Source organism: Lycorma delicatula, chromosome 1 (assembly GCF_047948215.1).
Source record: "Lycorma delicatula isolate Av1 chromosome 1, ASM4794821v1, whole genome shotgun sequence".
NCBI lineage: Eukaryota > Metazoa > Arthropoda > Insecta > Hemiptera > Fulgoridae > Lycorma > Lycorma delicatula.
The window spans coordinates 56,952,699-57,215,783 of NC_134455.1; the positions used below are offsets into that span (position 1 = coordinate 56,952,699).

A 263,085-nucleotide genomic window follows, 5' to 3' on the forward strand; every position below is an offset into this window, starting at 1 on the left:
CAATTAGAAGAAATTTTTTTTTACTGTGACGTAGATTGCCAAAAAATTCAAAATTACAATCCAAAAAGATCATGAGGATTGTACAGATTAATTTTCTTCTTGCAAATTTAAAGGAACATATTAGCTTTCCATCACAACCAGTTGGTGGAAGAACAACCATCAGCAAGAAGTTGATCCAGAAGTCATGACAAAAATTTCAATACAAATGCAGTAAATAATTACAATCACAGACATGACAATGAAGTTAATTTGTATTAAGTATAACTTAAATTATCATTAACATCTGAAATGAATATTGTTTGAAAAATAATTTGAATAAAAACTAAATTGTCAGAGATAAGATTATTTTACTTTTATACACATCAGAAATAAATATATACATACAAAATAAACATAAAAATTTAAATTATGTTGATATTAATTTAATGAAAACACATACTTTTTTCTTAAAATATCCATTTTCTTATCAACCAGGAAGTATCACCCACTGAAATGCAATTGAACATAATGTTACATATAATTTTCACTCTTCTTGCAGCATGAAAAATCAGAATGTCCACAAAAGGATTAAAAATTTAGAAGGAATGTACACCAGTCAAACGGAATGTTTTAAAAACCACTGAAATGTAGTATAAGTATTAACATTTACATGAATTGTTGTATCTACACATTAACGATAAAATCAGGTTTAACATATATGAACAGCATAATATAAAACAATGGCACTTTAACATCATAAGTGTAAAAAAATCATAGTATTATCAAATTATAAAATTAAACTAGTACTGAAGACAAATAACTGCATAAAACAACTAGTTCATATTAAAAAAGATGACTAAACTAAATAACACAACTAATATAATAAATTATAACTGTACATAATTTCATACTCAATACTTTACAAGATAATTGGATAATTTGTTTTGTTCTTCAAATTTTAACACAAACTCAATTAACTAATTCAATTACTTTTCAGTTTTTTTTTTTTTGTTAGTGTTCAAACCAGTAGTTAGTAGAAAATGGTAAATTACACAACACAATTATAGATAGAAAATACAGTACACTTATAGAAAATTTATTATTTTGAAAAAGCACATTTCCTAAAATTCATTTCTAATGTATAAGAAAATATAGATTAAACTTTAATAACACTTCATCTGCATTCAACTAATTATAGTAAATATAATACATAAACTTGCATCATAAAAACAAATTCAAAGATACAAAGGGCTTATATAAAAATATATTAGTATGCAAAATTTGTGTACACCTTTTCATAAGTGTTGAAATAAGTATTTAAAATACATTTTTAAACTGTGTGCAGGTCTCTTGGTCATCCTCAACAACAAATCATACTTTCATAAGACCAAATTTTTTACCCATCTTTCCCTTGTACTCCTTATCAGAGTATAAATTAAAATGTAAGCAGTTTTTAATATCTGAATATTATTACTTTGGCTTGCTGTTAGTCAGTGGATTATGATTATTAGAATCCAATGGACTACTGATACCTGAATCATCACTTACTTCATCACTTGATGAACTTCTAATGTCACCTTCCATCTGAAAAAAGTCCATAATTCATAACATCACAACTACAAATGAATATAATTTAATGAAACATTGATTTTCATGTTAATATGACATAAAATGATTAGGCCATGGAATTAAATCATATTAATCATAACTGATTCAAAAAATTAACACCAAGGCGAATATAGAAGCTTAAACTTATTTTATATGACTAACTTTATTATTGATAAATGCAACATACATTGAAATCTACATACTTACAGTGCTGCTCATAAACAAAATTTCAGTTAATCATAAAGGGACAGGTTGTGATGAACAAACCTTTTAGAAATACACACCTTCCATTTTTATATTATTCATAGTCAAAAATATACAAAAAATTATTTTTTGAATTATTCATGTTACAAAAATGCAGCTCCTTAGTACCCACTTTTCTTTGCCGATTATTTACTTTTATGCATTTTTAAAAAAGGAATTAATACAATTCTTTTAATGTAGCAAACGTTTAGTACATTAATCTACAAATTCCTAAGACCCATGTCGACAAAATTTTTCAATCTTTCAAATCACAAGTAGCTATAAAATTATACAGAGCGTTTCATAATGTTCTTAAGAGTTACAAAAATTCAATACAAAAAAAAGAATTTTACTTACCTAAATGAAAGTTGTACGAGGTGATGCAGGGACAAAAACAGTTTTCGTTAAGATCTATATATGTTCAATATGTGTCCTCTGGTGACACGGCACACATCAACACGAAAGTCTAGCTCTTGCGAAACTCGTTCTAACATGTCATTTTCAATACAGTTGATTGCATTGATTATGCGATCCTTTAGCTCAACATCATGCAGCATTGGTGGGATAAACACCTTATCTTTCACGTATCCCTAGAGAAAGAAATCACATGGCGTGAGGTCTGGTGATCTTGGTGGCCACAGCATAATGTGTTGGTCTTCTTCAGATGCACGTCCTATCCAGCACCGAGGTAATGTTGTGTTAAGGTACTGTCGAAGCTCTTTATGAAAATGGGCTGGACAACCATCTTGCTGGAAAATGAAGTCGTTGAGTAGCTGAGGCATAAGCCATAATTGTAACATATCCAAGTACATCATGCTGGTTGCTGTTGTTTCCATAAAAAAGAACGGCCCATACACTGCCTCATGAGGGGTCGCACAAAAAATGTTTACTTTTGGAGAATCTCGAATGTGTTCCACATAAGCATGTGGGTTTTCAGTTCCTCAAACTCGCACGTTATTACGGTTTACTTTGCTGTTAACATGGAAAGTAGCTTCATCGCTGAAAATTATCTTGTTTAGAAAACCTTCATCTAACAACATCTTTTCCTGTAACTGTAAACAAAAATCGAGCCTACGTGTTTTATCTCCATCAGAAAGATGCTGGATTAATTGAAGATGGTACGGTTTGCATAATAAAAGTTTATGGAGAACTCTCCACACTGTTGTTTTCGTTCCTAATTCCCTGCCTGCAGCCGCAGTCGATTTTGACGAGCTGCGAATGAAACTTGCACGCACACGTTTGACATTGACTTCTGAGGTTGATGGACGATCAGTTGACTTTTGCTTGCACAAGCAACCAGTTTCACCAATCAAATGGTATTCGTGCATACCATGCATGAATTGAATTGTCACTTGGTGGCTCATTATGAAATTTCAACCAAAACGCACGTTGCACAGAAATTACTGACTTTGATAAGTGAAATTCAAACACACAAAACGACTTCTCGCTTCCCGGGGCAGCCATTTTCTCTACTGTCGATGCCTAGTGAGCAAATGGTTTACTAACTGCCTAGTACATGTGGAAAAAAAACTATTTGAAGTACGCTTTCGTACAGTCTTGTTTTATTCTTATTAGTGAAATAGTTTTTTGTTAATGAATTTTCAAAACTCCAAAGAACATTATGAAACACCCTGTATAATAGACAATTATTATTTTACAAAATTGTTAATTAAAACTATTCACACTGATACATTGTTAGATGCCTTTCCTTAGAATTTGCTAAACAAATACATACAAGGCATCCCATGCAACATGGGTGAACTCGACAAAACAAGACTACTGAAAAAGCTAGTTTAAAGTATTAGACCGCAACAGAGAAAAGATGAACTTGTTTTAAGGCTCACTTGTTTTAGAAAATAGCCAACTGCGCAACAACAATGAACTCAATGTAAGAAAGTGATAGCTGTGCAATAAATTAAAGTTAGATAATAGGTGAATTTGCCCCTCTTCCCTGGGCCCCTATCTAAAATAAACATACAAAATCTAAAATCTCTCCATTTATTTTACACAATTTTTTTCAGAACAAAGGTGAACTTGACAAAAATAACGTCATCATTAGACTCTCCACATTTCCTTTTCTTGAAAAATAACTAAAAAAAAAAAAACCTTTTTTTTTAAGTTTTACCTTGCATAGAATGCCGCCTCACATTATGTTAGAGTAAAGTTGGCATTCTCGGATTACCTAAGTAATTCCATAAAAGAAAGCCATAAATGTTTACTAGTGAATTTTTTCTTCTTTTTATTTTTTATTTTTTTTATTTTTTTTTTTTTTTATTTTTTTTTTTTGTCAGACAATTTGTTACAAGAACTTCCTAATGATTCATATTTATTTTATATATAACTGAGTTTTCAATATGTTTTATTACAGTATGATAATTAAAGAAACTAGGTAATGTTCTAAATTTTCAGTAAAATTGTTATACCACATTTTCTCTAACTGCATTAATTATGAGAAAAATAATCTAAATTCAAACATCTTTTAAGCTTTAGGTCAGCTTTTACCAGGTCAAAATTTTATTATGGGGATATAGTTTTGAATAATAAAGAGTAATTATTTTTGTCAATGTTTTACTATTTGTTCAACAAAAATATTTTCTTACAAAACAAGAATTATTATTTTCAAACAAAATATGACGATGCGATACAGTAAATCCTGGATAAAATAGCCACCATGCTAAAAATTTTTCCTGTCAGTTTTTATCAAGTTACACTCTTTTTAAATGGAAACAAAATAAAAATAATTTTCTTTGACTGGAAATTTTTCACTGTTGAAAACAGAATTAACTGGTCAATGATAAATAAATTTGAATTCAATTTATATTTAACAATGTATCTGTTTTAGGATATAATTACAGAATAGAAAATATAAACTGGCTTACTGAACAATACATAAAATTACTACAGCCTATTCAAGGTAATTTAAATTGATAAAACATCAGAAGATATAAGAAATAGTTTTACAGACCATTATAATACTGTATTCACCACGAATTTAGTTTGCTTCATTATATGATTCAAATGTCAGTAATGACTTCTTTTTCCAGTTATCACAGTAAGCTATAATGTCCAAAAAAAATTTTCTTCATTTTTGGTGAGAAAGTAAAATTAACTGAAGAACATGAAATAAAGGTTTGAGAGAAGCCATGATCAAACCAAAAGAATTAAAACCAAAGTAAATTAAATTAATTGTAGATCTGGTAAAGGTTTGTAAGCAGAAGTTTTGCCTCAAACTGAAGCAACTGAACCTACTGATAATCAACCAAACTTAAATTTTATAGCTTCTAAGATGGTTGGATATCTTTAAAAAAAGGCAAAATATTGTCACGAATATAAGTGGAGGGGCTACCAGTGTAAATTTGGAAACTCAATGGAAGACACACAAAATTTGTAATATTATCTTTGAATAAATATTGTATAGATATTATCAATGACATTTTCAATGTGGATAGAAGTGGTTTTTTGGAGAATATTGCAGCACAGACTCAGGGTGGCAACAAAAGCATTAGAAGCAAATCAAAAAAAAGGATACTAATGTTTATTTGTCTAAATATGACAGTAACATTAATAAATCTGTTGTAATAACTAAACAAGCAAACCCAACATGTTAAAAAAAAATTAAACATAACATTTTTTTTTGTAATTTGGAAATAAAAATCCATGGATAATGACGACCTTGACCATGAAGGAATTAATTTAAAATTAAAACTGAAAACATATAAGAATTAATTATTGCATAATCTGCAAATAATGAATATGATAGTTTAAAACTCATCAAAACCTATGAGAGTTTTATCAAACTCTCATTTAGTTTTTCCCAATAATACCAGGCACTCAAAAGGAACTTTATTACTTTAAAAACATATAAAAAATTATTTAGATAACTTACAGATTCATTTGAGGTCTCATTTCACAGCAAAACTCATCACATTTTAACACATATAGTTCGTTAGTACCGAATTCAGCCAACACCAGTGTTGTTAAAAATGATGAAATTTACTGGTGCGGAATGTGCATGGTATGTGTTTTGGTTTTGACGATTTGCAATAAGCAACTGCAGTTCAATGTAATTTTCATAGAGTACAGCAGGAAGCCTTCTATAGGTACACAATTTACTCTTGGCACCAAACCTTCATTGATAGGTTGTTCTGTTAACATACAAAATCAACAGGATGCCCACCACCCTGTGGAACAACTGAAGCAGCTGATTTGGAACAACTTGGAAAAAGCTTTGTAAGTAGTCCAAAGATACTCAACATGTATCACATGAGACTGGCATTCCATAAAAGACTGGTGAATATTACATAAACACTGCACTTAAGCCATACAAACTAACCATGGTTCAAAAAGTACAGACAACGAAAAAGTTGCTTGGCTGTAGTTTTGTGGGGAAATGATGGATAGACAATGATACATTTTAAGACAATGTAATTTTTAGTGATGAGTCAAAGCTTCACATCAGTGACAAGATGACAATTGCCAAGTATGGGGTAACAAAATACAGCCACAGCTGTAGAGGTAACGCCTGAATTGCTGGATAGTCTGAAATCAAATCAACTTCAGGTGGGTTGCATTACAAATGAAGACCACATCGAACACATGTGTTTTTCTATGAAATAAGACCTCAATCAAAACTGTAGGTTATCTCAATACATTTTTATATGCTTTTCAAGTTGTGAAGTCCTTTTTGAATAACCTGGTTCAACGACCACAAACAAATTAATCAGTATGTAATTTAAACTTCAAAACCTGTCTGTAGCTTTGCTATTACGTTATTAAATGTATAATACTGGCAGGTGGACAGACCTGAAAAAGAAGCCAAGCAGAACTTGAAAAAGAAGTTACCCTCTTTGAATGTTTATTAGACAGCATTTACCTGTGAAATCATTCTTTCAATGACATATAAATGCTTCTTAAAAACTGTTTTCTGTTAAACAAGTTATATTAAAGGAAGATTTACAACAAAAAAACTTTATAGATAACTAAGAATAACAAAATTAATTTCTGTAAAAGAGATCATCTCATTAAGTAAGCAGAATAAGTTGGTTTTATTTGATAATGACCTTACAACATAAGAAGAAACAACAAAATGACAGTTTTTTGTGCACAAAAATGAGCTAATAGAGCCTGAAGATGGCAAAATGATGATTACCAAAATGGTAATGAAATGAAAATAAAAACATTCACAGAAGAATTTTAATAGCCGATACTAAAAAAAAAAAACATTGCTACAATAAAAAATGTTAACAGATGTTAGCACAAGATGCAAAAAAACTGATTCAAAACTGTGTATCATTTAAGGGTATCCTACCTGGCACTACACAAAATTACAAATTTTTTTTTTAAATACCAACACTCATTATCATAATTGCAAGTAAGGTCTACCAAGCTCAGAATGATGAAATAATGTTACAAATAAACTTTCTTTTTTATTTAATTTCCTTGCCCCAAAGACTAACAATATTATTCTTTTTTTGTCTACTGTTTTATATAACATCAATTCAACATTCCAAATGCCACACAAAAATAAGTTACATGTAAATGATTCATTGCGGTACATCACAGACATAAATAAATACAAAAAATTAATAATAAAATTGTATACATCATGATCCATAATTGATAATCAGGATCTGCCAACTGAAGTTGTTACTTCAGCTGTGGCGACTAAATTTATCAAGGGCTGATTTCAGGTGGAATTTAAAGTTGGTATAAGATCCAAGGTGTAATAAAATTTCTTATCAATGAGTAATTAATAAAGAAATCACTTAAAGTTAGAATTGGAAATTTCAGATTTAATACAGTAAATTGTTACATTAAAAGATTAAAATGTAGTACAAGTATATATGTCAAGGGTACCTGCTGATAAAAACTAACACAAAAATAACAATAATAACATTAACAGTAAAACAATGCAATTATTGCATAGTGTATTACAAAGCTACATGTTATACACCAGGCATTACTGTTACTGAATTTTGAAAAGTTGAGTCATACCCACACATAACTGTAAGGTTTGTTATTTTAATATTTTAGTTCTCACCTTTCTTTTCTAGAAGTAAAAAATATCATTGTTATTATTGAGAAATGTTGAAATACAGGTCGCAGATTTTTGCGCTTTGGTTAAAAATTACATATGTGAGAAATGGTATTACTAAGGCATCAAATTCTGATGAGCATTTGATGGAGTAAGCAAAAAATGTTGACAAGCGTGAATTTATAAAAAATTAATTGTTAATTAAAATATAGATTGTTAATATTAAAAACAATCTCACCTGTAACTAGAATATGAAGGTACTTCCCTCCAGTAGCTCAGAACCAAATAATATTCTTTCACAAATTTGAGTTAATACAATACTTAATTATTATTAACTTATTAATATAATTAATCTTATTAATGTTCTCTTCTCATCAATATAGCACTAAGAAATTTTTTTTAAAAATTATAATGTTTATGAATAAAAAATGAAATAAAAATATGTACTAGATTCACATGTAACCTTTTGTTTCTTTCCTATTAAAAAAATATAAGAAACTTCAAAAATTAAATTATATATATTTTATAATTTTAATCTGATAAAGCAAAAAATAAGAATAATAATTTTGTGCTGCTCCTAATCTAGTTGTACATGATCAATCAAAGATAAATAAATAATTTAATGAATAGAACGTACCTGGCCAGCTGATAAGGCATTATATGCTATTTTCAGTATTAGGCTAGTCCAATATAAATTTAAAACTAGAAGTAATGATAACAAACCGTTGAATATATAATAAGCTGGAAACATTGTATTCACTATCCGTGGTGCATCAATAGCAGTACTGCAACAAAATAATACAAAAATTATGTATGTTCAGAAAGCCATCATATACACTATATAATACAATTATATAAACCATATAATTTTTTTCAAACATCTAAGAGTAGTTTTTTAATTTTAAGAATTTTTTTACAAAAAAAAAAAAAAAAAAAAAAAAAAAAAACAGTACTTCTTTCTAACTACATAAAAATATGCTTCCAGAGAAATCTTTACTCTTGATACTTTCATTAAACAAAATAGTTCATTGGCATGTAGTTCTGGTCTCTGAATTTATGGCTTTTAATGATGTGTAAAATCTGCATGTTATGGTTGATATCGTTGTGTGTTATTTACATGAGGTGATTTGCAAATGTTGATAATGTTATCTAGCTCTGTATGTGTTATATGTATCTATGCGTGATTGTGTGTCCAGTTTACTTGACACTATTTAAAGCAGTCACTGCAGTTTAATTACTAACTTTTTGATAACAGTGTTTATAAATATGTTTTGTTAGTGTATTATATGGGTCTTGTATATTATACTGGTAATTTTGAGAATAAGACAGTTCTTTCCTGAAAATGCTGATTATTTTGTGTTAATATATGTTTTTTATTTTTTTTATTTAGCATCTAGCCTCTGTTAACGAAACTGTACTCATCATAATTATGGAAATAATCTCATCACAGTTTCTAAAAAATCTTTCAGAAGAATATTTTCATGTATTCAATAATACAATAGAAAATCGATTATTTATGTTTATTAAAAAAAAACCACTATTCTTCCTTAATCAACATGTTTTTTTTTATAAACCAAATAAAAACGGAGGTTCTATCAGCTATTAAAGATAGATCACCACAACTGTAGATCTTATGTAATGTATTGACTTAATGATGGATTTTTAGCCTCACTTATTGGCCAAGAATTTGATTAGAATTTCTAATCTGTCTCACTATATTATTTTCATTTTCTTCACAAATAGATCAAGTGATGCTGAAATGTCAGTAACCTTTCTTCAAAATCTACTGGTCAAAAATGAGCTAAGAATTTACAGTGTTGCAAAAGAGATACTGTTATTTGCATTATTCTATAGCACCCTAGACTATTCTGAGTATTTAACCTAATTAATCAATAATTAGTAAAGATAATTTAATTTTTCTATAGTAACTTCTGTGATTTGTTTCTCCAATTAATCAAATCTGCCAGCTTATGATCTTCAAGCAAAAAAAAAGACTAGTTTCTTCTGTTCATTTATCTGAACCATAAATATATTCACTTCCACACCATCAAATATTCTTGAAGACAGTAATTTGTTTCAGCATCTGAGATCACTACATTAAAATTCATGTCATAACTTTCAGTTTATTTTTCAATTAAAAAAACTGAAAATTTTTTTAATTGCTTAAACTTTCAGTTTAAGCAATTAGTTGAATACTACAACCAGAAACTATACAATAATAGTACAGTACACAACTCAATAACAGTTATTAAACTTATGAGACTACATAAGATATAAATTCAAGCAGTTTTTACAAGGGAATATATAAATGTAATATAATGTATTTTCCTTGTAAAAATCCTATAGAAAGTACCATGTAAAAAAAAATTATGAAATCAAATTCCACATATTGGTACAAAACAAGTACACCTGACTATTCATTTTCAGATTTTACATATCATTCACAGACTATACAGCAAAAAAATCTATGAAAAAAAAAGTAATTCTTTCATATTTCCCTTCAGTCTGTAATTCTGGAATTTTTAAAAGTTATATATCAGGATCAGACTAAAGAATAATTAAATGTAGTAAGCAGAATCTTTATACTAACTTTCTCTAATAAATAAATGTTTAAAAATTCCTATGTAAATACATTCATTAATTACTAAATAGCAGCCAAGTCAATTTTTTAATCGTTTATATCTATGTAATTGTTAGTTTTATCAAAGTACATTTTACTACCCAGATTGTTAAGCCTTCTTATTATAAAAAAATGAAATTTTATTTTTGTTTATCAATCAACATAAAATTATTGAAGAAAACTGATGATGAATTGAAATATTCAGCTGAATTTCATCTACACCACTACTAATTAATTCATTTGAATAATTTTGAATTCATACTTTCGACCCTAAACAATGGCTAATTAATTAAACTCATTGTAAATATACTAACTTGTGAAATATTACTTACATTCCAAAATAGCAATTATTAATTTTTTTGAAATAATTATAGAATTAAATGTTAATTATTAATAACCCAAAATTTTCTGCCTTTTTGTTTAAAATCCAAGCGGTTTATATAAGTGAATGTATACACATGATATAATGCATTTATCTCATAAAACTCCTGTACAAAGCATGTACCTTGTGAAAAAAAAAATTGAAATAAAATTCCACATATAGGTGTAACAAAAAAATGAACCGACATCCAGTAGCATGCAAATGAATGATAATACAGATGTTACTTAATAAAAAGTAACTTTATTTAGGAAAAAAATCATACCTGTTCATTCTGTCAATATTCAGTAATTAATGTCATCCTTTATTCTTAATCACTTCACATACACGATTTGATATTGTTTCTAAAAGTGTATTACAGATTTTTTTAATTTTTTCATCACGAAACCGTACCAATATTATTGCTTTAATGAGAGTTAAATTTTATGGTACAACTCATTTTTCAGTATCGTTTTTTGACTATTGCCCAAAGATTTTCAATTGGGTTAAGCTTGAGAAGTTGCTAGCCACAGGAGCATTTTAATGTTTCGTTTTTGGAAAAGATTTTTCCACTTTTTTTGGCAATATGGCATGGCATCAAACCTTTTTGGAACACTCTGTTCCCTCAGAGGAATTTGTTTTGAAGTTGTCTGTCACAACCCTTTATTTGAGAATCTTGATAAATCTATCACTTTTCAACACACCATACACGGGAACTAATGACCAATCCTGTGTTGGAGTAGCTTTTCTTTTACGGCCACATTTGCCTTTGCTTTGAGATGAAAACGAACCAGTTTTTAAAAATTGTTTTAAAGTAGCATTCACTGTCCCTAGTCCAACACCAAACTCAGAAGCTATTTGTCATTGTACGATACCGGTATGTACAGAAAGACAAAAAACTTCTGAATGCTTTCTTGGAGTTATGCCCATTTATTATATATTATACATTCAAGCCACACAGAACAAAAATGTGAAAAAATGATTTTGTAATAAAAAATGAAATAAACTTTCACAAAACATTATTTATAACATGAGATTTCTTAATAACCAAAGAATAATAGCCTCACATTACACAAACTTAAAGTTTGCTTGAAGAAAATCTTCAAGCAGTTATGGCAATTCTTACTGAAAAAAGTGCAAGTAGACTGCAGCATTTAAGCGGCTAAATAATATGAAAATTCCAAACAGCTGATTGTGAAGAAGGCTGGTGTGGCCTTCTTCCCATCACCAAAAAAGAATTTGATTTTTGTTAAAATTAATTAAGTAAATTTCTGTTTCTAAATGAAATTCAAACTTTTCTTTATTTTATTTAACTTATATAACACCATTTTGTTCAGAATTAAATTCTCTAAAAGTTTTGTTTAAAACTTTTATGCCTCTATTACCATGCAACAAAATTATAGTACATTAAACATAAAAAACAGGGTTTTTTACTTCATTTATTGATTTTCACTCCAGATTTCTCAAAAACTACTACAGATACAATTCTGAGACTTTTTTCTATACGATTTTTCAGATCAAAAACCATAAGAAATCAGTAACTCTACCCTTAATTAACATCCTAAGAATTTCAATACGACCTCATTTCACTGGGGTAGCTGAAATCTGAGCGAAATCTTTTACTAGCCACAACTTGCAAATGAAGCATTTTAGGACATACAAGGTATGTAATTAAAGTAATGAGACTGGTTCAGAAAAACTTTGTATTTACAATCCAATTATACATAGACTCTATCACCTTTGAAATAGTTCCCTTGGGAAGCCTGCAATGCTTCTAATGGTTTTCCTACTCTTCATGTGTTGGAATTCAGAAACCGAAATATCCTTCAGATGGTCAGTTACATTTTTTTAATGTTTTCTACTGTTCCAAAATGGTGTCCATTGAGGTGTTTTTTTAAAATCAGGAACAGGGAAAAGTTGTAGGGACTCAACTCAGGTGAATAAGGTGGTTGAGGAACTACAAGAATGTAGCAAAGAAATTTTTTCTTTGCAAAAATTCATTAATTGAGAGTGCAGTGTGCCAAGATGCATTGTCATGATGCAGCATCCAGTTGTCTTTGATGGCTGGTCTCATACGGGCAACTCTTTTCCGCAGTCTCCAGAATTACTCAGTATACATATTGATTTACAGTCTGTCTTGTAGTGAAAAACTCCTTATGTACAATGCAATTACTATCACAGAAACAAATTAGCATGGTTTTGATTTGCTCAAAATGCTTTTTTGGACATGGTGAGTTTGAAGTGTGCCACTCCTTGCTCTGGCGTTTTGTTTCTGGGTCATACTCAAATATCCAAGATTCATCACCAGTAATAACAATTTTTTTTGAAAATCAAGATCAGTTTCAAATCGCTCTAGAAGATCGCAGCACACTTTCACCCTGTTGTTTTTCTGTTCAACAATGAGTTTTTTGGGACCAATTTTGCACAAATTTTTTCAAGTCCAATTTGTTTGTCAAAATTTGATGGACTTGATATGGTTCAAATTCAATTGTTCTGCAATCATTCTGACAGTTAATTGCCGATCATACTGTATCAAGTCTCTGATTCACTCAACACTCGTCACTTTTTGACGTTAACAGTCTTCCACAGGGTGGATCATCTGCAACTGATTCCCGGCCAACTGAAAATGCTTTACACCACCTAAAAACTTGGGCTCAAGGCAGAGCATCATCTCCATACGCCCTTTTCAAATTTGAAAAAGTATTAGTAGCATTCTCACCAATTTTAACACAAAACTTGATTGCATAATGTTGCTCATAATTAGTATCACTCATTTTTGTAACGCACAATAAAAACTCGTTTTATGAGAAGTTTGTTTACATCTCATGTGGCAACAATAGACTAAAAATATTAATATTAATACGTAATATAAATCAGCTGTTCATATAACCATATGTTTACTAGTAACTTTATAGTGTTGCCACTTCGGCTGTCAAAAAAAACTATTCTCATTACAGACCTTGTATTTTGGATTATTTTCTAGAGTAGAATAAGTTATGAAAGTCTCAGGAGAACTTTGACACAAACACACACACACACACACACACATATATATATATATATATATATGTAGAATATAATATAACAATACTATTTTAATTGTGAGCTGTATAAATAAAAAATATCCTCAAATTCAATGTAAATACTGAATTTTTAAAACTATTTCTGGAAACAGTTATTGTGTTAACAGGCTGGTACACAGTGCGTTAATATAAAGAAATAAATGACAACTTACTTGTATAAAATCCAAAAGGGGAAAAATCCTAATCTTGTTATTATCCATATAATAGTAAAGAATCCAAATATAGCATCACAGAACTTTTGGTATTTTGCATACTTGGCAGCTTTAGCACACTAGCAAAAAAAACACAGAATGAATTATAAATAATACTTTATTTTCAGCCAAATGAAAAAAAAATTAATTTTTTACTACAGATGTTAATTCCTTCTCTAAGTACATTTATTTTGAATGTTTGATTTAAACAAAAAACTATAATATCAAACAAGTTTATGAGAGCTCATTAATTTTCACTAATTATAATCAGAAATTACTTCTATACTAATTAGTAAAATCTTAATTATGATCAACAATTACTAGTGGCATCAAGAAAGAGGGTAAATTGTCCCAATCAGAGGTTGCCCTCAGTGGGTTTCACAACTTCTTCCAGCGGAACATTCCAGGGACTATGTTTCTTACCTAGGGGTGAAACAAAACCCAATCTGGTGGTTGGTTCTAAAAAAGTTAAAAGACAGATTTCCTAGTGCTACTAATACGTAATTATAGTTCATGCCACAAACTTAAAGAAAATGCTTCATGTTCAAACTACTAGTCAGATAATGATGGTATCATAGTTCATTCAGTCAATGCAGGGCTGAATTCTGCATGATTAAACTACTCTTAACCTTAACTTTCACTTGTTGTTTTAGCTACTTAACGATACTGTTGAATCTTGTTTCAAATAATACAAAAGAATAAGTTACTCTGACTTACATCTGAATGCATAAGTTACCTTTCACCATGGTAGTTTTAAATAATATTCTCTTGGTAATGGTCAGCCTGAGACCAAACAAGATTGAAAGTTAAATTAGAAATATAAAAGATTACAACAGGTCATGAAGTAATTTAAAAGAGATCTCATCACTAAATTTTGTGTACTAGTAATTTTAAGTAGAATGTAGTTATTTACACAGCTATTGTAATATGCCTATAAAAAACAATTATCTAACAATGTTTTATATTATATAAAACTCAATAGGCATATGTTAAACCCACAATGATATCTCAAATGTAATACCAGACTATTAACAACCTCCTAATATTTAAAGAGATATTAAAATACAACAGAGCATTACATAATATAGTAGAGCAAACCAATAAAAAATTCTATTGTATTCATTTTGATAAAAAATGCAGTAAAATCTTACAGAAGAAAACAACAGAGTATCAACTTACATGGATGTTTTTCTTAAATTTTTAACTAGTAGTATAATATACTTCCTTATTTGATATAATTACAGCAATACTCACTTAAATATGTTAAAAAGCACCACATAATAGTTATTATTACAAAAGAAAATACCATATACTACATGCGCTAGTACAAATTTTCAAAATTGAATAGTTTGAAAAAAAAAATCAATTTTTTGTCTGCTCATCCACAATTCACTTTATAAGTATCAAAATATACATACTTAGAATAATAAAATTATAATAGAATGTGGTGTAAATCTATTAAATTTTTACATTAAAATCAATTAAGAGTTCTAATTGAAACATTGAAGTTCTAATTAGACAAGAGTTTAATACATATTAAGTGTAAAAGAATACAATTAAACTCTAGTTGAGAGAAAAAAAATTATCTGTATGACATACTTAGAATTAAGTCATAAACATAGTTTAAAGCAGTGGTCCCTGAACAAATTTGCCCAAAAAAAAGATTTAACTTTAAAAATATGAGAAAAAAATGAACATTAAAAAAATTCATAACGGTAATATAAAATTTATATATTATAATTATTTAATAATGTTCTGTACATATACATTGATGAATACTGGTGCATATTTAATTTATTGAATACCTTGTATTCTTTGCACAATTGGCAACAGTATAATATCTGATGACGCATGAAGTGTAGTAGTGGAAAATAACAAAACAGCACTACACTAAAGAGTGCGGCTATGGTGGTACCTTTGTTTTATGACTTAGCTGTGCGCATGTTCAATTTACTGAAAACACTTCATTTACAATTACGTTCTCTAATTCTTGCAGTCGACTACTAGTATTATAGTGAATAGGTTTACTTTTAATTATAGCAAAAAGCAAATTTTTATTCATCTGGGTCAAAAAAACAAGAAACTTAACATACTTTTTTGCACTGAAAGTTCTACTCTGGGAAATGGAAATATAAAAAAATCAAATGAATGTTCACCAAACAAGAAAAATGTTGTGTGACATTTAAAATCAACACATCCTGAACTAGAACAGAAACCATTGGAATATTTTGAACAAAAACAAGAATTTAATCTCAAAAAGAAAACATTTAAAGAAACTTTTATTCAAAATAAATTGCAACTGAAATGTTCATATTTAGTTGCACTACTAACCAAAACAAATAAATTGTTCACAACCGGAGAAAATTTAATTAAACTGGTGTTAACTGATGTTTGCAATGAAATATTTGGACCCTCAGCTGTAGATCAGATTAGATCAATTCCTCTTTCAAATGATATGATTAGTCGTCGAATTGAAACTATCTGAAAATATTGAATATCAGTTAATAGAAAGTATTAAAGAATCACCAACGTTTGCCACACAGATCGACAAATCACGTGATATTTCTAAAAAAGTTATTTTGCTCTGCTATGTATGGTACAACAACTATTCTGCTGAAGAAATTAAAGAAGAATTATTATTTTGCAAACATTTAGATTTCCATATGACAAGTGCCAAAATTTTTTATTGATTGAATTTGTATATTAATAACAATCCCTTAAACTGGAAAAATTGTATTGGCTTTTGTATCAATGGAGCAGCAAATATGACTGGGAAACATTGCAGAATAACAAAAAGGTTTCAAGAAATCGCTTCTCCTGATATATTACTAACACACTGCATAATATATCGCCAGCACTTAGCAGCCAGAAATATGTCACCTGAATTAAACAATGTTCTCTGGAATCAATAAAAATTGTTAATTTCATAAAGAAAAGCGATCCTAACTCTCGATTATTTGCCATTCTTTGTCAAGAAGTAGGAGCAGAACACCAATATCTCTTACTACATGCAGAAGTAAGATGGCTCTCGCGAGGAAAATTGCTTACCAGACTTTACAAATTAAGGACGGAAGTAGAGATATTTTTGAGAGAAAAACAGTCTCTGTTATTAAAATGTTATTCCAATCTGTACTGGATTGCAAAACTGGTATATTTAAGTGACATATTTTCTTACATACATGTTTAAATTTAAGTTTTCAGGGATGTAGACAATTTCATTTAATTCATTTAACAAAATTGATGCTTTTAAAAAAATGAAACTTTGGTTAAATAAATTAAAGAAAATAATCCTGATGTATTTAATTCTTATTGTAATTTTATTACTACACAAAAGGAATTAATAGTGGATAATCTGGATGTAGTAATAAGTCAACTTTTACAGTCATTATATGATGGATTTGAAAAATATTTCCCAACAAACATTTATAATATAAATTTAAATAACAAAGACCAAGCTCTTATGTTGAGATATAACATTAAAAATTTTCAACTGTGAATTTAATTAAATTTTGGATTGCAATAAAAAATGAATATTCAAATTTACATAACAAAGCCATGAAGAAAATTCTACTTCCCATTTTCAATCACATTTTTGTGTGAATCTGGATTTTCAGCATTTTTTATTTTACACTTATTAAAACCAAATCAAAAAATCAATATATTCATCTTTACAACCCGACATTGAAACAATTGTGCAAAGAGCAACAACAAATTTCTCACTAACTTTCATTATTTACAATATGATTTGTTGTAGTTCCTATTTTTAAATAAAACAACCTACATTTATTTTATTAAATTTATTTTCTAATTTTCATTTATATATTGTTTATAGATAGAAATGATATTAATTAATATTATATGTATATAAATTTACACATATTTTTATTTTTAATAAAATAAAAATATGATAAGTATTTTTTTTTTGCTCATCAAAAATCTAAGCTGAGGGTCTGCCGATCCACGTATATTTTTCTATAATTTTACTGGTCCACCATAAAAAAAAAGGTTGAGAAACACTGGTATAAAGGCTTTCAAAGTGTCCATGTACACCTGTTACAAGGGATGGAGAACTGGAAGAAACTAACATAATATACAATGCAAATTACGATAGATAAAGGACACAATTTGTTAAAATAAGGACAACACAAAATAGAGCAACTTAAAAACAATAAATTAGTTCATTACTGATCACGCTTCATTCCATAAATCATACAACAAAGTTCATAAATAATAGAGTATGATTTTATTAAATATATTTAATAAAAAGCTTTATTTAATAACCTACCTCATTAATACATGCCATATTTCTTTTTAAATTAATAATAGATTTTTTTATATGTAACCTTAACAGTTCTTTTCTTAAATAACATTACATTTAAGAAAACTATATTAACATAAGTATTAAAAAATAAAAACTGATGAGTAGAAATGCTACATTACTTTGGTACAGTATTTCATGTACATGATTGAATTATATTTATCAGTATTTATTTTAAACAATATACATTATTTTTACAATGCTTATAATGGGCTGTAACTTCCAATTGAATATTAGTTTTTGATCTTATCAAATTTGGATTATACGGTTATGAGAATTCCATTAACTGAACCTCAATGATCAAAGTACGGTCAACATGAGCTTTAAAACAAATTAAAAGCAACCATTAAATTAAAATTATAGCAGATGGTGAGGATGCTAACCACTCATCCAAATACAGTGGGTAAGTATAATGAAAAAACAACTATTATTTTAAAAAGCTTACCCAAAAGGTAATTACAAAACTTTTAACATTTCATACTCATACACTCATATGAAATCACTTGAAAAATAAAACATACTGATGCCACTAAAATATAATAAGTTACCTTAAGCCATGTAGCAATAAACTGACCTCTAAGAAAATATCTGCAAGATCATGAACCAATAAAACAAGTGAGCCTGCACGGTGGAGATTGCAGACCCATGAAAACATAATTAATAAAACCGTAGCAATATGGTGAATGAACATCTGCCAAAAATCTTTCCGTATTACATCAAAAAACTGAGAAACAGTTAATGACCAGTAAAATGACAACGAGATCATGTAATACCACCAAACATCTGATGAAATACTCTAAGAAAAAAAAAAAATAAAATAAAATGACAACTTTATTAAAAAATTTTCAATTTAGAGAAATTTATAATTCTTGGCAATTTTCCCAAAAAATTCAAGCCAAAAACAGCATATGATTTGATACTACTTAATACTTCATTAATACACATTATTCTTCTTTTTTTTTTAATGACTAGAACTAATAACAGTAAGATATTATTTTCCTATTAGTTAAAATATAAATATTTTGTTTATATTAATATAAAAATATTGTTTTGTTTTACACTAATTTTAATATAAGTAAAACTTTTTTTTTTGTCTTTAAGTTTGTCCAAGTTTCACTTCCATATAAAGCGACACTCCAAACATATACTTTCAAAAATCTTTTCCTGACATTTAAATTAATTTTTGATGTAAACAAATTATATTTCTTACTGAAGGCTCGTTTTGCTTGTGCTATTCGGCATTTTATATCGCTCCTGCTTCGTCCATCTTTAGTAATTCTACTTCCCAAATAACAAAATTCTTCTACCTCCATAATCTTTTCTCCTCCTATTTTCACATTCAGTGGTCCATCTTTGTTATTTCTACTACATTTCATTAGTTTTGTTTTGTATTTTCATGCGATAGTTCTTGCGTAGGACTTCATCTATGCCGTTCATTGTTTCTTCTAAATCCTTTTTACTCTCGGCTAGAATTACTATATCATCAGCAAATCGTAGCATCTTTATCTTTTCACCTTGTACTGTTACTCCGAATCTAAATTGTTCTTTAACTTCATTAACTGCTAGTTCCACGTAAAGATTAAAAAGTAACGGAGATAGGGAACATCCTTGTCGGACTCCCTTTCTTATTAGGGCTTCTTTCTTATGCTCTTCAATTGTTATTGTTGCTGTTTGGTTCCTGTACATGTTAGCAATTGTTGTTCTATCTCTGTATTTGAACCCTAATTTTTTTAAAACGCTGAACATTTTATTCCAATCTACGTTATCGAAAGCCTTTTCTAGGTCTATAAACGCCAAGTATGTTGGTTTGTTTTTCTTTAATCTTCCTTCTACTATTAATCTGAGGCCTAAAATTGCTTCCCTTGTCCCTATACTTTTCCTGAAACCAAATTGGTCTTCTCCTAACACTTCTTCCACTCTCCTCTCAATTCTTCTGTATAAAATTCTAGTTAAGATTTTTGATGCTTGACTAGTTAAACTAATTGTTCTGTATTCTTCACATTTATCTGCCCCTGCTTTCTTTGGTATCATTACTACAACACTTTTTTTGAAGTCTGACGGAAATTCCCCTTTTTCATAAATACACACCAGTTTGTATAATCTATCAATTGCTTCCTCACCTGCACTGCATAGTAATTCTACAGGTATTCCGTCTATTCCAGGAGCCTTTCTGCCATTCAAATCTTTTAATGCTCTCTTAAATTCAGATCTCAGTATTGTTTCTCCCATTTTATCTTCTTCTTCTTCCTCTATAAGACCATTTTCTTATTCATTTCCTCTGTATAACTCTTCAATATATTCCACCCACCTATTGACTTTACCTTTCATATTATTAATTGGTGTACCATCTTTGTTTAACACATTATTAAATTTTAATTTATGTACCCCAAAATTTTCCTTAAGTTTCCTGTATGCTCCGTTTATTTTACCAATGTTCATTTCTCTTTCCACTTCTGAACACTTTTCTTTAATCCACTCATCTTTTGCCTGTTTGCACTTCCTGTTTATAGCATTTTTTAATTGTCGATAGTTCCTTTTACTTTCTTCATCACTATCATTCTTATATTTTCTACGTTCATCCATTAGTTACAATATATTTTCTGAAACCCAAGGTTTTCTACCAGTTCTCTTTATTCCAGCTAAGTTTGCTTCTGCTGATTTAAGAATTTCCTTTTTAACATTCTCCCATTCTTCTTCTACATTTTCTACCTTATCTTTTTTACTCAGACCTCTTGCAATGTCCTCCTCAAAAATCTTCTTTACCTCCTCTTCCTCAAGCTTCTCTAAATTCCACCGATTCATCTGACACCTTTTCTTCAGGTTTTTAAACCCCAATCTACATTTCATTATCACCAGTTGTGGTCGCTATCAATGTCTGCTCCAGGGTAAGTTTTGCAGTCAACGAGTTGATTTCTAAATCTTTGCTTAACCATGATATAATCTATCTGATACCTTGCAGTATCGCCAAGTGTATATTCTTCTATTATGATTTTTAAATTGGGTGTTGGCAATTACTAAATTATACTTCGTGCAAAACTCTATAAGTCGGTCCCCTCTTTCATTCCTTTTGCCCAGCCCGTATTCACCCACTATATTTCCTTCCTTGCCTTTTTCAATGCTTGCATTCCAATCTCCAACTATTATTAAATTTTCATCTCCTTTTACGTGTTTAATTGCTTCATCAATCTCATCGTATACACACTCTACCTCATCATCATCATCGCTGTAACTCTCGACTTCCAAATCAGCAGATTTGGGAAGACGCATTAACCACTAGACCAACCCGGTGGGTTAGTAAAAGCTTACTTAAAACTAACTAACATCACAGTCAGAATCTTAACAATAATAATTTTGAAATCATACAGGATTACTTGAAAGCAATCTCCCAGGGTATTAAAGATTCACAACTCACACTAAATGAAGTGCTAAAATTTTAAGAAATTTAACTAATAAATAACAATCTTTGTTCTTAACTCATTCATTTTTTAAGATGTTACCTTTAACACATTTAACTAAACTAGGACTGGTTTTATTGCAAGAAAAAAAAAATCTGAAATCTTAAACTAACAATGCATACACACAATGTAATTTTGTCATCAATTCAATTCTTATGAAAATACACACAAGCAAAGATAAAAACATTTTAGTTTCATAATTTATAGCAACTTTTATAGTTTACAGAAATTTTATGTATTTTTTTAAAATATGTATAAAGTTTATTGTAACTGTAAAGATATAAAATATAATAAAAATTGTATTTCAAAACTATATTTTCATAAAATAAACTTACTTGATGAGGATAATTAGTCCAACATTCATTTATATTCCACAGCCATGGCTTATTCCATAAGCACAGTATACCGTAAATAAATGAATAAGAATAATATGAACACTTCCAACTAGAAAAAAAATCAAACTGACTATTAATATCTCTAAAAAAATGAAAGAAACAAGATAATTTACATGTGTGGCATTATGATCTCAACTTCGCATTTGCAAAACAGGAAATTATACTTATACTTAATACATCCGTAACTTAGAACTGGGCAAGTTACTATTACAGCAGCAGATGAATGACATACTGCATATAAAATAACAACAGGTCTAGCAAATCAAAATTAGTTAGCTAGTAAATAAAAGAGACTATAATACCTTAACTTAAATAAGAGTAACTTAAGTATTTATTTATTCTGCAATAATTGTTAGAGATCTGTTATTAATATAAGCTACAATGTTAGAATAAAACAACGGATGATAAAACATCTAATTAGTTACACTAAATTCTTTTAACAGACATGACAACATGAAAAACATCTAATAACAACATAGTAACCAACTAATAATAGAAATAGAATATAAATCTGAACAAATCATATGAGAATCAATTAATATTCAATATTTTAATATGAACTTATATATTAATATTTACATACATCTATAACATTCTCCCGAAACATTCATATGTAAATATAAAAACCACCAAAAGATTATGTAGTGATAATACTAATCAAATTTTTCATAAGATCTAATTTATTTGATGATAAAGATTTAGTGAAAATATCTTCAGCTTGTTCTTCAGTTGCTATATATTTTCCACTGCAATCTGTCTATCTGCAACTGATTGTCTGTCATAGTGATAATATGTCTCTATATGTTTTGATTGCTCATGTAAAATAGGGTTTCTGAAAAAGAATGTAATAGCAGATTTAAAAGAATTTAATAGACCTCTGGTTGTCAATGTACATCACAGGAATAGAATTCTGATCAAGAACTCTAACTTCTTTCAGTAATCTACATAATCAAAAAAATGATCTTCTGCTTCCATACGTGACAGGGCAAGATAAATTTGTCATTTACTCTTAGGTGATCTAGAACCATGCCTGCTATATGATCATCTCCTTTTATCACGATCATGGTCTACACCTCTTTTTCTTTGAACTCTTAACTCCCTTTTGACATCTCTCTATCCCTCTCCCAATTTTTTCTCTATCTTTATCAAGTCCTTTTAATTCTTCATCTTGCCTCATAACTCAGCATCCACATGAAAAAACTAAATCAATTTTCCGTTATAAAACATATACAGGAGGATCTGTACAAATCTCATGTAAATTACAAGTTCTAAGGAATTATATTTATACCAACATTTGAAAGCCTGTTTCAGTCCATACAAACTTTTAAATAATTTACAAACATGACTTGTATTATTGTTATATCTTTTTTTTTTCTTCTAAGCAACATTCAAGAAAACTGTTTTTATACCAAATTGACTGAAAGTTTCATTAAAATCATATAATTTCCTTTGACTGAAATCCCTAGCCACTACAGGCATTTTATATGAATAATTTCATTTTTGAAATTCAATTTTATATAAAAAAAATCTACCTATTACCAATGACTGTACTTTGAGATGGTAAATTCACTAATTTCCATGTCTTATTCTTATATAATGAATTCATTTCACCATCATTGCAGCTTATTAATGTTTAACTTCCTTTGATTACATAGTCTCATCATAATCTGTCAACTTTTGGGTTCTATTGAACTTTTTTTTCCCTTCTTTTTCCTGTTTAGCCTCCGGTAACTACCGTTTAGATAATTCTTCAGAGGATGATGTGTATGAGTGTAAATGAAGTGTAGTGTTGTATATTCTCAGTTCGACCATTCCTGAGATGTGTGGTTAATTGAAACCCAACCACCAAAGAACACCGGTGTATCCACAATCTAGTATTCAAATCCATGTAAAAATAACTGGCTCTACTAGGACTTGAATGCTGGAACTCTCGACTTCCAAATCAGTAGATTTGGGAAGACGCGTTCACCACTAGACCAACCCGGTGGGTGGGTTCTATTGAACTGCGTCATCTTGATATCACTCTGATTTTGAATTTCTTTTCTATTTTTTACATTATAATGATACTTTTGATTATTATCAATAATCTATTCATGGTGTTCATTTTAACACTCAAATTGTGAAAAAATATTGTTTTATCCATAATTCACAGTAACTGAATTTTGTGAATTGCTCTCAAGTTACAGTATCTCAGATTGTGAAATACTGTCCGTAAGTTGAATTTGGCAAAATACTCTCACCCTTGCTTTCACTTGAACTTTCTATTCATTTATTAATGTTAATTTTCTTTGGTTTCTATGAAAATTTATCTCTCAATTATACCTCCCTAGAAATACAAATAGATTTTTCTTGAAGAAAGTAAATTCTAAAACCACAATCAGTGCAATCTCCGTCAGTAGATTTATCAAATTTTTTTAACTTCTGTTGGGAAATCCTAACAAACCATTCTTTTTCAAAAATCTTCAAGTGATGAAAATTATTCTTCTTATTCAAAAATAATTCTATGAGTGATTTCCTTAAATCTTCATTGGTAGATGAATAGTTGACTGAAGCCATGAACGTGCCATCTCACATATAATCCTATTTTCACATTGAGAAACTTCATTTTGTTTGAGTGTAAGAAACAGTAATTGAATGTTTTACTCCAATAACCTAAGCATATATTCATTCTTACATCTTTGTTATCAAATTTTCTTCCTACATCAGTGTGTAATTCTTTTATAATCCAGCTTGTGACTTCACTAATTCAATGAAATTTTCTAATTTTTCTTTCACTTCATCCATTTATTTTGACACTTCAAAAGGTTCAAAGTTATCATACCAGTCAAGATAATGTGTTACATTGTGTGTGGCGTCAATGTGTTATCCGTCACAATTCTATTTTTCAATGTCAAGTGGAATAACTAGATGATTCATAAAATCATAATCAAAAAGTTTATACATGCCTCTCTCAATGTTTTTTTAAATTTCCTTCCATTGAATTTTCAGCAGATATCACAGATTAATGCTTATTTTAATCTTGATTAGGACGAAGATTTAATCAGTGACCCTTTTTTCAAATTTGAAACATAACTATACCAATCTTACAATCATGTAACAACTGTCTAACTTTTCATCTTAAGAAAATTGCTTTTGATCATTTTGTTTCAAAACTTTTGACGGAAAGACCTTCAGCTGACTAAGCTTTAAATTTTCCTGTTTTTCTCTAAACTAACCTTTGATTTTGATATCAGTCACATCTGTTTCATCGATAATTGTTCATCAAAGTTCATAATTCATTCATTTCTTTTGTAATTTCGCTCATATTTTCTCTGCTTGTGGTAAGTCGTGCCAAGTGACAAATATAATCAAAATCTTTTTGTAGAGTTTGCAGTAATTGGGAACATTAATCATTTTCATTAACTGGATTACCAAGAAATGACATTTTTGTCTGTATATCATTGAATTTTGCTAAATGATTCTGCACTACCCATGAATTCCCATTAGATATTATGAAATTGATGCCGTAATAAATTTATATTTTCAGTAGACTAATCTATATGAACTTGATTCAATATATTCCCAGACATCTTTTGCAGTATCACATCCAGCTACACGAAGTAATGGCTTTGTATCAAGAAGACGTTTCTTCACTAACACATTTGTCTTTTTCCATGTAAAAAGTCTGTTTTCATAATTTTCAGTATTTGGTCCAGGTTTTATAAATGTACCACAAACTACATCAAAAACTCTGTCACATTCTAAAATAGTTTTCATAATAATTTTCCACATTGCCCAATTTTCTTCACCACTGAATTTCTCTAATTGGAACTTACTGTTTTTCATTGTAATATGTATAGTTTAAAAACTGCATCCTGTTACCATGTTAGAGACCCATAATTAATAAAAGCTACAATGTTGCAATAAAATATCTAATGAAAAAATATCTAGTTAGTTACACTATATTTTATTAACTGACATGACATGAAAATCATCTATTTATAACAACATAGTAACCAACCAATAAAAACAACAGAATATACATCTGAACAAATCATATGTGAATCATCAATTGAAAGTCAATACTTAATACTCATAACTTAATATATGAATATTTATAAACATCTATAACAGTAATTACTACAAAAACCTTAATATTCTATTAATACCACTTACTAATAAATCCTTACTGTTTATCAAGATACAAACATTAAGCATGCGATAAGCAAATCGCTAACTTGAGTAGATATATATGTCAATTTTATAACACTAGCTGTGTCCTGCTTTGTCCAGTTTTTACCTAATCTTCCAAAAAAGGGTTTACACCTGCATTAAATTTCTAGATAAATCTCAAGCCAATGTTTAATCTCCTTTTATAATAGAAAAAAATTTTACAGCAACTTTTTTCTGGGCATCTCATTCAAACATGACAGGAATACAGTGAAGGGTAGAAAAATGAAAGTCAGATAAGTAGACAAATAAATATTCATTCCCATACATATGGACAAATGGTTAAAGCTACATGGATTTCCCAGAGGATCTTGATAAGGCTAGTAAAATCTTAAAAATCTACTTAAGGGTAATCTAAGTTTTTTTTTTAATTATTTATTATTGCGACTTTTATCTCAAATTTTCTTATTTTTTTCAAAACTAATAAGCAGTAAAATACTTTTAATCTCTTTAAATTAATACTGCATTAAACTAAAATGATTTCACTAAACCAAATCCCATATAATGGAAAAAATAGTATAATATTCTTTTATCCATATGAAGCTAATGTTATGTCTTTATCTTATATGTTTTGTTACCTTTTGTATACTTCAAAAAAATTTGGATTGTAAGTAAAGTTTTGTGGTTAAGTTTGTTTATTGCAGTTTATGTTTATTTTATATGAATTTTAAAGTTTGTTTAGATACTTTAATTTTAAATATGAGCTCTTAAATACTTTAATTTTAAATATGTAACATACTGTGATTTTAAGTCTTATTGGGAAAAATATGATAACTTCAACTTTGAAATGAGGTTTTATGATAATTGATTTTTTTTAATATACAGTTCTAGATATTTTTACACATATCTTTTTTATTTTTGTTGTTAAATTTATTTTCTGTGTTTTTTACTTTATTTTAAACAGCCTGTAATGGTTTTGTAATATGAAATTTTAAATAAACTATCAAACAATCTTTTAATAAGAATGTTACTTGAAAATCTATAAAAACTAACATCCAGTAATTGTATCTACAGTGCTACAACTTCGAGAAATACAAAATAAGTATTAAAATATTACAATTCTTATATTTTCTTTTGTTTTGCAGTTATTTCATTTTATTATTTGGTATAATTTAAATATAGTTCTTAATGGAGGTTTTACTGTTGTGTGACAAAGTTGTTGAAAATTGATCGCTGGATTGAAAAACTATTATATTTGGTTCAAAATATATAAGTATTTTGATTACATAATCCACTTCATTAACAAATATAGAAAATATGGGGGCATTTTTACACAGACACAAGGTCATAAGTAAAAAACAATGGACTTGTTTCATATTTTCAGCCTTCAACCAATCATTAATTTAAAGCTTCTGGAAAACATAAGCATGCAACACGCTATACCACTTCTTAAGCTACAAGGATTTGTGTATTTTACTACAAGGATTTAACTAAGTACTCTTGAATGTATAACAACATTGTTGTTACCAAAGCCAAGTAGGAATTGGCAGTTTGGTAAGGATCTATCCATTTCAGATCATCTAAAAGTAGTTGCTAATATAATTTATTAATATTTTATCACAGAAACTTAGTACATTTAGAAAATTAAAAATAGAGATTATTTTATGTTTAGGATAATTATTCTTTTGGATGGCCATTTTGAAGAGACACAAGGCACTTTTTTTAGATTTTTGGAAACTAACTTCCTTCTTTTTAAAAACATCAAGTACAAAAAACACATTAATCTGCATAAGATATCCTACATTTTATCTCCAAAGCATATTTTTGTCTATACTGAGAGAAATAACTCTAATAATTACTTCAAAATCTATGTAATAAAACACATAATCACAACTTTGGAACTAGATATCTTTTGGAAAAAAATAGACTTATATTCTAGCTTTTTTTGGGTTGAGACTTCAGATGAAACTACCTTAATCTTTATGCACAAGTACAAGAAAAGATGAATTTTATTTATTTATAGTGAAAATAAATATCTTCATTATATCATCATCTTCATTTAGCGCACTAGGCTAATCTAGTGGTTAACTCATCAGTCGCAGAATCAGTTGTTTAACAGCTGATTTTCAAAGTCAAAGGTTCTGAGGGTCAATTCTTAGTAAAAGTTAATTTGCTTTTATATGAATTTAAATGCTAGACAGTGGATACAGATGTATTTTGGTGGTTGGGGTTCAATTAACTACAGGTCTCAGAAATATCAACCTGAGTCTGTACAAGACTACACCTTACATGCATATCATCCTCATCTCATTGGATCATGGGGACGTTGCTTATTGTTCACTAGTTGAACAGACTGCAACGTAAACATTAGGAAAAAACTATTTCATTATACCTTTACAAAGTTGCATCATTATTATTTTATAATATAATTTTTATCTCATGTATTAATATGGACTAATGTGCACCTATATTGCACCTCTTTTCTTTATTCATTAATTCTGTATTTTAATTCTGCGATCAAAGCTTTTCTATAGCTCCCTTGATCTTTCAAGTAAATCTTCAGAGGATAATAAAATTTTCAACTTGCAGAAACACTTTATTTACTCACAGAATAGCAATAGCACATCTACCATTCCTGATATGATTTACAACAATGTTGCAATTTCGTAACATTTACAATTCGAACACAAATAGTTTTTACTTTTTTGACTTATGAATTAATTCACCACATAAGCTTAGAAGGAAGCTTGCACAAGGGGATACAAAAGTGAAAGTTGTAATGTATAAAAATGTCATGCCTGAGTGGGATTTGTGGATGAAAGACCAAGATGCTATCACTCTGCCACAGAGATCAGTGGAGATAAATATAAAAAAGCTGACAACACAGTTGTAGGACTTTCCTGTAACACAGTTTTTTCTGATGCACAGCTTACACACACAACTTAATTTAAAAATATTTATCATTTTATTTAATTCAATGATTCTAACTAAAAGCACACGCGCATACCATATTTCAATCATGCAGCTGTGGCGGCAGTACTAGCAACCAATTTAAATAAATTTTTACACTTTAAATATTATTCATTTATTTAATTCTCTGGCTCACCTGTGACGTCACAACATAGCAGACATCTACAGCAGTAGTCCGGTCGCTAAGTGGGATGGGTGTGTATGGGGCCGTTGCGGTGGTGTGGGGGGGGGGTGGCTGGGTTAAGATCCCACTTTGATAGGAACAAATTTGTAGATCCAACAAGCTGCTAATATAAAAAACTGCAATGAGAAGACCTACTGTACTACCTTCCACATTTCAAAATTATTGCTATTTTTTGAAGTGGGGATACAATTTAGCAAAAAAGATTTTACACATGTTGTTTTTATAATTATTCACAAAAATATTTTTAAAAAATCCAATGAAAATCAACTCCTTGTACAGCCATCTATAACTCTTCAAAATTAAATCCATTTTTTGGGATGGGGTGAAATTTGGCAAAAATATTTTTTTTACAAAAGTTGTTTATTAATGTTTTACCTATTGTGTACCTATATTGTTTTACCTATTCAAATGAAAATTTAGTAGCATCAATATTTCATATATAGAAGTAATCTGACCAAGTTTGGTCAAAATCAGTCAAGCAGTTCTGGAGATGTAAGATGACTTATAGCCCATTACTGAAACCATTTTTAGGGGCGGCGGTGAAACTTAGCAAAACTTTTTTTTATAAAAGTTGTTTACTTTAATATTCACAAAATTATAAAAAAAAATAAAAATAACCTTAATTACACAAAATCTGGAGATGATTACGTTTTCCCCTGTATTCCCCACCCACTGACCTTTTGAATTGAAAATTTGAAAGCATCAATGCTCCTACTATAGAAATATTATAACCAAGTTTGGTGAAAATTGGCGAGTAGTTCTGGAGATATAAGGCGATTTACACGTCAACTTACTTACATAAATACGTACACACACACTTTGTCGCGGAAATTTAATGCCATTTTTTTGGTTTTCTGGGGATCCTTAGGGGTCAATTTGTCAAGATTCAGTGAAAACCAGATATGACCAATTTTGACCGATCACCATACTGTCCCTTCTGTACAGCTGTAGCTTTGCTACAACTGCTATATAGATGGGAAAGTAATATTTATCTACATACATTTATTTATGTAGAACCCTGATATAATGGGTAAGTATATTCTAATACTACATTAAACCTTTTTAAATAAAACACAGACATTTTCAGAAGTGGGAGACGATTCCATTAACTATTTATCTGTAATTTGAAATGGCGTGCTTATGATGAAGTCCATCAACTAAGATCATTTATGTCCTTAATTGTCTAACTATACAGTGCAAATACACTGTAATTTTTATGTTATGTTATCTTTTGTAGTTCATTTTACAAAACTTTTAATTATTACTTTTTGTTTGAAATGAATGTCTATAGTTTGGTTACTATCATAGAATATAATGATAAAAGGTTTTTATTTCTATTACTTTATTTTTTTACTTCTCTGTTTTATTTCACTAATACTAATAGTATCTCAATTCCTTTTGTATTAAAAATATATAATTTCTTAAAAATGATATATAAAAAATTGAGGCTTTGAATAATATATGATTGTAAATGTTGTACTTTAGGAAAAATTAGACAAAGATAATCTCTCTAGTTAAAAAATACAGCAACTGAAAATAGCATAAATAGCAATTGAAAACTCCAATAGATTTTAAAAAGTATAATAAAAGAAAAGTTAATATGCCTACCATTGTATGAAAGCTATTTCAAAAGTACAATACCACAACATGGAGTCATAAAAAGAAGAGGGTAAAAGTAGGGCATAGTCTAATAATGCTGCTGTTAAATGAATAATTATAACATTAAAATAAAGAAGTGAGCATCAACCCACACACAAAAGATATAAGTAATAAGTTGATTTACAGAGAAACATAAATATAATTAACATATAACTGCATTCTTTCCTGTTTAGATAGCACTATAGTACTGGAAGAGAAAATATTTTAATCGATCCAATTTGGGTATGTGAGGTTTTCACTGGATCTTGAAGTTTTGACACCTAAGGAACCCAAAAAACTGAATGGAAATTTTCCAGATGTTAATTTTCATATGTATGTTTGTTGTGTTGCCCTCTAAATCACCTTATATCTCCAGAACTAGTGGTCGATTTCAACCAGATTACTTCTAGATATGGGGCATTGATGCCATTAAATTTTCAACTTAAAAGGTCAAGGGGGTGAGGATGTAGAGCAAGATCACCCTCAGTATATTGAGATTTCACCTAATTGAGGACATACTTTTCTTAAGTACATTTGTTAAAATTAAAAATAACAATATTTGGAAAATCGCACCCCTACCCTAAAAAATGCTGTCGTAGTCAACTGCTGCTATGTTATAACATCACATGTAAGCAGTAGAATTAAATACATGAATAATGCTTGAAGTGTAAAAAGGTAACTCGATCTGGTTGGGTCTCAAACTCAATCGAACTCAATTGACTCTGTACCTGATGCGTTAAAACTTACAGTTACATCAGTCTGCCAACCATACAAGCAAAATTTGTTTTACGCAAGTTGTGAAATTACATTAGTTCAGTTACAGCTGACTGTCACTGCTAGTACCACCACACCTGCGCAAATAAAATATGGTATGCACATGCGCTTTGGTTAAAATCACTGAATTAAACAAACAAAAAATATTACATTTAAATAAAATGATATTTTAAATTAAGCTGTGTTGTATGTGTGCATACATGTATGCATCAGACCCAACCCACAGTTGTAGGACTTTCCTGGAAAATGGCCTTAGCCATGTGACAGGAAAGTTCTACAACTATGTTGTCAGCTTTTTAAAAATTAAAATATCTACTCTCTAAAAATGTCCAATAGTTTTTACAGTATCTTTTATAAACAAAGTTAACCAATTTCATTACTTTTAAACTAAAATACATAAATAAATAAACAAACACCAAAAATGCATATTGTAAATGTTTTCACAATTTATACAAATCCTAACTGATTAAAGAATTCAGACAAAAGGTAAACCTATGAAGAAAAGATACATTTATTTCAAAAGCAATAAATATTCTTTATCTTAGAATAAAAATATCTACACACTTTATCTAAAAAGAAATAAAATAACATAAAAAAATCCATTTAAAATTTGTGAATACTTTAAAATTCAATATACTATTGTTATCAGAAATTGACTGATCAAATTAACCTCATTTAACATGACTCAATTAAATATAATGTAAAGATATATGGTTTTTTCAAGGCTGATTTTGAAAATGTACAACATACACAGTGTAATGAATGTATAAAACTGTATTCAATTAAAAATGGACTAATTACTAATAGGACACACTGTAATAAATAAACAAATATTTTTATAATCAAAAACATGGATCAGAAAATTGATTATGTATAATATATTTGTAATACAGAAATTTATATTTCTTATTAGGAAATGTGAACAGTCATGAATCATGTATATGACAATGAGTATGAAATCAATTACCTGTCAACAGCAACAATGAAATTCTTTATTATACTGCTTTATATTGTACTTGTTACAGTAGTCCATAATAATCAACAGAAAACTTTATTTAATGCATTACAGCCCAAGAAATAAAAAATTTCATGACTAGAAATACTTCTGCTGATAAACTCCTCCAAATGATTTGGATTTAGACTGTTCTACACTTAAGAGAATTAATTCTTGAATGTCAACAAAGACTAGACCAGACATCACAAAATTAATTTTTAGTTGATTTATAAAGACTTATAAAAAGGATTTATCATACATTTGCCAAATTAAATCTGTTTTGAACTCGGTAACTCTTTCATTATCTAAATAATTTTTTTTTGAATGGTATAAGTATCTCACAAAGAAATAAGCAAAATAAATAAATTTTATTACAATTCATACTACAGTTATAGTTACAAGTTATTTCACAAAACATCAATAATTAATTAGTCTCACCTGCTTTCACAAAATTTTACCAATGTTGATGGTTTTTCTTGAGTTTTTCTTAACCTGAGCCACCTCTCCACCTGTCTTTCAGAAATATCCAACTGTTTTGCAATACCTAGAACTTCTTTATGTTTCATCTTACTATTATGCTGATAAGCTTTTTCTAAAACATCATTTGGAGGAGCTTTCTTTGGTTTTGAGGCTTTAATGCCCAATGACATAGCTAATGGAGCAAATCCAAATCTGAAAGTAAAAATAAATTTCAATTAACTGAATACTTTAATATTTAATTTAACAATACAAGATGTGGGTTATTCAATAACATGGTAACCAATGCTAATAATTTTTTCCTCTGAGGGTGGCAGATTCCAACATACCTCCTCAATCATATCATGTTTGCAGAACTGAAAACAAGTTGTACCAGTAATCACATTATCTGATAATCCTTTTATAACTTATTTTTATCATATTTTTCAACATAACAAATGAACATTCTTTCCAAACATGTAATGACATACATGAAAAAAAATATATATATTTTGTATGATAAAACAAAAACCAGAAATACATTAATGCTGGAGTTTTTTTACAGGGTCTGGCATATAAACCTGACGATTTTTGAGGGATAATAATTAAACTGTATTTCGTGCTACTAAAACATTTAATATATCAAATTAAAGATCAATTTTTGCAATTTACAGTGAATTACTTACATAGATTTTTTTTTTACTTGAATATTATGTCATCCAAATGTTTTCCATTACTCCTCACACACTCACTTAACCTCATTCTAAAATTTGACATTGCTCGCTCAATCATCACTTGTGGAACTGCTTCAATTTCTAGTTGAATGGCCTCCTTGTGTTCTGCAATTGACTGTTGTCAACTACTGAAGACTTTATGTTTAAGATACTCCACAGAAAAAAATCACAAACAGCCAGATCAGGTGAATGCACCTGTCAAGGAATGTCGCCAATCGGGAAATCAAACGTCCAGGAAAGGTTTCTCGCAGAACATCCATTGCGATTCTCGCCATATGGGCGGTGGCACCATCCTGTTGAAACCAAATTTCATGTCCTTGAAAGTCATTCAAAAATTCATTCAACATGTTTACATATCGATGAGATGTTGCTGTGTTACTCTGCGATTTAACTCCTCAAAAAAATATGGGCCAATTATGCCGAACTTTGAAACCGCACACCACACTGTAACATATTGTCTGTGAAGTGGTTTTTCAAGAATTTGCCGTGGATTATGCGAAGCTCAATAACAGTAATTTTGTTTATTCACAAATCCTGACAGATGAAAATGTGCCTCGTCACTTAAAAGAATAATGGCATCCTGGTGGACATTTTCGAGGATGACCTCGCAAGCTGCTTTGCGAGACACCCAATCATTTGCATTAGGTTGCTGCACTAACATCATCTAAGACGGATGGAATTTCAGGTTGACATGAAGAATTTGTTGCACACTTCGATCAGAAATAGCTAGCGCAGCTGTATGTGTCGCTGCTGAACGTCAAGGAGGCCGTGTAACAGCTAACCTTACAGCTTTAATGTTTTCAGGCGTTCTCACAGTCTGTTTTTGTCATGTTGGTTTCATTTTTAAAGCAGACGATGTGTTTTTAAAATTCTTCACCCACAACAATATCGTATTCCTACTAGGAACAGACGCGTGTCGATTTAAACTGAAATGTCTGCGAAATAAACGCTGTGTTACAATAACAGAGTCATTATTTTTAAAATAGGCTTCAATCATAAAGCCCGAAATAGCATGAATAGACCTGTCAATGTACAACACTCCCGCCTCATCATTGACAGTGGTGCCAACATAACAATTACTACAAAATCGTCAGATTTATATGCCGGACCCTGTACATTATATTTCTATATGTAAAAATATGGGAACTTATATTCAAAAGTTTAATTTTAGAACTGTTTTGTTGTGAACCTTTCTGAAAAGAAAAGGTCATTTCTCAGATTCATAAATATTATTTTATACCTAGGCCTAATAAAAAAAGATATTACAATTTCTAGTGGAGAACTCGTCATCGCAAATCAGCTGATTTAAAAGTCAATAGTTCTAAGGTTTAAATTCTAGTAAGAGCAGTTTACTTTTATACGGATTTTAATACTATATTGTGGATACTGGTGTTCTTTGGTGGTTGGGTTTCAATTAACTACACACCTCAAGACTGATCGACCTGAAGACCTGAAACTGTACAATCCTACACTACATTTACATTCATTCATATCATCCGCATCCATTCTCTTAAGTAATACCTTACAGTGGTTTTAGAAGCTAAACAGAAAAAGAAAGCATGAAGGAGAGGACTTGTTTGAAAAGACAAATATTGTGTCCTACTGACCTAAATAAATGTAAAATATTTATATTTACAATTAATTACTTATACGTAAATTAATGTACTGGTAGGCAGATAATGGAAACCCACCGGCTTGGTCTAGTGGTGAACACATCTTCCCCAATCAGCTGATTTGGAAGTCAAGAGTTCCAGCATTCAAGTCCTGGTAAAGTCAGTTATTTTTACACGGATTTGAGTACTAGATCGTGAATACCAGTGTTCTTTAGTGGTTGGTTTTCAATTAACCACATATCTCAGGAATGGTCAAACTGAGACTGTACAAGACTACACTTCATTTACACTCATACATATCATCCTCTGAAGTATTATCTGAAAGGTAATTACCAGAGGCTAAACAGGAAAAAGAAAAAGGCAGATAATGGAAAAGATCAAAAAAAATATTGTTTTACCATGTTAACTTGATTACAAGAGAAGTTATTTGTACAATATGTAATACTCATGATATAACTAGCCTACCAAAATACCTACCAACATATATATTAATCACTAACTTTCAATTGACATATAAGCATTATAACAATAACATGTTAAAGATAGTGTCAACTATAAACACATTCGACCTTTGAGGCAGAGTGTTACCTGGTTATTCAAAATAACTTACCGATACCCTAAGTATTTATCAAAGAGAAACCAGTATCAATAAAAATATTCAATGAATTTTGACATTTGGGAGTTCTTGAACTCAGAAGGTGGTTTTAAAACGCTTCTGTATTTCTGTTTCTCACCAGAAACCACATCTGTTTAAATACACAACCAATTTTATTTTAATTTTTATTAAGCCCACATTTAGTCAGGCCAAAACTGATCAATTGAGCAAGAGTATAAATTTTAAACAGTTTTTTATTCTTGAAAACGTGCTATGACTGATCTATCATCTAACAGCTACTAGAGTAACAATCCTCTCTTAACGTACAATACACATGTCAGAGGGGAAAAGACTTGAAATATAAAAATACTTTTTGTCATGGTTTTGAAGTATTTATTGCGTTCATGTCTGATAACATGTGTTATAAATTCTAAGTGCAAGTAGAACCACAATTGCTCTACATGGGAAATTAAATTCTATAAAATTGAGATAAGATATCTGACATTGTGTTATTTATGAATTCCTTTTTTTTTATATATATATTTTTTTTTAAAGTATTTGAAAACCCTTTCAAATACATAATGATAGACATAAAATTAAACTGCTGACATATTATAGAGGCCTCAACTTTATGCTGATGTTTATAATAGGATCCAAAATGTTTTGATTTCATTAAATGGATATTTTAAAGAGACGTATCATTATAATGTAACCTCAGCCATGATTCTACACATATCTTAACGAAAAGAATCTGATGGATGAAATGGTACACGGAAAAGCCAGAACCATGACGGAAATCAAATCAGAGAACAGCCGTTCTAGAAGGCAGCATCTCTATTGGACTCAATACTGCTATAAGCTACAAAATTTTCTAGTTCCTGTTTTACTGTGTATATTTATGCTGGGTGAGTTACATGTTTGCAGATGAGTTTAAAGCAAAACAAATACTTACAAAATAAAGCTAAAAACCAAAGATATTTTTTTATTCTAGTCTTTTCTTCTGTTAAACACAAATATAGTATTTTTTAACTTTTGACACTTAACTATTTTTTAACTAATTCGGTTTTAAGCACGAGTGAATCGCAAGAAAAATATTGTAAAATATATTCTAACAAACGTTCGGTGTTTGCTCATCTCCTCGCTTAATTAGGTTGTTTTTGAACCAACGATTTTACATTTTTGGTCACTTTATTAAGAAAATAGAATAGTTCAATCAAGATTGGCTGTTTTTAACACATAACTAAAGAAAAATAGTAAATTCGTTCCCATAGCTTGAAAAACAAATGTATGTTTAGTTAATATACATTTACTGAGTATACTAAACCTTCATTATATACGTGTAAGCAGATTTAATAAACTTGAACATTACAGGGTAAAACAGTATTAAAAATAAAAAAATCCTTTGCTACATTAACTGCTGCGCAGATAAAAGTTCCGTAATGTCTACGCAATAAATCGTCTGCAGAAATTCTTGGCTGCTGCCCATAATAAAAGGGGCGCCGGTTAATCACTTTCTTGCGAACGTTATTGCACATCGACGGTATCTGAGCAAAATATTTTATCACATTTTACTTAGCACATTTCTAACTGTAACAGCTATGTTGCAAAAAGGCTCTTGAAAAACGCCCACATCGGACGAAGATGAAAAACGATTAGGTATTAGGCAGTCAATCGGACAGATATTTTAGAATTTTTTCTGCGATTCACAAATTCATGAAACACAGGAAAAACAAAATTACGTTTAAGAAAATATAAAAATAGCACTTCTGTTTAATTTTTCATAAGTTTTTTTAATGTAAAAATTCATTAAAAAATTGGATTGCATAGATTAACAGAAAGTAAAACATTTCACCTGTACGGTTAGTAAGAGGCGAGTTATTAGGCTTTCAACGCATCGGCAAAGATGTAATGCGATCGGTATAAAATTTCACGGGGAAAGGAGGGAGAGTGTTTTTTATATTGTTATATAATTACTGCTTCCAATCTATTATGTTAAATACTAACAGGTAATTGTAAAAACTGATGACTTACTAGAGTCGTGATGCACAACTGTCAAGTACTGAAATGAGAGTACAGATTAGTATTAATGAAAGAAATCCTAAATTTCATAAAATTCACACCGATGTAAAATTCTTCATAACACCAAAATATGAGGAAAATTGTAAAATTTTTACACAATTATACATATGAAAACACTGCGAAAAAAAATCAGCGCTTTTCTCCGTAAAATATAAGATTCCGCGTAACATTTTCCGACAATTGAGATACTTTCATGAAAGTCCGTAGATATTATGAAGATATATATTTAAACATACATGAATATATACATAGAATATTTTAAAATTATTTTTTGGGGAAGTGAACGTATACAATGAACTGCCAAAATCGATAATTAACTTAATATTGCAGTAGCATACTAAAGAATGCTTCTCCACAATCAGGTGCGTGAGTAGGGTTAATTATTATTGATAGTGTTTTTATTTACAATTTCAGATACAGCCAGTTAGCTTACAAGGGATTCTACGCTTAACTCAAACTGAAGATACAGTCAACTTCAGTTGAAACAATATATGCACAAGATATATTTGTCGATGAGCACATCGACTTATATTTGTGTGTATACACTCGGTAGTTACCAGCAATTTAAAGGGTTAGTGCTAATGTACTCGTACCCATACCTTCTGAGTTATCAGAGTAATACAAGAGATCACAATTTAATAAAATACTACAATGTATAAAACAGAACGCGCACACAAATTTTGAATGTTTCATTTTTAGAATCAAACGCTCTACAAATGAACGCTCGGCTCACGCAGGGGAATTATAATTTTACAATCCAGATTTCGTATTACGGTTTACTACAAATACCGAGGCTATTCAAATCAAATATGCAATTAGTTAACTATTATCCTATCGCCTTCTAAAATGATATCATCGGTTATTTTTAGTAGCACATAAATATTACAAAAAGTTAACATAATATTATCGGTCAAGGAATAACTGTGGATTTTTGTTTTATCACAATTAACAATTTATTTCTTTTCACTATATATTCCGCCTACAATTCTTTTTCTACAATAATCTACATATATTTTTTTTTTTAATGTTCTAATAAAATGTTAGATTTAAAAAAATTTCCTTTTGCCTATAACACACTATGCGATTATCGCTTTTAATTAAACTCATAGCAGGTTTTTATCTCATAGTAGGTTTAGTACTGAATTCGCACAGATTAACTTTACCAAAGACATTTAGGCATTTTTAGACATTTCTGTGAAAACCTTTAGGAAAAATTATATTCGATAAAGTTTATGCTAAACCTTTCACTTAATGTTTTTTGCGCTTTTTTATTGTGGAACTCATCTTCTTCCTTAATAAGCGATTATTCAAAACTTTCTTACTTAGAATAAATACGTAAGGTTAAAATAATACAAATATATAAGGCTGCAATAAAAGAACGCAAATTAAAAAAAAAATCAGTTTACAATACAAATAATTTTTTAATTTCTTGAAGCTACTCTCTCTTGATATTTTTCCTCCTTTGTAGCTGAGGAAAAATTAAAATACTTGAGAAACTTCTTTTAATTTAAAGAAAAAGCCAGCAAAGGGTTGTACAACTTTTCCACCTAGCTTTAGATGACTTATTTCAAATACGCCACGCAGTTTTTAAATATGCAATACTGAATATTTAAAGACTTTAAATATAGACTTTAAAAGTCTATATTTAATCTGTTAAATCATTATCATCATTGAAAATTTTTAAATTATAATTAAAGGATTTTTTTCATTTTTCAACGTATAGTTAGCATTTTAACCTCCTATATTGCACTTTGTTAGCTCATTTTTTATTGTTTAACTTTATTAACGTAATTTGTAAGCTGTAAATAAACAATACTAGACAAAGCATTAAATCATATCATAGTCACATATTATGACATCATAACTAATACTGAAGAGTGAGCCTTCATGGACAAGATTAATCATGTCAACGCAGGTCAAAACGTGTAGCTGAATACACAGCTGTGTTGTTTTTAAGCACTGGATTTATGAATGAATTAATTTTATTCAGTCTTATTGCTGTCTTAAGTTTGTTAACAGTCCTTGTCATAATGCCTTGAAATTGTGTAAATGATGTGGATGCCTTTTGTTATGTGATGTATGTGATGAGTTTAACGTAAAATCAAATAGAAAAAAACATTACACCTTTAATTAAAAAAGCATATTATTTTTAATTTCAGTGTAAAATTGGTGATGAGAATGTTTATTCTCATTGTGTTCATTTGTCTCATTTGTGTCTCATTTGTGTTCTGTGTATTTGAGATGATGGCTTAAAGTTACACAGAAGGTTTTGCCAATTGGTGTACCTACGATTTGGCGTGAACCAAAGGATCATTTAACCGACTGTTGCTTTTGATTAACAAGTGTGTCTGGAATTTCTAAAAAAATCGAAATACTGTAAAATATCATTCATTGCAATCTGCAATCAGGTCTGTACCTCAAAGTGAAATTATTCCCGGTTCCTGAGCACCTGTTAATGAACGTTTCGAAAGCAACAACAATGATTTTGATTTTGAATTATCTTCCAATAAGCCACATCTTATATCACAAGGTGAATTAAATGACTTAAATTTATCAAAAAATCAAGCTGAACTGTTAGGATCAAGACTGCAAGTTTGGAATTTACTTTAAAAAAAATATAAATATTTCGAAGCCGACAAATGGAATTTTCTCAGTATTCTATTGATGAAAATAATTTGTTTTATTGCATAAATATTGATGAGCCTATATTGCACTTAGAACAAGTTCATAAACCTGAGGACTGGCACCTTCTCATAGATTTGTCAAAGTATAGATTAAAAGTGGTTCTACTAAACAACGGTAACAAATACTCTTCGATACCAATCGCTTATAGTATTAATTTGAAAGAGACATACGATGTGATAAAAGATGTTCTTGAAAAAATAAATTATAAAAAACATAGGTGGAACATATGTGGTGAATTGTAGTTATAGCTATTTTGTTAGGCATGCAGTTAGGCTATACTAAGTACAGTGTTTTCTTTGCAATGGGACAGCCGAGCTAGGGATAAACATTATGTTACCAAAGAGTGGAAGAAACGAGACAACTTAACTCCAAATGAGAAAATTATTATTCATTTTTGAACCCAAAAAAATATTTTTACCCCCTCTCCATTTCAAACTAGGACTAATGAAAAATTTTGTAAAAGCAATGAAGAAGGATAGTCCCGAATTTGTGTACATCAGGCACAAATTTCCGAATGTAAGTGAAGGAAAAATTAAAGAAGGAATATTTGTTTATCCTCAAATAAGGGAGTTGGTCAAAGATGATGTATTTAACTCGATGTTAAATAATGTAGAAAGTGCAGCTTGGGCTTCACTTATAGACGTTTGCAAAAGTTTTCTCGGCAAACAAAAATCCGACAATTACCACGATATTGTTAACTTCTTGCTTCATACAGAGCTATGGGATGTAATATGTCGTTGAAAATACATTTCTTCCACTCACATCTGAATTTTTCCCGGACAACCTCGGAGACGTAAATGACGAACACGTTGAACGTTTCCACCAAGACATTTCGGTAATGGAAAGCTGCTAAAAAAGGAAATGTAATACTAACACGCTACCGATTACTGTTTGACATTAATTCGGGATGTGCCTGAGGCTATTTATGAAAGAAAAGCATCAGTGAAATCATTCTAACACAGGTATGGCTATGCAAAATTAGAAAATTTTTCAGATTTTAACTATATTTTCCCTTAATTTTTTTGAAGTGTAATTTATTTAAAACTAAGGGTGATAGAAAAATTGTATTTACAGATCTGTAATGTACGCAAAAAAACAATTGAAGAAATGGTATCACACTTAGCGAAGCATTAACATTTTTTTGTAATTAAGGAAAAAAATCAAAATCTTTAGTAAAAAGAAGTTGAATCTCAGATGATTCCCTAGGCCAAATACGTTTTTATTACCAAATTATACTGTATTAAAGAGTACGGTTCCTTAAAAAAATAAATAATTTTTTTTTTAAATAAAAAAATTGGGTCCCATTCAATAATACTGTTCGACATTTAACAGACATTTTTAATAACATCAACTACTTGAACAAAATATCAAAAATAAAAAAATTCAAAAAAGTTTTAAATTCTTAAGTAGCGTCCCATGTCGTCTGCATTAACACCAAACATAGTTGGATTTTCAGTTTTTAAAGTTGAAATTTAAATTCGGGTTCCATTCAACCCTTTCTTTTATCACCTTAAAACTTTATTTATTGGAGTATTACTTCAATACGCTGGCCAAAATTTAAAAAAAATTACGAGTACCGTGATTCCCAATTGTCAAATGCGGTCGAAAATCAGGCCAACGCTGAGATACAATAGATAAATTTGTGCCAAATTTCAACTTTTTTGTCAACGGGTTTTCGAGAGATAAGGCAAAAACTGTTTAGAAACTACGAATACTAAATAGTTTAAGTTCTTTCATTGTACTAAAGCTCAAGTTTCTACGATCACTAAACAAAAGCCAACAATTTAAATGGCGAAAACTACTCTCCTCCTTTCTATAATTTTAAGCAAAATTTAATGTCATCAATGCCAAACCATTATCATTTATGAACAGAAAGTAAGAGGGAAAATTGTAAAGTGAAGGGATATTTTGATATACGATTAAAGAACTACAGAACTAGTAAAGACGGTACAAACCATGACAGAATTTGTATAGATATGATTGATAGGGCAGGGGTGCCTTTCTTAATATAAAATAAAAACATCTTCAACGGTGGATAATATAGTAACATAAAATTATGAATTTCAAAATATAAGACATTTTTAAAAAAACTATGATTTTGTTTTCTAGAATATTCACTTCTTTTATATAATAAATTTTAACCCGAGCATGTGCAGAGGCACGCACAGTTTTTTCATTTATGGGGAATTTTAAAATGCACGGTTATTATTGCCCATAATTAAAAAAAAACTGTTAGGTCATCACAAGTTCGCTGAAAAAAAAAAAAAAAAAAAAAAATATATATATATATATATTGCTGAAATTTTGAAAATAACTGTCTGATATTAAGTTTAAACATTTCCCAAGCATTTGTGCATTCAAAACAAAAACAGAAGTAGTGAAATTGTAAAGGAACTCCTCAATAAAGTAGGTGGAAAAATTACTCTCAGGAAATTTTATTAAGAAATAAATATAATATGACAATAGCAATAATAATAGGCTAGAAAATTTAAAAAGGGAAATGGATAGGGTGAATGTGGATATAGTAGGAATTAGTGAGGTTCGGTGGGAAGAGGAAGGCGACTTTTGGTCAGGTGATTTTAGAGTAATTAACTCAGCGTCAAATAATGGGCAGGCAGGAGTAGGTTTCGTGATGAACAAGAAGATAGGGAGGAGAGTGGAGTATTTCAAAACGCATAGCGATAGAATCATTGTAATAAGGATAAAATCAAAACCTAAACCGACAACGATTGTTAACGTTTATATGCCTACAAGCGCCCATGATGATGATGAGGTAGAGTGTGTATACGAAGAGATTGATGAAGCAATTAAACACGTAAAAGGAGATGAAAATTTAATAATAGTTGGAGATTGGAATGCAAGCATTGGAAAAGGCAAGGAAGGAAATATAGTGGGTGAATACGGGCTGGGCAAAAGGAATGAAAGAGGGGACCGACATATAATGTTTTGCACGAAGTATAATTTAGTAATTGCCAACACCCAATTTAAAAATCATAATAGAAGAATATACACTTGGAAAAAGCCAGGCGATAGTGCAAGGTATCAGATAGATTATATCATGGTTAAGCAAAGATTTAGAAATCAACTCGTTGACTGCAAAACTTACCCTGGAGCAGACATTGATAGCGACCATAATTTGGTGATAATGAAATGTAGATTGGGGTTTAAAAACCTGAAGAAAAGTTGTCAGATGAATCGGTGGAATTTAGAGAAGCTTGAGGAAGAGGAGGTAAAGAAGATTTTTGAGGAGGACATCGCAAGAGGTCTGAGAAAAAAAGATAAGGTAGAAAATGTAGAAGAAGAATGGGAGAATGTTAAAAAGGAAATTCTTAAATCAGCAGAAGCAAACTTAGGCGGAATAAAGAGAACTGGTAGAAAACCTTGGGTTTCAGACGATATATTGCAGCTGATGGATGAACGTAGAAAATATAAGAATGCTAATGATGAAGAAAGTAAAAGGAACTATCGGCAATTAAGAAATGCTATAAATAGGAAGTGCAAACTGGCGAAAGAAGAGTGGATTAAAGAAAAGTGTTCAGAAGTGGAAAGAGAAATGAACATTGGTAAAATAGACGGAGCATACAGGAAAGTTAAGGAAAATTTTGGGGTACATAAATTAAAATCTAATAATGTGTTAAACAAAGATGGTACACCAATATATAATACGAAAGGTAAAGTCGATAGATGGGTGGAATATATTGAAGAGTTATACGGAGGAAATGAATTAGAAAATGGTGTTATAGAGGAAGAAGAGGAAGTTGAGGAGGATGAAATGGGAGAAACAATACTGAGATCTGAATTTAAGAGAGCATTAAAAGATTTAAATGGCAGAAAGGCTCCTGGAATAGACGGAATACCTGTAGAATTACTGCGCAGTGCAGGTGAGGAAGCGATTGATAGATTATACAAACTGGTGTGTAATATTTATGAAAAAGGGGAATTTCCGTCAGACTTCAAAAAAAGTGTTATAGTTATGATACCAAAGAAAGCAGGGGCAGATAAATGTGAAGAATATAGAACAATTAGTTTAACTAGTCATGCATCAAAAATCTTAACTAGAATTTTATACAGAAGAATTGAGAGGAGAGTGGAAGAAGTGTTAGGAGAAGACCAATTTGGTTTCAGGAAAAGTATAGGGACAAGGGAAGCAATTTTAGGCCTCAGATTAATAGTAGAAGGAAGATTAAAGAAAAACAAACCAACATACTTGGCGTTTATAGACCTAGAAAAGGCTTTCGATAACGTAGATTGGAATAAAATGTTCAGCGTTTTAAAAAAATTAGGGTTCAAATACAGAGATAGAACAACAATTGCTAACATGTACAGGAACCAAACAGCAACAATAACAATTGAAGAGCATAAGAAAGAAGCCCTAATAAGAAAGGGAGTCCGACAAGGATGTTCCCTATCTCCGTTACTTTTTAATCTTTACATGGAACTAGCAGTTAATGATGTGAAAGAACAATTTAGATTCGGAGTAACAGTACAAGGTGAAAAGATAAAGATGCTACGATTTGCTGATGATATAGTAATTCTAGCCGAGAGTAAAAAGGATTTAGAAGAAACAATGAACGGCATAGATGAAGTCCTACGCAAGAACTATCGCATGAAAATAAACAAGAACAAAACAAAAGTAATGAAATGTAGTAGAAATAACAAAGATGGACCGCTGAATGTGAAAATAGGAGGAGAAAAGATTATGGAGGTAGAAGAATTTTGTTATTTGGGAAGTAAAATTACTAAAGATGGACGAAGCAGGAGCGATATAAAATGCCGAATAGCACAAGCTAAACGAGCCTTCAGTAAGAAATATAATTTGTTTACATCAAAAATTAATTTAAATCTCAGGAAAAGATTTTTGAAAGTGTATGTTTGGATTGTCGCTTTATATGGAAGTGAAACTTGGACAATCGGAGTATCTGAGAAGAAAAGATTAGAAGCTTTTGAAATGTGGTGCTATAGGAGAATGTTAAAAATCAGATGGGTGGATAAAGTGACAAATGAAGAGGTATTGCGGCAAATAGATGAAGAAAGAAGCATTTGGAAAAATATAGTTAAAAGAAGAGACAGACTTATAGGCCACATACTAAGGCATCCTGGAATAGTCGCTTTAATATTGGAAGGACAGGTAGAAGGGAAAAATTGTGTAGGCAGGCCACGTTTGGAGTATGTAAAACAAATTGTTGGGGATGTAGGATGTAGAGGGTATACTGAAATGAAACGACTAGCACTAGATAGGGAATCTTGGAGAGCTGCATCAAACCAGTCAAATGACTGAAGACAAAAAAAAAAAAGAAAAAAAGCAATAATAAATATAATTAAGAAAAAAATAATGTAAAATAGAAGTTATAATTATAGTGTTACAATTTCTAGATTATCACAAATTTTGTTCTTTCTGAATGAAACCTGGCCCATCAAATAAAAAAAACCCTCGTACTATTATTATTATTATTATTATTATTTACTATAAGAAATATCTGGGAAATGACTTCAACTTATAAAACTACTAATGACTTGAAAACTGGTATATGAGTGGCTATATGTACACATTACCAAAACCGCTATTTTGCAAAAAGTTAAAAACTTCTATTTACAATTGTGAACTAAACTCTAATTTATAAATACTCCATATGGTCATAGATTTCCATGAAAAATGTCATCATGATAAACAATGGTAAATACAATGATAACGATTTGAAATCAGATACGGATTATATCATAATCATATTTTTCCTGTTTACGATTACAGATATATTTTTATTAGATAGAAAAATTTAAAACTTCTTACTACAAGTTCATACTTGTAAGATACTGCACTGTTGAAAATATATTCTCTTTTCACCCGATTTGAATTTTACCTTGCTATTATTCAAGTCTTTGGAATAAAGACGTTCCAGATTATTAAATGCATAAAAATTCATATTAAATTATTCAACTTTTTCTAAAATGAAAAAAAAAGCTTAATAATCATCACAAATATACAAAGTTACATAAAAGTAAACTAAAACAAAGCCCGGCAGAAATATAATTTATTTGATTTTCAAAATAAACTTTTGTCATTATTTTTATAATACTTATGGGATACTAATAAAAATTCTAATTTATTTATAAAAAAAGACACTACCCTTAAAAAACATTATAATTACTCTATAACTGGAATTAAATAATAATCTTAAAATTATAAAAAAAGATTTATGTGCAGCATCATGCCAATGGTTGTAATATTATTATCACGGCTAATAATCGTCATGATGTAATGTGGTGCTTTACCTTAAAGATTTCAGAGAGCCTTACGTAATGCTCATTGGCGATCTATATCATTTCTCAGTACTTATTTTTTTTATCGTGATCCAGAGTTCATTCCTTTTAACTTCTTGCTTGCTACAGCTTGCTTTAATAAAGGCAGTAATTATTTTTAAACCTATCAGTATTTTAAAAAAAACTAAACGGTGAAAACAAAAAAATATTTTAAACAAACCTAAGAAAAACAAAAAAAAATTATACTATTTGAATCCTTCAAATTTTTACTTTCTAAATCACGACGACGCTAAGGGTTAATTTACAGTGCAAGTATTTTTCATTTTCTACAGAGTTCAATATGTGAAATTTAAAACAACAAGATTTTATTTTTTTTGATGTAGGTACCACATGACTTCCTTGTACGCCTATTAAATTTCATATACATAATTTTAAAAGTACATAAAATGTTATTTCGCTAATAACTTCTGATTTTTTACTGTTATTATTGAATTATTATTTATTGTAAAATATTTTTACAATCACAGGTTAATAATTATTAATAAATCGATATATTTAAATTTTAAAAAAAAAGGAAGAAAATGTTGCAAACCAAAAAAAGAATAAAAACATTAAAAGAAGATGATAAATATAAAAATAAGAAAACGCTAAGAATAAAAACATCAAGAGAGGATGATGAATATAAAGAGAGAGAAAATTTGAAAACTAGAAAACGTGTACAAAAATTAAGATCAGAAAAGAGTTATATCACACCAAAGAGCGATTAAATGATCGGTAACAAAAACAAATAAACGAAATTATGATAAACTCCGACTTAGGGAAATTATTGTCCGACAATATCAAAGGAGTAATGAAATAAAAGATAGAAATTTTTTTCAATTTATTTAAAGATCGGCCATGGATGCTTCAATGTATATGTTGTTCTTGTAAGGGTCTATTTTTCAATTAAACAGAAATTCCAGAATAATTAAATAAAATTAACTAGAAAATTAAAAAATAATACGATTCTAAATTATTATTTTCAATTAATATTAAATAATCAGATGTATCACCAAATCTATTACATATACACATATGTAATAATCCCTATTAAATTAAATATACACATTTTTAAAAGTACATAACATTTTATATTTATTATTTTTTTTTATCGTTATTATTGAATAATTATTTATTGCAAACTTTTTTTTTTTACAATCACGGGTTAATAATTATTAATATATCAATTTAATAATTAAGTTTTAAGATTTTAAGTTTTTTTATTTGATGTATTAATACATCAATAAAAAAAAATTTAAAAAAGGAGAGATGGAGTCTGATTCAAACCGATGTACGTTCACTTGTAAGAACCAAATATTTCATTAATTAAAATTTTATTTGGCTAAAACTCTAGAACCAATGAAAATAAGTACCACTTATGATATATCGTTGAAAAGCTGTCAATGAGGGCTTATTGCTGCAGTTAAGAAAAAGTCCAAAATTAAATTGTTTTGGGCTCTTTTGGTTCAGTCGATTGCAATCAAAAGGGCAGATGCACAACTACATGGGGTACAACAGTCCTAAACCCATAATTTCAACATCCTACGGCTAATCGTTTTTTAGTTACGCTAGATACGTACATACGTACATACAGACGTCACGCCGAAACTAGTCAAAATAGATTCAGGGATAGTTAAAATGGATATTTCCGTTGAAATCTGAAAACCGAACTTTTTCGCGATCACAATACTTCCTTTACTTCGTGCAAGGAAGTAAAAAAGACAAAAAACTATTATTTTCTAGCATTTTTTATTTTGATGGTTTAATTTTTTTAAGGAAGCTTGATTTGTTTTATTTTCAATTTATTTCTTTGACAATTGTAATGAGAAAAAAGAAATAATTATAATTTGTACAGACCTGAATTTATTAAATAGCACGTTTATTTAGACTCTAGAACTTCACCCAAATAGTAGTAATGAACGAGTACTACTCTAACATATTTACATACTTAAATTCTAATATAAAAGAAATACAAAAAACTTTTATTATGTACAGGTGGAGTAGTAATTTCTTTAAAACTAAAAAAAAAATTATTTCAACAAAAATTGTTTCAAATTTTGTCTTTCACTTGTTTACTTCCAGGTTTTGTAATATTATTCTGAACAAGTAAATAATAAAAAATTTGTTTCCTTAAATGGGATGGGTAAAGTCCCAACTCATTTATATAAAAAAAGGTATACAACTGTTAACAGCTTATCTTTTTTTCTTTTATTGTTTTGGTTAATTCATCTTCCAGTATTATTTAAAAGATTGTTTTAATGATAGTTGAGATTAAATACAGTAAATGTCCTAACAAAAATATTTCATTTGTCAATAACAGGTACCTAGAAACCTGTAGCATAACGTGTACTGAAGTGCTGTGTGTTATAGAATTAATTTTTTTAAATCCTTTGAAAATATAATGCAATTTCAACAAAAAAATAGTACTAATATGAAAGTAATTAATTTTTTTGTTCATTAATAAAACCTAGAATGGACTTCTGAAAACACAGGAATGCCCAATTTCAGAGCAAAATTCAGTTTCTTTGACCCACAGAACCGGAACAGATTTTTTTTTAAAAAGGATACTACGATTAAGTTATGTTTTTTTACTTGTGTCCAAGTGGAAAACAAATTTTGGAAAAGAAGAGTTCAAATATTCAAAATTTTCCCAAAGCTTAGCAGAGGAGGTTTAAAGATTTCAAATATCTATCAAACCCTAAATATCACATCGCAATGCTTTTTGAATCTGTAATAACCATCTCATAGTAAGACTATTTTTATTCAGTATTAATAACCATAATATCATGAAGGCAAACACAGGGTATATTTAAGGGGGATATGTGTAGTGATGTAATTCTTATTTATTTTAGCATATTACCTCTCAAAAAAAAATGTTAAAAACCCCGAAAGAATCGTTCAGACAATTCAATAATTCTACAGATTATCCCAGACAAAAAAATAAAATCTATCATACAACTACAGGTAGGATGCAGTTCTGTATTTGTGTTGAATCATCTATATAAATTATAGATATACTATTATATATATAAATTAACAGCTGCTCATATATTGTCTTGACCAATTTTCTTAAGAAAGACCAATGTTTTAATCTATCTTACATCTATCGATATTGACATAAAAGATCTGTTATCTTTCTTTTAGATAGCGCTGCAAGTTCTATTACACCAGACAATGTCTTTGTATACAATGTAATGATTGGTCCACATAATACCAGATATGAAGTCTATTGAAATAATGCAGGAGTACAGATAAGCATATAATGATGCTTCAATCAATTAAAGATTAGAATAAATACAATTATATTTAGAAACGGAATTTAAATCACCTCTTAACTTTATACATCTTTGTTATTTAATGTGGTTTTTAAAAGATATTTTCTTAATTAGATTTTTAAAAAAATTACCATATATAACATTTTTAGCTGAACAACTGTCATATTCAAGTAGAAACAGGATACTACAAACATTACGGCATATCATTACTGATCTCTTGTATTACAGTAGACATAATAATATGTATTGCATGTAACAATAATATCATAGATGAGATTTAACTGATATGAGTTTATCTTTCTATTCCATTCCCTCATTAACTGAATATAATACAGTTTTTTGCTTATTTTTTAACGATTAAAAGTATAACATTCAAAAACACAATAATTATCTCACATATGCGTAAATAAATCATGTATAGTTTTAGAGGAAGTTAGAAAAGTCTGAAAATGCTTCATTTTACAAAATTAACTGTGACAGAAGATAAAAAAAGATGAAATGTAGGCAACAACAAAAATATCATTTTACAGGATAATTGAAATTTTTGTTGTCATCTGGGATAACTATTTTTAATCCAACTTTTATTTTTTTAAATATCAAAGTGATCAACAATAAGTGAATGCAATTTTAAGATGAAATACAATAAAAAAAAAATGTTTATTGTTTCCCATATTTCACTGGTTGCAATTTTTTTGCATATTTTTCAGTTTCTTAAGACTGCTGTCTTAAAAACAGTCATTAAAAGAAAAATCACAGTTTTGAAAGTCACTCTCATCAAATTTTAGATAAAGCTTATGAAAAATATATAACTTAAATAACGTTAAATTATACATATAACATTATTTATTCATTCATAACGTGCTGACACCCAAACATAATAATTATTTTTTTAATGATGGGTCATGAAGTAAATTATTTATAGTAGATGAAACTTACGACTAATAATACAATTAACTAAAATATACCCACTTCAACTGAACTTTAAAATCTTGATTTTTTTGAACTTGAGAGAAGGAAGGAACCAATCAATAAAATAGATTATTTAGGCTCTGGTTTGTAAAATAACAAAGTTTTTGTATTTTATTACCTTCTTTAGAGCAAATTAATCAGAAGTGTATTTATTATTTTATTTTGCTTGATATCACTACATAAGCCTGAAGCTTGTGCGTGGGATATGGAAATGTAGCGTATAAAAATGCCATGCCTGACCAGGATTTTATATATATATATATACATACTTGCATACAGACAGAGTGATTCAGAAGAAGGGAGAATAATTTGGGAACTGATTCTAGAACATCAAATAAGGAAAAAAGTTCATCCAAAATATATCCGAAAATGCTTTGTTATCGAGTTACGGTTAGCGAAAGATTTCGCCCGGATTTCAGTTCTCCGGTGAAGTGAAGTCATATTGAAAGTCTTAAGGCGTTATATAAGAGGTAAACTTGATAATTTCTTACCATCAAAAAAAAATTGAATAGAACAGTTCCAAGAACTGTAACTGCTGTAGTCTTCATTATATCAAACGTAAAACAGAAAAATTCGGTGATGAAGAACTCGTTTTTTACTTCCTTGTACGAAGTAAAACAAGTACTGTGATCGGGAAAAAGTTCGGTTTTCAGATTTCAACGGAAATATCCATTTTGACAAGTTTCGACGTGACGTCTGTACGTACGTATCACGCATAACTCAAAAAAGATTAGCCATAGGATGTTGAAATTATGGATTTAGGACTGTAGTACCATGTAGTTGTGCATCTCCCCTTTTGATTGCAATCGACTGAACCAAAAGAGCCCAAAACAATTTGATTTTGGACTTTTTCTTAACTGCAGCAATAAGCCCTCATTGACAGCTTTTCAACGATATATCATAAGTGGTACTTATTTTCATTGGTTCTAGAGTTTTAGCCAAATAAAATTTTAATTAATGAAATATTTGGTTCTTACAAGTGAACGTACATCGGTTCGAATCAGACTCCATCTCCTTTTTTTTTTTTTTTAATTTAATTATTTTGATTTATTAATAATTATTAACCACGATTGTAAAAACCTTTTACGATAAATAATAATTCAATAATAACAATAAAAAAAAATATATGAAAAGTTATCAGACGTTATTGATGAAATAAAACTTTATGAATTTTTCTTTGTAAAAAAAAGTGTGTGCAATTTAATAGACGACAAGGAAATATATGGTGTTCACATCATATTTTTTTGGGTTTGAAATACAATAACTTTGTTAAATGATTAAAAAATGTATAAATTTTTTTAACAAGACTTGTAGAGAATTTAATTCTGAGAAAATTGAAGTAATAAGTTTATGAAAAACAAAAAAAAAACTTTTATTATAACAAATAAAAACAGAACAATACTTACAGAAAAACGTTACAAATCTGTAAAATTTAAAAGCAGTTGTTTTAGTACAATAAATTTATACCTTTGAAAAATTAGGTTGGCAACACTAACTGTATAATTGGAAATTAATTTAAAAAATTTTTTTAATCGAAAAACACTTTCGCGTTATCATCGCTAGGAACAAACATATATATAATATTAAAACAAAAAAAAAAACGTAATTTAAAAAAACAACTAGTATCACAGATAGCAAACTAAAACTAATATCGCAGTCTGAATCTTAAAAATAAAATATAATTTATTAAAAAAAAAAAAATTAACGAAGTTCGATAGGAGTGTAAAGGCCCCCCCCCTTCTCGGGTAACAAAAAAATTAAACAATTAAGATTAAAACTATAATAATAATAATAATAAACGATTGAAACTAGAATAAAATATAGAACCGAATATAAGAACTGTGAATTAAAAAATTGATATTTGGTGTTACATGGCAAATAATATTAAATCTTATGAAGCATATTGATACTTCGTATGAATAACAATACCCGGCCTAAAACATTTTTATCATTGCCTAGGATACGGTGAATATTCCTAGGTAATTTAAATTTACGATATAAGACCGCAAAACATATGCAATCCACAAGGATATGTGACACAGTCAAACGGCAGTTACACCGTACACATACAGGTGCGTTTTCTGATGACAACAGATACCCGCGAGTCGCTCTGGTATGTCCTAATTGCAACCGGCAGAGGACCACTTCCTCATGGGGAATTTAACTACTTTAAGAGTTCCATGGCAACACAGTATCCTTAATGTGTCAAGAGTTTATTATCTACTGAGCAGTCCAGTCACCTTGCCGCTACTCGAACAGAGTGTTTTACAGAATTAATAAAATTGGCAGTAGTTACACGAGTGACTAGTTGCGTCTTTAGCAGCGGAATCCGCACGTTCATTATCCGGAATTCCCAAGTTGCAAGGAATCCAGCAAAAACTCATTTGTGTTACGATGGTTTATTTCAGCGATTGCATTGTAGATGTCGGTGACGACAGGATGTTTAGAATACAAATCTTCTAAAGCTTTGCGTGCACTACACGAGTTCCTAAAATTAGGATATGATGATATTTTGGGTTAATGATGTTCAAACCCTTATTGATGGCGTACAGTTCAGCAGTGAAGACGTTTGTAATACTATGCAGACCAAACATATAAATTCTGTCATTAACAAAAATGCACATCCAATATTATCCCTCTGTTTTTCGACACACTATGTACACTACTGAGTCAGAGTTTGTCTTGGAGAAATTTGTAAAACATTTGCTGAAAGTCGATAGGAGTTGTTGATTTTTTTATTACATAAGATAAGGTCAACATTAAATTTATGGGGTCCAGTCTCCACGCAAGATATGAACAGGAGTAAATTGGGAAAATAATTGAAGGTGTGTCAAAATTTAAAAGGTAGAGTAAACGCCGGGTACGAACACTCATTGGTGCTGTGTACGTGGATGATCTTCATACCGTTGTAAATGAGGTTTCGCGTGGGACTGCTTTAAAAACCGGGTGATTAGGTTGTCATTTAAGACGAGCAGAGTAATTTTCTAACAGCTAGTCCAAAATGATGGCTCACCAATTTGTCTGTAAATGATTACAGGCTTGATGTAAAGGCACCTGTAGCAAGACGAAGGAAAACGTGGTGTTCAGCATCCAACATCTTAAACACAGTACAAATCTGAAGAGTAAACGATGTAACTGTAATCCAAACGGGACGGAACTAAAGAATAATAAAAAGGAAACGTACATTATCGATCGGCTCCCCAATTGCTGTTGCTAAGAACTCGCAGTATATCTAGCTAGAATTTTGAAACATTTCGTCTTTAATTAATTCACGTGCTTGACCCACGTAAGACGGCTATCAAAAAGCAAACCTAAAATTTTAATATCGGAGATAGCAATTTGCTCTCCGTCCAAAAAGATTTGTGCAACAAAAGGGTCTCGCAGGCGTGAAAAGCTACATTTTCTCAGACGAGAAGGTGAAATCGGTAATCTTGGACCAAACTTCAAGGCGAGATACTTCTGCAAGTCTCTCAGCTGTGGCTGTTGAACAGGACGTGACGTATATGGAAACATTATTAACAAATAAAGAACATGAAACTGGCTGCACACATTCAGTAATACAGTTGACGGCTGCAGTAAACAAGGTGGCATTTAATACACTTCCCTGCGGCACTCCATTTTCAAAAGTAAAGCTACTCGACACAGAATCTCCAACACAAACACGGAAAGATCGGTAATTTAAGAAACTCTTAATAAAGGCAAGCATATTGCCCATGACTTCCCATTTGTTAAGGGTGTTACACGTTGCCAGGTCGTGTCTTACGCCTTGCTGACATTAAAAAAGATAGCGACGAGGCGTTGGCGGAGCAGAAAAGCCCTTTTGGACAGCTGTTTCCAATGACGATCGATGGACGGTGGTCCTTGGCAGAAACCAAACTGTTCTGTAGATATAAGGACATGTCACTCTAAATACCAAATAAGCCTGCACTTTACCATTCTCTCCATCAGTTTACACAAAATGTTTCTCAAGGAGATAGGGCGATAACTTAAAGGGCTTACTTTGTCCCAGGTTTAAGTACTGATACGACATGGCTTCCGACCGCACGGGTTGGAAACCCGTAAACCATTATAAATTACATGATAGGTATTATAGCGCCGAATTGGAAAAGTGTACGGGCATACTGACACTAATGTTGTCCAGGGAGGTGTCACGTGAGTTTTTTAGTGCATGCGACAACGTATTGTACGTAAAAGGAGCGTTTAGTTCACCGACCGAATCACTAACGTTAGGCGATAGTATTTCCATTTGCATCTTACATTTCTGAAATGCGTTAGTACATGATGAAGTGAGGTATACCGAATGAAAACAACTGCTAAGTTTGTTGCGACTGCATAAGATGACGTATGAAGTTTCCCATCATAAATACGTCCGACAATAATTGTTTCTGCGATCCGCAAATTGCGCGAAGCTTCTTCCACACAATAGACGTGGGTATAGTGTGAGAGTAATTTGTTCATAATTTTCTCTTAAGATCTAAGAATACTCTACGACATACCACTCCAACCTTACGGTACAAATTGAGATGTTCATTTGCACTGTAATGTTCACAGTAAAATTTACGCAGTGCCTGCCGTCATTTCCTAATCGGGTGTGGCAATAATCATTCCACCAAGTTACGAAGAGACGCATAAAGTTTCGAGATTTTTGTGGGAAGTATCTACTAGCATTATCGAGTACCAAAGAGGTAAAAGAGATTAGTTGATCCAGGCAGTCAGCAGTTACGTCATCTGTGATGGCAAGGCTTTATGGTAACCCGTTCCAATTAGGTTTTTCAACAATCCATCTCCGTGGCCGTTTGTTCACCACGCGGTCGACACCAAAACCAATAATTGACCTGTTGTCACTGCTGTAAAATTCGCCACAAACAGGACAATTAAGACGAGGGAGTAAAGACGTGTGAGCATAAGGAGATGTCGATGTTAGACAATGTACCCGAAGATGATGACATAAACTTGTTTATACCACCCATATTGAGTAGATGTAAGAAATATCGACTCTGCTCATCGTTAAACGTTTCGATCAGCATCGATCTGTCTCTTAATTTCCAGACGTTCTTTGGTGAACCACTTACTACCATTTACTACTTTATTGATCAGGAGAGCCGAGATCTTATGAAGGGAGCCACCTCTGTCTTTGAACAGACAGAGGTCCATGTCTTGTCTCACTCTATTTATCATATTTCCTCGAGCAGCAGACTGATGAGTCCGATGAAACGTGGTGGGTAGTAAAGTCTCCTACTATTAACGACGGGAATGAAATTTTTGGGAGATTTTGTTTATCTAGAGGATCGAACTCGGATTTGGTGAGGGATAGATTGCAAATATATAATTTCAAAGGGACAGAAATTTTTATGGCAACAGCAGGGATGAAGGTATCTACCTATCTTTGTAGCTGACAACTTGTCTCGCATGAAAATAGCAACCCTCCCACTTTCTCTATTATATACAGGACAGTCGTATGTCTCAGAAATAGCCTCCGAGTGTAACTGCATCTTGCTGTGGGAGGTGCGTTTCTTGAAACACATTATTACAGGTTTTTGTGCGCGCATTAATACTCTAATATCTTCAATGCGACCGAAGACCTTGAACGTTCCCTGGATAATTGGATAATGTTCATAACTACAGATATATCTGCTTCTGTATAATTACACTGGGGCCTTCCTATACCAAAATCTCAAGAGAAATCCGTATATGAAAATCTCAGTATAAAAATGGTAATCGCTGAACAAATTTACAAAGAAAATGTTTGTACAAAACCATACTTCCTGTTTTAAAAATATTTATCACGCAAACTATAGTAAACCAGAGTAAAATATTATAAAAGCTAGAAGTGTATAAATTTTGATATTTAATTAAATGTATATCAAAATAAAGGTTACATTTTTCAAAAGACAACCTTATACAGAATAAGTCTTCTTATTATACCAGATTATTTTAACCCTCTCATTAATTCTACCAAGAAAATGGGCTACAAATAATGTAGACAGATAAAAGTGATTTTATAATAATCCTTACAACCCATACTGCATACCTTAAAAAACAAAGCAATTTTATAATATGAAGTTTCTAAAACTCAGTTCAAGAAAAGCTTTTACACATTTTGTTAAACATATTAATGGGGGGAGTATGGTACAAGCTGACAAACAATGGCTATCATTGTTGTCCACATACGTTCTTCAAACCCTTATAATCTCTTTACAGAGATTAGATATATAACCCCCATTGAAATTGTATTAGGGACATTTTAGAACAGCTCCAAGGATGTATCCTACTTCTATATTTAAATTTATTACTACTCAGCAAACTCATACTTACTCATTTTATTTATCGGGTAAAGCCCATCTGAGCACTATTAAAGAATGACTAAGACATGTTGGGAAATAGCAACCACAAAAGACTAGATTTAAGGTTCAGAAAATACTACTCTGAAAACTAATTTTAGATCTGTATTAAACAAGTAGTCATGTGCATTTTTTAAGGTGAATAAATGAGTTTAAATTGTAACAGTTTTAAATTTAATCAATTCAGTTATACAGCCTAAACATTTTAATTGTTTTAAAGATCTTTCCACTTTAACTTGGATAAACTTCAACTTGTACCAAGAAAACTTTTTAATTGTAAATTTTATTTAACTGATAACAATGGAATTTCTTAAAAATTTATTACGATGAAAAAAATCTATAAACAAGTCAAAAATTTTTTATTAATTTATAAAGACTTATATAATGTATAATGAATTATAACATGGAACAAAATATGTATATCATGCAGGAAAAACAATCTAATCAGTCTAGTGGTAAATTTCTATAATTTAGCAGCTAATAATAAAAAATTCCACGAAGGGCTTAGGGTAACAGGACTGTTTTTTGAACTTTTAGGGACTAGTAGTAGTTATAAAAAAAATTAACTGTTACCAAGTGTCCTTCATTAAGAAAAAGACCGCCAAGTCATAAGATTTTGAAAATGTCTCATTTTTGGGGCCCAAAAACCACATGCGGGACAGGTAGCAAAAATTTTTAATTTTTAGAGCAATAAGATGTTTTTATGTATTTTAAAACCATATAAAATTTAGTTTGTTACTCAAAGGGGTTGATGAGCAATGACGCCAACAAAACTACTAAAAACACCGTTCCTTCTAACCATAAACAATGTATCCAAAAATAATTGAAGTTATGTATTTTTTCAAATTATAAAAATTTCAACTAAACTCATTATAAAGAATAAACTGATAATTAATAAATAGTAAATTAGAGAATGATAAATAATAATTACAAAATGATAAACAATTCAAATACATTAACAATTTGTTCAATTCACTTTTACCTTATTTACTGCTGCTAATGGAAGTTATGAATAAATCTTACACTTTTTGAAAACAAACTTAACTAACATAACTTAGTGCTCCTGTCATTTTTTTACTGAGTAGAACTGATGAAGTCCTCTTCCAGTAGTTAATAGAAAAACCTCTGAAGGTGTGAAAATTTTAAAAATATTTTCCAGTTGAACTCATGTTTGATTATCCCTCAATGATTCTTGAATGAAGTAGGACCCTGCAGATGGAAAATGTGTATTCGATATTCCTCTTCATTTTCATGTATTTGACTTCAATGACTTCGCTTAACCAACACTTGCCATCATGATGCAGCAGACATGATTTTTACATTTTGGCTTTGGTAAACCTATAAAGCAATCAGAAACATTAATGTCCTTGTGTACCAATACTAACATAAATGTTTCTGATTCAGAGGTCACCCAGACTTTCAAAATACATTTCTGACTTGTTGGAATATAACTATGAAAGGTTTTTGTTTCTGGGACTGTTGTAATTATCTGATAACGAGAACTGATATATTCTTCAGTCTCTTCAACATCTTCATTAGAGCAGAAAATAAAATTTATATTTTTAATATTATCTTTGCAATAATTGCACATTTCAGAAGATATAACAATTTGATTGTTGAGTGTCCTTTGAAGGCTTGCTTTAGTCACAGTCCTTTTTATAGTCTCACCAATACCATCACATAGTCCTTTTCCATGGTACAAGGCAAAAAATGCCATTCAGCTGCATTTCAAAATCTTCTTGATGGTAGCACAAATTTATGAATTTTTTTCTTTTTATACTGGACTGTGGAGCTATCGGAAAAAAAATTTGTTTAACTTGTGGTAACAAAGTTTTTACTTTATTTATAACTTGCATTTGAAAGTAGAACAAAGTAGTATTGTGCTTCAAGTACTCACTAATGACACAGTTGCTTTGGCTTTGTAATTTTTCCTTCTTTTTTAAAATGTAAGAGAACTAACTGGATGTACTTTGGCATAAGTTTTTGACCAGTGATATGACTGGATTTCATCCTATATCACGAAAGAAAAATCTTGAGAGAAGTATCCCATATAATACATTCACCCTCCAACAAGTTTATCTTTTCAATGTTGGGGAAATTAGCGTGTTTCTTTCCAACAAAATGATGCTTTTCAAATTATTTAAATTTTCAGTAAGTTTATCTAAATACTCTTGAAATGGAAGAATTTGAGTAACCAACAGAAATCCTATGAAAAACCAATTTTAAAATTATGTTTTTCTTTGAAGGATGTGTACAATTCTTTTAGGTTACATAAGATAAGCCTTTTTTGGATATTAATTTTCTTCCAGTCAGCTTGTCTTACAGACAAAATCCTTTTTGCCTGGCATCATTCTGGTAAAAATCTTAGACACATTTAATAAAATTTTCATCAACTACATGACTGGGTTTCTTTTTGCCGATTTGTGGCAAAATTCCACTTGTTTTAACTAATTGTTTGGATTGATGGGCTAAATACTGACTAACACTAGACTCACTTTGAATTTTTTGAATGCTCCAGCTGCTTGGTAATAAACTTAGAATGTTAATTTTTTACTGGGTTGATGTAACTGTATTCATTTTATTCTTTATTTTAAAAATTAATTCTACATATTCCCTACCTAAATCAGCATAACTTTGTGGTACTCAACTGGTTTCTTCTGTAGAAATATTTAAACTAAAGAAATCGTTTAATTTACTGGTAACTGACTTGGCTATTTCTGTAACTTTATTTTTTTAAATTGGTTCCTTTGTACTGCTCGATAATTTTTTAATCTTAATGGGGGAAATGCCAACTGTTGAACAAGTTTTATTCACACACTCGACTATAACACATTGAGGCTCAAATATATCTTGACATTCCATTTCTTTCTTTATCATCTTGTGGTTTTTTTATTTTGTTTAAGCATTTTGTACACAGTGCTCTGCCTGGAATTAATTTTAAATTTGGATTGCTTGTTGAAGGTGTCAAAGATATTCCTCGAAGAGATTTCTTAACCGGTTTAGTATGGCAGCTGAATGGGTCAGAGCAACTTTTCCTATTAATATGAAAATATTTATCTAAATATTTTGTTTTATGAAAAGTATGGATATACTTTGTTTCGGTACAGGAGTAAAATAAGGTAAAAGTGAATTGAACAAATTGTTAATATATTTGAATTGTTTATCATTTTGTAATTATTATTTATCATTCTGTAATTTACTATTTATCAGTTTATATTTTATAATGAGTTGAGTTGTAATTTTAATAATTTTAAGAAAATACATAACATCAATATTTTTGGATACATTGTTTATGGTTGGAACGAACGGTGTTTTTAATGGTTTTGGTGGCTTCATAACTCGTTAACCCCTTTGAACAACAAAATGGTTTTAAAGTACGTAAAAAGTACTTACTACTGTAAAAAACTCAGATTTTTGCCACCTGTTTCAAAATCGTACGATTTGGCAGTCATTTTTTTTAATGTAGAACACTTGGTAACAGTTCAATTTTTTTTTATAAGTACTACTAGTATCTGAGAGTTAAAAGGTAAAAACAAGCACGTTACCCTAAGCCCTTCATTATTTATTTTTGGCCCAAAATTTAAAAAAAAGAAAAAAAAATTTGTAAACGTAAATTCAGTAAACATTGTAAGATTTGGTTATGTAACAAAATGAATTTTGAGTACACTAAGATGAAGTTCCATCTTTACTCTTTATAAAGCCCTTTTGACCCTCTACACAATGTGAAATAAGTGCTACAACTCATGGAAAAAGTATCAAAAATGGCTGTTGTTACCTGTTGGCGAGTTAGAAAATAGTCTATTACTCAAGAAAATTTTTTTTGTAAATATAAAAAAATATTTTTTAGCTGCAAGGTGGGGTAGTTATCATATACCAAATATCAAAATCAAAAATAGTGATGCAATAAAATTTTTGAAAATCTGTTAAATTAAAATGGAATACTCCAAACGAAAAAGAGATCTTACTCATTTTAACAAATGCAAAGCAACCATCGGACATTGAATTTTTCTTAGCATTCAAAACAGCTACTCATGAACTACAAAATTACGATGATACATCCAATAAGACCCGAATAATTTAATAAACAGAAAACTTATTTTGGTTGTGAAATTTTATTAAAAATAAAAATTTATTTCTTTTTAAATTTAGGTGCAGGGATCCAAATTAAAAGAAAAAATGATGTGGATACCACATGACTTACTTGTACGCCTGTTAAATTACATATACACATTTTTTTTAATCACTTCTGATATCGTTTCATATTTTGTTTTTTTATTGTTATTATTGAACTACTATTTATCTTCTTTTTTTCTTTACAATCAGAGGTTAATAATTATTAATAAATTAATATACTTAAATTTAAAAAAAGGAAGAAGTTGATTCAAACTGATGTGCCTTCCCCTGTAATATCCACATATTTCATTAGGCTATAACTCTGCAACCAATGAAAATAAGTACCACTTATAATATATCGTCAAAAATTTCTGAATGAAGGCTTATTACTGCAGATAAGAAAATGTCCAAAATCCATTTTTATTTTTTTTATTTTGGAAACCTTTGGTTCAGTCAATTTCAATCAAAAGGGGAGGTGCACGACTAGATGTTACAACAGTCTTAATCCAAAATTTCAACATCCTATGGCTAATCATTTTTGAGTAGTTTGAAATACATATGTACATACATACAGACGTCACACTGAAACTAAAATGGATTCAGGGGTGATCAAAATGGATATTTCCGATGAAATCTGAAAAACTAAATTTTTCGCAATCACAATAATTCCTTTACTTCGTACAAAGAAGTAAAAAGGACTAATAAAATCTATTTGGAAAAAATCTGGCAGAGTTGCATAATTTCCCAAGAGAAACCAGGAGTGTTATGAAATTCTGGCTAATGGGGACTTTCCCTCAACAGTCTACTACTTAGGAGGAAATTAAGTGTAACATTAAAGTATGGAAATATCCAAGTAAAGAAATGTAAAATAATTATTAATCTACTATGAATAAAATTGTTAAATTACATTCACCCATAGTTACTATATATCCTCCTGCTCTTTTGATCAATGGCAACTAAAATTAAATAGCATCAACAGCCCATATTAACAAGACTTTACACAAAATTTCATAAAAATCAGTTAATCCAGTCAAGATATCAAACAGAACAATAACTGAAAAAAAAAACAGGGAAAAATAGGCTTATTATTACTCACCCTGAATGAAATTGCCCAAATACAAACCAGACTGTAATATGAAGTATAACAAAATGATCTGGTTAGTGATTTCAGTCGAAGACCACCATCAGAAATTATCTTAGCTGCCTGTGGCATTAAATAATGTGAAAAAATTAACCTGTCCTTTAAAACAATTTTGAGATATGGGACTTAAAAATCCTGGACTAATTGTAACCAAAATTAAATGGCTCCATACACAAAATTATGTGAGGGGTAGTTCTGATTTTTTTATATTTGTATAGGAATCGAAGAAACTGAACTTTAATATGCAATGAAAGTATTCATTAAGTTACCGTATTTATTTGAGTACCCCAGTACCTTTTTCTTGGAATTACAGAGAAAAAATAAGGGTGCGGGGCTTACTTAAAAAGTAGCCTTTAGCAATGATAATTTATGTAAAGTAAACGTTTTCTTACAAGTACCTATATTCAATCACATAAATATAGTTACATTAGGCTTTCGTTTATCAATACCGGATGCCGCTTATACAGAATACATCCTTAATTATTAACATCCTGTTCATATTATCGATAGGAACGAAGTTACGGTATTTTAAGTTACGGCACAGGAATCAGGTTGGATGGACGAAACCTTAATTTTAGATCGGATCAGGTGTGTATGGCAAAAGCGATTAATTTACTTAATAAAAAAATACCGGTATGCTAGTAATGGATAGTTATCGGGGGCATACGACTGACAAAGTGAAAAAGACATTTTAAAAAAGGGTATGAGATACCAAGTAATAATTCCAGGCGGATTTGACATCTCTATTGCAACCACTAGATGTCTGCATTAATAAACCGTTCAAATCTGCGTTAAAACACATTATAATCATCCTTAATTAAAAAATTCCTCTCTATGAAAATTAAATAAATTAAATTAAATTAAAATAAATTAAATAAATTCCTCCTCTATGAATCATGAGACCTTGCCGTTGGTGAGGGGGCTTGAGTGCTCAGGGATACAGAGTAGCTGGACCGAAGGTGCAACCATATCGGAGAGGTATCTGTTGAGAGCCAGACTAAGGAATGATTCCTGAAAGAGGGCAGCAGCTCTTTCAGTAGTTGTTAGGGGCGTGAGTCAGGACGACTTAAACGGCCGTATCAACATCACTCAGTCCTCTTGAGTACTGCGCAGCTGAAAGCAATGGAAAACTACAGCTGCTTTTTTTTCCAAGAAAATGTGGCTCTCTGCATTTTCACATAACAATAATGGAGGCGCCTTCCTTGGTAAAATATTCCGGAGGTAAAATAGTCCCCCGTTCGGATCTCCGGGTGGGGACTACTAAGGAAGGGGTCACCAGAAAAGTAAAAAATAACATTCTACGAGTCGGAGCGTGGAATGTTAGAAGCTTAAAAAAGGTTGGTAGGCTAGAGAATTTAAAAAGGGAAATGGATAGGGTAAACGTGGATATAGTAGGAATTAGTGAGGTTCGGTGGGAAGAGGAAGGCGACTTTTGGTCGGGTGACTTTAGAGTAATTAACTCAGCGTCAAATAATGGGCAGGCAGGAGTAGGTTTCGTGATGAACAAGAAAATAGGGAGGAGAGTGGAGTATTTCAAGACGCATAGCGATAGAGTCATTGTAATAAGGATAAATTCAAAACCTAAACCGACAACGATTGTTAACGTCTATATGCCTACAAGCGCCCATGATGATGATGAGGTAGAATGTGTATACGAAGAGATTGATGAAGCAATTAAACACGTAAAAGGAGATGAAAATTTAATAATAGTTGGAGATTGGAATGCAAGCATTGGAAAAGGCAAGGAAGGAAATATAGTGGGTGAATACGGGCTGGGCAAAAGGAATGAAAGAGGGGACCGACTTATAGAGTTTTGCACGAAGTATAATTTAGTAATTGCCAACACCCAATTTAAAAATCATAATAGAAGAGTATACACTTGGAAAAAGCCAGGCGATACTGCAAGGTATCAGATAGATTATATCATGGTTAAGCAAAGATTTAGAAATCAACTCGTGGACTGCAAAACTTACCCTGGAGCAGACATTGATAGCGACCATAATTTGGTGATAATGAAATGTAGATTGGGGTTTAAAAACCTGAAGAAAAGGTGTCAGATGAATCGGTGGAATTTAGAGAAGCTTGAGGAAGAGGAGGTAAAGAAGATTTTTGAGGAGGACATCGCTAGAGGTCTGAGTAAAAAAGATAAGATAGAAAATGTAGAAGAAGAATGGGAGAATGTTAAAAAGGAAATTCTTAAATCAGCAGAAGCGAACTTAGGCGGAATAAAGAGAACTGGTAGAAAACCTTGGGTTTCAGACGATATATTGCAGCTGATGGATGAACGTAGAAAATATAAGAATGCTAGTGATGAAGAAAGTAAAAGGAACTATCGGCAATTAAGAAATGCTATAAACAGGAAGTGCAAACTGGCGAAAGAAGAGTGGATTAAAGAAAAGTGTTCAGAAGTGGAAAGAGAAATGAACATTGGTAAAATAGACGGAGCATACAGGAAAGTTAAGGAAAATTTTGGGGTACATAAATTAAAATCTAATAATGTGTTAAACAAAGATGGTACACCTATATATAATACGAAAGGTAAAGTCGATAGATGGGTGGAATATATTGAAGAGTTATACGGAGGAAATGAATTAGAAAATGGTTTTATAGAGGAAGAAGAGGAAGTTGAGGAGGATGAAATGGGAGAAACAATACTGAGATCTGAATTTAAGAGAGCATTAAAAGATTTAAATGGCAGAAAGGCTCCTGGAATAGACGGAATACCTGTAGAATTACTGCGCAGTGCAGGGGAGGAGGCGATTGATAGATTATACAAACTGGTGTGTAATATTTATGAAAAAGGGGAATTTCCGTCAGACTTCAAAAAAAGTGTTATAGTAATGATACCAAAGAAATCAGGGGCAGATAAATGTGAAGAATACAGAACAATTAGTTTAACTAGTCATGCATCAAAAATCTTAACTAGAATTCTATACAGAAGAATTGAGAGGAGAGTGGAGGAAGTGTTAGGAGAAGACCAATTTGGTTTCAGGAAAAGTATAGGGACAAGGGAAGCAATTTTAGGCCTCAGATTAATAGTAGAAGGAAGATTAAAGAAAAACAAACCAACATACTTGGCGTTTATAGACCTAGAAAAGGCATTCGATAACGTAGACTGGAATAAAATGTTCAGCATTTTAAAAAAATTAGGGTTCAAATACAGAGATAGAAGAACAATTGCTAACATGTACAGGAACCAAACAGCAACAGTAGCAATTGAAGAACATAAGAAAGAAGCCATAATAAGAAAGGGAGTCCGACAAGGATGTTCTCTATCTCCGTTACTTTTTAATCTTTACATGGAACTAGCAGTTAATGATGTTAAAGAACAATTTAGATTCGGAGTAACAGTACAAGGTGAAAAGATAAAGATGCTACGATTTGCTGATGATATAGTAATTCTAGCCGAGAATAAAAAGGATTTAGAAGAAACAATGAACGGCATAGATGAAGTCCTACGCAAGAACTATCGCATGAAAATAAACAAGAACAAAACAAAAGTAATGAAATGTAGTAGAAATAACAAAGATGGACCACTGAATGTGAAAATAGGAGGAGAAAAGATTATGGAGGTAGAAGAATTTTGTTATTTGGGAAGTAGAATTACTAAAGATGGACGAAGCAGGAGCGATATAAAATGCCGAATAGCACAAGCTAAACGAGCTTTCAGTAAGAAATATAAGTTGTTTACATCAAAAATTAATTTAAATGTCAGGAAAAGATTTTTGAAAGTGTATGTTTGGAGTGTCGCTTTATATGGAAGTGAAACTTGGACAATCGGAGTATCTGAGAAGAAAAGGTTAGAAGCTTTTGAAATGTGGTGCTATAGGAGAATGTTAAAAATCAGATGGGTGGATAAAGTGATAAATGAGGAGGTATTGCGGCAAATAGATGAAGAAAGAAGCATTTGGAAAAATATAGTTAAAAGAAGAGACAGACTTATAGGCCACATACTAAGGCATCCTGGAATAGTCGCTTTAATTTTGGAAGGACAGGTAGAAGGGAAAAATTGTGTAGGCAGGCCACGTTTGGAATATGTAAAACAAATTGTTAGGGATGTAGGATGTAGAGGGTATACTGAAATGAAACGACTAGCACTAGATAGGGAATCTTGGAGAGCTGCATCAAACCAGTCAAATGACTGAAGACAAAAAAAAAAAAATTAAAAAATCAGCCATCCATTTACTGTACGTACAGTAGGAGTGGTGGATATTCAACATTACTTCTAAACAGTTTTTTCCCAATATCTCGAAAAACGTATTGACCAAAAATATTGAAATACGGCACAAATGTTTAGCTTTTAGTTATTCAGCTTTGGCCTGATGTTTGACCCCATCGGACAAGGGGGCATCCCAGTACATATATTTAACCCCCCTCTACCAAGCAACAGCTATACAGAATGTCCTGGGAGGTGTTGGCCAAATTTAAGGGATTCATTCAGGCCAAACAAATAAAAACATTAATGTGGACAAATGTCCTATCATGCCTCTTTTTTTGTCGGTCTACAATTTTGTGTTTTTTTCAGTGCAAATGTATATCTCAAGAATGTTGAAATATTTGAATGAAATCTGATGCATAATTAATTACCTAGAAACATCTACCAAATAAATAAGTTTGAAAATTTACCTTTGTTTATAAACAAAAAAAGAATGGCAACCATTAAAATATTTTAATCATTAACAGTTCCGAAAACATTAGTTTTATCAAATTGTTTTATTAGATAAGATCTGATCTTTTATTATGAACAAAATAACACTCAATTCTTAAAAATTTGTTGAAATTGTTTAAGTTGATCAAATAAATTTTACATGAAAACAGGCACAAAATTGTCAGACTCATAATTCCAGTCTACATCCCTACTGACAAGTGGAAAAGACATTACCTGATTTCACAATTGATTAGTCTTCTTCTAATATAATTAAACAGAAGATGCAATAAAGCGCGAAACTATAAGGGAATAATACAACCAGGGTCATTTTTTTTTTTAATTTCTCCTACTTTATCTGTTTTTCAAGTTGTAACTTTATTAAAAATATTATTTGCTAGTTGTCAAGCAACTGATCAATTAGGATATCTGAATGATTTTCCTAGAAATATTGATTTTTTCTAGCAATTATACTCTAAATACAGTACAATTTTGACAAAAACATCAACTGGTTAAAGTCAAAATTGTTTAAAAGAATTTTGATTTTTTTCTCAATTATACTCTTAATGCTAAATAATTAAGGTAAAAACAATACTTCATCAAGGGAATCAAACTAACTCATGATTTTTTTCCCCACACATTTTGATCTTTTTTGCAACTGTATTCTAAATATTGCATAATTAAGTCATAAATATTTATAAAAATTGTATGGCGTATTTGAAATAAAAACCAGTCAAGAGCAAAGCTGAGAAAGTTATGAAACCTTTGTCAACTTTTTTCAAACCCCATCTAGGTATGTTAATTCAAATCTTTTGAGATTAAATCTGAGATATAAAGAAATTCTTATACAAGAAGGCTGCCTTTTTGTTAATTTTATTTGGTTTTAATATTTTTTTAAATTTGGTTTAATATTGCTAACAGTAAATACTGCAGATAAAGAAGTGTCACAATTCCAACTTGCGCACCGTAATTAAATGACCCGTGCTTCTAACTTCCCCTGCTCAAATTCTTTCACCCTTAAACTGAGCTAGAATGACTCAAGCAATCTTCATTAAATTTACACATGCAAACTTCAGATACACTACAACAGAGAATGTAAATTTCAATGAAATTTATCTAGTAGTTGGAGACTTTCAAGCCCAAATATTCTATATATAGGCTTATGTATTATTTAAAGAAATGTATTATGTAAAGAAATCCCAGTCTAAGTGAATGGTATTTTCATAATTCTCATACTTCAAAACGTAAAGAAAGTTCATTTTCACCCCCCCCCCACTCCATCTAACCATGCAACCAAAAATAGTAACACTATTTTTCTTCAAAAAGTTGGTAAAAAAATCCATGTCATAGGTGAAAACACAATTTCAGGTGCACTTTTGGAGAACTGTCACAGATGGTATAGTAGGTGTCACCTCTTTTATTTAATTAAACAAAGAACAATAATGCAAATAACATTTTACTCTTTATACTTACTTTTTTTTTGAAAGTATTTATAAATTATATCTATTTGTGTCTACAGCTTAAAATGCTCCAATGTAATCAGTTTGACAACAAAATAAATTTCCTACAGTTAAAGGAAGGTTTTTGAATATAAATTCTTTCCGCACCATTATATGTGCAACCTTCCTTACATTAATATTACTTCATTTACAATAGCACGACCTCTGTTACAATATTCTCTTGTTAAAATTTAATTCATGTATTTTTTTTTTTACTTTAAAAAGTAATTTACATATGTTAGGCCCATCATTCATAATAACAAAGCTTTAATAACATACTGTACATCCAGAATCATATCGTTCAACTTTTGTTTAAAGATTTAATTTTTTTGCAATTTAATATTCAGCATGGATTAATGACCATTATTCATTTAATAATTCCATACAATGGTTACTGTGCAATGTGTAAAAATGTTTTAGTTTAAAAACTACAATACTTCTCTACTGAAAACATTTACATTTTTTAAAAACCTGTACTAGATAACCGGTGATGAATTATTAATAATTAAATAGCACGGTTATTCTTGTGTAGCAACATGATGCCATGTTAACAAAATTAATATCTATTAACTACTGTGCCAGATAAAAATAATTATTTTTGTTAAAATAATTTTTTAAAGTGCAAATTAACAACGAAGGCAAACATGAAACAATTCATTATCATATTATTTTTCAGGTAAATAATACAACAATGTATTTTGCAATTACAATATTAGGATATACATATCTGAGGAAAAAATTTATTATGATTAAAAAGAAAACAACCCATAAGGTATTCAAAATGTATAAACATAAAATGCTGTCTATTTTCTCCAATCAAAACATGTGTGACCTAAATTTCATACAATTTACTTAAAATAAAGATATAAGGTGGGTTTTTTGTTTTATAAAAAAAAAAAAAAACTACGGAAAAAGTGAAACAATCTATCCTTTTCTCCCTAGATGAAATGAATTGTGTATTACACTCCAGTATGGACAAAATCAGGGATGAAGATCTTTCACCAATTTGAGGACAAGTAGAAAACAAGTAAGCATAAATTTAAAATGTTTAATTAAAATGTAATGAATATTTTTGAAAAGTGAAAGCGTAAATGATATTAGGAAAACAGGCAATAACTTTAACAAATATTTATAGCATGGAAAATAGTTTTATTATTATCATCACAATATTTTTTTGAAAATATGTACTGACAAAAGAAGGTAGCCTCGATACACCGCAGAAAATTACATAAATTGAAGTAATGCTAATTCTACTCATAAATATGATTACCATAACAAAACAAAATTATGTCAACGGTGTGAAGCTAAAAATGACCTTACTAATAAAAGAAGATTCTACTGTCATGGTTGGGTCAATGCATAGTAATAATGCCACGGTTACACAAAAATAATAATACAAAAATAAAAATCCAGACTTCAAAAAAAGTGTTATAGTCATGATACCAAAGAAAGCAGGGGCAGATAAATGTGAAGAATACAGAACAATTAGTTTAACTAGTCATGCATCAAAAATCTTAACTAGAATTCTATACGGAAGAATTGAGAGGAGAGTGGAAGAAGTGTTAGGAGAAGACCAATTTGGTTTCAGGAAAAGTATAGGGACAAGGGAAGCAATTTTAGGCTTCAGATTAATAGTAGAAGGAAGATTAAAGAAAAAAAAACCAACATACTTGGCGTTTATAGACCTAGAAAAGGCATTCGATAACGTAGACTGGAATAAAATGTTCAGCATTTTAAAAAAATTAGGGTTCAAATACAGAGTAAATAGTGACTTACCTTTTTTGATATCAGTACAATTTTGCTAAAAACAGTTTTATTTATATTACAGAAATTTTTGTTTTTTTTGAGTGGAACAAATGATACATGTGAGACACTAACAAATGGTTTACAATTTCATTGTAAATTTTTTTTGGATATCAATGCGTTTTGTTAGATTATTCTTTTATGAATTACTGATTGTTATTTTATGGATTTTTTATTAAAATTTACTGCGTTTTTAGAATAAACAAATATACATATTTTTTAATTTCCTGTCCAATTTTTTTGTGATAATCATATCATTCACTTCATACTATATTTTACTTTTTAATAAAACTAGTATAATGACCTTCATGAATCGAAGTTCCGTGATGTAATATTGCACTTATTACTTTGTAAGTGTACATATCTGAGAAAAAAATTAATTATGATTAACATGAAAACAACTGTAAGGCACTCAAAATATACAAACGATTTTTATCATATTCATGGGCACACTCTTTATATTATTATTATTTTTGAATTCTCCCACTAAATGGAAGACGTTAAGCAAATAACTCAACTTTCCTTTCGGTCTTCTTGTTGCTCCAATAAGTTTTCATCCTTTCCAAGAAAGCTTGTTTACGTTCTTCTGACCACTTTGGTCTATACTGTTTTTGTTTTGGTTGCTCTGATGTAACTTCCCATTTGTTTACTTTGTATCTGAAGATGTCTCTTTCTAAAGTGTCTGTTGACGTTTTGTAGGTCCTTTCAAAGTTTGCCCATCCAAGGTGTTGAGTTCTTGAACGAGGTTACATATTCTATCACCCTTTTAGTCAATCAATTTTCTGGTAGTCTACTGAGATGACAAAGAATTTCATTCGTCTTTTCTTAATGTCAATTTCGATGTTTGAATACTTTTCTGTTGTTTTGACTGATTGTAGTCTGCAACCATCTTGGGTATATTTTGCTCCTAGGATTTTCCGAATGATCTTCCTTTCTACTTTTTTAATTTTTTCAAGTTCATGTTTTCTGTTAAATATCAAAGTTTCACTGGCGTAAAGGACTGCTGGTTTTATAACTGTGTTGTAATGCCGGAGTCTGTCTTGACATACATTTTTTGTTGTAGATGTTGTGAACTAACCCTAGTGCTTTTTTGACTTTTTGGAGATGATTTTGTTGTGAGATTTTTCAAGTCTTGTTGGTTCAATGAATTCCCGAGGTATTTAAAGCATGGGACCCTATCGATTTTACTGTATTTTTTTTTCAGACTTGTGATATCTGTCTTCGTACATAAGAGTTTAGTTTTCTCGAAGTGAGGTCCCACTTTTTCTGCATTTTCGTTAAGTATGTCGAGCTGTTTGACAGCTCTCCTCATCATCGGTCAATATTGCCAGATCATCCGCAAATGCGAGGTATAGTATGTAGAGGTTTTTTTTGGAAAAGCCCACTCAGATTGGTTACCAAAACTCACATTTCTTAAGTTCCTTCTCCCATTCTTCCATAACCTTGTCAAGGACAACACTAAACAACATCGGAGAAGTCCATCACCCTGTCTTACACCTGTATGAATGTCAAAGAGTTCTGAGATTTCTCCCATAAATTTAACTTTAGACTTTGTGTCAAATAAGTGTTTGTTTTATGAGTTCTCGAGTTTTAGGATCTAGTCCCATTTCTTCCAAAATTTGGAATAGCGAGTGAGACCTATCTAATGAATCATAGGCCTTTTTGAAGTCTTTGTATTACTATTATTAAATGAACTTTTTTTATTTCTCTATCAATTAGTTCAATAGCTCTAATTGTAAAATAAAAATTTTACCAATCGAATTTATTTCCATTTTATGTAACAAATCTTTGTTGCCACATTTTGCAATATTTTCCTACATCTTTTTTATGTTTTATTAGCAGCTATAATATCTTGGAAACTATTTTTTTTAAATTAGGTGATGGGAATTAAAAATATTGTTTCATCTTCAGTACTTTCATTTACATAAGGGTGTTTACTATTAAAACAAGCTGTACTATATTTTCTTTTAAATTTTATTTCAAGTACATTATCAAGTTTTTATATGCTACTAGTACTATAAAGTATTGCTACCTAGAGGCGCAATACATAAATTCACCATTTTGAGGAAAAGTAACATATTCAAGTCCTGCGGTTCATCAAATGAAAGAAAAAAACATTGTCTAACAAAATTCAAAGTATTTTTTGGAATATTCTTTATTACAAATCTAATGGAACTGAAATAAAATGTTTACATGCTTATTTTTTAATTGTTTTCCCCATTTTCATTTCACTTTTAATTAGGTCATATTTAGAACTATAAACATAGTTCATTGACTTCACTGTGCTGTTCAGTTCTGCAGACTCTTACCGGTGAAGTTCTAATGAACTTCTTGATACTTTTCGTGCTTTTCTAAAAAAACATATAAATTCCGTTAAATAATGGGAATCTTCTTCATAAATGTTAAGGTACAACCGTTTAAACTTATAGAAATGGCCAAAAATGATGCTGTTGGATTTGCAAGTTAAAAAACTAATTTCATTACCACAGTCATTGCTAAGCTTTGGAATCTTACACACAAAATTATAATAAAAAAATTGTGTAAAAAGGACAAAGTTTATCAGTGATGTAAATACACATTACCATCATTATGTTTGTTTCTTTTTGCCACAGATTTTTTTCCACCAATTTCTTTTTTGCTGTCTGGAGTTGAAATCATTACAAAAAAATATTTAAACAAAAACAATTCTACTCATTAATATTAATTATATGAACTTCTCATCATAGCAGCAGCACAAGAATGTTTTGTTTAGCAAGTGAAAAACTGTCCCAAGTAAGAATTTGGCTTTACATAGGGAAATTTATATGGTAGTATTAATTTTAGCGTTATTTTACACTATAATTGGTATAAAATAAATACTAAATAATTAAATACTACAAATGTTAGTGTTATAACTACATTAAATTTTGCATTAAATGTATCTTGCAAAGGTTTTTCTAAAATAAAGTTCTGATAAGAAAGTAATTATTTTATTAATGTTATTTTTCATTCAAGAGGTTTAATGATCTTTAATTTACTGTAATAAAATTTCCAGTAATATTGATTTTTAATATGACTTTTTAAATAAATGATTAAATCCAACATTCAAGATAAGCTAGCAGAAAATAGGATTAAGAAATAATCATCAACTCCCAATAAAGAAAAGATCCAATTAAAAATGTTAAGACAGAATAGTCAATTTCACTACACTATAGGCTTAACAATTTTTATATACCTACAATAGAGCAACAAATAAAAAAAAAATATTGTACTGGTTAATCATTACAAATTCTATAATGCAGTATCCACTGCGCTGATATAACCTACACAGAGGCTACAAAATCTTAAAATCAAAATAAATTTTAAAATAAAGATTTTTATTAAAACAAAATTTTTATTTACTCATCTAAGAGATGTAAAATGAGCAGTTTCTTACCATATGTGTTGTGTATTGAATATTATGTACGTATTCCCTATATTTTGATGGTTTCATTATTAAAACCTGTATACGATTATATATAAGAACTGTATTGAATACATATTTATTGTTGTTATATTTATTAATATGAATTTCCATTGTCATCCTCTTTGTAAGAAAGGGTCTGTACTTCATCTACAAATATATAGGTAGAAATGCATACAATCTTCTGTACTAAATTTAGTAGAAGTTAAATTAGTATCACCTAAATTATTAGAAAACATTAAGCAATAAAGACTGCAAAATTCTCTTGAAAAACATAAACAGACATGATCATTCCTCAGCATGACCTAGGAAATTTTTCGTCAACTGTAAACAACACAGTTTAGAACTATATTCCCAGTTCAGAAAATATTTTAAATAACATTTATGTTCACTAAGTATCACAGCCAAACAATTATAAGTGATCTGGCATGAACCACTGATCAGACCCAAAAATGGCATAACCATTCTCAGGAATATAACAATTCCAAACAAGCTTTCTATGAAAGTAATAAGTAAAGAGGTTTCCTGTTACCTACACCTAACCAACCATAACTCACAAATCAGCATGCTATGTTCACAGAAATGAAGATGATATTTAATCCTACAAATGACAGATTCACTCTGTTCAACCCAGTGGCTTAGCTATATAATGAATATCATTACTCTAAAAAAAGTAATTGTTTCTAAATGCCTCTTATCCTCAGGCGCTTTACATAATTATAGCCATACAACAAATTGGAGAACGAAAATGAATGAAACCTTTTTATAAAAACGATGGATTTACAAACTGTCTTCACTTAAAGAGAAATAAGATACCTGAAAAATTTCTTCACTGTTTTTCTCCAAAATCTCAGGCCATTCACTGACAACAAATTTTCTGATGATTAAAAGTTTTACGTCGGTAGTTCAACAAGCTGTTCATTGCATTGTTCATAATTATCTAACTTTAAATGTAGATAAAACTGTGGCAATACCATTCTGTGATTATATAACTGATAATTTGGTAGAAAATAACTCTAACATTAACAATAGTATTTCTCTTACTCAGTGTAGGAAATTTTTGACAGTAAGGTAATAAATAAAAAGGTTGGTTAGGTAATAAAGTCTCACAGAAGATCAAAATATACTAATTCTCACTGAAAGAGTGTTAAGAAAGCTTGTGATCATTATTAATTATTTATTATGCCTATACATAACCCACTGGGTACATCTAGTGGTAAACTCATCACAAATCAGCTGATTTCAAAGTCGAGAGTTCTATGGTTAAAATCCTAGTAAAGGTTACTTTTATACGGATTTGAATACTAGATCTTGGATACCGGTGTTCTTTAGCGGTTGGGTTTCAATTAACCACACATCTCAGGAATGGTCGAACTGAGACAGTACAAGACTACACTTCATTTACATTCATCCTCTGAAGTAACCACCTTATGGTGGTTCTGAGAGCTAAACAGAAAAAAAAAGAAAAAGGATTATGCCTTTACATAGTTTTGTGTAGAATATAACATTAGTCAAAATCTTGTGACATCCACATGTTGTTCATAGGAGTCTTGCCTTAGGAGTCTTGGAGTGCATCCATAAACTTTCCCTGCTGGTTGTTGAAAAGGTAAGTAAATGGGAGCATCTCTTTTTTCTATTAACTTGAGTCATAAGCAAAATATCAACAAGAACTATATATTTACATCTTGCACCTTACTAGACTGACATCTCAACCCCGTAGGGGAAGACATCCACCTAGTGACGTTCCAGTCGCCACACCACAAGGGTTCCTAGCCGTGTCAGGCTTTAATGGGAGTCGTCTATCGCCCTCTGACATTTTACATCTCATAGTAATAAGCCTGGCCTTGTTGGGATACCACCGATATATATGCCTCAGTAGACATTTGCATCAGTGATTTATTACCTCAGCTTTTGCCTTCGTTGTAGGCCTCATCCGGATATCTTGAATGTTCTACATCATATCCCTCTGCTAACCGAGTTCGCAGAAGCACAAACCCCTTTCCTAGTTCTACTTATAGTGAGCCAATTTCGTGAATGGCTCGACTTTCAAGGCAAATTTAAACACAACATACCACTGAAAATGTTGATCGCAACAACAAAATTTAGTCCCAAAATTCCCTTACTGAACTCAACTTTAGTTCATACTCCAGACTTAGGTTAAATTATGGATTCTGGTCTGATCTACAAGGGAGAGGCAGACAGACCTCCTACATCCACACAGCTCCATTGCAGTCTTGCGTGACATTCAGCTCAGAAAACCATCGTCAAGATGCTGCTACACCTCACGGTTGCATGGTATCCATGCCCTCGGCAGTGCAGTCGCCGTTCCTTCAACAGCTTACATAATTTATAATCATAATCACCTCAGATCTAACTAACTGTGACTCGCCGCCAAAGCGCCTTTCTTTCTTTTTCCTGTTTAGCCTCCGGTAACTACCGTTTAGATAATACTTCAGAGGATGAATAAGGATGATATGTATGAGTGTGAATGAAGTGTAGTCTTGTACATTCTCAGTTCGACCATACCTGAGGTGTGTGATTAATTGAAACACAACCACCAAAGAACATCGGTATCCACGATCTAGTATTCAAGTCAGTGTAAAAATAGCTGGCTTTACTAGGACTTGAACGCTGGAACTCTTGACTTCAAAATCTGCTGATTTGGGAAGACGCGTTCACCACTAGACCAACCCGGTGGGTCGCCGCCAAAGCGCCTACCTTTGGCCAATCAAACTAGCCGCCCAGGTTCCTACTCTACTAAATCCCCTCGGTCATCCTACGCTGGGCGAGGAATCAAAGCCAGCCACAATTGTCCATTCTCTGCAAGTCCTCCGGTTGACTCGCAGATCAAAGAAGAAGTTTACTCTCTCAAGTTCCCTAACAACTCTGGTACGCTCAGCTTCGTACCAGGGACAGATATTCAGGGAATGGTCCACAGCGTCATTGATGCTACAGTCCAAACACAAGCCGTAGCCAATCAACCTAAACCTAGTCAAACTACTACCAAAAGCACCATGTCCCGAAAGAAACTGAGTTATATGACAATTGGGGGAAACCCAACTAATCACTCGCAATTTCCTAACATTTGGAAGAATACCATGCGTTTGTCAACCAGTAGAAGAATCGTTTCACCTAGCTTGCCAAGAGTCAAAACCTTCTTCAATTTCTCGCATACACCCTGACGTTAGAAGGCCTCCCTTCTTATACCGCTTGCTATGTTCTGTAGCTAAAATATCAATGGGTTTTGTGCCAGCAATCACAGTGACTGCCTCTCGCAAGACAGTTCTGTAGCCACTGACAACAGCTAACAATAGAAGACGCTGAGCTTGCAAAAGAATACCTCTATAGCATTGGAATTGTAAACGATGAGCCCAGACAGATGCAGTGTAAAGAATGGCCTCACAGACACCTTTGTAAAGAATACGCATGATACTATAATTCAACCCCCTATTGGGAGGAATGACTCTACAGATCCCGAAGAACTACTAGACTGACAACCAAAAAGTTATACATAACTTTTCTAAACATCTAATTTATGTAAATCTTTCAGCAACTTCATAGTCCTGAAGGAAGTAGCCACTTCATTGGACAAGAGTACTGCAGGATCATAACTTATAAACAAAGATAAAATTATGAAAAAACAAAGAGAGAAAAGTAGGCATATAGAATGGAAGTGCTAAATTACAATAAGATTAGAAATTTGGGATATTTAAGCAATTCTGGGGAAAAAGGTGAAACTTATAAAAGAATTTTGAAGAATGAAGATTTAAGTTCACAGACTAACATATTATAAAGGAAAAGGCTTGTGCAAGCCATTTTATAAATTTATGGATTGTCAATTTATAATTTTATTCGTAATTTGTGGGCATTTTATAAATTTATAGCATCTCTTAAGCTGAAAAACTGATAGGCTCAGATATTTATTTACTGGAGCATAAGTCTTAAATGAAGCAGTAATCATTCTGAATATTAAATTTCAAAAAAGGGGAATGAAGTGGAAAAGTATAGTAAGAAAAATCTGTGCTTAGGAATAGAAGGATATCTCCACTAAATTTGGAGGAGGGCGTGGAATGCAAATAAAAGGGATGAAACTAATCACCCCTGAAATGATTCAAGCATATAATAAGCAAATGAAAGAGTACTGATAGACAAGAAAAAGTACTGAAGACAAAAAAGAAAAAGTAAAAGTAAAAAAAACAAAAAAGAAAAAGTACTGAAGACAAAAAAAAAAGTACTGTAATACTTTGTCAAGTAAATGACAATTAGCAATTTCATTTTGCTTAGTAGAAGAAAGGATCTGAAAAAAATTTTCAGGTACCATAATTATTGAATTGAAACAAATAATAATTTTTTCCATTAACGTGGTATGGCATTATGCTTGTACATCTTGCTTCCTTTTATTTTGGAAAAAAATTGTCTAATGGTTGAAAGATATTCAGTTACCAACAACATTGTTGGGTCATGGGCATAGTACATCTTAATGACATGTTGTTTTACTCTATCATACAAATATTGGTAATACCAAAGATATTATTTAAGAATATTTTATTATTTAAATTTTACAATAGTTGTTAATAAAGTAGAAGACAAATAGTAGATGTATTGTTAAAGAGTTTGGTTATATAGTTGGTACTTGTAAAAGTATTTTTGTTCTTGGATTAGTGTTTGTTGTGTATTTATTACGAATTGGTATGTTATTAATTATGCAGTTATAGTTTTAGAAGTTTTGAATTTTCTGATAGAAAATACCTACCGTTTATTCAAAGTTGAGAGTGTGATCGGAAAAAGCGGCTAGTTGAATCCACTACTAAAAAATGAAAGAAACTTACATCAGATCCTTAAAATGATGTTAAATGCGTGTGCCAGCAATCTACCTCTATGACTTCATGATTCTGCAACTGCAGTTTTAGGAAAAGAGGTTAGAAAGTTCAGCAATCAACAAGATAAAATGTGAAAACAAAAATGTAATAAAATTAAAAATTAACTCATTTAAATTTCACAGATATTGCTCAATTAACAGATGGTTAGTAACTTTTAATGGAGGTATAATTTTAATATAATTTGAAAGCAGGTCATGAATAATCTTGACTATTTTTAAGATCAGAAAAATTCCAAATCATTAACATTTTATGAAAATATTACCCAGTTCTGTCATACACAGATAAAAAAAAAAACAAATAACCATTTTATCTTGTGAGCCAATGGACTACGGACATAAATTCTTTATTTTTTAAATATTATTTATTTGTTAGGATTATCCGCTACATGACCAAGTTCCTACTAAGTGGAATGTACAATTAGAAGAAACTTAAGGAAATTAATGAAGAAAAAATCAAAATGAAATATAACACTAAAAATTAAAAATAAAACTTGTTTCAAATTACACAAAAATTAACAAATTAATAAAAGTTTAGTAGTAGTAACAAAAGTAATAAATGTCAATAACTTTATTAAGAACATATTTTTTTTTTTACTAATCATAATCACCGAGTATAATAATTTCAATAAAAATGTTACCGCCAAGGATATTTCATTCTTAAAAATCTGATGTGGGCAACAGCTGATTTCCTTGTATGCCTATTAAATTACATTTATACATATTTTTAAAATGAAAAGTACAAAAACTTTATTTCATTATAATTTTTTTTATTTTTTTTTTAATTGAATTATTATTCATCGTAAAGGGTTTTTACAATCAAAGATTAATAATTATTAATAAATCAATATATTTAAATAAAAACAAAAAATGTTAAAGAAAAGGAGATTAAGCCTGATTTGAACCAATGTGCCTTCTCCTAAATCCAGATATTTCATTAATTAAAATTGTTTTTGGTTATAACTCTGGAACCAATGAAAATAAGTTCCACTTATGATATATCGTTGAAAAGCTCTCAATGTGGGCTTATTACTGCAGTCAAAAAAAAGTCCAAAATCCAATTTTTTTTGGCTTTTGACCTTTTTTGGACACTTTTAGTTCAGTCAATTGCAATCAAAAGGGGAGGTGCACAACTAGATGTTACAACAGTCCTAAATCCAAAATTTCAACATCTTACGGCTAATTGTTTTTGAGTTATGCAAGATACATATGTACATACATATATACAAACAAATGTCATGCTGAAACTATTTGAAATGGATTCAGGGATGGTCAAAATTGGATATTTCCGTTGAAATCTCAAAACTGAATTTTTTCACAATCAAACGCCTCCTTTGTTTCGTACAAGGAAGTAAAAAGAAGCAGATAACTTATGTTAAAACACAAATCTTTTAAATTTGAACTCTACACAACATAAAATACTTTATCCTTAAAACCTGCAGTTTGTTTATTATATACAGGTAATCACTGTAATGATATCTATGTAATAAATCATTGTGTATCACACTGTAGAACAAGAAAGTTGGAGGGAATTGCCTGCAACCGCCACAACTATTCTTTGTCCTTCACAGTCTTTCAGTTGCCATGTTAGTCACAGATGTACTGCACCTCCCTTTTGCTATAAACCGATTTTGAGGCACTGAGTACCCCAGTGTAGCGTGTAAGTTTTTAGTTGATTGTGTATTTTTGTTTTTGTCCGCTTATTTAATTTTGTTAGTGTTGATGTGACAATAATGGATATATATTCAATGATGATGAAATTGTGGCTGAACTGTATAGATTTGAGCCAGATTCCGTTCTAAATCAGCAAGATGACTTCGAGGACAATTCAGATGACGAAGTAAAACTGATCTAGTTGAAGAAGATGATGTTTTGACAGATATTTTTATTCCTGATGCTTCAGAAGATAAATATTTCCTCTTTCAGATGAAGAAGCTCCACCAGAAATAAATTCAACTGACAAACAAAAACGATGGATTATAAAAGAAAATTTACAGCCTGCGACTTCTAATGCAGAATAAGCCATATCAGAAAGTGAAGAAGAGGGAAATGAAGTACAACACCACACCACACATAATTTATCAGAATATATAAAAATATCTAAAAAAAAACAACTATTAAAAAAAAATAAATACAGATAGTAAAAACCTCCAAAAGAAACCAGTCCAAACCTACAAGAAACATAGTTTTGATGAGGTCCCAACTTGCTGGAGGGGTTATTGATGTTACAAATACTGCAAATTTGTATGAATTATTCATAAATGATACCATAATTAATTCTATTGTGAATTCTATTATGAACAAATCATGAAATAGCACTCCAAAAACAAAAATTCAGTAATCAGAATTTTATTAAAAATACCCCTGGTAAAGAAATTCAAGCATTATTTAATGCTTTAAATTATTTTAATTTAATTTATTTTAGAGTGCTAAATCTTACATGTCTCTAAAAACTCTTTGGCATAAGTCTGGTAATGTGACCTTCACGCTACCAGATTTGTAATGCTGTTAGCAAAGTCTTAGTTTTTGGTTAGTATATTGAGATTTGATGACAAGTTAACTCAGGCTGCTTGAAAAATCACTGACTTTCTAGCACCGATTTGTAAAATCTGGAATCAGTTTATTGAACTTTGCAAAGTATAATCTGCATTTGGTGCCTACTGTTGTATTGCTCCTTGCATTCTGAAGGAAATGCCAGTTTCAGATGTATATTCCAAAGAAAGCAGCTAGTTATGGTTTAAAGTTGGTCATGCTACACAGCTCTAATGGATGTCTGGTCAATTCCATCCCTTACAAAGGGAAAAACATGGATACTGGAGGGCAACCACAACCCAATTTTTTGTGGAGAAAAATTATCAGAACCTATCCATGGCAGTAACAGAAATATTACAGCAGACAACTAGTTCAACTCTACGCCACTTTTCAACAATATGGTCAGTAAGCATAACTTAATGATGGTTGGAACACTGAAAAAAACAAACCTCAAATTCCAGCAGAGATGTTACAATCCAAACCAGCAAAGATAACAATGTTTGCCTTTGATAGAAAACTGACAATGATATTTTTGCACCAAAGAATAATAAGTACATTCGACAAGCACATTGAACAGTGCTTGTCGAATGCATAAATAATCAATAAGGAATGCATAAATAAGGACAATATATTTGTCTGTGCAAACTCCAGAAACTAGAATGTAACTTATTTTTACTCTTGCAGAAGACATGTTGTTTCAATGATTAGAAATACCTTCACTTTGAAGAAGAATCCGCCTTGCCATAGCAGAACAACTAGGGTCCAAGTAACAATGCAGAAGCAGATAATCAGATGGTCAAGTTGCTGCATCTGTTCGCAAACCACAGACATGAAAGCTACTATTAAGTGTGCTGATTTTAGGATGTTTGTATGCAAAAGTCATACCATATCAGTTTGTGCCAATTGTAGAGATGCAAGTTAGTAAAAAACTTTAAAAAGTAAGACATTGCAAAAGTTTGTCAAAAAATGTTTTTCAATATTACCTTTTCTTTACGAAAAAACATTAAAGTAGAATATAAAATAACTTTAAGCAAACCAAACTAACTAGTTTTTATATTTAAAATATTGGTTTCTAATATGAAAATCGATCTTTTTATTCTTGGGGCACGCAGTAATCCAGTGTAGGATTAGTGTTTATAGAAAATAAGAGTATGGTTTCAGGGTTAAATGGGTTTCAGTACTACGATATAGAGAAATGTATTATCTATATAACAGTTTATTGATTTCTATGCAAAGATGCAATTATGGTACGGAAACATTTTATGCTTAAATATGTTAAAAGCAATTAAAATAAAAATAAAAATTTTAATTGAATTATATCGTTAAATTCACTTTCCAATTACTTTAAAGTTAAATATGGCTTTTGAAAGTTTTTTTCTTTGCTATAAGTATGTGGCACTACATTTATTCTAATTCAAGGCTTGACATTGTTTACACTTTATATGTCAAACTTGCAGCTTATTTCCTCTTTTTCCCCCAGGTTTGGAAGAACTTGTTTGCATTCTCATAATGGTGAATATATTACATAACAACAAATTTCCGAATTTTTTCAAAGATGAAAAAAGATTTTCAGCCATAAAAATAATTTAAAGACAGAAATGAAATAAATGATTTTTTTGTGAAAGATTGTACTACCAATAACAATAGTTTTTTAAAAATCATAGTGTAGCCAACTTATCCAGTAAAAATGTTACTATACAATGTAATTTGTTCATAAAAAAGCAGATATGCAATGATACAAAAAATCTATCAAATTTTGGCTAAACATAAAATACTTTATATTTAAAATTTCGTACGTTTTGCATATTAAATAAATCCAGTATAAATAAAAAGCCTTACTTAAAGTGTAGAGATTTTGAAAAATTTTCTCATCAAATAAAATCCTTTTAACACTTACGGGGCAAATTCAACTATAATTGTCAAATATCATGCATGTAGAAGTAATTAAGAGGAAACCTTATCATTCACCCTTCATCTTGATCAAATGAGAACATGTGGTTGTAAGGTTCTACGAAATACTCAGCACACAAACACGACCAAATTTCATCAACACAAAATCCTGTAAACCCACAAAATGACTACTAATTCCCCTTCCCATGAAAATAGAATCTTTACTTATGGCAGATTAAATTCAATAGAAATTGCTCTCCGCCGACTGTAAACAGGTTATGTTATGAAATAAAACCGTACGCTATACAAAGTACAATAGTTACAAACTATCACTTACTTCTCCATTAAGTAACGAAGACTTAACATTAATATCGCCATTGGAAATGGATATAATAAATGACGATAATCGGCATACTGTATCTTATCATTTGGCTCCAGATCCGCCCAAGTAATATTCGGTGGTAACCATACAGCTGGACTCCAAAATATGTCTAAAGCTTTTCTAACTAAACTCATTTTACTACTTATATTCAAGAAATTGAAACAAAATTTTAGGTAATAGATTTTAAACAAATCAACTTAAAACCGACTGTGTACCACAAACATAAGCGTGCCAACACAAACCACACCGCTATCTCCATTAATACTGCGGTTAGGCAGTTGTTCCTACGTTCGGTATACGGTGCGCAGTGTAGCCATTCATGTTTGTTAACCTGGAAAATTAGGAGGCAAATTATAATTTGTTCATACTTAAAACTCTAAGTATTGAAAATTTCTGTTATAAAAAATGCAAAATTTAAATGCAAAAATTAACTAAATTAATTGAATTTTGATGCGAAAATTATGATATTGAGATACAATTTTGTAATTTGTATAATGATCTATTTTTGTCATCATTAAACCATGAAGAATAACCAAATCATAATGATTGAATGTAATAGTTTTTAAATTGTATATAAAATACGTTTATGTTAGGAAAATAATCTTTGAAGAGTTTAATTATTGATACGATAATTTTTCTTTAAATATTAACAGCTCTGATCTTGAACTAAGAAAATAGAAAATGGCTGCATCTACTAGAAGTTACAGTATAGTGGAGTATTATGGGGAAAATGGTGGATATAGATGTGGTTACTGTAAATCTTCAAGCACGAACTATAGCCACGGTATGTATAATGTTTTTACAAAAACTTACTTTTACTTAATTCAGGGTTTGCATCCAAGATAGTATTGATAACGAAGCAGGTTAGTTTCTTTGACGTTAGATTTGTATTTAGGCTTTGCTTCCCTCATGCAAAAACATATTTATTAGTTGAATAAATCACAGTATTACTTTTTTAAATTGAAGTTTATAAGGTTTGCTGCGGTAATTAATTACTGTAAGTGTAATAGATATCTTGTTTACCTTAAGTGAAAGGTAGGTTATGCTTCCCTATCAGTATTAACCCAAGACGCACTTTTTTTCACTTACTACCACAGGACTCCAGGGGCTGGTTTTTATAAGGCATTTAAATAAACTTCACTTGTTCAAAATACCCAGTTTTATTTTTTGGAAAAGATTTTTTTTTGTAACTACAATAAAATAACTGCCATAAAGGTTTAAAAAAAGATTCTATTTAATTCTGTCAAAGAACCCTAGAAACTCTATTTTTTATTCTCCCCAATTTTTTTATTAACATTTAAAAGTAATTTTTATTGAAAATAGAATTCATCTTTTCACTGGTATTTAAAATAGATTTTTTATTTAAACTTCACACACACCATACATTTACATATGTATAAAATGTAGTTCCAAAACTTTGTTACACTATCTAGATAAATAAATAAAAAATTCACACCAAAAATGACAACAATAATAAAGTAGATTATAATAATGATGCATAATTCCAACAACACAGACAACAGTAATTCTTTTTTTTTTGTGATAGCAAAAATGCTTTTTTGTTATCATCGCTTGGTTAACTGTAAAATATTTGCATTTCTAACCAAATACAGTAACAATTGCTAGAATGCAAGTTATAGACAAACATTAAGGTAAAAATATTAATTTTTAAAACAAACTATCTTATAACAAAGTAAATCATAAGGAAACAAATGAAAACTAACAAAATACAGGTCCAGATAATACAGGATATGAATGCTATTAGGTCACTACACTGAAAAAATCAATTCATTGCATAGCCAACCACATAAATATAACAAATAAGCATTATTAATTCTAATTAAAAGTTATGCTACTGCATAACATATTTAAAAATGTAATATTTCTGTTAATATATGTTAACATTATTATTAATAAATATCATTGCATTGTCATCGATAAAGTGGATCTGTTGCATTGAACCATATTAGTTAGCATTATTTATTCACTGAAGTAACTATAGGTCAATACGTAATTATAGTTTCTGAACTTTTTGTGATTTATGATAAGAGTTGGAATTTGTATATGTTTGAAAAAATATTGAGTCTGTTCAGAATTAATTTCAGCTTTCATAGTTTTATATTGTTTGCATTAGGAAAGTGGATGATGATAAAAATGTTTCCCCAGGGATCTGATAAAACTGTAATTGAAAATGTGAATGTAGTTAGCTTAAATACAATGGAATCTTTGGTCTAGTCTTTATAGGACCATGGTGTTGCTGAAGTATTGAAAAAGCTTAATCAGTAAATTTGTTATAATTAATATTGGGACAACTTGACAGAAAATTGTATTAATGTAATGTTTTAAGAGCAACATATAGAAGTATAAAATGACTAATAAAATTTTCTTATGTATTTCTACAGAAAAAAAAATCAGTTTACTTAACAGCGAAATTAGGCGACCCTTTGCAGTCCTTTGTTATAATATACTCGACACTCCAAAATTCATGTCAGGTCCAGTAGCATAAACCACTCAACATTATGTAATTCACATATTAGTCCAATGTCGTGCAATGCTTGACACAATGTTTAGACGTCAGTAAATCTTGAACTGAGCATTGTTTGACATTTAGGCAATTCTCGCTTGACATTGTATTCTATTTAGTTTAGCAACAGCTGTTTAATCTGAATCTGTTATTAGTAAACGAACGCACATTCAACAAGATATCTACTTGGCTGTGTTCGGACTTCTTGTCTGAATTGAAAATAAACAAGTTAAGGTACGAAAGATGGCTGTAAGTTCCCTTTGTAATCGAATTTGTGATTTTGTATTGTAAAATAATATGAATGAGTTTTCTAGTGGCGATTCGTCTGTTTAGTGATGATAGTGACTGCGATCCAACAGTTAATGAAAATACTGTTGATTCACCTTCAGAATCAGAAAGTGATATTGAATTTGAGGTTAATGGTCTGCCAGTTTGTGACAATATTGAAGAAAGTTTTGCCAGTAATACCAATAATCAGATATTTCTGTGAGTAATACCGATAATTCTGATAACTATATTGACATACCTTCAGGAAATAGGCCATTCGGTGATACTTGTTCTAATGCATTACAGAAAAAATACGATGTAATTGATGGTGATTTGCCCAAATTTCCATTTACAGTTCTGTGATGTGGTCCAGTGTATAACATTAATGTGAAAACTAAATTGCAGTACTTTCAGTTATTTTTTACTGATTTGTTATTGTCTGAAATTGTTACCAAAACTAATCGATACGCAGAAAAAAAAATGCAAAATGTAGTATTCTATATGGTGATGCTGAAAAGATGTCACCCTTGTTTAAATTAAAGCTTTACTGGGGGTAATAATTGATATTGGTGTAAATCCTAAAACCAATATTAATGAATATTGATTAGAATGGCAGAATAAAATGTCATTTTTTTTAATGTATTTGCGCGTCATCACTTCCTTCAAATTTTTCAGGCATTTCATTTATGTTCTCCAAATCAGCCAGATCCAGGAGTTTGTTCAAGAGGCGGAAAAGGTAAGAAATGTTTCGACTATATTGATAAACAATGTAGGGAAAACTATTCCAGCACAAGATATTGTTATTGATGAAAGTACTGTGAGTTTTAAAGAAAGAATTAAATTTAAATGCTACAACCCTATGAAGCCTACAAAATGGGTTCTATGCATTTTGTTTATCGATTACTGATTGGTTTTACATTAATCGTAATTTAACAGTTCTCAAAAATTAAAAAATTAAATTGCATGAACAAGTTACATATCGTTATGGCACCGAAATGATGTTTCTTGCACAGAAATGCTCTCACTTATAAGAGGTTTTGCAAATTTTTGCTTTACCAACTTGTTTGTTGGAGATGTCCATTATCAGAAGAGAAGAGGGCAACCCTTAAGTTATGATGCTGAAGAGCATTTGAATAATAAATCTCATTTTATTTATAAAGGAACATCAAATAAGCATGAAGACTGTGCAGTGTGTAATGATAGAAGGTGAAGGGTAGTAGAAGAGAAACTGTGTTTTACTGCAGTACTTGCAGTTGAAAGCAGCCCTTTATCCTGGTGAATGTTTTAAGAAGGATCACTGTGTTAAAATATCGCTAAACATCTTTTTTTATAAATAATAATAAATCTTTCAAGAATAATAATTATTAACATTAATTTTTAACTCTAGTTTGCATTATTTTATGATTTTTTCAATTTTATTATACTATTTTCTAAATTTTACCTTCTAACAATTAAAATAAAGTAATTTTTTAAGTATGAAAATAAATTTATCAACTTAAAAAGGGACTTCCAAGTATCATAATGTAATAAAATAAATGTTGGGAATTTCAGAGAAATTAAATATCGTGCAATATAGAAATATCAGATTTTCTCTGCTATAAAAATTGGACCTGGTTGGGATATCAGTGGAAAAAAATTGACTAGGCAAGTTGGTCATTTACAGTAAAAGGACCGCAAAGGATTAACTTAAAAATAGTTTTTCATTTAGTCAATATGATAAAAGTTCTAGGTATTTTTCTGTAGTGTATGTAACAGTATTCTCTTGTGTAGATTATTACTAAATGTTTATCAAACATAAATATACATTAACAAAAAAAATGATTACAACTTAGTTTTTCCTTTATCTGTATTCCAGATAAATTTGTTCTCTTTTATCTACAACTGCATACATTAATTAATCAAAAACTTTTTTATTTTAATTATTGATTTATTGGTATTAAATATTTAACTAAAAATTTATTCACGGACAGTTTTTTAAACTTAACTTTTTGATCCCCAGTAGTCCACATCACGTTTTCTTTGGATTTCTTTTAATTTGTAAAATAATATAATTTATTGGTAATTATTTAGAAAGATTCAAAAGTAAATAGTCTTTGCATATGTTGTTACAATAATCATGTTAATCATCAATAAACAAGAAAAACGTTTAGCTGTACCATAGTTTTTAAATGTTACCATCTTTTTGTTCTAATAATAATGATGAATTTTTTACTTTATCTTTGACTTATAAAAATTTTAGAATAAAAAATAAAAAAATTACATATTCCCATAGTAGTTTAGGTTAAGATTAAGGTTAGGTTAGAAAAAAAATGATTTCGTGTTCTGAAATTCGTACAATATCAACATAACCTCTTTTCGCTTGCAAACCGTGTGTGTTAACCTTAAATATTAAATTGGCCAATTTAAAATGTTAACACAAGAAAATATTGATACAATTACATTAAAAACATTACCCTTGCCACTACAGGAATATGTATTTTTCATTTTAAAAAATTTATAAAACAAAAACTACAATAAAATAACACTTTTTTTATATATTTATAACCAGCATGGTGAACACAACATATGCAAAGACTTGAATGCACATCATCTTTGTAAATAATTATAGATTTATTTTTTTAAGTTAACTTAAATTATTGAAAAACTAAATCAGCATATTGGTGATATATTAATTTTGTTTTAACATTAAAAGTGTTAATTTTACTATTGAAAAAAATTCTCGTTAGATAATAGAATTCAATTTATTCATTCAATAGGATGGGTAATTTTTAAACTGAAGATTTATGAGAATATTTTATTTATGTTTTATATATTCTGTTTGGAATATTTCAGTTTATTAAATTATTGTTGTTAGTTCTATACTCATTCCTTATTTTAAATCCATTTTAGGAAAAAAACCACAGTGCAAGAAAAATGCAATTTTTATCACAATTAATAAATCTTATTTTAATTAATTGAAATTCTGTTTTCAGTTTATCAATTGTATTCCTATTGTTTATATTAATTTTTGTATTAATGAAAAATGATTAGCTAAAAACAGTTAAATTGTTTTTCCCATCAGATGATTTTAATTTCAAAAATTATTCATTTTATTTTATTCTAAGTTAAGATTTTGTAACTTATTTCATGTTTATTGTCAAATGATTTGAAATAGTAATAATAAAATTTTGTTACTTTAAAATTATATATCTTTTATAAATAAAATTGACATTTATTTTTCATTTAATTTTGAATATAATTTTCAATTGCCATTGATTAAAGTAAGACATCATCAATAAATAAAAATTACTTGACCAAATTTTCTCATCTGTTTTTTTTATAAGGGTTAAATTTTGTAGCCTATGAAAGTGCCAAATCTGACTGATTTGGATCCAAAACATTCTGAATTTAATGAAGAGATGGTACCATTTCACCACAGAAGGTCCCCTGTTTCTGTTGCTCGTACTATATGAATGTGGTGAATAGCGTAATTGTTCTGAAACACAGTTTGGTTTTTAAAAATGTTTATTTCTTTTTAATATTATCATTAACATATATTAATGTACACATTAATGCTTATGATAATTATTTTAATTAATAATTATTTTTAATAGCTTAAACAATATATGTTGGCTACTCCTGTTCCTCAAAAACAGTGATTCTCAACCTTTTTAATTCCACAACCCCCTTCCCAAACTCAGTAAAACCTAATTAAAACTATTTAGCTGTGTTGATAGCGAAGGGTAGGAACATGCATGTATGAACTGTATAAACATGAGTAATTACAGGTTCCAACTTGATAGATCGTGGATACCGGTGTTCTTTGTTGGTTGGGTTTCAATTAACCACACATCTCAGGAATGGTCGAACTGAGAATGTGCAAGACTACACTTCATTTACACTCGTACATATATCATCCTCATTCATCCTCTGAAGAATTATCTAAAAACGGTAGTTACCGGAGGCTAAACAGGAAAAGAAAGGTTCCAACTTGATATGAACATGCTCCATGTAATTTGGTCTGCTTGCATAATATTCCGTGTTAAGTAAATAAAAATATAAATAAACATAATCTACGCTTAGAAATTTAATTAAATAATTTGTAAATTAATTGAATTGACAATGTGACAACGGACTTCTTCTAGCAAGAGAGAGTTGTGGAGGGAACCATTTGCAGCTGCCTGATGTACCTTCATTGTTCTGCTTTGCATCACAGTTTTATTGCTAAATATTAACTAATAATCCCTTTCTTTTATTTATATGACTGTCCAAAAACAAGTGTAATGTATTTAGAATGTATGTCTGTATGATTGTTCCACCATAGCAGCTCAACGGTGGAACAGATTCAGATGTATCACCCTGTGTTTGAAATCCTTATGTTTCTGGGAGTGTCATAGGTTGTGTATATATATATATATATATATATATATATATATATATATATATATATATATATATAATGTGTGTGTTTAAACAGATTTTAAAAAATATATTCAAAATTGTCACCTCCACGCTCTTCAATTATCCTATATTAAAGACCAATATTTCTCAGTAATGTTTTTTTTTTTTTTGAGTCTTGTTTTATAATTATTAATATTTATTTGTTGTCTTCTTGTAGTATTAACATTAAGTATCAAGTCAAAGGTAATTAAGGCAATTTTTTTCATAAAGTGTACAAAGTTTTATTACAAAAAACATAAGTTTCAGCAATTTTTCTGTAGTAATCAATTAAAGAGTAGTTACTTTGTTCTTTACTCTTATTCTTCATTATTTCCATGAAGTGTTAAATGAAGTAAAGTTTGTAGTAACACTAGCAAAGTCCAGCAGCACATGGTTTTTTTTCTAAAATAATGAAAAATCTCACTTGAAACCCCCAAATTATTATCGAACATAAAATCTGCTGTTGTCTATTGAGAATTAATCCGTAGGCAGTCTAGTACACCAAGGATTAATAATGTTTGCAGAATTTTTTTGGGACTACTCAAGGAGCTTTCCCCTGCATAAGAAGGATCTATGCTAGATTAAAATCTTGTGCAGTAGGTGCTTTCTGCACCTGAACAGAGAAATGCTATCAAACTTGGAAGAAATGAATAAGGTAGGTTTATTGATTGCTCATTTTACCTTAGGACCATTGACAGTGTTATAAGCCAATCAGCTTAACTGAGATGTGTTAGGTCAGACCCTCATTACAGTGAACTATCAAACCAGGAAAATAAATAATTAAAACAACCTTCAAAATCTCCTTCTTTGATTTTATTGATTTTCCATCTTTCCTAAGAGGTATGATATTATTGGAGTGAGATCATGCCCTAGAATCTTCTCAAGTCTTAAAATTGTGTGCATAAAATTTTCCCTCTGAAGGACTTCCAGTAGTCTTTTCATACATAAACATTTCTGTTTTAACTCTGATATCCCTTCAGATTACGATAGCGTTTTGCTCAGTTACTCTATTAAAAATTCTTCCTATTCACAGGATCCACATACTATACTCAAGGAAGGAAGCTCTAGCATTCAAAATTTCCCAATTTATGCCCAATCACCTTTGTAAATAAATGAAAAAATACAACTTCTCACTTCAACACAAAAATATATACAAGCCTCCAGCAGCTTATTGAATTGGTATGTGAAGTGCATAGTTGTTTTCTAGTGTTATTTTGTATTGTGGATGCTTTTTTACCTCTATTATTAAACATATGTTTGGTATTTTTCTATCATAAGCAAAAATTAATCTTCTTTTTTTTCTGTTTTAGGAATGTGGGCTCACAGTTTGTCTGTTCAAGATTACCAATACTTAATTGATAGAGGTTGGAGGAGAAGTGGCCATTACATTTACAAGCCAACAATGCACTTAACCTGTTGTCCTATGTATACAATTAGGTAATTAGGTTTAATGAATTTTAAGATGTGACTTTTAATATTTTTTATTTTTTTTTTATAGAACTAAGGGATAGTGTATTTCCTTCTAATTTTCTGTACATGAGGCTTGAAAAACAAATGATTCAGAATGAGAATTTAGAACTACAGCAACATTTTATAAAGAAGTGATCTATCCCAGCTGTGAAACAGTGTTTGCCACAGTGATTTCTGTGCGTAGGGTTGTGTAATTTATGAACTTTTCAATAATTAAATTTCAGTTATATTATTCCAAGCTTTTCTACCCATTATTTTGGTTGTTCCTATTGAGGATCAATCAGGAAATTTCTATCAATTTTTAAAAGCAAATTTTGCTTTTTTCTTCTTTAAAATGTAATATCAACTTTCCGAAAAGAATAAAATCAGCATTTTTCTTTGCTAATGATTAGATGACTTGGTATTCTATTTATTCTGTTTTTCATGTCTTGTATTGAAGGCAGTTAGGAATATCAAGCTGTGGAACTTGTAGTTTTATGAGTAAGGATGAGGAACTTATCTTAATACTAGGGTCATTAGGAAAGTTCTTGGCCTGACACAGAGGTGGCCCAAGTATGACTGAAGGACTGTGATATTTGTCAGGTATGATCCTTTGGTTGACACACTGTGAAATTTCAGACACATGCATTTAGTTGCTTGTTTTTGACAATTGTGCGAAGCAAAAAAGTTTTGAGATTTTCTAAAAAATGATAAATTTGAAGTTCCAACTTAAAAACGTTTGTTTGAAAAGGTTTAACCCTAACAAACATACAAAAAGAGTTAGATTCCACTTTAGACGATTTTCCACCTTCATTTTTGATATTAAAAAAAGTGGGCTGTTGAATTGAAATGTGTTCATTAATCTCTTCAAGATGATTAACGCTTGGAACACCCAAAAACCACTACGACCAATGAAATATCACAAAAATGCATTATGCAATTTTACATGATTGCCGAACAAAGGTAAGTGAGTTTTTCAGCATTCCAAACATAATGATAGATCTTGTCCATTATATTTTACATGGTATTATGGGTATAAAAGAGCTTTCTTTTTAGTGGTTGCTAAATTTGTTTGCAGTTGACAAAAAATACATTTTACTAAACTCTCTCAATGGTATTAACACTTATTTAAATGCAGTTCCACTGAGTTTCTTGTATGTTTAATAATGGGGTATTCCATTTTAATTCAACATTTTCAGAAATTTTATTGCATCTGATACATTGCAATTCATGGACCGCATGTTGGAATCCATGAATTGGCGTAGATTGTCAACCAGTACTTCTAGTCTGGCAATGAGCGTCTCCAGGTCACCACCAGAATGCTCCTCGTCGTCCGAGGAAGCCACCCAAAGGCACTTAGTTGCCGGTAAGTCTTCTGTTCAGTGGGAACGGTTGTGGACAAGCCAGCCTCTTCCGTCTCTGTAGTCAGGGAAGATGTAGAGCTGTGGGTAGGATGCTCCTTCCTAACCAGCTACCGCCCCAACTTTTAAGTAACCTGAAATGGATTTACATCCATCCTGTGACTATGTGGTTTGATTAAATGGAAAAAACAGCGATTAATTGTGGAGAGGTTCTTAACACCCTTAAGAAAGGAATGCTTCCAAAAGTGGAAACAACCTGAATTCAGTAAATTCAGCCAGGAAGGGACTACTTTGAAGGAGATCACAATAGTGTGTAAGTACTACCATTTTGAAATTACAAGCCTAGTCTTAAAACTTTCCAATCATATTTCATATAATTGATCAGTGGAGATTTAAAAAATGACACTGTCTTATGTATTATTTTTCTGAATTGAGACAAAGAAAATGGTATACAGATTTTGGGCTAATATGCTTTTGTGAAACAGTGTAATATCATCCCAAGAAGAGTTAATTCTGAAATGACTGGCAACAGAGTGGATTCCAGGATTCTTAACTGGTTATGGAGATAATTAATTACATTTATGCAGATAACTTCATTTTTAGATTATTTTGTAACTTAGATTATCAGAAATCACCAGTGTGAAAATGTTATTTGTTATACCTAACCTTAATAAAATGTAATGCTTCTATTATAAGATACAAGGCATATTCATAAAGTAAGAGCCATCTATCGGCTATTTAAAAAAAAAAACTGTTGTTTTGATTTAGTAGTTGTTTGCCTGCCAGTGAATGCAGATCACAATGTCTGCAACAATCGTTTCTCCCATCAGTTGTGAAGTGCGTGCTGTGATTAGATTTTTGTGTCAAAAGGATCTTCAGCTGCTGAAATTCATCAGGAGATGTACTTAGTGTAGATGTACAGTAATGAGTGAAGGAAAGGTTAGACAATGGTGTCAAGACTTTAAAAATGGCCTCACAAATGTGTATGACAATGAGTGAAGTGGTAGGCCTAGTGTTCAGACCGACAAAATTGTTGAACAAGTCAACCAAAAACTGTAATGTGATCGGCGATTGATGATTAGTGCTCTGGATGATGAATTTCTACATTTTGGGCACATCTCTATTTGTACATTTATTACAGAAAAGCTTGGATATCACAAATTGTGTGCAAGGTGGTTTATCAAAAATGCTCACCTACCAACACAATGAGCAGAGAATGTTCAGTGGACGAGCATTTTTGGACCGACAAGATGGAGATGATTTGTTTTCCCACATTGTTAAGGCCGACAAGACATCGATATCCTATATCAATGCAGAATCGAAACAACAGTCAATGCAGTTGTACCATTCAAGTTCCCAAAACCAAAAACGTTTAAGCAATCTCCATACTAGTCAAAAAATGTGGGCTACCATTTTTTGGGACATAAAGGGTGTCATTCTGGTTGATTTCATGGAACATGATCAACAATTACAGCTGATATGACTGAAAAATGCTCACCAAATTTGTACGTGTGATCCAAAATCGATGAAACGGGAAACTGTCATCCAGCGTAATCCTCCTTCACGACAATGCCCATCCTCACACCGATGCTGTAACCAAGAAGAAGATACAAGATTTTCATTGGGAACTTTTTGACCACCCTCCATATAGTCTCGAGCTTGCACCTAGCAACTACTTCCTCTTCTTGCATTTGAAAAAGTGGCTTGGTGGACAATGGTTTGAAAACAAGGAACTCAAGACTGCCATTGTCAACTGCTTGAATTACCAGATGGTGAACTTCTGTGCAGAGGGGGTTAAAGAAACTGGTGCAGTGTTACAAAAAGTGCTTAGAACTGAATGGCGATTATGTAGAAAAGTGAAATAGATATGTAATCAACTAAAACTGTAAGTAAAAACCGTTTCTCACGAGTTAATTTTTTTTTAATGACCAAACAGCCCTTTATGAATATGCTTTGTACTTCTTGGTTCTTCTAAAGGAAGGAATAGTGAATCGTAATTTAATTTAAAGTTGAACCATTGGATTTAAAATAAATGCACATGTTTGTCATTTATAAAGTCCAGCAGTTCTTTTCCATTAATGCACTACCACCTAAAAATTTTACTGCAATATATATTTACTCATACGTGTATATATAAACTGATATTTAAACTAAATTCAAAATGGTATTGAATAAAATAGTGATATTGAAAATGGTAGTAAATTAACAGAAAAGAACCTGTCCTACAATCCAAAACTGTACAAAAATTTGGCTGGTTGTTTTTTCACTGTTAGGTCAAAGATCTGTTTGTTTCTATATATATATATATAATCTGTGTGAGTATATTACTGAATTAATCCTTTTTTGACTCATGTTACTCCTCTGTATTGTTAAATTATATTTATATAATGTAATTTAAAATATATATATATATTTTGTTTTTTTTATCACTGTTTCGATCTAGAAATTGAGGCATGAGCTTTATTCAGGACAAGTTCAACATTATGAATCATCTTTTCAAAGATTTTACATTTTCTGTATATGCTCAAAGGGTTGGGTTTTGTGACATTGAATTTTTCATGTTAATTGAAGATTATGGTCATTATAGAATATGTAGAAGTAAGAAGTGAATATTTTACTTATTTCAGTGAAAAATGAAAATCCTCTTGATTCATCTGCATATTTTTCCACAAACATATAGTCAAGTAATAAAGATAGCATCAGAACATAGCTAACCAGTTATTCAGTTTTTACTACCGTATGTGACTATAGAGTTGATGTAAAAAGGAAATGATATAATAGAACCTCGTAAAAAAATTTTAATTTTTTTAAAAAAGCGACAAAAAAACAAAGGTTTTTTGTGATTGTTTAAATGCAGTCCAAGCTGTCCATTTATATCTTATTTATATTACTACTTATGACATTTTTTTTAGCTCTGCAATTTGTTAATTTGTACGTGTATCTTATTACAGATGTTCAGCCTTGAATTTTAAAACAACTAAATCTCAGAAAAAAATAATAAAAAGAATTCATCGCTTTTTGGCTTCAGATTTGAGAAAATCTGATAAAAGTGATAACACCTCACAGTCATCTGATACAGAAAATGAACCTGGTTCGTATAACCATTTTATATTCATATACAATGCTTGTTAATATGTGTAGTAATGCATGAATTTTATATTTACTGAATCATTATTACTATTCATTTTTTTCATTGTTATGTATACCAAGACTCGATAACCTACTCTTCATTCCCTACTTCACTGTTTCATTGGGGAGAGACTGCTATTTCGTGAGATGTCCCAGTGTTTTAGAACTATTAGACTGTAGGAGAACACAGTTTTACCATCTTAACCAAAAAAACTTTCTTGTTTGCCTTTTGTATTTTTACCCTACCTAAATTTAAATACCTCATTTAAATAAAGAAGTTTACATACGGGTTAGCATTAGCAACTAAGTACTTTGTAAGTTTTACATTTATGAAACAGCTACCCAGTAAAATATTCACACAGTTATTTCTATAGCACCATTTTCTTAAAGAAAAATATAATCCAATAATTTTTTCTGAGTGTAAATAGTTCTACATATAATCGTAGATTAGCTGTACCCCAGAAATGCATATTCTATTTGTTGATGAAACTATTAATATTGAAATAAACCACTCATCAAAAAATTGTATAAAACAAGCATCACCATCATTTGTGTTCAGTAATATGTGGCTGTTATTGTAGACAGTTGGTAATCACTTGGGTTTAATGTTTGAACCAATTGAATTTTTTTACAAAAGGGTATATTTTTTAAAAAACTTTGTCAAAATTCTACACTACAATATGACAAACTGATGTCCAACTGACTCCAGCACTTTCAATATAAAGTCTTTGGTTTCTTCACTGTTCTCAATTTCAAATTCAATATTGTTTCTAGTTTTTTGAAGATCTTGATCTGGCATTTGCTACTCTTTGTATCTTCAAATATTTACACTATTGCATGGAAGATTGCTGCAGAGGAAGAATTGTTAGTATTATGAAATCTTCTAAATTTCATTTTTGTACTCTTAATTTTAAAATGGCAATAATTAGTTCTTTCTTGTGGCATTTATTCATTATTAATTTTGTATTTAAAATGTATAAAAAAACACCTACAAAAATTTTAATTCATTTAAGAATTACGAATTTACTTTGGTAGGAAGTGACTTTTAGTTCACTTAGTACATACAAAAATAATAGTAATTGTATTAATTTAGTTTACTACCTACAGGCTAATTAACCAACAGAAATTATTAATAAAAGATGAATTTTGTAGTGTATAAAATTAAAGCCTATCAGAATTTTTATGATTCCAACTACTTTTGATTTTTTGGTCATAAACGCTATTGTTTAATGGTCCTTTTTTATTTATATGGAAAATTTTTCTAATGAATATTTAAAAAAAATGGCAATGATTTGCTGCATCTTTCCCATACTGATCAATTTATCCAGTTCTTTTTTTTTCAGATCAATCATTTTAAGCTCCATATGAATTTTGATGATAAAATAATTCCCATTTATTGAAAAATAATAACCAAAATTATAAATTCATTATTTTCACATTTTTATAAAAATATTTATTTCTAATTTCATAATACATAGTTTAATAATTAAATACAAAAAAAAATTGAATATTTTGATGCTTGTGGAGGTCTTAATGAAAGTTGAACAGTGAGAATATTGTTTTGTGTTCTTGTTCTTTAACAAACATGTTGTACAATAATACAGTAAATGAATTCAGAACCAAAAATGTTCAGGTAGCATTCATTATTTCTTCATTGACATAAAAATATAGGTTTTAATGTTATCAATCATTTTTTAATGAATTTTTTTTTAATATAAAATTACTTGTTTGGTTACATTTAAATTTTTTAATTTTAATTTTTAGCCAAGATGCTCAGTAAAAAGAACTCTAAACAAAATTGTTAATTTTACTATATTAGTAGCATCACAGTTTTGAAAAATATGTATTCGACTTTTTGAAAATTTGGAGCTCATGCATTAGAAGCCTTTTTGTATGATCAAGATATTCACTAAAATTGATTTGAAATAAATTAAAATCAAAATTTTAAAATACTTTTTTTTTAATTTGAGAGTTCCCCTTTGAGAGGGAATATTAAAGTTATTTTAGTGACTGGTGTTTAATAAAATATGTTGAGCATTAAAAATTGGAAATTAAAAGAAAAAAATTAATTTTGGGGGCTCCCATATTCAAGGGAAAGCATTTGGGTAAAACTTTTAAGAAATAATCCCTAAGTGGTGATAATAAATTTAAAGAAAAAACATTTTAAGCTTGTTTAAAAAATACATAAATATAGCCATCATTCTAAAAACAAAGTTGTCATTTTGTAGGAAGGTGTAAACATTTTTTGCCTAATTTGTATATTTATTTTTTTCAAAAAATACTAAAGAGTAATGGCTATCAAAATATTTTGATTTTTACATTTTAAATACATGGGAAACTTGCAAAATGTATTTAAATTTAATATATATTTATTTTGTATAGTGGTTTGAATGCTTGTTGATGTATAAAATATAGATGCAAAGAACTCTTATTAACTTCTTTTCTGAAACAAGATATGAGTAAATATATATATATGTATGAAGTCATTTTTTGGGGAGAAGAGTGAATATTAAATAAAAATTGTTGGTGAATTTTGATCTTCTTAAAAAACTTCAACTTTTGTAAGAAAATTTTTTTGCTAAAGTGCCATGTAAAGATTTTAAATGTTATGTCGGTCAAAACACCCCCACCCCTTTTTCCAATTTTTGAAAAATTTGACATTTTATCTTCCTTCTAAAGGTAGTACCTGTCCACCAACTTGGAAGATCAACAGAGTCCAGAGTTATAAAACCAAATACAGGCAAACATACATACAAACATCAGTGAAAAAATACTTAAGTATGCTATAATATGGATTTTATCAAGATAAAAGAAAAAACCAAAATAAAGGTGACTAGTGTCATTTTTATCAGAATTCCTAAAAATCAAAATTTCAAATTTTCTTTTAGTCATACTGCAGCTTATTATAATTTATATTGTCATTATTTTGGATAAATAATACATTTGAAAAAATGAAATAAATAAGAATTACTGATAATAATTACAATAATATGAGGGTCATCCAGAAAGTAAAAACCGTTTTTGTTTTCTAATAAATTTATTGTATTTATTTTAACGTAATTCTATATATATGCATCTTCATTTTCATTTATCTTCATTTTTTAAGCTATTTTTCAAAGTAATCACCTCCTAAGTGTAAGCATTTGTCAAATTGCGGCATAGTTTTTATGTGCCATCGTTAAAGAAGTTGCTGTCAGTCCAATAAGCCACTCACAAACACCTTACTTGATGTCATTGTCACTTTCATTGTGGTTCCTGCCAAGAAACACCTTCAGTTTTGTAAACTGGTGGAAATTGCTTGAAGCAAGAACTGGAATATACAGCGAATGATCAAAAACATCCCATCAAAAACCTTTGAGAAGTTCATAAGCTTCTTGCAGTGTATGGACATGCATTTCATAAAGCCAACACACTCAACGAGTCAAAAGACCACACCAGCAATTTTGAATTGCACGACAAAGTTTCTTCAAAATTTCTGAATAAGTGTCAGCATTAATTGTCAAGACATAAACTCACAAGTAAGACTCCGTGGCGATTCCAAAAAATTGTAGCCATCATTTTGTGTTTTTACAGTGTTTTTTGAATTTTTTTTGGCTTTTGAAGATGATTGAGAATGATGCCACTGACATCACATTGACATTTACTGTCTAGTATGTAATGTGAAACCAACATTTCCTCACCAGTTACTGTGGTATAGCATTTCATCACGATCACTACTATGACAGAGCAACAGACATGTTTTTTTTTTATGATGTCAAAATTCATGGGACCCAACAAGCATAAATTTTACTGTAATTTAGGTGAACGGCCACAGTTTCATGTAACAGAGACTGAACATATAGGAGATTACTTAGATATATAGATAGGAGTATATATATAGAGGAGATAACTTAGATATATACATAGATAACACTAACTTTGCTAATATGAAATGCCAGTTCTGTTTAATTTGTCTGCCAGTCTGCTGTTTTAGCTATTCAGTATAATGAGATTAGGGCATCCTGAACGTTGTTCATCATGGACAGAAGATATTCTCCCTGCTGTAAATAAATGACAACACATCCTTTATTCATTACACTTTGTCACCATATACGGCAGTAATTTGACAATGAATTTCCATGGGACAAACGCCTTGCGTATTCAAATGATTTATGTCTGATCATACCTCATAGTCAGCAGAATTTAAAATTTCTGTGTTCATTACACTCAAAAATTACTGTCACAGCACAGCTATGAAATTTCGTATAGCACTAGCAGAACAACCCATACCAGCTGACGTTGACCCATTGTTGTGAATGAAGCTGTGTGCATGCGATGCTCAAACAATTCTTACCTTCTGGATAATCATAATATTTAGTGTTAAGTAATCACTCATTAGAAAATAAAATTTTTATTGTTATTAAAAAAATTTGTTTTAATGTAAAATTTGATTTTTCATTAAAAAATGTATAGTTTTATTCTTTAAATATCATCAGGGTGTCAGTCTGACTCCCAACAGTTACTAATGGATGAAAATGAGTTTTATAACATTTGCCAAACAGAATATATGACGTGAATAATGGGATAAGTTGAAATTTCATAAACTATTGTATTTAAAAATAAAGATTAAGTTTTGTGCCAGAGCTTGAAATTAAATGGTCTAATTATTTTGGTTTTTACTTATGAAAGAGGCAATCATAGATCATCTGCAAGTCACCAAATTTTAAATAACACTATTTATCAATCCCAATCCTCTGGTTTTTAAAAGTTAACAAAAGTGAGAAAATGTTTTTATTTTATTTTTATTGATAATACAGTTAAATTTATATGAAGCATTGGTCAACAATGCTAATTACACACTCAAAAATGTATTCTTTACGGGTCTTTAGTGAATTAATCAGTACATTTATCATATTAATAATTTAAGTTCAGTTTTAACAATGGATCTATCTCTCTTTCTCTCCATTTTTTATTACTTCTCAGTTTTTAATAAATAAGAATGAATAATTTAAAAAAAGATAAATGTTATTTTCTCCTTGTGCATATAATTTGATGATGTAACCTTCCAAACAAATGAGTATTTTTTCCTGTAGACTGGGAAATAATTTAAAACAATGAAGGTTTTATATAAAAAACTAAGTTTTACAAGAATTCTTTTGCAGTATATATATTCTTATTGGATAGATTTGAAGTTAATATGTTTGCTTCATGTTAACAGCTTTTGAGAATATTAGTGACATACCAGATCTGAAAGAAAAAGCAGAAAGAGCTGCAGCAGGTGCGTCTAGTGCAGAAGTTAAATCAATAGATCCATCTTTTGAAAAACTTATGAATACAGGTAACAGAATTTTCATTTTTAACTTTATTTTTTAAGTTATAAAAATACTTTTCACAGATCTATTTGTGAGTGAGATTAATTTATTTATAGACTGAAGTCTTTAATTGCATTATATCTCAAACTCCATAGACACATTAAGGGTGCCTGTTAAAACTACACAGCAGAGAAAAGTAGCAATGGTAAATGGTGTTGAAGCAGTCTGAAAATGGCAATAGGAATTTTTTAGAAACAGGTAAATCAATTTAGTCGTAAAACTGTTGATTAATACGAATGAACTTAAAGCACTTCTGTGTTATCGCAAATTCATAAAACTAGCATGAACTGTTGAATATTAGACATTATTGTGTGATTGCCTCAGAAATTAAATTAGCAAAATGACAGTGTCAGTATCTGAGCAGTCATTTTATACTGAATATTTTGGGGGAAAACAATTACCAGAAAATATCTTAAAAGGATTACCTCAAACTATCTATTTGCTTTTTTATAAAAAGATATTATCCTTTTTACATTTTTTTATTATCTTTTTTTTATTACATATAGTATTGTGTGAAAAAAAATAATCTGAACTATCAAAAGAAACATGTATGTGAGCTAAGAATATCAATTTGCATAGAAAACTAATTCCAGTTTTTACTAAGTAAAAAATACTATGAATCTGACAAAAGTGAGAAAATGTTTTTACTTTATTTTTATTGATAATACAGTTAAATTTATATGAAGCATTGGTCAACAATGCTTCATACTATTATCAATGCTTTTACTATTAAGCGACATCAAGCTATATTCTCTAAAGCTCTTCACAACATAAAGTTTCTGAGCAGATATGTTTCTACTCTAAAAGATTGCTTGCCGTTCACACCTCAGACTAACGTAAATATTTCTTTTTCCAGTTGAAAATAATATCTAAATTTTTGTGGTATTGTTTCTTTTGATAGACCCCTGGACAAAGGTTAGACAACTTTATGTATTTTTAATTTAGTCCTTGTAAAGTTTCTTTTAATGTTTATTAAATGGTTATATCCATCTACCTTTTCTATTGAATATATCATCATTAATACTTACTGGCAACAACAGATGTCTGTATGACAACATCATACAGACATCTGTTGTTGCCTACTACAGAGCTTAAAATCCATTCAGTTTGGCTTCAGTTTGTATGTTATGTTTCACAGAGTTATTAGTGTTTTGCTATTGTCATCAATTTTTTACAATACAAAAGTGATTTTTCTCATTCTTATTTGCTACAACATGTCTTCTGCAAATGTTTGTGCATGTTCAAATCATCCAGACAATTTTTGTTATGTCTGTGGTAAATTTATGCGTATATTTCAAAGAAAGACTATTTCTGAATTGATAAAATAACTTACAAATTTTATTTTGATTGTACACTCGGGGATCAAGGTAAAATTTGGGTGCCTCATGTTATTTGCATATCGTGCTCAGTAATTCTAACTGAATGGTTGAAGGGGAAACAATGAGCCATTTGCTGTACCAATGATTTGGTGTGAACCTAAGACCCACTTCACCAACTACTCCTTTTGTATGACAAATATACTTGGATTTTCATTCAAAAATATGGAGATGTTTCCTCAGCTCTAAAGCTGGTATTACACGGAGAGGAGTTACCTCTCCTGTACCTCCATCTAATTCGACATTGCTAGAAGTACAATCACAATGTGAAGCTGATGATGTAGAGAATATTGAAGAATCTCTTCCTGTATCTGATGAGAAGTCTCCTCAGCAGCATTCCATTTTAATTCAACAAATGATCAGTACATCACTATTTTTGATTTTGATGATATTTGGTACATGATAACTACCCACCTTGTAGTGACCAAAAAATATTTTTTTTTTGAGTAATAGACTATTTTCTATTTTTACAGCAGGTAAAAACAGCCATTCTCATTACTTTTTACATGAGCTAGTTGTAGCATTCTTATTTTACAACAACATACAGACTTCAAAAAGGGCTTTTTGGAAAGAGTAAAGATGGAATTTCATCTTAGTGTACTCAAAATTCATTTTGTTACATAACCAAATCTTGTACTGTTTACTGCAGTTATGTTTACAAATTTTGGGCCCAAAATAAATAATAAAGGGCTTAAGGTAAAAGGCCTCTTTTTTACCTTTTACCTCTTATTCTAGTAGTACTTATAAAAAAATTGGACTATTACCAGGTATCCTTCATTAAAAAAAAAATGACCACCAAATCGTAAGAGTTTGAAAATGTTTCATTTTTGGAGCCCAAAAACCACAAAAAAATCTGAAATGGCAAAAATCTGAAATGTTTTTTTAGATGAAAAACATTCTGCTGAGTAGTTACAGTAGTAACTACTTTTTATATACATATAAAACCATATAAAATTTATTTTGTTACTCAAAGGGGTTGACAAGTAATGTAGCACACATTTATGAATTTTTGTTTTTATACTGGGCTGAGCCATCAGAAAAAAAAAATGTTTAACTTGTGGTAACAGTGTTTTTACTTTATTTATAACTTGCTTTTAGAAGCAGAACGATTTAGTATTGTGCTTCAAGTAGTCACTAATCGCACAGTAGCTTTGGCCTTGTAATTTTCCTTCTTTTTTAAAATATATGAGAAATGGATGTACTGTGGCATAAGTTTTTGACCAGTGATATGACTGGACTAGATCCTGTATCACAAAAGGAAAATTTTGAGAGAAGTCTTCCACTAAAAAAAAATACATTCACTCTCCAACAAATTTCCTTTTTAATGTTGAGGAAATTAGCTTGTTTCTTTGCAACAAAATGATGTCTGTAGATTATTTAAATTTTCAGTAAGTTTATGTAAGTACTCTTGAAATGGAAGAATTTGAGTAGTTAGTTCACAATGGTCAACAGAAACCCGCTATTTGAAGATAATTTCAGAATCAAACCCATCCCAGCTCTCTTGCAGTAACCTGAGCATTTCATTAGTGCCTGGACATTCTTCACATTGTGACAAAATGCACATTTCATTTTCTATATCACGTACCATGGTTGAAAGGAGAATTATATAATCAAATTTCATTTTTAGAGTACATAACATGAATTTTACATTTTAATGGGTGACACACACACACAGAGTGAGTACCTGACCCACCTGCCAGAACACAAAATTTATGTCTTAAATCAGAGAATTTTAAAAAACCAATTTTTAAATTATGATTTTTTTTTAAGGTTGTGTACAATTCTTTTAAGTTACATAAGATAAGCCTTTTTTAATATTAATTTTCTTCCTGTCAGCTTGTCTTAGACACAATCCGTTTTGCCTGGCATCATTCTGGTAAAAATCTTAAGACACATTTAATAAAATTTTCATCAGTTACATGACTGGGTTTCTTTTTGCCGATTTGTGGCAAATTTCCACTTGTTTTAACTAATTGTTTGGATTGATGGGCCAAATACTGACTAACACTAAACTCATTTTGAGTTTTTTGAGTGCTCCAGTTGCTTGGTAATATACTTAGAATATTAATCTTTTCCGAGTTGATGTAACTGTTTTCATTTTATCCTTTATTTGAATGATTAATTCTTCATATTGCCTACCTAAATCAGCATAACTTTGTGGTACTCAACTGGTTTCTTCTGTAGAAATATTTAAAACAAAGGAAACGTTCAATTTACTGGTAACTGACTCGGCTATTTTTGTAACTTTATTTTTTTAAATTGGTTCCTTTGCATTGCTCAATAATTTTTTATCCTTAACGGGGGAACTGCCAAGTGTTGAACAAACTTTATTCACCGATTCGACTATAACACATTGAGACTCAAATATATCTTGACATTCCGGTTCGCTTTCTGTATCATCTTGTGGTTTTTGTATTTTGTTTAATCATTTTGTACACAGTATTCTGCCTGAAATTAATTTTATCATGGATTGCTGGTTGAAAGTGTCAAAGATATTTCTGGAAGAGATTCTTAACCAGTTTAGTATGACAGCTAAATGGGTCAGAGCAGTTTTTCCCAATAGCATGAAAATATTTATCTAAATATTTTGTTTTATGAAAAGTACAGATATTTTTTGTTTCAGTACATCTACTTCTTAAAGATACCAATGTTATTTGCTGTTCAGTAAACTCAGTCAATTTGTGACATACTGTTTCAGTGTGAGAAAGCCAATTGAACACTCCATAATCCGTTTTTGTAAACTACAATACAATTAGTATAAACTATAAAACTACCAACTGCACATCACTTTGTCTTATCCAACTTTCTCTACAGCTAAAATTAAAAATTTTTAATTAATAAAATTAAAAATAAAAGACAAGTTCACTGCTAATAAAATTACTTTATAAACAAGTGTACATTACCTAACCGCATTATTAACAATACAACATCTCACATTGAAATCAAAACAGTAACTGAGCCTTCTATAATGTTTACATTCAGGATTTCGCAAACATTCATGTCCATGCATGTCTATTCACTTTCGTATTTAAACATGAGTTTGTGTGTATTAAACTCTTTAAGTAACAAACTGTCTAGAATATAACCTATCCCATTATAGACATATCAAAATATTTTGTATAGTAGGCCTTCATTATAATGTGAAAAAATATTCATGCTGTGCATTTTTTGGATACATTGTCACGGTTAGAAGGAACAATGTTTTTAGCAGTTTTGATGGCTTCATTACTCGTCAACCTCTTTGAGTAACAAAGTAAATTTTATATGGTTTTAAAGTAAATAAAAAGGTCTTCTGCTGTAAACATTTCAGATTTTTGCCACCTGTCCTACATGTGGTTTTTGGGCTCTAAAAATGAGACATTTTCAAAATCTTACGATTTGGTAGACATTTTTTTTAATGAAGGACACTCAGTAACAGTCTAATTTTTTTTATAAGTACTACTAGTATAAGAGTTAAAAGTTAAAAAACAGACCTATTACGTATCCTAAGCCCTTTATTATTTATTTTGGGCTCAGAATTTGAAAAAACACAATTTGCAAATGTAACTGCAGTAAACAGTACAAGATTTGGTTATGTAACGAAATAAATTTTGAGTACAGCAAGATGAAATTCCATATTTATTCTTTCCAAAAAGTCCTTTTTGAACTCTGTATGATGTAAAATAACATCAATAATTTACAAAATAATTTCAAAAATTTACATCAATAATGATGTAAAATTTTTTTGAAATATAAAAAAAATATTTTTTGGCCACTACAAGGTAGGTAATCATATACCAAATAACATCAAAATCAAAAATAGTGATGCAATAAAATTTTTGAAAATTTTATTTTAAAAATTGCAATTAAAATTAATTTTTGGATTGGCCAATTCCTTACTATCATAAGTATTAATAAGATATTTTGTTAAATTTTTATGTATACAAGTAGTTATGTAATAGCGGTTCTACGAACTTAAGTAAACTAGTTATGGGACTTCCAGTGAAATATGTTTATTATCATTTTTCTTTATTTTTATAAGTAATGTGTATTGTCCATCGCTGTTAGAAATATTTTTTGATGTGTTGAGTTATTGTAATTTTTTTTTTTTTTTAAACTCGAGAGAAAAGCATAAGCAACATAGTCCTAGTACATTGTTTCGCAAATCCCAACATAGTAAGTTTATTTTATTTTTTTATTAAAAATTTATTCTTATAAAATTATAAAATTTTGTTTCTGTGTTTTATTTAAAGTTGATGTTTTACATGAAGCTCACAGAGTGGTAAAATCAAACTGCCGCCACTGTACATAAAATTTAGACTCATGAAAAATTTTGTAAAGGCACTAGACATAGATGGACCAGGATTTAATCATTTAAAAATAACTTTTCCTAAATTGAGTGATGGTATATTTATTGGCTCGCAAATCAGCAAACTGCATAAGGGCTCAGCTGTTGACGATAAACTTAGCAGTTGTGAACTAGCTGCATGGAAGTCCTTCAAAGATGTTGTTGGTGGTTTCTTAAGCAGCAGAAAAACTGTTTTTGTTTTTTGTAATAAGCTGTTAGAAAACTGCAAACATTTAGGAAGTAGGATGTCATTAAAAAATCATTTCATTCACTCCCACCTAGACTTTTTACCAAAAATTTGGGCTTTGATAGCAATAAGCAAGGAGAGCATTTCCATCAGGATATTCTGACCATGAAGCATCAGTAACAAGGAAGATGGGTACTAAAGGTAAGACAATTCCAATGATTAGACTTTTAGAAACTGTTACTTTAAAATTGTATTAATGTATTTCAATGTATATGTGTTTGAATAAATAAAAATTTAGTTGATTAATCAAATTTTAATTTAATACACATAAAAATATATTTTTTTAAATATTGATCTCACAATGATTATGCATTTATTGGTAAATAAATCGTATGTATCTAAAAAATGTGACATATTACACAAATTCTGAAAACAGTTTTGAATTCAGCACCCCAAAATTAGTCAAATTCACCATGTAAGATTCTAGATACATGAAAAAAATTGTTTGTTTACTAGTGCTATTCATTCAAAATTAGTATTGAATGTATTCTTATTTAATGTAATGTATTGAATGAATCATTTATTAAATATAGAAAAAAATTTTCTCAACAATAATGTCATATATATGATGTCTGGGCCAAAAGTAACAGTGTACATTAAGAGAACCAATTAATATAATTTAATAAGTTTTTTTTTTAATAAACATTGCAACTCAACAAGTTTTAATATAATCAAGTTCAGTGTTTGCATGCTTTTGAAGCTCAGCAGATGTTTTGACAATAATCTAACTCTTTTCAATTATTTAGCAGCATCTGTGGCATTATTAGACCAACAGCATCAATAATTATCTGCTTTAAATCGCTTATAACCAGATCTCAAACATTTCTTTGGTACAAACAATTTTTCATAAATTCCCAAGCCATAAAGTCCAAAGAAGTGATATCTGGAGATAGAGGTAACTATGTATGTAGTTGGATCTCCTCATATGATCTAGCTCAGAATATTCTGAGCTGGATCATAATATCCTTCTGTTGTGGGGTCCACCTTTCTACTTACTACAATTGCATTATGTTGGCTTGCCTGTGCATGTATATTCTGCTGGACTTGAGAGTATACAGAACAAATCTTGGAAACATATCCTGTCCATTGAGCCTACTACATTCAAAGATTACGATGACTGCATTTTTTTCTAATATAGGCAATTATTTTTGGATACCTTTAACTTGGGACAACCTGTATAGTTGTATTTTTTTCATATGGTCAAATATCACCAAGAAACATCTGCTTTTGTTTAAAATTGTCAATATTAAACATTAAGGCATATTTTTTATCTAACTTGTTAGAACATCAGTAAAATATTTATACCTGCCAGCCTGTATAATTGTACACAAAATGTACAGTCCATAAATAGATGACTTTCCTCCGCTTTCAAATATTCTTCTTTTTTTTGTTGGCAAAATTGTTTTTTGTTTAGACTCCAGTATAACCAATTATTTTTTTGACAGATCCACTTTATCCACATTTATTTTCACAAAAACAGAAGTAGCATTCACCAATTTTTTTCTTTCAGGTATGCTTTTTATATTGCATCTTTTCTTTTGTAAGTTTAACAATAGTATAAGTTTCTTCTACCACTTAATGCAATTATACATGTAATCTAGTTGTAACGTGGAAGTGGCTGGCATGGAATAGTACTGTGAAGTACAGCTACTAGAGAAGTGTAACTGTAGAGTCTACTTTCATAAAAACTCAGAATATTTTGTCAGAGCAGATCGTGGATACCAGTGCTTTTTGGTAATTTTTTTGTTTCCTAACATGCAATACATGATTTTAATCTGTTTTTTGGTACTGAAAACAAATATGAACTCAGAAACTTTCTATCTTGTATTTTGTTAACTCATTTTTTTATTGTTTAACTTTGTTAACATAATTTGTAAGCTGTAAATAAACAATACTAGACAAAGAATTAAATCATATTAGTCACATATTATGATATCAGATCCAGTACTGAAGATTGAGCCTTCATGGACAAGATTAATCATTTCTGTGCAGGTCAACACATGTAGCTGAAAACACAGCTTTGTTGTTTGTATTAAGCACTGGATTTAGGAATGAATTCATTTTTTTCAGTCTTATTGCTGTCTTAAGTTTGTTAACAGTGCAGTGTCATAATGCCTCAAAATTGTGTAAATGATGTGGATGCCTTTTGTTATGTACTTGGTGAGTTTACTGTAAAATCAATTAGAAAAAACATTACACCTTTAATTAAAAAAGCATATCATTTGTACTTTCAGTGTAAAATTGGTAAGATTGGAAAACAGGATAAGATATGGGCTCCTCATATAGTATGCACTAATTGTTCTGTATTTTTAAGAGGATGGCTGAAAGGTACACGGAAGGCTTTGCCATTTGGTGTCCCTATGATTTGGCATGAACCAAAGAATCATGCAACCAATTGTTACTTTTGTTTAACAAGTGTGTCTGGAATTTCAAAAAAATCTAAACATACTGTAAAATATCCTTCATTGAAATCTGCATTAAGGCCTGTACCTCACAATGAAATTATTCCAGTTGCTGAGCCACCTGTAAATTTCGAAAGCAGTGATAAATCAAGCAGTACTGAAGAAGACAACAATGATTTTGATTTTGAATTATCTTCCAATAAGTCACACCTTATATCACAAGGGGGATTAAATGACTTTGTTCGGGATTTAAATTTATCAAAAAATCAAGCTTAACTGTTAGGATCAAAACTGTAAGGTTGGAATTTACTTCAAAAACATACAAAAATTTTAGGCTTTCGAAGCCAACAAAAAGAATTTTCTCAGTACTTTATTGATAAAAATAATTTGGTTTATTACACAAATATTGATGAGCTTATATTGCACTTGGAACAAGTTCATAAACCTGAGGACTGACACCTTTTCATAGATTTATCCAAGTATAGTTTAAAAGTGGTTCTACTAAACAACGGTAACAATTATTCTTTGATACCAATCGCTTATGATATTAATTTGAAAGAGACATACGATGTGATAAAAGACGTTCTTGAAAAAATAAATGATAAAAAACATAGGTGGAACATATGTGAATTGAAAGTTACAGCTATTTTGATAGGCATGAGTTTAGGCTTTACTAAGCACATGTTTTTTCTTTGCAAATGGGACAGCCAAGCTAAGGATAAACATTGTGTTACCAAAGAGTGGAAGAAACGAGACAACTTAACTCCAAATGGGAAAATTATTATTTATGAGCCCTTAATTCAATCCAAACAAATTTTTTCCTCCTCTACATATCAAGCTAGGACTAATGAAAAATTCTGTAAAAACAGTGAAGAAGGATAGTCCTAGATTTTTGTAGATCAGGTAGAAATTTCCGAGTGTAGGTGAAGGAAAAATTAAAGAAGGACTATTTGTTTGTCCTCAAATAAGGGAGTAGGTCAAAGATGATATATTTAACTCAATGTTAAATAATGTAGAAAGTGCAGCTTGGGCTTCATGTAAAGACGTTTACAAAAATTTTCTTGGCAAACAAAAATCCCACAATTACCATGATATCATTAATTAACTTCTTACTTCATACAGAGTTATGGGATGTAATATGTCTGAAAATACATTTCATCCACTCACATATGGTTTTTCCTGGACAACCTTGGAGGTGTAAGTGATGAACACAGTGAACATTTCCACCAAGACTTTTCGATGAAGGAAAACTACTATAAAGGGAAATGGAATACTAACATGGTAGTCAGTTATTGTTGGATATTAATTCGGGATGTGCCTGAGGCTATTTATAAAAGAAAAGCATCAGCGAAATTATTTTAACACAGATTATGGCCATGCAAAATTATAAATTTTACAAATTTAAACTATATTTTCCCTTAATTTTTTTTGAACCGTAATTTATTTAAAACTAAGGGTGATAGAAAAATTGTATTTACAGATCTATAATGTACGCAAAAAAGTAATTCAAGAAATGGTATCACACTTAGGGAAACAGTAAAAAGTTTTTTTTATCTGTCAGTATAATCAGCATTCCAGTATACTTAAATTGCAGTGAACCAAATATAAGGTTTTTATAATGTAAATTTAGTACTTTTCAGTATTGACTAATAATTGTTTTGAAATAATTGTTATAGATGCAGTAGTAGCTGTTGAAGAGAGTAGAAAAATTCACAGTGAAATTAATTCTGAAAGTGCATCAGATTCATTTGGAGATAAAAGCATTATTCCTGCTGACAGTTTTGGTGAATGTAGCAGTAACAGTGAACCTTCTGCGATTTTTAAAAGAACAAGTAAACCAGGTATTTAATAAATCCCTTGGTTTTTTTTTATTTTTATGAGATAAATGTGTTTCTTTTTTAAATAAGTGTATTTTGTATATTACAAAATCAGATCTGTATTTAGAATATATTGATACATTGGTAAGAACAAAATGATTTCTAACACATTAAGAACCTTTTTTTATGAATTTCATAACGTTTAATTTTCTAAATCTCCTTGGTCAGTAGATTGCAACAATTTTTTTTTTAGAATTTGGTAAATGATTTTAAGTTAAATATTTATGGTTGATTTTTAGGTATAAATTTATAAGATGCAGTGTAGCCTCCCTTTTCTGGACAGTTCATATGAGAAAATCATTGTCCAGATAAAGGTACTAACCATGTATGAGAGGTTCACTCATCTGAATATTGATGTATAGTGTATTTAATACATTTGAAATAACTCACTATAGTAATTATTATTGAAAATCAGATATACGGACAAAGAAGAAACAGTTAAAATTGAATTGCTCTACAGTAATTTATTTCAGTAAAATTAGGCAAAAGTGAATTACCCATATATATTACCATAAAGCAGTTTTCTTGTAATTTTGTGGGAATGTCTAATATTTAATCTTTGTTTTCTTTTCTTCCCTTTTAGTCATTCCCTTTTAGTTAACAGTATTTAATACTCAACCCAATATTAGCATAATAATAATGTTTAATATTCACCACAGGGTCTAATATTTCATAGTTAACACAAAAATACAATAATGTTATTAATGGTTAATCCTTAGTAAGGGTCTACCATTGCCAATAACTGGTAATGTTTCCTTTCAGTATTATGTATGTTTGAATGAAAATGAGAGAATTGGGATGATGAACTTTTTTTTATCAGATTAATTCAGAGGAGTTTTTTTGTACTAGGAGTTGTACAATACTGATTAATATTTCCAGAAGGCCTCAGTATCTTATCTTTTTTTATCTCCTTGATAATGGACCCATCCAATTTTCATAGAAAACTTCACCGCACTCCAATCCCCAGATACTATTCCCCATTTAATATTGCTTGTCTACATATTTACTCAGGGTTTCATTAACAAGTAAATAAGTAGTAATGTTGTGAAATAAAAGAAGCATTAAGAATATTTTTTTATTATAAAGAATTGATGATTATATACATCTCTTATAAAGAGAAAAAAAGCTAATATTTTCAGCTATTTTCAACTTGTAGAACATTCCTATTGATCTGCAACAGAAAACAAATAGCAATGGTTTATCATGGAGGATATTAAAAATAGACAGACTGACAGACTGCCCAGCCCCTTGGTATTGGTATTGACAGTGAAATTTTATCAGTACCAGTAGGAAAATTTCAGTGTAACACTAGTTTCCTAAATACAATAAAGCTGATATAGAATTTCTTCACTTTGATTTTTTCTAATAAAAAAAAGAAATTATTTCCTTTCAATTACAATTTAATTCATAATCATAAGCAGTCAATTATTACTTATTATTACTTCCCATTTAGAAGAGGATAGTTTAGGAGTCTCGAATTTTACCTTCTGTATCCAGCCAAGAAAGTTTGCATAAATAAATCACATTATATTGTAAAATAAAACATTTTTTTCCTAAAGAACTATTTGTACAACTGCACATCTCTGGGAAGTGCCCACTCTCTGTGGATGATAATTATTATTGAAATACTGTAGATTCCCATTTACCCAATTTCTTTCATAATATTCTAATAGTGCTGTCCTGAAGGTTATAGAATGAAGGTTATGCTAACATTGCTTTTTGCCAGTAATGCATGAATTACTATCATATGCCTTCCCACTCAATATAAATTAGTAATCTTGCTTATTTTGTTTAGTTTACTTTTTTTTTGGTGAAAAACACTTCACCATTGTAATCACCCAGTCATGACATATTTGTTGTAGTAAACAAACATATATCACATTTTATGTCTCAATTAAAACACTAAAATTTCAAACTGCTATATGGCAATTGGCATGAATAACTGATACACATTGCAGTAATTTAAATTATTGAGTATAAATGGACAGCCCTAAGAAACCATAAAACATAAAGTAAAAGCATTTCATCATCTAGAATAGTTTGAATGTTTGCCCCCCACCTTAAACTTGCGACGCAATGCCGCATAACAATACAATCCAAAAGGATGTGGTGCAATGTTGATTGTCAGTTGCAGTAAGCACAAACTGATGCATCTGTTAAGAGTCATCAGATATCCATGAACGAGCCTAGTATGCCAGATTAGTAAATGACAGATAATAGCCTCCTCTTAATGGTTATTTCTGCATGAGGAGCTCCATAGTGAAACAGTGTTCTAATAGGGCTAAGTTTGTTATCCATGGTAGCCTCCCATTCACTTTGTCACTCATCATGAACCGCTCTCTTCAGGAAATAGACAAGATCATTACGGGGCGACACAATCGGTGAAAGGAGGCTGGAAACAAGCCTTCTTTGCAGCACTAACAGCATGCTCATTGCCTGAAATTCCTGTATGGCTGGGGATCCAGCAGAAGTTCACTGTTGTATTACATCTAGTCATTTGCGAAATGACACATGTATCTCACAGACATCAGACATCTCTAGAGTACATGTCATTAATTGGCTCATGGATTCTGAAAAAACAAAAACATGTCTATATTTTGGGTTAATTATATTTAAGGCCTTATTAATGGTATACAGTTCTACAACACAATACTGGTGATGTTGGCCAAACATGTATGTTCTGTTGCCAAGAACAAAGCCACAACCAACAGAATTAATGTTTTTAGAGCTGTCATATAAACTAACATCAGGATTCATGCTATTTATATTGTGAAATTCGTTTTGTAAAATAACCGGATTTGTGTTCTTTTTATTATAATGACAACGATCAAAGCAGTAATTTACGAGAGAAGACTCTGCCATGAAGGGTAATAACATGGAGCAACAGTAAAGACGGGAGATAATTGTATATTCAGAGCTGAGTAAAGGCGTTGAGCTTTGATGCCTAGAGGAGCAGTAGATTCTGACTGTTCCTGGTATTGATTAACATGCTGGTTCAAGAATACCACTTCAAAGGTTGGATAATTAGGTTGCACTTTAATGTGAGCCACATAGAAGCATATCGTTTGCTTTTATCTATTCCTACACCAAAAAATAAGCCACGCAGCCGTATTCTAATCAGGAATGGGCTAGAACTCGATAGATGCATAACATGCATATGCAATCAGCTCCCCAACAGGTATTAGATAGAACCTTCAGCTCCTTCAAATCTGTTACCCACGTTAGTCGGTCTAACCAGGTTCCTAGAAATTAACCCACGTGCATGCCTCAATTGGTTCACCATGTAAATGTACTTGAGGGTCAACTATATTTTACATGGTGATGAAGTGCATTTACTTTTCTCTCAACCAGGAAAAGTAAATGCACTTTGTTTTTTCTATGGAAAACGTGAATCCAGTAAATTTACACCAGGATTCTAAACGTGTTATTTTGTTTTGAAGCAGCATCTCACCAGTAGCTAACATTTTACATGTTATGTAAATCATCTATGGATTGATGCATTGGGTTCATCTGTTCCAAAGAATGGCTCATCACTGTCCACTAGGAGAATTACCACAGGGCTTGAGTGAAACACGCCTGTAGCAAAATGGATAAATGAATGATGGACTGCAACAAGCATCTTTAGAGCAGTAGCCTGTACAGACAAATAAGCCACACAGCCATAGTCTAAGCAGGAACACACCAGAGCTCGGTAAGAGCGCAACATGAATATTTGACAGCTCCCTAACAAGTATTACATAGAACTATCAGCATGTCTAGGATTTTTAGACCTTTTACATGCAGCTCCTTTAAATGTGTTACCCACGCTAGTCATTAGTCAAACCACAATCTAAAAATTGTAACCTGCATGCATGCTTCATCTGGTTCATCACTTAAAAACAGTTGACGGTCAACATATTCCCTCAAGCATACAAAGCAAATGCATTTAATTTTCTCTGGAGAAATTGTGTTCCAATCGTTTTACACCACAATTCTAAACAGGTTATTGTGTATTGGTGCATCCTCTTTCCATTAGCTAAACTTCTAGATCCAATGTAATTTGAAAAATCATTCACAAATAAAGAAATAACTGGTTTTCCCATGCAGTTTGTTATATTATTTATGGCTACAGCAAACAAAGTAATATGAAGGACACTTCTCTGAGGTACTCAGTTTTCTAGTGTGAAACTTTCAGATACCTTCATTCCAACTCAAACTCAAAACGACCAGCTACTGAGAAAACCCCTGATAAATGCAAGGAGATTACCTTGTACACCATTCATGAAGTGTATTAAAATTCCTCTCCTCCATGTCATACACCTTTTGCAAGTCGAAAAGTACATCAACCAGGCATTTGTGAAATAAAAAAGCATTTTATGTAGCAGCTTCCAGGGCAACTACATGATCAATAGGCAATCTACGTGTTGGAAACTGCACTCTTCTGGGGCAATTAGGGCGTTTTTCTCAAGGTACCATACTAAACAACGGTTTATCTTTCATTCCATCACTTGCACATGGTACTAGTCAAGGACGTAGAGCAATAATTTGTGGGGTATGAGTTATCTTTACCAGGTTTCAGTATGGGGCTGGTCTCCATGGCACAATTGTTAGCGTATCAGCCTTTCATCCAGAGGCCACGGGTTCGAATCCTGGACAAGCATGGCATTTTCACACATGCTAAAAATCATCCTCTGAAGCAATACTTAATGGTGGTCCGGAGGTTAAAAAAAAAAAAATAGAAGGTTTCAGTATGGAACCCACCAGGTTAGTCTAGTGGTGATCACATCCTCACAAATCAGCTGATTTCGGAGTTGAGAATTCCAACATTCAAATCCTAATGAAGGCAGTTACTTTTATACGGATTTGAATACTATTGTGGATACTGGTGTTCTTTGATGGTAGGGTTTCGGTTAACCACAGATCTCAGAAATGGTCGACCTGAGACTGTACAAGACTACACTTCTCTTACACTCATACATATCCTCATTCATCCTCCGAAGTAATATCTAACAGTGATTCCCAGAGGCTAAACAGGAAAAAAAGAAGGTTTCAGTATGAGGATAACCAGTGTCTCTGATCAAAAATCTGGAAATAACTGGTCAGAGAAAATTTTTTAAAAAATATACAAAATATGTTGTAGTGCACTATCTGGGAGATGTAATAACATAGCCTGATATTATCATTTCCAAGGGAAGTGTAGAATTATTCAGGCATACTTTATTTCATTATAAGAAAAGGTTTTGTTTAATTCGTTTTGCAAGTCTCCAATTACCTACCAGATATTTTCTATTTGCAGCTTATATCTCATAAACTCAGGGCACTATAACGATGTAAGTGAAACTGCCCTTAACAACCTTCTAAATGTGGTCGCTTTTCAATTGGTGTGGTAACAAGGTTTTTGCCACTTTTCAGTCTAATTGGCTGCAGTGATTGTACTTCGAACCTTTCTCCATACAACAGATGATGGTGTTGTATGAGAAATTGATTCTACGAATTTAATTCATCCAAGAATTCCGTTTAGCACACCTAAACACTCAACAGCAAACAGTCCTCACGTTGAGGAAGGCACATAGCAATTTAGTCGTCTGTCTTCGATTAAAATTACCTACAGCCCTACACTGATCCTGTAGTGCATGCCTGCAGTCCTCCTCCCACCAAGGAACAGCAGGTCACCTTAGCTTCTCAGATGTTAAAGGGATGAAATCATTGTCGCTATTGAAAATTTGGTGTGTAAACTGGGCAAGTTGGTGGATTGCACTACCGATTTTGCCATACTGCCCGAAAGAATCTTTGTACTAAGTCCAGTTTGCTTTCTGATCCACTCATCTACATGGCTGAATCTTGAGACAAATCACTATTACCGACTGAGATTATAACTGGTCGATGATCGCTTTCAAAGAAATTTTTGGAAACACATCAGGTAAGACGTGGGAGTAAGGTTGCTGTACATAATGATAGATCGTTGCATGAAAATGTACCATTTTTTTCCCCTACATTCCTGAGCCAGTCATCCAATTAAGTATACACACACTGCAGGAGCGTGTCCATACCGTATCTGAGCCTCCCCACTTACCGGCTGTATGTCCAACATGGCAGGTCAGCCCAGAGCAACTAGATCTTTTGAATTATTATTTCTCATAATTCCCTCACTCTTTTTCCCTTCTTTGTTTCCCTTTTTTCTTTTTTTATTGTGTTTCTTGTTCTTCTTCCGTCTTCTACCCCACTACAGTCTTCCCATTGAGTCCCCAGCCACTCAATGAAACCATACCGGGGCATGCCAGCCCTCCTGGCTGGGGCTGTCCAGCCCATACCCTATCTCGTGTTTTAGAAGCCTAGTCAATGTTCCTCAATTCTCCTTTTCAACATGGTTGCAGCAAAACTATCAACAGCTTGCCAATTGGCTTCGGATGTTATCATGAAGCCAATCAAATCATCAGGCTGTAAACCAGCAGTCCCTGCAGTTTCCCTCAGTTGATCCCATTCCTTACATATAAAGACGGAGTGTTCAACTGTCAGTTTCCTAACAAAACAAGCATAACGGCGTATTCCTTCCACCCATTTTTTGTAGGTATGATTCAGAATAGCCATGTCCTGTTAGCATCTGAGATAGGTGAAAATTCATCTTCCCAAAATTCACGCTGTTCCACCTTTCCAGGTCAGAGTTCCACCTTTCCAGGTCAGAGTTCATCTTCCTGGTCCAGGCACCCTTATTGCCTACCCACCATTTTTCTTGCCACACGTAAGTGATATTAAACCTCACCTACTCTTTAGAAGTTACTGCAAATCTTTGACCCTGTTCTATAATTAATAGGTCTACAGGAGGAACTCCTGCCAAGACACATACCGCTTCGTAGGATATCGTATGATATCCTGCAATAACACTGAGTAGCAATCTTCTATGTACTTTGACAAGCCTAGCCAGACTCTTTTTGGTGTTAAGTGCGTTCATCCATGCAGGCGCTGCATACAACAACATAGACGATATTACTGTCATAATTGTTTGTCGTTTGGAAGCTCTTGGGGCTGGGTGAGAAGACGTCAATCTGCTCAACTTTGCCAAGGTGTTTTAGTTCTTCTGCAAATTCTAACTACGTGCTCAGTGAAAGAACAATGCCTGTCAAAGGTAACCCCCAGATATCTGACTGTAGCCATCTCCTGTATCAGATGGTTACCAACCTCCAACCTAATAGGGTGCACCTTATACGTACCAGTTAATAATATATACTGGCATTTTTCAAACGACAGCACAAGACCATTTTGCCTTAGCCATTGGTCAATGGACCGTATGACCTCATTTTCTCTTGCACTAACTTTGTCCTTGGATCTACCTTCAACCATCACTGTCAAATCATCCACATAAGCTATTGCGTCAACTGCAATAGGCTGATATTGAATTCCATAGAAGAGAACAACAATCCATAGAAGGGGTTCCAGGACAGAACCCTGTGGAACCCCTCCAAACAGCTGATATCAGAACCCTCCTTCCAAAATCTCAACAGAGACCCACCTTTCCCAAAAATATTGGCCGATCTGGTGAATTAGGTAGTCACTAATGCACTTAACTCCTAAGGCCTTCATAATATTCTTCCAGGAAACCGACCCAAAAGCATTCTGGACATCCAACAAAATTAGAGCCTGAATACCCCTGGTCCGCCAAGTGCTGCTTCGTACCATAGTGACCCACTCCATCACTTTAACAATGGCCTTGATGGTGGATTTGCCCTTGATAAATCCATACTGGTGATCATGTATGTCTTCTCCTGCCCGAAGTTCTTCACAGAGCCTACCGGCTAGTGTTCCCCCTACCATCTTCACCACATTAGTTAATAGGCATATCAGCCTATATGCTCCGCCAGTTTCCTCCTGATGGTATTTGGAAATAAATAATAATTGTGCCTCTTGTCAGCATAGTGGAAAGGACCCTTCCTCCAACTCTGTATTCACCTCTCCAGTTCATTCCTGGTCCACACCTCAGACAAACTGGTAGCCACCTACTGAACAGACCCGTGACGATCCAATAGGCCTGACTGTATGGATTATCATCAAGCTCCTCACATAAGGACCTCCATTTGTCTCTTATTAGCAGTCTTGATCTCGTAATGAAAAGAATTTTCCTTGACTCCCTAACTCTCTGGATAGCATCCGGATATGTGTTTCATCCATTCCTTCCCAATCGTTGTGCTAACCTTCTCAATCTTTGGTTCTCCCTGTGAGCCATATCAATCCTCTGAGACCACCAATAAACCAGTTTTACTCCCCTCTTCGCAGGCATTAATCTGTTAATTTCTCGCCCAACAACTTCCTGCAGGGATTCCGGTGTCAAGGGATACCCCTCTAAATTTCATCACATGTTCTACAACTGAGTCCACCTGCCTGTTGTTCAGTGCAGGTGGAGGCCCAGTCCTTTCTCTCAAAAGCGGATCCCCAACCTCCAAGAAGGTCCCCCATATAGTCACTTCCTCTAGGACTAGAGGCATAAGCCTCTCATGCCTTCCGTGTTCCAAACATGAAACCTTCACCCCAACTATTCTCTCGGTGACCCGTCGTTGAAACGTCTCAACGTGTTGACTCTCATCTTTCACACAGACCAACACCTCACCTGATTGTCCACTTCTGACCAATAGTATTTCAGGCAGATCACCATTGATTCTGTCTTTTGACATCCTTCAAGAGATCAGCATACCTCTTTCCTTGTGGTTTAATTGCAACTACTTGGGAAGGCGGGCCACGGGGCCTCACCAAAGATCTCATTTGTTGATCTGCTTTTAAAAATACCTTAAAGGCCATCTTGTTCCTTCTGCCTACATACTCCACCATCTTTCCCAATAAGACACTAGTCTAATGTATCTGATCAAGATGTCATAAACGTGTCCAATCCATTATTTAATAAGTAAATATCTAAGGTATGCTTCAGTTGATCGACTATACAGCCTTGGAGAGAACAAGATGATGAGCTCCAAGAATGGTAATGGGTGTTGAATTTGCCAGTTATTTGGCGGGTGTAGGAATTTGGGAAATCAGGCTGGATAGATCATTCTCACTGATATCAGAATATGGAGGAATATGTAAGTTGCAGATATTCATTTGTAATAGCACTGAAACTGCAGGGGTGTTTGTCACTACCGGGACTCGGATGGCTATAACGATTTTCCTCAGGAAAGCAGCCACACCTTCTCGTCCTCTGCCCCCAGTCTGATAGTCATATCTTTTATAAATATATTCGTGAAAAAGCACATCTCCTGCAGATACAGTACCAGTACTAGAGAATGTTCTTCCTTTATTAGTACCTCAATATCCTCAAGGTGAGAACAGAGACCACAAACATTACACTGAATAATATTCGTAGCCATAGGAAATACTTTTCATATATAAAACCTGTGTGCAGATTACTTGTCAAATATTATCTGGTTTTTTTTTTGTATTAATGATTTTTAAGAAGTGCCTTGCTTCACAGGCATTTCATTGGCCTCTACATCCTCAAAAAGACCTCGAAATGGTGGTGGGGATTTTGATGACTGGAAGACAGGAGATGCTGTACCAGGCAATGATTTTTTTTAGATCCCTTCATTGGGATCTTGGTAGGTTGGTGCAGCAGGAGTTTTATGTAGCAGTGTACTGACTGAAGTGGTTTTCAGTACACAACTGTTGGTCTTTCCACAGAGCTATCTTTCTTGTTTGAACTCTTCATTAGTTCTAAGATAATGGTTTTGGGCGAGGACACCTGATCAGAGAGCACCTGAACAAACTGTATCAATTTACTGCAAGATCTCCACTGTGTATTACCAGCATTTGTATGCATTTGCTTTGATGTAGTTACTGTAACAGAGACATCTGTTTTTACCAGGTTCCAGGAGTTTAATGTCTTATTATACTCTTTTCAAGCAGGCGGAAAAAAAAGCTTCTGCTTGATACAAATTTTTAGAATTTGTCTTTCTTCTTTAAAGGTTAGGCAGTCTCATGAGCGAGCTGAATGTGATCCCCCACAATTAACACATTTTTTGTTCATCCTGGCATTCAGATTAGTGGCCTTCTCTTCTACATTGAGCACTTATTGCAGTGTTTGAGCAAGAAGTTGTAGTGTGGCCATATCTCTGATACTGGAGACATCGCCTAGAGTTGGGAATGAATGCTCACACTCTAATAGGCATGTAACTTACTCTTATTTTCTTCGGTGGTACTGGAAGGTTAAACATTAGCATAAGAGAGGGATACGTTCCTCCATTTCACCCTAAAGTTTCATAATTTGTCTCTCCTCTATAACACCTTGGGACAAAGTTCATCAGTAACTGCCCCAGCATTTACCTGGATGGAAGAGAACCAGTTAAAATTTTTATCACATTGTTTATTTTTAGTAAAATTCATTGACAGCAGTATTATTTCTTTAAAATAAAATGTTTCTTGAATTTTAAATAAATTGGTGCGAAGATTTTTTAATTGGTTTGAGAATCTGAAAAAAATAGCAACAGAATCATAAATAATATCCTTCTCGTAAGTTGAAGAATTGTGGTTTTCAATTGCACAAAATCTGTTCTCTATCTATTGTTTAGTAGATGTGGATATTGCTCTCTTTTTAATAAGCAAGTGACTATTTTTAGGAAAAATTGTACAATTATTTAAACACAAGTTAAGTTAACATTGTTAATGTTCTAAATATCAGTCTGCATGATTCATACTTGAGGGACCCCCAAGAGACAATATTATGCTAAAGACAATAATATACGTAAGCATAATAATTATGATTTAATAATAATGGCAAGTCTAGCATTTAATTAAAGTGCTTCAAAGTAAATCAGTTCAATTTTATTTTGTTGCAAACAAATTTGTCATTTCACTAATCAACATTGACCATTACTTTTTTGTTAACTTTTTAAGAAATCCAGAAAATCTACTTATCATAATTTTTTTAAATATAATATATGTACAATAATGAAATTGGCTTACAGTTTTGTAAATTAAGTAACATACCTTTTGTTATAGAGGAGATAGCAATCTAATCCTTAAAGCAGGAAATTATTTTATTGTTGAAAGATTAATTAACAATTAAATTTCTAAGAGAGACAAAATAGCATCTGTTTTTTTTTTAAGTACTGGCAGAATTTTATCCATACCTGCTGAATTTTTATACTTTATATTTAAAATATAAGTTTTTAATTACCTGGGTATCAACAAGAAATAAAAATACTACTTCATCAGTATAACCATTCAAGATGAATGGCTTTCTTTGAAATGGATCACTATTATTGTCACTTAAAATACTATAAAAGAACTTATTAAATTTCTTACTACATGAGATAACAGAAGTTGAAAACAGTAATGAAGGTGGTATAGCCGAACGGATTAAGGCAACAGTTAAAAATGGTAGTTTTTGATCATATTTTACCTATAGTTTGATAAATGGAAAGCCAGTTATGGAGTTAATCAGTTGAATGTTTGTGGAGAGAAGTTAGCTGGTAAAAATGGAGTGAAACTTTTAAAAACTTAATTCAAAGGAGTTTGTAAAGGATTACATGAGAGAGAAACTTTTTTTAATGCTACGGAAAGAGGACTTTTTTAATTCTTGCTCAGCAAGAAACCTGTTACTGCAAAAGTAAATAAATATTTTAAAATTCAAGTTAGTATAATTAATGTTATGTGAAGTAAATAATTATAAGTATAACACATTAATGTTCCTGAGGATGGATTACTAATCCAAAAGCCTCGAACATACTCAGGCCATGATTAATAAAATTAATTTAAAAGTTAATAAATATGTTACTCATCGTAAAATGAGCAATTACAGTATAATATTAGCACACAGTAATGTAATTAGAACATTTTATTTTCCAATAACGTTTACTGGGAAATTAAAGAAGAAACCTGAACATTAAAATATATTTCAAAGAATGCATTTAATGTATTATAGCAACTGAAACAAAGCATTTGGGATTGTAATTTATATGAATCTTTGTCTTTAAAAAATTTGTACCCAGCATTGAAAAATTATTGGCTAAGAAAAAGGTTGCCAAGGCATGGAATCTTTTTATGTTTAATGCACTAACACTTTCACAGAATTTAGCATTAGGAATATTTGTGTGAAATTCTTCCTTCCCATTGTTAGTAGCTTAGTGTAATTTACAGATCAAAATGTTATTCTTCACTGTTAACAAACAACCTTATTGCACATTGTTATTGCGCTTTATTTTAGATGAATATCATAACATTAAAAGGTATCCCATCGTTTGAAACTGGTAACTAATAAAACTTAGATAAGTTTTAATAGTAGTCTTAATATTGAGTTGAAAATGCTAACTTAATGTTATAAGTTAAACTTTTATAAATTAATAAACCTGGATTATCAGAAATCAGCCTGTCCCCTTTAATTTTCAGAGAAGCAGGAATACAAAAAATATATAATAAAATTATGTTAAAATAATTCTACACTGTAAATTCTTACACTTTTGGAAAATTTTATAATGTTCTACTTTTTTTTTTTTAATAATTAAAGTTCCTGGTATTAACTGTATTGAAGGTTTTGTTATTCATAATTACGTTTATTACGACAGCTGTAGGAGCTGATCCAAGCAGACCAGCTTGTAAAAAGGCTAAGATTTTGAGATTAGAAAGAAAGAAACAGAAGTTGCAAAATAAAGGACTTAATGAAGAAGAAGTTGCAAAGAAGCTTTGTGAGAAAACTGTACCATCTGAAAAGTCTCTTGAGGATTTTATCAATGAACCTTTACCTACAAATCCAGCACATCAGCTTGAGGTATTAATTATTTATACTTTTAGTATTAAGGTGTTAAGTTTAGCCTTTTTTTTATTATAAAAATTTAATTGTAAGATGAAATTTTCTATATTGAAGGTTTGCATATCATGCTGTCATTCAGATTTTATTCAAGTCAAAAATAAACCAAAAAGTTTTTTTTTATGATGTATTATTAATTATCCATCCTTCTTAGTTGGTAAAACTATTACCATTTTAACTGATTTCACAAGAGTTATCAGTTTTATCTCATTTATATGAATATGTTTTTTTGTCATGTCTGCATTGAGAAAATTGTTGAACTGATTGAGACGTATGCATTTCATATTGTCTGGAGTCATAGCTCTAGACATAACTGTATTTATTCCCAGAAAAATAGTAGGTTACATTAAAGTGTTGTAGAACTGAACTATCCTGTAGAGTTAAAAATGTTTAACACTTGAAAAAATATATTAACTGTTATCAGTAAACTGTTATTGCATTTGTATCACTTTTTACACTTTTTTTATAAATGCATATGATTTTCAAGCATCTTATTACACTGATGTCATTCTGATTTTTTTTGCAGTAATTTCACAATTGCCAGAATGTCTTAAGAAGTAGCATTTGAAAATAAATGTTTAAAGCAAGAAATATCATACAAACTGTTTCTTGTACATCAGTTAAATTAAACAATGTTTGATGTAGTTGCACTGCCTACTGTTTGCACATTTACTTAGGGCTAATGACCGTAATAGTTGACGCTATTTAAAATATATATAAATATATTTTTTTTTGTCTTCTGTCATTTGACTGGTTTGATGTAGCTCTCCAAGATTCCCTATCTAGTGCTAGTCGTTTCATTTCAATATACCCCCTACATCCTACATTCCTAACAATTTGTTTTACATACTCCAAATGTTGCTTGCCTGCACAGTTTTTTCCTTCTACCTGTCCCTCCAATATTAAAACGACTATGTCAGGATTCCTTAATATGTTGCCTATAAGTCTATCTCTTCTTTTAACTATATTTTTCCAAATGCTTCTTTCTTCATCTACTTGCCGCAACACCTCTTCATTTGTCACTTTATCCACCCATCTGATTTTTAACATTCTCCTATAGCACCACATTTCAAAAGCTTCTAATCTATTCTTCTCAGGTACTCTGATAGTCTTAAGTTTCACTTCCATATAAAGCTACGCTCCAAACATATACTTTCAAAAATCTTTTCCTGACATTTAAATTAATTTTTGATGTAAACAAATTATATTTCTGACTGAAAGCTCGTTTCGCCTGTGCTATTTGGCATTTTATGTCGTTCCTACTTCATCCATCTTTAGTAATTCTACTTCTCAAATAACAAAATTCTTCTACCTCCATAATCTTTTCTCTTCCGATTTTCACATTCAGTGGTCCATCTTCATTATTTCTAGTATATTTCATTACTTTCGTTTTGTTCTTGTTTATTTCATGCGTTAGTTCTTGTGTAAGACTTCATCCATGCCGTTCATTGTTTCTTCTAAATCCTTTTTACTCTCAGCTAGAATTACTATATCATCAGCAAATCGTAGCATCTTTATCTTTTCACCTTGTACTGTGACTCCAGATCTAAATTGTTCTTTATTATTAATTGCTAGTTCTATGTAAAGATTAAAAAGTAACAGGGATAGGGAACATCCTTGTCCAACTCTTTTTTTTATTATGGCTTCTTTCTTATGTTCTTCAATTATTACTGTTGCTGTTTGGTTCCTGTAAATGTTAGCGATTGTTCTTCTATCTCTGTATTTGAACCCTCATTTTTTTTAAATGCTGAGCATTTTATTCCAGTCTATATTATCGAATGCCTTTTCTAGGTCTATAAATGCCAAGTATGTCGGTTTGTTTTTCTTTAATCTTCCTTCCACTATTAATCTGAGGCCTAAAATTGCTTCCCTTGTCCCTATACTTTTCCTGAAACCAAATTGGTCTTCTCCTAACACTTTTTCCACTCCTCTCAATTCTTCTGTATAGAATTCTAGTTAAGAGTTTTGATGCATGGCTAGTTAAGCTAATTGTTCTATATTCTTCACATTTATCTGCTCCTACTTACTTTGGTATCATGACTATAACACTCTTTTTGAAGTCTGATGGAACTTCCCCTTTTTCATAAATATTACACACCAGTTTGTGTAATCTATTAATCGCTTCTTCACCTGCACTGTGCAGTAATTCTACAGGTATTCCATCTATACCAAGAGCCTTTCTGCCATTCAAATCTTTTAATGCTCTATTAAATTCAGATCTCAGTATTGTTTCTCTCCTTTCATCCTCTTTGACTTCCTCTTCTTCCTCTTTAACACCATTTTCTAATTCATTTCCTCCATATAACTCTTTAATATATTCTACCCACCTATTGACTTTGCTTTTCGTATTATATATCGGTGTACCATCTTTGTTCAGCACATTATTAAATTTTAATTTATTTATGTTTCCCAAAATGTTCCTTAACTTTCCTGTATGCTGTCTATTTTACCAGTGTTAATTTCCCTTTCCACTTCTGAACACTTTTCTTTAATCCATTCTTCTTTCACTAGTTTGTACTTCCTGTTTATAGTATTTCTTAATTATCAATAGTTCCTTTTACTTTCTTCATCACTAGCATTTTTATATATTTTCTAAATTCATCAATCAGCTGCAATATATCATCTGAAATCCAAGGTTTTCTACCAGTTCTCTTTGTTCCACCTAAGTTCGCTTCTGCTGATTTAAGAATTTCCTTTTTAGTATTTTGCCACTCTTCTTCTATATTTTCTACCTTGTCTTTTTTACTCAGACCTCTTGCGATGTCCTCAAAATTCTTCTTTACCTCCTCTTCTCCAAGCTTCTCTAAATTCCACCGATTCGTCTGACACCTTTTCTTCAGGTTTTTAAACCCCGATTTACATTTCATTAACACTAAATTATGGTCGCTATCAATGTTTGCTCCAGGGTAAATTTTGCAGTCGACGAGTTGATTTCCAAATCTTTGCTTAACCATGATATAAAGTATCTGATATCCTCCAGTATCACCTGGCTTTTTCCATGTGTATATTCTTCTGTTATGATAAACTGGGCGTTGACAATTACTAAATTATACTTTGTGCAAAACTCTATAAGTCAATCCCTTCTTTCATTCCTTTTGCCCAGTTCGTATTCACCCACTATATTTCCTTCCTTGAATTTTCCAATGCTTGCATTCCAATCTGCAGCTATTTTTAAATTTTCATCTTCTTTATGTGTTTAATTGCTTTGTCAGTTTCTTTGCATACACACTCTATACCTCATATATAAAAATAAAATTGATAGGGACTTAGAATTTTATTTTGATTGTTAGTTTGGTAGCTCTAGAAATTTGGAGGAAAACAATTGCATAGAATGACTAATATAAGAGTATATACACAGATAACTCAGCTATGTTAATATTGCATGGTTTAAATATTTATTCAAAACATATTAGAATGTATAAGTACATCAACTTAAGACTGATAATAAAATTATTTGTGTTGTTTAATAGCAACAAAAACGTGAGCATGCATGTGTGTATGAATGTTCATTCACTTGCTTTTCTAAATAATAAGAAATTAACTGTGATTCAGAATTGTTATAGAAAGCTAATGTAATATTCAATTTTTTTTTTTACATATTTTGTGGAGGTACTTGGATGTGTTAAAATGGATTTTTTAGAGTTGTAAAATTAGCAAATTATTAGTTTTTATGTTGTTACTGTTCAATTCTATGTTTTGTTTTTCCCTCAACTTAAGGGCTGACAGTCGTGTTTTTTTTTTACTGTATTAGGTATCAAATAATTAATCTCTTAGCATGATACTGGGTTTTTACTTCTGAAAGGCCTGGAAAACTCATTGCTCTAACTCATTGTTTGGTGACACATTTTAAGTTCTATAAGAGCTAATATATTTTTACCAAATAATTATTTTCTGTACACCATGGCAGTCCTTAATTTATTTCATGTATTAGATTAGGTTGGTAAATTCAGATCCAAATGACAGAGAGTTTCAAGATACCTATGATGCTGCATATGAAGTATACCAGAAGTATCAGATGGCTATTCATGGAGACCCTCCATCCAAGTGCTCCAAGAGGCAATACACTAGATTCCTTGTTAATTCTCCTCTTCAGGTAGAGTTGATTTTTAATTAAAAATCTGGCAAACAACTTGCTTCAAATGTTATATTACTTTTTGTTTGTCAGAAATTGTTTTGATGTTCACTGGAAATTATATTTATAACAAAGTATGTAATATTTTTGCTTTGTTTTGATCATCATATTTTTTTTTTTCTTAACTAATCAATCGGTATTAATTTTTTGTATTATATTTTCTGGCTGGATATTAAATAAAATAGATGTTTCTGCTTGTTATATTGCTCTTTAACGTTTGTTAAAAGTTATCAAACTTCTTTTTGTGAAGAAGTTTATCGGTTTAGTATTAGTAATTAAATTTGTTAATAAATTTAAAACATAAATTATGTTCTGGAAGAGTTTTAAATTCATTTGTAATTAATTTATTGAATTATAATTCAATTGTGTAATTTTAATAGTTAATAGAGATGACTATTTTCCATTAGCAAAAGTAATTTTTTTTTTTTGCCAGTTTTGTATGGCATGATTACAAATAATGGAGCCAATTAAGTAATTTAGGTTTTCCTTTCAACATATTTTCTCCCGCCGAGACATTTTGATTAGTTCCTACTGTACTTTATTGAAACTGCAGGTGAATGGTTTATTAATTTATAATTATATTATATAACTTTATAATATTATACATATTAAATTAAAATTAATATACCTTAATGGTAACAATGTTTTGTTGTAATAACCAGAGGAAAAGTAGGTTTCTGGTGAGCAAAAAGTCAATTTTTCTTGTTTAGTTTATTTATTTCATTAGTTAATTCATAAAAGTAACGTTTTTGTAATTAGTAGATTTTTTTTAAATGATGAAATTCTGAGCCAGTTAATATATTACTACAATAATTATTCAGCACAGTGACAAGTCTAAAAAACCATGACTGCTAATGTTATGTTGGCAGACTGTGTTGGTAGCTTCTGGATCACCTGAGATGATGCGTACGCTTCCAATGAGCTGGGCCTTATTTGTCAATTATCAGATGAAAATTCATAAAGAAACACGTGATGAGTGCGATGTTGAAACTTTTCTAGATTTCCTTGTGAAAACACCTTTGAAGGTATGCTGTTTGCCAGTTTTTATAAAAATTAAAAGATTTCTTTAAGCAATATTACTAAGTATCTAAAACAGATAGCTATTGAGACTTTTTTTTTTATTTAAATTTACAGATTATTTTTCTAATCTTCTATAGATAGCTAAAAAATAATTTGACAGGTGAAGTCACTACAAAATCAATTTAAATAGTAGCTAAAAAAAAAAAAAAGCTAAATTAAGACGAGTTTTCTTTATTTTTTTTTTCAAATAATGCTGAAGGTAATTTTTTTATATAATTATTTTATGCAAAACTTGTTTTTAGCAATTTCTATTAGTTTGATTTTTCAGTCATTTTTTTTTAGTAAATGTTACATTAGTACTTAACAATAAGCAGAAAATGACTTTACACAATTTAAATAACCATTTTTTTTTTTAATTCTTTGTTTATTAATATTGAAGCATTAGTAATTGTACTTAGTTAAGTATAATACACTATAATACTTATATCACCCTTTTCATACCCTTATGGCTGTAGTGGGAAACTTTAATTATACAAATGTCCTTGTTTGGAAATGTATTGCAAGTAACTCTTGTGTACTTGCAAAATGACAAAAAAATATTACGAGAACATTTCATAGTTATATAGCAGTTGACTCAGCCCTTTCATTGTTATTGCTAAAGATTGTTATTAACCATAAAAAAATGAATGTCTTTAACATTGATTCCATATAGATGCCATAAACTTTTGACCTTTTTTTTTGTCAAGATCTCATGACATTCAAAATTATATTAAAGTGGAGGAGATTGTACAAATTTTTAAAATTTGTACAACCAGTTCATTCTCTTATATTTACTTTGTTTTTATATAAACTTCATCACTCTTCATCAACTCCCATAAACAGTAATCTAATGGAGTGAGGTATGAAGATCTTGGCCAAATAACAGATCCTGCTTGCCTGCTTGACCTATCCATGTTCCAGTAAATATTCATTAAGAAATTCTGTCCCTATTAGTAGGATAGAGTAAGAGATTCTCCAGAGAGAAAAGAGTTAATTTTGTAAAATTTTTAGGTAACTGCTCTGTAGTATATTCTAATATAGAAGGGCTAATAAATTTGGTTGCTGATTTACCACATCGCTTATTAACTGAAAATTTGCTTCCGTAGTAGCATTTGAATTGTTTTATAACCAGCAATGAGGATTTCAGATTTTGATATCATCATGAGTAAAAGTATATACATCTATAAAAAGTAGTGTAAAATTAAGCAGCATATTATATTAATCCATTCACAAAACTGCAGTCATGCAGTTTAATCTGGCTGATGGTGCTGCAGTCTCTGTACATGAAATAGATACGACCCAAGAAAAAGCAATGTTCACCATATACTAGCTGTAGAATATTGTGTTGTCTAGAAGTTCTCTGTATAATGTTGTGAGAATATGTTCAACTGTTTGAAGAATCTTTTCAATTTAATTTATATTATAAATGTAAATATAAATATATTTATAAATATTGAAATTCGGATCATATTTCATGTATACTAGGAAGGGTACCATTGTCACACAGATTGTTAAAAATTGTAATAAATTCATATCTTATACACATTAATCAAGAACAGTGTACCTTGATATCTATGTTTGTATTCTGCAACTTAACTGTTAGCATTTTCATTGTAAACCATAATCTAGCAAATTATAAATGTATAGCAAAATCCATACATGTAATTCATATTAGCATACTCAGCAGGGATTAATAATAAGACATTTTTAGAATTCAACTAAAAGAGAATTAAAGTCAAATATAAATTCATTATTAACACAATTCAAAAAATCTCATCTGCAACTACATAATATTTTTTTACGCACAACATTGAATCACATTCAAATAAGATTTCCCAGATCACATTTTCAAGATTTCAGTTCATTTATTCAGTGAACCCCAAATCATGTTTTTCAAAGAAATAAAAAAACAGTGGAACTGTTGTATCATCAGCTACTCTATTAATAAAACAGCTACATTAAATTTATAGCTGATTTTCTCTGAACTTTTTTTACTTTTTGTTGTTGTTTTTAATTAAAATGAATATCTTGAATTTAAATTTCCTTCTATTTACTATTTACAAGGGATCTTTCAAAAGGAAGGGCTGATCGGTAATAAAATGAGTAGAGTTGAAAAGATTAAAAATTGATTAATGGTTTCAAATACTTACATATTTACTTTATTTTTCTACATAATCACCATTTTGTTCTAAACACTTTTTATATCATGAATCAAGCTTCTTCAAACTCACTGTACAAAATTCTGCCACCTGGGATTGTAGCCACTTTTGCATAGAGATTTTCAACTCTTCAGCTTCCTCAAATTATTGAGGCACAAACCAGTTTTGAGGTATAGGAAGAGATCAAATAATATAATAATAGTCACTGGGTGCAAGATCAGGACTGTAAAGGGATGATAAAAAATCTGCCATCTGAATTTTTTAATTGTTTCTGTTGTACATGCAACCATGTGTGGATGTGCGTAATCATGACGAACAAAAATTTGTGATTTCAGCATTCCCCGTTGTGAGTTTTGAATGGTATGACCCAGTTCAGAAAGTGTTTCACAAGACTTATGATATAATAGATGTTCCAGGTTCCATGAAATCAATTAGAATCTTACCCTTTTGGTCTCAGAATGCAATTGGCATGATTTTCCCTTTAGACCGGGCTTGTTTGAATTTTTTGATTTAGGTTAACCAAAATGATGGCACTGCATGGATTGTTGTTTCATCATGCAAAACAACTAAATTTCTCCCTTAATTCAGATCTCAAGAATTTCAGGTTAGATTTACTTTCCTTTGAGCTGACAGATTTCACTACTCATAAGCTGAGAAAAAAGCATGACATTTTTCTTGATTTTAGCTGTAGAATCTCACCTTTTTAAATAGTGTTTTTCCCCCCAAAAAAACATCCAGTTTAAAGATTTTTTTTTAATTTATTTACCAACTTAATTTTTTAAATGTCAAAATGAAATGCAGCAAGTCATTTAACACAGAAACAATTTTTTTTTATTTCAATACAGCTGTAATTCTTATTCAGTGATTCATCAAAATATACTTGTATTAGCAAGTAAAAACTTATCCATATATTTTGTTACACTTTAATTATGATTTTTGTAATTATTGTTATTAGGTACAAAGTTTATTTCATAGCTTTCAAAAGATGTATCATTTTTAAGGATAAACCCCACTTACAGCATACATTGCTAAAATAAAAATGTGTTAATGCAGTTATTAATAAAAGATTTGCAGTGTAATAGTTTACTGTTTATATCCAATGATATGTTACTGGATTTGAGCCAAAAATATTTCATGGTTTTGTTTTGTAAAGAACTATGTATTATGTTACCAAAACCTTTCATATGTGGTTTTGTCACATTAACATGTAATCACCTATTATTAATGAGACTTCACTTCTAATTAGTATTTATGAGGTGAAAATCTAGATGGATTTTAATCTAATTTGCACATTTCTACAGATCAGTTATTTTTCTCATTTACTATATTAAAAAAAAAATAGAATTTTAAAGACATCACTTTAGATATAATTTTATGGATTGATCAAAAGATAATATAATGGATAATTAAGTGAAATAAATAAATTATTACTTTTAATAATTACATTTATTCAGAGTTGTATAAATTCATATACAAGACCTGTTTACAACAGCATCACAGCATATCAACATAAAATGTTGATATACTGATGAAATTGATTAACTTATTAATATCTATCTGTGAGAATCTTTTAAATTCATTTTCCGTATTTTGAGGAGTAATTTTTATTTATGATTTTCCTTTGCAGCTTAGTGTAAATAACATTTTCATACTTGTTTCAGTTGGAAAAAAATGGTCCTCCATCAGGATATGGTTCATTTCATCAACAGTATTGGTTGGATAGTAAGTTAATTGCTGTTGGGGTTATAGATATTCTACCAAATTGTGTATCATCTGTATACTTTTATTATGATCCTGATTATAGTGATCTTTCTCTTGGAACATATGCATCTCTTAGGTAATTAAGGTTAAATTGTTTAATTTATTTAGTAAAAAACTCAGTCAAATATTACTAAAATTGATGTTTGATTATGGGATTTTGTGATCTACCAAAACTTATCTTTTTTTTTGTTAAGAGGTAGAGGAACCCCATTTACAGGCGCCAAGGTAGTGTTAGGCTTGCTAACAGGTTCCGCAAGATTAAGTGCGTATGTGTTCCTGCAAACTACCAACTAAACCTCCACCTCTGGCTAACCACCCCTCTTGGAAACTGCTTATGTGGCAATACTTCAAGAAGAGGGAAATGCCCACATACACACACACAGTCAGTCACTGCAAGCATCACACGAAACACCCAAATAAACCCGCACTCATCACAAAACTCAAAAGTCACACACAGACAACCAGTCACACACCAGTCAAACAAATTAAACCAAAAAGATCAACAACCACACACAAAAACACCAAACATGCTAATAGATCAAGGAACAACCAAAACATGCACACATCATACAGACAAAACTCATGAACATCATAAAGCTACAAGAAACGCCCAACATTACTATCACAAAACACAGTACTATCTTTATTCGATGTTACAGCAAGAGACTCCATTGAGCACCATGAACGGAGTGCCCATGGCTTTATCATACCAAGGTGACCTCCAGATTCTCAGAAGATCCCCAAGGTGCTCAGCCGTGAGCCTGTCTAACCTAGCACCCTCTGACATCTCCTTCCCTTACAATACTTCTCTGCAGCATATAGTTTCACCTTCACCTAGTGAAATCTTCTACAGCTCTCCAGCTCTTCTCACCTTTCAACAGGATTCCTTGCATTTCATTTGGTGTAAACAAACAGTCACGATCCAACATGTCTTAACATTTCCAAGTGATCCTGCAGGTAAACACAGACACCAGAAATATACATGCTGTGGAGTCTCTTCTTCCTCGCACTCGGGCAAATGTCCCAGTGGTCCAAGTTAAACCTATAGAGATATGATTTATAGCCACCATGGCCCACCAGGAACTGCGTAAGACTGTACCCCAGCGAGCCATGCACCCTCTCACATCACTCCTTCAAATCACCACTGAGGTGATGAGCCCACCGACCCCTCATGCTTTGGTCCCATCTCTCTTACCACAATTCTATGAGCTCACTTGTTATTGTCTTAATTGCCAATTTTTGTCTACAGGCTCCAGATACCCCAACTTGCTTTTTCTCTTCTGTTGCAGCAATACCAAGTCTCATCAGCATAGATCTGGCCAATACTTCCATAGTTGATATAGTTTGCAAACAGTACCTCCTGTGATGGAATTCCAGTTTCCCTCTGTATTTACAGTATCTAGCTACTCCTGACCACAACTCGGCTCCAGAGAGAGGAATAAGCAACTGTGAACAGTAACCTTCTTCTCTGTTGCTGAGGTCTACCTCTATTTGGCAAAAGGCTCGCAATCAGCCGCAGAACCCTATCAGCCTTATCACTTGTCTCAATGGCATGAACTCCGAAACAGAGTCAGACTCGAAGATATTTAATAGCAGGTCTCGTAGCAATTTTCTTACCCTCTAGCATAAGTGTCAAAGTAAGCCTTCTTTTAGCAGCGATGAGTACCACCATCTCAGTTTTCTCCACTGCTAGCTCCAGCCCGGCATCCTCCATCCATGTCCTCATCACCAAATAAGAGTCATGAATCTTAGTGACAGTCTCCCTCCATGTGAGGGCATCAATCACCATTGCCAGGTCATCAGCATATCCATAAAGCATAACTCCTGGTGGAAGGGCAACCCAGAACACGCTGTTGTATGCCAGGTTCCAGAGGGTTGGTCCAAGGACCAACTCCTGTGGCACTCCCTATCATGACCACGTTTGACCAGTCCATTCTGGATCTGGCATACCATCTTACATCCTGTAAGGATGTGGTCTGGCATACCAGACTATTCTATCAGACTATACTCCAGGACACCATGAGTCTCCAAGGAGTGCGTAATGATAATTGAGGAATGCTATTAATTGCATTCATCATGTCCAGCATCACCAGAACACACATCCTGCCGCCACCAGTTTTAATAATCCTCGCTGCAATCTTGCACACTCCAGCCATAGATCCAGGGCGGACCTTCTCTTGCAAAACCCAAATTGGGCCTCAGAGAGCTTACCCGCTTCTTCTATACCACCCCCCCCAAATCTGCTGCTGGATCATTTGCTCCAAAACCTTGGCTAATGAGCTGATCATGGCAAGCGGCCAGTATAAGAAGGAAAATACCAGGTTCCTCCCCGGCTTGGGGAGGGACCACCCACTGCTTCTTCCATCCTATTGGAAAACCAACTTCAGAAAAGACGTTCAAAAAGGCGTTTTTGAAAGAAAATTTTCAAAAATATCCTGGTCTACCCGAGCTGCCGTCTTAACTACTAAATTTGGCAGCCAGTTTGGACCTAGCACCTTGTCAACTGGCATTTGGATAATCGCCGCAGTAAGCTCATCAGCAACAAAGGGGGTGTAGGTTTCATTTCTTTCATATCAGCCTCTAATTCTTCACTGTGAGGGTAAACCTCGTCTATTATACATCGTACTTGTACATCTCTCGTTACAGGCACTTTGGGTCTCAATGTTCTCCTAACAGACACTCTGTACAATCTTCCCCATAGATCTGAGTCTATCTCTGATATCAACTGTTTCCATGCCTAAGCTTTTGACTCATGGATAAGCCCTGCACTCCCTGTATTGCCTCACATATATGGCTCGAAGGGAGTGCAAGTACACCCTGGTCATCCACCTCCTCGCCCTATGACATTCCTGCCTTTTATTGGCAATGTCCTGAGTCCACCAGTAAGTGGGTGGGTGTCCCGATCTACTATACTTACATGGCAAACCCACACAAACCTTTTATAAACATCCTGCCAGGCAAGTAGTCTTTTTCTCAGCCGTGGTAGCCCTAGGCGCACCACTGAGATCATGGACCTCTGCAAAAGCCTCCTGGTCTAGGTCCATAACACTCCAGCCCTGGAACACTGGCAGCATATCTCCATCATGGCCATTGCAAGATATTGTCATCAATACTGGATGGTGATCACTGCCCATGAATTTTTCAAAAACCCTCCAGTCAGAAATCTGTACAGCTAACCCCAGCGCAGCAAAAGTGAGATCTACTACAGAGCCAGTATTATCCCTCTTGAAAGTATAGGCCATTCCCTGATTGAGGCAAACCATATCATGTGCCACAACAATGTCCATCAGAATTCTGCCACACATGTCTGTCCGTGACGATTCCCAGGCCATCAACAACGCATTATAATCACCAGCAGAAAGTGTTGACCGATGAACGTGTAGATCCCTAGAAATATTAACCAGTATTTCCTTGTAGGTCTCAATATTGATGTTGGGCAAGAAATAGCATGAAAAGAAGTGCACTCCACTCACTGTCACCCTCACATAACCAGTGCCCCTATGAACAGCTTGCATAGGAAAGGACGCACACGACCATAGTGCTGCCCCACCATCTTCAGACAATCCAGTCTGCTCCAGGGCGAGGAGTGTACTTCTCAGAGACAATTGCTATGTTTGCACGCACCCCTAAGATGTGAACAATTAAAGTCACTTTGTGATGGTTAAAGTTTATAGTAAATGAAAAATAAAAAGCCTGATTAGATTGAAATTCAGAAAGTCAGAGACAATATCACTCTGCCATGGAGTTCAACATATAAGTATTATTAAAATTATTATTTTATGTACAGAAAATTATTTTGCTGAATCGATAACACAAAATATTAAATATATGTAAGCTGCAAACTTTACGACATGGAATGTTAAAATTTAATTGTATCAAAAAAAATGTTATCTATTTTAATTGTAGACTTATGTCTTCTTATTGCTTTTAACTATTTGTAAACAAATTTGCAATAGATTTACTTGAGAGGGTAAGTCAATTATTATCCGCAATGTAGTTATACATTTTATTGCAGTACAAACAGAAAACTTACATGTACATAATTTTTCAACATAGTCCCCTTGCATTTCAATGCACTTGGTCCATTGTTGCACAAGCTTCCTGATGCCCTCATAAAAGAAGGTTTTCGGTTGAACTGCAAGCCAGGAATGCATCGCTTCTTTCACTGTTTCGTCCGAGGTAAATCGACGGCCCCTTAATGCCTCTTTGAGTGGACCAAATCAGTAAGGGCAAGATCAGAACTATACGGAGGATGAGCCAGTACTTCAATGTTGAGTTTCTGGAGCATTTCAGCAGTGTGGGCAGCAGTATGTGGACGGGCATTGTCGTGCAACAACACAACTCCTTTCGACAGCAGTCCTTGGCGTTTGCTTCGAATTGCAGGCTTCAGCTTGGCAGTAACCATCTCACTGTAACGTGCACTGTTTACTGTCATGCCCCTTTCCCCATAATGTTCCAGTAGTGGGCCTTGTGAATCCCAAAAAACCGTAAGCATCAGTTTTCCTGCGGATGGTTGGGTCTTGAATATTTTTTTGTAGGGCGAATTTGGATGTTTTCATTACATACTCTGCCGTTTACTCTCTGGCTTGTAATGATGAATCCATGTTTCATCACCAGTGATGATTCTGTCTAAGAAGATGTCTCGTTCGTTACCATAGCGATACAAATGTTTTTGGCAGATGTCCAAGCACATTTGTTTATGCAGCTGCGGGAGTTGTTTTGGGACCATCTTGCACAGACTTTATGAAACCCAAGTCTGTTGTGGATGATTTCGTAGGCAGAACCGTGACTAATTTGCAGACGATGTGCTTACTTCATCAATAGTTACTCGTCTGTTTAAAAACACTATGTCACGTGCACACTCAATGTTTTCCTCATTTGTGGCGGTAAACGGTCGTCAAGCTCCTTCGTCGTGCGTAACACTTGTGCAACCATTTTTGAATTTTTCAATCCATTTATAACACTCCGTTGTGGCAACACACAGTTCCTGTACTGTACTGAAAGTCTTCAATGAATTTCAGCCCCTGATACACCTTCCGACCACAAAAAATAGATCACTGAACGTTACTCTTCTTTGGTGCAAACAGAAAGCAGAGCAGCCATGGTTAACAGCAGGGCAGTGATAATGGAACTAACCTAGCAGCATCAAACCTGCACAGACATTTAGTGAAAGATCAGATTGGTACGTTTTACAGTGTGTAAATGCAATCAAGACATATGGCTAAAAGATTTAATTTCCAGATAACTCAAGATCTGGTCAATCAAGAGTGTATCCGATGCGTTAAACAATTAGCACTTGACCTGCTGATACATACACCATTTGAATAGCAAAAATCAGAAGCAATTGACAAAATATTACATTTTCATCTCATCGCACCCCATCCCCAATTTCTGAACGGTGCCCGGGAACACTTGAAAATGTTATTATCTGATGGGTACCACTAGGAGCAGATTGGGTAACATTGAGCTAAAAATTTTTTCAGAGCGCTAGGATCGATTGTTTTGAGATAATTGCAATTTTTATCCAAAAATTCAGATCTGGTTAAAAAGTACGAAATTTTCCCCAAACTTTGATATATATATATATGGTATATTGATATATAATACAGGGTGTTTCATAATGCTCATCGGAGTTTCAAAAATTCATTAACAAAAAACCAGTTCACTCATAAGAATAAAACAAGTACTATACAAAAGAGTACTTCAAGTAGTTTTTTCCACATATACTTGGCAGTTAGTAAACCATTTGCTCGCTAGGCGCCGACAGTAGAGAAAATGGCTGCCACGGGAAGCGAGAAGTCGTTTTGTGTGTTAGAATTTCACTTGTCTAAGTCAGTAATTTCTGTGCAACGTGTGTTTCGGTTAAAATTTCATAAGGAGCCACCAAGTTACAATTCAATTCGTGCATGGTATAAACAATTCAGTGAAACTGGTTGCTTGTGCAAGCGAAAATCAACTAGTCATCCATCAACCTCAGAAGTCACTCAGACGTGTGCATGCAAGTTTCATTTGCAGCCCGTCAAAATCGACTGTGGCTGCAGGTAGAGAATTAGGAATTCCGAAAACAACAGTGTAGAGAGTTCTCCGTAAATGTTTATTATGCAAACCGTACGATCTTCAATTAATCCAGTATCTTTTTGATGGAGATAAAACATGTAGGCTCAATTTTTGTTTACAGTTACAGGAAAAGATTTTGTTAGATGAAGGTTTTCTAAACAAAATAATTTTCAGCGATGAAACTACTTTCCATATTAATGGCAAAGTAAACCATCATAACGTGCGAGTTTGGGGAACTGAAAACCCACACGCTTGTGTGGAACACATTCGGGATTCTCTGAAAGTAAATGTTTTTCGTGTGATCTCTCGTGAGGCAGTGTATAGGCAATTCTTTTTTATGGAAATGACAGTAACTGGCATGATATACCTGGATATGTTACAATTATGGCTTATGCCTCAGCTACTCAACGACTTCATTTTCCAGCAAGATGGTTGTCCTGCCCATTTTCATAACGAGGTTCGACAGTACCTTAACACAGCATTACCTTGGCGCTGGATAGGACGTGCGTTTGGAGAAGACCAACACATTATGCTGTGGCCACCAAGATCACCAGACCTCACGCCATGTGATTTCCTTCTCTGCAGTTACGTGAAAGATAACGTGTTTATCCCACCAATGCCGCACAATATCGCTGAGTTAAAGGATTACATACATAATCAATGCAATCAACTCTATCAAAAATGACATGTTAGAACGAATTTGGCAAGAGCTAGACTTTCGTGTTGATGTGTGCCGTATCACCAGAGGAGCACATATTGAACATATATAGATCTTAACAAAAACTGTTTTAGTCCCTGCATCACCTCGTACAACTTTCATTTAGGTAAGTGAAATACTTTTTTTTGTACTGAATTTTTGTAACTCCTAAGAACATTATGAAATGCCCTGTATAACAAGTATACACCCGACCACCACGAGACATGTACTAATGAATCAGGATTTTCCGTTAGTGATAGGTACATTCTAGTGCTAAGCTAAGGAGGATGCACACACATACAAATGTCGTTTAGTAGGGTAGGATATTATAACCATACTTTCATGAAGAGGATTTAAAGCAGAATTAATTAGGTGGAGATGTATTGATTAATAAATTTCCCATCTAATCTGCGATACTCAGGAGAAGTAAGCTATCATATGTGCAGGAATTTAGAAATCTGTTTCACAGTTTTTGAATGTGGACTAACAGACTTTGTATCTTATGCCAGATAGTATGGATTATAAATAAAAAGTATTGCAACAAATGTTAATTGGTATTTGAAAGAAAACTTTTTCAGGCTACTATACTCAGTTATTGTACTAAAATTATGTACATCGGTGTCAAGCTCTTGAGTTTAGGTTTAATGCCATCTTTTTTTTATTATTAATACAAAAATTGTAATTATTATAAGGTATGGATGGAAAGTTTTAAGACAGGTGCTGCTGCTACTGTTCAACAAGTTAATGTCAAATTTTGTTTGAAAACTGGAAATCAGCTTCAGAGACTTGGAAGAACTCTTAAAAACACCTTTTGGGGATAAATGTCTAAACAGTATATTTAATTCATTGAAGATGGCAGTAGTAATCTACAGGGTGATTTCTTGGTCCTGTTACCCAATTGTTAACGTCTGGTAATTTTTTTTCAAGAAAGGGAAATTTTGTTTATGACACGAAGTTGGCAGCGCTCTATACTCAACCGGTATAGATACGTCAGTGTGAGTTGATTCTCTTTGAACTGTGTAAACTTTTGTGCCGTTTCCAGTCGTGTTATGAACAGAATGTCTTTTACCATAGAACGAGTTTTTTATTCTTGAACAATATTTTGCTACGAAATTATACGCGAGTGTAAAAGAATAATTTCAAATTAAATTTTTGGTGTTCCTCCGTCAGAAAATATGTCAATTTCTAGGCTAGCAAACCAATTTCGAGAGACAGGTAGTGTTTGCGACAGAAAACATAATGGTTGACCAACTCGCTTGACAGATGACATTTTAGAGAATGTGAAAACAAGATTGTCAGTTCTCCATGGAAAAGTTTACAAAGACTTTCCACGCAAGTTGGTTTTTCATATTCGAGTGTTCAGAAAGCTGCTAAAAAATTGAAATTGTATCCTTATCGCGTATGATTAGTCCAAGAGCTTCAGCCTCCAGATTTAAACAAGCAATTGCAATATTGCCGTTGGTTTAGGTCTCTCGTAAATTATAACAAAATTGAATTTTTAAACATAGTGTTCTTTAGTGATGAAGCTTGGATCCATCTCGATGGTTATGTGAACAGTCAAAACGTCGTATTTGGGCGGTTGAAAATCCTAACGCTTTACAAGACAAATCTTTGTATCCTGAAAAAATTGATGTGTGGTTTGCAATATCTCGTCATCATATAGTTGGACCCATATTCTTCGAACAGACAGTAAATGATGAAGTATACAGGAATATTGAGCGCCAATTTGTGTCCCTCCTGGAACCTCAAGAACTGTATTGCTGGTTTCAGCAAGATGGCGCTACATGCCACACGTTTTGAGAAACCATGGATTTTCTGCAAGAGTTCTTTGATGATCGAATAATAAGCAAGGGCTATATTAAGTCCGAGGCCTTCAAAAACAATCCTCACACTATTGATGAACTTAAATATTACAGATGAAAGTAAATATTACAGACTTAATCACAAATATTTCCAATGCAACTCATAAAAAGGTTTCTGCTAATATGCTGAAAAAACTCCATGCATGTATAACCGCAAGGGATGGACATTTTGTGCATATCTTTAACAATTATGTAAGTAATAGCTTTTTATTAAATCTCTTTTGTAAGTAACAAATACATTTTTTTATTCCATCTAAATTTCCCTTTCTTAAATTACATTTAAAATTGGGTAACAGGACTAAAAAATCACTCTACTTCACTCTTGAAAATGGTTGTTTTATTTGCAAAAGTGTTATGTCTTTGGAAAGTCACGTATTACAGTGTGACTCATTTCTTACATTAATATATTGCTTTTAAGATTGTATTCCATTAATTAGAAGCTGTACTTAGTTACAGGTAAATTCTAGACCTGGTTTGCAGATTGTGATAGATGCATAAGTATTCCTTGATGTTATGTAAATTTAACTAATTATTTTTGTTATTACCACATTTTTAACATTCACTTTTTTTTTACTTTATATCACCACATAAGCCTGAAGCTTGTGCGTGGGATATGGAAATGGAATTTTGTAGTGTATGAAAGATCTCATGCCTTTCCGGGATTTTTACCTTCCTTGGTCTTCCAGATAGAAAGCCAAGATGCTACTACTTGTGCCACGGTAGCCAGCAAATTTCAAGTCAATGTTTTACAAAATAAGCTTATGTTGAAAAGTATTATAAAATTTGAATCCTGTATAACATTTAACTGCATTTCTTACAACTGATGTTTCTGCAACACCTAGAAATTCTCAAGCAGTCTCATCCTGGAAATTGAAATTAAAAAATATAGAAAGTCATTGTTCACAGTCTGTTTAATTATTTGATTCCTGTAAATTACTAAAAATTAAAAACATGCAAAGTATTTCACTTTATGTCATTAGCATTTACTAATTACTAATATCAGTTAATGCCAACTTTTTTCAAATTGTTCATTTTCTTATCTGTGTGTTCTGTAATGTACACTGCTTAGCTTTTAATTAGCTTATGATTCATATTTTTATCAATTTTTTTCAGGGAAACATCATTCACTCGATCTCAACATTATTATGCTCCTAGTATTAAGTACTATTATATGGGTTTTTACATTGATTCATGTCCAAAAATGAGGTATAAGGCAAGATTGAAACCTTCATTTTTGCTTTGTCCTGAAACGTACACTTGGCATCCTTTTGAAGAAGCCCAGCTTAAACTTAAAATATCAAAGTATAGTCGATTAAATGATGATGAAGATGCTACTGATGTTGACAGTGATGTAAATGTTAATGAGGTAAGAATCTCTGTTATTTTTTTTAACACACCATTAAATTAACTTTTATAAAATGCAAATAAGAGCTCATAGTATAATACACAAAAGCCTGCTTGTGCTGGACTGTTCAGTCACAGACTGTCACAATCTTTCTACCACAGTTCTACTGTGATAGAAGTTAGATTTTTAACTACACCTTATTTTCCTGCCATAGAAAGAATGTCTGAAATAACAATCTTCAACATTTTGCTATCAAATATAAAATGGGTTTGTTACACTAGAGATAGTTTTACCACAAATTTTTGTAAGTATGGGTATGCTCCAAATTTTCCCACAAAAATTTTCATGTTGTATATGCATGTACGTTTTTTATATCATACTATTTTGTGGAAAATAAAGTTTCAATTAAAATATATCTTGATGTATGTATATCTTAATATTATCCTAGTTTCAGATGTTATTCTGGAGCTGGCAGTAAGTTGGTGTTAGAAAGTATTATTACTCCTCACAAGACATATTCATACAGATATTGTCTGTATAATTTCATATTTTTATTATTACTGTTAATACAGACCAATTTAATGATATTTCACATTGATTTTGTAAAACTGAACAGTTGCATTTATGAATTTTTTTCTTTAAAGGGAAGATTTCACAGTTCTGAATGCGTTTTTTTTTTACCTTTAGCTTATTAACATGATTGTTCAGTTTATAATTTTCCGAACACTGAGACCAACACAATGCATATTAACACCATTATAAGCATATTAAATCACAGCTGTTGTAATTGAAATGAAGTAAAAATAAATCCCAGATGTTAATTTTTGAAGTTTTCTTAATATGTATTTATCCTTTCATTCTTTACTTGTCAAGCATTTTAAACATATAAAAATTTGTTTGTTGGGAAGTTGTACAGCAATAAAATTGAAAGTGTCACCACAGTTTCAAACTTTATTTTAAATTCTGTAATGTTAATTAAAGATCTCTAACTAGGATGTTTATGTTATTATACAAATTAAGGATTTTGGCAAACAAAACTAACTGCAGTGATAAGCTTATGACTGAGAATTTTCATCTAGTGTCTTATACTTATGGAGATAACACTAACTATTCTTAAATAAGGAATCATTTACATTGTGTAAACATTATTCATAATGTAGAACACAGTTTCTAATAATGCACATAATGTAGTAAATAAATTTAATTGAATTAAACAGTTTTTTAATTAACAAGTTGGCTGTACCACCAGAACAAAGTTTAAGATACTAGATAAATATTCTAGGTGATAGGCTTATTGTTGTTTGCATTTAGTCTTGTTTGACAAAATGTTTACTCCATATGAAAAAGTAAACATAATGATTTTCCTAGGATATTTTTAACATAATTTTTTAAATGCTAAAAATATATGAATCTAAGGTACAAAATATTCTTGAGGGTAGATCAGATGTTAAGAAGAGTACAAAAGAATGCAAGAGCTTGGCCATATAATACTTGATTTAGGTTTCCTGTAAAAGATGTATCTTTGTCTGCTGATATTTTGCATAAACTGATAATGTCTGTTTTGCCAAATAGAAATCATATGACCATTCTCGGCAAGTAAAATAAGTTTGAGATGCACACACACAACATACAAATACATACCAATCTGGGGATGAGGTTGATCTCAAGAACATTAGTTTTATATAGCAAGTTTAATCTTAACATTAAAATGTAGTGAGAAAGTTGTGTACTTGCAATATGTATTTTCTTTGTAGGTAATGAATAAAAAATATATTTTATCATTTTGATTTTTTATACAGAGGTGTGTAGAATTAATAAATTCATTAGGCTCTGTATTTTTGCTGTGCATTGCTTAAGTTTAACAGATTTACAGTTAATGACCATACCTTCATTAAATATCTAAAAATAATAAATAAGTATTGTAACCATCATGACTTAATCACTTCTTTTATAAACCTAGAACTTAAATGAATGTTGGGCTTACTTACACATCAATTTGTTATTAAACAAGTTAATATTTTATCATTTTAAATTGAAATGTTAAACTATGTTAAAAAAGTTATTTTTTGGAGGATATGTTAAATAAACTAACTGTTTATAGGTGAACTTTGTGTTAACTTTTATTTATTATCTTCGTGCATAAATTATAATTTCAGTAAGTAATTTTTTTTATATTATCTATTTCTCTTAGAAACATTTTGCATTTTAAAGATAGTAAAAAAAAAAAAAACGTTTTTAATTGAGGGAATATAAATTTAGGTTTGTTCCAGATTAGTATACTAAAAATTATTTATAGTTTTCTATTTGTTTTTGTTTTACATTATCTACTTAAATGATAATTCATTTTTAGCTCTGTACATGTGCCGGCAATGGCAGTTTAATTAGAATACAGTATTATGTAGTATCATATAAAAACATGTTTATTAATCATGTTTACCAAATTTAACGTTATTATTATTATTGTGTTCTAAAATAGTCTTCCATTTTATCAATCTAAAACAAACAGAATAGTGCAGCAAGCCCAGCTAATTTTATGCAAAACATAAAATTATTTACTATATATTATTAAATATAATTATTTAACAATATTATACAAGGATGAATCAGATTTAAACAGTAATTTTGCTATTCTACACAGCAAGCAGTTCTGAGCTGGATGGCAGAGTGGGGAGGTTAATGTTAGAACCAGTTTTCAGTGTGTAGGGGAAACCAGCTTGGTTAGCTCCTCCACCCTGTTCTGTTGTCAATACAGCCATGAGTGAGCAAGAGGTTCTGTCGTCTGTTGTACAGTATATAATCATAAAGTTTTTAACTAATGAAGACGTTAAACCTGTGAAAATTTTAACTTGTTTAAAGGTACAGTTTGGGGATGCTACACTGTCCCAGAACCAAGTATATACATGGGCCAGACAATTTAAGGGTGGGCAAGAAAGTGAAGAAAACGAAAGTCATGATCGACACCCAAGATCAAATCACAGCTGACAACATCCATTCCATTCAAGAACTTATTGGAGGTGATCGCTGGTTCACTGTTGAAGAAATCATGTCAGAAGTGGGTATCAGCTATGGGAGTGCTCAATCCATTTTCACTGATCATCTCGGCTTTAGAAAAATTAGTGCTCGATGGGTTCTGAATTGATTTCAGCAAGAAGGGGATGATTTTTTGAGGCGCATCATCACATGTGATGAGACAGGGTTCATCATTACACTCCAAAGTTAAAAATGGCGAGTAAGGAGTGGCGAAGGAAGGATGAGAACTGCCCAGTGAAGTCCAGAACCCGTCTGTCACTCGAAAAAGTTCTTGTAAAGATTTTTTTTTTACTCAAGGAAAGTTTTACTCGTTGATTTTCTCCACAATCAATAAGCAGTGAGTGAGGCTTATTATTGCCAGCTGCTACAGTCAACAAAAGCCACCTATCGAAAAAAAAAAAAAGACAGATTATGCCCATCAGAGATGTCATCCTTCTCTATGACAATGCCAGGATGTACACCGCAATTTTTACAAGGGATAAATTGGAAAAAATGCACTGGAAAACCCTTGACCATCATGTGGTCAACAGATTTGTTCTCCTGTGACTAATTTCTGTGTGCACCCTTGAAAGAATCACTTGGAGGGGAATGATGCAAAAACAACAAAGACGTCAAAAAGCACATGCACAATTGGCTGACAACTCATCTTCAAACTTGTTATGAACAAGAGATATTCAAACTTTAAAATCATTGTTGACAAGAGCATGTAGATCGTGCAGGAGACTATATAGAGAAATTATGAAGATATGAATTGTGTATATTATTAATCAATAAATTTGTAGAAAAAAAATTACTGTTTATATTTTGTTCATCCTTGTATATACATATTATACATATAATTATTTAATAATTTTATGCAAAACATAAAATACTCACCGAGTATCACTCTTGAGTTTTTACCTGCAATGAATTTTTTTTTCCAGTTGAACTTCTGTTAAAAGATGACAAGTTCTTAATAAATAAATGATTATGTAAGTTACTTGTGAAAACATTTGATTATAAGGATGCAACTGCATTCCCTAACTTCTGGAATGTCTCACAGAGTAGCAGGCTGGATATTAAAGGATATAAAGCTATTAAAAATGCCAGCAGATTAAGCCACATTTTTAAACTGGTTCCAATAAATCACAGAAGTTAGGTAACATGGGTACACTTATACTGCTCCTGTTGGCATTTATTAATGGCTAATGACAGTCAGTAAAATGAATTTTTTTTTTAAAAAACAAGCACACCTGTGCAATTTTGCAACGTGAAAAACACAGCTGTGCAATGATTGAAATATATATATATATATATATATACAGCTGCCAATGGTGGTACGTTGGTGGCAATTGGATGCTTCTGTGGGCTACTTAACAAACTATAATTTTAATTAACCTTTTTACACTTTTAACTCTTCTCACTTTCTTTTTTATCTTAAATCTGTTTGATGCACACCGGAGAGGTAATACCCTATCTAGCAATACTGCATTTATGGGGGTGTGTGTTGATTGCATCTTATAAACGGTGTACAACAGTCTTCTTTCCTTTGTGTATTATTTATAGAGAGATGTGATATTTATCTTTGGGTCATTTCATTGTACTGTGTAGGAAGTAGTTTTATTTATATAATAGGAGAGGAAATACTTCGATCGCAAAAAAACTTGTGTGGACTTTTACTAAGCTAATGAAAAATGAACTTGTAATAAATTAAAAAAATACCAAACTTCAGAGGCTGGCTAAAGGTGTGGGTGTGGGGATTTTTATTCTGTGTGAGGGGGTGTGGTGTTAACAATTTTATTTTTAACATATATTTATATTTATTTTTTCTCAGGTACTTGTTTTATATAATAATGTAATCATGAACTACAGAATGTACAGAAATAGACAACTGTTTATAGATAACTCAGATTCCATAAAAAAATATGCATCTTTAGTTGGCATGAAATGTGCAAGAAGATTATTACTGGTTCAGAGTTGATTTAAATTTTGTTTAGTTTTGTAAATTATGCTTTGATAAGTACCTTTGTTGTATTAAATAAATATTACTGTCACTTTAGCATTCATTGTATAATATTAATGCTTCATTAGCTATCTTATTATTATCATTTTATTTATTATTTTGTAATTTTTGTAAATTATGTTGAAAGCTGTGAAACAGTTATAAAGTTTGTTAAAGTGTTTTTTCTTTTTCTTATTTCTTCATTTTATCTTACCTGTTCTTATTAATTTTATAAGTTAAAAAAGTTAAGTCCAGTATGAAAGTATTGAAATAAAACAAAGAAGATTTGTTGTTATGGACCAATAACAAATATATCCATTACCTAATTAAGAGAACTAAACCTTATGCAGGGAAAAATATTTATGTGAGTGATTGTGAGATTTTTTGTAAAGCTAGTTTCCTTCAAAATAACACGCTTCTTCTAAGTTGACACGCTACTTCCAGTAGTTCTTTCACTGTTGGGAAACATTTTTCATAGTCCACTTTTGAAATATTCAACTGGTGCTTTTGTCACATTTGTTCTGATTTTTTTCAGTATCCTGAAATCTTATCTTCTTGAGATTGGGTCTTGCGGCTTAAAAATACCCAGGAGTCAACTTAAGATATGTCTAGGTTTGTAAGGAAGCTGTTGAACCTGTGCAATATTGTGTTAAGCTTGAAAAGTCAGTGAGATGTGATCCATGGCTTAGAGCATTGTCATGATGAACCAACCAGATACCATTTTTCTAACAGCATCTCCTAGATGACAGGGAACTGTTCTGAAAAGGAATACTCTTTTTGTTGATAGTTGGACATTCAAGACTATATTTATTATGAGTTATGCCCTATTAGTCATGGAAAACAGTCAACATGGTCTTCACATAGATTCATGATTCCCACCTTCCTTGGTTAGGGATTGTGATGTTTTCCATTGAAATGATTGTCTTCATAAAATCAAGGTCACTGTGTTTCTGTAATCTAGTGTTTCACATGAAATGCATTGGTGGTATTCCTTTTAGTCAGGAGTGAGGAGTCTATATGAATTTTGCAGCAACATGCACATGCAAAGATTGTGTCAGAATTGTTTACACTGAGCCAAACAAAATCACCTCGCTTTCAATCTAATGGTTATCTATAGGCTTACCATACCTCCGGGATTAGCCCAAACAGTCCTGGTTTTTTTAGCGCTGTCCGGGGTGTGAGAATTTTATGAGTAGTTAGGATTTTTGTAGACCTATATGTTCAATATTGCATTTTTAAACATTCTCTTTAATGGCCATGCATCTCTCAGCCGACCTTGGAGCAAGCGCTGACATCGATTTTACAACTTTTTACTTAGTCATCTGGCAACACAACAGGGGCAATGTGTTGTTTACATGTGTGAAGTAACTCATCTACACGTTTTTGATCATGTTCTCTCTATTCATTTTTTGTCTCATTGTTTAGCAATGAGAAAAAAAAAGATGTATGTTTAATGTTAACCTGCAACAGGAATAAAAATTTTTGAAATTGTGTAATGACAGTAACAATGAATGTGTTTATTGCACACTGTGTACTGGAGAATTTTCTGTTGCACATAAAAGGAAGGGTGATATTGAAGACCACGTGAAAACAACTAAATATAGGAATGCTATTAATGCTACTGCTTCAGCGAACATAAGAAGTTTTTTAAACCCAAAGATGGGAATAACAATAACAGTGGTCCAGAAAGTGCTGCTAAAGAAGTTACATTTTCACACCACACGAACTCGGTTTCAAAACATCAGACTGCACATCTAAACTGGTTAAACTGTTATATGACCCAAAATTTTCATCCACAAAAACCAAAGCTGAAGCAATTATTGTTAACGTTAATTTGTCATCTATATTTGATAATGTGTTGCATTTTATGGAAAACATTAATTATGTAACAGTAACGATGAACAGCTCAAACAGAAGTGAATAAAACTTGTTCTGATTGTTGTAAGATATTTCAGTCTGGAGGAGGGAATTCAACTTAAACTTTTAAATTTCGATGAAGTGTCAGGTGAAACTGCTCAAATTTTGACTCTGTATCTTTTGCAGTGTGTGAAAAAATGCAAACTTGAAGATAATTTGGTTTGTTATACTGCTGATAACACTTAACAGTAATTTTGGTGGTGTGAAGAGAAGACCACGTGAAAACAGCTAAATATAGGAATGCTATAATTGCTACTGTTTCAGCAAACATAAGAAGTTTTTTTAAAGCCAAAGATGGGAATAACAATAACAGTGGTCCAGAAAGTGCTGCTAAAGAATTTTATACATTTTCACACCACACGAACTCAGTTTCAAAACATCAGACTGCACATCTAAACTGGTTAAAATGTTATATGACCCAAAATTAATATTTTACTCTTTTTAATATTTTTTTTTAAATTTGATTTTTGTTTTAAAATTTGGCTTTAAATTTATAACGCATGTAAATTTTTGTTAATGAAAATGTGTTCAGAAAAGTTGAAAGTGATTTAAATAGACCTGTTTTAGGAATTGGTTGTTCAGCCCACATTGTACACAATTCAGTACAAACAGCATGTGATTCTCTACCCATGGACATATCTTGGAGTATACCCATGGAAAAATACTCAAAAATTTTTAAATCTAGAAAGTGAACTGTTTTTGAAATTGTTATACTGTACTCTACAGTTATTTAATAATGTAGTTCAGATATTGGAAGCTAATTCTGTCACAGCAGGCTTATTCAGAATTAATTTGTCAACTTCAGGAAAGAAAAATCCACAGATTTATACCATCTTCTGCCAAGGAATGCTATGCACTCTAAAAGAAAATAATGATGTTCAGGAACAAAAATTCTTCTCAAGTGTTTTTATAATTCTAGTATCCAGTACTTAGAGTTGTGGAGAACCAGTTTTGATAAAGTTAGTAAGTTTCAGTGGATAAATCTATGAACTGAAATTGCCTTGTCTGATTTAGAAGAGAGTGCACAAGTAGTTAATGAAATTATAAAAGATTTCATAAATATGGATGACCTATTTGATGACCATACATTGTTAAACCAGGTAATTTAAAACCAAAGGGTAGGTTGTGGTTCAAGTTCTGAAAAAGTACCAGATACTATTGAAGAGAAGTGAAAAGCATTTTTTAAGGTGTTTCAAAAGCTGATATTTCATATTGCAATATTTCTAAAGTGGTTGAATTTGCGATGTCTTTTCCTGGGACACCTGCTCCAGGTGAGAGAGTTTTTTCAATTATGGGTAACATTTGGTTTGCAGCAGAACGGGGTAGACTTTCAGCATCTACTGTTAAACATATGCTATATGTTAAAATTAATTCAGAACTTTCTTGTTGTGAATTTTATGATGTAATTAAAACAAACCATTTCTGAAAAAAGTAATATCTAGTGAAAAATACAATTGAATAAATAAAGTTTAATGTTTCAATAAACTATTTTAAGACTTTTAAATAATTTCAAAGATATGTCAGGTTGACCCAAAAAAAATATGGTAAACCTAGTTTTCTATGACCTTCCATTAATGACTGCCACACTGGATTTTTACTGTTGAGGACTTCATTTTAGTCTTCATCGAAGACTAAAATCACACTTGCTATGGAACAAGGGCAAATGCAGCATTGATCCCCACCTTGTGAGTGCAACTAAGTGCTGTGAAAAAAAAATAAGGTTGATTACTTTTTTATCTGATCTTGTATTATATGAAAAATAAAATATATTAAAAACAGCATTTAATATATTTATATTTTTAATCATATAAGTCTGTTTAATCCTTTATGACCAACTTTGCAATTAATCGGACAACAGTCAGTCTACTGATTGGGAAGAATTTCATTTTACCTAACATAAATATTATACCATATTAATGAAATACCTATGTATAATGTACACCAATTTGGTGTAAAATGTTAATGTAGAGAATCAACACGTATGATAGTATTCAAGAAAAACAATAAACCATTTTACAACACGTCAATTTGTAATATACAACTCCTGATTAAAAGAATATAAGTTAAGTTCATGAAAATTAAAAAATATTCTTATTTGTTGGAACTTATCTACAAAAAAATATTAAATTATTTTACTGAACTTAATCTTGTAAGATTCATATTATGCCTTTGTACTGATAAATTTTATTAGTATAAATCACCTGGTGCAAAATATTGAGACATATCTTACCTTAATTTTATCTGAAATTACTGACGTGGGATTCCTTACCCTTAGGCATGATTGAATTCATTTAATTAAACTCCATATTAAATAAGGATATTAAAAATACTAAAATAACCATACACTGTATGCATAGTTTATTTTAGTACTTTTAATTCTTAACATTATTAAGATATGTCTTGCCTCAATATTCTGTACTTTGTGGTTTATATTAATAGAATTTTAAATATTGAAATATTAAAATGTATTCTCCTGTACAGATATTTTTTTAAGTAATTGTTTTATTAAGACAAAAAATTTAATGTATATGTGCCTGTGTATTGATTTTCCGAATAAAATTATTTAATCATATTGAAATACAAGCATAATAGTTGAACTCACTGGAATTTAAAATATTATATAAAGTACCATGAGCTGTATTGTCGTCTGACATACATTGATGGCATAAGTAAGCAAAACACCTGTACATCCATTCTTGTGAGTTTAGAAAAGTACCATGAGGGTAAATAAAATTTAAATTTGAAGTTTTGTTTTATTTAATGAAGGATGATAAAAATATAATTTTTTTTTTCTACATAATTTCCTTTTTTGGGAACACATTTTTCCCAGTGGTTAGGTAGCTTTTTGATCCCACTATTGTAAAATGAAAGTGGGCATGATGTCAACAAATTCCGCACAAATGCTTCAACAGCAGCATTATCTTCAAATTTCTGTACTCCAAGTGTCTCTTTTAGTGGCCGAAACAAATGATAATCACAGGGTGATAAATTTGGACTGTATGGAAGTTGCTTCAGTGTAGTCCAGAATAAGGATGCAATTTTTTCTTGAGTTTGAGCTGCGATAGGGGTGAAGCAGAATGATATCTCAGACTGGATGATGTCTTTTTTGACAATATGCGAGTTTTGCTTCGTCTAAACATTTTTGACAGAATTCACTGTACGACGTTCAAGGAGAAAATCAACATGCAAAACTTCAAAAAATCCAAATCAACTTTAAAACAAAAAATACAGTGGCCAGAACCTTTCCAGCAGACAGTCAAGTTTTGGCTTTAATGGGTGCAGTTTCTCACTTTTCTCACCACTCCATACTTGCCTGTTTTGATTCTGGGGTGTAATGGTACACAAATTCTACTTCAGCTTGGTAATGACTCAACAACCACTGGCACACCTCTAGCCAATAGAGCTTCTGACCTTCAGTGAGAAGACGAGGGCCCAATTGTGCTACCACTTTTTTAAATCAAACATCGCCAGTAATGATTGCCTAAGCACTGCCATAACTTATTCCGATCTCAGAAGCAGTTTCTGCAATTGATGGTCATCCTTGATAAGGTGACGAACCATGAGAACATTTTCAGCAATAGTACTTGTCCTTGGGCAATGTTGGTGACCATTTTCAACTAGTTATTGATTTTCTGAAAACTGCTTATGCCAATTATACACTTGAGTCTTTTTAAGCATATTGTACCAGAAGTCTTCCTAATATTTTGGATGGTTTCACATCCTCTGCCGCGAAAATTGTAATAATAATACATTGTGCAATGCACGATGATACTCCTGCTCTGACATTGTGATACTGACTAGAAAAAAGTAATGAGCTGGCTTTCTAAGAATGGTATCTCCTACATACAACAAAGAATTCTTATCTTAGAAAGTACTCATATTAATATTCAGTTAATAAAAAGTACATTTTTTCTTTAATCTGGTTTCTTACCTCAAATAATAATTGAAACATACATAGGTAAGGTCTGTCTTTACTGTAAATGTACATTTTTATAAATCAAATTGCCATTTATAGAAATTTGAAAAAGTATACACTTTTTCTGTATTTTATTTAATTTTGTATTTTTGCATATTTATTTCAGTATTATTTTTATTTCACCTTGAAAAAAATTGTTGAAACATTCAAATGATTGTTTGTTATTTTATCAAAACTTTTCCTTATGGTAGGTATATCTTCTTCAACTTTAGACATACCTTCAAACAAAATTTCATTCCATTCTGGTTTCCTCTTTCTACCACATCAGCGTTGACTTACTCTTTTTTTCATTTCTCTTATTCACTATAGACATCTGTTGTTACATTGTCCTAATTTATTCAATACAACATTTTTCCTTGTTCATTATCTGTGTCATAGTATAATCTGCCTTTATTTAATTATGAATATTTTGTTTCATAATTAAAAAAGTCAGTTTATATTATGGTCATGCTAAGTTCTTTTTAAAGCATTATACTTAAAAAGTATTAAAAATACTTAAAAATAGTCCCCCATTCGGATCTCCGGGTGGGGACTACTAAGGAAGGGGTCACCAGAAAAATAAAAAATAACATTCTACGAGTCGGAGCGTGGAATGTTAGAAGCTTAAAAAAGGTTGGTAGGGTAGAAAATTTAAAAAGGGGAAATTAGATAGGGTAAATGTGGATATAGTAGGAATTAGTGAGGTTCGATGGGAAGAGGAAGGCGACTTTTGGTCAGGTGATTTTAGAATAATAAGCTCAGCTGCAAATAATGGGCAGGCAGGAGTAGGTTTCATAATGAACAAGAAGATATGGAAGAGAGTAGAATATTTCAAAACGCATAGCAATAGAATCATTGTAATAAGGATAAAATCAAAACCTAAACCGACAGTGATTGTTAACGTCTATATGCCTACAAGCGCCCATGATGATGAGGTAGTGTGTATACGAAGAGATTGATGAAGCAATTAAACACGTAAAAGGAGATGAAAATTTAATAATAGTTGGAGATTGGAAAAGGCAAGGAAGGAAATATAGTGGGTGAATACAGGCTGGGCAAAAGGAATGAAAGAGGGGACCGACTTAAAGAGTTTTGCACGAAGTATAATTTAGTAATTGCCAACACCCAATTTAAAAATCATAATAGAAGAATATACACTTGGAAAAAGCCAGGCGATACTGCAAGGTATCAGATAGATTATATCATGGTTAAGCAAAGATTTAGAAATCAACTCGTTGACTGCAAAACTTACCCTGGAGCAGACATTGATAGCGACCATAATTTGGTGATGATGAAATATAGATTGGGGTTTAAAAACCTGAAGAAAAGGTGTCAGATGAATCGGTGGAATTTAGAGAAGCTTGAGGAAGAGGAGGTAAAGAAGATTTTTGAGGAGGACATTGCAAGAGGTCTGAGTAAAAAAGATAAGGTAGAAAATGTAGAAGAAGAATGGGAGAATGTTAAAAAGGAAATTCTTAAATCAGCAGAAGCAAACTTAGGTGGAATAAAGAGAACTGGTAGAAAACCTTGGGTTTCAGACGATATATTGCAGCTGATGGATGAACATAGAAAATATAAGAATGCTAGTGATGAAGAAAGTAAAAGGAACTATCGGCAATTAAGAAATGCTATAAACAGGAAGTGCAAACTGGCGAAAGAAGAGTGGATTAAAGAAAAGTGGAAAGAGAAATGAACATTGGTAAAATAGATGGAGCATACAGGAAAGTTAAGGAAAATTTTAGGGTACATAAATTAAAATCTAGTAATGTGTTAAACAAAGATGGTACACCAATATATAATACGAAAGGTAAAGTCGATAGATGGGTGGAATATATTGAAGAGTTATATGGAGGAAATGAATTAGAAAATGGTGTTATAGAGGAAGTTGAGGAGGATGAAATGGAAGAAACAATACTGAGATCTGAATTTAAGAGAGCATTAAATGATTTAAATGGCAGAAAGGCTCCTGGAATAGACTGAACACCTGTAGAATTACTGCCCAGTGCAGGTGAGGAAGCGATTGATAGATTATACAAACTGGTGTGTAATATTTATGAAAAAGGGGAATTTCTGTCAGACTTCAAAAAAAGTGTTATAGTAATGATACCAAAGAAAGCAGGGGCAGATAAATGTGAAGAATACAGAACAATTAGTTTAACTAGTCATGCATCAAAAATCTTAACTAGAATTCTATACAGAAGAATTGAGGGGAAGAAGTGTTAGGAGAAGACCAATTTGGTTTCAGGAAAAGTATAGGGACAAGGGAAGCAATTTTATGCCTCAGATTAATAGTAGAAGGAAGATTAAAGAAAAACAAACCAACATACTTGGCGTTTATAGACCTAGAAAAGGCATTCGATAACGTAGACTGGAATAAAATGTTCAGCATTTCAAAAAAATTAGGGTTCAAATACAGAGATAGAACAATTGCTAACATGTACAGGAACCAAACAGCAACAGTAATAATTGAAGAACATAAGAAAGAAGCCGTAATAAGAAAGGGAGTCTGACAAGGATGTTCCCTATCTCCGTTACTTTTTAATCTTTACATGGAACTAGCAGTTAATGATGTTAAAGAACAATTTAGATTCGGAGTAACAGTACAAGGTGAAAAGATAAAGATGCTATGATTTTCTGATGATATAGTAATTCTAGCCGAGAGTAAAAAGGATTTAGAAGAACAATGAAGTCAATGAAGTCCTACGCAAGAACTATCGCATGAAAATAAACAAGAACAAAAAGTAATAAAATGTAGTAGAAATAACAAAGATGGACCACTGAATGTGAAAATAGGAGGAGAAAAGATTATGGAGGTAGAAGAATTTTGTTATTTGGGAAGTAGAATTACTAAAGATGGACGAAGCAGGAGCGATATAAAATGCTGAATAGCACAAGCGAAACGAGCCTTCAGTAAGAAATATAATTTGTTTACGTCAAAAATTAATTTAAATGTCAGGAAAAGATTTTTGAAAGTGTATGTTTGGAGTGTCGCTTTATATGGAAGTGAAACTTGGAAAATCGGAGTATCTGAGAAGAAAAGATTAGAAGCTTTTGAAATGTGGTGCTATAGGAGAATGTTAAAAATCAGATGGGTGGATAAAGTGAGAAATGAAGAGGTATTGCGGCAAATAGATGAAGAAAGAAGCATTTGGAAAAATATAGTTAAAAGAAGAGACAGACTTATAGGCCACATACTAAGGCATCCTGGAATAGTCCCTTTAATATTGGAAGGACAGGTAGAAGGAAAAAATTGTGTAGGCAGGCCACGTTTGGAATATGTAAAACAAATTGTTAGGGATGTAGGATGTAGAGGGTATACTGAAATGAAACGACTAGCACTAGATAGGGAATCTTGGAGAGCTGCATCAAACCAGTCAAATGACTGAAGACAAAAAAAAAAATAAAAAATACTTAAAAAATGTCACAGAATTATTTCACTACATACCCAAAGCTAGTGCATTTGAGTATTTACATCACAAACAAATTTTCCACAAATCTAGGTATTGTCCACTAGGTCACCTCATGAATTTAAAGCTTTCCAACAGGAATACAAGTCGCAATCTAATACCACTTGAAGAGTGGTTTTTGAAAAGTTACATGGTAGAAAGACTCAAAATTACAATTGGAAATAACTTCATTTTACTCGAACATGGTAAATAATATAGTACAGAACAGTTTTGTGTGACTGAATTTGGAATGTCTCCAAACAATTCTATAAACTGAAAGAACTGCCTCCACTTGTGCTCTTCATTTATTAGAAAACCCATTAAAATTAGCAGACTGGGGAAAACCGTCGAGATCTACAAAAGCTGTTTCTTGTGTCAAATATACATTGTTCTTTGGGTACTTCCTTAATAATGGATGTTCAGAGGAATATGCAGAGGACAAAAAATGTTTCATGTATTGTGTAGCAGATAGAACTACTACTCTACATGAAAAAAATTTATCTGGCAGAAATGTAATTTCTGAATGTTGGAGATATAATGTTATTTCAAATTTGCAATATGCACACAAACCATGAGTCATTCTGCATATATAATTATCCAGGTATGGATGCTCATACCTAAATGATTATATTTATGTGAATAAGTAAAACACTAAAACAAATAAGAATGTAGTATAAGTAGAGTTTTTTTTTGTTTCATACTTGTGTGAATATTTATGAAGGAGATGTGTAGTAGTGGAAGATTTATTCAATCAAATATGGCAAGATATAAACATTCTAGTCATCTGAATGAATCAATGTGTGAGATAAGATTATGTTATATATTATGAGGCATATTCATAAAGTAAGGGCCATCGGCATATATTTAAATATTAGTGGGTGTGAACACAGTTTCACACATGCAGAGCCACCTATCGGCTATTTACGAAGCCACTGCAGTTGTTTTGATTTAGTAGTCGTTTGCCTGCCGGTGAATGCAGATCACAATGTCCACAACAACCATTTCTCCCACCAGTTGTGAAGTGCATGCTGTGATTCGTTTGTTGTGTGCAAAAGGATCTTCAGCTGCTGAAATTCATTGGGAGTTGTGCCTAGTATATGAACCTGCAGTAATGAGTGAAGGAAAGGTTATACAATGGTGTCGAAACTTTAAAAATGGTCACACAAATGTGCATGACGAACAGCGGAGTGGTAGGCTCAGTGTTCAGATTGACAAAATCATTGAACAAGTGAACTGAAAACTGCGATGTGATTGACGATTAGTGCTTTGGCTTATGATTTTCCACATGTTGGACGCACCTCTATCTACACGATTGTCAATAAAACTTGGATATCACAAATTTTGTGCAAGATGGGTACTGAAAATGCTCACTGACCAACACAACGTGCAGTGGATGAGGGTTATTGGACCACTATCGACAAGATGGAGTTGATTTGTTTTTTCACATTGTTACGGGTGACGTGACATGGACCAACGCAGAATCGAAATAACAGTCAATTCAGTGGTGCCATTCAAGTTCTCCAAAACCAAAAAAGTTTAAGCAATCTATGTACTAGAGTCAAAAAATGTTGGCTACTGTTTTTTGGGACGTCATTTTGGTTGTTATCATGGAACGTGTATCAACAATTAAAGCTGACATGTACTGCAAAATGCTCATTAAACTGAGACATGCAATCTAAAATTGATGACGTGGAAAACTGTCGTCCAGCCTAATCCTTCAGGACAATGTGCATCCTCACACTGCTGCCTTAATCAAGAAGAAGATTCAAGATTTTCATTGGAACTTTTTGATCACCCTCCATATAGTCGCAACCTTGCACCTAGAGATTATTTCCTCTTCATGCATTTTAAAAAGTGGCTTGGTGGACAACGGTTTGAAAATGATGAGGAACTCAAGACTGGCGTTGTCAACTGGTTCAATTCCCAGACAGCAAACTTCTATGCAGATGGGTTAAAGAAACTGGTGCAACATTGCAAAAGTGTTTAGAACTGAATGGCGATTATGTGGAAAAGTGAAGTAGATATGTAGTAAACTAAAACTGTATGTAAAAACCTTTTCTCACAATTTAATTTTTATTAATGGTCAAATGACCCTTACTTTATGAATATGCCTTGTACATATGCTGTACGCTCTTAAAGACACTTCAATGGAACCTCAATTATGTTTAATTCACTTAAAAATTAATGATTATTGCAGTAGTAAATTTTTTTAAACTGTAGTCTTGTACTATTAAAGATCCAAATACACTTCTTAAGTTAAATCATAGCTTAGATTAACTTAGTGTCGTACTCTGGTAACAAACACGGGAAAAGCAGTTAATATGCACATTTTGCAGTACAGTTTACTAATATTTAAAATATTTTTGTATGTGTAAAAATTAAAGGAAATGATTAATGGGTTTGTACATTATTGGCATTTCTTGCAATCACAAAATATTTATAGATCTATCATAAAAACAAAAAAGCTGACTGACAGGCAATAGATATGCAAATATTTATCAAGTAAAACTCTTCCAACACCATTGTCGCTGAATAGAACTGTTTTCACCTGGGCAAAAGTAGGAGTTGCCTACCTAATGAAAATTAGTTAAGCAGATTTTGTATTATTTATTATTATAAGTTTTGAAATTAATAATTTCGATGGTAACAAATTATATCAGGAAGTATTAAAGTGTAACAGGAGTTTAGTATAAGAATGAAGCAGCATATTAGACTAATAATGAAGAAAAAGATAACCAGTTAAATAAATTTCAGAGTGAATTAGAAATGGTATGTGTTATTTTTGAATATTGGTATGCTATTTTCTGGAGTAATCTTTGAGTCGGAAGTTACTCAGAAATAGCATACTATTGTATGTCATCTGCAACCATTAAAACTTTTTTTTATTGCTTTAACCATTACATTGATGCTGTCCATATTTTTTTTGTCGCATAATAGTTTTTGCTTTTATTTTATTTTACTTTTAAAAGGTTATTATTTAATATTTTACTTTTAATTCATTTTATCATTATTGACGTCAAGCATTCCCTTTACCAGCATAACTGATTGTCTTATTACACTTTGTCTTACCATACCCATCCTGAAGGAGATTACTTGATAATAAATTAATATGGAATTTAAAAACTGATATCATCAGTAAACTAGTTATGTATACTTATTTTAAATTTAATATATTGCATTACACTCCACATAAGTATACTATTATTGTTGTTTCTTACTATAAAAACTAATACGAGTATGCATTTTCAAACACTATATAGACAGCAACAACAATTACGTAAGATTACCATACCTAGTTAAAATCCTTTGATTCAAGTAAACTGTAATATTTGAAACTATTAAGTATAATAACTGACTGATTAATTCAATTTAATCAATAATCATTTTGTATAATATTCACTGCCAACTGCCACATACAATAAAATTGTAGAATTATTATATATTTTTTTACCTGTGTAAAATAATAGTGCAGTAATAATGTTTAGACTGTTTGTTAGCAATAGTAATCAGCTTAACTAATTTACTTTTTTCTTTTTTTTAACCTACGTGACCACCCTTAGGTATTATACTTTAGAAGATGAGATGAATGGACATTTTGTAGCATGTGAAACTGCCATGCCTGACCGGGATTCGAACCCGGGACCTCTGGATGAAAGGCCGAGACGCTACTACTCGCGCGACGGAGACCGGCAAACTAATTTTCTTAGCAATTTCTAAAGTTACTTTGTTAATTAATGATGATTTTTTCAAGTGCTTCTCATCTATAAATTAACGAAATTCAAAAAGCCCGGCATTGATGGCAGGGAATGGAAACGGAGTGAATTTTTTACTTGGTTAACTTATTTCTATTTTATCAGTTTTTGTAAACTCTGACACACCATAAATTATTATATGCACTACACATTTTTTAATAAACTTACAATCTCGAGAGTGATAGTATTTTATATTTAGATTGTATTACTGTGTAATGTTTTCGCTAAGTTGGTAGTTCGTTGGAGGTCAAAGTGGGTTCTTATCTTTGTTATTGTTTTTGTTTGTTAAATTAATCTGACATTTAATTGTGTGAATATTTTTGTATGTGGCGTTGCAGGTAAACTACTATAAATGTTTGTTTTACCGTTATTTAGGTACTGATTTTTATAATTCATAAAATACATTTATTTATTGAACCGGCTCTTTTGTGCCCAGTCATTTTGTATTTTTTGTCGTTAAAATTAATCAGAATAAAACGAATGTTTTATGGTTATAAATACCTTGAATTAAATTCTGTGAATTAATTTAAACCAGATTACCTATTTTTAACTGTTAACGAAGTTTATGTGTTTGCCTTGTGTTTTGAACCTTTGCTTCTTAGATACGATTTAATTTGTGAACTGATAGTGATGTATTAAAAAATTTTGCATTTTGAAATCCTAGCTTCTGTTCTTATTTTTAATCATTACTGATTTACATTAAAGAATTTAGTACTTGAGTAACATATCCTAATGGAATACATATTATAAAGTTCAGTAATATGCCAATATCAATAATGTAACCGGACATATTTATTTGGAAGTTCCCTTTAATTAGAAAACCTTTCAAACATTTATTGTAATTGGAATATTCAAAAGGAATTTTAAAAAATTGCAGAGTTAATGATTATTTATATTTTTTATTCATATTAATATAGATACCAGAATTAACTTTTGTAAGCAGTTCTTAGATTCTCATTAATATTTTTTGTTTACTTCTCACTTCATCACTAAATTCAATTCTTAATTTACAGATTGCTTTTCCAAATATAGATTTTGAAAAAAATTATATAAGTCTGCTACTTTTTGTATGATTACTTTGTATGACTACTAAAACTGCTTTTGAAAGTTTTTATGAGGTTACTTTGGGTTTGACCACATTCTTTTATGACCATGATTTTATGATTGGGTTGTAAGCTAAAGTTTTATTATAGTGACCAAGTTTGCTTATAATATCTATTTTAAATTCTGTTAAATTATTCTTACTATTATTGTAATATCTATATTAGTAGGTCCCATAACCACAATATAAGATGAGAATAATATGTAGACATTAAATTTTGAGACTTAAATTTTGTCTAGGTAGGCAAATTTAAAATTTTCGTCATGATATATACAAATTAAGTTACAATTAATATTTTTGATGTAAATGTATAGTGAATAAATTAAATTGGCAATGCTCAAAGGTTATTTTTTGTTGCAAAATGTGTTTATGATTTTATAAGATAGATCATGTTACAGTACAGTGAAAGAATTATATTGTAGAGTTCAAGTTTACTTGATAATAGAAGAAGAAATACCACTCTTATATAGGAATAAAATCTTTAAATTTCTTATATACAAACTAGTATTTAGCCTACCATAAAACATCATTTTTGTAGTTAAAAAAAATATATTATTTTCTCATTAATGATAACATTACACTCTGTGCTAATAATTAAGTCACATTATTGATTATAATTAATTGTATGCAATTAGTATTTCTTTTGTGGAAAATAAATAATTGTAACTTAATGATCTGCCATCAAAATTTTTATTTTAATCAAGTTTAATGATTTATACCATTGTAACACATGTTAAGCAGCATGATAAGATGTTATATCATCTATAATTAAAAAAGTTCTTTGTAACGTAATCAGTTATTTTTGTGTTTGCAATATTATATTATTTATTACAGTTTTTTTCCAGTATATAAAATATTTATTGACTTGCTTTCATATTAATCAAACTTTTTCTTAAACTAAAAACCTTTTCTTGGCTATAATTTTTTTTTAAGTATTAATTATCAGCTATTCTTCAGTGCAGTATAATTAATTAAATAATGTAAATGAATTTTTAGTTAATCTATTTAATGTTATGTTTCTTATCAAATTAGTGATTTTTAAATTCCACATAGTTTAGTTGTGTTCAGAATCTTTGTCTTTGTATTTTGTGCATTGAATTAACATGATGTAGTTCTGTAGACAGACCCATAGAATGCTTTGGCCATGAGTTGTGTGTTTCTGAAAACCTAACAGTCTATCCAATTCAGTGAGTGCCATAAATTTCCCAAATAATTCAAGAACACCCACATATTTCAAATGATTTGTCCCAAACGTTTAGAAATGTTTTTCTTTCAGGGCCCTTCTTCATACAAGGATGATGTATGTAGTATAAAGAGACTGATAGCACATCTTACGATTGGATTTACTTATGAGTTGCCAAAAAAATTTATTTATTTGTACGATTAATTAACACAATATTGTTAATTATGTAGTAGACTGATGCCTCTAGAATAATCCTTGTCCAATAATGAAAAACAGGACTTCTCTCAAGCTACTATATCCTGCCAGAAGTTTGAGAGGGACCTATTAGATTATAGTTTTATGTCCCCAAGACTTGTCTGGGATATTTACTCCAATTATTAGTATGCTTGTTATAGGCTGACTTAAAACCTGCAGTTTTAGCAGCAATTAAGTTTATACTGCTACAGTCTAATATCCTGTAAATAGAAAAGATGCTTTTGTTATTAGTAGATCAGTATTCATCTTCTATCACTTGATGCACTGAGACTAAATGCAATTACAACTTGTAGTGAGAAAGAGTTACGATCTTGTAGACCTTTCATACTAGTTCAAATTGAAATAGTATGGGCAGAGCGTTTTCAAGCTCTATGAAACTTCAGTATTGGTAAAAATTAACTTGCCTCTGCTACTTATATCAATACATTGGTTTATTTTTTGTCTTCAATCATTTGACTGATTTGACACAGCTCTCCAAGATTCCCTATCTAGTACTATTCGTTTCATTTCGGTATACCCCCTACATTTGACATCCATTGCAATTTGTTTTACATATTCCAAACATTGCCTGCCTGCACAATTTTTTCCTTCTACCTAACCCTCTAATATTAAAGCGACTATTCCAGGATGCCTTAATATGTCTGTCTCTTCTTTTAACTATATATTTCCAAATGCTTCTTTCTTCATCGATTTACCGCAACACCTCTTCATTTGTCACTTTATTCACACATCTGATTTTTAACATTCACCTAGAGCACCACATTTCAAAAGCTTCTAATCTTTTCTTCTCGGGTACTCTGATTGTCCAACTTTCACTTCCATATAAAGCAATGCTTCAAACATTAATTTCAAAATTTTTTTCCTGACATTTAAATTAATTTTTGATGTAAACAAATTATATTTCTGACTGAAAGCTCATTTCTCCTGTGCTATTAGGCATTTTATATCGTTCCTACTTCGTCCATCTTTAGTAATTCTACTTCTCAAATAACAAAATTTTTCTACCTTCGTAATCTCTCTTCCGATTTTCACATTCAGTGGTCCATCTTCATTATTCCTAGTATATTTCATTACTTTCATTTTGTTCTTGTTTATTTTCATGCGGTAGTTCTTGCGTAGGACTTCATCCATGCCGTTCATTGTTTCTTCTAAATCCGCTTTACTCTCAGCTAGAATTACTATATCATCAGCAAATTATAGCATCTTTATCTTTTCACTTTGTACTGTTACTCTGGATCTAAATTGTTCTTTAACATCATTAACTGCTAGTTCTATGTAAAGATTAAAAGGTAACAGGGGTAGGGAACATGCTTGTCAGATTCCCTTTCTTATTATGGCTTCTTTCTTATGTTCTTCAATTATTACTGTTGCCGTTCAGTTCCTGTAAATGTTAGCGATTGTTCTTTATCTCTGTATTTGAACTCTAATTTTTTTAAAATGCTGAACATTTTATTCCAGTCTACGTTATCGAATGCCTTTTCTAGGTCTATAAATGCCAAGTATGTTGATTTGTTTTTCTTTAATCTTCTTTCTACTATTAATCTGAGGCCTAAAATTGCTTCCCTTTCCCTATACTTTTTTCTGAAACCAAATTGGTCTTCTCCTAACATTTGTTCCACTCTCCTCTCAATTCTTCTGTATAGAATTCTAGTTGAAGATTTTTGATGGACGGCTAGTTAAGTTAATTGTTCTGTATTCTTCACATTTATCTGCTCCTGCTTTCTTTGGTATCATGATTATAACACTATTTTTGAAGTCTGATGGAACTTCCCCTTTTTCATAAATATTACACACCATTTTGTGTAATCTATTACTCGCTTCTTCACCTGCACCATGCAGTAATTCTACAGGTATTCCATCTATACCAAGAGCCTTTATGCCATTCAAATCTTTTAATGCTCTCTCAAATTCAGATCTCAGTATTGTTTCTTCCCTTTCATCTTCTTTGACTTCCTCTTCTTCCTCTATATCACCATAAATTGGTTAAAATACCATAAATTTCACCCTGGAAACTGTGTTACACCTGCTGTGGTTTATTCTTTGGTTTGGCAATGTGCACTCCAATCCCTGCTTGTTCATTGATCTTAAAACCACATGTGTAGAGTACAAGGCAGTTCTTGGTCAATCACCACATAAAATCATTCCATTCCTTGAATAGTGATTAGATAAAACCATGGCTTGTGTGATGTTTTATTAGGCTAAATATCTTTTCTTTTCTTTTCCTGTTTAGCCTCCAGTAACTACCGTTCAGATGTATGAGTGTAAATTAAGTGTAGTCTTGTACAATCTCAGTTTGACCATTCCTGAGATGTGTGGTTAATTGAAACCCAACCATCAAAGAACCGGTATCCATGATTTAGTATTCAAATCCGTGTAAAAATAACTGACTTTACTAGGACTTGAACGCTGGAACTCTCAACTTCCAAATCAGCTGATTTGGGAAGACGCGTTCACCACTAGACCAACCTGATGGATTAGACTTCATATTGTGTCAATCATCACTCTAATGAATATTTTGTGGCTTTTGGGTGAAAATGATCCATCTGATTTTTCACTCCTATAAAAAAAATCCATTAACAGAGGATCATACATGATTAGTATTTACGTCATAGACATGTGTAACCCTAGCATAGTGTAGTCAGTTCCCAATTTTTGCCTAACAGCTGTCTGCATGTAATGATTACTTCTTAGAATGGCGTTTCTAATGATTTTATCCTGTTGGACATTCCAGACAAGTTTACCATCATGGATTACTCCAAGATACTTAATCTTTGCCAAAAGCCAAAATATTACCCATTGTCAAGTTTACCGTATCTTTTAGTTTTTTCATGAAGTGGTACCTTTGTTGTCATTTGTGAGTTAGTTCCTCAGTCCTCTTTTATACTTCAGTCATAAAAAAATATTCAGAACATCTCTGAGATTGTGCAGAACAGTTTTCCTTGAATAACTATAGCAAGATCATCTTCATAGACTTGCATGCAAAATTCTTTACTATGTTGGCCAGCATGACTTTCATCTAGAGGCACCAGGTAGGGCAGTAAAATACCTCTTCCTTAGTGAACCCTGCTTGTAGATATCCGCAGTTTCAGCATGTGTAAGATTTGTTCTACTCACCTCTTTGCAAACATTTAGATATTTGCATAAGAAGTATATTATCAAAACACCATTCCTATTCAAAAAATGCACCTAGCATGAGGTACATTCAAGATGTCTTTCGTACCATTCAGGCTGTCATCAATTCTATTAATTAGCTTATAGAGTACAGTCAAAAGAATTTTCCTGACTGACAAACTGATTTGGATTTAAGTGTTTAAGCAACAATAGTCCACTTTCCACTACATTCAAGTATTTTTAAGATAAACTAAAAGAAATCATTGGATTCTGTAGCACAGAATAATTTATCCAACCCAGCTTAAACTTCACACCAAATGTGAGGTTCTCCAACCTTTAGAACCAAAAGCTATGCTGACTAACAATCCATCCTACTCAGTCTATATAACACAGCCCTTTGCAGTAAAGTTGGAAGATGTCATCACTTGGTGACTTAAAGGCCAAGGTCTACTGCAGCTGAGTATTATCTTCATGACTTAGTAACTTAGTAAATGTATGTGTTAAGAACTTACATATTTTTCATTCTCTGTAAGGTCTGCTGGCACATTTGATTGCAAGAAGCCTTGCTTGTAAATGGAGACTGTATAAAGGTGGGCCTCTGTTAAAGTTTTGATTTTTCATCCACTTCATGAGACCAGCTTTTTCGTACCAGCAATAAGAGATGGCCGGGCATGTCCCGCTTATTTAGTTTGCCTGGATTCCCCCAATCCACCCCCTCCACACATACTTAGCCTGGGCAGGAATAACTACTTTTCGCATCTGGCAGTGGAATATGTGGTAACTTACTCAGAAAACAATGTAGAACTGTATCAAAGCAACTTCACTGCACCTTTATCCCAAAGTGATCTTTGGGAAGGAATTTGCAATCCCAGAATGTAGGATACATTGAAATTGCCAAAGTGACTGGTAAGACGACTGCTTAAACCAGATTTTTCTGAACTCTTTTGATGAATTTATAAATAAAATGCCTGAAGTATTATTGGTAGCTGATACATTAGTTATGAACATAAGTGGACTATTCATCAACTGGTGTTGATGTTAGAATGATTTTTTAGTTTAGTTTAAATTTAAGAGCCTGATATTTTTTCTCCTATCATTTCATCTATCTCACCTTTCCTATTAAAGTGTGTAAAACCTTGTTTGAGGTCATAATTTTCATAAACTAGGTGGCATATAACTCTAACCCTACCGTAATCAAATATGAAAATAGTAAAAAATTTTATGTAAGAAAAATATTTTTCATTGTACTAGTTGAACATACATATTACAATTTCACTAGAACTGTTCAGAATGCTTTCCAGTGAAACTTTTTATCCAGTAACTTATGAATTATTCACAAACGTATGAGACCATTGTATATCATGATTAACAACATAATCAATATTCAGTTGAACTTTTCTGTTCTGTTTATTCTGTTGACGTTGTATTGTTATTCAGTAGGTTTTTGGTTGTGAAGAAAACTAAATTCTCAATGCTGCATACTACAAAATTAAAAAGCATTGAGTCGCATGAGCACAAAGGCCATTGTTTGTGCCATAGCATTTTATCCATCAAATTTTTCATGTAAAAGAACATCAAAAATTTGTAAATAGTATGTGAACTCATGTCAAATGAGATTCCATCTTCCTGCAATTGAATTTTTTGATTGGAATGTTTTCTAGCTATGGTATACTACTTTCTGCAATATTTTTAGTAGCCTGAGGGAATGGTTTCCTGAAAAAAGAAGCTCTAATTATCCATTTATTGAAATTATCTCCATATTGCTACATTAGGCATATTGAGTTCTGACTGCACTACTTATTGAGGCTTATCAGCAAAGTTACACCCAATTATGATGGTAAAGACAGTCATTTTGTAATTACATTGAAAGCATGTCCTCAACAGTCCATAAAATTGATTATCTGAGATTTGGATCTTCTTTATTACCAATCGCAAAAAATTCCTAGACTTTCATTTGTCTAGTTGTCATCATGAAGAAAGACACTTAGGCGATGAGCGTACATTTTAAATTCGTTCAACATTCTTCTCACGCTTCTTTGGTATATTTTGTTTGAAGGATGCCTTTAGTTTTGATTTATGAAAATTTCTTACAGAAGACTGACTTTACAGAAAATTGCATACAATTTTATGTATGCATCAGGTTGAGGTGATAGTGGTTCCTAACTTTGATGCATCTGTAACGCTAAACGTTGTTTAAAAAAACAATTTTTTAATTTAAATTTTTGCTTATATTGTTGAGATGGTAATGGGAGTATCTGGAAACCTAGAATTAATTCATCATAAATTTCAGTGTTTTTGTCACACTTCAGTTGTAACTGAACCATGTAAAATCATTGTTGGTCTGTTGTTTGTGATGTAAACATCCAATAATCAGAGACCAAATCAGTTCATTAGGTAGTAAAGAAGTTCCTGTAATTTCCGTAATTAAGACAATAGGACTGCCTAGCTGCTTTAGAGGTTCCAGTAGCAGAAAACGTCAGTTGCAACACTGAGTTGGAATGCCCAAGGTCTATACTACCAGAATTGTCATTAAACTTCTCAACCCTCTGAGAATGTAAGTGTATTATATAACTTATTGTATTATATTTTACCAATTTATGTAATATAAAGAAAGACAGATTCAGTATTAAAAATTATTAGTGTTTTAAATGTCATTTTCCAGTTTATCTTAAGGAAAACCCTCTCTGTATTGCATCAGAAAATGTAGATTCTGATGAGTAGCCACTGATCACCTAATAATTTTCTTTTGTCAGTCTATAAGTCTATAATTTTATTTGCAAAAAATGATAACATTGTGAAGCACATTCACAAACTCGTCATGTGTTCCATATAAGTAGATGATTTTATAATTTTTGAATTCTCAAGTTTTATACTTTTTGCTGAAAGTGCTTCAAAATTCAAGAAAACGTGTGGGCGAAAGCTAATAGGTTCAGATTTTTAGAGTGTAGAACAATAGATTGTGTTAGCTTTTCTCATTTATTAACAGCAATATTTCAAATTTAGTTTGAACCACCAACAAAGCTCAATAAATCAATTATAACATATTAGATTTTTATTTTGTATTTTGACATGACTTTGAGCATATATGAGAACTGAAAATTTAAAAGTTTAGATATGTTCTGTTGTGTAACACCATTTGAGGATGTAGTTCAAACATTTTATTAGAGAGTATTCTTTGTAGCAATTGCAAGATCAGGTTATAACTAACCTAATCCTACTGTGGTTAAAACAGTAATGATTATTGAATAAAGGCACAGCCTTAGGGTTAGTTTACATCAGAGGTTGGATCATTGCTGTTCAATCGCGCCAGTCAAACCAATTAGAGTGTTTATATCAAAAGCGGTTAACAGTTCAACAACAGCTCAGCTGCAACTTGTCAAGGTTGAGCAGCCAACAGCTCAGCCACTATCTAATCAAAACATGTTTCAGCCTGTCTATTTACGTCACTCTCGAATCGCTGCGACTAACAGTCAGTTCCCTATAACTTGTGTAAATGTTTGACACAGAAAAATTCATCACACTAGTACAGAAAAAAGCCAACAAGGAATATTCTGATCGTGATCTAAAAGCGAATGACAAGAATGAAGTGTGCAAAAAAGTGGTATTTAACTGGGATCAATTATCCAAGGAGGGGAAAATGTAGAAAGTGAGTAGTTTTTTGTTTTATTTTTTCCAAGCTAACTAAAAAATACAGATTAAAAATAATTTAAAGAATCTGGTGCATTATTTTCAGCCCAACATTAAAATTGCACTCTGAACTATGAGTAGGTAGAGTTGTAACACATTGTGTTATTCTGTACTGCCAGTCAACGCTACCTTCGGGTGACATAAAATAATTTGTAAAAGAGTCTCGTATTTCCAAAGACTTAATACTTCTGTCTGAATTACAAACTGTCACCGGTTCAGTGTCACAAGTAAGCGTTATAGTAATTTTACCCATCTCTTTTTTTAACGAAGTTCTGTAAAACACAAGCAGCTTTAGTTATTATTTCGGCTCTGGTTGTACTAACATTGCTGTATTTAATACCCCCTATTTATATGATAAGATTCCAAAGGATTTAATCTGTAATTGGATACCGTATTTATTCGAGTACCCCGCACTTTTTTTTTGGAATTGGAGAGAAAAAGTAAGGGTGCGGGGCTTACTTGAAGCATAGCCTTTAGCCAGAATAATTTATGTAAAGTAAACGTTTTCTTAGAAATACCTAAAGTCAATCACATAAATATAGTTAGTTACATTAGGCTTTCGTTTATCAATACCGGATGCCGCTTATACAGAATACATCCTTAATTATTAACATCCTGTTCATATTATCGATAGGAACGAAGTCACGGTATTTTTATAAAACTTATTCATTCTGTATAGGCTGCATCCGGTTCTAATGACACTACAGTATCAGTTACCCATCGTCGACTTTTTTATTCGCCCGCCATAGTCATTGTACTGTTTGTATATGTGGATGGTTATGTGCATTTTATCTGCTTAGTTCGTCTTGTAAAGTTTAATACAATGATTTATTTTAATTACGGCATTAAAATGAGTACAAAAGGACAACGGCTACGATCTTTTACGGTAAATGAAAAACTGCGCGTTATAGAAGAGGCTGAAAAAATTGGAAATCGGACGGCAGGAAGAAAATTTGACGTAGATGAAAGCTGCATAGACTGGCGTTAGAAGAAACAACTTCTGGTGAAAGACACCTGTAATAAAAGGGCTTTTCGTGGCTTAAAACCAAAATACACAGACATAGAAAAAAAATTGTATGTCTGTTATGGAAAAAAGTAAGTGCAGTTATGCTGTCACGACAGAAATGTGTTGTGGATGGATAACAAGATTTTTTGCACGAAATGATTTGTTAATAAGACCAAAGACGACCATTTCTCAACGACTTCCAAACGCTTATGAACAAAAAATATTACATTTTCACATATACATAATAAATCTTAGAAAAGATAAAGGCTATTTGCCTTCTCAAATAGGAAACGCTGTTCAAACCCCCCGTATATTTTGTAATGCCATTTTGACAAAACCGTAAACAAAAAAGGTGAAAAAACAGTTACGATTCGCACTGGTGGTAATGAAAAACAAATGTGTAGTGTTATGCTTTGCATTACTTCTGATGGATCAAAATTACCTCCGTAAATTGTTTTTAAAAGAAATACTCTTCCTACCGTACAGGTAAATGGAGTTATTATCAGAGCACAGGAATCAGGTTGGATCTTGCAGACCAAGTAATAATTCCAGGCGGATTGATATCTCTATTGCAACCACTAGATGTCTGCATTAATAAACCGTTCAAATCTGCATTAAAACAACTATACAGTAAATGGATGGCTGATGAAAATTTCTTTTTCACGCCTACAGAAAGAATCAAACGCCCAGATTTTAACCGGATTTTGTTTGGATAAAATATGCTTGGGAAGGTATTTGCACGGAATTAGTAAGGAAAAGTTTTAAAAAATGTGAAATATTTAATGAACTTGATTGTAGTGAAGACGATCACCTTTGGCAGAGCGACGTGGAGACTACCGGTAACTCTTCTACAGACATTGACAGTGACAGTGATTAATTAAAAATAAAATCCCATATTAAAAAGTGTATTGAAATGATCCTTTTCAACATGATACTTTCTTTTCATTTTACTGACCTACTGATTCTGTACTAAACTAGTACATACGGTAATTAATTATTAATGTAATATTAATATTGTATTTAAATGAACGAATTAAATGCTTTACTTTCTGAATATTTTCGTATTTACGTATTTTTTTATCATATCTGTTGCACTTTAAAATACGGGTCGGGTATATACTCGATTTTTTTTTTTAGATTTTCGGTCCGGAAAATCGAGGTGCGGGGCTTATTCGGGGGCGGGGAGTACTCGAATAAATACGGTACTTTATGAATTACTGTTAAATTTCTCCTGGGATATGGTCTCATTAAGTGTTCAGTTAAGCCGAAAGCTTCATCAACAATGGCTTATTACATGGGTGGGTGGATTGGTAGTATTGGGACTATTTTCTGATAAATTAAGTTAATTGTGTTAGAGTCTGTCTGAGGAACAGATCGTTGGAAAATGCAGCCATTTCCTTCACGACCATAGGCCTTGACATCAATTGATGTGAAACAATAATTTGTATCTGTGAGCACTAATATTACTATAGAAAAATAAGGTTTGAAATTAAAATACGTTGAATTACTATTGTTGGGAGCTGTAATTCATATGTATTTCCCATCTATTGCCCAACGAAGTTTGGATAATATGAATTATACAATTTTTTAGATATTTGTAGCCACTGATCTTGTGTAGGCTGTGAAGTTCTTTGTCAGATAATCTTTTCCAGATGGTGTTGCTAACATCTTTTACAGTGCTGGAAATCGTTGCAGTGCCAAATAAAAACTGGTGTTGTAAAGCATGAAATGATACTCCTATCACTAGGTATCTAACATTGAAGAAAAATAATTTCTAATTCAGCAACAATGTTTACAATTAGATTTTTATAACATTGCTGTAATTATTAAATTACATTTTATTATTATATGATTTATATTACTAAAACTCTGCACGCCAATTTTGTTTGAAGTTATAGTTCTAACTTGAATAATATTTCTAGCCTAAGAAATTCGGATTTTATGAACATCTTAAAAAATGAAAATAAGAAATCATAAATAAAGATAATTACATGGATTCAGTTAATTGGAATTCAATTGTGAAATTTTTAGCAACGATACCTGATGTAAGGTATTATTATTGCATTGAATTAATTATTGAAAAAAATATATATATTATTTCAACAAAAAACAAAGTAGTAATAACTTTTTTTTGTTTCTTTTCAGTTAAACAAATACAAATGAAATGGAAGAACATTAAAGACAATTGCCAGAAAACTTTTCAGTTCAAAAAACCATTAATCAGGTTTTAGTAACACAATTAAAAAAAACATATTACTATGACTAGCTGTCTTTTCTTCTACCAGTGTTTGAAGAGTCGTCACTATCCAGTAATTTAAGTCATTTTACTTCAGAAGAACAACTGCAAAACAACACACGGAATAGTCGCCAGCCTGATAAATCGGCCGAAAAAACAGTCAATAATGAAGACACATCTTTTACGAAGAAAAAGAAAAACCTACTGTGGAAGAAAATCTGTTTGACATTTTATCTAAGCGTGAGAACACCAATAAAACACAAGATGTGATGATGATAAAATATTGCTATTGCTTCCCAGCTTTAAAATAAATCTCTGCTGATTAAAATGTATGGCAAGAATTGATGTAATGCATGTTTTGCAAAAGTACAATATGCCATCACAAATTTAACCAAACATGTTGCAGCCTTCTTTTTAACAGCTGACATACTTATTACAGCCAGAGTTATCCATCAACCTCACAAGGGTATGTTTCAGTACTGCAGCAACAACCACAGCAATTTACAGTTTATTCGCCAGACAATATAGATTTAAACTCTGACTTTTCCACAGAACCAAAACTTAAAAAAATTAAATTTTTTGTTATTTTAAATTCTGATATTTCATTTTTTGTAGGTTTCTCTGTAATTATAACCAATTTTTAATTAATGAAACTCTTTTTCTAATTATCTTTAAGTAAACAGGTTGATATTATAGTAACTATCAATTTTTTTCATGAGGTAATGTCATTTCTTCTTCTATTTCCCTTCTTTACAGTGTCAATTTAAATCAGTCGTACAAGTTAATCAAATGTTTTTATAGTCATTCTATAATATTTGAAAAATTCATCTGTATATTCTGTAGTAAGTGTATCTCATTTGAAACTGTTGGCCTTTTGTAAAGTAACAGATGTACCGAGTATCTTTACTTCTTTGTATTTCTCTCTAACAATAAAATAGCAGTAATTTTGTTGTTATTTAGTTGAGACATAGTTGAACATTGTGGATATTCCACTCATGAACATTTGCTACATCTCACTAGCCTTGTTTAACAGAAACGATCCAGCTACTGATGTAAACTAACCCTTAGCATCTTACTATGACTTTATAAAAATCGGCTTGTGTTGGAATGTTCCCACTGCACAATAATGACTACTCAAAGTTAAAGCTTATTTTATAGGGTTGATCTTGAATTATCTAATATGTTGGTTAGTAATAAGGGTAATTTCCTTTCTTGGTATCTCCAGGCAGTTTCGTTTCACGAAAACAAAAGACAGTTGCCTGTAGTTCCAAGCACATCACCAGGAGTTTTCAGGTACTTAAAATGCTAAGGTATGTTGCATTTGATCAATTTGCATATTTGTTTGTTTGCTTTCCCATTAATTGGAACACTTGTATTAGCATCTGTTGTGTCAAAGCCATAATGAGTCCCTGGCAATGAAAGAACCAATGTGGCAACCAAGAAGCTTGTAATCAACTGACTTTCATGGGGCACGTGAACTATTCTGATATATATGCTGTTTACACCATTCTCTATTGAATGCATTTTGTCAGAGCGACTGGCTGGCCATGGCTAACAATAAGCTTTGAGAAGAGGAAGACATTTATATTATCAGTGCGAAGCTATCACTGTTATGAAGTCATACTTTAGTTGCACTTGGAATATCCTATAAGATATTAGTAACTAATAGATTTTTAAAATCTTATGGTGATGTGACAATACATTACTTTAATAATTACTATGTAATGGTTTGTCACATCATATTGTATTCACATAATGAAGCATTACAGTGGGTTGCTTGTTCGCTCATAAAAAAAATTAAATGATTCCAGGAAGAGTGTGGAATTTTTTCACAAAAAAAAATTCAATTTTTTTATTTCATATTTTAATTATTACATAAACTGAGAAGGTGAAACAAAATAATACAAGATGACATAATAAATATGACATAAAATAATACAACAAACTGTCACAAAACTGACATCCAAGGTAAGAATTTCCAGACTAAACAGTATTTTTCCCAATAAATAACATCAAGAATAAACATCTGTATGCACTCTGTACGTATTAAAAATGAATACTCTGCATTTACACATGCATTTAGTAATAATGGTAATAATAATATTATTTTTAATATTAATCCATGTTGGGAGTAATGAAACCAAAAATCTTTCATTTTAAAAGATTTATTTAAAATGCTTGTTTTGAGTAATTGTTCACATGAAAAATAAAATGTGCAATCACTGATTATTTATTTGTTGAAAAAATATTATTTGTTTTGAACAAGCTCAAGATAAGTTCATGTTTATGTGAGTTTGAACCCAGAAAATGCATGGGTTGGTTCAGAAAAATGTTACAGCTTTTATACTTCCTTTTAACAAGGATATTTTAGTTGCAAAATGTAGGGGAAAGAGAGCTTTATTATAATTAAAGCTTACTACAGCTTTATCTTCATAATAAGTTTTTCTGAAAGGCCTGTATTTTTATTCATGTCATTTTCATAATCTTTTTCTTGTCGAAATGATGTTACAAATTTGGGCATGTTTTGTATTGATAGCCTCTTTTTTCTATACTTTATCTTCCACTACTTACTAACTGGATCTTTAGGAAAGGAATAATACCATAGTCTAACAAAAAAAAAAAAGCTAATAATTGATTGTCTGGAATGCTACCATTTGGAATAGTTATGTTTAAACTTCTTCAATTCTAAGCCCATTAAACAAACATTATTATAATATATATAAAAAAAAATCTGAAACTTATTTTAAAATGTTAGATGATGTGTTATGATGTGTATAACTGGAGAACTAAACAGTAAATGTTTTAATGTTCACCAACTCTAATTTATACAATTGAGCAGAGAATAAATAAATAGTAGTTATATAATATAATGTTAATGCTTAATAATAAAATTGCAAAAATAGAGTGAGGAAAATACTGGCAATCAGACCAGATCTTAGCCAATATCTATGTGTACCCAATAATTGAGGGTTTGCAAAATTGTCTCATACTGATATTACCATGGATGAGCTAGGGATCTAGTAACGAAGCTACATGACTAGATCAAAGTAACCAGCCAGTCCTTGCATTCTATAGGCATGCCAAAAACTCTTTCAATCTTTTTAGGTGGTAAAAGTCACTTGAAGCTAGATCAGGAATATTTTGGATGACAGAAAATGCCTTAGTTGAACTGTTGTAACAAACAATGTGTCACATCTGTTGAAGAAATAGACCTTTGCAGTAATGCAATGCCCTTTGTCAGTAAACCCCCTTTGAGTATTTTGGATAGTGTGATGTAATAATCGTTGGTTTTTAGTTTTAAACCTCTTCAAAAATTATGTACTGTATTGCATGAAGTTAATCGACAGAACACTAAACCAAATCTTTATGATTATGGCCATCAAATTGCACATTTACAGATTTTACCTACATTTTGTGGTGTCCTCCGCTACTAGACTACACCATACACATGACTGACATTTTATATCCTAAGTTTTTTACAACACTGATGCTTTATCGCCAATAAAAATTGAATCAATAAATTTATCATCTTCTACATAATAAAAAATTCTCACAACTCATAAAAAAAAATAGTTTACATTTGGAATACTAATGTGTACAGATCCTGTTGCATAAATCTGGAATAGACAATCTTACTGAGAACTGTTAAAGAAACAGTTGGAAAAAAAAACAGTTCATAAATTTAGATAGTAAACCAATGACTTGCTTTTTATTTGATCATTCACCTTCTTATAGTGTTTGTATTGAAAGAGGATTGCCCAGAAAGTGTTTCTTACATGTTCTTTCTGCCATTCCATTTCACTTCATAATTTTACATTTCTTTCATTCATTGCATTATCACCACACCAAAAAACTAACTTTCTATGAATTGCTGGCATTAGGTTTTCAAAGTTCAAATTGTATCAATGCGTGAACTGCAGAGTTGGTGAAAACATTGGTGGTCTTATTTATTTAAAACTTTACAACCATGTACGTGACCATAGGAAGGAATAGTAAGTAGCAGATTGCTGCTGCATCTCTAAATTGCTCAATTTTTAGTTCTGTAGTTGTGCAGTTCTCAGAAATTAATAAAATGTTACTTTCAAGATAGCTAATTACTGTTACATTCATTAAAAAATAGATTGAACTTAATGTAACACAAACACACAGTGACTCCCAATTTTTCTTGGGCAGTTGCCTGGTTTGCACCTTATTTGAAGTCCAACAATTTTTTATTTATTTTTAATGAATTACAGATTACTTAATACCTAGATACTCTAGAATAGTATTTTTGCTAAAAAAATATAATATAGATATATATAATATATTGTTTAATAAATATGTTAATAAAACGTACAAAAAATCATATTAATAAGCAGGCAGTGTAATAAGCAGTTTATTACTGTGACATTAACATAAGAACACATGTGCAGTTGGCCTACCTGAAAATATGAGCCTTCTGATCATTTTATTACCAGAAAAAGTTGACCAACCTGTTGTTAAGGTTAGATTTTTGGGGAAAAATTAAGGCTTAAAATATCATTGATTGAATTAAATGTGTTGGGAGAAGAAATTTTTAACAAAGTCAAGTGAGGAAAAACTATGTTGAACAGGCATTATCACCGATTCTACATGTTGCACAATTCCATGCTGAAAATCATTGCATTTTGTTTGATTATTTGGACCGATAAAGAAAATTTATTAAGTAATAATGTAATGTTATGTAGATTGTAATAATCTTAAAAAGAATGAGATCCAAAGAACACAAGGCAATCATTAATTATTTTAATGTAATTTAAATATCAAAATGTTATTTTCAGACTATCTTTCTAGGTTTATTTATTAACATAATTATTTTTTACTATTTTATGAGTTTTAAATTATCAGTATTCTTAAAATGAATGTACTTAAGGTATGATAGATTTCTAAACATTAATTACTTTTAATGTTTACACTTCAGTGTGTATACTTTACCCTATATGTATTTATTCATGTTCTGCGAGTTCAGTCTGATGTTATATAGTCCATGGATCCCATTCTCATCATTGTATTTGATATTTTGATGCCAACAACATGGAAGTGAATGATCTGTGTTAGTTTGTGGCACGCACAACCATGATCTGGGATCTTGTGTGGTGTATGCTCTATAGTTATTGGTGAGGATCACCAAGTTATTTGTAGTTCTGTACTAAATATTAGCCTTCATAAAAGTCTTACAATGTCTTGCTGCAGATTATATTTCCAGTTATCTGAATAGATTATTTTTTCTGTGGATTCCAGTCTGTAATAATTGTTCCTTTTTTTTTAAAAAAAGTTCTAAATTGTTTTTTATTACACTTTTTTAGTGATTTTTTTTTAATGATTTATAATTGTACCTAAATGTGTTATTTCTTTTGTTGAATTTTCTACCTGCAATAAGTTTTTCTGTTTAAAGTGTTAGAATTATTTTAGCTTTATTTTATTCATTTATGTAATTTTCTAGTTTCAGTTTCTGTTCATATGTTTAAATTTCACATTAATTTTAAACTATATTCATGTATAAAACTAATTACTGAAGTGACAAATTTGTTTTTTCGCTGAATTATTCTCCTTCTGCTTCTTCTTACTTATTGCTCATTATAACATTCTGTGTCGGTGTACTTTATGTTTATTATTCTCTATCTTGCTGTATATTTAACTGAACGTTTATAATTCATTTTTCAAGTGGACGAAGGTCCACTTGAAGCTTAATGAAGATTAAGCTTCATCACAAATAAATTATACACCTGCACATTTTTAATGTTCTTCCCAAAAATTTTTTGTAAACTCAAAATTGCATATATTTAACAAGTTTTAAAAAGTTAGCAAAAGAAATACAGTTTGTTCAGAAAGTTGTGCACTGGAATTATGGAAATGTAATGATGAAACTTTCTTAATATTTTATATATCTATTTCATTATTTTATAGAAATGGACAGTAACTGGAATAGTTTATAAAAAGGTGTTGAAAATGATCTCCTCCAACATTAATACAACACTGCACTGCAGACATTTCATTTTGTTTTCAAACGCTTTAACCAGCTGATGTACTGGAATATCTCATACATAAGCTGGTTTTTAGTTTGTCAATCGTGCTTGGCCTGTTGCAATACACTGCTTGTTTTGCTGCCTCTCATAGAAAATAATCTGCCGGAGTCAGATCAGACAATTGTGCAGGCTATAAACCCCTAAAAATGATTTGTTCACTAAAGACATTTAAAGTCATTGACCTGTTAGCTTTGTGTACTGTGACGCCATCTTGTTGGAACCAACCATGACTGATTTCCATTTCTGGTAACACTAATAAAGTTTTAATAACGATCACTATTAATTGTTTTTTCAAAAAAGATTGGACCGACATTGCATGTTCTACTCAAATCGACTCGGATTCTAATTTTCGCTTCATGTAAAGATTATTTGTGTAATTCATGGGGGTTAGTTGTTGATCACAGTCGTATATTTTGTGAATTAATACACCCTTCTAAATGAAATCGTGTTTCATGTATAAAAAAATTAATATTGAGGATGTCTATGGAATTTTGGTCAATTACCTAAACGAATTTTGTTCGTTTAGTTAGGTGGTCTTCCTCTTCGATCAGCGTCTTCAACAGAGCCTGTTGCCCAATTTGTTTTGATAAGAGTTCAAACTGCATTGCAGTGAGGAACAAGAGTATTTGAAAACTTTTGCTTCATTAAATCAGAATACTTACCTTCACAAAAGATGTATTCAACAAGAAAAATGCATTCCTCTACTGAAAATTCCATTTTGTTTACTGCAACTGTTGATTTCAATAAACAATTCATAGTTTTCAGCTGTGAAAGTGTTAGCAGTTTACCCTTGCTAGATTATTAATTAATTTTTTTTATTATTTATGTTTCTGGATTAATTTAATTTAGGAGTGTCAAGTGATGAGATATGGGAAATTATTGTTTTTGTGAGAACTGGCTAGAGATAGTAAACATTTTCAAAACAGTTGTTTTAAGATCATTTATGGATAGCCTGTAATGGTTTGTTATCTTTTTTAATTGATTGTTTTCAGGATTTTTGTTACATAGATATATTTTCAGTAAAATAAATGTTTTTTTTTTTTAATTATGTTACATTTAAATTAGGTAATTTTTTATAATTACATGGCTCGGCTGATAATTTTTGCACATATATGCATAGCATGGGAATGAAATAAAAAATGAATAAAAGTACAATACCTTAGCCAAAAAATGCAGTATTTATTTTTCAATGTAATCCCTGTTTACACTGATACACTTTTCCTAACTTGTGACAAGTTTTTGTGTTCTGTCATTGAAAGATTCTGGCAGTCTTTCTCGGATTCAAGTAGCCACAGCTTCCTTCACCTCATCGTCAGTGGTATAATGAATACCTTTGAGATCCCTTTTGAGATGAGGAAAGAAGTGGAAGTCAAATGTTGCCAAATCCAGCAAGTATGGCAGATGCGGAATAGGCTCAAACTTCAGCTTGCGGAGAGCCATCAGAGAGTTTGTGCAGTACCCATTGTGCACAGATTTTACGGTAACCCAATTGCTCAATAATATGGCCTACTCGTTCTTTAGATATGCCTAACTGAATAGCAATGCGTTGCTGGGTGATTTACCAGTCACTTTGAAGCAAATCATCCTTCTCCTTTCGATGTTTCTCATCAGTCACAAAAACTGGTTGTCTGCTGTGAGGTGCGTCCTCAATTGTTGTTTTACCAGCTTCACATTCATGAAATTTCAACGTCCACCTATTCACAGTAATCCTGTCAACAGTTTTACTACCATAAACTGCTTTTAAACAATGAAAAAACTTATAGGACTCATATTTTCTGCTGTTAAAAATTTGATCACTGCGTGCTGTTTTAATCGTGTTGACATATTGGCCATACTAGACTCCATTTTAACTGCTACTGAAAACAAACTGATGAATGGATTTCAACACATTGTCACAGGTTTGTAGAGGGGGATTTTAGCTATCGTGTGCTGCCACACCCAACTCGATAGTACCTTTTGTCTCCATGTAGCATGTTAGTGTGAAAAATCTATCAGCCAAGCCTCATAATTACTTAGCATACTTTTATCCATTATTTATTCCATTTTTCAGGGAGTCTAGTCATGACAGATGTAGTTAATGTGCAAGCAATTAAACAAGAGTCATTTTCTGATTTGACTATACAATCTGAAGCAGTTGTTATTTTATTGTGAGTACTGTTTATTGTGAGTCAAGAAATTTGAGTAAGTTTAACATGTTAGTTATAAGTGGTAGTAAATCTGTTTTTACTTCATCTGACAATTTTCCATCACTATGTTGGTTACAATGTGTTTTCCTTATAGAATTTGGTTCCTTAATATTAATTATTAAATTGGATAAATATTACAATTCTCGTGTATTATATTCTATTATACCTGAATTTGTAGTGTTTAATTATATGATTTTATAGTAAATTTTAGAAGGAAGTGAGAAAGGTATCAAGAGCTTACTAAGTACTCCCAAGGAGAATTTGTATGGAGAAGAAAAGTGTGGTAATATTGAATGCAGAACTATTGTTAAAATAAACTAAACTGGGAATCATATTTTAAAACATCTAGGATTGATTGATTTGGTACTAGAAAGAATATAAAGGGTTACACTTTTAAAGGAAGGCATTTTATACATAAAAGAGATAAATCTAAGAGTAAGATGTAACTGGGGCTGATTGGTTTTTCAAATGAAAATGATATTAATTTTTTTTTTGATAAATTTGTTACTACTTACCTATAAGAGAGTTTTAATTTCTCTGAATTACTATTATTAGTTGTTTTGTAAATGATGCAGCTTCCTTAGCAATAACAAAAGTGGGATAAACAGGAAAATATTGATGTATAAGGGTGATTTAACTATTAAAGATCAGTGATTGTAGAAAGATTATTATTTATTCTGTGACAATGAAACTTGTGCTATTTTTCAACATAATTCCTCATTACGTTTTGGCACTTGTCCCATCTTTTCTGTGAGCTTTCTTACTCCAATAGTAAAGAATTGCTCACCTTGGTGTCTTGACCTTCTCATTGTTGCTAAAGTGGTACCACATAAAAAGTGTTTTGAGAGGACAAAATAAAACTGATGATGTGAGATCGGGACTCAAATGTGAATGTTTCCATACCATACTCTGGCATTTGGATTCCAGCTGAAATTGCTGATGAATCTAAGTTTTGTCACAAGTTATGGAATTCAAAAAAGCATTTCTTTCCATCAAAAACTGTTTGTTTGTCCATACAATAAGAATTTAGGTCGTTGTGACTTTTAGTTTACTGTCTTGGAATCAAACTTGCAAAAATTTATGCATCTCTCTTTGCAAAATGGGATCATTAATGCAGTTTTGCAAAGCATCAGTTGAAATTTTCACTTGTGTTTTGTTACAATAAAAATCAGTAACACTTATTTGGTCCAACTTAAACTGTTCAACCACTTATAAAAATTTTCACATTTAATACATATTTTACCATACTGTTTTAATAAATGCGAGTGAATTTTGGCCAGTTTACACATTTAGTAAACAAAAATTTTATCACAATAAAATAATATTTCCACAGTACACATTTCAAGCTGAACCAGAAAATTTTAAATAAACAAAATAAGTTATAATAATGAATTTTTTTTTGAACAGCTGATATTTCTGACAGGGTTACCAACTAGCAGATCACATATTCAAGTTTGTTCTATTAAATAGTTTTTCAGTGCTGCCATTTGTCATTAATTATTGAACAAGGGTTGTTCAATAATTAATGACTACATTACCCCACACTAGTTAAAAACATATTGAGCCAATTTCTTTCATTTTGGCTGAGTTAGAAGATAATGAGAATGCTGTTCATTATTTTATTGTATAATTATTTAAGATGTCAATTCATAATAGTGTCTTAGTGACATAATAGTTGTTAATATGATATAATAGTGGTTGTTTTTTATTAATATATACATTTTTTATAAAGCTTATTAAAAGTAACAAATCAGCTTTTTTTTTGTAAATTTTTAGTTAACAAGACATATTTTTGTAATTTTTTGTGTTGCATGTTTTACACACGTATAGTAAGTATTAAAAAGTAAAAAAAGAGTTTTTTGAAGAGAATATTCAGTAATAAATGAAGATGCAGAGGTTAACAGAAAAGTAATTACAAGAAGACCACCTTTAATTATTTATCATATTATGAAGTAAGTTATTGTGTTTCAGACTCAAACATAGATGTGGTGTTGCTTGTACAGTCTTGATTTTGAGTGCCTGAGAGCAGGGACAATTAGAGTGATATACTGGATGAGTGAAGCACTACTTTACAAAAAAAAAAATTTTTAATAGTTCAGTTTCTTATTCAATTTCTTTGATATGCTCTGTTTTCAGTTCCCAATACAGGCATGATACAGTTAAATAGTGATAAGAGTAAAAATTTAGTTATGCTCAAGCTTTCAGCAAACTATTTCATGTGTATTATTAAATCACCATTAACAAACAAAAATTATTCTCTCTTGTAGTTCATTGTAATGATAGAAAAAGGTTTTATATCATACTGTTTATATGATTTTAGAAAGATTTCTGATTGCATAGATTATTTTTTTAGCAGGAAAGTATTTAATGTTAAATAAATGAGAATGTTATGGTGACGGAAAAATATTTTAGAGAGGTCTGTCATTATAATGAGGGCATGTTGTGGGAGGGGGTTTACTATATTTTGAATATTATCAAAATATAGTTGAAAATTTTTAATACTTAAATTATGCCTATTGATAAGAAGTATTACATCTGAAATTAATGTTCTCGGAAGTTAAGAAGATTTTTGTTGTCTAAAGTGATGTATTTCATTTAAATTAATGTTCATTTCATAGAAAGTAGTAATTTATGACAGTATCATTTTTTTAAAGATGTTTCCATCGTAAAAAAATTCAAGCAAAATGGAATATTGAGGAATAATAAAAATTATACTGTGAATCGTTGTTTTTGTGCAGAAATTGATATTGGTATTTTATATACAAGAGTCATTCAAAAAGTTCTTGGTAAGACACAGAAGTGTGTAAGTATGTCCAAATAACTTGGATATTTGTCAACAAGTATGATCCTTTAGATGGAATTTTACAAGTTTCAGATGCGTGCTGTTAGTTGCTTGTTTATTGCAATATAATAGTAAAGCAAACAAGTTTTGACATTTTCTGAAAAATGAAAAAAATTTAAGTTTGAGCTGTTATAAAGTACTTGATTTTAAAAGGTTTAATCTTGATGGACATGCTAAATATTAGATCTCACCATAACTTTCGATGATAAAAAATTGGGATACTAAATTTATTTTTTGTCCTGTCCTACATCTATTCAAGATAATGAACACTCAGATTATCAAACTGTGCATTGAAAAACCGCTATGAGTGACTTAATTGTCACAAAAATTTACAGTACCATATTAAATTATAGCTGGTTGAAGATACACAGCTTGCTGACATCTCTATAGATTGTATCCACTACAGTTACTTGAAGTTATAGGCATAAAAAAGCTTTCCACTCTATGGGTGTCAAGTTTGTAACAATTGGCCAAAAACATATTTAATGCTTACATCTTGAGGGTATTTAGATATATTTAAATGCGATTCTATTCAATTTCCTCAACGTTTTGTAACAAGATGAAACACGATTCAACAGCTATCCAAATTGTGGATGGAAGTGGGTAAAAGTATGCCAAAGAAAGCAAAAACGGTTCAATTTGTCATGGCTATAGTTTTTTTTTATATTCTTGTGGTATGGTGTTCATAAACTACCTGGAAAAAAGCAAAAAAAAAAAATACCTGGTAAATCCACATCTGGCCGAAAAAGGTGCTCTTTCACCACAATAATATGCCTTCTCACACATCTCTGCTTGTTACTGCAATTCTCCATGACCTATATTTCAAAGTGCTTCCACATGCACCATATTGGCTGAATTAGACCACAGATTATTTCCTCTTCCCAAATGTGAAGAAATGGCTCATTGGATGAAGATTCATTTAACCTACCGGGTTGGTCTAGTGGTTAACGCGTCTTCCCAAATCAGCTGATTTGGGAGTCGAGAGTTACAGCGTTCAAGTCCTAGTAAAGCCAGTTATTTTTACACGGATTTGAATACTAGATCGTGGATACCGGTGTTCTTTGGTGGTTGGGTTTCAATTAACCACACATCTCAGGAATGGTCGAACTGAGAATGTACTACACTTCATTTACACTCATACATATCATCCTCTGAAGAATTATCTAAACGGTAGTTACCGGAGGCTAAACAGGAAAAAGAAAAGGATGAAGATTCATTGCAAATGATGAGGTCAAAACTGAGACAACAATTTATTTTGGAGAGTTGGACACATCACATTGTAATGTAGGTATTAAAAAATTGAAAAGTCGTTGGTATTAAATTGCAAGGTGACTGAAATTTATTAAGTTTTTTTTTCAAAACATTATAAATACTTTATCTATGGACTTTGCTGAGTTATAATGTACTTAATGTTTATTAAATTCAGCCTTAGGAAACAGATAAATAATAATTATTCTTTAAAAAAAAGTCAACATGATTTGTTACTGGACTTCAACTTGGGATTTACTTAACCTCAGTATTACAATTAGAATATAACTAACTACAATTGGAAATCAATTATTATTTAGTAAAAATATTTTACATTAACTATAAAAAAAAGAAATACTTTGTATATATTTATATTTTTTTTAAACCAGTAATTCTGGGTGAGTTTGACTTGTTTTCTGACTTTGTTAGGATGTTTTTGAGATAATACTTGAAAATTTCAAATGATCAAAGATCAAATGATTCCTTCAAAAGTCAATCAATTATCAGTTTTGTGGATGGGTAAACTTCATATCAGTATTAAAATTTTTTTTTTTTAAATTGTGTATCATATATATTTAATTTTCTTACATTTGTATATGATATATATATATATATATATATATATATATATATATATATACATATTTTTTTTGTCTTCAGTCATTTGACTGGTTTGATGCAGCTCTCAAAGATTCCCTATCTAGTGCTAGCTGTTTAATTTCAGTATACTCCCTACATCCTACATCCCTAACAATTTGTTTTACATATTCCAAATGTGGCCTGCCTACACAATTTTTCCCTTCTACCTGTCCTTCCAATATTAAAGGGACTATTCCAGGATGCCTTAGTATGTGGCCTATAAGTCTGTCTCTTCTTTTAACTATATTTTTCCAAATGCTTCTTTCTTCATCTATTTGCCGCAATACCTCTTCATTTCTTACTTTATCCACCCATCTGATTTTTAACATTCTCCTATAGCACCACATTTCAAAAGCTTCTAATCTTTTCTTCTCAGATACTCCGATTGTCCAAGTTTCACTTCCATATAAAGCGACACTCCAAACATACACTTTCAAAAATCTTTTCCTGACATTTAAATTAATTTTTGACGTAAACAAATTATATTTCTTACTGAAGGCTCGTTTCGCTTGTGCTATTGGGCGTTTTATATCACTCCTGCTTCGTCCATGTGTAGTAATTCTACTTTTCCCCCAAATAACAAAATTCTTCTACCTCCATAATCTTTTCTCCTCCTATTTTCACATTCAGTGGTCCATCTTTGTTATTTCTATTACATTTCATTACTTTTGTTTTGTTCTTGTTTATTTTCATGCGATAGTTCTTGCGTAGGACTTCATCTATGCCATTCATTGTTTATTCTAAATCCTTTTTACTCTCGGCTAGAATTACTATATCATCAGCAAATCGTAGCATTTTTATCTTTTCACCTTGTACTGTTACTCCGAATCTAAATTGTTCTTTAACATCATTAACTGCTAGTTCCATGTAAAGATTAAAAAGTAACGGGGATAGGGAACATCCTTGTTGGACTCCCTTTCTTATTATGGCTTCTTTCTTATGTTCTTCGATTATTGCTGTTGCTGTTTGGTTCCTGTACATGTTAGCAATTGTTCTTCTATCTTTGTATTTGAACCCTAATTTTTTTAAAATGCTGAACATTTTATTCCAGTCTACGTTATCGAATGCCTTTTCTAGGTCTATAAATGCCAAGTATGTCGGTTTGTTTTTCTTTAATCTTCCTTCCACTATTAATCTGAGGCCTAAATTGCTTCCCTTGTCCCTATACTTTTCCTGAAACCAAATTGGTCTTCCCCTAACACTTCTTCCACTCTCATCTCAATTCTTCAGTACAGAATTCTAGTTAAGAGTTTTGATGCATGACTAGTTAAACTAATTGTTCTGTATTCTTCACATTTATCTGCCCCTGCTTTCTTTGGTATCATGACTGTAACACTTTTTTAACTCTTCAATATATTCCACCCATCTATCGACTTTACCTTTCATATTACATATTGGTTTCATATTACATCTTTGTTTAACACATTATTAGATTTTAATTTATGTACCCCAAAATTTTCCTTAACTTTCCTATATGCTCCGCCTATTTTACCAATGTTCATTTCTCTTTCCACTTATGAACACTTTCCTTTAATCCACTCTTCTTTCGCTAGTTTGCATTTCCTGTTTATAGCATTTCTTAATTGTCGGTAGTTCCTTTTACTTTCTTCATCACATTATATTTTCTACATTCATCCATCAGCTTCAATATATTGTCTGAAACCCAAGGTTTTCTACCAGTTCTCTTTGTTCCGCCTAAGTTCGATTCTGCTGATTTAATAATTTCCTTTTTAACATTCTCCCATTCTTCTTCTACATTTTCTACCGTATCTTTTTTACTCAGACCTTTTGCGATGTCCTCCTCAAAAATCTTCTTTACCTCCTCTTTCTCAAGCTTCTCTAAATTCCACCGATTCATCTGACACCTTTTCTTCAGGTTTTTAAATCCCAATTTACATCTCATTATCACCAAATTATGGTCGCTATCAATGTCTGCCCCAGGGTAAGTTTTGCAGTCAACGAGTTGATTCCTAAATCTTTGCTTAACTATGATATAATCTATCTGATACCTTGCAGTATCGCCTGGCTTTTTCCAAGTGTATATTCTTCTATTATGATTTTTATATTGGGTGTTGGCAATTACTAAATTATACTTTGTGCAAAACTCTATAAGTCTGTCCCCTCTTTCATTCCTTTTGCCCAGCCCGTATTCACCTACTATATTTCCTTCCTTGCACTTTCCAATGCTTGCATCTCCAACTATTATTAAATTTTCATCTCCTTTTACGTGTTTAATTGCTTCATCAATCTCTTCGTATACACACTACCTCATCATCATCATGGGCGCTTGTAGGCATATAGACGTTAACAATCACTGTCGGTTTAGGTTTTGATTTTATCCTTATTACAATGATTCTATTGCTATGCGTTTTGAAATATTCTACCCTATCTTCTTGTTCATTATGAAACCTACTCCTGCCTGCCCATTATTTGCAGCTGAGCTTATTATTCTAAAATCACCTGACCAAAAGTCGCCTTCCTCTTCCCACCGAACCTCACTAATTCCTACTATATCCACATTTACCCTATCTAATTTCCCCTTTTTAAATTTTCTTCCCTACCAACCTTTTTTAAGCTTCTAACATTCCACGCTCCGACTCGTAGAATGTTATTTTTTAATTTTCTGGTGACCCCCTCCTTAGTAGTCCCCACCCGGAGATCCGAACGGGGGACTAGTTTACCTCTGGAATATTTTAACAAGGAAGGCGCCTCCATCATTGCTATATGAAAATGCAGAGAGCTACATTTTCTTGGAAAAAAAGCAGCTGTAGTTTTCCATTGCTTTAAGTTGCACAGTACTCAGAGGACTGAGTGATGTTGATATGGCCGTTTAAGTCGTCCTGACTCACGCCCCTAACAACTACTGAAAGAGCTGCTGCCCTCTTTCAGGAATCATTCCTTAGTCTGGCTCTCAACAGATACTTCTCCGATATGGTTGCACCTTCGGTCCAGCTACTCTATCACTGAGGACTCAAGCCCCCTCACCAACGGCAAGGTCTCATGATTCATAGAGGAGAATATATATATATATATATATATATGGAATGTAAATAATTATATATATATTTTTCTTTTCTATATATCAAAAGCGCTTTTGAGAAATTTCCTCATCATCAGTTAATTAAAATTAAAAATTAATTACACATTAAAACATTAGTAAAACACTAAACATAATATTATTACATATATGACATAGTATATGCAGTTAAATAATTAAAAAGCTTTAAATTTGAAATTATTAATTTTTTTTTAACATGCCAGATACTAAATACAGCACTCACTTTTTAATTATTTGACTGTCATATATGTAATAATATTATGTTTAGTATTTATTAATGTTTTAATGTGTAATTAATTTTTAATTTTAATCAACTGATGAGGAAATTCCTTGAAAGTGCTTTTGATATATTGAAAAGAAAAAGAAAAATTATAAGATAAGATAAGAGCTCTTAGATTGGCTCTGTACTTTGGTGGATTGTGCTGAATTTTGTTTATGCTTTTGGAATTAATTAGTAAATAGGATATGGACAAAGAAATTTATTTTACTAAATATATATGTGTGTGTGTGTGTCAGTCTATGAAATCATGCCATAAGTAGGAAAAATAATTTTTCTGGTTTTCATAAATATGGAATTTTTAATTGATTTTTCAAATCCATTTTATTGAAATGTTGATTTTCAGGAAAATGCATTTAAAGTTTTTGAGAAGTAAAATTCAACAACCAAGAATGGAAAGAGTCTCCATGAGAATGTGATATTAAAATTTTCAGAAATTTGTGTAGAATTATGTTATATATTCTAAAAAAATAAATATAATCATTTTAACATTTTTTAATAAAGAAGAACTATAGGAAGTACTGAAGAAATTACATTATTCTCACATCAAGAATTACAGAATTTTCTAGAAATTCCAATTTCAGTGGCAGTTCGTTTACTGATCCCAAAGAAACAACTTAAAAATTACTAATAATACAAAGTGAAAGAACTGTTATGAATAGTGAAACAAAATGAATAACAAAACCACACAACTTATTACAAAAATTTAAATCGGCAAATTATTATTGTCTCTCCATTAATCCTAACATACAGGCATAAATATTCAAACACTATTCAGTTAAAAAATAACTATATCCTAATAGTGACTAGTAAGAGATTTAATAGCACTATTAAGATCTCAACAAAAAAATTTTAAAACATAGCCAAATCACCCGGCTTTTGATTCAGTCCTATTTTGCCAATGTGTCCGTGTTCATATCCTCCGTGGAGAATCAGTCTTATAAAATTTTATGTTTGACCTTACAATACACAATAAAGAATCAACACCACCTACTGTCTTCCAGCAAATGTTCCACTATATTCTCTCCAAGATAAACCCAGAGGCAGTAGTATACACTGATGGATTGAAACAGAACGACTCTGTTGGTTACGCGTTTGTTTACAATGATAAAACTTATATGTTTGGTCTACCTGTTATTACGAGTGTATTTACTGCTAAACTATCCACTATAAATAAGGCTCTGAATATCATTAATCCTAAGTACCGAAATATCATTATTTACAGTAATTCTTGTAGTGCTCTTCAAGCCTTAGAAAACTTTTATTGCAGATATCCTATCGTCATCAAAATCTGAAACAGCGAGTTTATGCTGTTTATTTTTGCTGAATTTATTATGGAATTCCCTTGTGGCTAGGGAGCCATGTGGGAGTTCCGGGTAATGAACATGCAGATTCTGCTGTTAAAGATGCATGTAGTCAACCCTTTCATTACCCGTGTTACTACATCCGACATTATTAACTATGTAAAACTCACACTTCGTGCAAAGTGGCAAGATGTTCGGATTGCCACAGTAGAAAACAAACTTCGTCATATCAAAGATACTGTGTTGCCATGGGATTCCTCAGACAGGAAAATTCGCCAAGAAAAAGTGGTCTTCTGCCGATTGCAGATAGGACATACGAGAGCCACTCATGGGTGCCTGATGTCACCGGAAAATGCACCACTATGCATAAAATACAACTGCTGCTTTATTGTGCGCCACATCGTTGTGGTTTGCATATGTTATGCAGCCTTATATCGTAAATTTAAATTGCCCAGGAACATTCAGGTGTTATTTCTTCCACAGATCAGTTTAGTACATAAAATTTAATATTGTTTTTACTTGTTTTTTAGTGTTTCTGTTATCCGAGAAGGGCCCTTTGCACTCCTCTCAGACTTGATTGAATTTTATTTGTTTACTTAAATTTTGTTTTTATTTTTTTGTTTCATTTTAAATTTATATATCTTGTTATTCTGACTGTGATTTTAATTATAAGTTTTAGTTTTTGTTTTTAATATTGTAGTTTTTTAATGTGTTTTAGTTTTTTTTTTGTTTTAATGTTATTTTAGCTGTGATATTATTTTTTTAATGTAGTTTTAGTTATTTGTTTTTCCTTTTTTTTATTTTATTTATTTTACTCCAGATAACACGCAAGCATTTTTCTTCCTCAAAAAAAAAAAATTACCAACTTTAGAAAATAGTCAAATTTGTGCAAAATAATTGACTGAAACTTATAATTAATATTTTTATTTAGAAAATAATTCTCTAAGTCTCATAAAAATGGATTAACATAATAAATATTACAGTATTTTCATTGCAACAAGCTCTGAAGAAACCATGCCATAAGTCATAATGGAGTTTTAACATTACTGACTTATGGCTTGGTTTCTAAAATGCACAGTATGTATTTCAAGATCCGTTTTCGGTATTTTAAAAGCTGTTGGCAACATTTGAATTTATTCAAAAGTCTAGTTATTGAATTCATTCAACAGATGCCGTTAAAACCTAAAAATCGATGTTTTCGACATTGCTTGTCAATTTTTTCTCTACTGCAAAATAATGTGTGCCAACTTATGGCATGGTTTCATAGATTGCATCACACACATACATACATATATACACACACACACACACACACACACATACATACATATATATATATATATATATATATACACACAAAATATGTATGTAAAATATAATATATATATATAACATTGCTTTTATGTTGTATTTCTGTTTTTATTTCTAGGAATCAAGCAGATGGTGAGGGAACTAGATTAAATTCTGTAAGTAATGATTGTGTATTAATTTGTATTTATTATCTGAGATATATTTTTAATAAAATTCAGTTTTTCTGTCTTGTTAACTCATACTGTTGTGAAATATATTCTCTTAATCATTTTAGATTATTGTTGGCTTTTAATTTCTTTATCAGAACACCTTGTTGGCAGTTCTTAAATAATTAGGTACATTCAGTCATTGGTAATCTGTTAAATCATAATTATGTTATCTGTTATGATATCTGTTAAATCATTGTCACCACTGAGATTTCAAATGTCGGTGGTTTCTAACAAACTACTGGAGCGGGAAAAAGAAATTTATGATTTCAGAGGAGACTCTGTACTGCATTTTGAATTTGATAGAGCTATGAAAAATTGAAAAAAAAATACAGGAGTAGGGAGTGATGATATACAATCTCAATTACCACGCTTTTTGGGAGAAGTAGGACTCTATAAGATTTATGTGTTAGCAAAATTTATGAGACTAGTATTATCATTTTTTTAAAAAGTGTAGCACTTAATACCAAATAGTGCAGGAGCAGATTATAAAGCTAGCTATTGCACCACTATTTTAATTTTACGTGTTGGAAATGCTTACTAAAATAGTTTACAGGCCAACAAAATATGTGGTAGAAGTTGTATCAGATGGAGACCAATTTGTTTTCAGAAAGATAAGGTTCAAGGGAGGTCACTGTGCCCTTTAATTAATTTTAGAAAGTAGGCTCATGAAGAATAAAGCCACCTACATAGTATTGTAGTTTACAAGAAAACCTTTGATAATCTGGAGTGGAATAAAGTACATAAAATTTTAACAAAATTTGGACTTGATGACTTTAAGGAAATAAGAATTATTTATAATCTGTAAAAGTATCAGCTAGCTATTACACTAATAGAGAAGTAAGAAAAGGTAATTTCAGATTCAGAAAAGTATGAGAAAAAGGATGTTGTATTTCTGTTGGTTTTCAACTTGTTTGGAGAAGAGGCAGTAAAGAAAAAATTTAAGAGGTGAGTAACTGTTTAAGAAGAAAAAATTAACATTCAATATGCTAAGGAACATCAAAATTATTATATTCAGTTGCAAATTTTGTTTTCACGTCATTACTTAATGTTTAGGAATGTTATTAAATTTATAACAATGCATGTACACCAATATTGAAGATGTTGTATTCAGGTCATGTGTGTAGAAGAGGATAATCATATCCATTCTACCCAAGACACTGTCAAGGATATGAAAGAATTGATTAAAATTTGAATGTCTGCAGAATCTTACGTGGGACACACATTGAAACTTTTTAAACTCCAAAATAATAACTTTTGGCAGAACCTTTCACGGTATATAATCCTTCAAGAGATATTTTATGTTTGTAAAATTGCATGTGAAACCTGGGATCGTTTTATAATTATACTAACCTATTGTTTACGTTATTTCCATTCAATAGTGGGTGCAGATTGTATATGCTGTTGTATAAGTATGTGTTGCTGTAATAGTAAAACTAAATAGCATTTTTATTTATATACGTTTGTAATCTCTATTTCAGGATGGTAATCAAGATGAAAATAGAACAGCTAATTCAGTGGAAGGATGTGGATCACCTTTTCAGGAAAGGAAATCAAATGGATGTTATCTTCAGAATTCGGAAACTTTTAATTTAATAAAACAGTCAGCAGTAGAAAATACGAACCCAGTCTTTACTAAAATGGAATTAAAAGAGACACAGATAAGTCATACCAATAGTGATAAGAATTTTACTTGTCCTTATTGTCAGAAAAAATTTGATTGTGTAAGTACTTTTGAAAAGCATAAAGAAATTCATATCGGAGGCTGGCCATTTACTTGTAAAATATGCCATAAAGGATTTCCTTTTCATCATCTCTTAGAAGCTCATAGTACTTTTCATAAAACAGAAACATTTACATGTGATGCATGTGATAAAAAATGTGTGTCTAGATATAAATTAAAAGTTCATATGAAAGTTCATATTAACCAGTTCAGTTGTAGGATATGTAAACAAATGTTTTCTACAAAAGAAAGTTTAAAAGGTCATAAAAGTATCCATAAGAAAAGTGGTATCAAAAAACAAATCCATGTATGCAAAATTTGTTCAGCAACATTTCCAGTGCATTTTGAATTAAAACTTCATTTAAGAATGCACTCTACAGATTGGCCTTTCTCTTGTGATGTTTGCAAAAAACTTTATAGACAAAAAGGTAGTTTTTTGACTCATGTGTCAAAATGTTTGGGAATGAATCCCTATACTTGTGATATTTGCAAAAAAACATTTATCCGCCAGTGTCATTTTGTTGAACATGTTCAGCAGACTCATAATGGTATTCGACCCTTCAATTGCAGTATTTGCCATAAAAGGTTTAATTCTAAATCTAATCTTGAAATTCACTCACAGGTTCATTCAGCTCGTCTGCCTACAATTTATAAGTGTAGTCTTTGTCAGCAGATTTTTAATTCGACAAGAAAATTAAGAGGCCATAAAATCAGAGAACATTCTCTCTATCGCCCTTATAAGTGTTCTACCTGCAAAAAACTCTTCCTTTTTAAGTCACAGTTGAGTAACCATTCCAAAGAACACAAGGTTAAAGAACTATAATTACTTTATTTTCTTGTTATATTTTAAAAACAACTCATTATATATTTGCTAATCTCTATTCTGTCAAAAATATTTACAGAATTTTTATAAGTTCTTTTTGTTGTTATCATCATATTTGAAGGAAATAAATCTTCAGACTTGTTATGATATGTAGATTGTATACTTGGCCTAGTACTACTTGATCGTTTGTTTGATGCTGTGAATTTTTTGATTCTGTATCTGATATTAAGCTGGTCATGCAGGGTGTGGACTGCATGCTGGCTGTAAATATAACTTTGTGGTTACATTTACATTTTATCTGATTAGTTTCCTTGGTTAACTAAAGAAAACAGCATTTATTAGTAGAGCTCTTAAAGTTTCATAGGTAATTATTTTATTACTCCTTGATATTCCTTTTTGAAGTTATGATATACTTTTTATGTTAACTTTTGAAGATGTTTTGTTTATGTTATACAGTTTTGAAGCTGAATCCACATCTTCAGCTTAGTTACCAAATGATAAACTAAATTTTTATTATTATTTTTTTTTTGAAACAGTTACATCATTTTTTCATTATGAAAAGACATTGATTTATAGCAATGACCTATAGAGGAATCCCTTTACATTATAAATTTACAAATCAGTTAGTTACATTTCTCTTTTTTTATGCATACATGATATACATATTTCCAGTATATCTATTTTTTTTGCATTATGACCTCGCTGCATAAGCTTAAAGCTTGTATATAAGAGACGAAGATCTAATTTTGTAGTCTATGAAAAATGCCATGCCTAATCAGGATTTGAACCTAGGACCTCCAGATGAAAGGCTGAGATGCTACCACTCCACCATTGAGATTGGCAGATAGATAATGAAATTAGTAATATCATTATTAATTTCTAATAATCTGTAGATTATGTTTAGTACTTGCTAACTAAACTATTAGTACTAAATAATGTTTAGTATTGATAATGTATTTTATCATGCATTCACTTCATCAATTAGTCTTGAAGGAACGTTTTTTCTTTCTTATTTATATTATAGTGTTCAATTATACATATATCATAGTGTTTCTGATACAATTATATATATATATATATATATATGTGTGTGTGTATACATATTTACATATAAACACGCACATATATTTATAAAGAATGTTTTATGTCTGTATGTAACAATGTTGGCTTAAAACTGCAGAGCTGCTGAATCAATTTGAATGATTGTTTTATTAGTGTATTTATTGATCTTTAAGGAAAGTTAAGATATACATTTATGTAGTTGGTTGAGCAGTAAAGTTAAATTGAGAATATTATGTTGCATAAAAACAATTTTTTAATATTATAATAATATTTTGAGTCTGACAATCGTACAAATCGTATCCAGTAAGATGTAGCTGTGTACAAAATTCAGAAAATAGAATGATTTTTTTTTATATTAAAATAAAAGTTTGTAAATTTTGCTAAAAATTTATCATTCTTTAAAATCAGATTGTTTATACTTATCAGAAGATATAGTTTTAACATAAAAATTTTCCTGATATACTTGTTTTTCTTTTTTTTTAATTCTTGATGAATAGATCTGTCATTTGATTACCTAGGATGCACACTTAAAAGAAAAAAAAAAAATTAAATATTAGATTAACTGACCGTTTCTAGTGACAATTTTTAACCGTGAAGTATGTTAAACTGGTCCTTCCCTCATTTTACCAGAATAATTCTTGTTTTATGATTTATATGCTGAAAATATATTTTAGCAAAAGAGATCTAGGAAGGCAAGAAAATTTATAAAAATTCCTGTATGAAAACTTTTTTTTTTAATTTTAATTGAGAGTTCCACTCTAACTTATGTGTGACATACAGATAAGGATTTGGTACATGGAAGATCACTAAACAAAATTCCACTTTGGCAGGTTTTCATTTTAAAAAGGCTTCAAACCAGATTCTTTATAAATATTAAATATTGCTGCAGTTTAATTAGTTTATTAATGTAAATCATCTGTTAAAATTAGAGTATTCAAAAATATTCCCATGAACTTTAATAAAATGTAAAAGTAGCATTTAAATTAGTACAGTAAATAAACTATTAGATTATTCATACATTTATCAGCCAAAGATTTTGATAGCTGCAATCCAAAATCACTGTAGCAGATTTCATCAATAGTGAACTAATTCATGTTATATCTTTGTAAACAGCAATAGCTTAGTTGTCCATTATACTTATACCATTTTGTCAGCCTCACTGACCATTTTTAACTTGATTCCACTCAATAGTGTATTGTTTTGAAGCATTAAAGTAAGCCATTTGGTATTTTGAACTCCCTTCTTCTAACTTTCACACCATTCCAGTGTTTGAGCTACAATTGGCTATAGAATAGACATATTTAATAATTCATTTATTTTCAAACCACTTGCAAATAACATAATTATCTTTGTTATTGCCGGAGATTATTCATTTTTATACTCATTTAATAATCTCTTAGAGATTATTAGATATCTATTTCTTGTTGTGGTATATATATTTGCGTTTTTTTGTACCTTGTTATTTCAAAACTGTAGTAAAATACTTTATTTATCCTTTGTAAATCCTTTAACTTTTCTACTTGTTAGTTAGTGTTTTGTACTTAATTCCAGGCATTTTATTGAAAATAAAATAGGAATCTATTAAAAATAAAATTAAAAAACTTCAAATTAAAACATTGTTTAAATAAAAGAAATAGTGCTTGGTTAATCACAAAAAAAATGTATAAACTAAACATGAGTTGAGAGCAGTAAAATATTAAATAAATAAAACAAGTGGCCATCTTTCCTTGATAAAGTATAATTGAATACTGTCATAGTATGCATTTTAATTATGTCAGTATAGCACAAAACAGTGTAACACTAACACAAAATTATGCAGATAGTTGCTGTTCTTTTAGCTCAACAGCAGAACTCAATATGAACATCATTAAAATGTCTTTCAAGTGCAGTCTAATTTACGAGGGGTTTCATCTGTTAAAAGATATGTTTGATCTATAACAATATTTGGTTTCAATATACAATCAATGTATCAAATTGAATGCCAGAATTAACTTTCTTTTATCAGTTTATGAGTAATTTGAGTGTTCTGTAATACAGTTAAAAAAAAATTGAATTCGCTCTAATCCAATTGTGCAGAGCAGAATCATTTATCTCCCACTTATATAAGAGGAACATACATTTTATTCAGTAATTCTTTGGTAAAATATTTTTTTCATTTCTACTTTACAAAGATAAACAATATAAAAATGATGAATAGGGTTTTCTACTCTGTTAGAAAAGTGTCCACTTTTTAAAAAGGCTTATGCATTCTGAAAGTGATTGGGGATTAGAATTTTTCTCTGCTTTCCATTTTATTGAGAAGTAACCTTATATGGTTTATGTGTGGATTATATAATGATGGTTTCTAGATGTACGTATGTACATTTACTAAACTTTGGGAAAGATAGGTATAAATTTATCTAGATAATTACATATTTGGGTTACCAGTATGTCTTAAACCAAGTTTATGGCTCATTTCAAAGCAAAATTTGTCATATAAAATAATTTTTAGTTATATTCACTAAATGGTGTTTATACCACATATTTTTCTTCTGTATTGTGATAGGGAATACTTCTCTATTACAATTGCAAATGAACTTTAGAAAATTTACTTTTTAATCTTATCATTCATAGAAATCGAGCTTCTCATTCTGGAGATATGAGTGACTTAACTTTTAAAAAATTTTGCTTTAGCATTTTCAATGAGATGAATAAATTTTGGTATATTTTTATGTTCTGCACAACTCTATACAAAAACGAAGTTTGTATATACAGTTTTTCTTTTGTATCACAGTACATTTATATTTCATGTAAAATTGAAACTGAGGTTTGTTGTGTTGGTGTCCATTATCGTTTGGCTTATCGTAACTTACGTGTGTTTGCCCAGAATTACACATGAGGGATGCATACTGAAATAAATAAATTTTGTTGCATGACCTTACCTTAACAATGATTAAAACCTCAGTTATGTTATAGTCAAAATTATCAACTGCATGTACCATTCTTTTTCTTCAAAGAAAAAATAGATAAAGTAGGTTAATTAAAAATAAAATTTTATGTGAAATTAAGGTCCATACTTTGTAAGAATTTTTTTTTAAATTATGAACATATCTTTAACTCATACAGAACTTTTTTTTTTTAAATTAATTGTTAGCAAAAGATTGTTATTGTCATTCATAAAGTGAATTACAATTAAAAGTGTAATTAATATATATTTTGGTAAAATATTGTGAGGAATAAAAAATCAAGGAAAATTTTTAGAATAGTTTTTTAAAATGTCAAAGGAGGCTACATCTCTCTCCACAATTAAAAATAGCTTCTATTGAAATTTATTTTTTGTTATTTATTTTCCTGGGAAAAAAATTTAGAGATTCAATGGAAAGGAGTAAAATTAAATAAGTAAAATTTGAAAAACTTTTTGTATTATGCATTTAAAATTTGACTGTTTCTAGGTCTATAAGACTTTTAACCAGTGAAATGCAGGCTGTATATATTAAATCAAACCCTATTCTTTTTTCATTTATTAAGAACTCCTTGAAATCAAAAAATATGTTTAATACATCTTTTACACAATTTTTGTTTAAGCAGTTTTTAACTTCCCTAAATTCAGCTAAAAAATTTCATAAAATGTAGTTAAAATGTTTTACAATACATATATTAAATATTATAAGTTATATGAGGGTAATTTATCTCATGTACTTCTTAAAATTTCAGATCATTTTGGTGATTGTTGGACTTAAAAAAAGATTTATATCTCCATCTCTACTTCATACCAAATTCACTAAACATTTTTGCCTTAGTAATAGATAGCTTGATTAAACATAATTAATTAAAACAATTCATGAACATACTAATATATAAACTTTACAGTTTACGTAATAAGCTTTCTAAATTCATGAATTCATCAGTTTTAAAGTATTATATAAAGTTATGCATAACTATCTGTTATGCATAAATACTGATAGTTACCACGATTAACTGAATTAAGTATTGGTTGTGGTTGTTTTTACAGCTAGTTTTACTAAAAGCTAGTAACTTTTACACCTTTATTTTAAAAAAGATGTGCAAATTTAAATTGCGTTCAGAATTTAAAAAAAAATAAATAAACAAACAACTTTCATTACTTATTATTATTTGACTGAGTTATAAATAGTAAACAGTAAATTAGTAATAGTAAATAGTAAATTTTAGTTTGAAATTTTTTGTTACAGAATTAACTTACAGTTTTATTAAACTCTATTATTGTTTTCTTTTATTAATAGACTATAATAATTTATGTTGTTTACTTTTCATCTCTTATTCTTGGTCCTGGGATAGTTTATGGGTAAATTTAGAAGGAGCGAATGTGCTGTTGTTTTTTTAGTTACGAATTCGAAGCTTCTTTAATGTTTATCCTTAGTTCCTCTTCATTAAGAGAGCCATTAAAATAATATAAATGCAGTGTAAATTCTGGGGATTCATACCTTGATGACTATTACATTTTGATAATTATTTTTTATTTGATAGATCTTTGAGTGTTATAAAAAGTTAAGTAGTGAATTCTGGATGTCTGTGATATTTTTTTCCAAAAAAAAGAGAAAAAATATTATTTAGAACTACCAACTTTTAAAGGATAATTAATTGTCTTGTCCACCTTAGTTTTATTGAGTTAACTGATATTTAATTAATTATAATACTTAAATAATCCCAACCTTAACGTTACATCTTCACGATATGTTACTTCTTGATATACTTTTTTTGTAATTTTTGTTTTTTTTTTAACTTTTACTTTTTACTTCCTTCTATGAAATAAAGGAAGTATTGTGATTTTGAAAAAGTTGGTTTTCAGATTTCAACAGAAATATCCATTTTGACCATTCCTGAATCCATTTTGACTAGTTTTGGTGTGACATCTGCATGTACATATATGTATCTTGCACAACTCAAAAACTATTTGCCATAGGATGTTGAAATTTAGGATTTAGGACTCTTGTAACATCTAGTTGTGTACCTCTCCTTTTGAATGCAATTGACTGGACCAAAAGTGTCCAAAAAAGCCCAAAATTCAAAATATTCAGATTTTGGACTCTTTCTTAACTGCAGTATTAAGCCTTCATTGAGAACTTTTCAACGATATATCATAACTGGTACTTATTTTCATTGGTTCCTGAGTTATAGCCAAATAAAATTTTAATTAATGAAATATTTGGCTCTAACAAGGGGAAGGCATTATTAACCATTGATTGTAAAAATGTTTTTGCAATGAATAATAATTCAATAATAATTCATTAATAAGTTATTAATGAAATAAAATTTTATGTACTTTTCATTTAAACAAAATATGTATATGTAATTTAGTAGCCGTACAAGGAAGTCATGTGGTGTCCACATGAGTTTTTTCATAAATATAGCTAGCTACTTCTAAAAATAAAATTTAATATAAAAAATAATAATGCATTCATTGTTTTCTGTATCACATTATATTTTGAAATATTTCCTCACAGTTTGCTTGTCATAGAATCCCACACATCTTAAAAACAGTTTGTTATACGCACATATATTACTCTCCCCCACAGTGAATTTAAATAAATACTTCAATGTTATTTATCCATTTTCTGTATAAAGGGTCCGCCACGGAAAACGGACGTTTTACAAATTAACGACACTCCACTATTTTAAGGTAAAAAAATAGTTATTGGCAGAAATAAGTTTCTGAGAATATGCAGTTTGACTTACCTATGTACGAAAAATAATATCGTTAAGATGGTGTCCATTTTCACGCTGACAAATGTAGAGCTCTCTGAAGTTAGCCTCCACTCTCTCCAATAGTTGACGATCGATCTGAGCGATGTTCTGCTCTATCGCTTGTCGCAGTTCGGCCAGTGTACGAGGTTTGGTTTCATACACCAAAGACTTTAAATACCCCCACAAGAAAAAATCACACATCGAAAGGTCTGGTGAGCGAGGGGGCCAATGCAGATCACCGAATCTGGAGATAACGCGATTAGGGAACATTTGTCTAACAGCAGCCATCGACACTCGGGCAGTATGGGCCGTAGCTCCATCCTGTTGAAAATAAACATCTGGCAGATTGATTCGTCGTCGTCTCAGCTCAGTTTTCACCATATTTACGTAACGATCAGCTGTTACGGTTACAGTGTTCCCGTTTTCCTCAAAAAAGTAGGGCCCCACGATACCAAATTTCCCGACGCCGCACCACACCGTAACTTTGGGGCTGTGTAATGGTAATTCATGTAAAGTGCGTGGATTTTCACAGGCCCAGTATCGGAAGTTTTGACGATTCACAACACCATTGAGATGAAAATGAATATAAATTCATTATCAAAATCGTCGCTCATTATCAAAATCGCATTCGGCTCCGTCATCTTCCAAAATTTGGAGCATCGCTTCAGCAAAAGCTGCACGTTGTGGGTAGTCGCCCTTTGTTAACTTGTGCACAACTGACATTTTATAAGGGTGAAAACCTAAATCTCGGTGTAGAATTCGCCGCACTGAACTGTTGGATATTCGTAGTGCTGCAGAATGCCTACAAACTAAACGTCTTGGACTAGTTAAAACAGCCTGTCTTTCACGTTCCACGTTCTCCGGAGTTCGAACTATGCGACGTGGTCCCGGTGGCTGCCTTTTCATTAGACTACCTCCACTACGAAGGGCATTAACCCATCGCAAAATGGTGTTCCGGCTGGGGATATCTCCATGCCCAAGAACGTTAAACGTTCGACGAAAGAGATGTTGAACTTCCGTAATTGATTCGCCGCTCCGCACAAAATTGTCATACACGAAAACGCGATGCTCTACATTCCAAAGAGGCATGATGGCAACTAAACAATGAACAAGCATAAACTGCAAGGTCAGACGAGTGACGCGCCGGCCTTGGCTCCCCTCTACAACTCCTACCGGATGCGTGATACCAACTTAAAAAACGTCCGTTTCCCGTGGCGGACCCTTTATGTGCATTAAAAAGAAGGAAAAAGCTTTTTTAAATTCATATAGATTTTTCAAATTTTTAAATGGTTAGTTATTAATTTTTTTTATTCACTGATGGTGTGCCCATTAAGCTTTATGTTTATCAATTTAATTTTTGAACTTTGTATAGAGTTGATACATTTTTTGAATCTAAGAAACAGTTACTGATTTTTCATTTAGTCAGTCTAATTACTGATCGTATTAAATCTGCAATAAACTATAAATGCACAATTAGTACTATTTTCTTTAGTAAAGAAGAAAAAAATAATTAGTTTGTATTACTGTTTTAGCTAATATGTATTTTTTATGTAATCTTAAAATCTTTTCAAAATGCAATATTAAAGCTTGGAGAATGTTATTATGCATTTGTTTCATACTTTAAAATTCTTATGTAATATCTGATAAAATCTTTATTACTTAAAAAAAAAAATTACAAAAAAGTTTGAGGAAATGCTAGTTAACTGTGTATGGATCTCCCAATTTGAATTATCCTTTTACAAAAAAAAAAAATATTGTATTTTACCCACAGCTTGTATTGATTTCCCAGTATATGCCTTTTTGATATCAGTTCAAATATTTATCAGAAAATCCATATTTATTTGATTATTCAGTTTTTGATATTAGGAATGAATTCAAGAAATTTATTAACATCTTTGTGGTTGCTACTCAAAAGAAAAAGAAATAAGTTATAAAGTAAAATCATTAGATTTATGATACATTTTTTTGTGGGTGAGGGGGGGAAATGTGCAATATTATTCTATTATGAAGTGATAATGTAAAAAGAATGCTATCTAAATTTATAATAGAATCCTATCTTTCCCTTCCATAAAATTCCTTCTTTACTAAGACAAATAGTATTTTTTATTTACAAAACTAAATCCTAAGTTGATGGTATTTGTATTAATAATAATAAATCAGTGTCTATTTATTGTATATTTTTAAAATGAATTTTTATTTTATATTGTTTAACTGTTTATATTATCTATTTCCAAAATTTGAGTCTATAGATATTTTGAGTTACCTTTATACCATATTTGTGTATTGACTACGCAATTAAACTGCACATATTTATTAGTTAGTTCTTCCTGTAAGACACTGTTAAAAGTTTTATTGTCAATTAAAAGAAAAGTTGTTCTTTCAGTAATAATAATAATTTTCACTTTACAGAATGTTCTCTCTGAGACATTCAAGGTGTTGCAGAACCATGAGGTTATAAGTGATGTAGTTAACACTTAACCCATTTTATTATGTGGTAGACATTTTACATAATAATGTATGCACATTATTGTTAAGAGTAGTGCATTTTTAGAGATTTCATGAATTTGTTTTGTTTTTGACGTAAGTAAAATATCAAACTTCATTTTGATAATAGTAGAACTAAAATAGGAAGTGATATGAAAGCACATTTTACTAAAAATTGTTGTCTATATATGAACATATTTTAAAGTAACTATTACTTATAAGAATTATTATATTAATAAATTAGATTTTGACTTGTGCATAGTATAAGATGAGATCTACTTAAAACATTTAGTAATAAGAAAAATACTTATTTCTCTTAAAACATTTATAAAATAGTGAACTGGTAATATTAACTCATGCATTACAGTATTTAGATAGTCATTATTGCGATTAATTTTTAAAATTAATCATTACCCATGTTTTAATTATAGTAATATGTGCTATACTTTAATATTTAGCTTTTACTTAAGTAATTTTAGTACAATTAAAATGCCAGTATATTTTGTATTTAAATTGTAAATAAAGATTATTTATTTCTCTCTGCTTTCTTTTTTATTGACTGTATTGGAGGTTGGACAAGCCATCACTGATGCTTATCTTTATTGATCATGACTGTAAACAATTGAACTTCATTAATGCAAACAAAATAATTAAAATATTCCTTTACCTTGTTTTTGAATAAGAATATCCTGTAGTATTCAAGAATAATGTTTAAGTCAAGGTATTTCTCCAGTACACTGTTTACTGCAGTGTTTCTCATACTACGGTCCACAGACCACAAGTGGTCCTTGAGGTCCGCCCTTGTGGTCCTTCAAAAATACAGAAAAAAAAATTCAAATGAATTGTGTATCACGTTATACCTGAAAATTTCAGAGTTTGGAAATTTCACATTGTAATTGTCTTTCACTTTTTCTCTCCCACTACTGACATTTTATGAAATTTATTACACTATCCACCTACCAACTACTTCCTCTACTCTCAACAACAAAATGATTTAAAGCATTATGACCATGGTGCATCTTGCCATCTTTTCCTTGTACACCTGACGTCGCCTCTGAAATCCAGCCAGGGACCACCTAGATTCATAACTGTGGACCAAAGTACCGAACCTCTTTTCACATACTTATGATTTTCTTAATAGTTTTGCAGACATCCAGTCTGAGCTATCTGCAAATTCAAAATGGTCATATACATCATACACCAATAATAGTATGTGTTAGATTAGATTGCATCTCTACTTTTAAGTCAAGCATGTTTCTGCATTATTTTTTTTAATTTTTGTTTTTCCATATGACAATATTTGAAATTTTTGACTCCACCTATTCTACAATCCAAGCGAATCAGAATCAGATCCAGAAATTCAAATTACAGTACTTTTCATAGTCTGTTTTCTGTAGCCAATCAAAAGTAACTTATAACAAATTTTGTGCATTGTTGATTCATTGCTTGTCTGTTAGCAGTTAATTGTTTGAAATCCTTCTTCTGTGATACATGCTAGTGAACCACAGAAGAAGTGTCTGTGTTAAATAGTGTCCGTTATACAAAATGGAAAACTAACTTTGATACGAATCTTTGAAAAGAAAGGATTGTGATGATACGTTCATTTAGGCAGTGCTAATATTTCAGAAGCTGTTTGTAAAGATATTAATATCAGTGATTCTGGTGCCATTAAAGAATATAATTGATAGCTGTTTAAAGAAAAAATACTTTCATAAATATAACCGAGTAATTGGGAACTGGGATTTACTTACTGTGGCAATGAGAGTGAACCAAAATTTTGGTATGTTGATTGTTATGAAGTGCAAGAAACTTGCATTTAGAGATGAAACACACAAGTGTAAAAAGTTAACCTGTTGAATTATTTTAATGATGTGTTGAAAAAATGAATAAAGAAATGACATAATGTAGGTTCAACAACTAGAACTGTCTTAGAAACTTCCTACAAGTTTTCATATTGCAAAGAATGGCTCACCTCATTCTATAGGTGAGACCTTAATACTTCCAGTTGCAAAAGTTATAATTAAAACTATGTTTAGTGAAAAATTATCTAAGGACATTTAATACCACTCTCAATGGTATGGCTGGCTAATAATATAGAACTTGAATTTATCATTAGAATAACAGAAAGTCTTATTTTATTCACTTCAGATAGATGAGATAAACAGATATTTTGAATGATGCCTAGCTGATTTATGTTGTACATGAGTTTAACATTGCTAATCATGAAGGTGTATTTTCAAAGACTAGGCCAACTCGTGCAGCTGGAGGACAGATTTTTAAAGTTCTTAATGAGTACATGCAGGAGCATGAAATTGACTGGAAAAATGTGTAGGTTTCTGTTCGGATGGGACTCATGCACTCACCGATAGGCACAGTGGGATTGCTGCTAAAGAGATGCAGTGGAATTGCTAGTGAAAGATGTGGCTCCTGAAGTTACCTGCACCCATTTTTTCATTCACAGGGTAGCCTTGGCAGCCAGAGGTAAGTCATCTAAATTCAAAACCATGTTAGAAGGCAGCATTAAGATAATCAATTTTATTAGGGCAAAACCTCTGAATAGCAGAATATTTTTATTACTTTGCGATGACATGGATAGTGATCACTAACAGCTTCTGCTTTGAAGTTTGCTGGCTTTCGGAGAGAAAGGTACTGTATAGACTCAGGTTTCATTCATGTTATTTAAATTTCACTGTTAATGAGTAATATTAATTTCCATGTAAAATAGAACTTTTAAAATTTAAATTCAGCTTCAGTCAGATTCACACTCGGCTCCTGCTTCTTCAGCAGCTCCATACAATTCACACAGCTCCTTTTGGATGCACTCGACTCCTGATTATTCAGCGGCTCTGTACACAGTATATAAGCCGGCTCCACACTTCATTCAAGCAGTCCTCTTTCAGTATTTTACGAGTCTACTACAAGTCTCAAAGGACCCAACAAGTCTTCTTTCACTCATTACATGAGTGAAAGTATATATATGTTACATATATGAATGGTATTTACAATTCATAATAAAAATATTTATTTTTTGCAAGTATTGAGGACTTAATTTATTTAAAGAATCAGCACCAATTTCGACATACATTAATTTTATTGGTAAATAATTAACCATAATCCAACCACAGATATATATTTAATCTACATTTTTGAAGAATTCATCATTTAATCTACCAGAACTGCATGTTTACAACATGCAAATCTATAGTTTGAAGAAACATCATTCAAGAATCTTCATATTTATTAATCTACTGCATAAAGGGACTCACAGCGTCTAAAAATCTACAATATCATTTATGTTACATCTTTCTTAATTTTACATTGTATCATTATTGTAATATCATTTAATTCATTTTATATTTAATTTTCATTATTAATAATTCACACTATTATTACTATTATCATTATAGATAGGGAATAATTAATTAGACAAAGACTGTTAATAAAAAGCCTTCATAACTAGGATTGACAAATTTACTCACAATTATGATACTTCACTAGGTGATATTTCCATCTTACCAATTAAAATAAGAAATCTTATTGAATTGTGAAGCAAATATGACACTATTCAATCGGAAATTAAATGAAATTTGTTGATGAGGTTTTAGATTAGGATTGTATATACGAAGTGCAACAATAAAGTACTGAGACTGATGTGAAAAAAAATGTTGCTTACCGTTTTAGTCATGTTTAGTGTTGTCTACTTCTAAGTAGTACCCCTCTGATTGCGCACACTTATTCCAGCACTTCTGCCATTGATGGTAACATTTCTGGAACTCATCTTCTGTAATATCCTCCAAGACCCTCGTCACAGCTTTTTGGACATCTTGTGTTGTTTAAAATGGTGTCCCTTGACTGCCATTTTGACTCTTGGAAATAGAAAAAAGTCGCACACAGAGCGATATCTGGTGAATAAGGCGGCTGTGGTAGTACTGAAATTTATTTTGAGGTTAAAAATTGCTGTACTGACAGAGCAGTATGGAATGGCACGTTATCGTGATGCAGAATCCAATTATCAGCAATGTTGGCACGGACACGAAGAACTCGTTTACAAAGTCTTTCTAAAATTTCTTTGTAGAAATATCGGTTAACTGTTTGTCCAGGAGGCACCCATTCTTTATGAACAATTCCCTTGGAATCGAAGAAGCATACAAGCATGCATTTCACTTTTGACTTTGACATGTTAGCTTTTTTTGGCCTGGGTGAGCCCTTTGAGCACCATTGTGAACTTTGGCGTTTTGTCTCTGGATCGTATTGAAAAAACCAACCTTCATCACCAGTGATAACACGGCTCAACAAATCTGGATTGATTTCCGTTTTCTCACATAAACACTTTATGCAGTCATTGTGGCAACTTAAAATTAATTGGGACAAACATTACCCAATACGTTATTAGCACAACGGCTCAATTTACACAACCAGTTGCATGGATTCAAATACATGGATTCTCTGATGCCTCTGTAAAGGGCTACGGTTGTTGCATTTACATAAGAAGTGATGCTCTGGTCCCTAGTGCGTCTCAGAGTATCCTTGTGGTATACCTTACTATCAGTGTTCCTTTGGCTGTCGGTCGTGTGTGGACCTTCCGACAGTATCGAGGTTAGCTGATCCTAAGACTGTATTCACGAACTGCGCATTTTAAATTAGACTCAGCATCTGTAGCTTGGCTACAGTGTGATTGGCGTGGACTTGTACGACGCGTACTCGCCTCAACGCGGCGAAAGGGTGGCAAAGACTGCTGGTCGTTAGTCCCCGTAACAGAAAAAAGGCTTTGCCTTTTAGTAGTTCTGCGCTCTTGTCAGAGCGAGGGCCGTAATCTGCGGTTCATTGTTGTACGTCTAGTGCACCAATCAATCGTTCCAGCAGCGGCGAAGAGGTACGAAGTGTGACAGGAGAACGCAAGGGTCTCCGGCTGCCCGTACTCGCTGCGGTTAGTTGTCACTGTGTGGGCTTGCCCAAATTAGTTAGTAGTAGTAGAGATTTTACCTAGTAGTAGGTAGTAGGCAGCGAGATTTTAGTTAATTCAGCAGGAGTTAGGGATTCTTCGGCCATGTCGGAGTTCCAAGAGATTAAGAAGTCCAGGCGGAAGAGGAAACCTGCGCCAGTTCCATCAATCAACCAGCTCCTCCGAGGACGAGGTCAGCGAGGCAATGGATACGGGGGCACCCACCCAGGTGCGGTCCTCCCCTGTAGTAGAGGCTTTTAAAAATGCTAAGGGTAGACCTGGCAGTTCTGCCCTGTTGTTGAAAGTAGTCCAGGAGGACCTGGACTACTTGGTAGATTTTCTAGCGCTTCCCGGCGGAGTCAGTTCGGGAGCGAGAAAGACGATTCTCCCTCGACTTGGCAAGTTGAGGGAAGCTTTCAAGGCGGTTAGTGAGAGTTTCGAGGCCTTGGCCTCCAAACCCCACGAGGTCAAGGCTCCCAAGGTGGTGGTTCAGGCACCTGTGCAGCCCAGGCGCTACGCTGTGGTCCTGAAAACCAAACGCGATGCCAGCAAGGCAGCGAAGAAGCCGGAGGTAATCTTCGTAAACAAGGCGGAGGGCTCGAAGACCACGAGTCAAGACTTGAAGTGCGATTTCCGTGAGGCCCTTCGTGGTGATCGGAATCGGCTTAGGATTCGTGATATTAAGGAGACCAGCAGAGGGTTAGTAGTTGTTGCGGACAATAAGGAGACTGTCCAAGTCATCAAGGACTCTCCTGCAGTACAGAACCTTGAGGTCAAGATGGGCCCCAAGCGGTTGAGGAAGCCCCGGGTCATAATTTATGACATCGAGCGGAGTCTCTCTGTTGAAGAGGTTCTGTCTCCCATTCGAGAGCAGAACACGGATTTGGACGAGGCCTCATTCAAAGAGCAGTGTAGGCTGGTCTTCAAGCCCAGCCTACACTGCTCTTTGAGTTAGGTGCTGGGCTCCACCAGAAGTTTTTGTCCGAGAGTAGGGTCTTCGTTGATTTTGCCTCCTGTCGCGTCAAGGAATACCTTGACGTGCAGAGGTGTTTCAAGTATTGTAGGTTCGGCCATAGGGCCAAGTTTTGTAAGTATGCGTCGGTCTGCGCGCATTGTGGTGAAAAGGGCCACAAGCGCGACGACTGTCCGCAAAAGAAGGAGGCTCCGGTCTGCGTTAACTGCAAGCGGTTACGCAAAAATCATAGGCACTCCATCAATAGCAGGGAGTGTGGAAGCTATTTGAGAGCGGTTGAGGTCTACTTCAACTCGCTCGATGGTTAGGTTCGGTCAACTCAACGCCCAGGGTGCCTATGCGGTCCAAGTGCGGTTAGGTAACGTCGTTGAAAAGCGGAGCCTCGCTGTTTTACTGCTGCAACACCCGTACGTTGTCAAGGGTGACCTGCCAGGTTTTTCAGGCTGGAATAAGTTCCATGTTGGTGAAAGTAAATCCGCCGTTCTGTGCAGGAAGTCTATAGATAGTGCCTTTGTACGGCAAGCCTCTGACATGCATCATGTCGTTGTTAAGCTTGCTGTGGATGGTTTCGACCTAGTTGTGGTTAGTTCGTACTTTCAGTACAGAGATCCCACTGATTTACATTTGGAAAGATGGGATAGAATTATCAGGCTGATAGCGGGTCGTCCTATTCTTATAGGAGTTGATGCGAAAGCCAAATCGCTTCTTTGGCACAGTGGGATCACAGATGACGACGGTGAATTGCTAGAAGGCTTCATCGCGCAGCACCGTTTTGAGGTGTTCAATGTCGCCGGCGAGTTGCCTACTTTCGCCGGCGCGGTGGGATTGCGGAGGACCTTCCTTGGTACCAACATTGATGTTACCATAGGCAAGGATATCCCTGGTAGGATTCAGAACTGGTCTGTAGTCGATGATTGCGAAGGCAACCATCGGCTCATAGTTTTTGATTGGATAGGTGGGCTGCGCGATGTCTTTAGGGCGGACGCCCCTGTTCAGCAGGGTCGCTTCTTGCACAGGCGGGCGGATTGGCCCAAGTTCTCTAACATTCTTGCGGCCAGGATGTGGGTGTTCATTCGTACCCTGGACGAGGTCCCTCTAGATAACCTGGCAGAGAATTTTTTTTCTGCGGTGGTTGAAGCCGCAGAACTCTCAATCCCTCGGAGTACGGGTCGAGAGAGAGTAGCTGGTTGGTGGTCTCGGGACTTGATTGCGATAAAGCAGGCCGTGGGACGACTCAGGAGAGCCGCACAGCGTGCGCGTGATCCTGACCGGCACGAGGCCTTGTTTGCGGAGTATCGTCAGAGAAGGAACGAGTATTTTCATAGAATTAGGACTTCTATGCGAGATTCCTGGGGCTCTTTTGTTCAAGAGCAAGGGAATAAAGACCCTTGGGGTGTTGTTTATCGTGTGCTTGGTCACAAGCGGAAAAAGGACAGTCTTCTGTCGGCTCTCTCGACCCAAGACGGCGTTGTAGTTGAGAAAGATCGTGTTCTATCTCTTCTGATGGACGATCTGCTCCCCGATGATACAGAGGTTGGGGAGACCTCGAGAGCGGCGGTTGTGGATTTCACTACAGACTCTGTGTCTTTGGAGATTGCTGAGGCGGAAGTCGCCAAGTAATCTGTAGCCTGGCTAGGAACAAAGCCCCCGGATATGATTGTGTTACGGTGGAGCTCCTTGTTCGCACCCTGCCTGTAATTCTTGGCCCGTTGACTAGGGTGTTCAATAGGTGTTTATTCGCCGGGTATTTCCCGGCTTGCTGGAAGCGTGGAATTTTGAAGCTGTTATTCAAAGGTGGCGACAAAGACCCCACCGTTAGTTTTTCTTACCGTTCTCTGACGCTCTTGCCAGTTGGGAAAATTTTCGAGAAGGTACTTTACCTCCGCATTAATAGTAGGCTGACTTCAAATCACATGCTGATGGACGACCAGTATGGCTTTAGATCCGGTAAGAGTACAGATGTCGCGATTCTTAGTGTCCTGGATCTGGCTTCAGGCAGTGAGTGCAAATATGTACTCGGTGTCTTCTTGGACATATCCGGGGCATTTAATAACTTGTGGTGGCTCTCTGCCTTGTTTCAATTGCAGAAGCGTGGTTGCACGCAGGATGAAATTAGGACTCTCTCGAGTTATTTCAGCGAAAGAACTGTTGTCCTTCGTGACAGCAGTTCGCAAGTAGGAAAGACCCTATCAAAAGGATGTCCACAGGGCAGTGTATTAGGTCCACTCGTCTGGACCATCTAGTTTGACTCTCTCATGCGGCTACGTTTGCCCGGTGGCTGTCGTGTTGTTTTTGCCGACGATGGGCTGCTGCTGGTTGAGGGTGGCTCGCGTGCTGAGATTGAGCTCAGAGCGGCACAGGCATGTAGGGTTTTGCGGTTGTGGAGTCTTCAGCATAAGATGGTTTTCAGTGCGGAGAAAACCACTATGATGTTTTTGAAGGGCTGTCTAGCTGCAACTCGCCATCCGCGGGTTGTGATGGACGGTCGTTCAATAAGATATGTCACCCTTCAAAAATATCTGGGTGTTATCCTTGATGAGAGGCTTCTCTTCAAGGAGCACCTGCAGTACGGGCGAAGAAAGCAATTGATGCTTTCTTCGGCGTCCGTAGAGTGGTCCATCCCGATTGGGGGTTGAATTTCCGTACCATGCGGATTCTTTACAAAGGTGTTTGCGAGGCCATTATGTTGTACGCTGCGCCCGTCTGGGCTCATCGTTTGCGGTACCAATGCTGTAGGGACATTCTATTACGACCCCAGCGTCTTCTTTTGTTAGCGGTTGTCGGTGGTTACAGGACTGTCTCGCGAGAGGCAGTAACTGTGATCGCGGGCATCAAACCTGTTGATATTTCGGCTACGGAACGTAGCCAGCGGTATGTTGCAAAGAAAGGAGGCCTTCTTACTTCTGGGCGTATGCGTGAGATCGAAGACCAAGGTTTCGACTCTTGGCAAGATAGGTGGAATACTTCTTTGACAGGTTGTTACACGCTTGGTATATTTCCCAATGTTAGAGAGTTGCGAGCGGTTAGTTGGGTATCCCCCAATCGGCACACTACACAGTTCCTCTCTGGATATGGTGCCTTTAGAGATAAATTGGCTAGGTTTAGGTTGGTTGATTCCGGCTTCTGTCCGGACTGTAGGGTCGATGGCACCGTGGACCATGTCCTTCACATATGTCCCCGGTACGAAGCTGACCGTACCAGAGTTACTAGGGAACTCGAGAGAGTAAATTCTGATTTGGATCTACGAGTCAACTGGAGGACTCGTAGAGAGTGGACAATAGTTGCTGGCTTCCTTCGCTTCCTCGCCCTGAGCAGGGCTGCCGAAGGGATTTAGTAGGTGATAGGAACCTGGGTGGCTAGGGACCGCCTGGGCAGTTGACTGGCCGAAGGTAGGCGCTTAAGGCAGCGTGCCTCGGTTAGATGTATTTGGTATCTTGTATTGAATTACCTTGTCGGCGGAGTTGCGGCCGCTGCCAATGGGCATGGTTATCCTTGCCCGGGGAGTGCGATCGCACTCCGACGAGGGCATTTATGAGTTAACGACACTGTCGGCGGGGCGTCTCTGGGTACTGCTTTGGTGGTATGCAGGGGAGTCTTGACGGCGATTTGCGAAAGATGGTGAATGTCACGCGGGACTCCGTGATGGCGCTGTGCGGGAGTAGGCGTTTATTCTCCTGTCCCGGGCGGACCGGAGCGGAGTCAGATAGAAACTCATTTTGAGTAATAAGCGGGGTTCTTAAGGGAACTAGGTCTAAATTTCGCTGTGTGAAACATTAGTGGTAAAGTTTGTTATAGAGGCTGTTAGTACGGATCTGAGACGTTCAGTAATTAGCTCTTTAATAGTTAGGACTAGGCGCGGGGTCTTCATTCCGCGGTTAGGCTTCTAGCTTAGTTCCTGAGGGCGACGTGGTAGCTGCAGGTGTCCGTTGTCTTCTTCTGAAGGCATAAACCTAAAACTATCTCGGGGTGAATTTACCGATGCAGATGTCCCTCTGCATGCTGAGATGTGGCATCTCAGCGGGGCCTGAACTAAACGCTGTGGTATGTGATTAGTTTGAGGGCGAGAAGATGTCCTCCGTTAAAGCCACTACTGGCTAGGAACGGAAGGGGTGGTGTAGCGACCGGACACGGTACGAGGCGGGATCTTCTCCCCTCGGGGGGAATCGAGATGTTGCAGCAAACAGCAAACAGTTAATCCACTTTATCTGTTTTCATTAACTTAATATTCCTTAAAGTGAGCTGACAGCTCTGTTTTATCATTCAATCTGTTTACTATGCAGTATTAGAACTGGACAGAAAATCAGTTAGTTTGTACTGAAGTGAAATAATCGTTCGTTTTTTTCTCTGAAACAACAGTATAGTCAAACTGTTTGATATTTTCCGACACATCACTAGTACATACATATCAGGTTAAGGAGAGGAGTGTGCCCCCAGATGATTTAGCTCTAGTTGAAACAGAAGATAACATCCACCGATGAACAAATTCTGAACCGTCGATAATATTGTAGAATATATTTATCATACAAATATTAATTTATACCAAATTCTTTGAAATTTTATCATCTAACAAATTAATTATTGATAAATATAACTCAATTTGTGTTTTCGTTTATATTGTTCATTTTTTTGTACTTTGTGTACATATTATGTGAAAAAATGGTTTTTCACAAGCATAAAACAACTTTCTTCATGTAAGTAAAACAGTTATAGATTTTTTTTCAATATTTATGACTTTATTGTTTACTGAAAATTATTAATTTTCTTTATACGAATAGAAAATTACACATGAATAACCCACATATTATCTAAAGCAGATTTTATCTAATAAAGACATTAAGGAAGTTATGGAACAAATCAAAGCCACAGGCAAAAACTATACCAAAAAGAAATAATTATTTGGGATAGACCCCCACTACTCGGAAATCTATTTTTCTCAAATTACTTATTTACATTTATGGTCTGCCACAAACAAATTTATTTAACCATAATTGAGATTGTTTGATTTAGATATTTCTAATTATAAACTTTTATTAAAAAAAGTTTTTAAAACAGCAAACTTACTTAGCCTTTTAGGCCTGAACTTAAGAATCCAGTCCAGCTTTCAGGTGCGCAATCAGTTTGAGGGCAAGAAGATGTCCTCTGTTAAAGCCACTACTGGCTAGGAACGGAGGGGGTGGTGTAGCGACCGGACATGCTACGAGGCGGGATCTTCTTCCCTCGGGGGGGAATCGAGATTTACATAGGAAGTATATACACTAATTATACAATTTCTTCTAATTTACCTTGTTCTGAATAAAAATTGGCACCCTTAAAACAAATTACACTTCCAGGACTTGAACTTTGTAGTGGTTTACTACTTAGTTGTTTACTATTAAAGGTAGTTAATCTCATAAAAGTACAGTTTGGTGAAATCTATTTATACATAGATTCTACAATAGTATAACGCGTGGCATATAGCTGTGCACATTGCATGCGAGAGAGATAGACTGATAGAACAGGTGGAACAGTTAGATAGTCATTCCTTTACGAAAGGAAAGTCCCTCGTAAAGGAATGACTATTCTGTCCTGTCAGTCCTGTCTTTGAATTAAGAGAGGAAGGAAGTCCTGTTATCTGTAAATGATAACAAAAATATTACATCATTTCTTGCTGATGTCATATGGCATAGTGCATTGGCATATCCTTCAGATGTATTCTCAAAACTAATTGAATTAAGTTTCTCTCTGCAAGGTAATTCTTGGATTGTTCTCAATGCCCATGAGAAAATAAAGGGGGGGGTGGAGAGAGACTTGGTTTGTGGGTTAGTTGTGTAAAACAGAGGAACGTTTCACCATTTCCAACCCTAGAGTGTTTTTTAGTGAAAATGATCTTGTTATTGAAAAATAATTTTGCAGTGACGTATGGTTGGCATCTTGAAACTCTTAAAAACTAAAATATGCTAAAAAAACGATAAATTTGCTTGTAATGGTAATAGGGTTAAAAGTGGTTTTTAAAACTTGTGGCTTAAAAAGTGGTTCCCACTTCAAAAATTTTGAGAAACATTGGTCTAATGCATATAGTATCAAATATATCATGAAGTAAGACAATTCTTAGATGAAATTCTTACTGGTAAGTGGATTGGACATAGAGGTCCAGTAAATTGGCCACCTAGATCACTGGACCTTATGCCTTAGATTTTTGTTTATGGGGAGGGATGAAATGTGAGGTAGACAATCAAAACGTTGGCAGATGTGATGAACTGATATCGCTTGCATTCTCAATACTGTTGACCTTCATCAATTAATGCGAAGATATAGGTATAGGTTGGCATCAGAAAATGTAAACAGAGTTGTAGAGTGCATAATTTTTAAAAAGTCAAAATTTATTTTACTAAAAACAGCTGTCAATTTTTACCATTCGTTTTTCTGTTAAGTTTTGTTTTTAATAATTAATGCTGATTGTTTTTTTAGTTTTTCTTAGACTATTGCATAAATTTTCGATGACTTTTAATAATAACAACTTCTATCCATTTATTATTCATTTAACAAAGTTATTGTACTTTAAACCTAAGAGAACGTGTTTTTCGACACAGAATTTTTATTTTTTACATTTGATATCATTAAAACTACAGGAGGTTCTAGGCCCTGTGTTATTCAATTTTTCGGGTCAAAAAACACAATAAACAATAAGTTTACTGCCTTGTATAACAGCTTAAAAATTTCAGTATAACCTCATTTTACTGGGGGGATCTGAAATCCAAGGTGAAATTTTTTGTTTGCCGTTAACTTGATAACAAAGCGTTTTCAGACATATATTTATATGAACATTTTTCCTTGTTGCTAGATCTAGAATCGGTTCCCAAATATCTCTCTTCCTGTATCAACATAGTACATCCTATGCAGAGTGTACCACAAAGTTCTATTTTAACCTATTCTACTCATGAAAATAATAGAAAGGTTCATGTAAACATATGTCCTAAAGTGATTTGTTTGTGAGTTTCGGCTAGTGAAAGATTTCCCTTGGATTTCAGCTACCCTGGTGAAATAAGGTCATACTTAAATTTTTTAGGACGTTAATTAAGGGGAAGAAATTTTTATGGTTTTATGGTTAAATGATTTTTTATGGTTTTTAAATTGAAAAATAGAATAAAATAGGTCCCAGAACCGTATCTGCAGTAGTCTTTAAGAAGTCTGGCGTGAAAACCAATAAATTGGAATAAGAGCTCTTGTTATTTTATGTTTGATGTACAATAACTTTGTTAAATGGGTAATAAACACACAAAACTTGTAGAGAATTTAATCCTGAACAAATGTAAAATTAAACATTTTCTAACTTTTCTTTGTTTGATGAAAATTTTATTTAGAAACAATACAAAAAACAATGCAAAACAAAAAAAAAAAAACAATACATTTTATAGAAAAATAGAATATAGTGAATGCTATACTTTTATATAAATCTGAAATTAAATTACAATAAATATTTACATCAAATATATCAGTATAACATTAATATCAGACGAGGTAATATTAGAAGTCCAATCCTAAAAAATATGTAAATTTTAATAAAATAGACATAGTTACCTACACTAAAGGTGAATCTTTATCACGCAAATTATAGCGGAGCTTACTGAAATAAAATAATATTATTAAAAATAAATTAGAAACAATATTTACATCACAAATATCAGTAGATCAACAATATATGATTTTATGTTAAAGTTACATATCTTATATGTAATATAATAGAACATTTTAAATACATCTACTTGTATATTGTAGTAGAAATAGCAAAATTAAACAAAAAAATTTTTCCAATATGGCCATATTTTTCCAGTGTGTCAAACTATTGTTACTCGTTCTGTCACCACTTCTATAATAGAGATCTCAAATAAAATAACTATTTAAAAAAAAAGAGTAATAATTACTTCTGAAAAATCAACAGAATTTTCATATTAGATAATCTCTACTAAAGATAAATCAAAAACACTAAAAAAAAGTAGGTTTAAATTTTAAAAGATGTACTTGTTTATTGTAGATAAAGTTAAAAAATCAAACTTACAAATTTTCCAACCAGAAGCTCTTGAAATGTGGCAATAATTTCTTCTACTTTTATACACTGTTGTAATTGGTTCTGTCACCATATCCAAAATTTTATGTTAAACACATAAAATATTTTTTTTTATGTTAAAATAAACTTGCATAAAACAATTTAATAAATAAAACAAAATATTTACATAATAAATATCATTAGAATTTTCATATTAGTAGTTTCGACATTACAATTACAAACACTAAATAAAATGTAGTAGTAAATTTTAAATATAACTAATGATTCCTTTAATATTAACTAAAAAGTAAATCCTGTATATGTTCCAAATAATGGCTACGGCAATAATATCTATATTTTTTAAATTTGCTATAAACGATCATTGTTGGTGTTTTACCACATCTATAGTAGTGAATAACGATTCGGAACGATTTATTTAATCACTACAGATTCTATTTGGAAAATATGAAAGTTTGATTTTTTATATTATAGTAAAAATGTACATAGAACTATTTAATATTTTCTATTTCAGTTTTTCAGGGTTTGTATTTATATTGCTGTAATTTTCTTCAATTATTGTTATTCTACAGATTTATGAGTTGTAAATATTTTGGAAAAAATGTATTTAAAAATTGTTACATTATTTCAGAGGATTCAATTATAGATGAGGCGAAAGTGGAAAATATTAAATACTTTCACGTACGTTTTTAATAGAACGAAAAAAATTAAAACACATATTTTCCAAATAGAATCTGTGGCAATATAAAATAACGGCCCGAATCGTTATTCACTATTTACGTGTATTACTTTTCACCACTGGTATAATAGTTTCTGGTGATATAAAATAATTTAAAAAAAAAGAAATAATTACGTCGTAATATATATAGCTCTTTGATAGGAGACGATTTTACATAGTCACAAAAAAGTAATGGTAAAATTAAAACAGATTGACGTACTCACAACATAGCCGATTTTTTTTACACATAATTCATAGCGGAGTTTACTGAAAAAAAAAACATTTTTTTAACAATAAATGAGAAATAGTATTTACAACATAAATATCAGTAGATCATTTATAAATGGCGATTTAATAAAAAAAAATTATCAATGCTTAAAAATGTTGATTACCATTTACTTATCCACACTAAAGCCGAATCTTTAAGACACCATCTAAAACGCAGCGTACTGAAAAAAATAACATTTTTGAAAATAATAAACAATCAATATTTATATCATATTAGACAAGTTAATATTAAAATTAAAAACCTTAAAAAAATAAGAAATAGTAAATGTTAATAAGATCTACTACATACTTACACTAAAATCAGTCTTTACCTTGCTATATATGACTGAGTGTACTGATGTAAAATAAGGTTTTTAAAAATAAATTTAAAAAAATATTTATAATCATATATATCAGGTGATCATTAATACATTTTTAATATAATATTAAAAATCAAGTTTATATATTTTCAAACTAGAATCTTTGGCAATATAAAAAAATGGTTCCAAATCGTAATTTATTATTTACGTATATTAATTTTCACCACTGGTATGGTGTTTCCTGTGATATGAAATAACAATTTATTATATATACACTACTGAAATATCAACAGATTTTTCATTTGAGATAATTTCTACTTTACAATCAAATTAATTGTAAAATATTAGTACATTTATTTTTTTATATTAGATGAATGTAAAAAATAAAGCTTTCATATTTTCAAAACAGATGCTATTGAAATGTGACTATATATTTTCTCGTATGTTATACACTGTATAACATCAATTTATACAGTTATTTGTTCTGTTACTACATCTATGTTAAAAAAATCCCACCTTGAAAAACTATTTAATAAAAAAATCAAAATATTTAGTTAATTTATATCAGTAGAATTTTCATATTAGTAGTTTCCATGTAGCTATTCCAATACTACAAAAAAAAATGAAGTAGTAATTTTTAAATAGACCTAATGATCTTTTAATAAAAATTACAAAGTAAATTATATACAGAAGTTCCAACAAATGACTATGGAAATATAACCAGCAATTTTTAATTTGTTATAAAACATCGTTGTTGGTCTTTTACCACATTTATAATTGAATACTAAGAAATAATACAACAATTTTTAAATTAACTTCAAATATATATATACTGATTTGCGTGATAATCAATAGAATCAAACTAATGATTCCTGAAATAATGAAAACAAACCCGGAATAAAGGTAAAAGAAAATATTAAATAGTTCCGCTTACTATTTTTGTAAAAGATCCAAAATCAAGCTTACATATTTTCCAAGTAGAATCTGGCCACAAAAAAAATTGATCTGAATCGTTATAAACTATTTATGTATATTACATTTCACTAGAGGTATGGTAGTTTCCTGTAATATAAAATAACAACTTTAAATAAAATCAGAAAAATATACATCACAATATATATATCTATAGCTCTTTGATAGCGGACGGTTTAACATGTAATTACAAATACGAAAAAAAAAATAATAGTAAAATTTAAAAAGATCTACGTTCTCAGCTAAACTATAGCCAAAATTTTATGACCCAATTTATAGTAGTATACTGAAATAAATTAACTTTCTTGAAAATATATAACAGACAGTATTTATTTACATCATATAAATGAGTAGATCTTTAATATGAAACGTTTTTATATTACAGTTATAAAGTTTAAAAAAATGTAATAGAAATTTTAATAAGATCTACTTACATACCCATACTAAAGGCTAATCTTTAGCATGCTATTCATATCGGAGAGAACTGAAAAAAAAAAAATTTCTGAAAATAAATTAAAAACATTATTTATATCATACATATCATTATATCATGAATATTAGACGAGTTAATATTACAATTACAAATCCTAGAAAAATTTTATACTAAATTTTATATGATCTACTTTCTATAACCAAACTAACGGCGAATCGTTTTCATGCCATTTATAACGATCTGGATTGAAATAAAATAAAGCTTTTGAAATTAATTTACAAAAAATATTTACATCAAATATATCAGTATAACATTAATATCAGACGAGGTAATATTACAAGTCCAATCCTAAAAAATATGTAAATTTTAATAAGCTAGACATAATTACCCACACTAAAGGTGAATCTTTATTATGCAAATTATAGCGGAGCTTACTGAAATAAAATAATATTATTAAAAATAAATTAGAAACAATATTTACATCACAAATATCAGTAGATCAACCATATGATATCATTTTATGTTAAAGTTACACATCTTATATGAAATGTAATAGAACATTTTAAATACAACAACTTGTATATTATAGTAGAAATAGGAAAATTAAACAAAAAAAGTTTTTTAATATGGCCATTATTTTTCCAGTGTGTCACAAACTATTGTTACTCGTTCTGTCACCACATCTATAATAGAGATCTCAAATAAAATAACTATTTAAAAAAAAAAAGAGTAATAATTGCTTCTGAAATATCAACAGAATTTTCATATTAGATAATCTCTACTAAACATAATCAAAAACACTAAAAAAAAAGTAGTTTTAAAATTTAAAAGATGTTATTGTAGATAAAGTTAAAAAGTCAAACTTACAAATTTTCCAACCAGAAGCTCTTGAAATGTGACAATAATTTCTCTTAATGTATATTACATTTCACCAAAGGGATGGTAGTTTCCTGTAATACAAAATAACAACTTTAAATAAAATCAGAAAAATATAGATCACAAATATCTATAACTCTTTGATACGGGACGGTTTAACATGTAATCACAAATACGAAAAAAATATAATAGTAAAATTTAAAAAGATCTATATTTTCAGTTAAACTATAGCCGATATTTTATGACCCAATTTATAGTAGTGTACTGAAATAAATTAACCTTCTTGAAAATATATAACAGACAATATTTATTTACATCATATTAATCAGTAGATCTTTAATATGAGACGTTTTTATATTACAGTTATAATGTTAAAAAAAATTTAATAGAAAATTTTAATTAGATCTACTTACTTACCAACATTAAAGGCAAATTTTTATCATACAATCTATAACGAAGCGTAATGAAATAATATAAAGATTTGGAAATAAGTTACAAAAAATATATACATCAACAATATCAGTAATCATTACATATCAGTGAGTTATAATTACAATTAAAAATCATAAAACAAAGCCATAATGAAATTTATAATTTCTACTTAATTTCCCAAACTAAAGGCGAACCATAATCACGCCATCCATAATGAAATGTATTGTAATAAAGAAATCATTTTTTTTAAATTATTTACATCCAATATTTATATTATACATATCTGTATATCATTAATATCAGACGAGTTAATATTACAATTACAAATCATAAAAATATGTAGTAATAAATTTCAGTAAGATCTACTTACTTACCCACACTAAAGGCGAATTATTTTTATCATGCCATTTATAACGAAGTGTACTGAAATAAAATAACGTTTTTTAAAATACATTAGAAACAATATTTTTATCATAGTTGTCAGTAGATCTTAATAACAGTCGATTTTATATTAAAATCATCGTGAAAAAATTGTAACTTTGAGTTTAAATATTATATACATATTCACTTGTACTATAGCCCGAGACTTTATTTACGATCCTTATATCGGAGCTTACTGTAATAATAATTTTTTTAAAAAATATATTAGAAACAAAATTTACATCATAAACTATAGTAGATATTTAATATCAGAACATTTATATTAAAATTAAAAATACTAAAAAAAAGTCATAATAAATCTTAATACTTATTTACCCACATTAAAGACGAGTTCTTATCACGCCATCTATAACGGTGTGCATGGAAAGAAAATAATATCTTTTTTGCATATAAATAACCAAGAGGCCTGAGGTAGGTAATCCTCACGTCCGGAACACAACATCTACGTTCCATGTCCAGGGCAACAACAGCTGTACTTATGTACAATACATATAGCTGGCTAACGGGGTTCCGAGTGTTGTTCTCGGATACGTTCATTTTCGGCCGAATTACATCTACAGGCCGAATTTCAGGACTGGATTTCGTGTCCACCTGCAGGTACGAAACTTTTAACGATTATGGACATCGATTGATACCACCTTTAGAGCTGGCGATGTGGCCGCCACGGTCAAAGTTATTTGCAGGGATAACGGAGGCCTTTCGTTATTCACATGCCCCCCGGCGATGGCAAGCATGTAGTTAAGGTGCCCATGTTTTTCGCCGCATGGGAGCCCTGAAAACCACGGTGTGTAAGGGCCTGGAGTCAGTGCAGAGACTGCGCATCCGCTCTCTGCCAAGCCATATGCCAGTTCCACCGGAGTACCGGAACGGACCTCCAGGGTTGGTAGCCCTGGAGTGGGAGTGTACCCCAGCGGCTAGCCTTACTACAGAAGGGATCAACGATCATGCAAACTGATCAAAAATCAAACGTGGGAGAGAGTTCACGTAAACACCCTCGTTTAGAACCGGCCGTTTTGCCTGAGGCAAAACAGAGAAACAGCGCAGTGTCCAAGAAAATTGAAGGTGAGGCTAGGAAAAGCTTACAAAAAGCTTTCTTTAAGAACAGTAATGTTCCAAAACCTATGTATCTGGTCATTACAAAGGAGGATGGTAATTTCTCGAGGGTGAATCCTATTCTCATTGCTCGGGAAATAACTAAATGCGCTGGAGGCCCTGTTAAGGAAATAAGAAAAACATTTACTGGACTTCATGTGGAGACTGTGAATGATGCTCAGTCTCTGAAGATCCTAGAGCTCCAAAAGATAGGAGATTTTGCTGTACGCGTCGATCCCCAAAGCACGGGATCTTCTAAACTGCACGGAGCAGGAAATCGTCGATGAATTAGCACCGCAGGGAGTATTAGAATGTCAGAGGTTGAACATGAGAAGAAATGGCCAAGTTTTATCTTCAGCCTCTCATTTTCTTACTTTTAACTGGCCAAATTTGACAGAGAAGATAAGAGCGGGGATAGATCGATTGGACGTGCGGGCATTTGTCCCGCAGCCTATAGGATGCTTTCAGTGCCAACGTTTTGGCCACACCGCTGTTAGGTGTGAGAGACGGCAAATATGCATGTGAAGTGATGAAGTACATGAAGAAGAGCCATGTTTAACATACTAGAAAAAGGACCACCTGCTGCAAACGAAATATTCCTCCTTCCAGTTAATGGTATTACATTAACAGATATAAATATTTAATTAAAATTAACGCTGTTCAAATAATCCACAGTCTTTAACCTATGAAGTATATTATAAGTATCGTACCTGTAAAAATACAACAAAAGAATTATCTTAAAAAATATTTGTTGTAATTTTTTTAATAGTTTAATAAAAACAACACATCTGCAGCACCATTCAAAACATAATGGTATAATCAATCACTACAAATTATTATCATAAGAAAAAATACAAAACCCTATTACTAATTCAAATAAAAAGAATACTACTATTTGTCAAAAATAAATATTACATAACTATTAAATATATAAGAAACAATTACACTGTATTGTTCAAAACCTACAAATGCAGAATTCAATAAAAAATGTACTATCTAATAGAACTGCAGATTTAAATCGTGCACCGATAAAATGAGCTACTTACGACAGCACTTATACCGCCATAAGAGTAGTATTTACAAAAGGTTTTTTTTGTTATTTAATTGGTTTGACGCTATTCTGCATTCCTTTATGTGTTTTTAAATATTTTCAAATTAATTTAACATAGGGCTATTATCCAATAAAATCTATCTAGTAATCATACAACTATAAACTGTTAGAATACCAGACGATGCTGAAAAAACTGTACGTTACGACTATGTAATTAACAATATACATGATAAATTACCGAGAGTCCAGACGTTTTGAAAGTGAGATAATTAAATAAAATTAGATAGTATGAATGATAACTCGTACATCTGAAAAAAAAATTTTTTAATTGTCTAAAACAAAAATTAATAAATTACATTAATTAAACTATATGAGTATCATCCAATAAAATCCAATAATCATATAATAAGTATAATGTGTTAGAATATATGATGATGATGAAAAAACTGCACGTTACCACATTGTAATCACTACTGTACATGATTCAACAAGTGCATCAAAAAACGAGTTACACTTTTGCCGTCTTTTAAACTGAAAGGAATACATTATTGTGTTCCGATGCAGCACTGGCTTTGTTGTTGTTTGCACCCTCTCCCAGCAACAGTTCAGTACATCATTCAGTATATATGGATTATCGTGTTCAACACGCCTTTTCCTCTAGAGGTTTCGTCGAATACAGAACTGCGTTCGGTAGTCGGATTTTTGTAAGCATATAATTACACTTATGAAATTCCTCAGCAATGTGTTGAGATATACGATGAGAATGATTATCATACCCCGCAATCAGAAAAAAAAACAAAATATTCGGAAACGGGAGCACAAATGTGAGTGACGAGCTGGTTGATAGGCGTACATAATTTTTTTTTTATTAATGATGGCCTCCTCTCTACCATCATAGCCATTCCGAACCTCAATGAATATTTTTTCCAACCTACAAGGAGAGTGTACATCGTGTTTCCAGAAGACACTATCACCTTGAAGTGCTATGAATTAAGTTTTTACCCACCCTTTCTTGCTCCTATCTAAGGAGCTTATCCGTCCTGATCCCACCCGTTACATTAAAACACCCCGACCTCCTTTTCCACATTTCCGGCGAGTTAATCTGTTGAAGGGTTAACCTTCCCAGGGACAGCCTATCAGATCGAGACTCGCTTAGCACATGTCTTTACCGCACTCCTCACAGGTTCATCATATGTCGAGGGTCACCTTTGCCTTTATCAGTAAGCCCTGATTCCCCACTGATGCGTGTGGATAGAGAGAACAGAATAGCGATACGTTGAACGTCCCATGACTTACACAGTGCCAACTTTCAACCCAAGCTCACTTTTTTTGGAATCACTTAAGTGAAAAAAAGATGGGTTAATCGGAAACTGTGAATGAAATGATAATGAGTAATCAGCGCAGTAAAATTGATGAAATTGCAAGTAAAGATAACATCTGTAAAAATATATTGTATATGCGATTTTATTCACGATCAGCTTGGTTACCCCAACATGTGTGCACAAATTGTGCCACATCTGTTGACCGACAACCACAAACGTCAACTTTTTGCATCAGCTTTTTTATTTTAATTAACATTATTCCATGACTGGTCCACATGTTTTGAAAGAAATTCCCATAAGGGATGAGAGCTGGGTGCTACATTACACTATTTAAACTGAATGAGCAACACATAAATGGTGACACAACAATACAGGCAGTCAAAAAATTTAACACAATATGTAGGATTGTCTTATAAATATATGTTTGTTTCATAGATCTGGTGAAACTTACTTTCAGATCGTCCCTCGTATTTTACTCACTGTCAAGCAGTCTTGAAAGCATCTATTTTTAAAATGAGTTGGGTGTTAAATGATAAAAATTACATCTGAAACAAAAAAAAAATAATACTTTTAAAAGTATTTAATTAGACTCAAACAAAAATTTATGATTTTATTATTAATCTATGTGAGTATTATCCAATATAACCTAATAATCGTATAATAAGTAAAAACGGTTAGTTAATATGATGATGCTAACAAAACTGTACATTACCGCTATTTAAATTATACTGAACATGATATAACACTCAGCTCAGAAGTGTTGAAAGTGGCATAATTTTGAAATAAGTACAGTACTTAAATGACAACTCATGCATCTGAAACACAAATAAACACATTTTTTGAATCTCAAACAATAATCAATTATAATATTAATTAACTACATGAATTTTTTCCAATAAAATCTTCTCATTATAAAGCAACACGTATAAACTAACAAAAAATATAGCACTAAGTTACTGAGAAAATTGTTTACTACCGTTATGGAATTAATACTGAACACCATCTAATAGTCACACCGAACAGCTCTTTGAAATAGGATGAACTAAATATTAAGCAAAAATTTTTATATGTAACACATGTACCTGAAAACAAAAAAAAATTATTCGTCTGAAAAATTATCATGATAAAAATGAAACAATAGTTATATTATCTAATAATAATCATAAAAAAATTATTATTACTCGTTAGAAAATATGGTGATGATAGTGAATAGTTATCATAATCATTTTCTTGAATTTTAGGATCTGCATTACAATCAGGCTGTACTTTTGAAGGGCTAATTGTATATTTGGATCCTAGCAACGTTCTTTTTAACAACGCATAGTTTTCTAGGCACTTCAACTAAATCACACAGAACATGCGCAATACATATGTAAAATCCAAACACCTCTACAACTAGCTCTTCTAAAGCTAACCGACCAGCAAAACCAAGGCAATACAGTAAGATAAACATTTATTAATGAATAGAGTTCAACAAACAGTTAAAAATAGCAAACATGATATTACAAAAATATCAGAATTAAAGAAAATCCCCCTAAAAATTATTTAATGCGAGAAGTAAATTGTATGATCCAGTTAAGTAAGTAAAAACGGTTAGTTAATATGACCATGCTAACAAAACTGTACATTACCGCAATTTAAATTATACTGAACATGATATAACAATCAGCTCAGAAGTCTTGAAAGTGGCATAATTTTGAAATACAGTGCTAAAATGACAACTAATGCAGCTGAAACACAAATAAACATATTTTTTACATCTCAAACAATAATTTATTTGAAAAAGTTCTTTCGTCTTATTTCATCTTTATTCATCATGGGGTAGATTATCATTTTCTCTTTATCCGAACTCTCATTCTTTACTCTATTCTCATAGTGTTCTACGGACTGCAGCATCAACGTGCATTGGATCTAAAGATGTAGGCATCCAGACGTTTATGCAGATTTACACAACTCCATTCACACTGTTATTACACAAACACCAAAAATGCAGATGCATTATATACAGGACTCTACTATTGATGGATGAAAAAAAGCCCACTTTGTTGGTAAAGTGACCATGGTTTAAAACTGGCCTTCACTTCTGTAAAAAATGCAGTAAATGACATACTGTACAAAATCAGTAGCATTTCCCAGGGGAACCAATTGTAGGCATTTATATTTGAATTTCTATGGAAAGGAAATCCAGCTTATAAATTATTTAGATCAGATTCATATTTAAAGTAATGCAGTTTTATATTTGGAACTGAATATATAAAAATCTTTCTGGGACATTTAAAAAAATAATCAAATAGACTTACTGCTCTTCTCAGTCCTTTCTACTTTTTTCTCATCCTTTCTTGCAACTATAGTGACAAAAGTGCACTTTTCAAAGCTGCAGTATTGAATTAAATTTTACTTCATAATATTGTATTCTGTTAGGAGTTGAACAGGTTTCTATCTTTGAGAACAGAGAAAAAAAATTTAAATATACTATTTAAAAAGAGAATTGCAAATTCAGACTCTTTATAAATATATTTTAGTACCAAATATTGTTAGGAGAATAGTTTGCAAAATATTTATCTGGCCCAGAGCAACACAAAAGATATTGTTCAACAGAAATGTAAACAGAACTATAGTAGAACTTCAATTTATTAGTATTAAGAAACAGTAAATCAAACTCCTATCCAAATTTGTCCATTTTTTATTGTTAATTCACTCATTTTTTTCAAGATTACAATCAACTAACATATAAGGCATCATTAAAAAAATACCCTCAATCAAGAGATTTTAAGGTAGTGGCCAGTCCTTTTTGTTAGACTGACTTTTCAAAATGTTTTATACCTAAAATAATTTTAAATGTACGGTTCTATATTATTCAAATAAGACGATAATAGTTAACAATGGAGATAAAACTTTTTTGGTCAGTGTTGTCAGGATGGAGAATCTACTCAGTATTAATACAACACTGAATACCGTATTTACAGACAATTTTATGATTAGCTATTAAAAATACAACTTCTGTTACAATTAGAAAGTTCATTATTAATATTATTTAAACTGCAAGTCCTTTGATGTTTTGTTACGTTTTAAAGATCATCATTGTAAATGCAGCTGTATTCTAGTTTTTATAATAGTTTTAGGTTATTTTGGAAAGGCAAAATTCATTAAATAAATTGTAATTCTGACATTTTTTTTCTTCACCTGGTTTTGCATTTCCACATTCACTGAAATGGAATGTGGAACCAGATTATTAAGTCAATTATAATATGTAGTGATGTTAAATACGTATATAAAATTAGGAGGTATTTAATAATGAAGATTCAAAGAAAATAGTTGTTTTTAATCATCTTTGTAACTTTTGTAAAAAAAATTAATTTAAAGTTTTTAACTATGACTAGAATTTTGAATAATACTATGTCTGAGAAATTTAGACGAATCATTGTTTATATTATTCTTATTAAACGAATCCTGGGAATAATTTCTTTTTAAATTATATTCTTTGCAGATAAGACAAAATGATGTGGTAACAAGATAAAGGACTGAATTAGATAACAGATCCTAATTTATCTATTAAAAAAAAAAATTATAAATGAAATAACATCAATTAATAGTTGTGTCTAATAAAAATGTACTCTTTTACATTCAATATTGGAAATATAGGTAAAAATCATAAATATAAAACAATACAAAGATTACATGAGAAATTTGAAGAAGTATGGGAACTTTTAGCCATTCCTTCACTGAATGTTTTTACTGCCATGTGATATGAATAATACCATATTTTACATTAATGGAAGAGTAAAAATTACCTTAATTTTTAGCCCTCCTGCTTTTGCGGTCTTATAGTTGCAGCCCTGCTAATAACAACCCGATTGATTCGTCTTCTTTTTTCATTTTTATAATCAAAGTCTACCAGTAAATGAACAAAAAACTGCTTCATAATCTGCCAGAACATTAGTGGTATCCATCAGCATAGATTTGTGTATTTTGATTATTTTAGACAGTATATTTTGATTAAATACATACAATCATTACACTTCTTTTTTTTTTTTTTTGAGGAAATGAACTAGTCATTAGCCCAAAAAAATTCTTAAGCTGTAGACGCACATCAAAGTTTCAAGCAGCAGTTTATTCACAACAGCCTTGATATGAAAGCTATCAATGTAAATTGGTTCATTACATTAACTGAAATAGTCAATATATCCAATAATCTTTGGCGCATGCTTTTTTTAAATTATTATTTCAACAATAATTAATTTTTCTGCATACACTTTTTTTCAGTGCATGCAGTAATCATTGGCACATTTTCTAATATCAATTATTTAATAAATAAATTGATAAACCTTTTACCATAAATCAATAAATCGATTGTACAGCTATTTTTCAGTAGAATACATTGAAAAATCTTCACCTAATTTAGGCTGTAGCAAGTTTCAACTGATTGCATCATTTTTTTTTAAATTGTAAGAATTCATTATATTTTTTAAAATGTCAATCACAGTATATAAAGAGCAAACAGTAGAATATCAAACAAATTAAAAATTATTATAATTTTTAGTTTATAAAAACCAAAATGTTGCCATGAAAGCATGAACAAAAGAATACAGCCTTGAAACCATTTTTTCTTTAAAAAAAAGGTGAATTTAAAAAATGAGAAAATTATATTAACATACAAATATCATAACAATAAATGTTATATTAAATATAAATTAAATTAATTATATTTCAGAAAAATAAATTTTCTATTTTTTATTATTGCACAGATTAAAGACGTACGTAAGACAAATCTGTCTTAATCTCCTTTTTTAACTTTATTTTTTTTTAATTTAAATATATTGATATATTAATAATTATTAATCTCTGATTGAAAACAAAATTACAATAAATAATAATTCAATAATAACAATAAAAAAAAACGAAAAAATATGAGAAGTTATTAATGAAATAAAATTTTATGTACTTTTCATTTTAAAAAACGTGTGTATGCAATTTAATAGGCTTACAAGGAAGTCACGCAGTGTTCACATCATAATTTTTATTTGAACAGCAAAACTTTGATAATAAACGCAAAACAAGTCGATTTATTAATCGATCTGTAAAGTTTATCGTTACATAACATAACATAACATTTAATTGACACAATCCACCTCGATAAAGTTTTCAAGTCGTTCGGTAGAATGACGCCGGCGAGAGTTTGTCCACACCGAAAGACTTATTTACTCTGACCAACTCGCAAATCGACATTTCAAAATTTTTTAAATTGTTTAAAATATTAAAAAAATAATAATTTTGATGAAATACAGCTACATATAAACGCAGAAGTAGATGTTCTAATATATATTAGAACGTAATTAATATATATTATGAATACGAGTCAAATTGGACCATAAATACAATTTTTCGAAATAAAACGTTCCCAGCGCCACCTAGCGGGTCCATTTTTTACAAAAAAATATTTCGTTTAACTTAACTAATATATATTCTGAATATGAGCCAAAACGGACCATAAATACAATTTTTCGAAATAACACGATCCCAGCGCCACCAGGTAGTTCCAATGGTAGAACAAAAATTTTACCAATTTATTTCTGTTTTATTTATTCCTTTTATAATAATATTAGTATAATATCTTGTAAACTAATAATTTTATTTTTTTTTAATGAAGTGATGGGACTTAAAAAATTGTTTCATCTTCAATACTTTCATTTACATAAGAGTATTTACTATTAAAACAAGCTGTAGTATATTTTCTTTTATTATTTAAGTATACAGTATCAAGTTTTTATACGCTACCTAATATCATCAATACAGCTATCTAACGGCGCGATTCGTAAACGGGTTAGGAAAAAACTCAGGGTTAGAAGAACAAAAATTTCACATTTTCAAATTAAAAAAGTGAAATTACAAAGATTATCACATATTTATCGAAAAAACTATATTCATTAAAAACATCTATTTCTGCGATTATATGTAGTTTTAATTTATCAAAATTATTATTTTTTTTATATTTTAAAAATTCTGAAATGTCGATTTGCGAGTTGGTCAGAGTAAATAAGTTTTTCGGTGTGGAAAACTCTCGTCGGCGTCATTCTACCGAACGACTTGATCGATCACTACTATTCTGACTATTATTGTAGTTGTAATTATTATATTAATTTTTGTGTTCATTAATTGTTTTATCATTGTCACTTATTATTATTATTATTAATTTGTCTGGTTTTAATTATGAACATTTTAAACCAATAAACTGTAATTATATAAACATTCTAAATTGTCAACCTCGCAATATCCAGATCGAGCCGCGGAACCACGCGACAATATGAAGACGAAAAAAAAAATTTATAATTTTTTTTAAAATTCAATGTATAGAAAGATATATAAAAATTTGTCTAGAAAAACATATGAAATTAAAAATATAAAATATTGTGAAAATAAAAGGAGCCGTTATATTTGGTCATGAAAAAATCAACATAAACGTAAAACGTAAAATTATGAACATATAAAAATGATTATTTAAAATTTTATTAAGGATAAAGAAACAATTAAATTGTAAAGTTGTGTATATAAATGACAATTGAAAAATTATTTCATGATTCTCAAGGACATGGGTTGGTCATCCTTGAAAAGATGATTGAAAATTTGTGTTGCCGGGAAAAAATGAAAAATATCAATCGATAAACAGGATAGATTCTTATAAGCTGCAAAAATGATGATGATGGTCAAAGAATCTGAGACTGGAAAAAATAAAGGAAAATTTAAGAAACATTTTAGGATATAAATATAAAAATAAATAAAATATCTTAAGATCTTATGAAGAAGTTCAGGGCTTTTATAGAAACAAAAAAAAAGAATGGAAGACAACCAATTAAAAAAATAATAATAATAATTAGCTTTCTAAAATAGAAAATAGCTGGTTTCAAGAAAATAAGAAAGATCTAAAGGAATTAAATATTAAAGAAGAAAAATTTTATACCGATATACTTTTAGAAATAAAAGAAATTCAAGAGTTTCAGGAAAGCAAAGAGAAAAATGGGGAAGAAAATTTTCCCACATAGAAAAAGATGTAGTTGTCCAAGAATGAAAGAATAAGGGCTGAAAAAGAAAAAAAATTCAGAGTAAATTTTTTTTTAATGCGATCCATAGATGTTCCAAACGAAAAACAAACAAGGGAGTGCTTGCTGAAATGTTAACGTTTTACCATGAATTTTCTTTTACATGAATTTTATCTTATATTATTTATTAAATAAAGGTCTATCTATCTAATTAAAATTATTTATTTTCCAGTATAATTTCAAATTGCCAATAAAATATAGTAAAAGAAAATCGGACAAAGATAAAAGTCATGCAATATATTTTTGTAATCGATTTTTTTAACAAAACAATTTTTAAGAATGACAGGAATAATAAGTCTGATGCAATAAATAAGAAAATAAAGCTATTAAAAATGGAAAAAAAATCATGAGATTAGTTAAGGAGAGTTTATATATTGTGACAAATATGCAATCATGTTCTGTTTCCACTTTTCTAGAAATATAGAGATGATAGAAACTAAACATGAATATGAAATTATATTTCATTAAAATTAAAATCTTTTGAGATATAAATGAAAAATATAGTAGCTCAGAGTATAAATAATGTAACGCGGTGTAACTATTGTCTGTTTCTAACTCTTAAATGTTTTAAATTTTTTGTTACGAATGAAAAAGGGGAAGTTCCGTCAGACTTAAAAAAAAGTGTTATAGTCATGATACCAAAGAAAGCAGGAGTAGATAAATGTGAAGAATACAGAACAATTAGTTTAACAAGTCATGCATCAAAAATTTTAACTAGAATTCTATACAGAAGAATTGAGAGGAGAGTGGAAAAAGTGTTAGTAGCAGACCAATTTGATTTCAGGAAAAGTATAAGGACAAGGGAAGCAATTTTAAGCCTCAGATTAATAGTAGGCGGAAGATTAAAGAAAAACAAACCAACATACTTGGCGTTTATATACCTAGAAACGGCATTCGATAACGTAGAATGGAATAAAATGTTCAGCATTTAAAAAAAATTAGGGTTCAAATACAGAGATAGAAGAACAATTGCTAACATGTACAGGAACCAAACAGCAACAGTAATAATTGAAGAACATAAGAAAGAAGCGGTAATAAGAAAGGGAAACCGACAAAGATGTTCCCTATGCTCGTTACATTTTAATCTTTACACGGAACTAGCAGTTAATGATGTTAAAGAACAATTTAGATTCGGAATAACAGTACAAGGTGAAAAGATAAAGATGCTACGATTTGCTGATGATATAATAATTCTAGCCGAGAGTAAAAAGGATTTAGAAGAAACAGTGAATGGCATGGATGAAGTCCTATGCAAGAACTACCGCATGAAAATAAACATGAACGAAAGTAATGAAATGTAGAAGAAATAACAAAGATGGACCACTGAATGTGAAAATAGGAGGAGAAAAGATTATGGAGGTAGAAGAATTTTGTTGTTTGGGAAGCAGAAGCGATATAAAATGCCGAATAGCACAGGCGAAACGAGCCTTCAGTTAGAAATATAATTTGTTTGCCTCAAAAATTAATTTAAATGTCAGGAAAAGATTTTTGAAAGTATATGTTTGGAGCGCCGTTTTATATGTAAGTGAAACTTGGACAATCGGAGTATCTGAGAAGAAATGATTAGAAGTTTTTGAAATGTAGTGCTATAGGAGAATGTTAAAAATCAGATGGGTGGATAAAATGACAAATGAAGAGGCGGAAAATAGATGAAGCATTTGGAAAAATATAGCTAAAAGAAGAGACAGACTTATAGGCCACATATTAAGGCATCCTGGAATAGTCGCTTTAATATTGGAGGGACAGGTAGAAGGAAAAAATTGTCAGGCAGGCCACGTTTGGAATATGTAAAACAAATTGTTAGGGATTAGGATGTAGGGGGTATACCGAAATGAAAAGACTAGCACTAGATAGGGAATCTTGGAGAGCTGCATCAAACCAGTCAAATGGCTGAAGACAAAAAAAAAGTTACGAATTATGTTATATTTAAGTATAAAATTTCTTTAAGTTTTCGAAAAAGTACAAATAGATTAATGAACGATTTGTTTTTATTTAAAATGAAGAAACGGTTACATCTTTTCATTTTTATCTTTGTCTAAAATTATGTCTGTCTGTTTAATATAGAATTTTGTTAACTCTTAAATTATATTTGATAAAATCTTCTATAAATGATGATCTGTTCTGAAATTTACATAGTAAATCAGGTTTCCATTAATTAAAAGTTATAGAAATATTGAACAAAAAAAATTAGATAAACGATAGAAAACTTGTAAATAACATTATTATTGTGTTTATAAAGGTGTTTTTTTTTTAATTATTAAAAAAGTACTCATGAAATAAAATTAATAATTACTCATATTAAACAGAAGAAATAACAGAAACAATGGTTTATGTTATGCCCAAATAAAAAATACTGAAATAACAATAAATAATATTAATCTATTTTGTTTAATTAAGAATGACAAGAGATCATGTAATCTCAAATAAAGAGATTCAAATTATTACTTTAAAACAGCATAAATTCTACCAGTCTTTCTCAATAATTGGTAAAATATAAGTCTCTGATATAAGTAGTAATTTCATACTGCTGTTACTAGTTTAACAATTCAATTGTAAATATAACAAAATGAAACATTCAGTTTCATATCAAATAAGATTGTAGAGAAAATTTCAACTGCCTACAATGAATAAACTTGGATTATTTAAGGTAACACCCAATTTCATTCTGTTGGAACAACTTTAACAATTCTACTGTAAATATGATATGAAACATTCAGTTTCGCATCAAATAAAATTACAGGAAAAATTTCAACAGCTTACAATGAATAATCTTAAATTATGTAAGGTAGCAGCCATTTAATTTCATCATCTTTTTTAAAATTCAATCAAAATATAGAAAAAAATGTTATAGAAATAAATGGCAAATATAGCGAAAAAACTGAAAATGTCGATACATAAAATGTTTAATTACATTACTGTAATAGAAAAAAGAAAGAATGTGTCATCATGAAAGCATGGAACATTCTAGAAAAAACTATTTTTTATCAAACATATCATATCAATTAAAAATATAATACAAAATATATCATCATATAATTCAATCGATGCATATTTATATTAAAAATAGATAAAATATTAAATGAATTATTATACTTCATTGCATTTTATAATTTTGAACAAAGGCATGTGCCACGTTGACTAAAACGCAGTAAACATTTACGTTAAAGTTTTAATTAAATAATTCAAATTAAGATACTTAAAACTATAAAATAACATTATTCCTAGCATTAATATGTTGTATTCAATAAGCTTACCCTAATTTTAACTTAAAATCCTGGTCAGTTTTACATTTTATTTTAAAGTAATGACGGATTTGAAGTTAACCACTTCGTAATTGAAGAGATACGTTAACCGACTAACGTTGAAAACAAGATCGTCGTTATCTTCCCTTAATTTACTTTTCTTTTTCTTAATTGAATTTATAACCTTTAATTTTAATTAGTGAATAATTTTTATTTATTTATGAATTTTTATTATAATTATAAGTGAATTGAATTTTTATTTATAATACTATTTTATTATAATTTATAAAAATAATGTAATCTTTATTTTTATAAAAACAATAAAAATAGTCATCAATAAAAACAACTTTTGATTTGATCATATGTTCGGGCAAAGATAGGTTAGGTGAAATTAAATCAGTCGTAGTGAGTAAAAAAATTGAGAGAACGTTTAAAAAACAATGGTTGTAGCAATATTTTAAGAAAATCTTGTTTAATGGTTTTTTAGTTACTAATAATTAAATACATCTATTATAATTTAACCAAATTATTATTGAATTTTAAGATTGAAAGGTTAGCCTACCTTCACGTTCGTTTTTAACAGTTTTATTTTCAGTTTTACTGTGAGTTGTTTTAATAGAAATAGATAATATAAAAACAGTAATGAAATATAAGTAGTAGATTGTACTAAATGTTAACAAAAAATATATATTAGAATTTCTACCCGGCTTCGCACGGGCTCTGTTCATTAACTTTGTTATCTTTCTTTTACAGGAAAAATATTATTCTGTTGATGAATTTTTGGTAATACTAATCAAAAATATGAGTTTTCTGCATCCCGTTCAACATGTACGTAAATATGTGCTCAAAACAATTTCCAATGTATATATATATATATATATATATATATATATATATATATATATATATATGTATACATTATATTTTATAATCATTTCATTCATAATTTTCTATGTAATACAATGAAGGGCGCTCCATGCTTTTAATATTCGTGATAAAAAACGTAATTTCTGAGAAAAATTTAAATAAAAATTCAAATTTAAATTTAAAAAAAATCTGGTTGGTGGGTTATGTAGTTGTGATCTTGAATTTTAGTTAAATTGGTTGCAAAAGAAGTGGTTGAGATGAAAATTGCAATGAGAAGCATAATAATACTGGAAAAGAATTACTATCGTTCTAAAAGTGACCCGTTTAGACACATTTTTTTTCTGACTCAACAGAATATCGATTCCGGAAAATCCCTTACATAAGTGTGTATGTTGGAATTTATTACGTTTTACGTTTTATTATCATTTAAATATTTATGTAATCAGTTTCTGCCTGATGTAAATAAAGAAAAGGGTGAAGGATTAAATTTTTATCAGAAGATGAAACTATTTCTTTGACCCGGGGTTTCAAAGCTGCATCAGCGAAGATTGTAGCAGTAGTATAATATGTCCACATACGGCATCAATTCGACCTTGACCCCCCTCATCAGAAAGCTGGAAAATTAAAGGAAGACCACCCCTCCACAATTACTTCCTGTTTTTCGTTAAATTTTTACGCTGAAAGAGTGCATTCACTGTAAAATACATAGTAAAACACGGGTTTGAAATGACCCCAAAAATTACAACAAAGAACAATAAATTTTGTCAAGGGATCAAAAGTCATAATGATGTCGTATGTGGACGTATTTTTTCAGGGATTTTCGATATATTAAACAATAACTTCTCATCAAAAAATTCAGTGGTGCTTTACTACTATATTTTCATTGAATCCACTCTTTCATCGTGAAATTTAACTGCAAACGCAAAAAAATGTGTTAAAATTATCTAACAGCTACTCAGGTTACAGCCTATGCCTCTTCGTTTGTCTCGTATTTTACTACTTTTTCACTGTTAATGGTGAGTAAGAAACTATACTTTCATAAATTAATAAACAATCCGCTATTGTATTAGGTGTAAAGTTCTCTTTCTGTTTCAGTTTTAATTTTCAAATCAATAACGCCTATTTTAACCGATTCATCTTGTCCCGAACAATCAATCGCGTACAACGGATATTTGTTTTTATAATCTGAAAACGTGTATGGCGAATCAATCTTTTTAAATTATGATTTTTGAAAGTCTATAAACATCTTATACATCATCGTTCGATTCCCTTCTAAATCCTCTTACGGATAATGATTTGAATTTATGAATACTTCAATATTTTTCACATTACACGAATTAAATTCTGACGCGTCCCTTGTAGCTTTATTTATGCTATCGGTTTGAAAACCCACAGTAACGTATCGCGGTTAGTCTAATTTTGATGATGTTTTCACGTTCCACGCCACATTTTTGAGGAATTGTTGGATTTTCGAGAAAGTTCCCAAATTCTAAACGGCATACGCAACTCTTCATTTTTCTTTCTCGAGCAATTCCAATAGATATTGAGACCTCGCCTTTAAACGTTATATGTATACCCCCGCCTTTATATGTATACGTTATATATATATATATATAAGTATGAAAAAAATTGAACATGGTTACCAAATACTATACAATTACCGTTTTAAAATTTTTCCCAATTTAAGGCCTACAACCAACAAGATTCAATGATTGTTTTTATATAAGCAATAAGTGCATATATACGTATAAAATAAAACAACAGGTATAATAAAATGATGTATTATTGAATTTATAAACTATGCGTGAAAACGAAAAAAAAATTATAATGTAAATATATTGTCTAAATTTTTATTTTAGTGAACTGAATTGAATTAAAATGTAACAGAAGATTTTAATTCAAATAAATAAACTTTTAAACCGTTAGGCACGGTTAGATTTTATCAGTGACAGCATATTTTTGTTATTCACTGGAGTTTCAGCTAAGTTATAGCAATACAATTTTTATCCAGTACTTTTTTGTTTTACCCAGTAAAAATAAGAGAAACCAATGACGACACTCTTTAGATTTTAGAACTGTGATTTATGGATCTTCAGACATTATCCTACTTTAAAAATTAATAGATAGATACATTAAATAACAATAAACAAAGTTCAGAAGAAAAAACACTTTTGAAGTCAAAAAAATTAGGGTAAATAATTAAAAAAGTTAAAATTCATTCGTGCATTAATAAAAGGTCCTTAACAATAAAATTACTCAACTTTAGAAAGTTTGTAAGTTAAAAGATTCAATGAAGAATGATCTAAAATAACACTGACTTAATAATTAGAAGTAGTTTGTGTAATTGACATCAGATGTATTATTTGAAGTATTAACCCGGGTGTTTCTTTTTCTGCGTAGAAAAGGGTTAACTCAAAAAATTTAATATTGTCGGGTATATTTCTTATTCTAGAAAAGTTTTTAATAGGTTTGATTTTGTTATCCGGGTAGGGAGCCTTTTACACTTCCTATCCGAATCTGTTAAATTTTATTTTTTATCTAGTTTTTTTTTTTTTTTTTATTATTATTTTAGCTTTTATGTTTTAATAACTCGGTCTGTGATATTAGTTTTAAGATTCTAGTGATATTAGCTTTAAGTTTTATTTCATTCCTTTATTTTAGTTTTAACCTAGTTTAAGGTTTTATGTTTGTGTTTTTTTTTTTAGCTTTTATGTGTCATTTTTGTGCTTTTGTTATCCGAGAATGGGCCTTTTACACCCATCTCGGACTTTGTTTAATTGTTTTGCTTTTATTTTTATTATTTTAAGTTTTAGTTTTACGTACTTGTTTTAATTACTTTTATTTATTTATTTTTTTAATAATAAAAAAAATAAGACACCGAAATACCTAGCTAGGCGTGACACTTGATAGAACGCTTTCATTTAAGGAGCACCTAATGAAAACTACAGTGAAATTGAGAGCGAGAAACAGCATCATACTCTGTGGAACGACGTGGGGAGCATCGGCTTCCACTTTGCGCACATCGGCTCTGAGCCTGGCCTTCTCGACTGCTGAATATTGTACGCCAGTGTGGCTTAACAGCCCTTATGTTCATAGAATTGATACTCAACTTAATGACACTATGAGAATGATTGCAGGGATTATCAGGTCTACTCCCGTGGAATGGCTCCCGGTATTGAGCCACATACCACCCTCGAACCTGCGCCGCATGAACGCTCTTGTAAGAGAGTACAAGAAGATTATGGACAATCGACACCTGCCAATACGTGAAGACATTAAGGATGCCAATCATGGTCGCCTTCGGTCTAGAAAGCCACCTATCAAAACAGCAATTGCTGCCAAAGAGGACGGATTTGACCTAACTGACCCCTGGCGTCGATAATGGACCACAAAGCAGAATAACCAAATCCCATGTATTACTCAAAGGCCGCCGGATTTTGACTTGCCACGTAAGACATGTTCAACGCTAAACAGAATCAGCTGGACTCAGCATGGTAGGTGCGCCTATTTCCTGCATAAACGGGGCAAAACACCGACGCCCTTTGTGAGTGTGGTGAAAATCAAGCTATCAGACACATCACAGAAGTTTGCCTTAGGACAGCTTATGAAGGGAATCCTGAAGATTTCCTGATGGCGACTCCAGAATTGATAGCATATTATTAGTTTGTTAAATCTCTGTTTATAATTTTGACTGTAATTAGTGTTATCTTTTAGTGCCATACGCTAAATAAATAATAATAAACATAAAAAATGCCGTGTAAATATATGTCACGTTTACATTTATGATATTTATTCATTAGAACGAGGAAAACAGCCGGAAATGGAATTTCTGATTGAAAGAATTGAGATATAGAACTACGTTGATAGAATGAGAGAAAATATATTACAAGAAAGTTCTACATTTAACGAAAAAGGAGGGACAAAAAATTCGAAATAAATGAGCGGTTGAGAAAGGAATCGGAAGAAAAATATAATGGAAGAATTGTGGATGTGAGGAGACAATGAAAAAAAATGTAGGGCCCTACTCGAAAAAAAAAATTGGAAGAGAAAACTCGAAGATTATTTTTTCATATCAATAAAATATTCAAAAATTTTAAATATAATTTCCTAGTTAAATGTTTTTAAACATGCAGTATCTCTGCATTTTTAAAATTCTATTATCACATTTATAAACAACTACTTATACATTTATAACTACTTAAGTTATCTTAAGGCAGTGTAATAAGAAGCTAAAAAATAAATACTTTATATCGCATAAAGAACATTTAAAATATTTTTAAAAAATCTCATTTAATCTAAGAAAAACATAAGATTAACTATCGAGGTTTTTTTCAACCCCCGGGTCTACCGTTAGGCATTGCTTCAGAGGATGAGATGCATGATTTGTAGCGTGTGTGAAAATGCCATACCTGACCGGGATTCGAACCCGGGATCTCCAAATGAAAGGCCGAACCGCTATCACTTGTGCCACGGATGCCGGCAACTATCGAGGTTGATCAAAAAATTACTAACTTCTCATTTTATTTTAAATAAATCGTTACCTTGATTACGATGCCTTTACATTAATCTACCAAAAATAGGAATCTACTATCAACGCAGAAATAACATCCATTATAAAGTTTTAAAGCAGTTTGTTATATAAGTTTTAAAGCATTATAAAGTTTGAAGGTTTATATAATAAAAACTACCCGTCTGATTTTAAAAAAAAACACACCATCATTTATATAATTTTATTCTGCATTTATTGGTTTTAAATGGTAACTTTTTATTACATTTTTAAAGTATATTATTGTGGTAAGAACGAAAAAGACAACATTTTCCGCACCCTCTGTCACATACTTTGACTTTGTCGTTTGCCATTAAAAAACTACTACACAGATCTCAATGAATTTTTTACACAAGATAGACTATTTTATTAACGTATCACCCCTTTGATCAAAGATCTATATCTTTAATCATATAAGACTCACCATTCAGTAAGTAAAATAATTTTATCTTCATTTCTATTCGACTTTGAACGCTTATAAAAGTTTTTTTTATTTTAAATTAATAAATGTATATATTTATAAAAGTTTTTTCTAACCTAAATTACTTTAAGAGATTTTTACGTACGGACAAATAATTTACCCTTTTAGTGTAAAAGGGTGAAATAAAATGCTGAAAAGGCCATTTTTCCTCGGCTCGCTATCTAAGAAAGAAGATAAAATTTATATGGTTTTACATATTGAGAAACAGCTGTAAATGGGGTTCAAGATATAGGGCTGCATCTTCAGTGTTTTACAACATATTCTTTTTAAAGTGGATATGACCCTAAATTGTATTTTGCGGCAACAATTTTTTGATTTACAGTGATTCTCTAAAAAGCTGGTAAAGTATTGCATGACTTTCCCGACAACGCCGGTCAACTAAAGTTAGGAATCTACTATCGACGCAGAAATAACATATATTCAAGTTTGAAGCTTTATAAAATAAAAACTACCCGTCTGATTTTAAAAAAAAACACACCTTCATATACGTCATACGTATTGTATGACTTTCCCGGCTACGTCGATCAAGTCATACAATACGTTGCACTTTTCACTGCAAAATCTGCAAAAAGTTACGATTAAGGTTTTGACTTTTATTTAAAAAATTAATAATTTCAAAAAGGATTGTTTAAAAGTATTGAAAAAAGTATAAAATGTTTGAAAAACAACCAAAGGGAGATAGAATAAAAATAAATAAATATAAATTACAATTTTTTTGGGGTGATATATATGCATTGTAAGTAAAAAGTTTGTTTTAATAAAGTTTTCTCTAAAATGGCTTTGAAGAAAAATCAAAATCGATATTTTCACGATATCTCCCACTCCCTTAACGAATTGTGAAAAAAGATGTGATTAATGTCCTATGTGGAGAAATATTTGAGCCAGAATTGAAGAAAATCGGTTCGGTCAATGCTGAGATAGGATAAAAGCAGTGCGACACATATACGTCCATACGTACGCAAGTACGCAAATACTTAGGTACGTACATATGTTAAAGAAGTGTCATCTGACACCTTTTCTTCAGGTTTGTAAACCCCAATCTACATTTCATTATCACCAAATTATGGTCGCTATCAATGTCTGCTCCAGGGTAAGTTTTGCAGTCAACGAGTTGATTTCTAAATCTTTGCTTAACCATAATATAATCTATCTGATACCTTGCAGTATCGTCTGGCTTTTTCCAAGTGTATATTCTTCTATTATGATTTTTAAATTGGGTGTTGGCAATTACTAAATTATACTTCGTGCAAAACTCTATAAGTCGGTCCCCTCTTTCATTCCTTTTGCCCAGTCCGTATTCACCCACTATATTTCCTTCCTTGCCTTTTCCAATGCTTGCATTCCAATCTCAAACTATTATTAAATTTTCATCTCCTTTTACGTATTTAATTGCTTCATCAATCTCTTCGTACACTCACTCTATCTCATCATCATCATGGGCGCTTGTAGGCATATAGACGTTAACAATCGTTGTCGGTTTAGGTTTTGATTTTATCCTTATTACAATATTACATATATTTACCGTATTGCATATATTTAACACGTATTTTGAAGTGAAAACTTGTTTAGGCGCGTTGTGTCAATTTTTTGTACTTACGAATTGCATGAGAAAAAATAATCGCTGAATCGTAATCAAAATCTGTAACGTAACACAAGACGCTAACATATATATATGAAAAAGGCATAGAGCGAGAATATATATACGCATGTATGCGTGTATAGTGTAATATGTAGCAGCAGAGGATGGGAGATGGAAGAAAAAACTGCCGGTGATTCACAATAATTCTCCCTCTCTATCGCTCATAATAATAATAATAAAAAATAATTGTTTAAATATTCAGTGTAAGTGTAACATATAATATTTATTGAGTTTGGATAACATATGCGAAGATTTTCAACGCCTAATTTATATGCATTAAAAAGTCATTAACCTTGAAAATATTGTCGGTAAAGATTTCTGTTTATTGTTAAAATATTACTTTATATAAAATATTTTGGTCCTGCAATTCTGTGGGGGCGAATTTCGCTCGCGCTAGTATCTCGAGAATGGTGACATCTAGACGCATGGACTAGGACCTATCGTTCCGGGTGATCGCAAAGTTAAGCCTTTCGAAATCGTGTTAAAAATGTCCAAGGACGCACCGTTTTCGAGATACCCTTTTTTTATTTAACGAAAAATATGTCTGAGAAATCCCGTTTCTTATGTAAAATATGAATAAAATAACATCGGCTGTCAATAATTATCTATCACAACTATAAAAAATTTAAAATTCACAACACCCGCTTTCGCTGAAAGTAATGATGACTGATTGATGCAGAAAATCGTAAATTTACAACGTTAACTGAGTAGCTGTTAGATTATAAAAACCTTGAAGTTTGAATCGTAGATAATGTTCATTGCATATATTAAATAATGATCAATAATATACACACATATCGCTGAAAGTAATGATGACCTACATCATCATCATAAATTTTTAATTAATCATGCTGTTTGCAGTTAAAAATGTTTTACTATGAATTTTTCAGTAAATCAACTGTTTCAACATGTGAATACACATTCATCGTTGAAAGTAACCGTTCTTTAATGTATTCGAATAAACCCGTGAAAAGAGACGTGGAGGTTCAATAGCCAATTTCTTTGTTGGTTCTTTGTCGTAAGTTTGGGGGCATCTCAAACCCGTGTTTTACTACGTATTTTGTAGTAAATCCACTCTTTCAGCGTGAAAATTTAACTACAAAAAGGGGATAATCGTGGAAAATACATGTTGAAATTGTGCGTCAAATTGATTCTAGGGGTCAAAGGTTGAAGTGGCTATTAAATGTAAACATTATATGCTACTTACAATATATATTAATTCGAAATGATTGCGATCCCGAACAAGTTATCAATTCGACCGTGCGGTCTTAAGCACACATCTTTTTTTTATCTAAAAGTAGTTGGTCCCTAAAAAGTAAAAATTTTCAAAAAACCCGATACCCCATTTTTAACATGATCACCGTACTTTCCCCTTTAATATACTAATATTCGCCGGGAAAGTAAAGACTATTTAGACATTGTTTTATTCAATTTAGGACCTGTTTTACTTAAATTCTTCGGATCAAAGCCACACAAAATTATCAAATTTAAGTTCCAAGAATTTCAGTATGGATTTATTTTACCCTTGGAACAAAAATTAAGGAAAAGTTTTTGCAAGCTGTAACTCGAAAAAAGAACGATTCCGGATCAATTTTTATATACAATGAATTTTTATTTTCTCTTGTAGAATATGTATTGAAATATTTTCAGTTTCTTCGTAAAATACTTTGTACTTACTTTTTTTATTGTTGAACTAGAATTTTTTCCCTTTATTATCCGTTAACAAAAGTTTAGAAGTAGAATATTGAGTGAGACACAAAACTTTCCACTATAACATAGAACAAACTACTGAAAATAATTTCAGTTAATTCACTAAAACATTCAACAACAACAATTCACTGTGTGTGTAAATACACACTCAGTTACACTTATTACTTTCATTTTAATTGAATAATGTTATTTAAAACATAAATTTAGTTAATCCACCGAAATTACGTTTTCTTTCATTAGCAAATAACACTTAAAGAAAAAAACCACCACCATGAGTTACGCTGTTACTTTTATGAAGCCTTGTAATAAATTAATAAAAGTTAATTAATAAAATTAATAAAAGTTGTAATTTGTCTCACTAGATAGCTCTGGTGTACATGTACACAAAAAAAACAATTTATGACAATGACCATTTCTTGCTAATGTGCACCACTCCTACCTTCCTAACATATACGAATATGTATAAGTCTGTATAGACTTATACTGACAGACTTATACTGGGGTTGTTAAATGTTTATTTTAATCTTTATAACTTGTCCTTGAAAACTAAAGAAAAAAATTTTAAACGTTCCTTTTCTTGTTTCGAATGTCACCATATTATTTTTTCTATAAACACTGAGAGGACTAATAAACTGTGTCAGACGGTACAACGTCACATTACAGCACTAACACAATCGCACACGCTGCAGTAAAATCTCATTACTACAAACAACAGCTACACGTAGGATAGCTCTTACGTTGAATATATTATATATATCTTAACTTTTTTTTTATTTGTGACCGATTAAAGATTCTAGCTTTCGTAAATAACGCTTCTCTCTTTTTTATGCCTTTTTTTAGGTAGATTTCACAAGAAAACTACCGATTGTAATGCGTACCATGATACGACTTCCAGAAAATTTCGACATATCTTCACGTTTCACATCCCGCAAACCCCAAAACCACCGTCAGCTCAAAAGTTTATATATTTATATATAAATAAACTATATATATACAAAATTAAATATGCAAAAGTTCATTAAACTTTAGTATATACAAAGTTTTTATATAAATATTTCTCTTTTTTTTGTATTTCTTTTTTTGTTTGTTTATTGGTTCTTTTATATTTTGATTATTTGAGAATGATTTTCTTTTTATTTTGTCTTTTGATTTTAAAATTATTCATTTATTTTTGTTTTTATTTTTTTTTGGTTTTTTAAAAATTTGTTTATATTTTTATTTTGGGTTGGTTTACTTTTATTTTTTAGTTCGATGTGATTTTTAAATTGTTATTCTTCAGGGTATTTTTGAATCGATTTTTTAGATTTTATTATAATTATAGTATATTGGATAATGGTTGATTTGAATATTTTATTTCTGGAGGTTTATTAGGTTTTTTAAGGTGACTTAGTTTTTTTATAAGTATACTTTGAATATTCTTTGCATATTTTTTTTTTTTTGTTCAGGTAGCTTAATTTTAAAGCTTAACATTGAAAATGCTACTATGATTTTTTCACTTTCTTGTGAACAAGATAACTGCAGTAATTTTGTGCAAATCACTTTCAAATTTTCCCTAAAAAAACTCGACCCAAAATCTCGGTCAAGTTCGTTAACGGCCAAAATCGGACCATGGAAATGGATATGGCGTGACTTTTTCGAAAAAATAAAATATCCCTAAACTTTTTTTATTAGTAAATATCGAATTCGTTAAAAGTTTTTACTTTTCCTTGAATATGGGCCTAAAATTTATCTAAGTAAGGATTTTTGATATCACCAACCATTGGGCCAGGGGGTGGAAAAAAATGGGGTTTTGAAAACAACATTTTTACCTCCCTTAATAGGCACAGTATCGAATCGGTTTAAAGTGGTCGTTAGTTCTCTAAACATTACTTAAAACTTTTGTGTGAAAACTTTTTAGTGAATATACAACTGCACTTTTCTTTTTATATTAATTTGCAGCTGAATTTGAAAAAATCGAAAATATTTTTATAATAAACGTAATTCTAGCAGGTAGTATAAAAACTAGTTTAAATATTAAATATATAATAAGGGTGTTGAAGGAGACATTTGCCACCAACATTTTTCGGGGTAAAAATAGGCACAAAATGTTTGGCTGCATAAATTTTGTGTTTACTTTAACAATTTCAGCCATATCTCAGTTTTTTTATCAATGTATTTAAATGAATGAGGTATCATTTTGTTCATAATAAAATGCTTAAAATTTTATCTAATAAAACATAATTCGATAAAACTAACGCTATTTGTATAACGATTATTTTAATTCAATAAATACGTACAATAAATTACTTTTATTTAATAAAGCTCTTTGCAGACCTATTAATGATTAAAAAATGTAAATGGCCACCAATTTGGAATTTTCAAAGGTAAAACTTAAGGGTGGAGTATCCCCATTAATCTAAGGAAAATTTACAAAAACCGCCAAACTTTTTCCTGTTTTTCTGATAGCCTAAAGTCTGCTCAAAATAACGGTGTAATTACTGTTTCAGTAACTGTTTAATTTTATCCAAAAAATTATAATTTGACATTAAAAAAATATTAACTCAAAAAACCTCTTATGAATCAAAGAATGAAGTTTTATCTCTTATTTAACACTAAATTTAATAATGGGGCAATAGAACCCTAATTTATGACTATCTCCATCCTGTATTTTCACTTAAACACATGTTTTAAGGAGTGGTTGAGGTTGAATGCTAATTATGTATAATGAAAATATTTCATTTACCTACAGGAATCGCATTATAAAATATCAGCTTTATATGATTTACAGGAAAAACATTTTTTTTCAGGTGTACTCCTCTCTTACATATTTTATAGAAATTGTGTTGAGGATATGTATATCAGATTTCATTAAAATATCTAAATTTGTTCTTAAAGTATATGATTATTTTTTATTGATAAATTACAAAATGAAGTGAATCAAGGTACTTACTTGTTCATGTGAATATTTTTGTTTAGTTTGATATCCTGAATCAGTCCCTTAAGTTTGGCCAATTCCTCCTTGGACACCCTATAATATAGATATATATATATATTTTTTTTTTTGAAAATTTAAATAATTGATTAACATAATTACCTAATGATTAGTATGCTAATTAAATTCGATATTAACTGAAAACCTAATCGCTAAAACACAGTAATTGATAAGTAAACTTAACCAAAATCGATTTTACGGGATCCCGCATCATCAGCTGGTATACAATTATATAATTGCATAAACAAATTTTAAAAAACCTAGATTTATACATTATCAATATGATGTAAAATTATTACTCATTCCAGTAATAGTACTGGAGTTATGTTTTCATCGTAACAAATTTTAGTGTTATAATACTGGTAATGTAAGTTTTTTCAAAATTTTTAGGTTTTTAATATTTGATTAATGTAATTATAACATTTTATTCCAATTGATAATGCGGGATCCCGCGATCGATTTTGGTGTTAAGTTTTTTAAGCTTTTGCTTATCTGTTACTGCGTTTTGGTGGTTAGGTTTTCATTTAATATACGTATATTTTTTATCGGAAATTCTAATAATTTATTAATATATTGACAATTGTGTTTAAAATACTTAACATTATATGAAATATAAACCACCAAAACACAAGTTGTACTTAAAATATTCCAATAATCGATTTTCTCTCGTTCGCAGTAATCGATCCTGCATCTTCATATTTTAATATTATTATAAATTAAATACAATCTGAAGATGCTGGAACCCACGATAATTGATTATTGGAATTAATATGGTACATACAACTTGTTACTATATTTTGGTGGTTTATAATTATATTTATGTTTATAAACCATATAGACCATTTAATAATATTATAACCATAAACCATATAATATTGGTTAATATACGGATGATTATCACGTTAAGTAGATATTTTAGCAGCTCATTACATGTAAAAATAAAGAATAAAAAAGCTGACAACATGGTTGTAGGACTTTCCCGTCACACGACTTTTTTCTGATACACGGCTTACACAAGCATACACAACTTAATTTAAAATATTAATCAATTTATTTAAATATAGTATTTTTAATTTAATTAAATGATTCTAACTAAAACGCACGCGCATACCTTATTTCATTGGCGCGGGTGTGGCAGTACTAGCGGCCAAAATATTATTATATTATTAAAATATTATTTATTTAATTCTACCGCTCACCTGTGACGTTACAACATAGTTAGTGCCAGAGCTAAACAGAAAATGACTTCAGTACGAGTACAGTAGTTGTACATCAGTGGTACACTACAGTTCTTATGGTGAGAAGGGATACTAATGACACACTAACCCACTTAGTCACTAGTTTATTTAGAATATATTTTAGAGCGGGGTGCGATTTTGCATAAATTTTTTTGGAAATATTATTTTTTAAGTAGCAAATGCGCTTAAGAAAAATAAGATCTTAATTAGGCGAAATCTCGAGATACTGAGTGTGACCTAGTTGTACAACCTTACCCCCTTGACATTTTAAGTTGAAAATTTAACGGCATCATTGCCCCATATATAGAAGTAAACCAAACACATACAAGTACATTCGAAGATCCGGAAAATTTCCACCCGGTTTTTTGGGTTCCTTAGGTGTCAAAACGTAAAAATCCGGTGAAAACCGCATATGCCCAAATTGGACAGATTGCCATACTTTCCCTCTATAGTATAGGTCTACCGCAGCGCTTAGCAGGAAAGTAAAAGTACATGTAAACTACCTCCGGAAACGCTGCGTTATCGAGTTAACGACTAGCGCAAAATTTCGCTCATATTTCATCTCCTCCAGTGAAATGAAGCCATACATTAATTCTTGGGACGCAAAAATGTAAGCTATTTGATGGTTTCATATGAAATTCAATCTGAAAAATTGAAAAAAATGAGTCCGAGAACTGTAACTTCTGCAGTTCTTTTTAGAAAAACGCAAAAAACGGTAGTCGAAGAACGGACTTTCTTAGTCTAACTTTTAACATCTTTTTTAAATTGCCAATAAACAGATAAAACTTGTATGAAATTTAATTCTAAAGAGAATAGTAAAAATAAAGCAAACAGAAAGCGAGTAACAGTTAAATAAAATGAACTTTTATTTAGAGCAATACAAAGCTAAATTTAACGGAAAAATTATTTTTAACGTAAAACATTTTATAAAATTTCCACGTTTGTGGATTGCTCGTGTTGCTTTAGTTCATCGGGGCTGTTCTTTAACGGCACAAAAGCATCAGTAATACGGCCAAGTTACTTCTATCGGATATTTACTTTCAATATATAAACATTATACTTCATCCAACCCCATACTCGAAAATCAATTGGCGTAAGATCTGGTGATCTGGGTGGCGAGGGTTGTGTACCGTCTCGATCAATCATTTTATCTGGGAATTGCTGATTTAAGTAGGCGGAAAAAATACGAGAGAAATGTGGAGACGATGAAAAGTCACGCGTTCAGATGAATTGTTAACATATAATCAATTTCACAAACATTCTCCGAATGAAAAAAGGCTTTAAAGCGGGTGATAAGGTTACAATAAGAATAAATCAACCGGATTAGTATACTGTTCCGGGTGATAGATTTTACGTATTTGTGGGAAGCTTGTGGGCGAAAACGGTAAAAAGTTAACATCAGAATTGGTTAATTTTGCGGGCGCCATTCTATTTGACGAGATACAAAATATAATAAACGGGAAGGAAGTGGCCAGAACGGGAAATGCAGTTGTGACCTCTAAAATGAAAAACGCAATTTCAATGACAAATTCCTTAATTCCAATACCTTAATTAGCCGGATGGGTTAAGGGTACAAATAAAATTGATACGAACTATGATAGTAATTTTAGTTTTTGTATACCACTATCGATGGTGATCGGTTTCCCTGAAGCCTGTAAAAAAATAATCTTAAACAATAGGCAGGAGTTTTATTCTTGAAACGTAGTTGAGATGATGTGAAACCGATACTGGCTAGAGTTTCATATCATAAATCTACACTAGAAATAACAGAAAACGCACGGGTTATACCGTATTTAAAGGCGGGGTCTCAATATCTATTGGAATTGCTCGAGAAAGAAAAATGAAGAGTTACGTATGCCGTTTAGAATTTGGGAACTTTCTCGAAAATCCAACAATTCCTCAAAAATGTGGCGTGGAACGTGAAAACATCATCAAAATTAGACTAACCGCGATACGTTACTGTGGGTTTTCAAACCGATAGCATAAATAAAGCTACAAGGGACGCGTCAGAATTTAATTCGTGTAATGTGAAAAATATTGAAGTATTCATAAATTCAAATCATTATCCGTAAGAGGATTTAGAAGGGAATCGAACGATGATGTATAAGATGTTTATAGACTTTCAAAAGTCATAATTTAAAAAGATTGATTCGCCATACACGTTTTCAGATTATAAAAACAAATATCCGTTGTACGCGATTGATTGTTTGGGACAAGATGAATCGGTTAAAATAGGCGTTATTGATTTGAAAATTAAAACTGAAACAGAAAGAGAACTTTACACCTAATACAATAGCGGATTGTTTATTAATTTATGAAAGTATAGTTTCTTACTCACCATTAACAGCGAAAAAGTAGTAAAATACGAGACAAACGAAGAGGCATAGGCTGTAACCTGAGTAGCTGTTAGATAATTTTAACACATTTTTTTGCGTTTGCAGTTAAATTTCACGATGAAAGAGTGGATTCAATGAAAATATAGTAGTAAAGCACCGCTGATTTTTTTGATGAGAAGTTATTGTTTAATATATCGAAAATCCCTGAAAAAATACGTCCACATACGACATCATTATGACCTTTGATCCCTTGACAAAATTTATTGTTCTTTGTTGTAATTTTTGGGGTCATTTCAAACCCGTGTTTTACTATGTATTTTACAGTGAATGCACTCTTTCAGCGTAAAAATTTAACGAAAAACAGGAAGTAATTGTGGAGGGGTGGTCTTCCTTTAATTTTCCAGCTTTCTGATGAGGGGGTCAAGGTCGAATTGATGCCGTATGTGGACATATTATACTACTGCTACAATCTTCGCTGATGCAGCTTTGAAACCCCGGGTCAAAGAAATATTTTCATCTTCTGATAAGAATTTAATCCTTCACCCTTTCTTTATTTACATCTGGCAGAAAACCGATTACATAAATATTAAATGATTTTGTCGAAAAAATTAAGTTGTTTATACATAGCGCTGATAGACCTATGCTCTACATAATTTTTGTGATTACGCATATTCATTAACTCAGCGATTTTTCAATGCGCAGCACTTGATTCTACTTTTCAGGTTGATCTGAGGTAACATTAAAATTTCTGTAGTAATTATTAGAAGAAAAAAGAAGCTTTTTATTCACTTCATTTAAATATTTACAGATACTAAAAAATATTTACGTATATTTTACAGAAAATACTCTTCAGGACGATAAATACTCCGAACGTTGTAAACACCATAAAAATTTAATTTTTTTTCACAAGAAGCGAATTTTTTTACTAAAAAACGGACGAGAAAAAATAAATATTTTTTTTTATTCATTTCACCCATTAAGCGTAATAAATTCCAACATACACACTTATGTAAGGGATTTTCCCGGAATCGATATTCTGTTGAGTCAGAAAAAGAAATGTGTCTAAACGGGTCACTTTTAGAACGATAATAATTCTTTTCCAGTATTATTATGCTTTTCATTGCAATTTTCAACCACTTTTTTTGCAACCAATTTAACTAAATTTCAAGATCACAACTACACAACCCACCAACCAGATTTTTTTAAAATTTAAATTTGAATTTGAATTTTTATTTAAATTTTTCTCAGAAATTACGTTTTTATCACGAATATTAAAACCATGGAGCGCCCTTCATTGTATTACATAGAAAATTATGAATGAAATGATTATAAAATATAATGTAATACAATAAAGGGCGCCCCATGCGTCCTTTTATTATTCGTGATATAAATGGAAAGAAATTTTGGATCTCATAGGTTATACGACCGTCCATGGGTTATCTGTCCTAGATAACCAAATAACTATATAAACCAAATAACTATATATATATAAATTTATATAATAAATAAATCTAAAAGTATAAATATAATCTTACCAAACTTACCTACGCTCGCTTCGCTCGATAGTCATGGTTAGCGAGAGAAGCAAGCGTAGATTAAGTTTGGTGGGTTTTATTATATATATATATATATATATATATATATTATTTGGTTATTTCATAACCGTACTTGGACAAATATTTATGGACAGATATTTATAGTGGGGGTCGTATAACTCATGAGACCCGAAATTTTGTTAATAAATTCCTTCAATATGTATTATTATAAATAAATGTTCACATAAAAGTACAATCACTACCGTCAGTAGAAAACAGATGTAAAGATCATCATTATCAATAAAAAACGTATTTGAATTTATTCAGAGTTTATTATAAATATTTATTCTTGATTTAATATGAAAGTAAAATTATTTTTATTTTTTTCATGCATCTTTAAACAAAAGCGTATTATAAATTTTTTATAAATATTTTTTTTTATTTTTTGAGAACGCTATTTGAGATTTACTGTAGATGTATTATAACTAATTGTGAAAATATTTAATGGCCATCATTTTGACAGGGTTGTCGTAGTCCGAAATTGTTACCCCAAAATTCTTGTTTTTTTTTTTAGAGCATGGGTGTTTGGTAATCTAACACCGAAATATAAATCGTTTTGAGGTTGGAGCATTTGCTAAACTTTATTTTATACGAGGTGCGACAATAAAGTAATGAGACTGATTTTTCTTTGCAAGATGTGGCAACCCTGCAGCTTGCGTAGGCACACCATCTTTGACCTTGGTCTATAAGCTACTTCTAGTCCAAGCGGCACATTGATGCAACTGCTCAGTCGTGAGTTGTGCTGTAATAAGTGAATACGTGTTTGTGTCTCTCGTCACAGAAATGAAACCGCAAAATATTGCGCAACGGTATGCCATTTCTTTTTGCGTTAAATCGGGTGAAAACGCGACGACAACTTATAGCAAGCTTCAGAAGGCTTTTGGAGAGGAGGTTATGTCAAGAGCTCAAGTTCTTCGGTGGCATACAATTTTTAGTGAAGACAGAACGAATGTTGAAGATGGAGACCGCAGCGGACGACCATCAACCTCACGGACAGATGTCAACTTGACCAGGATGCGTGAAATCGTACGATCTGATCGAAGATTATCCGTGAAAATATATGTTGCTGTAAATGTCGAACTTATGAAATCATGGCTACACCGCCACGTGTACCTTTTCAACAAACAGATGCATATCTGTCAGTCAACAGTTCCAATTTTTGACGGGTAAATTTTAGTTTGGCATTCCACGTGAAATGGGGGTAGAGTAAAAGTGGCAGGGGTCCAAACCGTAATATTGCATAGACGTACTTCGAAAATTTTCAAAGACGTCTGCCAACAATAATACATCGCTAAGAAAGTAAAGTTCGTGGTAATCGCCTAACGTATTGCAGTCTAACATTTTCCACACGTTTTGAGCATGGACGTAATCATCGTCCGTTATGTTCTCTCTTCTTAGCGTGCTGTAGAATGCCGTCTGTGGTGGAAGTTGGGTTTCGAAAAACTTGTTTACATGGGTCATGCATTCGTACGGGTAGACGCCTTTACGGATTAAGCAATTCCTTTTTTCGGGTAGCGGAAAGCAAGCTGTGAGTGTTTTAAAAACGGCGTCTTTATCTTGACAATCTTTTACCAGATTGTCTACAAGTTTTTCGAGAGGTGATGAAAGAAACTGTAAAGAGTCCAAGAACCTCAACGGACCGACGGACAGTGACTGCAATCGCTCGGACGTGTTGGCTATGCAGTTTATTTTTACATCGTCTTTGTATTTTCCCAAAGCTTGAACTATATGATGGCTATCGTAGCCGCGGAGGTTATGAAAAAATACCGGAATATGGTCGGTGCACTTACAATTAAAATTGCACTCATTATGACAAGCACCAAGAAACCGCTCTGTGTTATGTGAGTGATGACGTACACGATCGTCGTTCAACTCGCAATGACATAGAAAACACTCGGTAGTTTTTTGAAATGTTTCCGTGTCTTCGTGCGTCATCACCGTCGGTTTTTCGGTAATCATAATTTTGTGTAATCTATTGGCGTGAGCAAACAATTCATCCAGCATCTTTTCAACGATTTTCTCATCACTAGTTCTCGCTCGGTAGACTACAGGACCTTTGCAAATCTGCCCTTCCTCATCAACGATCACGTATGCGTAACCGGAAGGAAGATGATGGGCTACCTTGTCAGTAAATGATTCATGATGTAGCTTATTCGAAAAATTCAGATACTAAAACGAGATCGGCAGCCGATAAAGCACTAGCCGAAAGAGCTTGGGAACGTGTGATCGCGCCGGATAGCAGTTTGACTGTAAGAGCAACGGCTTACTCTGTAACTAATGTGATGAAACTTAAATCTATATTTGGCCGGTAGATTGAAACTGAAAAGGGATGGCAGATTAAAATTAAAGAAAGGCGGCGGTACTGCTAAGAAAAAAAGTTGAAAGTAAAAAAGAAAATAATCGATTCGATACCAAAACGCGCTTTATATGATTAAAAATTGATTGAATATGCAAAACAGATAAGAATTCCACATTTTAGAGGCGTTTTTATGCGAGACGCATTACCGAAAAAGATTAGAAAAATGAACGCGCTACAGTCAATTTGGATTCTTCAAACCGTCACGGTATACATTGGGTTATTTAAAAAAACTCGATAAAAATGTAGATTTTGATAGTAACGGCAATATGCATCCTCCAACAGAATTTATGAATTATTTCAGAGAATCTAATGTAACATGCAATGATACTAGAGGAGGTCTGCGTGTTTCAATGAAGCGGGAGGGAACCTGACGATTGACGATTGACGGGTAAGCTCCTGGGAAAGGAGCAAGATAGAATGGGCAGAGACTGCTGCTACGGCACTTCAAGGTGATGTGTTATGCTTAACAGCGAAGACCAGTTGCCTTCGGGATGATTAAAAAAATATTCATGGAGGTTGAGGATGGCTATGAGGGGAATGAGGAGGTCTTCCTTAAAAAAAAAAGATATCAAGCCGATGACGATGTAATTTGCGGTGGATTGTGTTTAGAGTCTTTAAGCGAATAAGATAATTTTTTCCCCTACTAGAGATATGGCGTGTCTATTATTGATTAATGGTACTAGTTCGGTGATTAAAGATATTCATTTCCCACCAATCGATCTTTCGAAAGGACAATATGAAATGGGTTTACAGTGGTTGATGACGGGTAACAGTATTCCGAATGTCGAAGAAAATAAAAATAATAAACTGTTTCGCGTTTGATGATGTGAAAAAAATTTGAAAACAATAATCAGTATATGGTAATGGACATTACATAACCATACCGACGGGCATTTATGAAATTGAAGGTATCGGTGAATATATACAAGTCGAAATGAAAAACTTGCAGCAACCGTTTCTATTAAAGCGAACATTACAGACCGAAATTAAAAGCACAGTTTGGATAGATTTTTCTGATGAAGCTTGCAGTATTGGTAGTCTACTGGGATACGAATCGATACTACTCAAACTGAATCTAATACACGTATCGGATCAACCGCTAAATATCACCACCCCCCCACCCCCCTGTAAGTGTAATACGTGTAAAATGCAATATCATTACGGGTAGTTTCAAAGATCGTAATCGAGACAATATTTTATATGCGTTTATTAACCGCTGACCCCGGTAATATGATTGCTGAATATCCAATGAATATTCTGTTTTTACCAGAAGATGTGAAATAAATTAGCGATTTAGAGATACAATTGACCGATCAAAATGAAAATTTATTAAATTTATGCGGTGACAAGTCAGTATGTTGTGTTGATAATTCAGCCTATTTAAACTGTTGCAATTGAATCTTTCTTCATATAGATCGTAGATACAGTGTGCCTTATATATCCAATAGTGATTATGGTGATGTTGTTTTTGTTAAAAAAACGTTACAAATTGAGTGAAGAAAGCATTAAAAGTTAAAATCTCTAGGAGTTGAAATCGTTGACGGAAAAATAAAATCCATCCGCGGTCAAAAGCAATATAGTATTGAAATAGAAAATTTTTTTCTATATAGGTAGATTCTATAATGAATTATTTAAGTGTTGAAAAATATAAACGTCAAGACGAATCGTTAACGTATAAACAATACCACGAACATAATTCGTTTGTAAATAAATTCGATACGGGTGCGGAAATTAGAATCGCTATAAATCAGCCGCATGTATATATTGTCCACAGCGATAGTATTTTGATTGTTTGTGGGAAACTTGTAGGAAAAAACGAGAAAAAATCAACATCATATTTGATAAATTTTGCGGGTGCATTTCTATTCGACGAGATTAAGTATCTTATAGACAGACAAAAAGTAACCGGCACTTGAAATGTGGATGTACAACTATTATGAAAAACGCGATTTCAATGACAAAATATTTCCTTTAATCGGTTGAAAGTGGTGGATAGATGAATGGTGAAAATAAAATTTACACGGACAGTGATGGTAATTTTACATTGTGTATACCGTTGTAAAACCCATCAATATTGATGGGTTTTGCTGAAGATTATAAAAAAATAATCATAAACAATATAAGCAAAACTTGTGTTGAAACGTAGTAATAACGACGTAAACGTGATACTCGCTACAGTTTCAGACCGTCATTCTAAATTGGTAATAAGAGAAATCGTGTGTAGTGTACTGTATTTAAAGCGGCGCTTGAGTGTCAATTGGAATTGGTTAATTGGGAGATAAAAATAAAGAGTTGCGTAGTTGCGTATGCAATTTAGAAACTGGGAGCTTCACGAATATCCAACAGTTCCTCAAACAAATTCTATAACATGGAACGTAAAAACATCATCGCAGTTAGACGAACCGCGTTATGTTATTGTAGGTTTTCAAACCGATAGGAAAGATAAAGCTGTTAAAGATATGTCAAAATTTGATTCTTTTAATGTGAGAAATATTAAAGTGATGATAAATTCAACCCCATATCCATATGAAGATTTACGAGGGAGACAGATGCTGTTTACGGAATTTCAAAAATCATATAAAAATATCGAATCGCCGTACACATTTTCAGATTACAAAAATAATTATCCGTTATACGTGATTGATTGTTCACGATAAGATGAATCCACAAAAATGTGTGTTGTTGATTTAAGAATTAAAATTGAAACCGAAGAAAATTCCCAGCCCAACACAACAGCATATTGCTTATTAATATATGAGAACATGGTCGTGTATTCAATATTTACCGGCAGTAATAAGGCGGATACGTTTTATTTATTTTTTTAACATACATATGCTATTGTCGCTTCTGTATGATAAAATAATTAGCGTTATTATATACTTGCATATTTTTACGTACATAAACTATTGCCGCTTTATTTTAATTTTTCGTGAATGATTTTTATAATTATACTCTGTATTGTGTTATAATTGTGCAGTGTATTGTTTGGATATTATAATTTTTAACAGAAAAATAATAACATAAAACTTTATAGATAACTTTTTTGTCTATTAATCTTCATATCACCTCAAAATCGTGTAAGTATTTCTTGCTTTTTTTATTTTTTATTTTTTTGTATTTTATTTTTATTTTTTAATCTGTTAATTGTTAATTAATTCATTTATTAATTTTGATATAATTTATTTATTTAAATAATAAATATTATCAATTTTTTTTCAATTTCAGTATAATGCCGCGGAAAAAATCTAACCTTAACAATGCGTGTAGCAAGATGCACGACGCATGCGTGTTAAGAGAGCTCATGAATCGGAAGAACAAATTGCAGCAAGAAACGCAGCTCAACGCATCAGAACAGCAGAAATCTCGAGAACAGCTTGATGAACGTCTGCGACAAAATATCTAAAAACCGTGTTAGGGTTTTACTGGGTTGAATTTTTTAAGAAGTGCGACAATGACTCTACCAACACAGCCCCTGCCATTATTACTGTATATGTGACACAACTGGCTGCACCAACCTCTGGGTTACTTAACTAAAAAACATAAAATAAAAAACAATTGACTGCGACGGGAAAGGCAAGGAAACATATTTAGCGAGCGAAGCCGCTACGGGGATGCTAGTATATATATATATATATATATATATATATATATATATATATATATATATATATATATATGTAATATAGATATAGTCGATAAAAATTTAAACTTCATGCCCCACCATAAACCACGGTTATTAGCTGCGTCTGCACAGCGGCTCACGATTGCGTACAACCAAAGCCTCCGAGCCAACGTTGTTGGAGATCTCGGACCGAAACCCTTTTTTTTGCGTTTCGATCGCATCGTCTTTTCCCCGGCCGTTCAGCGCTTCATCCAGCCCAGAGAGCTTTTGCCATTTTTGTAAATAGGCAAGCGAAACCGCTGAAAAGGCCGTTTGAACAACACAATTGGCTGTCTGAATACTTTTTTTGCATCTGTGACCGAGTAATAGGGCGATACGTCGCATCGTATGAGCCTTGTAATATAATGAAATGAAGATTTTGACGGACATAACTTATTGCTGTTAGCATTCATTTTATATAATAGCCATATAAATACAGTATCGTTTTTTCATTACTATTGATTGATTAATGGATCAAAGGTCACTTTTGTATTAAAAGCAATTGATAGAAAAAAACAACTAATTATTATTCCATTTAATGAATGAATGGCAGCTGTATATAATGCGGATAATTCCCTGACGTCATCGATGGGCTCTATTATATTAGTAGATGCTACAACAAATTACATTAAATAACAAATTACGACTACTGATGTAGAACCCGAGGTTATGTTTCCGATGATGAATATGCGTTTATTGTTAAATTTACATAGCAAAAGAGTGGATTTTTCCGAAAAATATATGATGAAAGAGGGGGGTTAAAAAAATGAAGCTTTCTATGAAAGTAAGGATGACAGGGGATCAAAGGTAGTTTTGATGCAAAACCCGAGTTTTCTATACTACTAGTTCGAATCAGACTTCATGTCCTTTTTTTAACTTTTTTTAAATTTAAATATATTGTTTTATTAATAATTATTAACCTCTGATTGTAAAAACATTTTTACAATAAATAATAATTCAATTCAACCTGA

The 263,085-nt window shown here is 31.4% G+C and overlaps 3 protein-coding genes and 1 pseudogene across 10 annotated transcripts; 3 read left to right on the plus strand and 1 right to left on the minus strand.

Moving 5' to 3' along the window:
• Positions 1-327: 327 nt before the first annotated feature.
• Positions 328-84,649, minus strand: schlank (ceramide synthase schlank). Its single transcript, XM_075354976.1, has 7 exons — positions 84,316-84,649; positions 33,432-33,665; positions 22,225-22,333; positions 19,009-19,230; positions 14,078-14,196; positions 8,502-8,649; positions 328-1,563 (listed from the first exon to the last, which is right to left on the minus strand). The coding sequence occupies exons 1-7, from the start codon at positions 84,492-84,494 to the stop codon at positions 1,450-1,452; spliced, it is 1,125 nt and encodes a 374-aa protein (XP_075211091.1). The 5' UTR covers positions 84,495-84,649; the 3' UTR covers positions 328-1,449.
• On the plus strand, positions 82,059-82,582 carry LOC142318502 (uncharacterized; annotated as a pseudogene).
• Positions 84,650-85,020: 371 nt separating the features above from the next.
• Ate1 (arginyltransferase 1) lies at positions 85,021-150,116 on the plus strand. Of its 4 annotated transcripts, XM_075354987.1 has the most exons (11): positions 85,021-85,144; positions 92,881-93,007; positions 97,332-97,471; positions 102,707-102,826; positions 112,889-113,053; positions 125,611-125,813; positions 129,784-129,945; positions 130,854-131,009; positions 134,864-135,039; positions 144,693-144,945; positions 149,768-150,116. In XM_075354987.1, exons 1-11 carry the CDS (start codon positions 85,042-85,044, stop codon positions 149,912-149,914), a joined length of 1,752 nt encoding a protein of 583 aa, XP_075211102.1. In that variant the 5' UTR covers positions 85,021-85,041; the 3' UTR covers positions 149,915-150,116. The 4 variants fall into 4 exon arrangements, with proteins under 4 accessions (XP_075211102.1, XP_075211110.1, XP_075211116.1 ...); XM_075354995.1 differs by lacking the exon at positions 130,854-131,009; XM_075355001.1 differs by lacking the exon at positions 129,784-129,945.
• A 12,730-nt stretch (positions 150,117-162,846) lies between these two features.
• Positions 162,847-197,585, plus strand: LOC142318103 (zinc finger and BTB domain-containing protein 41-like). Of its 5 annotated transcripts, none has more exons than XM_075354634.1 (6): positions 162,847-163,343; positions 171,043-171,210; positions 175,495-176,051; positions 183,680-183,776; positions 194,613-194,649; positions 196,182-197,585. In XM_075354634.1, the coding sequence occupies exons 4-6, from the start codon at positions 183,691-183,693 to the stop codon at positions 197,244-197,246; spliced, it is 1,188 nt and encodes a 395-aa protein (XP_075210749.1). In that variant the 5' UTR covers positions 162,847-163,343; positions 171,043-171,210; positions 175,495-176,051; positions 183,680-183,690; the 3' UTR covers positions 197,247-197,585. The 5 variants fall into 5 exon arrangements, with proteins under 5 accessions (XP_075210749.1, XP_075210748.1, XP_075210750.1 ...); XM_075354633.1 differs by having other exon boundaries at positions 171,103-171,210; XM_075354635.1 differs by lacking the exon at positions 171,043-171,210.
• The last annotated feature ends 65,500 nt before the right edge of the window (positions 197,586-263,085 follow it).

Coding starts and splice junctions, on each gene's coding strand:
- schlank (XM_075354976.1), bottom strand. CDS start 84,494: ATGAGTTTAGTTAGAAAAGCTTTAGACATATTTTGGAGTCCAGCTGTA. Junction 19,231..22,224: donor GGACTAATTATCCTCATCAA/GTAAGTTTATTT, acceptor TTTTTTTCTTAG/AGTATTTCATCAGATGTTTG. Junction 8,650..14,077: donor CCCTTTTGGATTTTATACAA/GTAAGTTGTCAT, acceptor ATTTTGTTGCAG/TACTGCTATTGATGCACCAC.
- LOC142318103 (XM_075354634.1), top strand. CDS start 183,691: ATGACAGATGTAGTTAATGTGCAAGCAATTAAACAAGAGTCATTTTCT. Junction 183,777..194,612: donor GAAGCAGTTGTTATTTTATT/GTGAGTACTGTT, acceptor TTTTATTTCTAG/GAATCAAGCAGATGGTGAGG. Junction 194,650..196,181: donor AGGGAACTAGATTAAATTCT/GTAAGTAATGAT, acceptor TCTCTATTTCAG/GATGGTAATCAAGATGAAAA.
- Ate1 (XM_075354987.1), top strand. CDS start 85,042: ATGGCTGCATCTACTAGAAGTTACAGTATAGTGGAGTATTATGGGGAA. Junction 125,814..129,783: donor ATCCAGCACATCAGCTTGAG/GTATTAATTATT, acceptor TTCATGTATTAG/ATTAGGTTGGTAAATTCAGA. Junction 129,946..130,853: donor TTGTTAATTCTCCTCTTCAG/GTAGAGTTGATT, acceptor TTATGTTGGCAG/ACTGTGTTGGTAGCTTCTGG.